This window comes from Schistocerca nitens, chromosome 6 (genome assembly GCF_023898315.1).
Source record: "Schistocerca nitens isolate TAMUIC-IGC-003100 chromosome 6, iqSchNite1.1, whole genome shotgun sequence".
Lineage (NCBI taxonomy): Eukaryota > Metazoa > Arthropoda > Insecta > Orthoptera > Acrididae > Schistocerca > Schistocerca nitens.
The window spans coordinates 353403852-353692209 of NC_064619.1; the positions used below are offsets into that span (position 1 = coordinate 353403852).

The 288358-nt window shown below is 39.8% G+C and overlaps 1 long non-coding RNA gene across 5 annotated transcripts; it reads left to right on the forward strand.

Moving 5' to 3' along the window:
• The first annotated feature begins 43303 nt into the window (after nt 1-43303).
• Nucleotides 43304-216058, forward strand: LOC126262673 (uncharacterized). 5 transcript variants are annotated; one of them, XR_007546752.1, is made up of 9 exons: nt 43323-43403; nt 50710-50804; nt 60564-60702; nt 61302-61413; nt 64779-64975; nt 72166-72326; nt 95381-95553; nt 187489-187682; nt 215878-216058. It is a non-coding gene; the product is annotated as an uncharacterized LOC126262673 (long non-coding RNA). The 5 variants fall into 5 exon arrangements; XR_007546751.1 differs by lacking the exon at nt 61302-61413 and adding an exon at nt 62718-62858; XR_007546753.1 differs by lacking the exon at nt 61302-61413 and adding an exon at nt 186154-186354.
• Nucleotides 216059-288358: the final 72300 nt, after the last annotated feature.

The following is a 288358-nucleotide window of genomic DNA, read 5'->3' on the forward strand; positions in this document are numbered from 1 at the left end:
GAATTTCCTTTAGAGGAGCCCTCATATCCTCTTCCAAACTGACACTTCCCACACAGCTCCACATTCTCGATAACCTATAAGGTCAATAATTTTTATAATCCGTCATGCTTCATATTGAACACTTGGGCAGCCTTTCTTGCGAACTCCGTCAAACAACAGATATTTAACAACTCTTAAATGGTTCTGGAGCTGTAAATATCCTCTTCCAATTAACCTCATGTGTCTTTCCCACAATGACCCTACGCCCATCTCACACATTACCCTTCCCACTCCAATAGGAAACTTTACAAAGCTTCTCTTCCAATCATCATAACGACAGTCGCCGTAAAGTCATACAATTGTACAGAGGTTGGACAAAAATATGGGAACACTAAGAGAAATCCACACTAGAAAATAAATTCAGATGCTAGCGAAGCCTGCAGGCTACGCTGCTGTTTTCGATCACAAACGACAGATGTGCAATTTCCTCAATTCCTTACAAGAGTCAGTCTTGGTCGGAACGGTGTTCTGAGAAGCTGTGAAGGGTGTTCTGTGTACCTAAGTGAATTCGAATGTGGTCGAACAGCTGGTGCTCGTACTGCGAGTGCTACGGTAACCAAAGTAGCCGCAGTTTGGTATTCCAAAAGGCACCATATCGAAAATTTACACCGCACACAGGTAAAACGGGAAACGCGTCCGCTAAATCACATTTCGGACGAAAGTGTGTATTGTGTGATCGTGACAGACTGCCATTAATGAGGATTGTGAAGAAAAGTGGGAGGGCGAGAGTTGAAAAAATCACTGCAGAACTTAGTGTCACAGTTGTGAATCCCGTCAGTGCTAAAACAACACGAATGGACCTCCACAAGCAGGGAATTGCAGGGCGAGCTCGAATTCCGAAACCACTTATCAGTGATGCAAACTCCCGTAACAGAGAAATGTGGTCCCGAAGCAATGAAAACTGGGTTGTGGAGCAATATAAGGATGTTATTTAGTCATATGAGTCTTATTAGGCACTTTTCAAATTTTTGGCCGCGGTTCGGTGTTGGTTCAAATGGCTCTGAGCACTATGGGACTTAACATCCATGGTCATCAGTCCCCTAGAACTTAGAACTACTTAAACCTAACTATCCTAAGGACAGCAGACAACACCTAGTCATCACGAGGCAGAGAAAATCCCTGACCCTGCCGGGAGTCGAACCCGGGAACCCGGGCGCGGGAAGCGAGAAGTTCGGTGTTGATCAGAGCAGCCACATCGTTGTATTCTTCCTTGGATCACGTGGGTGCTCAGAAAGGTCGCTTAACTGCCAAGGATTATGTGACCATTTTGCCTGATTAGGTCCATCCCAAGCTACACTGTTTGTCCCTAATGGTTACTCTGTGTTACAAGACGACAACGGCCCTGTCCATATAGCTCGCATCGTCTGGGAGGACGAGGATAAATTGTTGCGTCTCCCCTGGTAATCTGAGACTTTGGGAACGCGTTTGGAGAGTAGCGCGTGTGATCGGTATCCACCTCTGTCACTGTTTCACAGGAATAATGGTATAAGATACCCTCAAAAACCCAGCAGCACCTATATCTATCTAATCTGAGACGACTGACAGTGGGTTTGAACGCCAATGCTCTTCCTCCACCGTAACAGACGTGGTAACGTGTTGTTTTTTGATATTTACTTATATTTTGTCAAGCCTCTGTACGCATTTGCCTACGATACAGGTCATCAGTTGCCAAAAATGCCACTGGTAGAGATAGCACCGTGTGAACGTCAAGCACCGACAGCGTTACAGCCTTTGACACGAAACCAGAATATTACCTCCTCAACAGTCACTGTATAAAACAGTTTCAGCTAATTGAAACCAGTGGACATTCAAGACGCTCATGAATTTAATCTCATTACCACCTTTACGTTTCAAAAGGATTCTATACCAATGAAGATTAAAAATGTGACTGTTTCAAAATACTGTATTATCGAGTGACATGTTAAACTTACGTTACTATCCAACTCACACTGCTCCCATTTTAACTCGACCCCTAGACATTGTCGCATACGTACCAGTTCATTTTACCATTCTTAAGTACACAGTTTAGACATTTTTCTTCAGTGGAACTATGTTAGCTCATTGTAACTATTAAGAAGTCCCTTTCGATAACCACTTCTCTTTACAAATTTCATACGGTCATTCCTTTGCTTTCTGATTTACAGTTGCCAGAGAGAGTAGCTTCAGTAACAGAATTTCGGTTAGTTTTAATCTACGAAATGACAGTATTAGAAAGTTTCGGACGGTTCAGCTTCCGCAAGTAGTATTTTATTCATAAGCTCATAAGCCATAAATACAACCTTCCTGTCTTCTGTAAAACCAACGGTAAGGACGAAAACAGAGAAGCACATTGTATTATGCACAAATTTTGTTTAAAATTGTACCTAGGGGGTAGAATATATATGGAAGAAATTATGGTTTGAATACCCTGCTGTCGTAGTTAAAACTATTTAAATACTAAACTATATAGCCTATGACTGTCCTGGCGTTGGTTAGGCCAGCGTGTAATAAACTGAAGTAAATCGGTCACGAAGTTTTGGAGATTTTTGTTATCAATGTTTCCTCGATCGTCAGTATGGTTTTCAGAGCATGGTGGAAAATCTCAAGTAAATCGGTCAAGTATCTTCCGGGAGTTCTGATAACCACGTTAAACAACGATTTGCCTTTATATGGAAGTATAAATAAGAGGAGGATAGTCAGAGTCGAAAACTTCGTCGGAGGAGCTTCAACCAAGTCAGAAAATAGAAATTTTACTTCTGTCTGTGAGCTATCTTGCGTAAACATTCTTAATTTTTGTTAAACCTTTCAGAGACAGTTTTTTTTGTTCCTATAGAAATAGAAATTTGTACGATTTTTTGTTAGAAGGCATTTTTGCGTGTCACATAAAGAGTTATAGCGCTGCTTTGCTAGATTGCTTTTGTTGAAGTAATTTTACAGCTTCATTCTTGAATTACCAGCCTGATAACAACTTTTGTAAAAGGATTGCAATTTCCTCAGAATGGAAAAAGTCATACATGGTTTCTATTTCCAAGAAAGGGAATAAAAAAGACACTAACTGCTGTAGAGGCATTAGTGTCAACTGTACAAAGATCGGCTTATTTGGTAAGATAATGTTTGCAAAAGTTACACAAAATGTTGGCCACGGTATTGTGGAAAAGCAGAGTGGGCTTAGGCAGAACAGATCATGTACAGATAACCTATTTATTTTACAACAGCTAATGGGGAAATTTATAGCAGTAGGGATGGAGCTACAAATTGCCTTTGTAGATTTACCAAAATCTTACGATACGGTCCCTGGATCTAAGCTGTGGGAAGCTGTGAAAAATATAGGTATTCATAATCACTTTTTACAAATTATTATTGAAATATACAGAGGTAATGTGGTACAGATTAAACGAGGTTAAAATTTATCACAACCTATTAATGTTACTAAAGGCTTCCCGAAATTGGAAGAACAGCTGCAGAGAAATGGGAATCACTGTCATCGATGTACAGATATTTTCATTAAGTTTTTCTAACGATCAAGCTTTTATAGCACAAGATGATTATGACCCTTCAGTTCATGATACGACGATTATATCAGGATGAGGGCTAGAGATGAGTTTAACAAAAACAGAGTCTCTGGTGGTGAATAGTGATGCTAAATTTGAAGTACACATCAAGGACAAAGCAGTAGAAAAATTTAAATATCTCGAGGCACATATTGATAAAATGCGTTGGGCCATACAGAAGTAAAATTTAGAATACAGGGAAGTAGAAAAGTATTAGGGTGTATGAATTCTTTTTGGCGGGCTAAAAATATTTCCAACAACAATAAAAAAAGAGTAGGTAAGATAATGGTTGAATCAGTGCTATGCTATGGATCAGGACTAAGGATCTTAAATGCGGATCTCAGAAGAAGACTAATAGCTGTGGGAATGGATTATTTGCGTAGGAGTGCCAGAATATCAAGAATTGAGAGGAAAACTAATGATGAAGTAAGCGCAAGAATGAAGGCAAATGATACAGTGATAGATAGAATTGAAATAAAATAATTAAAATCGCACGGGCATATAATGAGAATGCCACATCATCGCTGGCCAAAGAAGGTTTATGAATGGAAACCAACCGCCAGACCTAAGCGCGGAAGACCACGACGTTCTTAGACAGACCACATAAATGGAGTAACGGAACATCACAGCATCGACAAGGATGATGTACTGGATAAAGAGGATTGGCGGAGGATAACAGGAATACAAGATGTTGTTATTAATTAATCCTGTAATAACAATAATAAATTCTTGAATTAGCAATCAGATGCACCTGCTTGTGGACCCGAGCTGAAGGGCGACCAAGTGCGAGAATTTGTGTACAGTGAGTATCACCACTAGTAGCAAGAACTGACATGGATGAAGAGAAAAAGTGGGGAGAGGGGAGGGGGCGCCGAATAATAAGTCGACTGTGATGGAATTTATTCTCCAGCCGGATCTGCTGATTGATGACGTAGGAGGAACACGAGGAGCTCAGGATCATTGTCCTAAACCGCTTGCCATTTATATGAATATGTCAGCAATATATCCATCTAGCAACAGAAAAAGATTAACGAACATTTGAAGTTGCAAAGGCAATAATTTGGAAAAAGTAGAAAAGGAAACCGATAACACAGTTCAGGTCCCAATGAACCAAGCATCTAACGAGCTTGATGGTTCGTCTAGTACACTAAGAAACGAGTTACAAGAGATTAAAGAACATATAGGCGTGGTTAGCACAGAATTAGCTGAGGTTAAGATGGTTGTACACGATACATGATCATGGGTGCACGAACCCAAAATGATGCAAACGTTTGTAACGGTGTCTAGCCAGATGCAGGCTGAGCACTAACAGCCAGCCACTCAATCGTTGCTACAACCACAGTATGCGGTGTGTACTGCATTGAACTACACATCAGTGCTTGTGGAAGAAAACCTAAGCATAAACAGTTCCAAACCCTCTCGCCAGGCATGAAAAGTATTTATCCCTTGATATTTGTTTGCGCATTCCGAGGTGACATACAGTATCATGTTTGAGGAACGAAAACAGAAAACATGTTTCGTTAGTGGGTGTGCCCACGGTGAGCTCCACTTTGCGTCATGGAGTCAGTGAAGTATTGCCGCACTTACGAATAATCTAAATGAGCTTTTCTTACCAAATACCGTTCCACAGGTATACAATAACGCCCTAGATTGTAATATTTAACCGAGCAATCCTGTTGGATGGACATCCGCAGCTGAGCATTATAACAGGGGCTGAAAGTACAGCTTCTGTTGTAAATTACTTTATTTTCACACGACCGGTTTCGGACTGTTATGAGCCCATCCTCAGGTTGGGCTTATAACAGTCCGAAACCGGTCGTGTGAAAATAAAGTAATTTACAACTGAAGCGGTATTTCTCATAGACAGCACACCGCGCCTGGTACACGCGGCGCTCGGGGACCACAGCACAGCTACACCTCAGGATGGGCTTATAACAGGCCGAAACCGGTCGTGTGGAAATAAAATAATTTACAACTAAAGTGGTATTTTCAACCTCTGTTTAACCGAGAATAATTCCACTCCCGACAGGGAAGCCTAACACGTTACTTCGAGAAGTACATTAGTGAGACATGCTACTGGAAAGAGCCAATGTCACGTTATGATATTCTGCAAATCTTTAAGACAAAATTACCTAGCGATGTTAGGGAAATGTTGATCCATGTATCTGAAACAAAGTTACAGCAATTAATATTGGTTCTCGATGGTATGGGCCTCATAATGTTGTAGTGATTTTTTGTGAATATATAGGTGTGTAGATTCGTTGTAGCGTCAAGTCAGCAACTGGAAGCAGTTAATTCCATAAATTTTCTGGGAGTAGGCATTAGGAGTGATTTAAGGTGGAATGACCATGTAGAATTAATCGTCGGTAAAGCAGATGCCAGACTAAGATTCATTGGAAGAATCCTAAGGAAATGCAGTCCAAAAACAAAGGAAGTAGGTTAGGGTACACTCGCTCGCCCATTACTTGAATACTGCTCACCAGTGTGGGATCCGTACCAGATAGGGTTGATAGAAGAGAGAGAGAAGATCCAACGGAGAGCAGCGCACTTTTTTTCAGGATCATTTAGTAATTGCGAAAGCATTACGGAGATAATAGATAAACTCCAGTGGAAGACTCTCCAAGAGAGACGCTCAGTAGCTCGGTACGGGCCTTTGTTGAAGTTTTGAGAACGTACCTTCACCGAGGAGTCAAGCAGTAAATTGCTCCCTCCTACGTATATTTCGCGAAGATACCATGAGGATAAAATCAGAGAGATTGGAGCCCACACAGAGGCATACCGACAATCTTTCTTTCCACGAACTATACTAGACTGGAATAGAAGGAAGAACCGATAGAGGTAGTCAAGGTACCCTCCGCCACACACCGTCAGTTTGCTTGCGATGTATGGCTGTAGATGTAGTGTGGTTTCCTTTACATGTGTGTACATGTGTGTACGTGTGGGTTGTTAATGACGCATCGTAAAATCACATGTGGCTATGGACAACATATTCAGTAGAGTTTCATTCCACGGGTATCAAATTCTGTCCTTGATATTGTTTAGGATCGCTGTATTCAAGTGCACGGTAAATAAATCACTTTGGAGTGTCCGTATACACTTAAAATAAACTAGGAACAGGTCGATGGAAAGAATCTTAATAATTTGTTTTTAAAAATATCTCAGGGTTGTAATGGAATGTCTTTTAGCATAAAAATATTTATAATTTCTTGGGTTCACGTGGAGAAACACCTTGTGCATGGCACACTTATTATTAATTCCATCTCGTCATTTGAACAAAAGATAGCCGTGAAACGGAACCACAAGAATCTGTTCTGATACTGATACTATTCTTTGCAAAATGTATGAAATTAACTTGACTTTAGTCTCCTTATTCAAGAAGTTAATTGTAATCCATCTCCTTTTGGCTTTATGCCATGCAATATTAGAGTAATTTGAAAATGAATCTGCCGCCTGCAAATCGCGGGCAACAATAGTAATTACAGCCCGCACTGGACTGCACGTTATCAATCTCTGAAAAATGTACAATAAATTTTTCATAAATGTCAGGAAGCTAATGCTACTGAAATAACTGGTCTGGTTAGCAATAATAGCATATATGTACCATCAATACATTACAAGACACTTACGTCTTCAACCCGTTTTTATCGTATGAAGATTCAGACCAGGGTAAAAAGATTATGAAAATCGGTTTCTGTGGTTTCCAGTATTCTCAGTATCTTTGCTACAAAACATGGACAATGACCAATTATCGATACTTCTTTTCGTACACATCACCTTGAGATAATATTTTACGTACTCCTTTCAATAAAGAATAACAATTCGTTTTATTGCATAAACATTTCATATCAACCATAAACAAATGTTTCTCTTTGCCAGAGGACCAGTCGGCCGGGGTGGCCGAGCGGTTCTAGGCGCTACAGTTTGGAACCGCGTGACCGCTACGGTCGCAGTTTCGAATCCTGCCTCGGGCATGAATGTGTGTGATGTCCTTATGTTAGTTAGGTTTAAGTACATCTACATCTACATCTACATCTAAATCCATACTCAGCAAGCCACCTGACGGTGTGTGGCGGAGGGTACCCTGAGTACCTCTATCGGTTCTACGTTCTAAGTTCTAGGGGACTGATGACCTCCGAAGTTAAGTCCCATAGTGCTCAGAGTCACTTTGAAGCTGAGGACCAGTGCAATGTCGATGCAAAGGCTACATCAGATCAATCAGTAAATTTGCTGGCTACTGCTAGGATTTTCAAATGACATTGTTTCAACTGACCAGGAGATTATCGTGTGGGCTGTGATGAACATCAGCAAAATGCTTGTGGTGAGCAAAGCAACAGCCGTTATTATAATAACAACAACAACAATCAGAATAACTGCAACAAGCAAAGAGATAGGATCACAGGTAAAAATTCTGTTTACATAGCGCCAAATAAATCCAAACACTGGCACAACGCCCAGCAGGAAAGGCAGAATAATCAGAACTGGTGGTTTTAGCCTTCTGTGATATTTTCAGAGATACTAATCGACTGACGGAAGATACACAAGAAAGCAAGGCACGACCACAGCCAGCCCCAGCACTGACATGTCAGTCATGGAGTTGAGTTGGGGCTGTGACAGAGGGATAAATCTTCTTATGTACTGTGATGGTGTGGACATTATATAGGAGCTATGCTCCTGTATAAAGAACTGCAGTAATCACTGTTGGACTGTTTCACAGTGCATCATCAATGCATGGATAGTGAAGCTACCTGTCTCAATCGTATTAGGCACAAGCTCAGCTGTAAATATAGTGTCCACAATCTTATTTCACGAAATTTGTGAACGAGAGGGAGTTCCGACTTTAGTCTTCAATAACTGTAGAATCCTGAGAGCAGTTGGTACCAGATAACAAAATATAAACATGCAGACCAATCTAGATGTGAAGATAGGTAATAAAGTGAAAGCATGAATGTTTCCAGCTGTAGATAGGGCAGTGAAGGACTGCATTACTGGCATTTAATCCCTTAGGGAAAAGGATGCAAACCTCGACTCATCTCTAAAAATGTCCTATTTTGTGGTAGATGCTACTCAGGTTTCACTGTATTTACTGGTGATGTCCATGGAAAATACTGCCAGGACGATGCAGTAAAGTCGATAACTAGTGAGACGCATTAGACAAACAGATAACACACAGAAGGTTCTGCGGTTCCTTGAATAACACAATGGAGATTCAGCCATTATTTGCATAAGGGAATGCATTGAATCAAAAGTTCCAGAATTATTGTCTTTCAAAGGAAAACAACGCTCTGAATTGTTAACTGTGTTACACAGGTACACTGGTGTGTTTGAGGAGAAACCTGGAGCTATAGATAGATATATAAAAGGTCTAGCTGTCGAACCACACAAAAGATTCCGCCACAGCTCGTATTACGTTGTACGGTGGAAATGACCTGTATTAACAAAGAGAGAGAGAGAGAGAGTGAGTGATTAAAAATGATTCAGTTTGACATTCTGTAGTCCGGATTTTGGGGAGGTTAAAACAGTTGTAAATATACTATTACTTTTAGATTCAGGAACTATCAATTAAATTATTCTGACTATCCTAACGAGACCTGAAATACTAATGAGTTACTCCCAGAGTTCCATGGGGAAAACATCTAACATGTATTGATCTCCAGGCTAGGAGGCTAGGTATTGGCAGACTTCCTGAGCATTGAATAACGTAGATGTACTGTGTTTATACGTGCCAGGAGGAGCTACTAACTTCAGAAGTTGCGTTTTGGTCTTATTGTGAGCTTTGGTACATTCATAGCAACATCACTGTGCAATAGACCTGAGATCTTACATCAGTTGACATTGTCTGTAGTGATTGCTGATAGCAACACAAATATGGTCACATCATATTGATCTGATAGAGAAGATATTAAAAAAATTACTGTAGTCTGAAATGACAAAAAAAATGGCTCTGAGCACTATGGAACTTAACTGCTGACGCCATCAGTCCCCTAGAACTTAGAACTACTTAAACCTAACTAACCTAAGGACATCACACACATCCATGCCCGAGGCAGGATTCGAACCTGCGACCGTAGCGGTCTCGCGGTTCCCGACTGTAGCACCTAGAACTGCTCGGCCACCTCGGACGGCTCTGAAATGACAGCCATTCTGAACAAATCATAGTTCAGTTACGAGCAAATTACGTCCCTGGGGCATCTAATTACATTTGATTGTATATTGCCCAACAAAACCAAAACTAAGTACAATAGCAAACTTCCTGGTTCCTCATAAAGGAAGGAGTTGAAAGGTGTCATCAGTCTGGAAGATAGTACCAGACTGATCCTGTCTGACTGCGAGAGGGATTCTTCATTCCCTGATTCAGAAGCACTCACCTTCACGTGGAATACATAAAAAGTGTACTGTGATCGCCAGGACCCAAGCTCCTTATGTTGGAAACTACTATGTGCAGACAAAAGAGTTATTACTGTAATTATAGATGAAAAAGAATACACAGAGAAACACAAGATTTTCTCAAAGACAACAACATCACAAAACTGACCAGTGACTCAACAGCAAGGTTCCAGAAAAACATTCAACAGATACTGAAAAACATCAAAAATACGTTCTCAGAAGGCCAGGTAAATAGGATGACACACAAAAATCCAAAAGCACCCAACCTAAATTCCCTATCAATGGTTCACAAGGATAATATCCCATTAAGGCCCGTCATTAACTTCCGAAATGTCCAGCGTACCACCTAGCCTAACAGGCACACACACTGTACACTTTTGATAACAACAGGAACCTTGAAAATTCAAAGAATTAATCGACAGAATCAGGAACATACACATATCAGACACAGCAACCCCCATATCATTTGACATCATATCAATGTACACTTGTATTCCAATAAATGAAACAATCAACATCATCACACAAAGATTAAAACAACAAGGAAACTCACCAGACACACACATCAATTAAATAATAACCATACTCAAGACCATAACATCACAAAATTATTTTGTGTTCAACAAAGAATTTTATTCTCAACATGAAGGACTGCCAATGAGATCACCAATTAGTGGCCTCCTAGCTAATATGAGCATATCTGGAGAACATGATCTTCAGACACATACTAAAACAAAAAAACTACAAAGTTATATACTGGTACCATTATGTCGATGACATAATATGAGTGATTGATAATCCACATACACACATAGAACAGCTGCATAATGAAATCAACAACTTACACCCAAAAATTAGCTTCACAATAGAAAACAGAAACTAACAACACACTACATTTTCTGGATCTCACCATACATATAACAAACAACACACATAACTTCACAATATTCAGGAAACTGACAACTACAAGCACCACCATTCACAACCTATCAAACCACCCATTGACACATAAACAAGCAGACCTCAGATTCATGCTCCATAGATTAAACACAACACCCATGAACGTTGTTGTTGTTGTGGTCTTCAGTCCTGAGACTGGTTTGATGCAGCTCTCCATGCTACTCTATCCTGTGCAAGCTTCTTCATCTCCCAGTACGTACTGCAACCTACATCCTTCTGAATCTGCTTAGTGTATGCATCTCGTGGTCTCCTCCTACGATTTTTACCCTCCACGCTGCCCTCCAATACTAAATTGGTGATCCCCTGATGCCTCAGAACATGTCCTACCAACCGATCCCTTCTTCTGGTCAAGTTGTGCCACAAACTCCTCTTCTCCCCAATCCGATTCAGTACCTCCTCATTAGTTATGTGATCTACCCATCTAATCTTCAGCATTCTTCTGTAGCACCACATTTCGAAAGCTTCTATTCTCTTCTTGTCCAAACTATTTATCGTCCATGTTTCACTTCCATACATGGCTACACTCCATACAAATACTTTCAGAAAAGACTTCCTGACACTTAAATCTATACTCGATGTTAACAAATTTCTCTTCTTCAGAAACGCTTTCCTTGCCATTCCCAGTCTACATTTTATATCCTCTCTACAGATTGAATAACATCGGGGAGAGGCTACAACCCTGTCTTACTCCCTTCCCAACCACTGCTTCCCTTTCGTGTCCCTCGACTCTTATAACTGCCATCTGGTTTCTGTACAAATTGTAAATAGCCTTTCGCTCCCTGTATTTTACCCCTGCCACCTTTAGAATTTGAAAGAGAGTATTCCAGTCAACATTGTCAAAAGCTTTCTCTAAGTCTACAAATGCTAGAAACGTAGGTTTGCCTTTCCTTAATCTTTCTTCTAAGATAAGTCGTAAGGTCAGTATTGCCTCACGTGTTCCAGTATTTCTACGGAATCCAAACTGATCTTCCCCGAGGTCGGCTTCTACCAGTTTTTCCATTCGTCTGTAAAGAATTCGTGTTAGTATTTTGCAGCTGTGGCTTATTAAACTGATTGTTCGGTAATTCTCACATCTGTCAACACCTGCTTTCTTTGGGATTGGAATTATTATATTCTTCTTGAAGTCTGAGGGTATTTCGCCTGTTTCATACATCTTGCTCACCAGATGGTAGAGTTTTGTCAGGACTGGCTCTCCCAAGGCCGTCAGTAGTTCCAATGGAATGTTGTCTACTCCGGGGGCCTTGTTTCGACTCAGGTCTTTCAGTGCTCTGTCAAACTCTTCACGCAGTATCGTATCTCCCATTTCATCTTCATCTACATCCTCTTCCATTTCCATAATACTGTCCTCAAGTACATCGCCCTTGTATACACCCTCTATATACTCCTTCCACCTTTCTGCCTTCCCTTCTTTGCTTAGAACTGGGTTTCCATCTGAGCTCTTGATGTTCATAGAAGTGGTTCTCTTATCTCCAAAGGTCTCTTTAATTTTCCTGTAGGCAGTATCTATCTTACCCCTAGTGAGATAAGCCTCTACATCCTTACATTTGTCCTCTAGCCATCCCTGCTTAGCCATTTTGCACTTCCTGTCAATCTCATTTTTGAGACGTTTGTATTCCTTTTTGCCTGCTTCATTTACTGCATTTTTATATTTTCTCCTTTCATCAATTAAACTCAATATTTCTTCTGTTACCCAAGGATTTCTACTAGCCCTCGTCTTTTTACCTGCTTTATCCTCTGCTGCCTTCACTACTTCATCCCTCAAAGCTACCCATTCTTCTTCTACTGTATTTCTTTCCCCCATTCCTGTCAATTGTTCCCTTATGCTCTCCCTGAAACTCTGTACAACCTCTGGTTCTTTCAGTTTATCCAGGTCCCATCTCCTTAAATTCCCACCTTTTTGCAGTTACTTCAGTTTTAATCTACAGGTCATAACCAATAGATTGTGGTCAGAGTCCACATCTGCCCCTGGAAATGTCTTACAATTTAAAACCTGGTTCCTAAATCTCTGTCTTACCATTATATAATCTATCTGATACCTTTTAGTATCTCCAGGGTTCTTCCATGTATACAACCTTCTATCATGATTCTTAAACCAAGTGTTAGCTATGATTAAGATGTGGTCTGTGCAAAATTCTACCAGGCGGCTTCCTCTTTCATTTCTTAGCCCCAATCCATATTCACCTACTACGTTTCCTTTTCTCCCTTTTCCTACACTTGAATTCCAGTCACCCATGACTATTAAATTTTCGTCTCCCTTCACTATCTGAATAATTTCTTTTATTTCATCATACATTTCTTCAATTTTTTCGTCATCTGCAGAGCTAGTTGGCATATAAACTTGTACTACTGTAGTAGGTGTGGGCTTCGTATCTATCTTGGCCACAATAATGCGTTCACTATGCTGTTTGTAGTAGCTTACCCGCCTTCCTATTTTCCTATTCATTATTAAACCTACTCCTGCATTACCCCTATTTGACTTTGTGTTTATAACCCTGTAGTCACCTGACCAGAAGTCTTGTTCCTCCCGCCACCGAACTTCACTAATTCCCACTATATCTAACTTTAACCTATCCATTTCCCTTTTCAAATTTTCTAACCTACCTGCCCGATTAAGGGACCTGACATTCCACGCTCCGATCCGTAGAACGCCAGTTTTCTTTCTCCTGATAACGACATCCTCTTGAGTAGTCCCCGCCCGGAGATCCGAATGGGGGACTATTTTACCTCCGGAATATTTTACCCAAGAGGACGCCATCATCATTTAATCATACAGTAAAGCTGCATGCCCTCGGGAAAAATTACGGCCGTAGTTTCCCCTTGCTTTCAGCCGTTCGCAGTACCAGCACAGCAAGGCCGTTTTGGTTATTGTTACAAGGCCAGATCAGTCAATCATCCAGACTGTTGCCCTTGCAACTACTGAAAAGGCTGCTGCCCCTCTTCAGGAACCACACGTTTGTCTGGCCTCTCAACAGATACCCCTCCGTTGTGGTTGTACCTACGGTACGGCTATCTGTATCGCTGAGGCACGCAAGCCTCCCCACCAACGGCAAGGTCCATGGTTCATGGGGGGGACCCATGAACGAACAGAACTAAAAACAAGAACTAAGCACAATGAAGCAAATAGCAGTAGAAAATGGTTATGATACTCATATGGCAGATAAGTTAAATAAAAAAATATGTAAACAGTACAAAAATGAACATACCACACATACACACACACACGCACACACACACACACACACACACACACACACACACACACACACACACAAATCCTCACCCAACACAGAACAACACTAAACACGAACAATGACCACATACAAGACACAACAGAGCAACAACACACACACACAAAATGAAATGGCACATACTCACCTACATAACAAGATTGTTCACAAAATAGGCAACATATTAAAGGAACATGGACTCCAAATAGGATGCAGGACAGAGAACACAACACAGAAAAAGATCAGAATACAAGAAACGCCCACGGAAAATTTCAACAGATCAGGAATATATGAAATCACATGCAACACTTATCAGTCAGTGTTCACAGGACAAATATGGTGAAATTTCAAAACCATATATTCAGAACATCTCAGAGCTTTGAAAACCAACAGCTCTGATAGTACATTTGCTGACCCCCTTATAGCCCACAATCACCACTCGATTACAATAGAAACAGACTTGTTGTTGTTGTTGTGGTCTTCAGTCCTGAGACTGGTTTGATGCAGCTCTCCATGCTACTCTATCCTGTGCAAGTTTCTTCATTTTCCAGTACTTACTGCAGCCTACATCCTTCTAAATCTGCTTAGTGTATTCATCCTTTGGTCTTCCTCTACGATTTATAGCCTCCACGCTGCCCTCCAATGCTAAATTTGTGATCCCCTGATGCCTCTGAACGTGTCCTACCAACCGGTCCCTTGTTCTTGTCAAGTTGTGCCACAAACTCCTCCCCAATTCTATTCAGTACCTCGTCATTAGTTATGTGATCTACCCATCTAATCTTCAACATTATTCTGTAGCACCACATTTCAAAAGCTTCTATTCCCTTCTTTTCCAAACTATGTATCGTCCATGTTTCACTTCTATACATGCCCACACGACTTATGAATGCTTAAGTTCAGCCACAACCTATACAGCAAACTGACTTCTGAGGAAAACATCCACATACAGAAGACAATAGCAGAAGGAAAGGAGGTCATAAATGAATACACTACACTCTGTAAGGGCACACTATTCAACACATTAAAGGAACTTTACAAAAGAGAGAACACAAACACATAAAGTCTACAACCCCCCCTCCCCCCACACACAATCTGGATACACTACACCCTACAAAGACTCACCATTTCACACACAAAAGAGCACTATGTAAAAAGCTGCACAAACAGCTAAGAAGCGTACAGAAAATACACACACACAAAGATAAATTGTAAATAAAATTCAAATTTGGCGCGAAACTATCTGGTGACCAAACGAACACTGAATGGGCTGGGTTACACAACAACTACCATTACCACCAATACACTGTGTTTTGATGAAGTGCAAAGTGGTTTTATGACTTTATTTGTGAAATGATGCTGAGAATAAAAGGGCTTGCTGCACGAAAACATAAGTAAAAACGAATGTAGACGCAAATATCGCGGCAAACTAAATTACGTTTAGAGGATAGGTTAACTCCCAACCAAATTTGTCATCTACATCGTTTAGTTGCAGGCAAGCTACCTGCAATAAATAATGCACAAGTGCTCCTGAAAAATCATTCAACACCTAGTGTAAAGATATTAACAAAAAGATACGGAACTATTTTTGTGCTAAATAATCACATAATTTTGTATTCATTTAGTAAAAAATGTTCCACATTACAGATTAAATAAAACTGAAACCGACAGATGATGGCACAGTGGTGATGATACATTTTTGGGTACTTGAAAAAACGGTGTTTTGCATAACTGGCAGACCTCACATGTTACAATTCTGTAGTTTTTTTTACGTAAGCTGCCTCTCATTCTGCAAGACTAATGTGTCCCGCTTCAGGCATTCTCCTGCGGAAATACAAACTGAGGAAATCCCCAGGAATGCAAACAGGAACTTCAGCTTCAGGCAGTCAGGTGAACAAATTGCAGCTAATAATTACCACTCTACGCATTAACATCTAATGAGCTAACGGGAAAACATAAAGGTACAAAATTGAGGTCAGTAATTCATTACCCTGTAATTAATTAGCGCATCGCTACCTATGAAAATTGTTAGGCAAACCGGTTTTTCACAAAGTACTTGCTACGATACTCTTATATAAACTGTGCCACCTTTACAGGCGGCAATGTAAGACTGCACTCAGTATCCCAAGTATTTGGCAAATTCAGCTCGCCGCAACTGTATTTCCTAGCAAACGACCTTTCAATATTATTTGTGCCGGCCGAAGTGGCCGTGCGGTTAAAGGCGCTGCAGTCTGGAACCGCAAGACCGCTACGGTCGCAGGTTCGAATCCTGCCTCGGGCATGGATGTTTGTGATGTCTTTAGGTTAGTTAGGTCTAACTAGTTCTAAGTTCTAGAGGACTAATGACCTCAGCAGTTGAGTCCCATAGTGCTCAGAGCCATTTGAACCAATATTATTTGTTTAGCTTTCCAATTTCACCAATCTCTCTTGAAAGACGAGTGCAGCGTTCTTACTGAGGTAAAATGTATTCAAGAATACTATAACCAACAAATCTACTAGTATACTACGATCATCGGCCGCTGTGACAGAGCGGTTCTAGGCCCTTCAGTCCGGAACCGCGCTGCTGCTACGGTCGAAGGTTAGAATCCTGCCGCGGGCATCGATGTGTGTGATGTCCTTAGGTTGGTTACGTTTACGTAGTTCTACGTCTAGGTGACTGATGACCTCAGACGTTGAGTCCCATAGTGCTCAGACCCATCTGAACCATTTGAACACTACGATCGATCACGCTCCGGAATGCTGTTCCTTTCAAGCAACGTCACAGTGATAATGATTCGCACAGTGGGAAGTGTGGCAGCGCACATACTACTAAAGTGCACTTGAACAACAGGATTCATGGCAGCAAAGACAATAGTTGGTGAATTGGTTAGTGTTTCACAGCTTCACTACAAGGTTCTTCTGACATACTTCAATAAGTCTAAATTAAATTTGACAGGGTGAATGGTGCAGGAGGTATGTCAGTCTCAATGGTCCGCGACACGTGAATTAAAGCTTAAACAGACAATGGCAATAATTTTCGAGTCAGAAACCCACCACTTTGTTTTACTTCCGATCTATCCATTCTGTTTGCACATTCTGTATCTGTTTGAAATTTCATTGCATTACTGTTCCAGACGGGTGAAATCTCTACTTGAGTAAAGTAGCCACCTAGTTGTTCAACTGGTGACAATTTACTTGCGAATAGCTGCCCCAGCTTCGTAGCGTTTGCACTAAGTATTTCGGTCGAACGACTTGTTTATAATGTATAGTGACACACACAGGCATTCAGCGTGATTCAGTATGTCTATTAGAAAAGAAACAGTATTATAATCCCTACAGTATTTACGAAGATTAATCCTCACCCACAGACAGAAAAAAGCGGAGGGAGACTTTATAATATGATGGACTATGGTCAAACTTCATTGCTCTCATGAGTTTCGGCTTTATTATTCTACTGATTCTCCATCAGATACCGTCTCCTCTCTATCTCTTATTATTGCCATGACATGTCATTCGAAACGCCAACTGAATCCCGAACAGAGAGCAATGCATATGTTAGCATGCCAGGAATGAGATATATGCTGGGAAGATAAGGCGAAAAAGCTACGGGAAATATGTGGAGAGATCAAGGAAGAAATGAATGTCGAACCTTATAACTTTTGGGATAAATATCCACACAATACCGAGAACAGCAAGAGCAGTTAAGAGAGAGAACTGTAGCATAGTGAGTTTAAAAGCTCATACACCCATGCTCCTGACAAGAATATTATCCAGAACAGTTGTGGAGTACACTGAAGATCTCTTATATAACAATTAATTTGCTTTGGGAAAGATGAAGGCCCAAGAGAAGCACTTCTGAGCTAGTGGCTGATAATGGATGAAAAATCAAGAACGTTCAGAGGAATTGCCGAGCTAGATCAAGCATTCGACGATGTAAATTCTAAATTGGTGCAGGATCTTCGAAAGTCTGAGAGAAGTTGCGGTACGTTATAGCGAACGACGTCTAATGTGCAATATATACGAGCAGCAAGATAGACTAATAAGACTAGGGAACCAAGAACTAAATCCTCGTAGTGGAAAGAGCGTAAGACGGATTGCTAAACCTACACATCGAACAAGGAAGGCCGGAAGGACCAGAAGTTTCAAGAGCGGGTTTAGAATTCATGGTGGCAAGATTTCTATGACAAGATTTGGTGATGACAGTGCTATGTACAGTGTAAGAAAAGAAAAACTAAAGAAACTGTGGCGTGGAATGAACAGTTTAATGGGTATCTAATATAGACTGAAAGTAATCTGAAAGGACTTGAGCATAATGAGATGAGGCAGAAATGATAACGAAATGAAATCATTCACGAAGTAAACGAACTTATGGAATTCTTGTGCCTTGGAAGCAAAGTATTAAATGGTAGACGAAAGAAGAAGGACTTAAAAGCTGACTCGCGTGGCAGACAAGGCATTCATGTCCAAAAGAGTGTAACAGGATTAAACATAGACCTCAATTTGAGGAAGTAATTGTTCAAAATGTTCATTTGGAGTAGACTATTATATGGTAGTGCTTCGTGAGTTGTGAAAAAGCCAGAACTGAATAAAAACGAAGCGTTTAAAACTTTGTGTCATGAAAGAATGTTGAAAATAAAGTGGACTGATAAGATAAGGAATGAGGAGATTACAGAATAAACGAAAAGAGGAACACATGGAAATCACTGTGAAGAACGGATATGGTAACAGAACACATGTTAAGACACGAGGGCATAACTTCTATGTTATTAGAGCGAACTGCAAAGCCCAATAGAATGTAAAGGATAGGCTAAATACGTTCACACAAATTTCGGGCTTGCAGCAGGTCGTCGTTCAATACCTTGCACGATATTCACTTCAGGATAAACACTGTTGGCGGTGGCGCGTTTGTTGCTGTTAGAAGTAGTTTAACTTGTCGCGAAATTGAAGTAGATACTTCCTGTGAGTTAGGGAGAGGCTATTGTTGGCAACCGGAATAAAATAACAATAGGATCCTTTTACCGACCACCCAATTCAGATGATACAATTGCTGAAAGGTTCAAAGACAACTTGAGTTTGATTTCAAACTCGTAGCCGACTCATACGATAATAGTTGGTGGTGACTTTAATTTATTCTCGATATGTTGGCGAAAATACATGTTTAATTCCGGAAGTACGCATAAAATGCCATCCGAAATTGTGCTATAAGCATTCTCTAAACATTATTTCGAGCAGTTAGTTCATGAGCATATGCGAATAGTAAATGGTTGTGAAAACACACTTGACCTCTTAGCAACAAATAATTCTGAGTTAATAACGAGTATCAAAACCGATACAGGGATTAGTGAACACAGGGTTGTCGTAGCGAGACTGAATATTGTAAACCCCAAATCCTTCACAAATAAGCAAAAAATGTACCAATTCAAAAAAAATTGATAAAAATTCACTTGACGCCTTCCTGAGACACAATCTCCACTCATTTCAAATTAATAATATAAGTGTAGACCAGATGTGACTTAAATTTAAAAAAATAGTATCGGCAGCAATTAAGAGACTTATACCAAATAAATTAACAAACGACGGAGCTGATTCTCCTTGGTACACAAAACGGGTTAGAACACTGTTGCAGAAACAACGGAACAAACATCCCAAATTTTAACAGACGCAAAATCCGCAACATTGGCGATCTTTTACAGAAGCTCGAAATCTAACGCTGACTTCAATGACAGATGCTTATAACAGTTTCCACAAGGAAACCTTGTCTCGAATCCTGGCAGAAAATCCAAAGAGATTCTGGTCGTATGTGTAGTATGTTAGCGGCAAAAAACAATTAATGCGTTCTCTGCGCGATAGCAATGGAGATACTATCGAAGACAGTGCTGCCAACGCAGAGTTACTAAACACAGCCTTCCGAAATGCCTTCAAAAAAGGAGATGAAGTAAATATTCCAGAAATGGAATCGAGATCAGCTGCCAACATCAGTAACGTAGAATAAATATCCTCGGAGTAGTGAAGCAACTTAAATCCCCTTAATAAAAGCAAGTCTTCTGGTCCAGACTGTATACCAATTAGATTAGTTTCGGAGTATGCTGATGCTTTAGCTCCATACTTAATAATCATATACAACAGTTCGCTCGACGAAAGATCTGTACCCAAAACTGGAAAGTTGTACAGAACACATCAATATTCAAGAAAGGCAATAAGAGTAATCCACTAAATTACAGGCCCATATCGTTAAAGTCGATATACAGCAGGATTTTGGAACATATATTGTGTTCCAACATTATGAACTACGTCGAAGGAAACTGTCCATTGACACACAGTGAACATGGGTCTAGAAAACATCGTTCCTCTGAAACACAGCTAGCTCTTTATTCACATGAAGTGTTGAGTGCTATCGGCAAGGAATTTCAGATCGATTCCGTATTTCGGGATTTCCGGAAGGCTTTTGCCACTGTACCACATAAGCGGCATGTAGTGAAATTTCGTGCTTATGTAATATCGTCTCAGTTATGTGACAGGATTTCTGATTTCCTGTCAGAGAGGTCACAGTTCGTAGTAACTGACGGAATGTCATCGAGTAAAACAGAAGTGAATTCCGACGTTCCTTATCTATGTAAACGATCATCATCATCATCATCATCATTTAAGACTGATTATGCCTTTCAGCGTTCAGTCTGGAGCATAGTCCCCCTTATAAAATTCCTCCATGATCCCCTATTCAGTCCTAACATTGGTGCCTCTTCTCATGTTAAGCCTATTACTTCAAAATCGTTCTTAACCGAATCCAGGTACCTTCTCCTTGGTCTACCCCGACTTCTCCTACCCTCTACTGCTGAACCCATGAGTCTCTTGGGTAACCTTCCTTCTCCCATGCGTGTAACATGACCCCACCATCTAAGCCTGTTCGCCCTGACTGCTACGTCTATAGATTTCATTCCCAGTTTTTCTTTGATTTCCTCATTGTGCACACCCTCCTGCCATTGTTCCCATCTACTAGTACCTGCTATTATCCTAGCTACTTTCATATCCGTAACCTCAACCTTGTTGATAAGGTAACCTGAATCCACCCAGCTTTCGCTCCCATACAACAAAGTTGGTCGAAAGATTGAACGGTGCACGGATAACTTAGTCTTGGTACTGACTTCTTTCTTGCAGAAGAGTGTAGATCGTAGCTGAGCGCTCACTGCATTAGCTTTGCTACACCTCGCTTCCAGTTCCTTCACTATGTTGCCTTACTGTGAGAATATGCATCCTAAGTACTTGAAACCGTTCACCTGTTCTAACTTTGTTCCTCCTATTTGGCACTCAATCCGTTTATATTTCTTTCCCACTGACATTACTTTCGTTTTGGAGATGACAATCTTCATGCCATAGTCCTTACATTTCTGATCTAGCTCTGAAATATTACTTTGCAAACTTTCAATCGAATCTGCCATCACAACTAAGTCATCCGCATATGCAAGACTGCTTATTTTGTGTTCACATATCTTAATCTCACCCAGCCAGTCTATTGTTTTCAACATATGATCCATAAATAATATGAACAACAGTGGAGACAGGTTGCAGCCTTGTCTTACCCCTGAAACTACTCTAAACCATGAACTCAATTTACCGTCAACTCTAACTTCTGCCTGACTATCCATGTAAAGACCTTCAATTGCTTGCAAAAGTTTGCCTCCTATTCTTTAATCTCGTAGAACAGACAATAACTTCCTCCTAGGAACCCGGTCATATGCCTTTTCTAGATCTATAAAGCGTAGATACAATTCCCTGTTCCATTCATAACACTTCTCCATTATTTGCCGTAAGCTAAAGATCTGGTCCTGACAACCTCTAAGAGGCCTAAACCCACACTGATTTTCATCCAATTGGTCCTCAACTAATACTCGCACTTTCCTTTCAACAATACCTCAGAAGATTTTACCCACAACGCTGATTAAAGAGATACCTCTGTAGTTGTTACAATCTTTTCTGTTTCCATGTTTAAAGATTGGTGTGATTACTGCTTTCGTCCAGTCTGATGGAATCTGTCCTGACTCCCAGGCCATTTCAATTATCCTCTGTAACCATTTAAGACCTGACAGTCCACTGTATTTGATGAGTTCCGACTTAATTTCATCCACCCCAGCTGCTTTATTGCACTGCAATCTATTGACCATTTTCTCCACTTCCTCAACTGTGATCCTATTTCCATCATCATTCCTATCCCATTGTACCTCGAAATCTGAAACATTACTGATCGTATTTTCACCTACATTGAGCAACTCTTCAAAATATTCCCTCCATCTGCCCAAGGAATCCACAGGATTCACCAGCAGTTTTCCTGACCTGTCCAAAATATTTGTCATTTACTTCTTACCTCCCTTTCGAAGACTGCTAATTACACTCCAGAATGGTTTTCCAACAGCTTGACCCAAAGTCTCCAACCTGTTTCCAAAGTCTTCCCAAGATTTCTTCTTGGATGCTGCCATTATCTGTTTCGCTTTGTTTCTTTCTTCAACATAACTTTCTCTGTCTACCTGAGTTCCAGTATGTAGCCATTTTTGATACGCCTTCATTTTCCTTTTACAGGCTGCCTTGACTGTGTCATTCCACCAAGCTGTTTGCTTCGTCCTACCTTTACACATTACTGTTCCAAGACATTCTTTAGCCAGTTCTAGTACTGTGTCCCTGTACCTTGTCCATTCCTTTTCCAATGAGTGTAATTGACTACATTATACTAACTGGTACCTTTCTGAGATCGCTGTTATGTACTTGTGCCTGATTTCCTTATCCTGAAGTTTCTCCACTCTTATCCTCCTACATATGGACCTGACCTCCTGCACTTTCGGCCTCACAATCTCAATTTCACTGCAGATCAAATAATGATCAGTGTCATCAAAGAGTCCCCTGAATACACGTGTGTCCCTCACAGCCTTCCTGAATTCATGATCTGTTATTATATAGTCAATGACAGATCTGGTTCCCCTGCCTTCCCATGTATACCGGTGAATGTTCTTATGTTTAAAAAAGGAGTTTGTGATTACTAAGCCCATACTGGCACAGAAATCCAAGAGTTATTTCCCGTTCCTGTTGGCCTCCATATCCTCTCCAAATTTAAACGATTTGGGAGAAAATCTGTGCAACCTTCTTAGGTTGTTTGCAGATGAAGCTGTCGTTTGTCGACTAATAGAGTCATCAGAAGATCACAACAAAATGCAAAAAGATTTAGAAAAGATATCTGAATGGTGCGCAAACTGGAAGTAGACCCTAAATAACGAAAAGTGTGAGGTCATCCACATGAGTGATAAAAGGAATTCGTTAATAATCGGTTACACGATAAATCAAACTAATCTAAAAGCAGCCACTTCAACTAAACACCTAGGTATTACAATTACGAACAACTTAAATTGGAAGGAACACATAGGAAATATTGTGGGGAAGGCTAACCAAAGACTGCGTTTTATTGGCAGGACACTTAGAAAATGTAACAGATCTATTAAGGAGACTGCCTTCACTACGCTTATCCGTCCTCTTTTAGAATACTGCTGCGCGGTGTTGGATCCTTACCAGATAGGGCTGACGCAGTACATCGAAAAAGTTCAAAGAAGGGCAGCACGTTTTGTATTATCACGAAATATGGGTGAGAGTGTCACAGAAATGATACAGAATTTGGGCTGGACATCATTAAAAGAAAGGCGTTTTTCGTAGCGACGGAATCCTCACACGAAATTCCAATCACAAACTTTCTCCTCGGAATGAGAAAATATTTTGTTGACACCGACCTACATAGGGAGAAACGATAACCACGACAAAATAAGGGAATTCAGAGCTGGCACGAAAAGATACAGGTGTTCGTTCTTTTCGCGAGCTATAAGAGGTTTGAATAATAGAGAATTGAGAAGGTGGTTCGATGAACCTTCTGCCAGGCACTTAAATGTGATTTGCAGAGTATCCATGTAGATGTAGATGTAGATGGAATACATCCAACAAATAGTTTAAGAGATATGGCGCACGGGCTATACTTAGATGAAGAGGTTGGAACAGGAGAGGAATTCGTAGTGGGTAGGACCAAACCAGTTAGAAGATTAAAGGCCATGTATAATAATGTGTTAAAAAAGTGTCGAATAGGTTGATAGGTAGTGTACTCACTGAAAAAAAGAGTTGTATCAATACGCGTTTATCCAGCAACGCAAAAGAATGGGCTCCGCCAGGCTTGGATGCGGATGTTAGCACAGTCATTGCATTGGCGCTCTGTGAAATGTGTTGGCAGTGTATTATGACGTGTTACTCACAGTACTCTACCTACCATTAAGTGATGTGCAGTCAATTGTGCGGTTCGAGCCGTGATGTAGGCTACTTTAGTTTTCTTCGTGTTTGTGTCCCTTATTATGCAGTATTGTCAAACCTGCGAATCTATCGTGGTGTTTTACCATCTTTAAACGCGGATTCACTTAGGGTTTACTCTTATTTGGCCTGCTCGTCCACTAGACCTCAGTCACCTAGACGTCTGTCGAAGGTGACACATAAAAGAATTGACTACGCCATGCCCATCAACGATATGCGGCACTAGAGCGTCGCGTCCTCATTACGTGCCAGCAGATACGGCTGCAGCTGAGTATATTTCAAAGGGTGCGTCATTTCTTACACCAGAGAGCAGAAGATTACATTGTATGTATGGATGAAGCCTTCAGACCTCCTGTAAACGAAAGAAAATATACATTTCGCACTCACTGTCTAGGGAATGATCAGGCCAAACAACAATATACACATAAGTGAATCCGCGTTTTAAAATGGTAATATACCATTATACATTCCCAGGGTTGACAGTACTGTATAATGATTCACACAATCTATATGAATACTGTTCAAATTATTCAGGAAAATCACTTAAAACCTAAGCTAGGGTGACCAGTTTGGTTTTTGAAGCTACCGCTCTAGTCCCTGCTATTTCAACTAAGATGACGACAAATGGTGTAACGTGTTATCTTACTGCACCACTTATAACACTGCATATCACAATTAATGTTATTACTTTTGTAGTTACTACTGGAATTGACATGAGGTTTATCTAGTGATAATGATTCTTATGGTTGCGGACCATGGAAAGTTTCCTGGTGTTTATTTTCAACTAAAATAAAGTGAAAAGCAACAAGAAGCTGCCTCGTTCTGTATCTTAGTTGGTGAGCAGTTATTCGCTTCAGAAAACCCGTTAGCTACATGGTAGATGTTACGTACTTTTTCAGAACATTTCTGATGCCTACATCCTTTATCTATGGGAGGTATCAAACGAAGAACATTAGGACACATATTATGGTGCATAGATAGTCATTTTTAAATCACCTTCCTCCAACTGCATAATTACTACTGGTAAAAACTTCTGAGGAGTTATTTGATAGATTTTAAATTCGGAGAGAGGATGTGAATCAATGAAGCAGATTTGTTACTCCATCTCCTCCTTTCTCTTCTCCCTACCTCATCTTCCCAGCACCGCCACCTCCCTCCTACGAGACCAGCATCTCTGCCCTACTCATACTGCCCCGCTCTCCGTCCATCTGCCGATCCTCCGCTCTCTTGTCCTTCCTACCCGCTTTCTGTGTCTGTCTGCTCCACCTCCCTCTGCCAATCTGTTCCTTCTGTCTCTGTCCATCAAATGGTCAAACTCTCTCTGTCCATTTTCTGCTCCCCCTCGCTCTGCCAGTCCTCCTTTTCCATCACCTCCTCCTCCTATCTCCTCCTCTCCTCTCTGTTTATTACCTCCTCTTTCCTTTCCATGTTCATCTCCAACTCCACCTCTCTCTCACTCTCTTGCCCATTTCTGTCCCTTCCCTTTCTCTGTTAATTTTTCCCTTCCCCTCCCTCTGACCATCCCCTCCTCCCCTATATCTGTGTTCATCTCCTGCTTGCCCCTCTCTTTCTGATTCCGTCTCTCCACATTATCGCCCTCATCCTACATGTTACCCCTACAGTATTTCTTTCCAGGTAGTACCTTCATAATATGTATACTGACTTCGTTCTAAATCGAGCCAAGGGTTTGAAGGAGCTATATATCTGCGACTTAGCTCACACACACGTGTCACATGTGTTTCACATGTCTGCTATACTAAACGGCCATCTCGGAACCGTGGGAAAAGTACCCAGACCCTTTTTCAGGTAGCTTATCTAGCAGCTTCCCGAGGAAAACAAATTTTTATTTTGGATTCTTCGCGCAGTGACTAACGGATTTAAAAATTTAAAATTCAGTCATAATCTACTCATTAAGATGTATAATGTTACATTCAAAGTTGAACGCAATAAGACAAGTAATAAACTTATGAAATGAAACCTGAGGGAACGTAACTGACAGTGAGCAATTCTGTTCGTCCAGTAACTGAAAAGGATGGCACTTAACGACTTCCGCGCTACGTTTACACATATTTTCAAACCGTTTGGAAACTTTTTATCGCAGACACCCCTCCGCAAAATTATGAAATGAAGGAAGTTTATTGCTTACTATATATATATATATATATATATATATATATATATATATATATATATATATATATATATATATATATATATAGGGTGAGTCACCTAACATTACCACTGGATATATTTCGTAAACCACATCAAATACTGACGAATCGATTCCACAGACCGAACGTGAGGAGAGGGGCTAGTGTAATTGGTTAATACAAACCATAAAAAAATGCACGGAAGTATGTTTTTTAACACAAACCTACGTTTTTTTAAATGGAACCACGTTAGTTTTGTTAGCACATATAAACAAATACGTAATCAGTGCCGTTTGTTGCATTGTAATCCTCCGCTGTTCGATCGTGTGTATCGGAGAGCACCGAATTACGTAGGGATCCAAAGAGAACGGTGATGGACCTTAGGTACAGAAGAGACTGGCACAGCACACTACGTCCACATACTAACACCTTTTTATTGGTCTTTTTCACTGACGCACATGTACATTACCATGAGTGGTGAGGTACACGTTCTACGGGCGTTTCATAGGACGTGGAGGACGCACAAATTGACCATCCCGTTCTCCTGATCTTTCTGTGGGGTACGTTAAAGGAGAATGTGTACCGTGATGTGCCTACAACCCCAGAGGATATCAAACAACGTATTGTGGCAGCCTGCGGTGACATTACACCAGATGTACTGCGGCGTGTACGATATTCATTACTCCAGAGATTGCAATTGTATGCAGCAAATGATGGCCACCACAATGAACATCTATTGGCGTGACATGTCGGGACACACTCTATTCCACTCCGTAATTGAAAACGGAAACCACGTGTGTACGTGTACCTCATCCCTGACGGTAATGTACATGTGCGTCAGTGAAAAAGACCAATAAAAATGTGTCAGCATGTGGACGTAGTGTGCTGTTCCAGTCTCTTCTGTACCTAAGGTCCATCACCGTTCCCTTTGGATCCCTACGTAATTCGGTGCTCTCCCGTACACACGATCGAACAGCGGAGGAATGGTACTCAAGCGTCAACTTCAGGTTACAATATCTCCGGATGTAATTAACATTTTACAATGCAACAAACGGCACTGATTACGTGTTTGTTTATATGTTAAGATGTGCTACAAAACTATCGGGGTTCCATTTAAAAAAAACGTAGATTTGTGTTAAAAAACATACTTCCGTGCATTTTTTTGTGGTTTGTATTAACCAATTACACTAGCCCCTCTCCTCACGTTCGGTCTGTGGAATCGGTTCGTCAGTATTTGATGTGGTTTACGAAATATATCCAGCGGTAACGTTAGGTGACTCACCCTGTATATATATATATATATATATATATATATATATATATATATATATATATATATATATATAACGAACTCGCAAGGTCACTGTAGCATAAGAAGTCACCATATATATATATATATATATATATATATATATATATATATATATATATATATATATGGTGACTTCTTATGCTACAGTGACCTTGCGAGTTCGTTACCAGACTGTGTACTCTCCCTTCCTCCGGACTTTGCTGCTCAGTTGCCAGCAAGTGTGTACCATTAGTGAGTTCATGTTAGGATTTAGTCATCTCCAGTGTGTGAGTGAATTAATTATTACAGCGTTGCATTGCACTGTTCTTCATGTGGAACACTTTGTAATAAATTACTGCCATCGTAACCTTTCATTCACTCCAGATGAATTCCTCGATTTCACTTAGCATTATGTACTTCAATTAGAACCGCACCCTCAACTCACTTGGTAGGACCATCCCCTCTCCTCCATTTTCCTTGTACACAGTTCAGCAAATACATCTGAGTCGTAGGTGGCTACCTTTCTATCGAAAGGATTTACTCGTCAGATATCAATGGCACCATATATGTTTAAACCTAGCCAGTGTCATCTGTCTCCCCCCCCCCCCCCCCCCCCCTACACACACACTCTCTCACAAGAGCACGCAGAAGTTCCGAAAAACGACGTGGCAACGACTCGACTAATATCTGAAGTATATGAAGATGGTATTTGTTCCTTCGGACATGTCCGGAAGAACAGATACCATCGGTGACCATGCACCTCTCTTAGAATGAAATGATAATTAAATCAAGACCCTAAGCTGTCAACAGGCGTTGATATACATCAGCGGGGACAGTTTAAAATGTGTGCTCCTACCGGGACTCTAGCCAGGGATCTCCTGCTTACATGGCAGCCGCTCTATCCATCTGAGCCACAAAGGGCACAGAGGATAATGCAGCTGTAGGGATTTATCCCTTGCACGCTCCCCGTGAGACCCACATTCCCAACTTAATGTCCATACACTATATTCGTATTGCCCCTGCCCATTACTCTCATTACTCGCGGAAGACAATCTTACCGAGTCCCGTAAGAGTTCAGGAAATGTGTGTGCATCCGGCACAGAAGAAGGTCAATGACCGGTTAGCCTTAACTATATGAAGATGGTACATGTCCGAAATAACAGACACCATCTTCATATGCTTCAGATATTAGTCGAGTCCTTGCCACGTCATTTTCCGGAACTTCTGCGTGCATGAGAGAGGAAGTGAGAGTGGTGACGGCGGGGGGGGGGGGGGGGGGGGGGATAGAGAGAAGACATTGGTTAGGGCTAAACTTATATGGTTCAGCCTATAAACATGTGCTTATATCCGAAATTATGGGTTCTCGGATCGATGTTCAAGGAAATAATTTTTCTTGTTTCGAACACCTGTTACCACATTCCTTATTCACAATGATTTCCATGTGTTCCTCTCTTTGTTGATTCTGCGGAGAACCTCCTCATTCCTCGTGTTATCAGTCCGCCTAATTTTCAACATTCTTCTATGACACCACATTTCAAAGGCTTCGTTTCTATTCAATTGCTGTTTTCCACATTACATGATCTGCTACCGCACAATAGTGTACACCTAATGCGCAGTCGGAAAAATTACCTCAAATTAAGGTGTATGTTTAATCCTGTTACACTCTTTTGGCCATGAATGCCTTGTCTGCCACGCGAGTCAGTTATTAAGCCCTTCTTCTTTCGTCTACCGCCTATTACTTTGCTTCCAAGGCACAAAAATTCCATAATTTCGTTTACTTCGAGAATCATTTCGTTTCGTTATCATTTCTGCCACATTACGCTCATGTTCCTTCGGTTTACTTTTAGTCTATATTATATACCCATTAGACTGTTCATTCCACGCCACAGTTTTTCTTATCTTACACTGTACGTAGCACTGTCATCCTCAAGTCTTGTCATAGATATCTTGCCGCCCTGAATTCTAATCCAAGTCTTGAAACTTTTTTTAATTTCATGGCTTGGTTCTGCGATATATAGGTTTAGCAATCCGTCTTACGCCCTTTTTACCCGAGTATTTAGTTCTTGGTCGTCTAGTCTTATTAGTCCCCCTTGGTTATCGTATATATTGCACATTAGACGTCGTTGCATGTAGCGTACTACAATTCCTCTAAGAATTTCGAACATCCTGCACCATTTTAGGCTTCACATCGTCGAACGCTTTATGTAGCTCCGCAATTCCTCTGAACGTTTCATGATTTTGCTTCCATTATCAACCACTAGGTCAGAAGTGTTTCTCTTCGGCCTTCACTTTTCCTAAAGCTAGACTTATCGTCATTTAAGAGATCATCAGTGTATTCCAAGACTGTTCTGGATAATATTCTTGTCAGCAGCCTGGGTTTATGAGCTTTTAAACTGACTGTGCTTCACTTCTCTCTCTTAGCTGCTCTTGCTGTTTACGGAATTGTGCGAATATTTCTCCCGAAAGTTTTATGGTTCGACATTCATATCTTCCTCCATTTCTCCATATATTTGCCGTAGCTTTTCCGCCGTATCTTCCCTGCATTTCCTACATATCTCATTCCTGGAATATGTAACATATGTATTGTTCTCTGTTCAGTATTCAGTTGGCGTATCGAGTGTCACCTCGTGGCAATAATGACAGCTAGAAAGGAGACGGTATCTGATGGGAGAATCAGTAGAATAATAGAGCTGAAACTCTTGAGAGCAATGAAGCTTGACCATAGACCATCATATTGTAAAGTCCACTCCGCTTTTTTCTGTCTGTAGCTGAAGGTTAACCTTCGTAAATACTGTTTTTTTTTTTCTAATAGACAGACTGAATAACGCTGAATGCCTGTGTGTGTCACTATACATTATAAACAAGTCCTCCGACCGAAACACTTAGTGCTAACGCTACGAAGCTGGGGCGGCTAGATACAAGTAAATTATCACCAGTTGAACAACTAGATGGCTACTTTACTCAAGTAGAGATTTCACCCGTCTGGAAGAGTACTGCAATGAAATTTCAAACAGATACAGAATGCGCTAACAGAATAGATAGGTCCGAAGTAAAACAAAGTGGCGGGTTTGTGAATTGTAAATTATTACCATTGTCTGTTTAAGTTTTAATCCTCCTTTCGCGGACCATTGGGGTTGATATACCTCCTGCAGCATTCACACTGTCAAAGCTAATCTGCGAGACTTGGTGAGAAATTTCAGAAGAACCTTGTATTAAAGCTGTGAAACACTACCCAATTTACCAACTATGGTCTTTGCTGCCATGAATCCTGTTGTTCAAGAGCATTTCAGCAGTATGGGAGCTGCCACACTACCCGCTGTGCGAATGATTATGACTGTCACTGTGACGTTGCTTGAATTGCCGTCAACTAGATCGACATAAATGAGGGTAAGAGTAATTTGACTCATGTTTATTTTCTTATTTCCAAAATAAAATTCTGTGGAAAATTTCGGAACAATTTCGAGTCAAACCTTTTTTAGCCAAACTGATTCCTTCCCCACAATGCCCATCAGCTCCGTTATGCGACAGCTAAAAAGAGAATGGAATATGACATCAAGAAGAAATCGGCCTGGAATGTAAAAACTGATGACAAACTCAACAGTCTTGCTTTTGTAAACAATGTAGCAAATTTTTTCAGAGAACATCTGTACAGCAATTGATCAAATAAACCTGTTAATAGAGACTACAGAAAAGGCTGGATTGCAAATTTCCTTCTAGAAGGCAGAATTCGTAAAGAACATTACAAATAATCCAAAATTCCTACGCGTAAGAATTATTAGAACCAAAAGGATCAATAAAAATAATGCAGGTAAACGTTGCAGATAAAGAAGCAAAATAAAAAAAAAATTGGCAGATAAATTGATATGGCCTACCTCCGTCGTAGCTGAGTGGTCATTGTAAACGGCTGCGATGCGGACGACCCGACTTCGATTCCCGATGATGCCGAGGACTTTTCCCCCGGTGAGAGGACTGGTACAGGGTGCACTCAGCCTCGTGTTGCCGACTGAGGAGGTACTTGACAGACCTGTAGGGGTTCCACGGTCCGGGAAGTTTGCAAAACATCCGAGGGAGCGGTGGCTTGGCCTAATGCTTCTCCATGCCTCATCCAGACTCATCAGCACGATGGTCAGCAGATATCCCTTGGGCCTTCAGGGCCTGGTGAGACGCTCAGTTTTTATCAGTTGTCGAAACACATTGCAATAGATAATCACTTCTATTAAATACAAAAATCCAACACCACAACAGTGGACAAAATTAAGTAGGCCTACCTTTGCGTTTGGTCCTCAGAAAAATGTGAAGAGATTGGGAAATCGTAGGAGAAGGAGAGTTGTGAATGAAATTTCGATTATGAGTTAGTAATATCATTCTCCATGGTTATTAGCTTTAATGTAGACTCAAATGTAATATGTTTTCAATGTTTTTATACCAATGATTCGATTTTTCTTGTTTTCTTTCTCCTATGTTTTGCAGTGCCTCAGGGTCGGCTTTGTTATTAACGGATTGTACGTAGTTAATATAAGGAATGGCCGGATGCCCTTTCTGCCACCAACTAGTAACCCACCGGGACCGAGTAGGTGTACCCACCAGTCTGCATGTAGTGCTAGACAGCGAACTTCTCTAAATGTATGCCAGTCATGTGAATAAGGAAGGACTTTTAACTAGCACGGTATTCACCTAGCAGTATGTGGGAAACGACCTATAAACCACATTGAGGTTGGCACATACCGACCCTCGTCGTTAATACGCTGGGAGGTCATGATCCGTGGGCGGCGCAACTCCCCTCCCGGAAGTGGTGCCTCACCTCGAACGGCTGCCCATAGAGAGGGGGGGGGGCGGGGAGGGGGGGGGGCAGCTGGTCCACAAAAGGATCTAATGCAATCTTCAAATATGAGATGAGTTTTTTTAATTTTATGTAAATGTATGTTTTGTCGTGGTTCATGCAAATTTTATTTAATGTCAATCCACTAAAGAGCGTTTTCGTCCCGTAGGTAATAATTTATCTTTATAACATTAGAGTCTGTAGTGGAAGGTTATCCAGGACGAACATGGCGGGTTATTAATGGAGACATAAATTGCATTCTATGGTGTAGAATATACAGAAGATACTGGCTGTCTTTCAAATTAATCGAGTAATCCCATTCGATTTGCAGATCGCCGCCTGCGATTGGGATATATTTAATGAACTGTGTACAGAAAAAGTATAAGCAAAGGGGATTGAATCAATGAGTCGAGGGTGTACTTATAACTGAAGTAAAAAGTGCTAAGTGAAATCAAAGGGTGCATCTGGAGTGAAAGAGATGTTACTATGAATATAATGTATTACAATGTATTCTACATGAGGAGCGGCGCATTACAATGACGTAATAATTGGCTACTCACACACTGGAGACGACTAAATTTTAACGTGAACTCCGCACAAATACACACTTGCAAAGAATTGAGTGCCAAAGTGCGTGGGAAGGCAGTAACACATTCTGGTCACTAACACATAAAGTCACTCAAGCAAAAGAAGTCATCGGTACTTCGAAAACGGTAACTGCATCTTACAGGTAGTATTAGGAACGTACATGCAGGAACACTAATAACAAAGCCTTGGCTTGGCCATCATCTGCCAGAGTGAGTTTTAAAACGAGATGCTCTAGAGTCTAATTGAAATTGCGCCTATTCCAGCCTCATCACTAGAACCTCTCCCGCTTTGCTGCCGGAATTTAGCAAACCGAGCTGCAAATTCAGCTACTTCAGACGGATTCCTCTCCACAAAAGGTGGCACGGCCCATGCAGTGGACGGATTCTGCGCCACCGATCCCGACCGGGAGTTCGTATAGATTCACGTCCCGACGAGGAGTCGTTACTGCCTCACGTCCCGAACTCTCCCCTGCAGCAAAAGATTTAAAACGACGCTTCTCTCAACTTTATGCGAGAAAATATGGCAAACGTTACTCAATGCCACGAATGGGAGGCCACGTAGCAAAAAATTCCCCTTTCTCTTCTGAAAAGTTTGTTCTTACACGAGCCAATCACCTAAAATTTGGATTTATATAATTTTACAACTTCTGCTGCGAGACTCCCAACCTGGGAAACAGTGTCAGCTGTAACCAACATGAAATCACTAAAGCTACCCTCCCTCAAAACAAAAACGCTTGAAAAGTCAAGCACAGTGCTGTAATGCTTGTTGATGGTGAGGATGAAACTCTTCGCCAATAGATCCGAAAGCAATATGGCCGGAGTCAGAGCTATTGCAATGTAAATATCACGAAGCAGAGTTTTCATGCTAGGATCCCTCGTTATATGCAGCGAGAAAAGCATATCTTACCAAGATATAGCCTCATTATTTTCCTATACGACATAGTTACAGGGTCAACTATGAATTCTGTATATGGAACTAAGGCAACTGCTTTCCCCTAGCGCACCAGATTAGATCTAGACAAACAGTTTCAAATTGTGTTAACTTACAGGTGTTTCTGGCAACTACAGTTTGACTCAAACGGCTCTGAGCACTATGGAACTTAACATCTGTGGTCATCAGTCCCCTAGAACTTAGAACTACTTAAACCTAACGACATCACACACATCCATGCCCGAGGCAGGATTCAAACCTGCGACCGTAGCGGTCACGCGGTTCCAGACTGAAGCGCCTAGAACCGCACGGCCACACCGTCCGGCAACTACAGTTTCTCAGGCAATTTTCCTTTCCAGTCCTACACGTTGCTGCTTACTCGTCAAAGCCGAAAGGAAAACGTCGGCCATCCACAATTCATAACGACAAACAGACGGTTACGAACGAGTAAGTGAACTACTGTACTACTGTATTAACTGTTTTAGACTTAGAGAAAAAAAAGGCTGCTTTAACTGTCTTTAGCGGGAGAGATATAAATTCCTCTTACTCTAAACCACCTGCTGTCGGAGAACTGCGTGTGTACTACTATTCGAAACTGTAAGTAGGCGGAATACACTTTTATAGATTAACAGCTTACTCATAGTGACTAACGACATGTCACCCACAAAGAAAATCATTTATTAATGGAACGTAGTTCTACACGTCACTTAAGCATGTGAGTATATCGCTGTCCAAGACGAAGCTTAAGAGATGAAAATGTAATTGATGATATACCGTGGCATGCTGTGGGGCTTCATAACAGACTGCATCTTTCAGTGTCCTCATAGAAAGAAAGTAAGTGGAGTCAGATCAAGGGACAGCCATTGTACTGCAGCATTCCGTTTTATCCATTGCCCAGGAAGGTTTTCATTCAGTTTTTGCGTTGCAACACGGAACGAGTGAGCCGGGGAGCTCTCGTGTTGGAACCACATACGCAGCCGCATATCCAGTGATATCCCATCTAGACGAACAGACAGAATTGTCGTGAGAAAGTGTGCACATGTATTTCCATTTGACATACCTGTGCGAAGTAAGGTCCCCAAAAGGAATTTCCTAAGATGCCACAACGTAAGTTTACAGTTAGAAGTTTTTGTTGTTGTACCTGTCGGAGCCAGTGTGGATTTACAGTTACCAGTTACGTTATGTAAATTTACATTACCGTTGTTCTTAAATGTTGCTTCTTCGATAAAGAGCACATCTTGGATAAATGTAGTGTCGCCTCCAAAACAATGTAGAGCAAAATATCAAAACTTCTATACGACTTTCACAATCGGCTTCTCGGAGTGTGTGGTATAGTGACAGATGATGATGGTGGAATTCATGTCAATTCAAGATGCGAATGACACTCCTCTGATTGAGTTCAGGCTTATTCTCAATACGTTTCGTGTTACCATTTGCCGTATAAAAGTAGCATGCGCAACTTATCGTCATTGGTGGTCTTGTTTGCATACTAGGTATGCTGAAGCAGAAATGACCTGCCCATAGAAGACACAGTTCCTGCTACTTCTGCAGTGCAGACAACGAATGAGCGTGTTTACAACGTAATGGTCGATTCCTGGGGACTTCTTTGTCAAGTTTAGAATATTTCCCGGATCCTTTTCAAAAGTGTTTCTATCTCAAAATTGAAAAGAATTTTATCATAGCACTCGTCATCTACAGCGCTTTCGGATGCCGTTAGAATATGTCATTGTATTTTTTTAAACATATATGCTTCACTATCTCTGGCGATACAAGATCTAAAACTACTTATTATTTCTTTGAGTACTATCGTTTACCAAAGAGCTCGTTTCGATATCTGGAACCAATCACGAAATAAAACGGATGTTTACATTTTAGGTGACTATACATGGTGTATCAGCTAAACCTTGCATCTCAAATATGATGGAAATATAGTTATTGAAGTGCGGTTTTCACAGTATAGATTGATAGTCAAGGTCTTGTATTGTTAGCCAACCATCAGATTATAATAATACATAGAATATATATTTTTTGTGGAAACATACACTTTTTTATGTATAACAGTGCCTACGAACTATAAAAAACTAAAAATATGGTAATAGAATGTCTGTGGTGTTTGTTGCAGCAGTCAATTGCATATCGTTTACGAGCTACCTGGTGAAGTAGCTGTGGCAGCACACACTAAAGAACAGCACGAGAGCATACACTGTGTAGATTCTGACCAGAACAATTGACTATCACTGGTTGTATTGAAAATGACCACCAGCAGCGAAAAAATACACCTCCAGTCTGGTGTGGAACGCCTGCTGCACACGTGCCAGCATTTCAGTGGAGATGTCGGAGCAGACTATAGTAATACGTCGCTGCATATCATTGGGCGTAGTTGTTACGTCCTTGTAGGCAGCGCCTTTCACCTTTCCCCAAAGAAAAAAGTCTACAGGCGTCAAATTCGGGGAAAGGGTCGACCAATGTACAGGTCTTCTCGAATCCAACGATAAGGCAACAGTTCGTCAAGACATACTTTAGTATATCGTGTACCATGGGCTGGACAGCTATCATGGTGGTACCAAATGTTCCCCCTAGTCTCCAGAGGAACGTCTTCTCGGATCTGTGGAAGATATCTGTTAGGAGGCTGCGATACGTGTGCGTCTACGAAACACTGGCCTATGAGCTGATGATTCACTATTCCCTAAAAGAAATTACAGGGACGCTGACGTTAAACATGATGAAGGTAACGGGAATTGTAAAGAGATCAATACTGCATGTTTCGGCGGTTTACGTGGCCACGATTGGTAAATGTTGCTTCATCACTAAACAAGATACTTGTTACATTTGGAATAACCCGTCTTAATGCCCATGTACAGATGTTAATTGTAGCTCTTGGTCGAGGGAGGTGTGATAAGGATGGAACCTGTCGATGGAGAATGCGCAGGCACTTGCCTGACTCATACCACTTCCTCGTGCTATTGCGCGGGAGCTAACGTGCGGATCAACTGCAATAGCAGCAGCAAGAACATTGATTTTCCCCTCTTCTATGGTCACTTGTTTCCTTCTGTTACGTCTTCTAGGTATTACACTACCACTTTCACGTAAATGGTTTAAGAGGGTGTTAAGTAAGTGCCGAGATGGTTGGCGTGTGTTTGGAGGAGGAGGAGGATATTAGTGTTTAACGTCCCGTCGACAACGAGGTCATTAGAGACGGAGCGCAAGCTCGGGTGAGGGAAGGATGGGGATGGAAATCGGCCGTGCCCTTTCAAAGGAACCATCCCGGCATTTGCCTGAAGCGATTTAGGGAAATCACGGAAAACCTAAATCAGGATGGCCGGAGTCGGGATTGAACCGTCGTCCTCCCGAATGCGAGTCCAGTGTGCTAACCACTGCGCCACCTCGCTCGTTACGGCGTGTGTTTGGAAATCTTGCCGCACACACAGTACAGGAACAAACTGCATTCTTCCTAAACTCTCCATACACAATGAGCATGTCGTCTTCTGCTGCATTGGTAAATATTACAGTTCACCTACGGTCTGCTGTTTGGACTGACACACACTTACTGACTAGCAACACAATACATTCAAGGAAAAGAAAAAAAGGACTTTGTGAGCAAACATAACGGCAACATTAGAATCCTGCAACGAACACTACTGACATTCTAATTTAGACTATTCATAAAATTACATTTGTGACTTTGATGAAAGTCGTATGTAACGTAAGGCTCTGTAATTCTTCACTGTACATAATCTTACTTCACCTAAAATGTATGTAAGGAAAGAAGATGAATCGAGCTTAAATGAGCTGCTCAACGTGATTTGACATCCAAGAAAAGTATTTATCGTATTTATCAGGAAACATGTTCAACCCAGACTCACGTTCGACACCCATTTTCAACGGTAACCAAATCACACAAATGCGTCGTAGATCCCATTAAATTATTCATAATCAGAGCTTACACTGTTGTCAACTACAAGAAGCTAAGCTATTCTTCTTTGACAGGCGCTGTGGTTCAATCTCTCATCTCTGTGTAATATAATCAGAGCATTATCTCTTCTTAACGCACTTCTTATGGTGTTCTACATTTATGAAATCCATTTAATTACAATAATAGTGTCAGAAATTTATTTTAAGTCATATGTCTTAACTCTTATCCCATAGTAAGGTGAACTTTCTTAAGTGCTGTCACGACATGGACAGCTGTAACTGGAACTAATATTACCTCATAAACGTAAGGAAGCATTTAAATAATTGGTGTTCACTTAATTTTGGTTATTTATGTATGGGTCAACAACCACAGTACATTCCTTAAAAGAAGTCAATTTCCTGCATCGGCATTTCTTTTATTTTTAAACAAACACGTTGCCGCGCGGGGTAGCCGCGCGGTCTCATAGGGTCTGGCCACGGTTCTCGCGGCTCCCCACCTCGGGGCTTCGAGTCCTCCCTCGGGCATGGTTGTGTGTTTTGTCCGTATCGTAAGTTAGTTTAAGTGAAATTAAGCAGTATGTAAGCCCAGGGACCGATGGCCGCAGCTGTTTGGTCCCATAGGAACTTACCATATAATAAACAAACACATTGCTCCATCATAGAATAATTAGCTAATTTCACCGCTTATGCATTATCAGACTACCACACAACTTGTATTGTTACTCTTATAGAATGTTATAATACACACGAGTGTGATGCGGTGTGCTACCTACGAAATAAAGGGTTTCTTTCAAAATAAAATTAAAGAAAAACCCTAGGAGGAAACGACTTGTTTTAGGGTAGTCCTTTCTCTTCAGCGTTGTGGAAGAAGTGGAAGAAGGAACTTTAGTGATAACAATATACCAGATGAAGCCAAGTAGTAAGAAGCAATTCAAGAAATAATTAATGCGAATATTCATATAGCTCTATTAGTTGGAAGAAAGAGCGAGTCACATCTGTTAACAACAAGTGTAACAAAAGTGATCCACAAAACTACCGTCCAATATTTTTGACATCGATTTGTTGTAGAATCGTACAGCATATTTTGGCCTCAAACTTTCTGAAACGTTACTAGGTGTCTAGAACTGAACCAACCAGGATGGATTTCGAAGACATCGATTACACGAAACCCAATTGGTACTTTTCTCACATGACGTACTGAAAGCTTTACGCTTAACACAAGTACGATCGTATGGAGTAGCAAGTGAAATTTGTGACTGGACTAAGGATTTTTTTGTTAGGGAGGACGCAGCCTGTTGCATTGAATGCAGAGTCATGGGCAGAAGTAGAAATAATTTCGGAATTGCTTGAGTTATATGTATTGATACCCATGATTTTCATGATGTACGAGGGGCGTTTGAAAAGTCCGTGCAAAGTCTGAGAGATGGCATCACCGGCGCATATCGAGGTCATTTTTCGTTAGTAGCAGCTTCGAAAAGAACGTACAGAAGGTTTCAAAAATATTGGTCTATTTATTTGTGTTAGGCACTCGTGTGAATCAAAGAAGTCGAGTGATTGAAAGAAAATGGGCGAAAAAGAATTTCGTGTGGTGATTAAACATTACTTTATGAAAGGAAAAACGCCTCATGAGACTAAAGAGAAGATTGATAAACATTACGGTGACTCTGCACCTTCGATTAGAACAGTTTATAAGTGATTTCAAAATTTTCGGAGTTGCCGTATGGGGACAAGTGATGGTGAATGTTCTGGACGCCCTGTGGAGGTTACGACTCCAGAAATCATTGATAAAATCCATGATATGGTCATGCATGACAGAAGAGTTAATTTGCGTGAGATTGCTGGTGATGTGGACATCTCGGATGAACGAGTAAATAATATTTTGCATGAACATTTGGACATGAGAAATCTATCCGCATGATGGGTTCCGCGATTGCTCACACATGACCTAAAACGGAATCGTATGAAATGTTGCAAGGATTGTTTGCAGCTGTTCAGGAAGAATTTGCAGGACTTTAAACTCGTTTCGTCACTTTGGATGAAACATTGATACATTACTATACTCCTGAGGCCAAACAACAATCTAAACAATGGGTTACCAAGGGAGAATCTGCACCAAAAAAGGCGAAGGCCATTCCTTCGGCCGGAAAGGTTAAGGCGACTGTCTTTTGGAATTCGTAAAGGATAATCCTCATAGACTATCTGGAAAAGGATAAAACTATTACAGGTGCATATTATTCATCGTTACTGGACCGTTTGAAAACCGAGCTGAAAGAAAAACGCAGGCGATTGGACCGCACAAAAGTCCTTTTCCGTCACGACAATTCACCAGCACACATCTCAGCAGTTGTGGTCGCATAATGAATGGAAACAGGATTCCAACTCGTTTGACATCCCCCATATTGTCTAGACTTGGCTCCCTCGGACTACTATTTGTTCCCCAATTTGAAGAAATGGCTGGCGGGACAAAGATTTTATTCAAACGAAGAGGTGATTGCAGCAACTAATAGCTATTTAGCAGACCTGGACAATTCCTATTATTCGGAAGGGATCAACAAATTAGAACAGCGTTGGAAGGTATAAGTCTAAAAGGAGACTATGTCGAAAAATAAAAAAAAAAGTTTTACCCGAAACATGTAGGTAGTTTTTATTTTTGCACGGACTTTTCAAACGCTCCTCGTACATTAACGACATTGCGGATCATATTAACTGATATTAAACGGGTCATATTAATAGTAATCTCATGATTTTTGCAGATAATGTAGTTCTTTGTAATCAATTAATCTAAGGGAAAATACACCACAAATATTTAATCAGTTTTTGCTACCATATCAAAGTGGTGCAAAGATTTTCAGTTAGCTCTAAATGTTAAGAAATAAGTACGCTGTTCACAAAACGTAGAAACGTAGTATCCCTTGACCACAATAGCAATGGGACACAGTTATAATCGGCTAACTCAAACAAATACCTAGGTTTAAAGCTTTCTAGGGGCTGAAACTGAACGATGACATGGGCTGAATCGTAGGTAAAGCAGGTGGCGGACATCGATTTATTGGTAGAATACTAGGGAAACGAAATCAGTCTGCAAAAGATATTGGTTACATATCACTCGTGCCAGCCACCCTAAACTGTTGCTCAAGTGTGTGAGACACTAGTTAAAATCTAATAGGGGATATTGAACATGTACAGAGAAGGGCAGCACAAATGGACACAGTTTTGTTTGACCCGCGGGTGAGTGAGCAGAGATGAGAAACGAATCTGGGCGCACTGGAAGATGGACGTAAACTGTCCCGAGAAAGTAGACTTACAAAGTTAGAAGCAAAGTTTCAAGAACCGCCTTTCAGCAATGACTCTAGGTTATGCTACTGCCCAATACGTATGGCTCCCGCAGGAACTGTGAGCACAAGATTAGATAAATTGCAAGCGAGAAAGAAGGCATCTATGAAGTCATTCTTCGCGCGATCCTTGCGTGAATGCAACGGGATAAAGCCCAAGTAACCTGTACAATTGGACATAACCTCTGACGTGCACTTCACAGTGGTTTGTGAAGTGGAAATATAGATGCAGAAAAAGGTAATATTGGAAGAAGTCAAGAGAGCCCATACCGGGGCAATCGGGGGCCGCGCTTCATCCCCCTCTCTGCCTCTCATGGAAAGAAAAAATATAGCGCAACCAGATGACTCAAAAGTCTTTATTACACAGGTTTCTAAGAGGGTTGGAACTGGAACATTTTTGTTGCTACTTACAAGTCCTAGTCGCCAACCGTCTTCCAAAACGTTAAAATTAATTCGTATCCCCCATAGTTCCCATCCGCCCTCCCCTCCTACAAATTATCATATGGTATCTCTTGGAAGGAATGTTGGTGTGTTTCACTTTAGTAGAGAACAAGTAAATCAACCGCCTCAAACCCAATCTGCCTAATAGTTCTGTCTACACTCCGGATCTAAATGCTACAAAATCATATCTATAATGGTTTCAAATAGCTGTTTCATGATCGGAAGGAATTGCTGATTTTATATTGATCATAGTATAGGTAAAATAGCTAATTGCTAGCTTAATCCGCATATTACCGTCGGGTTATGTACTCTAGTAATTTTATGAAGCTTTTCAGATGCACAGTGCGTTTAGGTGCACACTGTGCGTAGCTACTGCATTTGGTCTAATGTGTAGCAAAGTACACGAAGTTGCTAAATATGATAAAATTTTAAGACAGTTTGAATTAGATCTTGAAGAAGTGCTGATTTACTGTTGTCTTGCTATGGAAGCTTCTTTCTTTGCACATAATCGTTTATTCGTAAAGATTTTTACACTGGTCATACAAGTTGGGGAGGGAGGGGGGGAACTGGAAGGGGAGGGGGGGAGGTGATATCAAGCAAATGGGAAAAATTGGGTTAGATTTTTTCTTATAAGGCACAGAAGTTAGGTATCAGAAAGAAAGCCGACGATAACGTGCAATAGCAAGGCTCTTGGGTTCAGTAGCGAAAACATGGAAAAATCTCCTGCCCTTCAGGAAGATGTATTACACTTGTGGTTTAAAAGTAGAATACGTTTTCTCGGGTTTAATGCCTTCTTCTAATTTTGTTAAGTGATACTTCCACTATTTTTTTTCAGGAGGTCCGATTGTGGCAACTGTCTTTCAGTTTGGCAATTTGCAACGATTTTGAAAAATAAATCATAATAACTTTTTAACAGTAAAATGCAAATGGCGCAAACATTACAAAATAAATATTCCATGCATATTAAAATCTTAACTTTTTGCTATTTCCTATTTTTTAATTAAAACATAATGTGCGCCGGTTATGGTAACTTTTCGCTATTATAACGTTTTAAATAGCCTCGTATTGGATTGAACGCTTTGCAGTTCCGTTCTGTAGATATTTATTACAAATAATTTTAATGTAAAAGTGTATCAAGAACAGCTAATGCGTAGAACATTAATTGTATGTTCCTCATCTTTATTTATTATTCTTGTTGCTCTATAGTTAATTTCTATGTTATAACATGAGAACCAAAGTAAGTATAGGTGTACCCACTGCGTTGACCACGGAGTCACCTGTCGGCAGGTGCTGAAACGAAGTGAACCTTTTGCCCCGGAGTTAGGTCCACCATCGTCCGCCTGATGTCGCCACGCGCATGGACGGGCGTGACTTTCTTACGTAACCAGTATGGAAACGCGTGCTTTCAGACGGTGAGCATGTGGATAACGAGCTGGCGGCTACTGGCGCCTACCGGCTTGGCTGCCTCTGCGGCGCCGGAGAGGACAGTGCGCAACGAGTGAGTAATTAGCGACTGCTGCATTTCAGGCACGGCTCTGCATTCGCATTTGAGGTGCTCACTAACTCAAAATTCCCCAGTTGTAACGCTAAGGCCGTTTATATCATGTTGCTTCTTCAGATGACATACTGGGGAATATGGTTTACGGTTATGCTCAATTAACTTCTTCACCAGCTTCCTACGTCAGTATGGGGAGAGAGGGTGAAAACGGAGTAGTAATTCGGAAGACAGAGGAAACTGATGATACAGCGTCGAATAAAAGGTCGATATCAGAATTTTCGAAATTTTGATTTTTGCTTCACGTCGGTTTGATGTTCACTCAAAGTCCGCGCTGTTTATTTCAAAGAGACTGCGTCTTGTTCTGTCAGCCACTGTCTCCGCATGTAGGGAGTCCATAGACGGAGTGTACCGGAACACCATACACAAACCTTCAGACGTAGTTGTATGGACCAAAACAAGAAAAAAACCCAGTAAATGTGGGCTCTAAAGTGCGTACCTTAAGAGCTATGAGCGTTCGTTCATCTTCGCTGCTGTGAAGCACATCTGCTGAACGAGTGCTCTTGGCTATTGGTGTCTGCATTTTAGAAAGTGTTTACTGGATATTTTTTTCTTTTGTTGATTCCTACCACCCCCTCCCAAAATGAAGAAAAGTTCTTGCTTGGATACACATTTGGAGCACATGTTTACTAGACATGTTTTCTTGGTTTGTTTCGCACTACTACCTAAAAAAGTTTGTCAGTGTTATTCTGGTTCTACCTTTATAAGAATTTCAAAATAAATGGGACTCTTAGCTGTAGTCTTCCTTTCTTTTCTGATCATCAGTCTGGTTTGATACGGCCCGCCACAAACCTCTCGCCGGTGCTAACCTCTTCATCTCAGAGTAGCACTTGCAACCTATATCGTAACACATCTTCTGTCATCCTGTCCCTTCTCCTTATCAGTGTTTTCCACATATTCCTTTCCTCTCCGATTCTGGGTAGAAACTCCTCATTTCTTACCGTATCAGTCCACCTAATTTTCAACATTCGTCTGTAGGACCACATCCCAAATGCTTCGATTCTCTGCTGTTACAGTTTTCCCAAAGTGCATGTTTCACTACCATACAATGCTGTACTCCAGGCGTACATTCTCAGAAATTTGTTCCTCAAATTAAGGCCGATATTTGATATTAGTTGACTTCCCTTGGCCAGGAATGCATTTTTTCCCATTGCTACTCTGCTTTTGATGTCCTTCTTGCTCCGTCGTTCACTGGTTATTTTACTGCCTTGGTAGTGGATTCCTTAACCTCATCTACTTCGTAACCATCAATCCTGATGTTAAGTTTCTCGCTATTCTCATTTCTACTATTCATTACCTTCGTCTTTCTTCGATTTACTCTCAGTCCATACACTGTACTCAGTACACTGTTCATTCCAGTCAGCATACCTTGTAACTCTTCTTCACTTTCACTCAGGGTAGCAATGTCATCAGCGAATCGTATCATGGATATCCTTCAACCTTGAATTTTAATTCCACTCCTGAACTTTTCTTTTATTTCCATCATTGCTTCCTCGGTGTACAGATTGAACAGTAAAGATGAAAGACTACATCCTTGTCTTACACCCTTTTTAATATGAGCACTTCGCTCTTGGTCGTACACTCTTATTACTCCCTCTTGGCTGTTGTACATATTGTATTTGGCCCGTCTCTCCCCATACTTTTTTCAAAATTCTGAACATCTTGCACCATTTTACATGGTCGAAGGCTTCTTCCAGGCCGACAAATCCTATGAACGTTTTTGATTTTTCTTTAGTCTTTCTTCCATTACTAACCACAACGTCAGAATTGCCTCTCTCGTGCCTTTACTTTTCCTATAGCCAAACTGATCATCATCTAGCGCATCCTCAATTTTCTTTTCCATTCTTCTGGATACTGTTCTTGTAAGCAACTTGGATAGATGAGCTAATTTGTTGATTGTGCGATAATTCTCGCTCTTGTCAGCTCTTGCCGTCTTCGGAATTGAGTGGATGATGCTCTCCCGAATGTCAGATGGTATGTCGCCAGACTCATACATTCTACACGCCAACGTGAATAGTCGTTTTGTTGCCACTTCCTCCAATGATTTTAGAAATTTTGATGGAATGTTATCTATCCTTTCTGCCTTATTTGACCTTAAGTCCTCCAAAGATCTTTTAAATTCTGATTCTAATACTGGATCCCATATCTCTCCTAAATCGACTCCTGTTTCTTCTTCTATCACATCAGACAAATCTTCCACCTCATAGAGGCTTTCAATGTATGCTTTCCACCTATCCGCTCTCTCCTCTGCATTTAACAGGGGTATTTCCGTTGCACTCTTATGTTACCACCCTTGCTTTTAATGTCACCGAAGGTTGTTTCGACTTTCCTGTATGCTGAGACTGTCCTTCTGACGCTCATCTCTTTTTCGATGTCTTCAAATGTTTTCCTGCAGCCTTTTCGTCTTAGCTTCCCTACACTTCCTATTTATTTCATTCCTCAGTGACTTGTATTTCTGTATTCCTAAATTTCCCAGAAACTTTTTGTACTTCCTCTTTTCATCAATCAACTGTTACCGAAGGCTTCTCCGCACCTGTACTGCCTACTGAGCTATTGCTTATTGCTGTATCTATAGCCTTAGAGAACTTCAAGCGTATCTGGTCATTCATTAGTACTTCCGTATCGCGTATTGATTCTTCATGACTAATATCTTAAATTTCAGCCCACTCTTCATCACTACTATAGTGTGGTTTGAGTCTGTATCTTCTCCTGGTTACTTCTTATTATCAACTCGAAAATTCATAAAGCTGCATTCTTGTCTTATTTCTTCGTTTTTGAAGCAGAATTTAAATTAAATATAGTTAATGACTACAAGTCAGAGCAAAAAGTGCCTGCTGTTCATGTTAATAGTGGTAGAAGACGTCTGTTGAGAAAATGAAATAAAACAATTTATTGTCTTGTGTGAATCTTCGTCTAAATACTGTTAGAAATGTAAGACAAACTTTTTTTCACTCTGTTAGGATAAATAACTCTCTGGTTTAATATAACGTACACTTTCTACTGTCAAATAGGAATGTGAGTGAAAAGTTCTCCAAAATGCTGTTCGGAAAACATTTTATTCGTATTATTACACCTAAAAGCATCAAAGACAGGTCATCTTTATTGAATGGTATGCTCTGGCAGCACACAGTCGTCAGAATGTTTTAACTATGCCTCCTGAAGTTTCAAGAAAGTATATTTCAGCCCCAGGGACTGCAGTGTCAATCATATGAAGAGGCCTTTTAGACCTCTCAATGTTAGCTAGCTTAGTTGCTTTCTAACCAGCCAGAGAATTAGGAGACAGTGAAATTACTCTTCAGTTCTATGAAAAAGTCATCCCTTTAGTATCTGCAAGACTCTTCTCTCAAACGGCCTTTGGTGTTATTTTTTCTGCGTCTTACTATGTATCGGGGAAATTAATGAAGATATCGGTAAATACATATCGTTTGCATACTAATTCTAATGAACTGTACTCTCACGTCTTACTTCTAAATAGAAATTTCCCCGATACATAGTAAGACGCAGAAAAAAATGAAGCGTTTTTCTACTGTAGACAGTCATTTGAAAAAGTTCTAAAAGCCATAAACTAGTCCCATACTAATGAAATCATACAGGTGAAATGGCAAGGTATTACCTCCTCTCCATAAATTTCTTGCTGTGATACCCACTATGGAGAAATAATTTACTCGCTGTCGTCGACCTTCAGTGGTATCTGATCACAGCGCCGACAAATAATTGTAGGGACATGAGTGACTAGCAAATTCAGAAGACACATAGCACAATCAAATCTGCTTTGCTTTTACAGGAATATTGTTTGTTAATTAATCATTCCTCACCGAAATTATGTAAGAAGTCACATTTTTCTATCTTTTGTAACACACACATTAGCTCTTCGATGCTCATACATCTCTTGCACGACCTCATCAATTTTCGTCACTTACAATCACACCTTCTTTACTTCACTTCTGTATATCTAGTCCTTGAGTCGTTCAAAAGTTCGTTTTCAAATATTCGAAATCCAGAAAATCTTCCGGCATCCCTATTTTTCTTACCGCCCCTCTACATTTCATTCAGTTGTCTGTTCCTCCGATTTTTCGTAGATATAAATGTATCTGGGCATAACAAACACACAATAGGAAATGTACACGTACATAATCCATACATATACACATTCTAAGAATAAAAAAAATTTAAAAATTAAAATATAAAAATTGATAGGAAACAATGATGTACCACGAAGTAATTGTCCGAATGGGACAGAGATCGGTAGATGTGATGTACATGTTACATGTGCAGACAAACAAACGATTACAATTTCAGAAAAATTGTATGATTTGTTCAAGAGAAGAGCTTCACAAATTTAACAATTCAGTGCGGTTTGGTCAACTCCAGGCTCTTATGCAAGCAGTTATTCGAACTGACATTGATTGATAGAGTTGTTAGATGTCATTGTGATGGATGTAGTGCCAAATCCTGTCGAACTGGTGCTTTAGCCCGTCGAAATCCCGAGCAGGTGGGGATCCCAACCCACAATTCTCCAAATATTCTCATTTGGGGAGAGATCCGGCCATCTTCCTGGCCAAGGTAAGGTTTGGCAAGCACAAAGAAAAAAGAATCTCTCGCTACGTGCAGCTGGGCATTATCTTGCGGAAATGGAAGCCCAGTATGGCTTGCCAAAAAGATAACAAAGCGGGGCGTAGAATACCGTCGACGTACCGCTGTGTTGTAAGGGGATCGCAGAGACAACCAAAGGGGTCCTGCTATGAAAAAAATTATACTCCAGACCATCACTCCGGACTGTTTGGTGTCGTACGGAACGCAACACCTCAGGATGGTATGACACGGCTGCTCGGGGCGTCTTTGATGGTCATCAGGGCTCATTTCGAAAGGGTAGTGGGGCACACCACTGAAGACAACTTTACTGCAGTCAATGAGCTTACAGGGCAAAGACGTGTCTGGAGATGGCCCGAACAGCAGTGGGATACCAACTTGACCGTCGCCACCATAAGGCCCGACAATCACGAGTGACAGTCTGAGGTGACATTTGCTTTCATACAAGGACCACTTGGGTTTTATCCGCGGCGCCTACCAGCACAACGGTACGTCGACGATATTCTACGCGTCGTTCTGTAGCCCTTCATGGTAAGCCATTCTGGACTTACACTTCAGCACGGTAATGCCCACCCACACACGGTGTCTGAGTTTCTATTGCTTTTCTTAGTGTTCGTCAAACCCTGCCTTGGCCAGCAATGTCGCTAAGTTTCTCCCCCATTCGGAACGTTTCAAGGATGATAGGCAGGGCCCGCAACAAGCTCGGGATTTTGAGACCTAACGCGTCAATTGGAGAGTATGTGGCACGATATCCCTCAGGAGGGCACCCAACCAGTCAGTGTCATTCCACATTACTGCTCCCCTGTGGGCACGAGGTGGACCGACGCGTTACTGATTTGTTCATTTTGTGAAGCTCTTTCTCTTGAGTAAATCATCCGATTTTTATGAAATTATGGTCATTTATTTGCCCGGACATGTCCATGACATCTAACGACTACTGTCCCGTTCCTGCGTCTTTTTTTCCCTTGGAATGTATTATATAGCTGGCAAAAATGAACTAGAACAAAAGCTATAAGTAATTAAAGGAAATTCCTTCATAATGATACGATTGGAAGGGAAATGTTTATAATTCTCTAGTAACCCCAGAAACTACTAGTTACCTTGATGATCATTAACAAACATTTCTCTCTGGTGAGAAACCTTCTGAGCATTTACGTTGTAATCGCAATGGTGTTTGCAGAGTGTCACATAGACAAGAGTATGGCATGCTTCATACTGAAAATAAGAGTGGCTGAAGAGTTACTTGAAGAAAAATTTAAGGAAGTGTGAAAATAAGAATGAGGTCACTGTTTAATAAACACAACAATAATTTATTATGTACCGATACCAAAAACTACGGAACCTTTTATTAAAATCCGCAGTCTAATAGACAATGTAAATGCATTAAAACTGTCTACTCGGTGGCTCTTTGATTATGCTACAACTAGAACAGCATGAAACACAGTTCAGTGTAGTAAATATCCTTTCAGTGATTAACATCATACTACAGCTACACGAGTCGATCAAGGGAAGGATACAAATAGAACGGACGACTACGTCTCCGTAGAGTAGGAGAACATGTGACTTGGGGGAGGGGGAGGGGGGAAGGGAAGGAAATGATGGACATTATCCTTTTCAATGAGGCCAACCTGACATTTTACCTTCAGCAATTTAGGGAAAGCACTAAAAATGAAATCTGGTTGGGCAAAAAGCCATTTAAACAGATGTCTTCTTGTGCTGACCACTGTGCAACCTCGCTGCGTCGTGACTGCAGAAGTGCCGCAGACGTGAATGATTAACGGATTGGGAATTAATTAATGTTTCACGATGAAATGCTGACCATTTGATAAGATAGTTCTATAGATAAATACTGTACTTTGTGCCAGATAACTGATCTATTTTCTAAGTGTGTTTTACCAAATGAGATGCCAATATTCGACTGAATTTATAACATGACTCCTCCTACTTTATGATAATCTTTCGTAGAACTTCGGGAATAATTGTGGTAAAATTGTCAGTGGTATACAGTATCGACCAAGAAAAGTATGCCTATCATTTGGTTAGTCATATTTCGTACAGTCCTCATAATACCTGAAAGACTTCATCAGCAAAAGAATTCTGCTAGTATGAAATGTCGACTTCGTAACTGCACGTTTCAGTCGCATCAGATATGTATGTACGTGGGAAGTGGATAACTGGAAGACTGTAAAAGTAAAACTATGTGTTACATGCTGAGGTATTAACGAGGATACAGAATTAAATTTTCAGGGTTGAAAATGAAGAGATATTAAAAGAAACGTCGAAAATACAATTTCAATGTCAGTGCCAGAAGTTGCAACATGTTATTGGTGAATGTGACAGAACTAGCATTGGTAGTTAAATATCAAATGGATAATAAAGTAGAAGGAGCAAAGTCAAGAGTATGTACCACAGGTTCCCCGGCAAGAATTCCGAGATTAGGCAACGAAAGAACGGAAATAACTGGAAGACACCATCTACTCTGTCAAAAGTCTAACGATTAAATGCAAGAAAAAAATGAACTACTCTACCTAAAAAATTCGCTCCTTGGCATTCGTGCACATTTTATCCAAACTTTCTAAATTTTAGTTAATACTTGTTTAACTTATAATAATGTCAACAAGTGTTGCACCTCTCCAGTCTCACACTTTATTTTCAACAGTAGAAGTACCCCTCCAAAGTGTGGCAAGTAACGACGATGTTCATTAACGATTATTGTACTGTGGTACGAAGCTATTTTGACACCAGCGAAATAAGGTAAGTGAATTTCGCAGTTTTCCTTCGAAAACAATTCGAAGAAAGAAAACATAGTCGCATTTGTAGTTTATCAAAAGAAAACACTGTTCAGAAGAAGCAGGGGAACATACGAATCAACGTCCGGTATCAAGAATCTGTTTTGGTACACGTGGTACCTCTGATCTTATTGCATGACTTGAGATGTTTCTTGCATTGTATACAACAATTAAAATCATCTATTTGCCGTGTCATGCATTACGGTGTAAGGTGGCCCCTGAGAAGGAAGTGAGTACAGATGTCCCAGAATTTTCTAGTGAGGCACACAGATGGTGGTTGCAATTTGTAGTCGTTGTATTCAACCAAGTACATGCAATGCGACATGTTAACGCAATGCAAATTGCAAGGGTCGTTCCCATTTGATCAAAGGATGGCCTTTCCTTGTGTTGCTGCAGATGCCAATGTCCCTCCATCTGTCATCCATAGGTCGTTTACGTGCTACAGGAACACAGGTCAGTACACAAAGCGAGTTGGACAAGGTCGGCGACAAATACAACCCCTCTCTGCGCTGGGGAGTTTCATGGATACCGCCAGAGCAGTGCTAGACGATCTCAGAAGGGCCACTGGAACCGCTGTGTCCGATCAGACTGTAATGGACAGCTTCCGAGAAAGGAAAGTACGACCCAGACGTCCTGTTCGAGTACCTCGCTTGCCACGACATCTTGCAGCTCGCTGTCAGCTCTGCTGTGTCAACTGGCAAATTCTTCACTGGCGAAACGTATTATTCACAGACGAGTCCACATACCCTCTGGGCAAGATAATGGTTGTGTTCGTGTGTGGCGACCCGGTGAGCAGTACCTCCGACATCCGAAATGTTGTCCAGAAATCGACAGATCTCCCAATTTCTGTGATGATGTGGAGAGGCTTCAGTGTTGACAGCCATACAGAACTTGTCGTTCTCCATGGTAAGCTTACCGCTAGGCGGTTTATCGAAGAGATCCTGTTGGGCCATGTGGTGGGTTCTGCATTCGATAGAGGCTCCAAACTCCTTCTTATGCAGGGGTCCACCTGGAGGGTGTCAGCAGGGATGTCTTGCGAAGTATGGACATTAAAGCAATGGAAAGGCCGGCGATGAGCCCGAACCTAAATACCATCGTACGAATGTGGAACATGCTTGACACACGATGGTAATCCTGTTCCACCACAGATTCGCCAAGAACTCTCATGAGCTTTCATTGCAGAATGGAAACGGATGCCACAGAGTGACCTCCGTAGACTTAGGTGGGGTCACAGCGGCACCGATAAGGGTGGATTCCGCCGCCTGCCGGTATCTGCCGAAGACGGCTGATCTTTTCAAATCAGTAAGCGACTACGTGAGCGGACACACTGTAGCCGAAAGTGCAGATTTCGGACGACAGTCGGTGAAATTCTAATTAGTTTGTTTTCTGCGCAAGAGTCGACCGACGACCCGAATCAAAAAATATTGACTGCGAGAAACGGATAAGTTTAGTACAATGAAGGGTCAAATAGTGTCATACTGAGGGTGAGAAGTATAACAATCGGGATATAGTTCGGAATATTTGGATTGAAATAGCAGGTTTACTGGAACGGCATGTCCGTAATATCTTTATCGGAAATTTTAGGCGCAAATTACAACCTCGAAATGTTCAAAAGAGAAGGATGTCGTATCTTATGCTTACAGTTACTGTAGTGTTTTTTTTGTTTGTGGTAGATTGGTATAGGATGTCTACAAATGATTATTACTACTGAAGCCTCCTGGCGTTTATATGCCAGTAGGGTGATGATTCTATTATACGAACTAATTTACAAATGTAGTGTAGGCTACTATGTGTTTCCACTTTTGAGTGCTTTGCTTGCCTTAAACTTCACGCTTGTCTTTCACACAGATACTGAACGACGGTCATTGAACGTTAACTGACGTATGCTAGCAGAAAGTAAAAAAAAAAAAAAGTTAAAAACAGCAAAACAGAGTATCTAGCTTTTCAAGTGAACCGTGATTGATTTTCAAAGAACATTCTTAAGAATTTGTTTTATTTACTAGCGATTCATCAAGAACATTAACACATTTCATCACACTATGTAAGCAGGGAAGTGGTTGCCAGGGAGTAACTGATGAAATCATAACCAAATTCCTTTTAACAAATGGGAATTTTATTCACTTAAATAGTGCCTAAAAGCATTTTTTAAAAGAAACAGATCTAAAATTATAATCAGAAAGCGCCCTCTAAATATCGAAGGTACAATTTATTCAGAGGCAGAAAGAAACAAGTTTTGACTGTATGACCTTTCGGGCAGAGAACCTTGCCGCTCCCTTTTGACACGGCCGTAGTTACGACTGCTCACAACAGCCTCCGAAAGACTACACTAGTGCAAATCTGCAACACACCAGATAACTTTAAACTAAGAGTTTTAACAATTTACACAAGCACACAAATTATGCACCCCCTAAGGAGGGATGGAAATGGTACAAAACACTAACAATTAAAATATTAACCCTGCCATCGAAGGTGCAACTTGATTTTAACTTCTAAAAAAGTGTTACGGTGAAAGGGTGGCATCTTTATATACTAAAATGATCATTTAAATAGAATCCCATGAAATGCAGTCTTAATATAAAGTTCTACAAGGTTGGCCAAACAATAGTTAAGATGCTCTACAATACACAGATACCGCCTGTCAAGATCATAGGCAATAATATCAAAGTTTCCAAAGATCACGACATATTTCGTGTATTAGGCCGTTACACTCCAAGCAATAAATTCGTTAACACACCAAATCCGACAAACATGACAGAGGCAGCTACTAACGTACGGTAGATTGATAGGGAGATTACCGAACAACCTGAACTGCAGGTTGCTCTAACCCGCCCCTACCCCACAAGGGAAAAACGGACCACCCAATTTACAAACAACCACCTTCCCGCAAGTGGGCAAACGGAGAAGAATGGTGGGACGATCCCAAAGCATAATTGCAGGTGACCTCACCAAGGAAACAAGTAGAATTTAACAAGAGTAAATCAAGCAACATATCACCAATCACTTCACTTCTAATAAACTGCTATTTCTCGAGAAGACCTAACGCAGCACCCCCAAATCGCTCTCCCGAACCGTCCGTTGCTAGCCACTTCAACGGACGCAGGAAGGCGTGCCAATCTCCCGTCTCACGGCGTCGCAGCTTGCACCGACCAGACTGATGTCGTGCGTTGAATCCTGTTGTTCTCGTGTCGAGCACGAAGTCACTACCCCTCGCTATACGCCGCGGCTCACTGGACTCACGTGGCGACCTCACACGCGCCGACGCTCAAGACGGACAAGTCATCTTGTGTCCCAGTGCGCGACCGACCAACTGATCGATCCAACTGCCAATGACCATTGCCTGAGCAAACTCGAGCAGACTGGCGGACTAACGCGCAGACTCAGCTGCAGGAATTAAGCTCCGACCGCGCGACCACGAGCTGAGTTCTCTTACTGTCGGAGTGGAAAGATCCTCACTTTGCCGGCTTTAAAGGTTGATCTGAACGACAGACAGGCACTATATGCCTAACAAACGCGGACGAGAGATAGACTAGCAAGCTGGGGACGAGAGACTGACCCATACTGACCGACTGGCGAGCTCATAGCGCCCCTTAAATGCACGTGAACAGGCAACCTTTCCGCTTTCCCACTAGAGGGAGACACCAAAGCTGCGATTGGCACAGCGGCACCACCGCCAGAAACGGAGGGCGACTGCTTCACACTACGCTGCGCAATTTTTACCACGGCTCATCAAGGTCACCACGATTGATCTCGAGTAGGTAAAACAACGTTTCTCCCTTCATCTCGTAAAACGTGTGTGGTTATTCCACTAACTGGAAACAGAGTTTACAGTGCTTGCAACTTTCCTTTAGAGGCAGATATAGCTCATTCACATACATAAGGCGCTTTTTTAGTAGCAAAAGCTACAATGTAACACTCGTCTCCAAACACAGGCGCCATAGTATACAGCCAACCTTAGGAGGTTAAAATCTAACGTACTTGATACACAGAACGTAACCCAATCTCCTTCACCGGGCCAAAAACTGTCGAAGGGGTTCTGGCACTCTGTGACCAATCTGACGACCGATGTTATCCACGACCTCTGGCGACGGCGTCTGAGAGGTTTCGTTGGTCCCAGAGACAATGCAGCCTCGCGCGGAGTACTCCACGTACGTATCAGGAAACGACAAACACTCACGGAGAGCATAAACGTTATTGAAGTTCTCAAAGTCCAATGAAAAGCACTCAGGATGACGGGATGAATAGTTGTTTCCACTTTGTTTTCGACCCCTGTCGGACATCTCAGTTGTTTTTATGTAAAGCTTAGAGGATGAAATGATATTTTGTTGTGTACCTAATTTGTGATAGACAAAGGTATAATTTTGAAACATAAACAGTCTTTACTTATTGCTCAATACATTACTGCAGACGCCCAAAGTCATGTTCTTTTGATCATTGTAGGTTGGCGGATTTCGAAGAATTGGAACAAAGTCCGAGGGAGTACGTCAGACAGTACCGGAAAAGATAAAAAACATGTAACGTGCAAACGTACAGTAATGATGTATTTGCGTCCTAGAACTCTTCTATATGAGGCATGCATCATTTCTAGGTGGAGGAAATAAGCTGGACGTCTATAATATGGCGCTCACATCATCCTTTGACCCGATGGACGGTGAGAAACTGCGGCCCTCTTGTGGATCCGTACTTTCTTCTGAGAAGAATGACAATATTTCATTCATTGCATTGCGTTTTATGTATAACACCATAAGGCTTTATTTATGCTTTTCCTCACGAAGGGCCTATCTCGCAGTTTGGAATCATTTTTCAAAACAAATCGCATATTTTTCGTTCTTTCTGCATGGCAATAAATGTCCTTCAGTATATGGCACGAAATAGTATGAAATTACTTCCCAATTGGAATTTTCTCCTCCGGTTTGTGGACTGCTGAGCCAACTCTGGAGAATCGGTGACGACTATAGTTTCACGGAAAATGGGCTTTCAGCTCCTTCCTTGGTGGTGTCCATTTTGCTGAAGGAATTAAACTTCTTTTATTAGCAATAATTATTTCAGAACAGCGTAGGATGAGTCCATATTATCAGACTAAGTAATTGTATGGTAACTGACTACCAATTCCTTTGTTTAACATCTTCAGTGGCGATACATTTACAAAATTTGCATGACATGAATACTCTCATACGAACTGTACATCGACAAGGTGCAATGTGGCTGAATCTAAATCCATGCTCTAGAGACCTAAGGTCTATTGTTATAGACATAATTTAATTTTCCATTCATACCTTTGTAGATTAAGACCGGTCATTCATCTCATCCTGAGCTACTGTGGCTTAGGGCACACTGAACACTTCTACAAAACATAAATGATGTACTGATATAACGATCCACAGCTGTTTTTCTCTGTTGCAGCTATCTGTAATGATTTATACTGGTATTACAAGCTCGGGTTACACTCTGAGAGCGGGTGGTTACCGAAACTCATCATAACATTCAATCAAAAAATAGTCCCAAGGACGCTCACCAAGCACACACAGCTCTTCGAGAATCGTTGGAGTCAGCTCTTGTGCGTGAATATGCCTTTTGTAGACATCTCCGTCGTGTTAAACAGAGGACAGAGGTTACGTGGCTTAGTGTAACAGACACATATGGTCACGATGTCAATGAACACCTGGTTTCGGCTCTTAAACAGTATGAGATCGTTAGTATCGTACGTTGTCTTCTTTACCATTAGGGTATACGGATGTGCCAAGCATCAATAAAAATGCCAACTGGGTCCGAAATCCCTGGGTTAGCAGGACAGAGCGGATGGAGTTATATTTGTGGAAAGGGGCCAAAATAAATTACTGTCAGTTGCACTCAACATATAAATTTTATTTCTTAAAACAATCAGACAAGCAAGAATCAAAAAGTCTCAACGTTTTAACGAAAGACCTCCTTTGATTTAATTTAGATCGTCTGAAGGCCACATCTAAAATCCAAGGCACAAGGCCCAAACAAGGAATAGAGGTACAGGAATTCTTCTGGAGGTTTCACTTCTTCAGAAATTTTTTTTTATCTTCAATATAAATAGGCTGAAAGCCTTAGCTTAAATTATTCCCGTAGAACTAGGCTGAAGGCCTCACATTAATCAAGAACAGTGTTGTGACTTAAGGCCGAGACAAATATTTTCAACTTTCAATCTAAGTAGGCTGAAAACTTGGCTGAAGGCCGCATATCAGCAAAACTATTTAATGGCTTAAGGCCTAGGATGAAGAGCTTCCAATTTGAAAAAGGCTGAAGGCCTTATCTTACAAAATTTCGTGTAAAACTCTGCTGAAGGCCTCATACTAAAGAATAACAATCTCATGACTTAAGGGCAAGACAAGGATTTTGACTTTTTAATTTAAGAGAGATTAAAGGTCGGCTGAAGGTCACACACCATGCAGAAACGAATTTTACGGCTTGAGGCCTAAAGAGAAGAGCTTCTAAATTTCAACTAAAACAGGCTGAAGGCTTTATCCTAAAATGCTTCACATGAAACTCTGCTGAAGACCACATACGAAACGCAAACAATCTCACGGGCTAAAGCCCAGACAAAGAAATTTCCAATTTTTAATTTAAGCTGGAAAATTCGGCTGAAGGCCGCATACAAACTAGAAAATATTTCTTACAGCTTAAGGCCTAGACAAATTTTTTCCACTTTTGACTTGAAAGGCTGAAAACTCGGCTGAAGGTCATATACCAACTTGAAAAATATTTATGGCTTAAGGCCTAGGAATGAGGAATTTTCAATTTTAATTTTGAAAGGCTGAAACCCGTATAAAGGCCACATACCAAACACGAAACAACTTTTTTCCGACTTAAGCCTAAGAAGAAAAGCCTTGCAATTTTAATAAGCTAAAACTAGGTTGAAGGCCACACGGAGTACTTAAGACTAAAAAGGAAATCACTATGTAAAACACAAGGAGCGGCGCTCAGAAGGTTCCAAGGATAGACCTTGGAAGGTAGCACTAACGCACTTTTAGGTGACACGGGCTGCCAGACCAACCTTTTAATCGGAAGGCAACCCAACCGAAAGCTAGCCAACGAACCAGCCAACAAGATCAGTTCTGCTCCACCCGACAAGCAAAACGACAAGATGCCAGTAGCACAACGTTCTTGATACTGGTGTCCAATCCAGCCAAGTCAGAATAAACACCCAAAACTAAGAATAACACCTCACTTGTCGAACTACACGCCCTGCTGGACAGCATCAACACAACGAGGAAAATACACTACCGAAAACTACGTCAACGACCACAAGGCAGAAGATACCGCTGGTACACTTTATTAATGAAGGAATGAATTAAATTAAGTTAAACACGGCACAGGAAGATGGCTCCAATTCTAGCCGACTTCAATGCACTCACGTTGTTGCTCGCGGGAATCTCCCAGAAAGCGACAACCAAGATCAAAAGAAGAGATGTGATAGCAATTGAGGCTTGATAGTTGGTTAAGTGAGCATTCAACCTTAGTGTCCAGGATCGGTGGGCGACAAACTTCGTAACCGTCGCAAGAAGCACCTCACAACTCCAACCATGCGTGCACGCCGTCAGCGGCTCCAGCCTGATCACGCGCCACGGAGACTTCCTTGCTGCTCTGCCCCAACCGACCAACTGCCACACACACCACAGCCAGAAAAATATCCGCCACACCAAAGATGGTACAGCAGTACTAATATCGATGACGCTGCTGCTGCCACTCACGGAGGGAAGACAGCAATCGATACATGCTGCTGCTGCCACTCACGGAGAGAAGATAGCAATGTTTTTGCGGTAACCAATTAAGAAATACGACACCACTGGATTGCAACTAATGATAAAAAACAAGACATGACGCGAGCCAGTCACGGCTGAGGGTCTTATAAACACAAACTAGTAAAAAACCAAAACAGCTTTTTGTTAACAACTTTTTTATTTCAGTGGTGTAACGAAGACTGCACAAATGGTATGCGCCAAGTTTCGATTTACTATCTCGCATTTAATGGTCTGTTAACAATGGGGATCTCGCAATAGCCTAGTAACCTTTATTTTTAGAGCAAACTTTCCTTTTGATTACTCCTCTAATACCAAAAAGAACAGAATACTGGGGACGAAATAGGGAAGGTCGTTTTGGAATATGAACTGAACCCGAAGACTGGTCAGAACACTCAAGTGCTGTACTAGATATGATCCCAATGAAGGCGCTATGCCGATGCCGTCTTCCGACTTTTGAACTAGCTTAGCCAGCGTGGAAAAAGGGGGACATGCAGTTTACCATAAGCTCTGGAAAACAGCGTGACTTTGTATTAATCACAACAGTACATCAATTACGGTCCTTAAGGAAGCATTAGCTACTAGAAAAAATTTCTAGCACTGTTTCGGGATCGGAACCTGGATCTTAAAAATATGGTAATGGTACATGGTTATCGATTTCCAGTGTACGAATATTCTGTTGTTTCAGAATCAGACACTACATGAGTTTGCCCTGGTTTCAGTTCACTTTTAGTATATGCTGTAATTGGACGCCATGGGCACCAGTACGGCAGCATGACACCACGGGTATTCCTTAACTTTATAGTCCCAGAAAGATAACGTTGTCTTAGTAGGTAGTAGACAACCAGGAAGACCAACAGTTGTGATATTTATTTGTCTCAGACGTCATGTATCTTTTCAGCGCTACTCTAATCCGTTGTCAATGTGAAACGTATTGTGAGCATTATTTTATCTACAGATATGTATGCGTGGTGATGTGGATGTACTGTCTTCTAAAATTTATTTTCGTTAACATTTACAAAAGGAAAGCCAAAACGTGAACGGTTTTCTCTCATAGTATTTCTACTTTATTACTTCATTATTACTCAAATTTCTCATAAGTCTCTATTGCTACCACTGCTACTTTTACTGTCGTTACGTTGTTGTGCTGAAATAATTCAACATATTTGTGTAATCTGTGCCGTTGATGCCTCTTAAAATTTAATTACCAATATGACAATATTTAGTAGGTCTAACTGAATAAGAGAAATTTATAGTATTTCTAAGAACATAATTTTGGAGAGAGATCTGCCAAATGGAAAACTGAGTCAAACAGTGTTTATCATAAGGCAGGCCCAAACCTCAAAATTAAGGAAAATTAACACTCATGCATAACTAATACAATATGCCTTTTTGTTTATAACCAACCTTCTATTATCAATAAATTGCATGTTTTAATGTATTTTAGTTGCTTGCTTATAAAAGACAGTTTATAGTAGAAATGATTCAGCATTTAAATAAGGTATCCGAGTTCCATTACTGAAGCAATTTTTCTTTTCTTGACGATTCAATCTCAATGTGTTGTGCAGTTGTATGCCAATTTTATTTTGCTCCTAATGTTTTCTATTAGGCAATAATGAGCGGAGTGTAGTAATTTCTTATAAAAACTCTACTGTAAGTTGAAGCTGTTCACATATAATATGACAAAAGGCACAAATTGAATAGCTTCCCAGAAGAAGTGACAGTTTTAGGCCCAGAAAACTAAAATTATGCAGTGTGTGATAAATGTGAAACTGAGAATCGTTGGCTATTAGTTTATACAGATGTAACTATGGAAGACGTGGACAGACATTTCATACTGAACTTCATTTCACTCTACGGTATTGCTTTCTTTTTGCCTAATAGCAATAACTCTAAAAATAGAGAAAACAGTAATATTAGACATTTTCTTCAAATTAATTAAAATTATAATCATTTTGCAGGAACTAAATTATTTCTGAAGCACCAGCGAATCCAGACTAAACGAGTTTAGCATGCTACAGCAACATGGAATTTCTGAAGGTTAATGTGCAAAATGCTAGACAATTTTTGTCACCGTATTAATCGTTAAGAAGCACTTATGTAAGTATTATTAATGTTTAAGAATGTCTGTTCCTTGTCATATCAATTATAATTTTTCAATAACTGTACACTGCATATCAAAGTGCACTTAGACGATAGTAAGATGTGAACAGTGAGAGTTTTTGAAAATCTGTTGCATATACTAATGTACATGAATTCATATAACAGACTAAGATAATGAATCTGTCATTGTTTAGATTCCACAATAAGTAGCAGATACTGAGATGATGTTTTGAGCGAATTAAATCGTAAATAAAATTATGATCTATTTGCTTTATTGGTGTGGATTTACTAGATTTCGCAAATACCGCTGTTCCAATACGGTGAGGAATGACAACAGCGTAATTTAAATGTATTAAGTTTTAGTACAAATTTCAGATGAGTAATAATGTAATAACGAATGTTGATTCGTGATTATAGAAATGCGTCAGCACAGTCATGGCAAAAGTTGAAATATTTTTATAGAGAGTAATTATGCAGTATTATACATTTGATGGCATACATAAATTGACATTGCCTTAACTGAATTACTTTGTTCATGAGTATTATCCTTTCCTGTTCTTGCATATGTTTTTTTAACAGAAATGTCATCTTTATAGGAATTTTTCCGTAGACGAGAATATAACTAGAGATTCTGTGACACCACACGTACGAAATTTCTCATCTGAAAGTATAAATGGAGAATGAAGCACATGAACTGTCAGTTTTTGGGTAAATACAGTGTTACATCAGATAATTCATTTTATATATATATATATATATATATATATATATATATATATATATATATATAATGTGTCTGTGTATTTTTGTACATGATTGGACTTACTGTAAAATATAGGTTTGATGTACAGCTCTGTGGTTTGAAACCAAGAAATTCCGAAAATGTATGAGGATTTTCCATATATAATTGTGGACATCAATCCAAGCAGCTATTCTCCCTCACTTCATGGAAGTGGACACATCATGCAGTAAATAAAATTCAAATTCTGTCATAGTGTTCTTTAGTATAGTGATAGAAACAGGATGGGAAATCCATCCTCTAAAACTATGGTAGCATTAGGAATAACCCACATTATGGCAAGGATGTAATTATTTAGAGCAGTTATTCGTAATAAATGACATATGTACATCACATCATGGATAAACCTATCAGTACGAAATGATTAAATGTTCCTTTCCATATGTGGTACAACTCATCCAATTGATGGGCTTCTGTTATATCTAGGGACCTGTTAAAAGTTCACTCACTTTGCATGCTGAGTAGGTCCGTAATTCTAGATAAGGTACTGTATGTACAACTGCTGTTTGCCTAATGTTCGGAATGGGAAGCATCCCTTGTTAGACTGCGGCTGTAACTGATATAGTAAATTATGAAGACTTTTTTAATATGTTGCTAACATACTCGGTAGTCACAGATTTTCGACGTCTACAGGAAGACAGGAATTCTAAATATTGAAAGATCTTAAGCCGTTAACATCTGTCTTTAAACGGCACCCAGAGAACCAATACCTAGGCAGCTGTGTTATTTGGAATTTCTCACTCACATCACCACAGATATTCGATACCTTTCTCAAGGAGGCAACATTCTAGCCGATAGATTTCCAGAGTTGCAGATATTTCAAAAATATTTGTGTTTAAGTGAATTAAAGTGGATCAGAATTGATCACGAAACAGGCACACCTTCAAGTCTCAGTGGTGAATTTAATGTACACAACAGATTTACTAATTTTAAAATTCGTCAAAGCAGAAATGAGTTGCTGCAGAGCCAGCCATAATTAGATGAGAGTGCAATGCATTGCTGTGTAGGACATGGTTAACTGACGTTGCGAAGCGGAGCCAGCTGGGCGCGGTATAGCAACAGCTGACACTGCAACACACTAGCGGAAGGACCGAAGCCTCTCCTCACTTGTTACCATGGAAGTGTTTAGAGTACGTGCCTTAAGCTCTGTACGAACGTAGTCTGGAGGTTATAAGTACTCAGCCATTCATGTACTAATATATTCCCGTCTCAGTAGCAAAGCCTACACCAAGGGCCTGTGACATGTGGAGCGACATCCGAGAATGCAGTACAGGATCCACTATTCATCCATGGGACAGGGAATAAGTCGTAAGAGAGCACACCATAGGAGCAGAGGGCCGCCAGCTCACTGGAGGTAGGTCCATCATCAGCTGCGTCACAGTGCTGCCATCACAGTCGCATCTGGAAACATTGCTGAAGCGGCATTTAAGTGCTGCCATGCATCAGCAGTGTCAGATATCTATTGTCTTCAACGAGAGGCAACTGGATGCCTCCACCAACATGTTCCTGATATATTACCGCTGAGGCCCAGAATAAAGAAATGAATTGAATAAATCTTCTATAGTACTGACATCTCATTTCACTCTCTGCAGGTGACAATCCAAGGGTCATTTGACACTGAATGCCACTGTCACTGATGTCTCCGGCAGTGTGGCGCCACAGCTGACGAGGGCTATGAACTTCCTTCAGCAAGGAGGCAGGCGGCTCGCTTGTGACTCAGGGCAGGCGGCCCTGTCGCTTGATCGAACAGTGGACCCCATACTGCGTTATGGGATGTCATTCCATGTATCATGACTTCTTCGTGGTATTGAGATGCAAATCATTTAATACACAAAGGGCTGAGTACTTACACAATGAAGACTATGTTCATTAACACTCCCACCCACCTGTGGCAGGTTCTGTTGCAACTCACATCCACTCTGTCATATTTTCTAACCAAATACAGTCGATATGCTACAGGTCCATGCATGAAGTAAGGTGACTGCTCACACTAGTGGATTGATGCTATTACTATACTATGTGTAGCGTTAACTTTATAGTCCACAGTGTTGGAGGATTACAGTCCTTTGTTTATTATTTACATGTCATTCATGAATTTTATATTTTCTAAAAATTTCCCGATTTCGCGCTTGAGGACAGTTTGCATGGGTCACATCGTGCTTGTAACAGTTCATTATATCAGTATGTTGAACTTACAAGCCACAAAAACTACTGATATAGTTCACGGAAAAAGCGACTTGATAAAACAATATCTCATAATGTGGTGAGACGTCTATGCTACATTTTCATATTATCGTTTTATGTATGGAAAAATCAAATCTGATTTCAGTATGATTTTGGCTATCATTATGACTGTCAAACAAGCCCATTCAGTAATTACTGAATTTTCATGACAGGAAGGACACTGTGATTATTACAGTATATAATTCACATGTATTGCTGGGTAATGCAAATCGAAACATTAGGAAACGGCAGAGAAACGTGACGGAAGTAAATCTTCTCTGTTTACAGAGCTTCTCCGAATATAGTTTAGGAAATTACAATTGCAGTTTCCTTTGTCCTACATTTTTAAACCATGTTTCTTGCATGGTGCGTTCACCATGATTGATAACTTACTACAAACAGATTACTGGTTGCAATTTTCCACAACATTGCCTTGAAATTTTTCAAAGTAGAACGTGGCCTGTTTCTTTAATTACATTACGATGGTAATTTTAACGTAATTAGACATTTCTTCATTGCAGGAACGAAATTTCTTCCGATTTCGGTTATCCCTCCTTCTTTCAATTTGATTCTCCCATCATATTTGAACACACCTCAGTTTTCCTGTTGATCTTGTTTTGTATAATATCCTACTGATAAAATGCAATGACTTACACTACATACTGCAAACATACGAGTAACAAATTATTTCAGCAAATGGTTGAAGAACGATAGTAGAGACTTTGCCTATTACCTACAAAAATTAGAATCTTAATTTCATAAATTGTTATTTCAGTTGAGATATTGAAAGCTGTTTCTTGTAAGTATCTTGTTAACAACAGCATAACTTGAAAAGTTTATGTACTAAAAATCAATAAATCAAAAGTTTAGGTAAAAACATTAATAAACGCAGAAAACTGGTTATAAGGACAAAACTGAATTTTCAAATTCTTCATAGTTTTAAGAGCTTGGTACAATTTTCCCAATGTAATGCTTTTTAAAACAGTAAGAGTGCTAGATGGATTTCAAGCTAATCCTGGAGAATCTTAATCTGTTACCTTCCTTTTCTTAGATTCAACATGTCTTCAGCTACGAGCTCTTTAGCTGTTAATTATTATCAGAATCGCACCTCTGTGAGACAGGGCGTTTCTACTGCCTTGTTGCCAGGAGGATCTAAATGTTTGATGTATAACTACGGGAAATTTAATTTAATCTGACTTTACTTGCATATGGATTCAACTTCTTGCTCTTAGGTAACCAATGCACGTGGTAAGTTATATCTCTACATAAACATTTCACTTTATTACTTTTGGAGATCCTACATCATACGTTATGACATATTTTGTCTGCTACACTATTTGCATATTTCAACTTTACTACTTGATGTAACCTGTACAAATAACATGACTATAATCAGTTATTCTTCCATGCAACTGATCGTCACGGATATTAATCAAACTGAATTGTGATATGAGAAGGGATTTATGCAGATCCTTTCATGTTACCGATATTTTACGTTTGAAATGTTGTTTTATCTTGACATCCATTGGCACAGTCGGATGTTTCGTGAAGCTATATAATATCTCGAATGCATGGAGCGTAACATGAGCCATCTTGCAAAGCACTGCTTAGCTCTAAAGCACAAATCTGCAAGGCATGGAAGTCAAAGAAGATTCGAATGCATCTACTGACAGAGGCTGAACATCGGTAAACTACAGGCTTAGATTGTCAGTCAGGTTTCGGCGAATGAATGTATAATGGCTACCTGGAAAACAAAATAAAACACGGGATTTGGCTTTCTCCTGTGAGACTTATCACAAACACGAATCCCATGTGATGCTTGAAACTTGAGCGTCCCGTGACTACTCTACCCACTGATCCATTAACGGGGACTTGATACGGTCAAGTCTTCAGGTTCAGATTATATACCGATTAGGTTCCTTTCAGATTACGCTGATACAATATCTCCCTACTTAGCAATCATATACAACCGCTCGCTCACCGATTGATCTGTACCTATATGTTGGAAAATTGCGCTGGTCGCACCAGCGTTTAAGACGGGTAGTTGGAGTAATCCATCGAACAACAGACCTATATCATTGACGTCGGTTTGCAGTAGGTTTTGGAGCATATATTGTATTCAAACATTATGAATCACCTCGAAGGGAACGATCTATTGATACGTAATCAGCATGGTTTCAGAAAACATCGTTCTTGTGCAACGCAGCTATCGACAGGGGATCTCAGGTTGATTCCGTGTTTCTGGATTTCCGGAAAGCTTTTGACACCGTTCCTCACAAGCGACTTCTAAACAAGCTGCGGGCGAATGGGGTATCGTCTCAGTTGTGCGACTGGATTCGTGATTTCCTGTCAGGAAGGTCGCAGTTCGTAGCAATAGACGTCAAATAATCGGGTAAAATTGAAGTTTTATCAGGTGTTCCCCAGGGAAGCGTCCTGGGACCTCTGCTGTTCCTGATCTATATAAATGACCTGGGTGACAATCTGACCAGTTCCCTTAGGTTGTTCGCAGATGATGCTGTAATTTACCGTCTAGTAAAGTCATCCGAAGACCAGTATCAGTTGCAAAGCGACTTAAAAAAGATTGCTGTATGGTGTGACAGGTGGCAGTTGACGCTAAATAACGAAAAGTGTGAGGTGATCCACATGAGTTCCAAAAGAAATCCGTTGGAATTCGATTCCTCGATAAATAGTACAATTCTCAAGGCTGTCAATTCAACTGAGTACCTGGGTGTTAAAATTACGAACAACTTCAGTTGGAAAGACCACATAGATAATATTGTGGGGAAAGCGAGCCAAAGGTTTCGTTTCATTGGCAGGACACTTAGAAGATGCAACAAGTCCACTAAAGAGACAGTTTACACTACACTCGTTCGTCCTCTGTTAGAATATTGCTGCGCGGTGTGGGATCCTTACCAGGTGGGATTGACGGAGGACATCGAAAGGGTGCAAAAAAGGGCAGCTCGTTTTGTATTATCACGTAGTAGGGGAGAGAGTGTGACAGATACGATACGCGAATTGGGATGGAAGTCATTACAGCAAAGACGTTTTTCGTCGCGGCGAGACCTATTTACGAAATTTCAATCACTAACTTTCTCTTCCGAATGCGAAAATATTTTGTTGAGCCCTAGGAATGATCATCAAAATAAAATAAGAGAAATCAGAGCTCGAACAGAAAGGCTTAGGTGTTCGCTTTTCCCGCGCGCTGTTCGGGAGTGGAATGGTAGAGAGATAGTATGATTGCGGTTCGTGAACCCTCTGCCAAGCACTTAAATGTGAATTGCAAAATAATCATGTAGATGTAGATGTTGTTTGCGGGATGGCTTTGGTTGGTTTGACTCATCACAAATTTGTCAGCAACGGCTCTTTGGAATAAGAGTAGGCGGTCATTCCTTTCTTCGAACCGTCGCTATAGTGTGGTCTTGACTGAGACAAAGATAACAGCGAATTCTCCAGCTTAGGATCGTCAGGTGCTGTGGAATGTTCCTTAATTCTTACAATCTTGTGCCCAACTACGCTATGTGGGCTAAAACTGCAGAAAGTCTTCACGATACGTGTGGTCTTGTGTTACGAATGACCTTGATTGGAGTTAACGCTGAGAGTGGCTGCGGCAGGAGTTAATGTGCCTTAATGACCAGATGTGTTAGTGAATGGCGTGTCCTTAGGTATTTATTATGAGCAGTGAGTGCACAGTTGACTTCTTCCCCTAAATATTCCTTTAAGCATAGTACATCTCCTTCCGATAGTTTCTTCCTGTTCACGCGGATTATCCAACGCTGGTAAATATCTGCGAGAAAAGTGAGTAAGGCTTTTGGGTGGAAACTTTAACATTGGCATTTACGTACTCACAACAGGATTACAGAGTTTGTTTGTCTTTATTACATTCTATGAATGCCACATTATGAATTTCAGAAGATTCAACTGGAATGGGTCGCAGTTATCTGAAGTCTAAGTAGTCTATTTTGGCCTGGCTTTGCGGTTGCGGTCTCCGTACCTTGCCTGAAGAATTCGCTTTGTGTCTTCGTAAGCAGAAGCAGCCACTGGTATGCCATTGGCCACCTGTTTGGGCTCACTCACGAGATTTTCTCTTAGGAATACGTGTTTATTACCAGTAGGCACGGAAGTATTCTATCGACACAGCTTTCAAATTGTTCCCGAAATATGAGGCATGCCTCAATTTCTCGAGAGAATGGATCGAGTTTAGGAGACGGCAGATTAACTGAAGCAGCGATATGAACCACAGACGATTCTGGATTTTTGAAAATCGAATGTGTTTCGCCTTGACGAGATACTCGTCGGAAACAACGAAGTCGGTGTGCACTCCTCGTCCGAGAGATGATTGTGTACAGCTTCGTCAAGCTTTGAGAGAAGTGATAACTTCTCTTCCTAGCGTTCCCTGCGGTATTTAATGTAATGTACTGGTGTGTCATCTGACAACTCCTCAACCACGGATACCAGACGCGTAACGCGACTTCTGGGACGAGATAGTAATCTTCTAAAACCTTGAAACCCTTAAAGAGGTATACTTGTTCTTAGCTTCCAAACAATACGCTACGCGCGCAGTCAAAACGTTTCAACTGTTTGACCTTAGCAAAGAGTGACTACGTGAAGCAAATTGCTATGTCGAGAGATGCCAGAGGCTACCGTGTGCGAAAACTGACGACAAATTTTACATTAAACACGCACAACGACATGATCTATTTCGGCTGGATAATGCACTTTCTAAAGCTTAAATAACGGCAACAGCAGGTTCAGTGGATCGTGATTATTTTCCCCTCAACAGCTCGCAGTTGCATCATACATCTTCAATGTTGTAGCAGCTCCGTCTTCCGTCAGTGACAAGAAGGGAGTAGTGTATCGTCCAATAACAGCCCGCGAGTTTCCAGTTCCCGTTTTTCGGCACCAGAAAATGTCACCGCCGAGTTCAGAAAATAAAGAAGTACAAGCCATCACTTAACTGAATACTTATTTATATAATAACTATAACAACAAGACAGTCAATCATGTTATATAAACATAGCTACAAAGATGATGTGCTGAAGACAAAGGTGTACAGCGTTTCTGATCTTTCATATAGATGACACAGATCTGTTACATTCTCGAAACGTAGATCAGTTAACATTTATCTCAAAGTCACTGCTATAATTCGACGGACATGTAAGTCGATGGAATGGAGAAACTGTTACAGTAAATATGTTTTCATACGTTTCTTATGTTACAGACCTCATGGTATGCCATTGCTCCAAATATCTTCTGTTTACTTTCATGTAACTGTGACCAGTATATCGTAACAGTTAATTTACCAATGTGCCAGGTTAGAGAACAGAGCTTCTCCCATCGCTGCCACTGGAATTACCTTTATCAATACTTAATCGACTCAAAACTTTTGTTGTATCTTAACCCAAAGAATGAACAGTCATCATGGTGTCACAGTAGCACATGGTGGTTGAATTGTCTTCCTGGTTAACAGCATCAGAAGCAATTTTATTGCATCATTACAATTACAGACCTGGGCGGGGAAAGAATCCAACAGACTTTAATTTACAGCCCAACATAAACATTTAATTTCATCCCCGTACTGTCGCAGCTTGACTAGAGGCCACGAACAGGCAAGAACTGGCAGAATCCTGCATTACAGTTCTGCTGGAGATTTCTTTGGCCCTCTCCTTGGGTACATCTAGCTCTCTATGGGATTGACCCTGCACTAGGTTCGCTACTGCGTGTACTACGTCGCTCCGGAGGACCATGGACAGCGTTATCTCCACATCACTGCTGCCACCAGTTTTATCACCGGACGCTAAAGAATAGTCTGTAGTGAAACAAACTGAATCTCTTAGGTGACAGTTATCACGAATTATAGTAAAGTAAAACATAGAAACAAAGCTGTAAGCCATTTTTGTCCACAGTTGCTAGGATGATCTATCACGACACGACAGAATGTGTCTTACCTTTAAGGTAAGATATTTTGAGAGTGACATTTATTCTCTGAATCGTGTATTGCTAGTAATGACAATGAATATAACAAAAAGTTAAAAATTCAATTTTAATTCTGGCGTTAACCTTTTTTTGCAAATGATGGAAAGTTAACCACACTAAATTTAGCAGTTACACTATGCAACATGATATTTGATGTTCGCATAATTTTCGCTGTTCCTGAAATTTTACTACAGGTAAGGACTTTCATTGTAGTTAAATTAAATTGGAGGTCACACTTCTCACCCCAAACTCGTTGTTACGCAGGAAGTTTTAGTTCATTTTTGACATGATGTCTTTGTTTGAGGTTAAATTTTTCTGTTAAATTTCGTTTTGCAGTATGTTAGAACTGAGTTCCCACAAGTATTTGAATAGCCAAAATGTATTTTGTTATGCGTGTAATAGCTACGAAATTGCTAAAAAAGACAAGCCACTACCAGATTCTTGTAAAATGTGTACTAATAATACTTTGGTGTAAGACTTAGTGACCAAATCAAAAGCTGGACATAGCGCAGGTTAAGACGTACAGCGTCTGTCAAAGGACTCTGACTGTGAAGAAATGAGAAGAGGAAACCAACGACTTTTCAGGTTACCCTGGTTCGGAGAAAGCCGCAAAATCTCGTATATGATTTTTATTCTCGTATGGTTAACATTAAAGATAAAAAGGAAATAAATAAAAAGGATATAAAATATTCGAACGTTTCTTCGGCCTTACGACCTGCTACGCTTAATGAAGAAAGAAACAAATCTTTCCCTTTTCAAATTCCACATATCACTTTTCAAGATTTATAACAGAGGACAGCTTAGCAGATGAGTGTGACGATTATAAGATGAAACAAAATTTTGCATCAGAATTATCGCAGCAAAACTATCAAAATTGTTCAATCTTGAATTTGATCTGACAAAAGAAGCCACCAAATTGCCCGGGTTAGGGGTGAAAGCAAACCATCTTCTACTACCCGGAGTATCATTTTCATTTTCTTGGTACCGGAACAGAAAAAAGGAACTTACGTAATCCTTTACAAAAAGGAGACTGTATGGTTTTTGCTGCGATATTGAGGGTTTACTGAAACTCTTTGATGTCACTTACAACCCAAGTCCGAGGAGGTTTGCTATAGACTCATCAAAATGTAGCCTAAAAAATTTTCTGTTCCATAGAATGTTATTGCAATTGACGCGGCTTCGAAGCCGAGAAGATTTTATGCAGTCATGCCGCCACGATAGACTCCGAGGACATATGTACTTATCCATAACAGAAATTTGTTTGTATTAGTACCTTTTGACTATTTGATGCACCGTAAGAAGGCGTATGAAAACTTCCAACATGTGCCAAATAACATTTTTAGACAGTATGTAGGGATTTGAAAGTCTTTTGACAAGCTACATGGTCAACAGTACGGCTGCACAGTAATAGCCGTGTTTCATAAAGTGTGAGTAGAACAGCAGAGCTAAATACAAGCATTGGAAGGTAACCAACTGGCCCAAAACGAAAACTCTCCAACTGGGCTTACGAAATGTGATATTGTTAACTCCTCTTCACATCAAGCTGGGATTAATGAAACAGTTTACTAAAGCACTTCCAAATATGGCAATTGTTTCCTGCACTTTGTAACACTATTTCCAAAAGTATCTTTTGATAAAGTGAAAGGATGGATCGTTAAGGGGGGGGGGGGGAGGCGGGGTGAGTGGTGGCACTCAGAGCAGATTCGAAAGTTAATGAAGGATAAGTTGTTTGAAAGTACAATGAAATCAGTGGGAAGAAAGCTTGGGTTTCTATTAAGCAGTAGTGGTCAATTACGCGGGCAACTACAAACATCTAAATTATAAAAACATGGTTAGATCAGCGCCACTCAGTATAATGAAATTAGACTGTTACATGACAGTGAAGCTTCTTTTTCTACACCGACATACTGATTGTTTCCCTGCAAACTTTGATGGTAGGAAGGAACAAGGATAACATTCTACTAGGTCACTGATAAAGACACGTGGCACTAGTAGAGGGACACAAAAGGAAGAGAAGTTTCACCCCATTTCCGAATGAACTTGGTACAGCGAAACCAGCAAAGGGAAATTATATTGTTCTTTTGTAACCATTACCAGTGTTTTTAAGTGAACATATACCATTGTCTAAAGCAGAGTTTAACGTATTCTGTACAAGATTTAAAAAATAAATAATTTATTTTCAGTTAAAGGTAAGAAATGCCTGTTAGAAAAACAATTTGATTTCAGCTAAAACGTCAGATGTGTTTAGAATAAATATCTGTCTTGGTATAGAAAATCCAAAACCAGATTTTAAATCAGAATAAATAATACTTTAAATATTACCTTGCTGTCATAAAACATCGTTGAAAAAGTTTTAATATGCATCATAGCGCTATTTAGTTTCATTACACTTATAATGAGGGCGAAATATGTGACTTATGAAATCTTTTTCATTTGATAATTTTTGTGTCTTATTTCTGAGGCAGAAATGAAGAAACAGCCGACGCTTTGCATGAACGAGAATACAATACTGGCTAAAAAGAGTGCATCTGACTGGTGTACGAAACAGTCTCCCAGTAATGTGTCCTGATTCAGCTCCGTCTTTCCTCTCTTAGCCACCATGGTACGTTTTACTCAATATGAGGAGGTAGGTATGCATAATTGTTTCTACAGCTTTAAGTTCTAACAGTTTCATGTAGTGAATTAATCGATCACTAGGTCATAAACAGAAGAATTTCTGTAAGTCACAAACTTAGGGTAAATGTACTCATGTGCGCATTCCCAAAAAAGAGTTCAGTTTATGTTCCTGATAGTTGGCCAAACGGATTAGTTTTGCATTTCGGTAGTTGTGTTCAGAGTGGTAGCAGAAACACATCCTAGGTTTTGTGTGAACAAAATCCGTATTTACGAATTAAAAATAACTAAGAATCACTTTCGAGAGTTTTTTATATAATTATAGTATTCTATTGTAAAACTTATTTGCAGATTACACAAGCAACAGTCTTTAATTTTTGAATGCATTGAGAAAGGTTGCCTTTCAGTCTACCATACCGCATCCCAACATTTTGAAAATTGATGTGTTCTGCCGTCTGTTGACTTTGCTTTCATATAATTCTGCTACTCTATTGTAAAACTTATTCACAGAATACACGAGCAACAATCTTAAATTCTTGAATGCATTGTGAAAGGTTGGCTTTAGTCTACCATACTGCATCCACATATTTTACAAATGTGATGTGTGCTACTGTCTGTTGACTTAGCTTGGAATAATTTTTAACGCAGGAAAGAGCGCTTAAACAACGTGTTGCTCAATGAGGCCAAACAAAAAACGCAAACGGAGAAAGCAAACGAAATTTTGGAGCTCCTCTTGGGACGAAGGAGTATACTTGAAGGATGTTTTCTTGGCGCTGTCCTGCTAAACGTCCAGTACAAAAATAAATATTTTTGGCCATTCCTAATATTGACTGCGTTTTCTTTTAGGGCGGTGTACAAATGTCACTCGGACATTAATTAGACTATTTCCATACATTTTCACCAGAACACGACATTTAGCATTAACACTTGCAGTTACCTTTGGAAAACGAACTAGGAATACATGGATCCTAGATTCTACAATAGATATAATAATTTTTATTCCAAACGAGATCGCAAATTTCGTAAGCTCAAAAGGTAATGTTTTGGTTGTGAAAGTTGTGCCACCAAAAAGAGGAGAAAGAGTCTCAGTTGTTTGAGTAATAAAACCTTTCCAATTTTTCAGAGAACCAACCACACTCTTTCCATGAGTGTGGATGAAGTCTGAGCTCTTCTAAGATAGTCGCAGAACTTTTCTCCCGATGGCCTCAGACAATGGTTTCACAAGCTATGATCCGTTCGTCTAAAGCGCTCCTGCGAAAATAGGAAACCAACTAAGAATGATCCAGTCCACTTGATACTCTACAATTACATTCCACATTGCAGTTTTCAAACTGGTCAGCATGAATCATTGATATCCCCAGCACAACCCGCCAGTCCTAAACTTCAGCCCGTACATCATGGTTTCTTTGAACCACTGAAAATTGCATACGCAGGTGAGAGGCCCAGTGGCCGACTGTAAGAGCACCTCCAGTGGTGGTCCAGATACAAAATCTCCATGGGTGGGAAGTGAGAACACAGAACAACAGTGGTGAGTGCAGAAATCTTGAGTTTATCGACGGCTAAATAAACATAAAGAGGAGGCCACAAGCCTTCCAATTAGAGCTCCTGACGTTCTTTTCAAGTAATTGACGTATTTGGGAGAGAAATACCAACAGATAATAGCACATACCTGAGGGTACAAAGATAAAATCAACGTGGGGAGGCATCCTTTTCTAGACCGAATACTACTACTTTTGTAAAGAGACAGCAGATAGGTTGCCTATTTTGTGTCCACGATATGAAAAGGAGTGTACGGAGCCAATTTTCGAGGACTGGATCCAGTTCGTTAAGTATGGCATAAACAGTGGTCTTTATGTAAGGATAGTATTTAGTTCACTTCTAACGTTTCCTAAATGCATACATTTTGTATTTGTTTTGCGTACTCTTAAGCGCGGGTGAAAAAGGAATGCGCATTACCCATATTTTTGTATTTTGGAGACGTTAAATGAAAGTGTTACCTCTCTACAGCTGTTGCTTCTTGAAAATGTAGGTATTGAGTTATTTAATATGGACAGAAAATGATTTTATTTTCGTATTAATAATAACACGGTTATCTGAGGTTATTCATTAAGTGTGCACGCGTAGGTATATTTTCTCTGTATTTACTTTAGTGTAGATATTTATTGTTTTGTTTCCTCTTGGATGCGAGTCTCGTCTTTTGGTTCTATCATTTTATGCAAAACTTGATATACATTTAAGTTCAAGAATCAATATGGCCAATTTTCTGTAGAAAGACTATGGTGATTATTCCCAAAGTCTTCAAGGTGACTTGTAACGGTTTGGTGATGCTAAAACTTAACTCTTGTTATTACAAATCAAATAAACATGAAATTAACATAGTGGCACAACTGCATCCATTACCTAAACATCTGTTTTTATGCACCTTCTGCGTGTACAAGTAGGTTACTTGAATAAGAGTTGTGTAAATTCAATAGTCAAGTTTAGGTAATAAAATGCAAAAGTATCTAAGAGTGTCACCCACTCTGAAACATTATATCATCGTTCTTGCAAGGCTGTGAAACTACCCCCAGACACCGAATACGGTGCAGTAGTCAAGCAATCTAACCTCAGGGCTACGATTTCAGAGATGAAGAGGTTAAAACTTAGGCAAAATGTTACGAATTACTCAGATACTCGGAAGTAACAGAGTTGACTTTTGAATTAGAATATTGACTCCAAATCTTACACTTTTTTGTACAAAAGTGCGTTCAAATTAGGCCTAACATGCTCAATTTGTGCAGTAATAAGGTGTTTGTCATCTGTTGCCAGATAACCTGAATGTTTGGAGGTCGTGTGCAGAAAGCAATAACTTACTATGACGAAGTCGTCTTTGCCAGCGTTAAATGAAAACTGAATTAGTGATGCATTATGAGAATTTCAGCATAGTTCTTTGAGAAAATATACAGAGTTAAGAGAGAGACAGTGGAATATCTGAACAAAGGAAATGTACAGTATAAGTTTATTAAACACAATTTAGTGAGGTATAAAATGTATAAGATAAATTTCTAAAGCAAGAACATATGCTGTTACTAGTATCATGTATGAATAAATCTGATATACGAAGTCAGCTGTTATGGATCATGACAAACACGAGATTAGAACAATCTGAACAGTCATATAGGCAACAAATATTCGATATCACCCCAGTTTGTGGAATCTCAAAATCATACTCCATAGAAATCTCCAGTGGAAGAGACACTATGACACAGTGATTTATAAACCCATTATTGATTCCTTCACACAACTGAAAAAATTCCAATAACATTCATGCACTAATCGTTTACATTTCTCATTGAATTTCCACATTTTAACAGAAGACACCGTTTCAGAAGTCTCAACTTGAAGACGCACTAATAGTGAGAGATATACATTGAGATAGACACACACAAGAGAAGTGGAGTAGTAAGGAGTACATAAATGGAAATATGAAGTGATACTGTAAACAGCTGGGGTCCTTGGGCTTGCAACAACAATGATATACAAGTCTCGTAGATCCTCTTGAAGCTTAATATGGTGTCCTGATTTCAAATGAGATGCGGAAATTCATTGTTGCAAGTTAATCATACTAAACATATGATAGTAGAATAAGCGATAATACCCTTCACATTACATAGTCTGGACCCACGCATCAATGAACAAATGTGGGAAACTGTAACTAACTGACAAGATCCCAAAAAAGGACAATAATCTCATCCTGCAGCTAATTAAATCTCTAATCAGACTATGAAATCGAAGAAAAACTTCAAATACGAATTTCATTCAAAGCACTATCTATGCACTTTTCCTCACGATGTCGATAAATTGCCTTTTCAAATTTATTATCATCAGCCTTTAGAAACAGGAAACCCAAAAATGAATGTTCCTTTGTCATGTTACTTTATATTAAATATCTGTTCCTAGCTCTGCTTCATTTATTTTCATTATTTGGTTCTACTGAAATATTTGAATATTATATGTGTAGTCTGTATTTTGTTGTCTGTATACTTGATGCTAATTGAAATACAAAATTAGTGAGTGTAATTTCTAGTATTTCCGGTTACACAGCATTGAAGACTGATCTGTCTGTCCCGAGACACTGTCAAACAGTGTTTATCATAAGGCAGACCCAAGCTCCAATGATAAGAAAATTAATCTACCAGATATACTTAATGCTTGGTGCCTTTTTATTTACTACCAACTTTCTGTTATCTTGAAAGTAATTGTTTTAATTAATATAGTTACTTCTTATAGAAAACCGTTTCATAACAGAAGTGACTATGCATGTAAATGAGTCACATAGCTTCTAATGATGGAAAAATTCAGTTATGTCTATAGTTTAATCCGACATTAATTTCCAGCTATACGCCAGTTCTCTAGTTCTATGCACGTTGCTACTTTTCCCCAAAATATTCCATTTTACTTTTATTTGTTCACGTCTTTTAAGGTTGTTTGTATTTGTTGCGCAATGTATTTTCATTTTTCTCCTAATGCTTTCCATTAGGCAACAAGGAGGTGAAAGTGGTTATTTGATGTAGTAGGTACTAGCATACATTGAAGGAGTTTACTTACAGTATTTCAAAAAGTGTCAATTAAACAGCTTTACAGATTACATGATTGTTTTAACTTTAGAAACATGAAACAAAACAGTAGGTGATAAATACGAAATACAGAATCGTAGCCTTTAGTTTATGTGGCTCAACTTTCAAAGATGACATCGTACACTTGATAGTGAACTTCATTTTCCTGTACTGTACTGAATGTTCTGCACTTACCTAGTCACAGTAACTCCAGTGATTGACAAGCCACTGTTATAAAACCAGTTTCTGCAAAATCATCAAAAAGTCATATTTATCTGGCAGTAATGAAATAGTTACTAAAGCACCAGTGTATCCAGGCTAAATGTAGAGAGTATGCTACTACAATATGGAATTTCTGAAGGGAAAGGAGCATAATACCATATTATATTTGAACAACACATTAATCTTCAGAAGCTTTTATGTAAGTAGGCCTACTCATCATCATCATCATCATCATCTCAGGCTTTTCCCACGTCATGTGGGATCAGCGTTGCTTTACTGAATCTTTCTCTTCCATAAATGCCTATCCAGTGCTTCTTCTCTGAGCCATCCTTTCTCCCGTAGGTCCCCTGCTACCTTGTCTTTCCAACTCAGTTTCGGTCTTCCTCTTCTCTTTGAGCCTTCGATTTCTAGGTCTTCAAATCTTCTCCCCACGTAATACTCCCCTTTTCTCTACACATGTACATACCTTCTTAGACTGTTTTTCTTGTATCTTCTTCCTATGGGCCCCAGTTTCACTGTTCCCCTGACGTACTCATTCCTTAGTCTGTCCTTTCGTGTCACTACACTCATCCACCTTAACATTCTCGTTTCTGCCACATCCATCTTTTTCTCTTGGGATTTTGTAATTGGCCAAGCTCTTGCACTATACAGTATCGCACGCCTCACCACAGACTTTTAAAGCTTTCCTTTCATTTTGGAGCTAACGTTCTTATAACGCAGTACTCCGCTCAGTTTCCTCCAGTTAATCCATCCACTATTTATCTTGTGTTGTATTTCGGCCTCCAGTCCTCCATCACTTTGTATGTCAGAGCCTAGATATTTAAATTTCTTGACCTGCATCAGTTGTTCTCCTTGTAGTTTAATATATAGATCTTTGGCATCCTTTGTACACGTACACTCTATTTTTACCCTGCAAATTCTCATTCCCGTTTCCTCTAGAGCTTTTCTCCACTGTTCAAGCTTTTCTTGAAGTGCCTCTTGGGTGGGTTCACAGATTACAACATTATAGGCAAACACTTTGCTCCAAGGTGCCTCTTTTCTCACATCTTTGACTAGTACATCCATGACAAGGTCAAAGAGGTATGGGCTGAGAGCAGATCTGTGATGTAGTCCTACTCTCACTGAAAATGCCTTTGTTGCTACTGCACTGCCCCTGGCTTGTGTTATTGCACCTTCATACATGTCTTCTACCACCCTGATACATTTTTCTGATAGGGAATTTACTTCTCACACATCTCCGTATCTCTTGCCTCAACACTCTGCCATATGCGTTCACAAGATCGATAGAGGCTGTATGCAGTTTGGCTTGTACTTCTCTGTGGCTCTCTGTCAGTTGCCTTAGTGCAAATATTGCGCCGGTTGTTCCTCTTCCCGACATAATCCATACTGTTATTCACATACTTCAGTTTCTAGATGCAACCTTTTCTCAATTATCCTTTCCCAGACCTTCATTGTATAGGACATCAGTTTTATCCCTTTATAATTGCCCTTTCCCCTTATATATGGGGACCAGCATACTGCTTCTCCGAATATGCGGCGTTCTTTCTTCCTTCCAGATCTTCTGCATTAGATCTCAGAGAATATCAGGTCCCTGTTCTCCCCGACTTTTCCATGCTTCTATTGGGATTCGGTCTGTCCCTACGGCCTTCCCATTTTTCATTTTCTTCTTAGCGTGTTCGACTTCTTCCCTTCTTATACTTTGGGTCATTCATTTATATCTCCATCGTCGTACTTCTCTCATAAATTTTCCTCATTCAATAGCCTTTCAAAGCACTCCCACCACCTACTCACGATTTTCTCAAGGTCGTGTCATACTACACCTGCTTCATCCTTTATCTGCCTCATTGATGTTGCGTCCTTCGTCACCTTATCTCTTGCTTTAGCAACCCGTAGGAGTTTCCTGCCGTCCTTTCTTCTTTCCAGCTCTTCATGCGCCTCTTCTATTGCCTCAGCCTTTGATTTGCCACTGCTCTTTTTGCCATCTCTTTTTGCCATCTCTTTTTGCCATCTCTTTTTGCCGTGTTGTGGGCTTCCCTATTCTTCTGTCTTCCAATAAATTACTATTAACATTTAATAGCACCTGTTGCTTGCTACGTAGTTTATAACTTGTCAAAAATTGTCAGTAAAGTGTGAAAGGACCGTTAGATGTGGGCAGTAAAAGGCTTTTGAAACCCATTCTGATACAGTAATACACTTATACAGATGAATGCACTTAGTGGGCAAAGTAGTGCTTGCAACTCTATATTAACTAATCTGGTATTTTTGGGTTTCACAATGAGTAACAGATACTGAATTGATGCTTTGGCTTAATTATATGCTAAATAAAATTGCGTTATAATTGGTTTATGAGTGTAGAATGATTTACTGGATTTAGCAAATGCTGCTATTCAAACACAATGAAGAATGTCAACAGCAGTACCGTTTGAGCAGAAATTGTCAAATGAGTTGTAATTTACTAATGAACTAGCATTTGTGTTTCTAGAAAAACATCAGCACAATCATGGAGTGTAAGTCATGAAGTAGGCATGAGAAATTAACTGAGAATTGATCCCTGGAAATACCAAAGCATTTTTCATAACCTGACTTACAAAGAGGGAAAAAATTGAAATACGAAAAAAATACATTAATGTTCTTGAATTGTGTTAACATATTAGCAACATACTTTTCAAAGAAGTAGTGACGTATAAGTAAGATCCAGAACTTCTAAATTCATTTTAGCACACACTTAGCAATATTAATGCACTTGCAGTAACATGTATTACCGACTTCATGACCGCCAGAAAGAAAAACGTTCAAAAAACAGAAATTTAGTTCATTGTTGACTTGTACTCTCAACATATATTTTAACGAGGTTTTGGTGTGTAAATAGGGCTCTGAACCTCTAAACATTGAATACAACAATCACTGGGGAATGAGAAACCTGCTCATGCGTCTTACATTTGTGAAGTTTAATTGAAAAATGTTCAAAATATATGTAATCTGAGAGAAGAATTCGTCTGAAAAATTAAATCTTTTTTTTTCTGTATTTTAAAATATAAAGTAACTGACTGGTTCACCAATTTTTCGAGAGGTGGGCATGAAGTTCCTCGCCCCCCCCTCCCTCCCTCCTTCCCTCCTCACCACAAGCTTTCGTATTGCGAGGGTTAATTTATGGTATTTATATTGAGACTGTGTTGGAAGATAGATATAGATATACAGAAGTGCAGTGACTGTAAGCAGCACAATAAATTTAACAGCAGGGGGAAAATGTTGCCTTCAGTGAAGTTTTCTACCTCCATAAATGTTCAGTTTCGTTTCCTTTGCATGTGATATCTTAATAGAGCTGTATATTTCTACTGCAATTACTTAGAGAAGAACTTAAGCTTGGATTCTGTGACACAAATTTATCATCTGAAAGCATAGAAGGAGAAATGAAGGACTCGTAATATGAGTCCTTGAGAAAGTAGCTACAGTAATGTCTCATATTCAGTGCATATCTGAATTTCTTTTCCTACTTTTTACACAGAGATGATCAATTTTTAGAATGAAACGCTACAAAATAAAGGTTTGATACACACAGTAGCTCTATGGCCCTTAAATGATGGAACTGAGAAAATATATTTCGTGCGAACTGGGAATATCAACCCAAGTAGCTAATCTTATTCTCGTGGAAGTGGATACATCAAGAAGTAAATAAATTTCAAATATTGTCATAATGTTCTTCAACGTACTGACTGAATGTGCAGGAGGAGTAATCCTCAGTCTTCGGTCATTGGGAATCCATCCTTCAAAATTGATAGCATTATTAATAACTCACATTATGACAGAGGTGAAATTATTTAGTATTCTTAGTCATAATAAATGACATGTGTTCATTACAACCTGGACAAGCTTATCAGCATAAAAGGTTAAAGTATTAGAAAAACTCATACGTTTGCTGGGCTTGTGTTATGTCGTATGAACTATTAAAAATTCACCCGCTTTAGATGCTTAGTTATTTCACAATTATAGATGACGTACTGTAGGTGTACCTGTTACATTGTGGCAGCAATTGATGTAGTGAAATATAAAATCTGTTCGAAATATTGATTCACAATGGCGTAATTGGTATAATGTTCTTGATTATCGTTTCCACCGCAACATGACCGCAAAAACACAGGCACATTTATTGTAGTTTTCTTTGGTGGCACTAAATAGATATACATTTTTCCTAGAACCACACTGTTAAGCCCTTAGAAACAGCATTCCACTGTTATGGCTTAAATGTAAACATACGTTTTCGTAGCACACCCAGCATCAAAGACACCGGAGTAGAATTCTCGGGTTTAACTGTGAAAATACCATTCTTCTGGCGGAAAATTGAGATAATGATTATTGCAAGTGGAATTTCAGTTCTTTATCGTACGCACAAGCAATCAAATGACGACATGTCATATTTTGGGATCAGTGAATAGCGAAATACCACAGCTACTTCCGGATTTTATGTCCAAACCATTGTCAGCTCCCTGTATCACAGACTTAAAAACACATCTTATGAATACTTAGCATCACGTCAAGTTTGGAAATTGCTGACTGAAGTAAAACTAGGATACAACATGTGCTGGTATGTGTTCGACTCCATCTCAACATGATGTACTTTTCCATCCGAAAAACAGCATTAAAAATTAGCGAGCCGCAATCAGATGCTAAGAATTCAGACATGATCGCAATTCAGATCCAATTCCCCGCGGCATACACAGAAACATCCCATGAGGTGATGTCATACTGTAATACACACGTCTGGTGAACGCCTGCTGAAATCGATATTGCCCTTAGAAGAAGAGTTCCATGATCCTTTCTATTTCAGATATTCGCCAGCCAGTTTCTTAAGTTATTATGGTCAATTGACTGGTGGTAAGTCAAAAAAAAGTAGGTTGTTCAACAAACCTTAATCACTATCACATGCTTCGAGGTTGTACCTATTGAATGTTTAATGCTCTTGAGAGAGGCACAGACTTGGTAAAGATATATCCTAACAATCTCATGGTCAAACCTAATTAGGATTTACCTGAAGTTAATGTGCAACAGACCATCGCAACAACGGAACATCCAGTGCATTCACAAGCGAGACCCGCCCCCCCCCCCCAAATTACAAGAAAAATTAGCACAAGTGGAACTTGAATGTCAGAATGATCAATCTTGAAATACATAGTCGTTATAAAAGCGGCTGGTTCAGTCATATACACCTCGTTCCAAAGAAAGATGAAACTTGGCGTCTTTGTGAGGAGTATAGATCTTTAAATGGTGTCAGCGCACCAGACCGCTAATTCACTACTCATTTACAAGATTTCAGCTGCCATCTCCCCAACAGAAATATATTTTCTGAAAGGAATCTTATTCGAGGTTATCACCACATTCCTGTCGCGCCAGAAGAAGTGCCTAAAATTGCTGTAATCACGCCAGTTGGACTTGCCGAATTTTTTGAGTAACCATTTGGTCCCCGGAATGCAACACAAACATTTCACCGATTTATTAATGGCGTTTGGAATGGCCTTTTTATTCGTTTTAAGATGACATTCTCGTGCCTTTAGCATCCGACGAAGTACATACACCGCAGCAATATGCTCTTCATTTGCTGGACAAGTTCACTTTAACATTAACGAGAGAAGAGCATTTTGGAGAGAGATATTCTTGGGTTTTCGTGTGTCACGTGAAATAATTTCACCACTTGAAGAGAAAGTGGCAATAATCAAAGACTTTAATCGTCCTAAAACAGCATCAGAAATATGCCTATTTTACTGACTGGATAATTTCTATGTGGGATTATTACTACATACTGCTTTGAATAATTTGTGCAGGAATACCAATAGGAAGGATAATCAGCTTGTTACAAGGACCGCCAAAAAGCAAAAATTTCAAAACATACAACCATCGAGTGGGACCTTCTTCTTCTTCTCAGAGCTTCTCCTATATTTCATTAATGATCGTTTACTCGCTGGACAGAGGCAGTACCTCTGAAGGACATCACTGCAGGAAGTGTTGTCAGCACTCTTCTGATATTGTGGATTTCCGATTTTCGAGTCCCAGAAATCGTCACCACCGAGGTAGGACGACACTTTGATTTTCAGTTGTTCGAACACCTCAGGAAGGTCATAGGTACACACCATATCAAATCCACTGGATATAAACTGGCATCGAAAGGTAAATTCGAATGGTAGCATCTTTAAATCAAGGCAGCATTAAGTGCTCGACTATCGAATGACTTGTTCCAGAATTTCCAACAATTTTAATCGTCCTTCATGCTTATGTTATTCCTAAATACAATACCATCGCTGCATAAATGACTTACTGCATGACGACTAGACTTCCAACTGATTTCTTTCATGGTACGCCAGTGGCGTGAGACATTTTAACTTTCATTATTAAGACACAGCGGCACATGAATGACGTCACTTACATCAATAAATCTTCAACGCCATGAAGTAACATCTGCCTTGATCTGTCCTGAACTCATCACCTCTTCATACCTGTCCATAAGGCATCACGCAATGGTGGAACCTTTCCAAGGTACCAACGATGGACCACATCTGGTACATTTACGTTCTGAAGAACACTTTGTTAATGAAACGCCCCATAGCCAGAAGATCCCTGCAGTGGCAGACTTGAGCCAGCCATCCTGCTAAAGAATACGCATCGAAGATCAACAACCTCAAATTCAAGCAGAAAATTAGCTCCAATAATAGAATCTCCAAAGTGCGTCATTCAATCCCATGGGCTACACATTCTCCTTGTGCAACGCACTTCTAAGATATGTACCACAGCATCATCGCTGAGGCAGGAGTAGCATGTTACCCTAACTTGACGCACTGAAATATGAACTCTGTAGTACTGATGCACAATGGAATAAATAGTCATATTGATGTATATCTTTCACATTGCAACACGTCTGTGTAAAATATAAGTGCTTCAAATATAGTTTTCTTTTGTGCTGCTAAATAAACAGTTATTTTAACTAGAACCACAAAAATGTACGTTGACATTGATTCATATTCTAAACCATATTGTTTATAGTGGAAGGAATATAATGGTGTACTGTAAGATACCACGATAACACACAGATGTATCCTACAGATCCTCAGCTAGTCTTCAAAGTGCCTGCTGCCGTCGTCAAGACTGCTATAAAATTGTTCCTAACAGGGAGCAGTGCACCTAGAAGGCGACAGCTCACTGTAGTACTGAAAACGTATTGATGATATCACTACACTCTGTTCAAATGGTTCAAATGGCTCTGAGCACTATGGGACTTAACATCTGAGGACATCAGTCCCCTAGAACTTAGAACTAGTTAAACCTAACTAACCTAAGGATATCACACACATCCGTGCCCGAGACAGGATTCGAACCTACGACCGTAGGGTCGCGCGGTTCCATACTGAAGCGCCTAGAACCGTTCGGACACAACGGCCGGCCGGCATTCTGTGTAGCACAAATTGTACTATATAACTCACATTCATCGCCTAGTATTGCAAATCAAAACATTAAATAATTGCAAAAAAATAAAAATAAAAAATAAAAAACGAGCTGGAAATAAATCTTGTGAGCTGCCAGAACTTCTCAGAGTATCACTTGGAAATGGTGACTGTGAAACACCCATTTCAAGGGCACACATAGCCATTACTGTTTTATTTGTACTGAATTTTTTAAGTTATATTTCTCTCAATTTGTTTTCACTCCGATTGATAACTGATTCCGACTACATTTCTGCTGGCTATTTTTCCACAAAATTATCTTCAAATCTTTCAAGATGAGGTACTGCTTCTTTCCTTAATAACATGATCATGGTAGTTTTTACATCATTAGATGATTATTCATTGAAGGAGCTTAAAATTTTCTAATTTCTCTTTTCATTGTTTCCCTCAGTTTAATTGTGATGTTTCATAATATATAAATGCACTTTACTAATACTGTGGACTTTTCATGTTGCGTATTGCATTGACAAAATCTAGTGATTTTTATAATGTATAATTGCAAGATATGATTGTTAGATTATTTCAACAAACATTTGAAGAACGATAGTGGACGCTTTGTCTGTTACATAGCAATACCAGCGGAGAAACGCAACGTTGCCTGCTTATTTATTTACACCTGTGTATCCACGTCCATACCACGCAGCTTCTGTCATTGTCCTCAATGTTTATAAAGTCGTATCTCTCGAACTATGTGTTGTACAATGATATAATTTTTTGGGACATTCTGTGGGATGTGTGGACACTATCTAAAAAGTATGTTGCGAATGGAAATAGTAGCAACGAAGTAATAATTTTAAGCGACGTTTACAATGTAGCAGAGATTCACACTTCTCACTGTGTATGACGTTATGTCTCCAGAACTATGACTCGTACAAGGATACATACAGCAGCATATGTCGACACTGTCTGGAAAAATCACTCCGAAAAAGTTAGTAACAGGGATGTAATGAAATTAAACATAATGCATGATGCACCATTTTTTCACGGATTTCATTGTTTATCACATCATATTTCCCGAACTCTGTATATTGTAATGATACAATTTTGCACATCGATTCATCAGTATACTTGCGTACTGTCTATGAACTGTGTCGTCCATTCAATTAGTAGTAAAGAGTTAATAAATTATGCCGGCCGCGGTGGTCTCGCGGTTCTAGGCGCGCAGTCCGGAACCGTGGGACTGCTACGGTCGCAGGTTCGAATCCTGCCTCGGGCATGGATGTGTGTAATGTCCTTAGGTTAGTTAGGTTTAAGTAGTTCTAAGTTCTAGGGGACTGATAACCACAGCAGTTGAGTCCCATAGTGCTCAGAGCCATTTTTTTTTAATAAATTATGTTGCCATGCCTCATGCGGTACGTTTACTGCGTGAACAGCGAAAAAGTAGTACATGATGAACATTTTCCCTTTCATTATTTATAGGGGCTGTCAGTGAGAAAGAAAAGTGAAAGTTTCAAATTTCTCAAGCCGCTAAGTGCTCTCATTCTCAGATACTATATGAATAAAGTCAGGGAATTCACGCGTCACGAGTTACACTTCTTTTTCATCCTACCTCCTTCGCCTTTGACAGGTAGGTGGTAGCTACCCCCACAGTGACTGTTGCCTGACGTTAAGGTATATGTGTACCAAGTTCGGTTGAATTCGGTCCAGTGTTTGGGACGTGATGTGGAAAATACACACACAAATACAATATGTATGGATTACTATTACTCCTCCTTTACATTTGGGCATTGTCTAAAATGTAAATCAAATCAACTTTTTACTAACAAATACATTAAGTACATTTTACACACTTTTCACACTTTATTTTCGATTTATATTCAGTCACTGTGTCACTTTCACTGCTCATACTTCAATGTTTGTTTCTGTTCACACACTGCTCTTCTTTTTCAATTCCTCCCTTCACTACTGATAAGAAACTTACGTTCGAACTCATGATGGGTCTTCCTTTATATATCTCACCAATGTGTAGCCCCACCAGTGTCGAGTTCCGGAACATACCAGAAAGGTTTCCGATGGCTCGCAGTGAACCAGAACATTAAAAAAATCGAGAGTGTTCTGGAATTTTTCACAATAGCCTGGAATGTTCCCGGCTGTGTCCAAATATTCTGGAATCTACTCAAATGTTCCACACTATTGCAGAACATTTCAGTACATCCAGAATCATTGTGGAAAATTCGGGAACATTCTGGAATATTTTGGAATGCTCTCGAATACTCTATAATATTCTACAATGCTCTAGAATACTCTGTAATATTCTACAATGCTCTCGAATACTCTAGAAAGTTCTGGAATGTTTTAAAAATTTCTAGCCCAGCCCTTTTAGCTTGAAAAGCACGTTCTTCAGGTAAAAACGGTAACCTTCTTCATGATGGAGAATAGAGGGCTACCACACCATATAACTCCATTTATCGTACAGGGACCCGTTTCTGAGATTTAGTTGCACGCACATTGTACACTTATGTTTACAATACCTATTGATTCAGATTTACTTTTTTGAATTGTATTTTATATGGAGATCTGTATAGTTACTTTTTGTAAGTGAGTTGTTAACAACAGCATTACTTGAAAACTTAATGACTGGTAGATTACCTGTTTATTTAAAGAACTATGTCCCTTGAACAGCTTGGTATGATTAATGTCTGTTACTGCAGTTACTGATAGTTATTTTAGAACAGAGTGCTTCAGACTGCATAATACGGTCTTGTGTCACGCTTTTTTAGAGACTAAAAGTAATAGATGCATTTTAAGCTAAACCTCGAGACCCTTACTCAGTTAGCTAATTTTTTTTTGGTTCAACATGTCTTCAGGTTTGAGCTCATTGTCTATTAAAATTCTAGCTCATCAGTTTTCAGTGAAGGAAAGCTTTGCTGCTGCTAAGTTGTCAGGAGGTTCTTAACGCTTTCCTGCATGACTACGAAAAATTAAAATTAATATCACTCTAATTTTATTCGAATACAACTTTTTACTGATAGGTAGCTAGCGCACTTGGTTGGTTTTGTCTATACACAAACTTTTCACTTTATTATTTTAGTGCCTACATCTGGTTTTCTAGGACCTATCTTCTCTGCTCCACTATTGACATATTTTTTCTTCATATCTGGACGTAATTTATTCAATTAAGATGATCATTTTCAGTCGTCCTTCCATGCAAGGTAACCTGAAGTGTACAAACGAAAATAAATGAATATATGGGTAAGGCTATATGAAGATGCTTGCATGTTAACAATATTTTATTTCAACAAGGTGTTTCATATGACTGACACCAATCTGTTACACTCTCAAAATCTGGAACAGATATCATCTCTCTATTAGTCACTGTCTTAGTTCAACGGAAACATGAGAAACAGGCCATTTGTGGAACGCAGAAATTGTTGTAGTACATATACTGCCAACTTTTCCTAAGTCAAAGATCTCAGGCCACTCTATTTCTCTGAAACATTACATCTGTGTTACACTCATGTAACTATTACTTACATCCTGTGACATGCAGTTGTATCAAAGCACCAGTATTGAGAACATTACTTGTTTCAGCTCTGGCAAGACACACAACCTTTCTCAGGACATATTCGACTCAAAACTTAATTTTATGAATGCACAGTCATCGTTATAGCAAAGTGACACTTACTGATTGAACATTTATATGGCGCACCTCAATTCATGCTCATAAAGGCACTCATACTCTAGTATATCCTCATAGATTAGTAAACACTATAACATGGGACAAACAGGAGGATTTTACAGGAAGCCAGTCATAACATACTGAAAAGCTCTCTCTTCTATAGATTAAAATAAAAAAAATATAGACAACATGCTGTAATAAAAAATAAATGAAGTAGTACAATCATTAGTTCAGCCAAGTTTCTTCTACTATGATAGAGAAATGTGCCACAAATATTAATATCTCAAAACGGTTTGTAGCTGAATACTTGCATGCGAGACGTTCACCAAGTTTCTTAAGTGTTTCTTTTAGTTTTTATGCTTCTAAAATAGCTGCCAAGGAGCGCAGGGATGATTAAATCCTTTTCTGATAACATTTTTGTAGAATTTTCGTATTTATTAATATTGCTGAGCTGTAATACACCTCTCCAAAGGTGAAATTCTTCCCCATTTCAGTTTTAACACTCTTCCAGTTACTCACATCCCCATCACTTTCTCTGTCGCAATAACTTTTCAGCTCTTCTTCATTGGCTTCCTCACTAATTCCCTTCTCATATGAAAAACCTATCTTCACTTCGTGACTGTGATATGAGTGCTTTACAACCCATCTTGATCTCCATGTAAACTGTATAGCTGTGGACACTGAGCGAGGTGGAGCAGTGGTTAGCACACTAGATTCGCATTCGGGAGGACGACGGTTCATACTCGGGTCTGGCCATCTTGATTGAGGTTTTCTGTGATTTCCCTAAATCGCTTCAGGCAAATGCAGAGATGGCTCCTTAGAACAGGCACGGCCGACTTCCTTCACAATCCTTCCCTAATCCGATGGGACCGCTGACTTCGCTGTTTGGTCCCCTTTCCCCAAGTCAACCAGCTACACAACCTGTGGATAAACTATTCAGTAACTCAGTGTGATTGAGTCACAATTAATTCCCCAAAAGGAAAACCTTTCAGTGGTAACATATTTGTAGGTGGTTCCTAGCTGTATATGAAATGTCATCTACTTGTTCAACAGGAAACAACCGTCCCCATTTGATTGTCAACACTCTTTTTGATAATCACATCACATTTCAGTCACTCTCAGTTAGGTACTTCCTTCATTAACTGTTCTGCTGAATTATTTACTTTTTAATATTCCTCTGTCATACACTGTTTTAGTCCTGAGTTGCCATTACTTTAGTGGTGCTATTCTGCCTCTCTGTAGACATAATACTATTCCCAAATGACAGTCACATATTTATGAAAGAAATTTTTACAAAACAGTATTACAGCAGCAGAAGTGACATTACTTAATAACTAAGGACATTATTGTAAATTCCATTGCCAACAATTAATTATAATTATTATTTGAAGGTTTATATCGCTATCATTACTTTAATATGCATTGTGTGATGCTTTAGACGGAAGGAACCACTAAAAAGATAAAAATTTTGGTGTAGATGAGTATATAATGATCCTGGATAAGACACTTAAAGTAAATGTTGAAATGAAAAAAAAAATCCCACGATTGTAGTTACCGCTAGGAAGACAAGAGGTAAAACCGACCAATCTCTGAACGCTGTCAACAGTTTACAAACTTCCAAATTGCAGCTCTATGTTTTCTTCATATATGATGTAGTTTTGTACCTCCAGCTGTGACGATTGCCTGATCCCTGTTTCTATCTACGTAATATTCCATTTAATATTGGTCCATCTATTATTTTTCTGCTCCAGAAGTGATTGGAAAGGTCTTGCAGTTTCTTCGCACATACGTATTTTACTATTGAAAATAAGACTGTTTGTTCACGAGCGTCATCGACCTTCCTATTATCACAGACACTCACAAACACACGCACACACACACACACACACACACACACACACACACACACACACACACACACACACATATATATATATATATATATATATATATATATATATATTAGTTTGAACTAGGGATATATTCATGAGCGTCATCGACCTTCCTATTATCTCACACACACACACACACACACACACACATATATATATATATATATATATATATATATATATATATATATGTGTGTGTGTGATAATAGGAAGGTCGACGACGCTCATATATATATATATATATATATATATATATATATATATATATATATATATATATATATATATGTTCATGAGCGTCATCGACCTTCCTCACACACACACACACACACACACACACACACACACACATATATATATATATATATATATATCCCTAGTTCAAACTAGTTTATATTGAGCCACTTCGTCAAAACGCGTTTTGCCTAGTTAAAACTAGTTTTAACTGACTTTCTCTTTTGACCAGCAGCAAATTCTAGTTGTAACTAAGGCTATCAGTATCAACTAGTTCCAACTAGTAAGACCACGTTCTAACTAAACTAGACAGAACTAGTTTTCACTAAATTTGTTTAGGGGCTAATATTAAAACTAAGAGCAACTACGTGTTGATTGAAAAAAAGCATTTTTGTATTGTGCAATGGAATATTTATTGAGAATATTGGTCATACATCCAAACACATTCCAGACAGTGAAAACAAGAAAAATTTTAACTCATTGCTTAATAAATTATTAGCCTAAATCAGCGACGATAGAAATGGTTCAAATGGCTCTGAGCACTATGCGACTTAACTTCTGAGGTCATTAGTCGCCTAGAACTTAGAACTAATTAAACCTAACTAACCTAAGGACATCACACACATCCATGCCCGAGGCAGGATTCGAACCTGCGACCGTAGCGGTCACGCGGTTCCAGACTGAAGCGCCTTTAACCGCACGGCCACACCGGCCGGCGACGATAGACAGGCATAATATTCGAGTAGCCATATATGTATGCTGTTGAGGAATAAAGCTACCATACCACTTTCTTTCAGGTGCTGAAGAGGTTATCTAATATAGGGAATTTTTCATTCCAAACACCTTGTCTGTCTTGAGGATGTCACAACACGTCAAAACTACCGTTGAGGTAGGGACCGTTAAAAGGAAGTGGAACTCTATTCTTGTGTTTACGAACTTCGGTAAGAGGACTTACCCCGCTGCTCTATAGAAAGAGACGAGGGTTCAAATTCAAATGGCTCTGAGCACTATGGGACTCAACTGCTGAGGTCATTAGTCCCCTAGAACTTAGAACGAGTTAAACCTAACTAACCTAAGGACATCACAAACATCCATGCCCGAGGCAGGATTCGAACCTGCGACCCTACAGCGGTCTTGCGGTTCCAGACTGCAGCGCCTTTAACCGCACGGCCACTTCGGCCGGCAAGAGACGAGGGTTCCGGTTCTTTGTGTTCTGCAGATGTGCTGACATCGGGACTCGACGGAAGGGATATCTGCTTACTTTACTCCTCCGGGACCGAAATAACAAGAGGATTAATCCGCTTTGATACACAGTCATTTAGTTGATCTTACTCATGGTAGCTCAGCCTCAGGGCAAATCTCTCTGCTTGCTTGATTTCTTGTTAGCACTGTGTGGAATACCGGCGCTTGATATTTCGAAATGCTACAAGTATCTAGAAGCGATCGTCGCCTTAAGATTGGAATGTTTTCTGATAAATCGCGCTTGTGCTCCATAGGTCACTGCTCCAGAGAGTGCACACCAGTCTTTGGGCACCATTTACAAGTAGTCATGAGGTAATATGACGGCTGGTTATGAGGTTTCTCTACCTAATAATTCTGTCTGCACGAGCTTATCTGGCAAATGATTCAATCTCTCAGCATTTGTGACTGTTTCGGTTGGGCCCTAGACTATTAGAAAACTGCTTGCCTTATTATCTGTCTGTCGTTTCTTTAATATCAATTCCTTTTATGAGTAAGCAGGCGTACACTATGTGATCAAAAGTATCCGGACACCTGGCTGAAAATAACTTACAAGTTCATAGCGCCCTCCATCGGTAATGCTGGAATTCAATAAGGTGTTGGCCTTGATGACAGCTTCTACCCTCTCAGGCATACGTTCGATGAGGTACTGGAATGTTTCACGGGGAATGACAGCCCATTCTTCACGGAATGCTGCACTGAGGAGAGGTATCGATGTCGATCGGTGAGGCCTGGCATGAAGTCGGCGTTCTAAAACATCCCAAAGGTACTCTACAGGATTCAGGTCAGGTCTCTGTGCAGGCCAGTCCATTACATGGATGTTACTGTCGAATAACCACTCCACAGGCCGTGCATTATGAACAGGTGCTCGATCGTGTTGAAAGATGCAGTCACCATCCTCGAATAAGTCTTCAACAGTGGGAAGTAAGAAGGTGCTTAAAACATCAATGTAGGCCTGTGCTGCGGTAGTGCGACACAAAAGAACAAGGGGTGCAAGCCCCCTCCATGAAAAACACAGCGACACTATAACACCACCGCCTCCAAATTTTACTGTTGGCACTACACACGGTGGTAAATAACGCACACCGGGCATTCGCCATATCGTCACCCTGCCATCGTATCACCACATTGTGTACCATGATTCACCACTCCACACAACGTTTTGCCACTGTTCACCCGTCCAATATTTACGCTCCTTACACCAAGCGAGACTCCGATTGGCATTTACCGGCGTGATATGTGGCTTATGAGCAGCCGCTCAACCATGAAATCCAAGATTTCTCACCTCTCGCATTACTGTCTTAGTACTTGCAGTGGATCCTGATGCAGTTTGGAATTCCTGTGTGATGGTCTGGATAGATGTCGGCCTATTACACATTACGACCCTCTTCCACTGTCTGCTCTCTCACGATGTCTAATGACTACTGAGGTCGCTGATACCGCGTACCTGGCAGTAGGTGGCAGCACGATGCACCTAATATGAGAAACGTATGTTTAGGGGATGTCCGGATAGTTTTGATCACATAGTGTATATCTTGCTTGTATCGATATCGATAACAGACAAGAATTCTCGAGATTATCGTTTCCTGGGATGGATGAATTCTCTACATACTTAATTCACTTTCAACAGAAACCTCCGTGCGAGGAAACTACTTAAATTTATCCGAATTTTTTTCTGATTGAATTCGTCACCGTTCCAATCGACAGTATGTCAGGAATGTGCAGGGACTTTAAGTAAACTGTGTTTGTTATTATCACTGATATTCTGCTATATTTTTCTTTTGTCATCCACGCATATTATAACATTCGTTGTCAAAGTAGATATTAATTTACTTAGTGTTATATTTTGAAACAAGAAACATTTCAGCCCTTGTTGAAATATGATGTCTCGCGATTTAGCAGCACGCTCCTTGTTGGACAAAGAGGACCACACGTAAATACTGTACATTCTGCTGCTAATATTCTAACACATCTCGCGTTCTTCTTTGAAACGCCCCTATTATTACTTGATAAATAAGTCATTTGTGCGAGGCCCCAGTGCCTACTTGTGTTTTTATAAATCGACTCTTCTGTCATGCTTGACATCTCCGGTATGACTCTTTCCTGCACACTGCGTAACTGTTTCAAGTAACATGGGGCGGTGATGATCGTCTTGACAGTGATCTCTAAGTTTAGTTCAGCGCTAATCATCTCTCTGCAGTGCGCAGAAATACAAAACAGAGACCATTAAAATAAGAGAAGGTTCAGTAATTAATAGCGTAGGAATGTCCAGGGGTGTACGGACAACTTCGAATTATGATGAATCGAAGTTACTATCACGCAGTTACTCACTTTTTTTATATATTCGGCTTCTGAGGCAAAGGACCCTGTCGATTTGTTGATTTATTCCCCATATGATGCCAAAATTGTTTCGACTGGATTGCAGAAGGTTTAGGTTGGAAGCCCATTCACATTCTCCACACAGTTCGGATCTCTCCCCACATGATTTCTATATTTTTGGAGGCCTCAAGAACAACATTCTGGACGGCCGAATTGCTTCGTATGAAGTGATACACGTCTGGGTACAGTCTTGTTTCCACAGGCAGCTGAAAATAGTTTTCCCTGAAGACATCCACCGTCTTGTCTCACAGTAAGATAAATTTATTAATATTTATTTTGACTACTTTCGAAAAAATACACAATTACTTACTTTTCTTACATTTGAGGGAGTCTCACATAGTTTATAGGTCTGAAGGCGGTTGTTATTGACAGAAACTATTTACCTAATATATAAAAAAAGTTTCTTAATCCGAACCGCAATAAGATGTGTAAATAATACCTCGATCACTGGGATCTCTTTTGCCTCGATTATGTCGCGAAACGTGAAAAAAAGAGGGTTAGTAGTATGTAGGACAGAATTATTTCCTTCAAAACTTCTCCGAATCTTATTATTGTCTCGAAAGTTACAGTGCGGTAAACAAGAGCTTGCAATACCCACTGACGTCAAGTTTCAGTTCACATTCAGAGCTCAATCGGCTCCATTTCCATTGTAGTCCAGGAACCAAATCAATGGAGATATCCAACCAGTAGTCAATCATTCACAGATGGCCGTGGAAAGCAGACATCATCTTAGAGGAAATTCGTGACTAGAATTCAATGAAAACATCTTGGCCAGAGGCAACGAATAGCCAAAACTTGCAGGAGCCAGCGATCAAATCATGCTATGCCTTCCATTGGGCTTCTTGAGAGCGGCTCCTTTATTTTTTTTTTTAACACACCACTGGTGGAGTGAGACAGTGAGACAGTGAGACAATGAAGGAAGAGAAGTTTCCCTCGATGTGTCAAAAGGAGTTTGATGCAGCGAAATCAGCGACGGGAAATTAAATTTTCATACATTTGTTGTGTTTCTGTAATAACTGTTAGCAATTAGAAGTGAAATATACCTTTGCCTATTCTAAAGTGTTTCTATACAAATTTCCAAAATGAATAATTTGGTTTCAAAGCAGTTAAAAACATTCTCTTTTAGAAAAAGAAAAATGTGATTTCAACTAAAAGTTAGATGCGATTTGATAAAAACTCTGACGTGATAAAGAAGTCTCAATATAGGATTTGACATCAGAGTAAAAAATACTTTAAATATCACCTCACATTAAAAAAAATCCATCCAAATTTTTCAAATTCAGTGTAGTGTTGTTTTACTTTCTTTATCATTTTTAAGATGATAACGTAATCTATGAATTCTCAAATCTTTGTCACCCCTTCTATCATTTCATAATTTATGTGTTATTTTTCTGATGCAGAAATGACGATACAGTCCACGCCTTGCATTAAGAAATGTGCAAAACTGCCTAAAGGAAGAGCATCATTCTCTGACTGGTACACAAAATAGTCTCCCAGTAATGTTCCCTGATCTGGCTTTGGCTTCCTTGTCAGTAGCGTTAGCAAGGATGCAATGTGTCCGCAACTTGAGCAGGTTGGTATATATAATTCGTTTTACTAATCTGCAGATTACACTCTCATGTAGTGAGTCACTTGATAAATAGTTCATAACTCGAAGAAGGCCGATATATCTCATATTTAGCTATGTATTTACTTTAGTGTAGATATTTACTCTAATATGTTAGCATCATCTTTTGGTTTTCTTCTTTTATGTAGCCCGTGACACATATATAAGATCAATAAGGATTATGGGCAATTTTTCTGCAGCGAGACTGTGGCCGTTATTCCTACTTCTTCGATGCGATACCTAATGCGTTGGTGCTGCTAATATTTAGATCTTACTATTAAAACACTCGAAGAATGAAATTATGATAGTAATATAAGTGTATTTGTTACCTGAACACTTTTCCTTAATACACCTTCAGCATGGTTCCTCTAACTAGAGTTGTGTAAATGAAAGTGTCATATCTAGATAAAAGGAAGCAAAAGTATCCAACATAGTGACTTCTTCTGAAGCTGTACATAAGTGTTGGTGCAAGGCTGTGACTCCGATTTATGCCTTGAAAAATAGCCCCAGACACTGAATACGGCCCTGTAATAACGCAATCTGACTTCAGGTGTACAGTTTCGGTGATGATAATGTTGAAACATAGGCAAAGCGCTACGAATAGGGTGGTTACTCTAAAGTAAACTGTTGAGTTTTCACTTGGAACACTGACGGGAATCTTTACACTATAGTGGCTAAAAGTGTTTTAAAATTGGGTGTTTTTGGCGCAATTTGTGCAGGAGTAATGTCTTTGTCATCTGTTAGCTGATAACCTGAAATTACAAACGTTGTGTAGTAAAAGCAGTAATTTTCAATGAAACAGTCTCTGCCGCCATTAACGTGGAAAGTGTATGAGTGATGCCTTTCGTTAATTGCAGCAAAGTTCTTATGAAAGATAAACGCAAGTGCTGTAAACTGATGAATTTTCCGTATAAGTTGATGGAGCACATTCTGTCTGAATCACATTTCCAAGACCCAAACAATTTTTAGACCTTGTGAACAAAGTAAAGGTGTAAAATAATAAATTTATAAATAAAAAACGTATATATGATCCAGTATAATATGTGTACAAATCTCACTAAGTCAGTCGTTAAGGATCACGACAGATATCGGATTAGATTATCTGACATACCCTCGGAACAGCATGGTACAAAAGTACATAAGAACAAATTTTAGAACTGTTGCGAAATAGCCTAGCAAGTGAGAGACTCTGTTTGTAACTTGAAACAGCAGATGTTTACTGCAGTAATGGCTAACGATCACAAAGTGCTCTGATGAGATCGACAGTCAGAACAAAAGCACAAAATTTTCCACATTAAGTCCTAACGTAAAATTCAACGTCAAAAGGACACCATTTTACGTAGCTTCATCACTCTGTTCCCAATCAGCTGCCAGCATCTTGATGCAGTCTTATCTGTACACTGAAAGCGGCTGGTCAGATGTATTCACATCAGATACAGAAGACAAGCATCTCAATAACTTCTGCTGCCCAGAACGAGACAGAAAAGGGATGTTCGCACTTAAAATTGCATGGGACATTGAACTAGAATATATGCCCTCGCCACTCATATTGGCCGGTGCAGGATCTGGCGCTCCCACGAGAGTTACCTACCCTCTGAAAGGTTCGCAGAAGAGCTTCTGTGAACTTTAGAAGGTAGGAGACGAGGTACTGGCAGAATTGAAGCTGTGAGGACGAGTCGTGAGTCGTGGGTGGGTAGCTCAGCTGGTAGAATACTTGCCCGCGATAAGTAAGGTCCAGAGTTAGAGTCTCGGTCCGGCACACATTTGTGCAATGTTTGAAATTCCTACGTGATAAACAAGATGAACTATATCCTGTACAAAAACTGGTTCAAATGGCTCTGAGCACTATGGGACTCAACGTCTTAGAACTACTTAAACCTAACTAACGTAAGGACATCACACACTTCCATGCCCGAGGCAGGATTCGAACCTGCGACCGTCGCGGTCTCGCGGTTCCAGACTGTAGCGCCTAAAACCGTATATCCTGTACACCAGACATAAAAACAAAAGAAATACAATTATTTATAAGATCTAATAACAAACACACCACGCTTTCACTATACACAGAGCGCATAGAGATATTATGAGAGGTAGAAGTCCTTTAGATAAATCAGTCACTTTAAGTAAGACAGACTCAAAATCAGTAATAAAATGTTCAGACCTTTTGGCCATGTAACCTTGTTTCTGTGGAATAACACATACTCCTCTTCAAAATTTACAGCTATCACATTGTAAAATAAATGGATATTTTAAATAAAATCGTATTTGAAATTAAACTGTCTTGTTAACTGGTACTCTTAGTTGCTAAAAACGGAGTACTTTAGTTACATGCAGTTGCACAATGTACAAAGCAAACAAAAGGACAATTAACTTTTAAATTAAAAATGTTGTGATGCGAGGTTAATGCTAAGTGAAAGAAAAAAAAAAAGAAAAAGTTTATCACAGGCCATACCCAAAACATCGCAGGAATTGAGAAGGAGACGAAACAGTAAAAGTTCGGTGACACTGACAGTGTCAGTGGTGCGCTTTCAGGGAGGACACAGGGGGACTTCGCTACACAATGGTGTTTCTCAACGCTAGATGTTGGTTTTGCTGTGGAATTTTGGGATAGAGGGGGCTGTCGGCTAATGATTTTTGGTGGTGGAAAATATGGTTGGCAACAGCTGCTTGAGGACCCATGATCGCTCAGCCTCAATTCGGCCGGAATGCAATGTGTGTTATACTGCTTATGCAGTCGTGCGACAGCATATTGAGATTTGCATTGACCTCACATTAAGCCTCCTGAATATGCAATTTGCAACGCGTTTTTCATGGCAAGCCAGTGCGCAACAATGCACCTACCAGCAGACGCTTTCACGGGTGATAGGAATGTGTGTCCTCTGTGACTTTCACGTCAGTTGACGTGACGTAGTGTAAACCCACCTGCTCACCAGATTAGCTCCTTGTCCTTAGAATATCCTGTATACATGACACATCTCTTGCCCTCACACTCATCATGTAATTAAGTCTTCTGTACCAAGTCAACTCGCGAACATTCTTGGGTCTGTGTTATGTTAACTAGTCGTTAACTAGTCCACTCCTCCGCTCTCTTTTTCCTACACTTTACAAACGAATGAAATGCAAGTAGCAGAATGCCTTTTTCAACTTTTAATACTCAGATAATGTTTTTGGAAAGTAATTTGGGTGGATGAAATTATACTTACTATTATGACTTTAGTTCTAAGTTTCTATTCCTTTTTAAACTTTTCGTCGCTGGCAATTTGAGTAAAGCTTGTTAAATAATTAACTCCATATATACTAACAGTTAATGTCACAGGAAAACGTTGACACCGCATATGAAGCCTAGGCAAAGGCCGAAATTCTTTCAAGGACAAGAAAATTACACAGAAAATGTTGATAAATTAGATATGCATGTATCATTTGCAATCAGCACAATTTAAATGTTCGCATACTTGGGAGTCTATGATTATTGATGGGGGGCACACAATGTCCCCTTTTTTGTACCTCATGATTTATATTAAGACTGATTCAGGAAAGTTTCATTACGAAAAAGTTTTCATTAACATTCTACTATTTTTGTAATGCAATTCAAAAAGTACTCTCAGAATACCTGCTAAAGGAACGAATATCATCCATATTTTAGGCGGGTGTTAAAAACATATTTTCGCATTCGAAAGAGAAAGTAGGAGACTGAAATTTCGTTAAAAGATCTCGCCGCACTTATTGTTAGTGAATGCCACCCACCTTTCGTATCATTTTCGTGACACTGTCTCCCTATTTCGAGATAATACGAAAAAAGCTGACTTCATTTTAACTTTTTCGGTTTCCACCCACAGGCCCATCTGGTAAGGATCCCACTCTGCATAGCAGTAATCAAGCAGTCGACGGACGGCTGTCTCATTAGTAGACCTGTTGCATCTTCCACGTGTTCTGCCAATAAAACGCAGTCTCATCTTCCCCACGTCATGTATATGAGATCGTTCCTATTTAAGTTGTTCGTAATTATGATTCCTAGATATTTGGTGTATATTAGATTAGACATTAGCCTTTAGATTTGTGTGATGTATTGAATAACCGAAATTTCACGGATTCCTTTTTAGTACTCGTAGAAGACATCACACTTTTCGTTATTTAGTGTCAGTTGCTATTTCTTGCAATATACATACATCTTGTGTAAATCGTTTTGCAACTTGATGCGATTCTCTGATGACTTTACTAATGAGAACGTCGGCTGCAAAGAATTTAAGACATTGTCTCCTTAAGAGTTTATATAGATTAGGAACTGCAGTGGGTCTTTAACACTTCGTTGGCGAACTTCACATGTCACTTCTGTTTTACTCGATGACTTCCCAGTAAATTCTAAGGCCCGTGACCTTTCTGGCAGGAAATCACGCTTCCAGTTGCATACCATAGGCGCAAAATGTGATAATAAGCCGCTTGTGAGGTACTGTATCAAAATACTTTTGCAAATCTAGAAGGAGGGAATCACTTTGAGGTCCCTTATCATAGCACTCATTACTTCACATGTCAGAGAAAGCGTGATAGAGTGTCAACTGAGTGTCAACAGACAGTTTTCCTGGAGGTAATTCATAATGTTAGCACACAGTACATCTCCTTTAATCCTACTGCAATACGACGTCAGTGATATTGGTCTTAAATTCGCCGTTTTACTCCTGCTTCCTTTCATGAGTATTGTTGGGACCTGTGCAACTTTCCGTTCTTTAGGGACATATATTTTGTCGAGCGAGTGGTTGTAAGTCATTGCTAGGTATGGAGTTATTATATCGGAAAAGAATGTAATTGGTATAGTGTCTGAACCGGTGGACTTTTCTTTACTAAGTGATTTAAGCCTCTACGCATTTTCGAGGATTTCTTCTTATTAGTTACTTATGTTGGCCGTAGTTCTTGATTCTAACTCTGAAACACTTACTTCGTCTTCTTTGCTGAAGGAATTTCTGAAAAATATATTTGACAACTCCGCTTTAGTGGCCCTGTTACCGGTCATATAACCTTCGCTATTGAATGTGTCTTGCCGCTGGTGAACTGGTGTACTTCACATACAACCCGAATCTTTTTGGATTTCCTGCCATTTTTAAAATTAGCTCGTTTTCAAGATACCCCGCAAAATTTCGAGCTTCTTAAAATCTTCGCGAAGTTTAGGGTTTTTGCGTTCTTTCATGTTTGGCATGCTTTCTTCTTTGTTCCTGCGACGGTGTTTTGTATACCTCGAGGGTTCAGTTCCATGTATTATTAATTTATTCGGTACAAATCTCTCCTGTGCCGTCCATACTATTTCCTTGAATTCAAGCCATATCTGGTTAATACTCTCGTAGTTACTTTGGAAAGAACTGAGACTGTCTCTTAACGAGGGCATCCTGCGAGTTTTATCTGTTTTTTAAAATATATATGCCTTGTGTTTATTTTTGGTGAGGTTAGATGTTACGATATTTAGTCACTAATCCTCGTATCCGTCATACTGATCGCTGTTTACTCGTTGTTATTTGCAAGTGTGAGGTAGAGTATTTTCAGGAATTATTTACACTTCGAGTGCGCTCCTGAACTAACTGATCAAACTTGTTCACGGAGAAAACATTCAGTATGATATCGGACGATGATTTATGCCTTTCACCGTCTTTAAATATGTATTTTCGCCAACATATCGAAGGTAGAAGTCACCACCAAGTATAATTATATGAGTAAGGTGACTATTTGACATGCCTCCGTACTCTGCGCTCACTGGTAACACATGGCGTCCTGTACTCGTCCACTGCAGCCCTCGGGGTCACTAAGTTACAACACCTGATGATGGGCGTATGAGAGCCGGAAACCGATTGTGTCCTAAATAAAAGAACTTTACTACTGTAGCGGTATTTTAAACCTTTGGTATAATGCTCAGTTGCGGCTGTTTCACCGACAATATTGTTTGTTATTTGAAATGAGACTCAAGCCTCACTTTAATTTTTGAGCAACGTATCGCGTTGGCCGGGAGGTAGGTAAAAGGAACCAATTATTAATTTATTCCGATTGTCAAGCATAAAGTCCACTCATACTACTTAAAAAACTATCTACTTAAACTTATGTACAAGATAGGCTATTTCTAACAGCAACAAACACACCAACTCCAACTATATGTAGTTTATTTTTCCTGAATACCATTAGGTCCTTTGTAAAAGTTTCGGCTAAACTTATCTCTGGATTTAGCCACCTTTCAGTACCTGTAACGATATGTGCTTCGGCTCTTTCCATTTGCTAGTGCTCCGATTCTTTCCCAACACAGCTACTACAACAACTAATATCGTTTCTAGTGGATCATGTTTACATACAGGTTTCCATAATTAAATTTCCAGATTCAGAATGCTGTAGAAAAAGAACTATTGCACAGAACGACGTCAAATTTTTTTTAAAAAAGATACTGACGCGGGGACAAACTTCACAGAAAAAAAACGAGAATTTGACCAATACATGGCGCCGTAAGCGTCAGGATAAGCACAGCACGACGTGCGCACACCGCTGTTCCTCAATTTGTGACCAAGACGCCCAACAGGATGTCTCTATGAAGGATCACGTATGCTGGTAACCTCTTTTACAAGAGCGGTGTCTGTGAGCTAGCAGCCCTGCAGAAGTTCAGGACATTCAGGAGAATGAAGAAACGCATTGTTCCGATGTCTGTAAAGGGTCTGGAGAAATTGACTGCAAAATCTGGGAAAAAAGGCGTTTTGAAGCGCAATATGGGAAAGGGAGGAAAGTAGTTGATATGACGTCTGCCGAAGATGTGGCCACAGCATTCCAGAAGGGGTCGAGTAGAAGTATGCACACATACAGTGCACGGGGAATTGACCCAAGTTGGACATGCCTGCAAGCAAGGTTCATAAAATCACACCAAACATCCTGCGCTGTTATCCATACGAAATGAAACATGTTTAGAAGTTGCTTCCTGATGACCTGCCACCGAGACAAACACTCACTTTGGAATTTCACTCTCTCATAGAAGTGGACAATGAATGGCCATTGAACATGCTGTGGACAGTTGAAGTCCATTTCCAAGGACATGTCAATTAACATAATTACAAAGAATATGGGCAACGGAAAATACTCACGCACATCATCCGGAACCATTCCATTCTTCAAAGGTGACTGTGTGGTGCGAGTTGACTGCATTGTTTATCGTTGGAAGTAAGTGCTGCGGGTCTGTTACTTGTACCGCCACTGGTAAACGCTATCAGAGTCTTTTGGACAACAACGACATTCCAACCCTTCAACAGAGTGAATGTTTGGGTAGGATCATTTTTATGCAAGACGGCGCTGCTACGCACGCTGTACTGCCTGTGAATCGGCTGCTGCAGAGGCATTTCGGAAATGCTAGAATTATAAGCCGTAATTTCCCTGCAGCCTTGCCGTCCCGGTCACTTGATATTAAACCGTGTGAGTTCTAACAGAGGGTGAAACTTCCCCTTTGAAAAATTTTTACACGACTGTGCTTATACTGACGCTCAATATTTTTTTTAGCGCAACGCGATCTGACTTTCAACACACAATATTTTGTTAGCGCAACGCAATCTGACTTTCAATAATCTCTACAAGAGAATGGCCCTGACTAACATTAAACTATACCTTTCGCAAATCACTTACCTCACAAAAATCTTCGCTGCTCAAGCTACTGCAATACAGCGAGCGCCACTACTGCCAGCTAAATAAAAAATTCAAACTATGGAAGGCACTAACTACTGATAGGGATAGTTAGCAAATGAAAGATATTAATAGAGAACAAAGAATGTATTTACCTTTATATCATCATATATATATATATATATATATATATATATATATATATATATATATATATATATATATAGAGCATTTCATGACAACTTCCAAAACTCCGCCATCTCTCTCGCCACATCCACCACTGCTGGCGGCTCACCTCCAACTGCGCAACGTTACACGCTGTTCACAGCCAGCTGCCTAACACTACAATGGTTGAGTATTACAACAATGCAAAGCAGCCACAGACTGCACACGGCACAGCCGGTGATTTTCATACTGAGGTGGCGTTACCAATAAAAAAACCTAAACAGCCTACTTACATAGCCCCCATGCTCCCCACAAAAAATTTTACAAATTTTGTTGGGCACTGGCCAATACATATTTGTTAAAATTTTTCATAATCGTAATTACAATAACAAAGAAATCAAATGCACACACTTATTGATACAATGTTGGTCAAAAGCTAAAATTTTCTCACAGTCCATAAAGACAGTCCTAATCGTTCATCACAGTGAAATATCAGTGTTTTTCTCAAAGTCTGAGCAGTAAAAGAAAATGCACACGGAAGTAGTGGATTTCCATGCAGTCTTGAAGAAGTAGTGTTGTCCTTCCAACAGAAAGACAGTGTTGACTCTTGACATGCAGACAGGTAATGGGCCACAACAGAGCAAACCCACAACAGAGTCAGTCGAAGTTTTGAAGAGTATTGGTGGGCAGGTCATCACAGAGCAGACCCATTGTAGTCCTGGTAGAGATTACGGTATTGGTGGGCCACCAGAGGTGCAGACCCACTGTAGTCCTTGTAGAAGTGACTGTACTGGTGGGCCACCAGAGGTGCAGACCCACTGTAGTCCTTGTAGAGATGGCCAGCAACCATCTGTTGTGACTGTGCAGGTGCACAATCACCATCGAAGAGTCTTGCGGATAATGTAGCAAGTCCATAACCACCACTTGTGCACTCACAAAGTTTTTGGAATTGTCCTCAGAACCAGCAATGCTGTTATCCAGTCCCTTGCTGAATCATTAAATCACATGCAAACACTATCACTCCCTACTTCTCACATATTGTCCATATACTATGACCAACAGAAACGTGTGCAGTGAAATGTAACTTACAAGTTACTTAATTTGATGACCTGGTGTCAATTACAATTTTATAACATAAGAATACAATTACAAGGGTACAGAAAACATCATTAAAAACATAATAGTAGAGATAACATTCGTAGTAATAGGGGCTTTACAAAAGAATAGAAATAAACATATACATCAGTGTTACAAAAATAATGACATAAGTACTTACATAAAGATCAGAATAACTTTTGAAACATCACCTCCACATATGAGCAACAAAACAGAATTTACCAAGTAAATAACATAGTATTAGAAAAATTCTACAACATAGCTCTAATCAGCTAAACACATAAAGACAGGAAAAACACAAATACACAAGGGTACACAAACACATAGAGGGCTGACACAAAAGGAATGGATAGGGTTCGTTTTCAGTGTAACTTTTGGTACTGCAGTATTGTGCGAACAAAACCTTTTTTGTTCTTGGAGATCTCCCTGTGTTCATCATTATTCCCAAAAAGTCCTATCTGTACCTCTTTTCTGTATTCCAACCATAAGTCTTTCAAAATAAATATGGCTCATTGTACAATACTCATTTAGGCCCAAATCTTTTTTTTTATATACCTTGTCAATGCATTGCTTCCAATTCATCATAGTTAGTTTCTTATATAGTCTACCCCCTCTTAAGCTAACTTAAATCTACTGAGCTCAGATATATATACCAAGGGACGAGGCAATGCAGCATCACATAAAACAATCAACATCAATGACAAAAATTTCAAACTGGCAAAGCAAGCTACAGTAAATCTAAATTACCAAGCAATTCAACATTACAACTAATATGAGGCAATGCGCAGCAAACAATAAAATAATCATTAGTAAAACTGGCTTAACAGCGTAATACAAAGTCAAATTCAGTAACATTATGCCTGGCAAACAGCAGAAGCAAAAGCAATAAATTATATCTAAACTTGACAACGCTCAAGCAGAAAAATATTACAGTAAAGACAACAATGCAGATAAGGGAAATGTATAATCACATCTTAATGTCTATGTAATTAAAGTGGTGCACCACAAAAACTAATTCTACAAAAAAATTACCCAGTAGTTGAAAAGAAAATTCCGTATGCAATTCCTGTGAAGTGAAATATTTTTTTTTATGCTCCTTCGTTTTTTTTTTATTTACTCGATCTGTAGACAGAAAATATTTACATTAATACATCTATAAAATTTTATTTTTACCAATGCTGCAGTGCAGCTAGAAACTAGATATTAAACAAAATGGGCAAAGCAAGGCGTGAAACGTCATTCACTAGCCATATGGCATTTCTCTCAATTAACACGACAATAGCCGTGAAATGTTTCTCATCGTTTTCAAGTTCGACCGTGTCGTTTTTGCGATGCTTTCTACAAAGGAACGTCAATAGCAATTATAATGGCCTCCCCTAATGGCTTTTTCTTCTACCTGTGCCGCTGGAAGGCTAATGGCCCCCTTTTTTTTTTGTTCGGGCGGCTGTCGCCCAGGTGGGTGCCCGCGACGCATTACGTGCAGGTGGTCACTTAACTTTCGTACGGAAATATTTACGACAGCAGTTTGCGCTGCAGTGGCAGTCTGATATAACAATGTTTCACAGGTCAAGAATTAGTGTTTCAAATCTGTAGAAACAAAATCCTATAAATGTAAGTGTCCAAAAAAATTTTCGTCGGCATTGTGATACATTCACGCATTTACACACATTTCATAATTCTAAAAGTACGATTCTCGGTTTCCAACATACGTCTTCACAAGGCAGAGTTCCTAACCGTTACTCATTACTCCTTACCTTATTATACATATATATATTCGTCGACGCTTCTTTAATATTTCATTACATGAAATACATAGCATAATCAAATTCCTCATATAGCATCAGCTTCTTGACCATAAACATACCTCAGCAGCACAAAACACATCGTCGTCGTCAAAATAACATCATAACACCTCAGTCAAATCTCAAAAACGTCGTAGCTTTCTGCAATAATTTCAAAACCTAAAAAAATTCTCTGCTCATGTCAGTAGTGTCATTTACCTCAAACGTACTTTAAAAATCATGCTCCCTTACCAAATACATCATTCAAAGCTCTCATAGTATCACAATGGTTCTGAAAAAATATGAACAGTTTACAAAGTACAGACAAAATACAATTTCATACGTATGAAGTTATTCAACTGTGTAATTACGTAAACATCTGTCACTGACGTAGTAAAAAAAATGTTTGTCTCTCAGTTACATGATCAGATAGCTGTGTAATTTATGTGTTGGAGAAATATGGTACCGATGTGTAAAGTTGTATAAGCAAATACCATATTAGCTAGGGTTCCTTGTGGTTGCCACACACATGGTACACAAAGTAAGCGTGTACCCCCCTGAGGATTAATGTAATTATACCCTCAGGTGTTACAGATTACAGCAATGGAATGAAATGTATCACGGAAAACCTTCTTTGTAATTAAAAAATCTTTAAAAGTAAGTGTTTTAAGTATAAGATTAATCACTCAAATGCGTGTACTGTAGCGCTAAACTGTGCGTCTTGTCGCAACATAATCTCTGTGGAAGTGTCGTAGTTATCGTCCTCCGAAAGCTAAGTTCTGCAGAAGTCAATGTACTTACCTCATGCTAAACAAAAGTGAAATGCTTTGCGTATAGATATCTTAGTTACTACGCTTATTGTTGTGATGAAGAAAGTACTGTACTGTAACGTATTGTTGTGCCACGAAAAAGGCTGTCTCATTGTTGCCATACCACAAAAGTTACTACTAAAACATGTTTTTCTTTCCTGAAGAATTCAGAAAACTGTGCAGATATAAAACAGATACACCGCAAAAGCAACAAGATGAATTGTGTCACACATTAGTAGCGTCGTGATAAAATCGTGTAGCTGTCACATAAACTAACCACTGTGTCATCTGGTATCTCACAGAAAGTACTTTAAACCCAGAATGTATTTTCAAGTAAACCAAAATGTTGCATTAAAAAAAAAGCAGATTATCTTTCAATAAACGGTTTTACGTGTGAAATGTGGTGTAATCCTTTACTCTTCATAGTACGCAGACTTTCAACTGAAAAGCAATTGTCATGTTTTATACGTCGGTAAAGAATGCTGGAATTTTTCTCAAGGCTAGCGTCTTATGTTATTTTTCTCGGAGCCAGCGGGCGCACGCGGCTGCCTGCTGTGCGAGTCATTGTCTGTCTCTTTGTTGCCGCGCGCCGTTATTGGGATTAGGAGACCTAACTTCTACAAATTCACTCTGACGAGAAGGCCCTGCCCCGTTTGAATCCCGCCAGTTCTGATGCAATTCAAGTCTGTCGTTACGAATATATCGTCTGTCGTCATGTCGGTAGATTCCGTAGTTTCTTCCTTGTCCGTCACGTGGTGGAGAATTTCTCCCTGAATCGTAACTGTGCGCCGAGCTGTTGCGTCTGAAGTTATTCTGCCTCCCTTGATAATAATTGTTTTGGTTTCCATATCGTCTGTGTCTCTGGCTGTCTCTGTGATAGTCATTACTATGGAAATGCAATCTTTCTCTGTAATTATTTTTACCCTGCCAACGGTTGTCATATGGGTGGTGTCTGTTTTGGTCACGATTTGCGTTATAAGAATGGCCTTGTCGTGTCCAGTTATTGTTTCTGTCGTCATGGAATTGTGACGTATGTGATCTGTAATTGTTGTGCTCGTGCGTTCCGCGATTGTCAGTGTCAATTTCCAGTTCTTGTAAGAGTCCTTGAAATGCTTCAATGTCGTCTTTGCAACGTCCTGCCAAAATAATGTGTCGCAAATATTCAGGCAGTTTGATTAAGCAAATGCGGATGAGTTCTGAGGGGCTGTATGGGTTTGACAGGTACTGATTCTTGTGCAACATGTCTTCAAAATATTTCACAAGACTGGAGAATTCAGATTGTTCGAAATGTTTCATCATTATGATGCCATGTTTTACTCGGTCTTGTGTGGTTTGAGACCAATATGCTGAGAGGAAGGCATGGTAAAATTCTCCTTCACTATGACAATCGTGAATGACCGAACGCATTCTTACAGCTGGTTCATTCTCTAAATAGCCACACATAAATTCTAATCTGTGTTCTAATGACCAGTTGGGGGGAAAACAATGAGAGAATTGATCGAGCCACGCTTGTGGATGAATGTCGTTGGCAGAATTCTTAAACGTTTTGAATTTACGTGTAGTAATGAACAGCTTATAGTCAAAGTCATCATGTCGGCGAGTCGCATATCGCTCATTGTTAGGTCGTGTCGGCCGTTCCATCTCAAAATTCGGTGCGCATTGCCAGTTTCTTTCATAACTTCCGAAATGCCCTGTGTTATTATTTTGTGGCTGTTCCGTATTTCTAAGTCCCTCTTCCCGTGTTGGGGCGCGAGTGTCCTCTGAAATACGTAATTCTTGTATTACCTGTGTCAGCTGATCTTGTACTTCGCGGATTTCTCTTTTGTACTGTGTATTGATTTGATTTTGATTTTGTTTGAATTTTCTAATTTGTTCATACTCTTCTGTGTCAGTGAAGGCTACAGGTCTTGTGCCATTCAGATCATCATCTACCTTTGTAGATAAGTTAGTGACCTGATCCGAAAGTTCGCCTACTTTCTCCGATAGTGAACACATTTCCTCAGTGTGTTTTTCTGAACCAAGTTTCAGAGTGTCCATTTGTGTTGAAATCGAATCTACTGTGTCCTTCAAGTTTTCCTGAGTTTTTGCAAGTTGCATAACCGAATCGGTAGATGCAACTGAGTCAAATTTAGCTTGCAAGGTCTCATGATTTTCATGAACAATAGTTTGCAGTTCTTTTATGGCTGCTTCGTGATTCTGTAGTGCATTTTCATGACGCGAAAAAATAGGTTGGAAATGCTCACAAATTTGTGTTTTTACGTCATTACAGACTTTTTGACATTTCGATTCAATGTGATGTAACTCATTAGTTAAATCCTCACGTGTTTGTTCAAGTGTGGTGTCTAACTTTTTGAGATTTTGTTCCACTGTGTCTAACTTTCGAAGATTTTGTTCCATTGTGTCTAACTTTTGAAGCTTTTGTTGTGTTTGTCCCATTTGTTGTATTAATTGTAATAACAATGCACTGGTGTCTGGAACATGTTCCTCAGTGCTTTTCGGCAGTGAATTTGCACCGGAAACATTCACATTTTGACAAGCAGAAAATGTGTCTTGACTTATTTGAGAAAACGGTGAGGATCCAAAACCTGAATCTACAGTATTTGCGAGATCGTGTCGCGTCATTTCGGATTCCTGAGCCGAGCTATTGCCGACCGATCGATCGATAATGCTTCCCTCTTCACTAATTGTTTCACTGTCCACGCCATTGTTTGAAACCCGCTCCATTTCCCTATGCGCAATTACCAAATTACTACTATTAACATTAGTTAATTCATTATTCTGCGGCGCTAACATATTGCTTTCGTCTTCACTGTCATTTCTCAATTTACTTTGGAGCCTAGTGTTACGTTTTTCACACGCCATTATTGTCACAGTATTTCACACGACAACACAGAAAAACTCAATTTGAAGAGCAAAAATAAGAAAACACATTAACATAACACTGAAAATAATATCTAGTTAATTGCAGCTGCGAAATACTTGGTGCAAATCTACATGCATACCACAACTGTTTTACTGTACAACAATGAAAAACTACAACTACAATGGAAATTCTCTCTACAATTACGCGCTAGCAATAAACAAAAGCTACACTAATTACACAAAGTATAAGAAAAAATCAGAAGATTCCAGTGAGGTATCCTGGCAGGGTCGCCATATGAAACTTCCCCTTTGAACAATTTTTACACGACTGTGCTTATACTGACGCTCAATATTTTTTTTAGCGCAACGCGATCTGACTTTCAACACACAATATTTTGTTAGCGCAACGCAATCTGACTTTCAATAATCTCTACAAGAGAATGGCCCTGACTAACATTAAACTATACCTTTCGCAAATCACTTACCTCACAAAAATCTTCGCTGCTCAAGCTACTGCAATACAGCGAGCGCCACTACTGCCAGCTAAATAAAAAATTCAAACTATGGAAGGCACTAACTACTGATAGGGATAGTTAGCAAATGAAAGATATTAATAGAGAACAAAGAATGTATTTACCTTTATATCATATATATATATATATATATATATATATATATAGAGCATTTCATGACAACTTCCAAAACTCCGCCATCTCTCTCGCCACATCCACCACTGCTGGCGGCTCACCTCCAACTGCGCAACGTTACACGCTGTTCACAGCCAGCTGCCTAACACTACAATGGTTGAGTATTACAACAATGCAAAGCAGCCACAGACTGCACACGGCACAGCCGGTGATTTTCATACTGAGGTGGCGTTACCAATAAAAAACCTAAACAGCCTACTTACAAGGGCGTATCTAAAATTGTAGTGTTTTTAGGTCTCTAATTACGAATGTAGTTGAAGTGAAGACACGAATTGCACAACGCATTCTGAACGTGACACCTAAGAACCTCTGTTGTGGCACATGCTGTTTCTCGAATTCAGCTTGAGATGCATCACGGTGTACATCAAACTATACAGGCTTTGCGCCAGTATCAGGTCAATTAGAAACCAATGTCATTTGGTTTTTTGTGCGGTTTTTGGCTCCAGGGCAATTAAAGACCTATTTTTCCCAACCTACGTTGTACAATCTTTCCATGGTGGATGGGGTCATCTAAAACGTACAACAACTGTTGACTGCCGAACTCGTGCAGTAACACACACTGATTACTACGTATGGCGAAAGGTGCAACTCAAAACACAGTCGTCGTATTGCAATTCATCCGTCATTTGTAGGGGGCCACATTTACGTTAAGACGCCTAGAGCGCTATCTATTGGTAAATCATTCGTTATCTAAGCAGGGTGTTTCACAATTCAACGTTCACACTTGTAAAGGTAGCAGAGGGGACTTAGTAGACGAAATTTTATATGGGTAACTATGTCCGGAAACGTCATCCAACGACGCTATAGAGCGTCAGAGCTATAGTCGCAGACACCTGTAAATTTATGTGTACACAGGGGGACTCCGTTACGATGATACATACCTTCTAGGATGATGGAGAAGAATAAATGTATGACTTTGACATATCGGTTCTTGTACCGGAAGCGAACGAGTCGAAAGTTATAAGCGAAAACCGTTCTGATACTTCTCCACAGTATAATACATGTACTGGTATTGTTGCTAAGATCGTTGAACAGGCAACTTTTAGAGGTGGTAGCATGGACGAGCCTAAAAAGTTCAGATAAGCATGGGCTCTAAAACGCATAGATAAAGAGCTTTGAGCACTTGTTCAATAGAAAATATGTGTTTCACGGTAGCGAAGATGAACCAGTGGTGGTAGTATGGACAAAAACAAGAACAAGTATGTAGTAAACATGGCCTCTAAAATGCATACCTTAAGAGTTATGAGCACTTGTTCAATAGAGGAGACATGTGCCACAGTAGTGAAGATGAACAAGTGCTCATAGCTCCTTAGGTATGGATTTTAGAGCCCATGTTTACTGGACCGTTTTTCTTGTTTTGGTCCATACTACCACCTCTGAAAGTTCTCTACCCTACAATCTTAGCAACAACGGTACCAGAGTATATACTCCACTGTCAGGGGTGTCAGACAGTTTTCGCTTATAACTTGACTCGTTCTTTTCCAGTACGTGGACCCTTAACTCAGTTTGATACATTTATCCTTGTCCAGCATCTAGGAAGCGTGTAACACCATCACGGAATCACCCTATGTAGATATACATTTACAGGCGCCAGCGCCTTTTTTGATATATTAACCCCCCACTCAACCTCTAGAATTGTATTCCGTAATTTTTGAAACCCCCTGTATAAATCCGTTCTATAACATTTTCCACTGCGTCAATAATATGATGTTCAAGTTTGACGACATTTTGAGCAATAGTTACATTTTCACAGTGTTCTGGAAAGTGGATCTTAAATTATGGACACCCTGTATGTACAGGGTAATTCAGCTGCAATATACAATGCCTGAGGAACCATCAAAGGAATTTTTATATTCTGTCGCTCACTAATTCCAAACTATTAGTCCTACAGAAAAAAATTAACGGGGCCTTTTTGTATCTGATTTAATGTAGTTATTACTGGGATATGTTTCACTGGAGGCCATGGTGTTCAAGTTACTCAAGAAATACAGGCCTGAAGCTTACGTTTGTACGTTATTCATGAATAATTCGAAAACTGCAGCCTCTTGCGGAACTTTACTCCATTGCTAAATTTAATTACATTTAATTACATTAAATTTCCTACAGAAGGGTCATTATTATTTTTTATGTGTGATTAATAGTTTGAACAAAAGAAAAATTCGGAGTAGGTATTAAAATCCATGGAGAAGAAATAAAAATGCTGAGGTTTGCCGATGACATTGTAATTCTGTCAGAGACAGCAATGGACTTGGAAGAGCAGTTGAACGGAATGGATAGCGTCTTGAAAGGAGGGTATAAGATGAACATCAACAAAAGCAAATCGAGGATAATGGAATGTAGTCGAATTAAGTCGGGAGATGCGGAGAGAATTAGATTAGGAAATGAGACACTTAAAGTAGTAAAGGAGTTTTGCTATTTGGGGAGCAAAATAACTTATGATGTTCGAAGTAGAGAGGCTATAAAATGTAGACTGGCAATCGCAAGGAAAGCGGTTCTGAAGAAGAGAAATTTGTTAACATCGAGTATAGATTTAAGTGTCAGGAAGTCATTTCTGAAAGTATTTGTGTGGAGTGTAGCCATGTATGGAAGTGAAACATGGACGATAAATAGTTTGGACAAGAAGAGAATAGAAGCTTTCGAAATGTGGTGCTACAGAAGAATGCTGAAGATTAGATGGATAGATCACATAACTAATGAGGAGGTATTGAATAGGATTGGGGAGAAGAGGAGTTTGTGGCACTACTTGACTAGATGAAGGGATCGATTGGTAGGACATGTTCTGAGGCATCAAGGGATCACAAATTTAGCATTGGAGGGCAGCGTGGAGGGTAAAAATCGTAGAGGGAGACCAAGAGACGAATACACCAAGCAGATTCAAAAGGATGTAGGTTGTAGTAGGTACTGGGAGATGAAGAAGCTTGCACAGGATAGAGTAGCATGGAGAGCTGCATCAAACCAGTCTCAGGACTGAAGACCACAACAACAACAACAGTAGTTTGAACGTAGTGATAGGGAGAATATGGAAGTCTAGTTCTTGCTATCTGAAGACATTGCAGGTTTAATAATACCGATAAGTAGGGGCAGCAGAATCATAAAAGTCGACGGCAAACCACAAGAATTATTTTCTCATTTAACAAGAAGGAAAAAGTGTAGTAAACATGTGCCCTAATATGCATAACTTAAGAGCTGTGAACACATTTTCAGCTTCAATGGGTCTAAAATGCATAATTTCAGAGATATGAGCACTTGTTCAGTAGAAAAAAAATGTTTTTCCACCAGAGAAGATCAACAAGTGCTCATGCATTTTAGAGCCCATTTTAACTAGGTACTTTATTAATGTTTTGGTCCTTACTATCTCCTGCCAAAATTTGAAAAACAAAGAGCTTGCGTTAAAAGAGATTTGTTTCACTGGATTAAAGTAAGATAATTGCTTAAAGCTTCTAAAATAGGCATTTTATAGAGCCTATGTTTACTTAGATTTTTTTCTTTTTGTTACAGAAAAATCAATCCTGAAGTTTTGATATCTATTTTTGTAGCACCCTGTATAGACTGGATGGTTCAGTTGCCTCTTCTGATCCGTTTTATGCAACCCACACTATATCTGTATCAAAACGCTATTCAACCATATAATCTGTGTAAACGCCTACTCAGAGGTTAGGGAGACTGTTATCAAATGGAATAATACTGTAAAAACACATGTGAGGACTGGCCATCATTTACACGGCATTTTTGGACCAAGTTATACCTTACTTACGTCACACTTATCCAGATATCTCCAATTTTTCATTATGGTGCAGTCATAGATGTTTGGGAAGTCCTGTAAGTTGAACCATTTGCAGTATTTAATCTTCCTTAAATGGTTCATAAAACTTGCCTTATAAGGTTGTTTCACTGTCAGAAACAACGTAATTAACAGGACATATCAAAATGTGAAGTATGGAAGTAACAGCTTACCGGTACATAAACCACTGAAAACCTAAATATACAGGGTTATACAGCGGCCCCTACCGATGTCGTTTTGTGCAACCGCACCAAACGGAACAATGGTCTTGGTCATTTCGCTCTGGATATGTGAAGCACATTGCCAAAATGCAGCAGAATAACTAGTAAAGTAGACGAAGGGATCCGAAATCTATTGTACACAATTATTTAATTAAACTGCTTTAGCTCATTACCGCTGCGAATCATGAATTAATATTTTCATTGGGTTATATACCGGGATCTGTTACGTCCACACTTCCCACTTTGTCACCTTCTGTTAATTTCGTTGTTTCCTATGGTGAAACACACTGTATAAGGCTGACTACACCGCGTTAATTAAACAAGGAAAGAGTGAAGACGCTTGTATATGTATGGTAGAGCTAAGATTTATTTTAGTCCAAAAAATACTGTTTAACTCACGATCGATCTTCATTTGTATTTTCTTCACATGATTTAGTTTGCTAAAGTTGCCCAAAGCTGTGAGAGATAACTTAATATCATGTATGTGTCTCTCCCCTGTCTGGATAGCGCGCCTGATATAAACGTAGTGTAGGCTGCACAAAACGGACTCTATATACACAGGATGATACAGCTGCCCCCACTGATAGGTCTTATGCAACCTACGGTGCCTTTAAAAAGCGCATACGAGGTTTTGAAGTTCTCTTGCTTGTTAGGTGCAAGCTGTTATTCCCACAGAAGAAATGAATAGAACCTTTCTGTAGGAAATTTAATGTAGATAAATGTTGTATGGGATACGTTTCCGGACCACAGTTTCCGACATATTCAAGAAGATCCTGTTGTAAATAACTTTTGTAAGTTTTCATTTTTTGTGTAGGACTGATAGTTTTCACGTAGCAAATGAGAGAATATGAAAAAATCTTGCGCGTGATATTTGAAGGCACTGCAGGTTGCATGAAACCTATAACTAGAGACAGCTGAATGACCTCGTGTATCCTGGGTGTATTTCCTAGGAGTCGTCAGGAGTAATTTATCTTTTGTTTCAAGAGATATTTGCAATTTTGTCTTTGCACTGTGTAGCTGGAGTCGGCGTCAATAATTGCTGCTCAACACGTCTTTCACGCGACGCCCAGTGCCAACACAAAGCATCACATTGTTTCCCATAACAAAAGAATTACTTTTAAATTCGAATTTTACATCCACATTCAATAGAGAGCTCCCGAATTAGTCTGGTTTGATATTCATTTTATCGACGTGTACTAACGGGAACTGTAAAACACAAATCTTGCACGTCAACTGTCAAGCTGTGACTCTGTAGCGCTGCATGCTTGGCGGTAGCAGTCAACGTGGGCCAGGTCGGTGTTGCCACTGCTAATGTACTTGTTATTCTTCTAGTTCAACTATCTTTGTACATGCATATAGATAAAATTAATATTGAGCTAGGCTAATATGGGACCGCTCTATCAAAGGGGCATGTAAAATTTCGCTGTAAAATTCATTTTGTTTGCAACGGAAAACAAACCGACGCTTTCCGTCGATCCTAGATGTCACACGAAAGACATGACGAGCATTATTTGTTTCGGCTGACACCAGATACTAAATGCAAAATTTAAATTGCAAATATCTGCTGAAACACCAACGAAAATTTAGCTGACCATCCCTAGGAGAGATACCCTTCATGTGTTACTTTAGTATTGCAAATTTGATTGTACATTACAACAAGTTTGGCTGTCTCAATGTCTGGCTAGAAACAGCGATTGCCGTGATCCAGGAACTACGGCGTGGATGGAATGGATTTCTGTTCTCATTGCGACACATTATATCAGTGAGTCACTTGCCTCTCACCACTGGGATGCTTGATTTTGGTGAGTCCTCGCGCCTCTCATCGTTGCGGTGCTAGATTTCGGTGAGTTCCTTAATCTCTCACCATTGGAGTGCTTGATTTCAATTAGTATCCACTTCATATGCTGCCGTAACTGACACATTATTGATATTTCTCCGTGTTACAACGGTTATGGTTAGTATTCAGCCTTTAGCCGTGTTGCGGCCAGTGGGAGAGTTAAGGTAGGTGGATGGAAACACACACCGAAAACAGGGTTAGAGGTGATTACGAAAATCAGACATTACAATGGTTTGGAGACTTGCCACAATGAACCCCGTAGGGAACAGAAGACTACGTTACCACACAAGTGACTTATTTGCCAAAACTGTCAGTGCATAGCTTTCTTACAAGTCCTGTACAAACATATTTGCAACATCAAGTAACTTTTGAACGTAAGTACCAACAGTTAGAACACTTAAGTTATATTTACATCATACACGAAATGTAGTATCTAAAGTATCGGTTATTATTTGCAAAAACAAGCATACTTGAACTTTGTCGATTATAGAGCCATCTACCACGAGTGGAAAGCAATGGTTTGAGTAATCCGTACGTACTGTTTGGTGTACGAATACACAAGAAAAACTGGGGGTTCCCGTTTGAAAATCCCTCCAAACAGGAGGGGTGATTAGGTGGTTGCCAGTTGTTGCCCAGCCAGATGTCTCCTTTACTAATATTAACTTTTCACCTAGCACATTTTTGTCCTACGATGTGTCGTTTTCGAGATATTTAGCTCTCTCAAGTTAAAACAAACACTCTATATATTGGGTGTTAGGGGTATAAGTGCAGATACAGTCTGATCATTCTGATCATTGGTACCTTTATATCTACCCACTTTAGAGTGTTAGTTGTTTTTCTCTGCATTCAACAGTATTCCGCCGGGATCGTCACGTAATGTCCTACCTGATGTTTTCTGCAGTGTCGTAACTACACTATTAAGTGGACTACACCTGTCAGTATAGACCAATCAATTTGCGTCCACGTGCCAATGCTTCAACACCTGAAATTCCGCCCAGAGGTATATCAGCATTAATGGCATGCTCTTCTCTCATGTACTCAGAGGCATTAATCATCTCAAAAACATAATGCTCCCAAAAGCTACAATTATAAATCTCCAAAAATAGTAAATACTGCTGCAATGTTCTTCAGTACACTGTCCTGAGTCACCAATGAAAACCAGCATAAAAAAGGATGAATATTTTCGCAGTCCAAAATTTTTAGGAAATTCTGAAAAATGCTGAGGAACATAGAACGAGACAGCTATTCAGTCAGGGTCTTTTAAATGTGAAGTATATTACCCGTTTTGTATGCCGATTGGAGCATTTTCCTGTTGATTCCCTTCTTTTCCCTACCACAGCAGGGCACCTCACTCATATGAAAAATAAATCATATTTCAGTAAAATTTTGATACTTTGCTTACGTGAAATTGTAAGAGCTTGAAACTAATCTTACACATTTGTTAGGAATTTTGGTGCACAATTAGTTTACGTGTGCTTCAGTAGGACAACATGGGGTTCACAGTTTCCTTTTGATGATAACGGAGACACATTGAAAAATCGGCACCTTAGAAATATATAGCAAAAATATGTAGTAAAAATAACACCCATATCTTTTTGTAGCGGTCTTGGAGTCGGAAGATTTGTTTTGGTACCCAAAAACTATGTTTTAGCTGCGTATATAAATAATGGATGAAGATCTTTGAACGTGGTAAGATGGAACTTCTTTATAAAGCCCTATACAATGTAACGATAAAGTAAGATCAACATGCTGAGGATACTTATTATTTGGATTTCGCACCTAACCGGATTTTACGTGTGTATTTTACTTGTACAGGTGAGGCAAAACTGAACCTCGGCGTTAGGAAATGGATCAAAATATCAATAACCTTTAAAAGAATATCCGCGATTGGGATCTAAGGAATATAACGTAAAAATGTCAACAATCCGTGTTGGTACGAAAACTGGTAAAAATGCTATTTTGTGGGATTTCTAAAGAACCTGCCGTGATTTAGTTTACTTTCATTACTTCCTGTAATTCCTGACGTGTCAGAAAATACCTCCTTATACTGTATGAATGATGCTCAGGACTCGTTATTATTATGTATTTTGTGAACTATATTTCTCTCAATGCCCTAGTTATCTACTTCTGTGCCATTTTCCCTTCCACAGGCTCACTGTAGGCCATATGAAATGCAATAAGAACCAATCGCTCTACTCTATATTCCTAAGCAAGAGGAAGTGTGTAACACTCACTCATTTACCCTGCACTCTAGGACAGTGGCACAAACATGATCCTTCTGTTGGGTCCTCAGCCCAAAGGCTATCCAAAACACTTGACTGTACCATATATATCAGTTTGGCAACAGCTTGCACATGCAATCAGATGCTTTGTTTGATACTGTTGTCTATTGTTTCATAATTACTACATGAGTTGCTTGCGTCTTCTAAGTAAACTGTTGTCATATAATGTCTGCTAGTCACATTTTGCCTGTCGTCTAGTGTATACCCTACTCTTGATCGGCTATCACTACCTGTCTACATTAATTCTCGCATATTATTCCAAATTTTTGTTAACATTAAAAACATTGTAGATTTTTGTGTCACATCATTCGCTTCTACTCACAACTACACTATTTTGCAGCCCAGAAATGATTCCGGTGCTGTGTGTGGAAAAGCATTGTTCCGTTGAAAGACAACAACACATTACTGTCACGTGACAGGTAACAGTTGGGGAAACAGAATGCCCATGTTGTGTTATGCCATCCAAGTGCCCTCAACCACTGCCTCTCATGACCAAAAGTCATTCCTGATTGCTCTCAACACCGTTGTGCCTTTCGAAAGTATTGGAAAAACTCAACGTTTCCCCAGGTCGCTACCATATGCATCGACAGTGGACATCCAGGGTAATGCAGAAGCAAGGTTCATCGCTGAACACAGTGCAACACCGTTAGTCTGCAGTCCATCCTTGCAGGTCACAGCAGCAGTCCAAATACAGCTGTTTGAGTACTGATGTTAATGTCAAGTTATGCATAGGTTGGTAATTCGTTAGTCCAGCTGCTGCTAGTGTCCGACCATTGATGCATGGTAACACAATTTGCAGGGAGTCCACTTCATGTTGTTGGATAGCATGTGCAGATGAGAAGGGGTGCCTGATGAACAATACAGTACTACTCTCTTGTGGTGGTAAGACGCTATTGACTGGAATGTTTTTGACTAGTATGCCTGTCCTCACATTCCCATGCAGTCCAGCATCGGGGCAGCGTCACTTCTGAATACTGCGTGATATGACCAGGCAGGCAACTGGAGACTCAGTATGCAGCTTCTGTAATCTCGTCAGGTGCAACTAATGCTGTTTCTTGTAAGTACTAGTCTGTGGCATTCCACGTCCTTCAAAGAGGTCACTCTACATCTAATGCTGTTCATGTTCCTCAAATTTGCTACCAGGCACGGTGGCAACACAGGTGGACTCCAGTGTCACTTCTGCTTGTCACAGGTAAATGCATCCCTAAACATTTACTTACTTACTGATGATGAGTACACATACAAAGTTACATTGTCATAGTACCATGCTTTCTGGTTGCTTCACGTTTCTTCTTAGAATATTCCAACACAATGGCTTCTGTTGTTCGGTAATATCCTTTCCGAAATTGGAATTTAGAGAAAGAGTCCTACTCAAAACATCTGATTACTATTCATGATGTAGTGAGCCTTTACAGATATAACTGTACATATCTGAACAAATATTTACATACTACAAGTACACATACAAAACGACCATTTATTTTAGATAAGGTTCCATAAAAGACAGTGGTGATAACACCCCAAACACTCTTTGGTACAACTGAGCACATTTCATGTCTACGCCTGGGAATCTTTTCTTTAACACTTTGACATGATGCACAAATCTTTACATTTACAATTACTAGTCTACCTGTAGTCCTACAATAAAAAAAAATTGTTTAGGTTGGTTAATTTTTTTAAAATTCCAATGTGAGCATACCTATTATGTATATTTACTTTACCCATCATGAGATTATGTAATTGATAAGCATTAACTCATTCTTTCCTTATTTTACCAAATTTGACACTCTGTCTTTCATCTCATTGCCATTTTGTCATTGATTTAATAAATCCACTATATTACGATCTAATATATTTCAGTATGGAATGTATGTCGTATAAAACTGACCACGCCCAATTCAGTTTTTTCCTGTTTCTTGGATAAAGACATTTTGAAATCACTTCCATTTTTCTGTGGTCAGAATTTATGCCCCTAGCATTTGCACAGAGGTCTATGAGTTTCACTTCTCTCACTCAACAAGCTGACTTGCTTAATTCCGCTGTAATTCACTCCTCAGAAACGTTATGTAATGCTTCTTTTAATACTGCTGTGCGTTCATTATACATTTTGAGAGAATCATTACAGCATCTACTTGTAAGATTATCCTTTGTAATAATTCTGATCCTAATGCCTGATCCAAAGCCTGAATTAAATTACTAACAGATTTATTTAATCCAAAACGAAAAACTATAAATAGGTAAGACCTGTCGAATAAGAATACTATAAGTCGCCCCTGACTTTCTGTTAGGTCCATACAAATTAAATGCTTAACCCCCTCTAGTTTAGCCAGAATCTTCTCTAAGCTCCATGCGGCATATGTATAGTCCATATCGCCTAGATAGAAATGTGTCGATCTCTCTCCATTTCGATGTATACAATGTACATTTCCTTAGAGTTTTTTCACAGCAAATTACCAGTTTCTTAATGGCCGTTTAATAACCCTCTTTTCAGCCATCTTACTTATTTCTGTTACAGCTGCTTTCTTCACTGTAAATGGTGTTGAATACGGTTTCTCAAAAAAACAGTTTTAATTTTCGATTTTTAGTTACATTCATACAGTTCTTTAATTCCTGTCTTGTCAGAAGAGACTACCATGTATTGTATGAATCATTTTGGAACTCCATTTGCTCAAGACTAGTCAGTACATCATTATGAAAGTTTCTTATTTACATTAATTGTGGTGTCACCGCCAGACACCACACTTGCTAGGTGGTAGCCTTTAAATCGGCCGCGGTCCGCTAGTATACGTCGGACCCGCGTGTCGCCACTGTCAGTGATCGCAGACCGAGCGCCGCCACACGGCAGGTCTAGAGAAACTTACTAGCACTCGCCCCAGTTGTACAGCCGACGTTCATAGCAGTGGTTCACTGACAAATTACGCTCTCATTTGCCGAGACGATAGTTAGCATAGCCTTCAGCTACGTCATTTGCTACGACCTAGCAAGGCGCCATTACCAATTTATATTGAGCTTATTATAAAACCTGTACCGTCAAGAGCAATGTACACCAATTATGGATGAAAGTTAAGTATTACATCATCTACGTACTTTATTTGCAATTCTCAAGACATTGTCCTGTTCCAGACCTCACGCCAGTCTGCGTGTAATTACACGCGTGCATTTCGGCCTCCTCTAGCAACACGGTGTTGGCTCTTCTGCCAACACTTCATTAATGTCGGTGTCCCTGTTACTTACCTCTGTACTATTTTTCTTGCTCCTGTCTCTGAATATCTGGACATGTTAGCTTTGCACATATTTTTACATTAATTTCATCTGTCTCTTTCATAAGAGCCTGGTTATCAAAATGAATCCGAACTTCTAGATCGAAATTAGGTTTTCGTAATTTTTTGTCTTCAAAATTTAATATTACCTTTTGTTCCCTAACCAATCTAGCCACGAGGTTAAATAAGCATTTAAGATGAAAACGTGAGAAGAGAATAGTAACAACATTTTTCCTTCACATGTATGCCTTTTTTATTTCTAAGTTCCTTATTTACTGCACTGGAACGATTCAGAGCAATGTGCACTCTTTAGTTGTGAAGATTCAGCAAACTGTTGATTATATTATAAATTATTTCTCTAATAATGCTTCTGTGAGCAGTAAATGTATAGGACACTTCTCAGGAAGCCTACAAATGTCAGTGTTAGGAAGAAGCAGAATGTACTGCACCTACACAGCAGCCATGCATGAGGTGCAGGACCTCATTCACAGGAAAGTTTAGGGTAGCATAGCGCAACACCAGCATTTTCAAACCAATTGCAAGGCTTAGTCAAGTGATTGTGGACTTATGGTCTTTATGTAAGGAATTTTTAAAAGAGGACTATGTAGTGATAGTGGTTGGGGTGGGGAACAATTTGGACCAGTCTGAGGTATATGATGTAGATGGTGACCTACACAAGATAGCTTCCCTGACTCACAACACCAGTTTACAATTTGTAGAACTGTTGATGCGTTATGATTATCTGCACCATAATAGAGCTGTTAGGGAGATTAATATGGGGTCACAGAAGGAACTGATGGCAGCTGATTTAAAGCCTGTTGCTCTGGTGCATATTTCGACTATCAATTGATGGGGTTTCGCTAGGCATTGACTGCACCTGAACAGGGTCTGGAAAGGGAAGACTGGTACAGCTGAGGATGGGTCTTGGACCCTGCAAGATAAAACTCCATATGTCATGTGTAAGAGAAGTAGGCCATTTTTACGATGAATCCACAACAGGTTCCATTCCTAAACAGTACTTCCACCAATCTGAAACAGAAATGGAAAAAAATCATCCACAGTATTTAGTCTAACACATCAAATGGCTCACATGCTTTGTATCATAAAGAAAAAGAAACCATTGGAAAATAAATTAGGATGTCTCATAGACTTAATAATCCATCAGAACATGCAAACAATAAAAACTAAAATTTACCACTTTTAAGATGAGCTAAATTATTTGAACTGCATGTCACAGACGACTAGTGTAAAAACATAAAAATCGAACATGTAGTGTTATCATAGTATGTGTGGACAGACTTCTAATCGTGGAGAATCATGTAAGGGTGGACACACACCTTAAAATATCAGCTCTTGAATTAACAGGGCTTGATACCACCAATAAATTAATCATTTTGTTTGTATATTTAGCTCCCAGTGGTGGTAAAGACACCTTTTCAGTATACTAACAGAAGCTGCAGATATAGTCTCAAATACGAAAGTCAACATAGTTTTCTGAAGAGATACAATCATCAACACAAAGAATATAAATGAAACTCATAGCATCCTCTTAATATCCATTGTAGATTTGGAATGTCCCAATTAGTCATTAGTGGAACAAGGGTTAGCACAAAGACTGCAGCAATAATTGGCCATGTGGCGACAGATATTGGGAGGGTAAAATGTAATGCAGCCAAAAATTATGTAGGACTATCAGAACAAGTCTGCTTATTAATAGTAGTAAAACCGTGTATGGGGAAATTCTCTAATTGCAGGCCTACAGAAGGCATTTATCAGAAATAATATTGCAAGGTTTTTTTCATAAGACCTAGAAAACCAAACCTGGGATGATGTACATGAGGCAACTGATGTGAATGTCAAATTCTCTACATCCTCAGTTTCGTCGAAACTGAACCTAAAAAAGACATTTCCAAAAATAACCACATCACTATCGATAAAATATATATCAGTATGGTTTAAAAAGAGCTACCAAACCCTTGTACACCCCAGTTCCATGAAAAAGAATCATAATGAGTATGAGTTCTTAACTTCCTGTGACAGACACAAAAAGATTTATAGGACAGTGCTGATTGTAGTAAAAGTCATTTAATGCCAAAATTATATCCAATGCAGAGACTAAAAGAAAAGCAATCAGGGATGTCATGAAAAAGGAACCAGGGAGAGATAAGCAAAGACATAATAACAGCATGATAAGGGAGGAGTATAATATAATACATGATCCACACCACCTAGAAAGCTATGTGAATGAGCATTTCTCAAGTATTGCAGAGAAGTTACATAAAAATTAGACAAAACCAAATAAAAAGTTATAAATAACTATACACAAAGTACAATGATGTTACTACCAACCACAGAGCATGAAGTCAGTAAAACTGCTCAAAAACTACAAAACAAAAATTCAGTAGGCCCCGAAAGTCCAAAGTGGTAGAAGTACAGAATCAGCCATAGTATAATTCACAAGATTGATACTTCATTCTTTTGACAAAGATGAATGTGCCACAGGCATATATTTTTGTCTTTCTCAGGCTTTTGATACTGTTGACCATTAGATTCTACTAAAAAATCTAGAAGCAGTAAGAATATGAAGGGTACCTAATGACTGGATCCTATCATACCTAGTAGATAGGGGACAAACCGCAAAGATGACATACAATTCTAATATATCTGAACTTCTACTAAAACTTCTCAGGACAAAAATACATTAATGTAGGAGTTTTTCAGGCTAATATTTTAGTACAAAAATTATTCCTGGTATTCCTCAATGACATTTTCAGTAATTTTAGTCCTGGGGGAAGTTATCTTTTTTGACCACAGTAACGTAATAGTTACCGAGAAAGTATGAGAACTCACTGAAGAGAAAGTAAACGAAACACACAAGGAGGTTTACAACTGGTAAAGAAAGCAATAAGGTGACACTGAGCAGAAAGAAACTAGTGCAAATTAATTTATGTTTGAGACGGTAAGTGATACTGTTAAATGAAAAGTAGTTGGTACCTCTATAGATTTTGTAACATATACGAAATTTCTAGCAATAATTACTGATTCCTACTTGAAGTGGTGTGAACACATCATGATACTTGGAGGCAGAATATCGTCAAACAATAAACTAGTAGCCAAGATCGCAGGAATTCTTTTTATTCCATGAATACCGGTTTCGGCGAAACTAAAGCCGCCATCATCGGATCTATTGTTGTTATGGTCTTCAGTCCTGAGACTGGGATCTAGGGAGGACAGAAAAGAGTATAAAAGTGGGCTTGGATTCCACTTATATAACAAGTATACATACAAATTTAGTAACATACCTTAGGACATATACAGATTACAACATCAGGGCAAACAATAGTGACACTAATACTTGCCTATAACACGCGGGCTTTACAAAATTGTCGTAAGTAGCAATTAGGCGTCCAAGAGAGATGACATTATAAATGATAAGTGTCTCCATCACATACATGTGCAAGCTAGGTACTACCGCACCTCCGGTTCTGTTCTTACACTACAGGTCGCGTCGCAAGATGGCACTAGCAGAACAGGTTGCAATGAATGTCACGGCTCGCGTCATAACAGGCTCTGCGTGTGTGGTAACACTACGTCAATAGGGCTTGTACATAATTCTAGGGATTACTGTATCACGGAAACATACACAAAACTTAAGAAATCTGCAGACCTACACAAATACGACGTATCGAAAAGCAAATGCAAATTTCATGAGAACTGCGGAATTACAAACCTGTACATCTGTCTGGTCCTACACGAAGATACGAACATGCATACATATTTTATGGGATCTGCAGAATTATACACAGCACCTCGGTCTGGTGATATAAAAAATCTACCGAGAGTATATACAAATTTTAGGAACATTACAAGGTTACACAGTGGATACCCCGTCTGGCCATATATAAAAATACCAATAAAACACACCTTGCGTATGAGGGCAGATTTTTCCGGTCATATCAAACGCACATCTGCCAGGTTACATATAAAACATACCGAAAAGAAATGCAGATTTTCTGAGACTACCGAGTTACACAAGTGCACATCTGTCTGGTCATATATAAAGCCTACCAAATGTCATATAAATATTTGAAGAACACTGCATGGCTACGCAAATGCATATTCGTCTAGTCTTATATTAAAAAAGATACCGATCTTAAGAACCACTTAATATAAGCAGTACAACTATGTCGCAGCCTCATGTAAATGAACCACAGTCATCTAACAAAACCAATATCAAAAATTTATGCCACCTTATGTCGACTATATACTTATGTAGTCGTAAAATACCCCGTTCTGTGGTGTACGCAGCGACCACCGGACCTAGAAAACGTAAAACTGAGGGGGGGGGGGGGATGCGGTGCTTTACGCCATTAAATGAGACGTTCTCCCCACATTCGTAAAAGAGGTGACCGCGTTCTCATGGAGCACTGTTACTTCAAAGGGCTTTATAGGACCTCATCAAAAATACTAAAGAGCCAAGCACATACAAAAGCACACGTGTTTATAAACTACGATGCGGTGAGTGCAAAGGGTTCTGTGTCGGGCACACAGGATGGTCGCTTTTTACACGTTTTCGAGAACACACAAATGCACATAACAATACTGCACTTGGAGACCATATGAGGGCGTCTAAACAAAAAGTGTTAGATATACGCCGAGACATACAGATGTTGTATAAGGTCCCCAAAGGAAAAAAACGCTTGAGATTCTAGAAAACATTCAAATTTATAGAAAAAAAAGATATCCTAACTTATGAAATTCTTTAGTATTTTGGACGAGATCCTATAGAGCCCTTTGAAGCAACAGTGATCCTTGAGAACGCAGTCACCTCTTTTATGAATTTGGGGACAATGTCCCATTTTATGGCGATAGGAACGCCCGCTCCCCAGTTTTACGTTTTCTTGGTTTTGGTCCGATGATCGCCGCGTACACCACAGAACAGGGTCTTTTACGACTACATAAGTATATAGTCGACATAATGTGGCATAACTTTTTGATATTGGTTTTGTTAGGTGACTGTGGTTCATTTACATGAGGCTGCCACATATTTGTACTTCTTATATTAAGTGGTTCTTAAGACCGAAACCCATAGGCTCAGACGTAACGTGTATTTTATCGCTAAGTTGTTTAATATTAGACCACGTGGATATGCATTTGCATAACCATGCAGTGTTCTTAAAGTTTTTATATGGCTTTTAAAGGGTCTTATATTTGACTAGACAGATGTCCGCCCCGGTAGCTGAGTGGTCAGCGTGACAGACTGTCAATCTAAGGGCCCGGGTTCGATTCACAGCTGGGTCGGAAATTTTCTCCGCCCAGGGACTGGGTGTTGTGTTGTCCTAATCATCATCATTTCATCCCCATCGACGCGCAGGTCGCCGAAGTGGCGTCAAATCGAAAGACCTGCACCAGGCGAACGGTCTACCCGACGGGAGGCCCTAGCCACACGACATTTCCATTTACCAGACGGATGTGCACTTGTGTAACTCGGTAGTCTCAGAAAATTTGCATTTCATTTCGGTATGTTTTATATGTAACCAGGCAGATGTGCATTTGATATGACTGGAAAAATCTGCCCTCATACGCAAGGTGTGTTTTATTGGTATTTTTATATATGACTAGACGGGGTACGCAATGTGTAACCCTGTAATGTTCTTAAAATTTGCATATACTCTCCGTAGATTTTATATATCACCAGACTGAGGTGCTGTGTTTAATTCTGCACATCCCATAAAATATCTGTGTATGTTCGTATCTTTTTACGTATAGGTTCAGACAGATGTACAGTTTTGTAATTCCGCAGTTCTCATGAAATTTGCATTTGCTTTCCGATATGTCGTATTTGTGACCAGGCAGATGTTCAGTTGTGTAGGTCTGCAGCTTTCTTACGTTTTGTGTATGTTTACGTGATACAGTAATCTCTAGAATTATGTACAAGCCCTAATGACGTAGTGTTACCACACACGCAAAGCCTGTTATGACGCGAGCTGTGACATTCATTGGCGCCTGTCCTGCTAGCGCCATCTCGCGACGTGGCCTGTAGTGTAAGAACACAGCCGGAGTTGCGGTAGTACCTAGCTTGCACATGTATGTGATGGAGACACTTATCATTTATAATGTCATCTCTCTTGGACGCCTAAATGCTGCTCACGACAATTTTGTAAGGCTTGCGTGTTATAGGCAAGTATTAATGTCACTATTGTTTGCCTTGATGTTGTAATCTGTATGTGCCCTAAGGTATGTTACTAAATTTGTATGTATACTTGTTATATAAGTGGAATCCAAGCCCAATTTTATACTCTTTTCTGTCCTACCTAGATCCGATGATGGCGGCTTTAGTGTCGCCGAAACCGGTATTCATGGAACAAAAAGATTTCCTGCGATCTTGGCTACCAGTTTATTGTTTTACAAGACCGCTCCCACATGAGCAAAATGTGCTCCCTACAGAATACCGTCAGCAGGCTACGCTCTTAGAAACTTGTCATAAACGTATAATACCCAGTATCTTATGTCCCCATACTATTCACTAAGAACACTTAATTCTTAACTATGAAATTCTTTAATGCGGAACATAGACGTAAATGCGAACACAATTTTCAAACTGCAGAACGGGGTCGTCAGGGATAAATATTAGTCGAGCTGACTGTAAAGATCTCGTCAAAATAGTGTATCATTAATTTCACCTACTGAGGGCGTTGAGTGCATTTGCCAATCAATTGTATGCACAGAAAATAACAACGGTATGCATTCGTGCCATTCACTACCTAATGTGATTAAAAATGCTGCAGATAGGAATGGTGTTCTTCCGGGGATTCTATACTGAGTTCTGCTGAGGGCAGAAAGGTATGGCCAAATGTTTCGAACAGAAATTGGTCTAGGAACCATTTGTAAATCTGCAGAAGTTCTGTCTTAGTGTCATTATGTTACAATACACGATCAATATAAGAATATTACACACTTCCTCCTCCTTAGGCAAAGCCGGCCGAAGTGGCCGTGCGGTTAAAGGCGCTGCAGTCTGGAACCGCAAGACCGCTACGGTCGCAGGTTCGAATCCTGCCTCGGGCATGGATGTTTGTGATGTCCTTAGGTTAGTTAGGTTTAACTAGTTCTAAGTTCTAGGGGACTAATGACCTCAGCAGTTGAGTCCCATAGTGCTCAGAGCCATTTGAACCATTCTTAGGCAATTGGAGCAAAGAGGTAGGTTCTTTATGCATTTGATATGGTCTATGCTGGAAATTAAAGTTTTTTTTTTGCCTTATGAGTGGCTGATGCAGCCTACCACGAATTGACGAATTCTTCTCCTGTGCCAACTTCTTCGTCTCAGAGTAGCACTTGCAACCTATGTCCTCAATTATTTGTTGAATGTATTCCAATCTGTGTTCTCGTCTACAGTTTTTGATCTCTACAGCTCCCTCTAGTACCATGGAAGTCTTTCCCTCATGTCTTAACAGATGTCCTATCATCCTAACCATTCTCCTTGTCAGTGTTTCCCACATATTCCTTTCCTCTCCGATTCTGTGGAGAACCCCCTCATTCCTTACATTATAAGTCCTCATTTTCACCATTCGTTTGTAGCACCACATCTCAAATGCTTCGATTATGTTCTGTTCCGGTTTTCCCGCAGTCCAAGTTTAACTATCGTACAATACTGCGCTGCAAAAATAAATTCTCAAAAATTTCTTCCTCAAATTGAGGCCATATATGACACAGTATACTTCTCTTGGCCAGAAATGCACTTTATGATATTAATAGTCAACTTTGGATGTCCTACTTGCTCCGTTCGTCATAGTTTACTTTGCCGCCCAGGCACCAGAATCCCTCAAATTCATCTACTCCGAGACCATCAGTCTTAATATTAAGTTTCTCACTGTTCTCATTTCTGCTACTTCTCATTACTTTCGCCTGTTTTCGATTTTCTCTCAATCTATATTATCCACCCCTTATGCCTTATTTGCCATTAAATCGTTCAAAGCCCTTTGAAATTCTAATTCTCGATCCACTATCTCTTCTATATCGACTCCTGTTTCTTCTATCGCATCAGACGAATCTCCCTTCTCGTAAAGTCCTTCAATGTACTCTCTTCACCTATCCACTCTTTCCTTTGCATGTAGCAGTGGAGATCCCGTTGCACTTTTAAGGTTACCATCCTTGCTTTTAATTGCACTGAAGGTTGTTTTGACTTTTCTGTATGCTGAGTCTGTCCTTCCGACAATCATTTCTTTCTCGATTGCTTCACATTTTTCTTGCAATCATTTCGCCTTATATTCCCTGCACTTTCTATTTATTTCATTACTGCGTGAGTTGTATTTCTGTTTTCCTGAATTTCCCAGAACATTTTTGTACTTCTTTCTTTTATCGATCAACTGAAGTAGTGCCGTTACCTATGGTTTCTTTGCAATTACCTTCTTTGTACCAATGTTTTTATTTTTAAATTCTGTGGTTGGTCTCTTTAGAGATGTTCATTCCTCTTCAACTTTACTGCCTACTGAGTTAATCGTTATTACTGTATCTGTAGTCTTAGAGAACTTCAAGCGTATCTCGTCATGCTTTAGTACTTCTGTATTCCACTTGCTTCCGTGTTGATACTTCCTGACCATTCTCTTCAACTTGAGCCTACTCTTCATCACTAATTAATTGTGAGCGGAGTCTATATCTGCTCCTGGGTACGCCTTACAATCCAGTATCTGAGTACGGAATCTCTTTCTCACCATGATGTAATATAACTGAAAACTTTCCGTATCACTCGGCCTGTTCAAAATGTACCTCTTCCTCCTCTTGTGATTCCTGAACAGAGCCTCCGCTATTATTAGGCAAAATTTATTACAGAAAATTAGTTCTTCCCCTGTCGCATTCCTTGTCCCAAACCCTTACTCTCCTCTAACCTTTTCTTCTAGTCCTTCCCCTACAACTGCATTCCAGTCCTTATGACTATTAGATTTTCATCTGCCTTTACCTAGTGTATTACCCTTTCAATATCATCATATACTTTCTCTCTCTCTCCATCTTCAGCCTGTACACCAGGACTTTCGTTGTCGGTGTTGGTCTGCTATCGATTCTTATAAGAACAACCCTATGACTGAAATGTTCACAGTAATACATTCTCTGCCCTACCTTCCTGTTCATAACAAATCCTACTCCCGTTATACCATTTTCTGATGTTCTTGGTATTACCCTATATTTGTCTGACCTGAAATACTTGTCTGCTTTCCATTTCACTTCACTTTCTCCTACAGTATCTAGATTAGACCTTTTGCATTTTTTCAGACTTTCAAATTTCTTACATTCGACGCCCCGACTCGTGGAACGTTATCCTTTTTTTGACTGTTCAATCTTTTTCTCATAATCACCACCCTTTACTAGTCACCTTCCGGAAATCCGAATAGCGGCTATTCTGTAATCTTTTGCCGATGGGAAGATCATCATGACACTTTTCAAACACAGGCCACATGTCCTGTGGATAAACGTTATGTGTCTTTAATGCAGTGGTTTCCATTTCCATCTACATCCCCATGCCATTGATCATTGCTGATTCTTCCCCCTTTGGATGCTTACAGAGACATTGTTAGTTCGTAGTCGGTTGGTTAGAAGACCCCAGAAACGGTTATTTTCCATTTCCACATACTAATTTAAATGGCGAATTCCAAGATGGCTACGCGCAGCAAACTGCTGAATTTTTTACTATACGTTCCTACGATCTTGATCTCGAATAACCTCCCAAATTTTCTTCATAACTTCACCCGTTATCTTTAGCATCTTTCCCTTCCAAAACGGAGCCATTGATTTGAAAATAGCTGTCAGGTGAAAACATATTTTACAAAGTGACGTAGCATGAAGAAATATCCTGTAGCTGCCTCTGTTATCATCATAAGAGTTATGAAACCCTCTGATGCACAAGCACAATTTGTGTCCACGTAAAATTTGATGTGACGTGTAACATTGGGTTTGCGCTATTTCAGTCTCAAATAAGCAAATTGTTACAATTTTTCTGGCCCATAAAATACTTTCCATATGAGTAGCATTCCATGCTGTGGCAAGAAAAAGAAGGAAGCCAGTGGAGAAATGCTCCATTTGGGGCCCAAAAATGCCAATATCGACCTGGTGAAAAGATTCTGACTGAAAAGTGGGGTGCTAGCTGCCTCTTTCTACATTTCTCAACACTTTTATAAACTTCAAAAAAATGTTGTCATATGAACGTATTATCTCTTTTTTAAGCTGAGAAAGAACGAAACAGTGGTATTGGGACAGATACAGAAAAGTAATTATTACCAGAAGGCAGTAGACCGTGGCTGTAGTATTGAAAGAGCGAAGGAAACAATGTCAGTGTGAAAGAAATAGAGAGACACAGTGGCAGTAGAACATAATTGACAGTGATAGAAGAGTGCTAGGAAAAGAGTAAGGAACCAGTGTGAGTGGGAGAGGCACGAAGGAGGAAGTAGAAGCGGGAGAGAACCAGTGACAATGAGAGATCTGCGACGTTAACTATGAGGAAGCGAGAGATAGTGACAGAAGAGACAGCAGCAGTGGGCCAGAATGGGTATAATAGATACTAGGAGTAAGAAAGAAAAGAGGGAGACAATGTCGGTGCAAGGAGACAGTAGCACTAGGACAAAACGAAGTAGGCTGTGATTGTGACGAGACACGGACAAAAACACACAAATAGAGGATGACAGTCACTTGGGCTGGTTCAGAACTGGTAAATGGCAGTGGTTGGTTATGAGCTACTTACATCAGTTGACAAGTGGGTGTGAGCAAGTTACAGTTAAGGGAGCTTGCGGGAATGAAAGTTGAGTTATATGTTAAAAACAGCTCCAGTATCTTTGGATGCCAAAATTTTCAGAAAATTTGTAAGGTGCCGAGGAAGGTATAACGAAGCAACTGGTGACACACTTCTCAGTCACAGTCTTTTAAACAGGAGTGCATTCGACTTTTTGTGCTGCGATAGGAGAATTTTTCTGCTGATTGATCACACACCTCTGTCGATGACCATTGAACAATATACTGACTGATCTTACATTTACCATTTTTTTGTAGAGGGGAGCCCATCCACGCCCACATTGGCTCGATGGCCAACTCAAAAGGTCTACTGCCATCCCCGAATAAGGGTTAGTTTTCACTAGTGAGGTGTCGCAGAATGTGAGTACTGCGATGTTTGCGTACGTCTGGTTAAGGTTAATCATTAATACACGCTCATCTGGAGATAGATTGGGTCGAAGAACGAAGGGTAGCTGTTTGAAGGGCAACAGCCAAGGGAAAAAACCTCTGTGATAGTTAGGTCGGGTGGTAAGAGCAGTAGTGGATGTCTTGCTGCCTTCCATAGGTCGTGCAAGGGTAAGATTTGTTAGTACTGGGTGTCATGCATGTCGATACCTTTGACGTTGTGTGGTGCTGTTGCTCGGCGGCTCCCGCTGGGTGCCGTTGTTGAACTCTCGATCAGCGTCAGCAACCTGCAACAGTTAGGTTTATCGTCGTTTTTGTGTCCGATAGGTCATATATCGGATGCACAGTGTAGGTTGATGTTGGCGAATTGTTTGTGCGTCAGTGGACGAGCTCGTCGGTTTCCCTGTTGTGGCTTGTTGGTCGGCTCTAATAGCAGCTGGTAATTTCCAGTCAGCGTTGCTGATATGCAGGGCTTGCCGACGTTTGTCGCATGTTGGTGTATGTAAGCTTGCCATAGGTGGCTAGGCCCTAGATAGTAGTGTCTTTTTTGGCAACTTGTGCTTCCACCTATGGTTGTGATCATAAGGATGAAAGGATTAATCGAGTGTCTCGAGTTCCTGTATAGTTATGTGGTATGTTTTTTGAATACGTCCTTGAGGGTTTCAAGCCGTTATTCTTGGTGGAGGTCCACGGCGCGTGTGTAGCGTGGAGCTTTGCTAATGACTCGTAGCATTTTGTTCTGTATGATCTGCAGACGGCGTAGTCGTGTAGGAGCTGCACATCCCCGGACGGGAGCCGCGTACGTCATCAAAGGTCTAATCAGTGTCATGTATATGGACCTCGACACCCTCCTATTCAGTGTGCTTTCCCTGTTGAGCATTGGGTAGAGTTGTTTAAGCCTCGCGTGCGCTCTGTTGGCAACGTATTCGATGTGGTCCCCCCCCCCCCCCCCCCCCCCATGTAAGTGTCCGATCCAGCCAGACACCAAGATATCTGGCTTTCTCACGGAAACGTATTGGGCGTGTATGTAGCGTTATATGTCTACTGTGTTGATGTTTGCGCAGTAGTTTCAGTCTGCGTATAAACAGAACTGCTTCGCATTTGTCGACGTTTACTTTAATACGCCATCGCTCCAACCAAGGCTCGGAAGTTCTGAGTGCTGTCTGTATTTATGAATTAATGTTCGACGGTTTCAAATCTTGCTCAAGGATGGCTGTGTCATCCGCGTAGGTGGCTAACGTCTTGTTTTGTGTTGCTGGGAAGTCGTTAATGTACTGGTTGGACAAGATTAACAAGAACGAATTACTTGAAACTAAAACAGAATTTTGTACCGAGGAATAAAACTATGTCATAAATTTCAAAGGAGATTAAAGAGGGCAGAGTAGGGGTGTCATAACAAATGTAATATATACAAATAATAATAATAGTAGTAGTAGTAACAGTGGTAGTAAAACATCTGTCATTCCACATAACACTTACACACTACATTCTTTCCCGCATTCTTTATGAAAAATTGTACCCCTGCAACTGTGTAATGTGCAGTACTAACACCTAATCTTATTTCTGACCTGATGTCATTCGTTATAGAGAGATAATGCGTAAGGTGTTATGAAATTATGTGTGGAAAGGGTTCAGTGAATGGGTGTGAGAAACAATTGAGCATTGTAGCATTAGCCTTTCACATTATTGAAAAACTTATTTGTAAATCTCTGTTGTACACTAGGAGTAAACTGAATGAGGTTGCCCTATTTTAAATAGGGTGGCTTTGTCCTCGGCAGGATTGAGGCTCCAGTCTTTATCCAGCTATCATGAATTAGGTCTTACATGGTTTCCCTTTATTCAATCAAGAAAATTCCAAGGTGGCTCCTGCTACAAGGTCGCAGGTGCCTACCTGCCGTATCTCATGCAAGACATTTGAGAATTAAATAGGTGTACATGTGATTTAATGTTTGTTGTTCTCCGATTCTAATACCAAGACAAGTCCAATATCCTTGCAAAGGATATCTAGTACTACTGGTAACGACCTTTCTTAGTAAACAATTTCGACGGTTAATATCATGGGCATATTTCTTTCCTCACTGGTCCACTGACCTAGTGCTTCCTATGGCACCCCAGTTGTTTTCCACATTTGCTATTACTACTGACCCAACTGTTTATTCATTTTTGTGGGCTTCTATTATGTTGTTGTTTTCTTGATTAATAACTTTAATTCCTGTTTCATCTGTCATTATATGTTATCCTTTCCACCTCACACTATACAAAGTTTCTTAAATCTGAATCCCTTTTCATACTACCATGACAGGCCCAGCCATCTTTTCTGTCATTACCAACTATGTCTAAACGTTTCAGACAGCTTTAAATATCGCTAAGCTCGTCCAAAAGAATGAATATATCGTTGTGCAATTCAGAATAGCCTCTACTGTCTTCAACTTTGTTCATATCGATTGGGTACTAATAATACTGGGAGCTTACGTTGCTCGCCTTCAAGCTACAAAATTACATACTGTCCATGAATTCCTTCATATCCGATACCCTCCATCCTGTGGATCAAACGTCTAAATGATGAAAAGCATTTTGTAACTTCCTCTGACGATTCCATGTACTGATAAATCCTTTCAAAAGTGTCCCATAACTCGGCATAAATATGGGAATTATATTTCATAGTCCATAACTACTTTTAAAAGAACTTTTCACAGCTGTTCTTGGCGCAATGAGTAGTCTCTTTGCCTCCATCCATCAATTCTCTTTCACACGATCATTCCTTGCGACTGTTTATGCTCATATTAACCCGTTATAACCCAAATTTATTCTTAGCGTTAATTCACTCAAAACTTGTAAGGAAATGTTTAAAAGGTAGTTGAAGTTTAAACTAATTTTCTCTGACAGAAATAAAAATAATCACTTTCATATGAACATCTTATAATGTTTGCAATCTTCCATCAGGTTTCTTTCCTGTTCAACAATTTTTGATCCACTTCCTTTTTAAGGAGATAGTTTATAAAAAAAGATAATTTCAGAGTGGAAATTAAGTACTCTTGAAGTATTTTGAGAAATAATTTATGAAAGTCTATACTTAACCTCTAAATGGAGTTACATTAGTCATACACTAGGTGAATGAGGGTAATTGTGATTATCTGCAAACGTCGGTGATTAGAACCTACAGGCTCAATGAGTTACAATTACTAAAAATATTGATCTTATTATTATTGATCGAAATGTTGGAAAACAAGTATCCAAAGAAATTAGAAACTGCTTAGGTGTTACAATGAAAATCAAACCAATTAGTTGGAGAAACAAGGAGTACATAAAGAAAGGTATATCTTATTTAGTACAAAATGTTAGAGGCTTCTCCTAACAGTTTTGGAACTGGCAACTTCTCTGCTTTTGCCTTTTTTTAATAATGTGATCTCTTCGATCCAGTTGCACAGTATCCAGAACTTTCTCCCTAGAGATTTGCAATGGTACATGTCTGCCAGAGCGTCCCCTTTTATTCTGCCCAGTTTTCTGATATGAGGTGGCAATGTATCCCCGAATATTCTTGATGTTCTTGCCCTCTTGAAATACATTGTTGCAGAGTATATGAGCCTTTACAATAGCCATGTCAACAATTCTGATGAAAATTTACTAATACAATTTTTTCCCACGAACTGCGTTCATATATTTGTCGAGAAGCCAGTCATAGTGGTCATTCCCGCCCATATATTTGTTGTACCGATTCATAAAACAAGCCTGTTTGATGAACTTTTTCCATTTTTTCCATTTTCATTTAGAAACTGAAACCAGAGGCTCAATTATATCAAAATTTGTCGCCAAAGAAACACAGGTGTTGTCATTCCAGTTTACCATGGTGATTTGGTTGGGTGAGCCGAAATGAGAATCATAACTTCCTCGATCTTTCTTTGCTAAGATTTTATCTGCTTCATTAAGGAATGAGATGACTTCGCCCATCTTGTTGTACCTGTGGCAGGTACAACTGTGGCAGGTACTCCACCTATTTTAGTTCTACTAACATATAATATGGACTAAAAAGTTATCGATATAAATGATAAGGCTGTTCTGATCAGTGATACACTGTAGCATTTTGTTCACGACTCGGTTTCCCAAAGGTTGAGAATCTTCAGAGACATCCTTCTCACATTACAGATCACATTATATCACCAGCCATCACTTCCAAAGACAGTCCAAGATTTATATCTAAACCAAATGGGTTTTTCATTTAGAGATTGCTTCAGAAGATGGCTACTATAGTATCAGACTATTACTTCATCGATGGAGAGACTTTGATCAAAAGTTCCCCACTTCTGGGAGTTCTTATTCACAATCAAATTTCTGACCTTGAACCCTTGGGCGTTTTTTTAGCTCTCGCTTCATTATTTTGTACAAAATGTAGCAGTGCCTTTAATTCAAGGTATTTAACACGCGGTATGGCACTTTTTACAAGGGGAAGCATCAAATCATCATGGTAGAACCAATAATCTGTCTGGTGAACACTGTATGGTAGGCGGATCAAATTAAGAAACCAATGCAAGCACCGGGTTCATCTAGTTAGGTAGAATACTGTGGCTTCTTTCTTCACTGTTTTTCATGCTTTTCAGTTTCTTCCACAATGATATTTAATAACTCATGTTGACTACCTACATTGCCGAAACTGTAATTAGCAGTTGTTATAGACCATGTTGTCACTGGTTCACTCTTTTTAATTTTACAAGTGGTATACTGCCATTATGACTGAACTTCAGTTTCCTTGGCACTAGATGGGGATGCTGTATAATTGCTTGGAAAGTCGTCGTTCTCTGGCGCGTTGATTTCTACTGTACGTGAAATATCCTGCACCATAGGACACCCTGTTTCATCATAATCGAAACTGTCCTCATCTGTCAGTTAATTGACATCAGATGGTTTTGCAACCATATCTGCCTCTGTCTCATCAGCAAACAAATATTCTACAGCCTCCTCGACCGATCTGTACGTCGTCAGTCGAAACATATTAGAATTTGTGAAGGAAAAGGAAACTACGTGAGTATTGTAGCAGACCAGGGACCTATTTAGAGAATGCCAGTTTGAACTCAGATTTTCTAGTACCAGATTACTAATATTCATCAGGTATTTTATACAGCTGGCGTAAGCAGACTTCCAGCATTCAGATACTAAGTAATCTAATTGTATAACCCTTATAATAAGACTTTTCGCAAAACACAAAGCAAATCAAATGCACAGAGAAAATCGCATTAATGCTGACATAAAGACATGTACACAAAGACTAATAAACTTAGTCCCGAAATAGATTGCAAATGTAGTTGAAAGTGTGGAGGCAATGATGAATGCTGACAGAAATTAAGAGGGAATTTTGTTACTTGATTCAACAATGGAAAGTAACTCTCCTATAACTAGGACGCTGGGTCCTAATAAGTTAAAGGAGCTACTGATACTTTAATCAACCGATAATTGTGAGATAATCGATCTACATATTAATCCAGGCACTATTGTCCATCTCCTATTCTAATATCTTGAGGTATAATCTACACCATCTTGATCTGAATAGCTGTATACCTCCCTGAACTGTGGCTTTATATTTTCTATTGCTGTTTCATCAATATCTCTTTGTTCTTATTAATAACGTGGATAAACATTATTAATGTTCCACAATAATATTTAATTAATAGTTGTTGTGAACCGACTTTCGGTTCCTTAGGCCATTATCAGATAACTTAACACTAAACAGGTAGTCTATATAACTTTAGAGAGAATTCACAGTTTTGTAAAGATTGTTGTACAAAGATATGTGACGTTTTATGACTGCATTGATGTGAAACACAGGCATTACATAATACCTAACGAATCTTCAACAAATAAATCTCATATTACAATATCTTTAGATATTAAAATTGCAGGAATGTATAAGACAAATATGCTGTTCAAGTGGGTAATGGCACCGGCTACTGTGTCATATGAACAAACTGGTTGTTGTTGTTGTTGTGGTCTTCAGTCCTGGGACTGGTTTGTGGCTGTGAGAAAGCTGTGATAAGATTATTATCTAATGACGAGAGAAATAATAACTAGCTGTTTCACACTCACATTCAATAGACGTCTTTCTCGTCCCATCCATTTGTTGGCTGTTCATCACATTTACCAGTTTGTATGTAAGATATCGTAGCTTGTGCCATTAATTACTCGTATAATATATTTGGTTTCCACATTCAAAAATTTTGATATTTGAATATATCATGACGTAAGATTTCTTTGTCCAACTTTTAGGTATTACATTACACTTGCATTTTATATCGATGGAGTCATAAAATATCACATATCTTTGTTCAACGATCTTTGTATAGCTATGAATTATTGTTGAAGTTATGTGGACCAACAGTTTAGTATTAACTTATCTGACGATAACCTAAGAAGCTGAAAGCCGGTTCGTCATGAATATGTAAATATAATTGCGCAAGTTTAATATTGTCTAATCAAGTTATTGAAATGGAAATGCTGTGTGGCTAGGGCCTCTCGTCGTGTAGACCATTCGCCTGGTGATAGTCTTTCGAGTTGACGCCACTTCGGCGACTTGCATGTCGATGGGGATGAAATGATAATGATGATAAGGACAAGAGAACACCCAGTCCCTCAGCGGAAAAGCTCTCCGACCCAGCTGGGACTCGAACCCGGGCCCTTTGATATGACATTCCCTCGCGCTGACCACTCAGCTACCAGGGCCGGATATTCTAGTTAATAATATTTATATGTTTCTCCAAGAACCAATAGAGTATTTCATAAGTATTCCCTTTGTTCTTTTATAAACTCAACCTCTCCCCACATATTTACTCTTTTGTGATTACTCTTGAGCAGTTTGGTACAATTGGATTTTGCATCACTCTAGGAGCTCCAATTGACTACATATCTTTTCCAAGTAAAATTTAATGTCACTAATAATTTGTTCAAGGTCCTTAATAGCCCTAATATTAAATAGTTCTATTAACTGATCTGTTTTTCATTTCACTTGTTTCTTCTCAAACCACGATCCTTTAATACTGCGATATAGTATTTCTGTATTGTCACCTATCCTCCCTGGAATTCTTAGTATGGTCTATAGGAACTGAGTGCCATCATCATCTAACCTGTTCCCCATTTCTCTCATTTCATCTGATATTTCATTCATTTTTGCACCGTTAGCATATAGTTTATCAGTTATCTCTTCCATATAACTGTTTTTCTTTTAATTTTTTTCTCATTTCTCCTGAATTTTTTTTTATTTCGTCTCACAACGACACGCCCCTGAGGACATTGCAGTAAAGGCCAACTAGCGGAAAAATACGCCGGCCGAAGCACAAAAGAGGCGAATGTGTTCCACTTCAAAATAGAGGCAGAACAGCGCTGAACCATCTGCTTCAAACCTCATTCCGATTTCCTCACCAAAAATTTTCGCGCGGGAGAATATTCCTGCAGTTTTAACACAGTACATTTATAATCATTTTACCCAGTCTCTTTCTTTGTAGTTAAGATTTCGTACTCAGTATCTCCTTCTCGCTGCCATTATCTGAATATGTGTCTCCTCCACTGTCTCCTACAGTATGTCCCACTGCCGTTGTCTCCTCTCTCACTGACACTGTCACGTTTTATCTGTCACGCACATTAACATTGTCTCCACCTAGAGGGGTTAATAAGCAGGGCGTCAGTGGGTGCAGCTGCCGCCAGTTCATTTAGTTTACGGAAATTAAAAACTAACTGAAAACGCAGGGTCCGGTTTTTAAGATCTGAAATACCTAGGAAGTTACCACTAAAGCGACCTGAAAATACCGATAAATTGTGGTGAAAATTATATAAAACATATGTTGTTGTTGTTGTTGTGGTCTTCAGTCCTGAGACTGGTTTGATGCAGCTCTCCATGCTTCTCTATCCTGTGCAAGCTTCTTCATCTCCCAGTACTTACTGCAACCTACATCCTTCTGAATCTGCTTAGTGTATTCATCTCTTGGTCTCCCTCTACGATTTTTACCCTCCACGCTGCCCTCCAATACTAAATTGGTGATCCCTTGATGCCTCAGAAAATGTCCTACCAACCGGTCCCTTCTTCTTGTCAAGTTGTGCCACAAACTCCTCTTCTCCCCAATTCTATTCAATACCTACTCATTAGTTATGTGATCTACCCATCTAATCTTCAGCATTCTTCTGTAACACCACATTTCCCAAGATTCTATTCTCTTCTTGCCCAAACTATTTATCGTCCATGTTTCACTTCCATAATGGCTACACTCCATACAAATACTTTCAGAAACGACTTCCTGAGACTTAAATCTATACTCGATGTTAACATATTTCTCTTCTCCAGAAACGCTTTCCTTGCCATTGCCAGCCTACATTTTATATCCTCTCTACTTCGACCATCATCAGTTATTTTGCTCCCCAAATAGCAAAACTCCTTTACTACTGTAAGTGTCTCATTTCCTAATCTAACTCCCTCAGCATCACCCGACTTAATTCAACTACATTCCTTTATCCTCGTTTTGCTTTTGTTGATGTTCATCTTATATCCTCCTTTCAAGACACTGTCCATTCCGTTCAACTGCTCTTCCAAGTCCTTAGCTGTCTCTGACAGAATTACAATGTCATCGGCGAACCTCAACATTTTTATTTCTTCTCCATGGACTTTAATACCTACTCCGAACTTTTCTTTTGTTTCCTTTACTGCTTGCTCAATATACAGATTGAATAACATCGGGGAGAGGCTACAACCCTGTCTCATTCCCTTCCCAGGCACTGCCTCCCTTTCATGCCCCTCGACTCTTATAACTGCGATCTGGTTTCTGTACAAATTGTAAATAGCCTTTCGCTCCCTGTATTTCACCCCTGCCACCTTTAGAATTTGAAAGAGAGTATTCCAGTCAACAATGTCAAAAGCTTTCTCTACGTCTACAAATGCTAGAAATGTAGGTTTGCCTTCCCTTAATCTATTTTCTAAGATAAATCGTAGGGTCAGTATTGCCTCACGTGTTCCAACATTTCTGCGGAATCCAAACTGATCTTCGCCGAGGTCGGCTTCTACCAGTTTTTCCATTCGTCTGTAAAGAATTCGCGTTAGTATTTTGCAGCCGTGACTTATTAAACTGATAGTTCGGTAATTTTCACATCTGTCAACACCTGCTTTCTTTGGGATTGGAATTATTATATTCTTCGTGAAGTCTGAGGGTATTTCGCATGTCTGATACATCTTGCTCACCAGATGGTAGTGTTTTGTCAGAACTGGCTCTCCCAAGGCTGTCAGTAGTTTTAAAGGAATGTTGTCTACTCCCGGGGCCTTGTTTCGACTCAGGTCTTTCAGTACTGTGTCAAACTCTTCACGCAGTATCGTATCTCCCATTTCATCTTCATCTGCAACCTCTTCCATTTCCATAATATTGTCCTCAAGTACATCACCCTTGTATAGAACCTCTATATACTCCTTCCACCTTTCTGCTTTCCCTTCTTTGGTTAGAACAGGGTTCCCATCTGAGCTCTTGATATTCATACAAGTGGTTCACTTTTCTCCAAAGGTCTCTTTCATTTTCCTGTAGGCAGTATCTATCTTACCCCTAGTGAGATAAGCCTCTACATCCTTACATTTGTCCTGTAGCCATCCGTGCTTAGCCATTTTGCACTTCCTGTCGATCTCATTTTTGAGACGTTTGTATTCCTTTTTGCCTGCTTCATTTACTGCATTTTTATATTTTCTCCTTTCATCAATTAAATTCAATATTTCTTCTCTTACCCAAGGATTTCTATTAGCCCTCGTCTTTTTACCTACTTGATCCTCTGCTGCCTTCACTACTTCATGCCTCAGAGCTACCCATTCTTCTTCTACTGTATTTCTTTCCTTCATTCCTGTCAACTGTTCCCTTATGCTCTCCCTGAAACTCTGTACAACCTCTGGTTCTTTCAGTGTATCCAGGTACGATCTCCTTAAATTCCCACCCTTTTGCAGTTTCTTCAGTTTTAATCTACAGTTCATAACCAATAGATTGTGGTCAGAGTCCACATCTTCCCCTGGAAATGTCTTACAATTTAAAACCTGGTTTCGAAATCTCTGTCTTACCATTATATAATCTATCTGATACCTTCTAGTATCTCCAGGATTCTTCCAGGTATACAACCTTCTATCATGATTCTTAAACCAAGTGTTAGCTATGATTAAGTTGTGCTCTGTGCAAAATTTTACTAGGCGGCTTCCTCTTTCATTTCTTAGCCCCAATCCATATTCACCTACTACGTTTCCTTCGCTCCCCTTTCCTACACTCGAATTCCAGTCACCCATGACTATTAAATTTTCGTCTCCCCTCACCACCTGATTAATCTCTTTTATCTCATCATATATTTCATCAATTTCTTCATCATCTGCAGAGATAGTTGGCATATAAACTTGTACTACTGTAGTAGGCATGGGCTTCGTATCTATCTTGGCCACAATAATGCGTTCACTATGCTGTTTGTAGTAGCTTACCCGCACTCCTACTTTTTATTCATTATTGAACCTACTCCTGCATTACCCTGTTTGATTTTGTATTTATAACCCTGTATTCACCTGACTAAAAGTCTTGTTCCTCCTGCCACCGAACTTCACTAATTCCCACTATATCTAACTTCAACCTATCCATTTCCCTTTTTAAATTTTCTAACCTACCTGCCCGATTAAGGGATCTGACATTCCACGCTCCGATCCGTAGAACGCCAGTTTTCTTTCTCCTGATAACGACCCCTCTTGAGTAGTCCCCGCCCGGAGATCCGAATGGGGGACTATTTTACCTCCGGAATATTTTACCCAAGAGGACGCCATCATCATTTAACCATACAGTAAAGCTGCATGCCCTCGGGAAAAATTACGGCTGTAGTTTCCCCTTGCTTTCAGCCGTTCGCAGTACCAGCACAGCAAGGCCGTTTTGGTTAGTGTTGCAAGGCCAGATCAGTCAATCATCCAGACTGTTGCCCCTGCAACTACTGAAAAGGCGGCTGCCCCGCTTATGGAACCACACGTTTGTCTGGCCTCTCAACAGACACCCCTCCGTTGTGGTTGCACCTACGGTACGGCCATCTGTATCGCTGAGGCACGCAAGCCTCCCAACCAACGGCAAGGTCCGTGGTTCCTGGGGGTGGGGATTACAAGTGGGCTGTTGAAATAAATTGGAACTGTTGTGAGCATCATTCTTACGGGCGGTTACATCAGATTGTCGGGCTTATCATCGATAATAAAACTCTGTTTGCTCAAAATAACATCCGCATCCGTACTTAAATTCTTGACTTGCAGAAAGTTGCTGTGTTCTATTTTCTGTAGTAATGGACATCGTCTTCTTGTAGCTATTAATATTTGGTTCTTTCTGTAGGTTCTCATGATTATATGTATCTCATTTGAAAGAGATAAACGGAATGGTGATACACTGCGTGGTTTCACAGGAACCCGTAGCAATAGTAGATCGAACTCAAGTGTTGTTAGAAAAAGTTTGCTTCTCAGAATGGGCTGCTAAGTATGTTAGTGGGCTGTGAGTGGTATACGTAGTTTGCTTTTGCACAGTATTAGTTGCTCAACCCAAGGGTTCAATGTGAGGGAAATCGTCTTGTCCTTCTTAAACTTTAGCGTTGTGACGTTGTGACAGTGTAACATTTCTGGTATCCTTCACGGAAGGAAACGAACTCTGTTCTTTGTTCAGACTGAATGTGGTGGCTGATGTTTGAATGTTCGCATCATTAATCAGAGGGAAATAAAAGTTGTTTGTTGAGGTTTGATTTTGCTGTATAAAACTCGTCTGTAAATCGATCGGTGGGAAAATCAACACATAGGTCGATTTAAGATGAATTGTTTGCACACTGTGGAGCGGGAAGCTGTGGTGTGAACGGAAGGTTTTCATGACATAGGGGGTGTTGTGTCTACCATTTTTGGCTTGACAGAAAACTTCTTTACTGTTAGTGTCATAACGCTTAATATGGGGCTTCACTATTAACGGTCTCAGACTGCGTGGATGGTTCAACAGAGCGGTCATGCGCATCACTCCAGACGGTTTTGTCGTCAGTATCAGTGAAATGTAATCAAATTTCTGACGTGGGGAAACTTAGCTTTGCTATCCGATTTTGTAGGTACAATGGGTTTACTGATGTTTCCTAAGATGTTGAAGGTGCTGTTGCTGACGGTAACGTAGGGGGAAAAACTGACAATTTAATTCCGCTTAGGAAAGGTCATGGTTAATTTCTCAGTAAAATTTTGATATGTTTCGCTACATGGATGTCTTATAGCACTGATGTCATCTCTCAAAGGTTTGGTTCTGTCAGCGTATTGCCTGGCTATAGCTTTGGTTTTATCGCAAAGACGTTTTCACTAACCTTAATACCTGTTACTATCTGTTTAAAACGGATATCAGTCATTGCTGTGTATGATTTAAGCTCGTCACGTATGCTGGAAAATTGTCCATCATTTTTAGTAAATCGTTCATTGAACTGAGTGGTGGTATCAACTTGTATTTCTCGTATTTCTTTTTGCATGATAGAAAAGTGTTCATTATTTTTATTAAACCTTTCATTAAACTGAGTAAACTGTTTAAACATTATTTGCATGGAATTTTGAAGCGTCGCTTCTGTATTTTTTTCAAGTGATGCATCGGGTGACACTTGTGTTGTGTGGTGTGGAGACATCATCTACAACCATGAATGTATCGTTTATTGCATAATCTGCATAACTACCGTTTGCGGAATATAACGGATTTTTAAAAAGAAATTGAGTGCTTTGCACTATTCATTCCTCTGACTATTGTCATTTTAATCCATTGTGTGAAAAGTAGGTAAATCACAGACCTCTTTCAGTAAACAATCAAGCTTTGAATTGTGCACGTCAGCCATGCACAGATCAACGGCGTCCGCAAAATCGGAATCTTCCGCTTGTTTACTAGCCAAATTAGTGGGTGAAATTATAGTGTCAGGGAACTGTACATTACTTTTGGAAACGAAACTCACGTTTTCTGAGGTGGTCTGCAACTGTTGCGCCGCAGAGTGGTCACTATCATTGTCAACATTGTTGTCAAAAGTCGGAGAATCGTCTATTTCGGTATCTTTCATTGCGAGATTACGCGCCGGCACCTTAACACTTCTGCGCGGTATCGTAAATGAAATGACATTCTTGTACAATCTTTAAGCCACGCACATATCTGGGAAAGTATTTTGCACGTTTATACCTGTTAACAGTCTGCAATGGCACACCATGAAAAATGATGGACGGAAATGTAAGTGTACGGAAAACGCCCGTTACCCTTCATCCTTAGTTCACACGATATCCTGTGAGAAAATGGCAAGCTGAGTTTCACACGAGCGATACTTTCTAAATCTGAGATGATTCGTGGACAGAAGTTTTTCCGTCTCAAGGATATTCATTACATTCGAACTGAGAATATGCTCAAGAACTCTGCAGCAAACCAATGTTAGGGGTATTGATCTGTAATTGCGCGATTCCGTTCTTTTACCATTCTTTTATGCACGAGTCACCTGCGTTTCAGTCCAGTCGCTTGAGACTTTGCGCTGTGCGAGAGATTCTCGATACATGCAAGCTAGGGAAGGTGCACATGCCGAAGACAGCTCTTTGTGACACGGAATCGAATTTTATCATGACCTGGCGACTTCTTTATTCTGCATTCTTTCAGTAGTTTCTCAACGCAAGGAACGCCAATTTGTACGCCCTCCATACTGTAGTCTGTGCATTGGTCAAACAATGTATGTCTGTACGAACTTCAAGCGTGAATTATTTCTTAAAAGTGGTTTTCCAAATCTTCGTTTTTCCTTTTTTGGCCTCTAGTGCCATACCAAACTGGTCGATGGGTGCGCGTATACAGGGTGAAAAGTATTTAAACCGACAAACTCTGGGAGGTTGTAGGGGACATCATCCATCAAAACATATATTTTTCCCTAATGTCATTTTTTCCTATGAGGATTATTTAAACCGGTGGAGGCTGTATTACGCTCTTCAGTTGTTAGAGGCTGTATTACGATCTTCAGTTGTTAGAGGGCGTATTACGCTCTACAGTTGTAGGCAACTGCTGTCAACCAGTGTAGTAGTGCATTGTCTCTGTTTACTAAGGGAGCGATACACCTGGAGTGAGTACACTGATATGGTTGGTGCGTACTACTACCGTGAGACCGGATCACTTAGTAGATTACCTGGACAGGGACGCCGTCGAGCGATAAGAACGCTGCAATATGAGGAAGCTGTCTTTAAGCATGTGGAGCGGAATCCTTCAATCAGCAAACGTGCAACTGCACTTAACAAGGGGAGGATTCAGACGAATATAAGAACAATCTTTCGAGAGCAATTGTTACGTCCATTTCACTGACAGCGTGTCCACAACGTGGAACTAGTTGATTATCCATCCAGAGCACAGTTTTCGCAGTGGTACCGGGAACAGTGTGAAATGCAGCCTACATTTCCATCCTCTATGTTGTTTACTGCTGAAGCAACGTTCGAGCGTGATGGAGTCTTCAACATGCACAATTAGCATGCTTGGAGTGAGGATAACCCACATGCTAAAGTTACTAGAGCTCATAAAGTGCGATTCTTCGTTAATGTGTGGGTCGATGTTGTGGAGGACTGTTTAATTGGGCCGTATCTGCTACCTATGCCATTAAATGGCAGGCACTATTCCAATTTTCTTGCCAGGGCATTGCCAGAATTGCTGGAAGACGTCCTACCACCTACAAGACAACGCATGTCGTTCCAACATGACGGGGCGCCGGCACATTATAGTCGTCGTGTGCGCCAATTCCTGGACCGATGGTTCCCAGAAAAGTGGATTGGCATAGGTTGTTCTGTACCATGGCCTGCTACTGTAATTGAAATTGAGTTGTGTTAATGTGTTGTCTTTTGGTCATAAAAATGGAAAAGTGTTTGTAAGTTTAATTAATTTACCGCCAGAGAAATCTTCCTCTACCGGTTTAAATACTCCTCATAGGAAAAAATCAGATGAGGGAAAAATATTTGTTTTGGTGTCCCCTACAACCTCCCAGAGTTAGTAGGTTTAAATACTTTTCACCCTGTAGAAGTGATTTTACTTAGGAGCAGAACTTTTTCGTCATGTAGGCAACAATTTCACCAAGAAAGTAAGAAAGACAGTGGGAGTGGTTGTTTGCTTCTCGCATCGCTATCTTTACTGAGACAATGCTAACTTTTGCTTGTCGACATTTCTACTCCAATTTTTGCGCAGAGAATGCAACTGTGTTTCCTCAGTATTTGCGATATTTGTTATTCAACTCGGTGGTCTTTCCCGTCCTTGCTCTACTACCTCGGCACTTCCTTCCATCATTAAGACCGTGTTCAAGATTCCACCTAGAAAACGTTGCCTTCCATGGGAACGGAAATGACATCCTCCGTGCTCCCGCGTCACTTGGTGCGCACATGTTATTAAGTCTCAAATACGGGTAAAACAATCGACAAAAAAAGTTGCTCCTTCAAAACTGAGATAAAAGTTAACCACAGTCTCCTTTTTCTTTTGCTCGCACTACTTGTGTCTCTGTTTCTCGTTTACAGCCCCTGTCTCTTACTGAACATAGATATCTCCTCTGTATTTGGATTCATCCATCTCTCTTTCTCTTTCACAGTCAGTCTCTCTCTCTCTCTCTCTCTCTCTCTCTTTCTCTCCCTCGTCTCTCTTGCTAACTCACTCGTATGTCTGCTCTCTCTTTCTCCCTCACTTTAATTGCCTCCTCTCTCTTCCACCGTAACCGTCTCTCTGATACTCTCTTTCAGTGCAAGAAGCGCGAATGTGTTCGTTGCAAAAAATTTAGGTTAAGGAGGCTGAATGTAGATTTAGGCAGCTGGTTCCTCACTTTTCTGTCAGTCTTTTAAGGAGGAACATATTCACCTTTCATGTACTCCGACAAGAGCATTCCCGGCTGGTTCCCTTCTATTCCCTGCTACAGCACCGAATGATGCTTATATAAAAGGAATTTCATTGCTCAGTAACGTTTTGATTATTTATATATTTCTAAGCATTTATATATTTCGAAAAGTAAAAACTACAGATAAGTACGCATAATACAAGTGTAGCCCAAAATCGTCTGCCTTACATTTTTTCTGAATACTTGCTTATCGATCGCAATTCATCGGCAACTTCTGGCTTACGATTTGTATCATAAAAGAGTAAAAATGTTGGAAATATTTTATTAACTTTCCAATCTTCAGTTTTAAACAAATTTCGGAATTATTTCATGTTCTTTTCAGACATGTTAAGATCCTTTTTAGTACACTTTTGTCACAGAAGTACTACTTCGTGCATATTTCCTTAAGAGTAAAGCCCGCATTATACAGAGACAGCCCATCATATCGTTCTATTGATGAAAAGTTTTTGCCTAAAAACATAGTTTTATGACCTCTCAGGATCTTTGCGATGATCCTTGAACTTATTCCATGTGACAACAACGTCAGTTGAGACTGACTGAAAATTTATATTCATAGTTTACGTGCATAAGTACGGTAACTTTCAACTTCTTTATTTCGGTAGCTGATAATGATATCGAAAAACGTTTCAGGGTTCCTCGAAAACATCATCATCATAAAACTTGCCATGAACAGAAATTTTAGTAGTGATAATCCCCACAATTGTTACTTTTTGTCTCCAGAAATAATGATTATTTGAGTGTATCCTGATAACGGATACAGATTTCAAGAATGGGAAAATGATGTTCCTAAGTGAATCTCTAAGGCATGTACAGTTAATACCTGAACTATTTGCTATTGATAGTTACTTATACAATTGCGGTCCTGTGAAAAACCGGATAAAAGAGGTATTTGCGTTGTTCTGCATTAGTACGGTAAATTTTAATCTCCGGATCTCAGTAACTGATACTGATATCGAAAAAAAGGGATAAATTGAACTTCCACGAGACTATCATCTTATGAAAGTATGGTAAAAATTTCGAGGAACTGAAATAATAACTACAAAGTGGCCATCCCCATACTTGGTACTTTTCATACACAAAAATCGTGGTTTTCCGTCATTTCCAACGAACCGCCCATAAAAAAATTCGTGCTTTTTTAAGCCGCCTAAGGTCCACCATAAACCATTCCTAATGGAAAAGAACAGATTTGCTCAATTTGCCTAGGCTGGAGGAAACGTGTAATGTTTAAATTTTGATTTTGAGTTACAGGACAATGAAGCGTATTTTGACCCTCTTCTTACGTGTCTGAAGCTGAGTCAGAACATTCACATTTGATCTGCCACCAGAAATGACGTGTATTAATTTACCTCAAAGATAGCTTGGTCGCCCTTAATTACCTTCTTTATGTGGAGGTCCTTCAAAGCAGTATCTCTGTATAACCGTTTGTAATAGCCCTGGAAGGAAAAATATATCCACTTTAATTACGAAATGATGTCAACAGTTCTTCATTGACTGTACTGTATTTGTTTCATTGGGAGTACACATCACGATTACTTCATAACATGGAGTAGACACAATATACATTAAATGCAGCTAACACACTGAAGGCTCTACAAGAAGTAAGTGACATTTCATTTTTAGAGCTTCCTTTGTTCTTCGCTCTTTCCATTCTTGGAGAGAGCGTCTCCTTAACAAACATTAATAATCCCACCAACAGCAGGTAAAGACGTTTACTCAAACCGCACACCTCTCCGTTCAACTCTGCACAAACTTGAAACTAATATTATCAACCGAATACTAATTTACTATTTTGCCACGATCACCCACCCTTGTCATAAATAGAGAGTCGTTTGTCTAAACGGCATGGAACACTACAAGAGTTACAGGTTACCTGTTATTCCGATAGAAATACAAATAGCTGCTAGGCCAAGAGAGATACAAAACTCTTGACTCCTTATTTCTGTGATCAATAGAACCAAATATATAACCCTTTGACAAATTACTTTTTTGCGAGCAGTTTCTGGAGGCTACTGGTACAGTACACTGTCGTGCATGGACTGATGGAGCACATCCTGTGTACAACATCTATAAAAAGCAGATGAGTATCTTATGCTGCCCAGTTGTGTATTTGTTCCACTTATATTATTCTTGCCTTCTACTTTGTGTCCATATTCTCCTCTCCCATCTCTGTCCAATTCCTTCCCTCCCTCCTCTCTGGCCACCACCACTCTCTGTCCATCCTCTTGTGCCCTGCTATCTTTTCATCTGATACTCCCAACTCAGTCTGTCCATCTACTCCACCCTCACTGTGTCTATCAACTCCTTCCCACTCTGATCCTCCCCCATTCTGTCCAGCTCCTTATACCCTCTCTCCATGTCCATCCCCTGCACTTTCCATTCTCTGTCCAGCACTTTCTCCCACTGTCTCTCTGTGCACCATCTCCACTTCCTATGTTCATTTCTCCATCCCTGTCTGCCTGTCCATCTCCTCCTCCCCCATACCTGCACGTGTCGCCTCCTCCTCCATCTCCAACATTATTTCCCTTTCCCCAGCTGAAGCTGGTTCTTATCCTCACAGTATTTCGTTCCATACCGACTTAGCTTAAAATTGGTACACAGGTTTAGAGGAGCTTATCACCCCATAGCTCAGCCCACATATGAATATTCCACATATATTTCACTTATTTCACACACATTGGTACACATATTTCACCTGCATAGAAGTTCGCCCTACAATTTTCTTTTCACATATCTCAAAGTTTCTGATGTCATATTTCCTCAATTATGTGTTGCATAACGAAACATTTTTGCTCGTGCATTCTGTGGTACATGTGATCATAACTTGCACATTGCGTTGCGAATAGACTTATTAGTAAAGGAGTAACAAATTACTACATGAAGAGCAATAAACTTTTGCATTAATTTTTTTGGATGGAGGGAAGGGTGGGGGTGCAGGGAGGTGAGCGGGTAAAGTTGATAGCAAGTCACCAAGTGATCTCGTTCTCAATTGCTGGATAAATACAATGCGCCTGTTTACGTCTTATGAGCTACACTGCTTTCTCATCTCAAACGCTACCACTTGAGTGCATGTGGTTCTTTCCCCAACAGTGGTTCTTTCCAGACTGCAGATGATATGCTTACCGAATTTGGTTGAAATCGATCCATTGGTTTAGGAGAAGATGTGCTGCTTACATACGTTCATAAATAAATCCCCTCTTGTAATATATAAATGTTGATTCAACCATAGAGGTAAAGTACATTTGGTGGCATTTGTGAATAAATTTTCAAAGAGCAAGCTTGTGAAAACTCCTGTACGATACATGGAGGGATCTGTTCTACAATGGAGACCATTACAGATCAAGAAAACATCAGTTTAGATTACATGCGCCCCTTCTGAACATCAGGGCACTGAAGTATGCAATAATAAAATTATAAATTTTTATGGTTTAAGCTTGTAAGTGGGAAAAGATGTTTGTAGGTCAGTTCAAATCAAGGATGGTGAACTCAGAAATGGGTTCTGGTTAAAATGTTTTCTGATGAGATGAAAAGCGAGAACACAGGCGCAAGTCTGAATATCAGAATGCAACGCAAAAGGGGCTGTGTCAGTCAACATGTTATACTTTTGGAGCAAAGATGTTATGTCTAACATCATCTTAGCATTTGTCAGATTCACTGGTGTCATTACAAATACAAAACTGTTATCATTCCTGGTGACAAAAGAGTACAATTTTAATGAAATTATCATTAACATGCTGCAAGTTCCTGAAAACACAAAGTTCAAGAGACAGCTATTGTCTGTTGGGTGAATTCCTCATAAAGACGTACAACACACAGAGCACAGTTCTGAACAAAAAAATTTCCAAAACCTCAAACTTTAGAACGCCAAGATAATGTTTGTAATCGAATTAATCATTCTGGTGAGAGCACAAATTAGTTTTTGCAATGTGTGAGGCATCCGCGCTATCTTGTCTGCGTAACGCACTTGGATCGTTCACCAGTTTACCTCATGGCACAAATCAGAAAGTTCGTCAGGGGCATTAAAATACAAAGTGCTGCCATCGGTATCATCATTCCTGTGACTGATTTCCTGTTCAAGGCCGCTAATCTGTCGTCCAGTTACTTTACATCAAATGGCTCTAAGCACTATGGGACTTAACATCTGAGGTCATCAGTCCCCTAGACTTAGAAGTACGTAAACCTAACTAAGCTAAGTATAATGACAGACAGCCATGCCCAATGCAGGATTCGACTGTAGCAACAGCGCGGTTCCGGACTGAAGCGCCTATAACCGCTCGGCCATAGCGACCGGTTCGTTCCATAAAATGTGTGCTGTTGATTAATGGTCATCTGTCCCAGTTGAAAGAGCTGAAGAGAGATATTCTCCCGAATCGGTCAACTGAACAGAGTGTGTAACATCAGAATTTTTATCTTCATCACAGTCACAGATAGCTCTTCTACCTGTTTAGTAACGGTATTTAACTGTTCTGGGTATCTGTCTTTTTCGCCCTGAGCGATATACAATGCTCTTAAAGGCTTTGAATATGCGTTTCAAACTGACTATTCAGCTTTTTTAACTGTGAAATTTCGGCCATTTTAATGTGTTTGACCCTTGACTTTGGATTATTCATTACAGGGTTGAACTCCTAAAGTACATCTTCCTTAATATGTTTAGTTTCCTCACTTAAACTGGCCAAAAGCTCCTGTCTAATGTTTTTATTATTCTGTTTTAGATTGCTGTCCTGTCTCCTGTCACGTTCTTCAAATATACTTGTCCAGTCTTCTGTCACCTTCTTCGAACTGTCTATCCAGTTCTTTATTATTCTCTGATAATAGCTTCAGAATAATTTGCAAAAGGTCACTCCTCCCATCTTTGATATTACCATAGGAAAGAGTAGACTGGCTCAGTTTGGTCAACAGTTGTGGATGCAAAGCTCGAATCTTTAATTACATTACACAAACTGAGTTGGTAAAGCGGAATTCCCAACTGCACTTTCTTCTTCGATGTTCGATACTGATCAATCCTGTCAGATACTGTCGTATCGGTCTCAGTTAAATCAGTATAGTTAGAGCTTTCCTGTTCTCTGTCGACAGAATTACCAAAAGTTACATCAGTTGCAGCTCTAGCATTTGATCTGGTTCTGGTACTTTTAGTCACTTTAATGTAATTAAAGAACACTGTAAACAAAGGAGAAATCTATTACACACAAAAAATGAACACTCCACAGACAACAACTACAATCAGTTCTTATAAATGTGAATGAAAATAGAAATATTTAAATTACCACTGACAGAATTCACTGAATAAATGCAAAGCCAAACTTCCGATGATATCAGTTTGCACTGAAATACATACACTTCAGTAAATGACATAAAGTAGCATGTGCCATGAAAATCACTGTCTGTCTAACGACATAACACTTCAAAATTAAGCAAACGAGAAAACTTCTGATTGGGAGCAAATCATTATGAATAGCAAAGATCAATGCGAAAATCACTTATTCTAAGCACAATATAATACTACAGATTACAAAATTAAAGAGGTTAAAAAACAACCCACCCAGTTTCCAATAAAGATTTGTTACCCTTGATCTAAGTTTAGATATTTGTAAAAAATCTTCTTCAGAAATAGTGGGCCTTGTTACATCAATACAAATATCGAATAACCTTTATTTGCAACTAGTTGGCCGATTTTTCAACCTTTTCAGATTTACACAATTGGTTCCTCGCAGCCATGCTTAAGGTTTTGATAAAATGAAAGAGTCCCACTTCCACTACAATCTGTAAAATACATTCCCAAATCGGTATTCAAAATCCCAAAAAAAACAAAATTTTTTTCCTGCACGATCTGAGTTTTTCTATTCTCCAAAAAATTTATCAACATTGTTGTGTGGTAATAAATATGTAAACGAAACTCTGTTGCTGTAATGGCGTAAAGTGTATAATTACTTCAATGGTTGTGTCACAAATTCTGAAAGTACTTGCAACGTGAAAGCCTATAACTGAAATTTTAATATGCATATGGCACCAAAATTAAACTTTTTCTGACTGCAACAATCAGCAAACTACCACGTAATTAATCATCCTAGTAGAAAAGTTCGATGGATGGAAGTTTATTGTTATATTTCCAAACCCGTGTTTGTGTCAGCTTGGATTCTAAAAAATGTATAAAACTTATTTTGATATGGGAATACGTAAATCTCAGTACAGGACAATAGAACTGTGTTAAAATTTAATGTTGAACGGATAATATGTGGGCTCACGCTACACGACGAGGAATCCAGATCATCTGGTACATCGAAAAGTTGGTCTACGAGAAAGCATTCCGTTTCAAATCCAATTACATGTTCCATCTGACTGGAAAACAAAATTATTCAGATTAAAATATTGGCCCTGATTACTGATAGTCTTTGTCTATATCTTGAAAGCAATCCATGTACCATGGCTGTTATTATAATAACAGAGCAGATGAACATAAAAATTAACCCATCTGACTTTCTGACAAAACTGCTTGAAAATTCACAAGATAGCATTTTACTGAAATCTTCTACTGATATGATATTATTTTTGCAAATACACTCTGACAGTCACTGTGCCTTACAATGAACATGTACCTTGATGGTAATTAAATTCATTAGTCTACCGGTGTGCGTGGAACACTCGTCTGTTCTGCAGCCTGTACTATTAAGATAATGGGGAGACAGTCAAAACTCAAACTTCATTTTACCGTAATTGCGACGTGCAGTGCGAGACGGTATCTCACCAATTTTGGCAAGATGCTTCTCAGTATACAACTCAGTCGTGCAATGCGAGTATACAAACACAATCACGAATGTAAACAATAAAACATGAGGAACTAAACTTAACGAGTATTAAATTAGTACAAATATCCGAAGTGTAAAAAATCTTCTTCAGAAATAGTGGGCCTTGTTACATCAATACAAATATCGAATAACCTTTATTTGCAACTAGTTGGCCGATTTTTCAACCTTTTCAGATTTACACAATTGGTTCCTCGCAGCCATGCTTAAGGTTTTGATAAAATGAAAGAGTCCCACTTCCACTACAATCTGTAAAATACATTCCCAAATCGGTATTCAAAATCCCAAAAAAAACAAAATTTTTTTCCTGCACGATCTGAGTTTTTCTATTCTCCAAAAAATTTATCAACATTGTTGTGTGGTAATAAATATGTAAACGAAACTCTGTTGCTGTAATGGCGTAAAGTGTATAATTACTTCAATGGTTGTGTCACAAATTCTGAAAGTACTTGCAACGTGAAAGCCTATAACTGAAATTTTAATATGCATATGGCACCAAAATTAAACTTTTTCTGACTGCAACAATCAGCAAACTACCACGTAATTAATCATCCTAGTAGAAAAGTTCGATGGATGGAAGTTTATTGTTATATTTCCAAACCCGTGTTTGTGTCAGCTTGGATTCTAAAAAATGTATAAAACTTATTTTGATATGGGAATACGTAAATCTCAGTACAGGACAATAGAACTGTGTTAAAATTTAATGTTGAACGGATAATATGTGGGCTCACGCTACACGACGAGGAATCCAGATCATCTGGTACATCGAAAAGTTGGTCTACGAGAAAGCATTCCGTTTCAAATCCAATTACATGTTCCATCTGACTGGAAAACAAAATTATTCAGATTAAAATATTGGCCCTGATTACTGATAGTCTTTGTCTATATCTTGAAAGCAATCCATGTACCATGGCTGTTATTATAATAACAGAGCAGATGAACATAAAAATTAACCCATCTGACTTTCTGACAAAACTGCTTGAAAATTCACAAGATAGCATTTTACTGAAATCTTCTACTGATATGATATTATTTTTGCAAATACACTCTGACAGTCACTGTGCCTTACAATGAACATGTACCTTGATGGTAATTAAATTCATTAGTCTACCGGTGTGCGTGGAACACTCGTCTGTTCTGCAGCCTGTACTATTAAGATAATGGGGAGACAGTCAAAACTCAAACTTCATTTTACCGTAATTGCGACGTGCAGTGCGAGACGGTATCTCACCAATTTTGGCAAGATGCTTCTCAGTATACAACTCAGTCGTGCAATGCGAGTATACAAACACAATCACGAATGTAAACAATAAAACATGAGGAACTAAACTTAACGAGTATTAAATTAGTACAAATATCCGAAGTGTAACTGTGTTTCATTAAGGCATGTCAACAATAAACATTTTCATAAAGTTCACACACCTACACTAGTTAGCAAAATATTCCTAATAGCTTACCAGGTTATAATTACTTTCCCTGACACTTGTTCAGCTGTAAAACAAAACAATATGCAGCGTTGTAACATATCTACTGCAGAGATCAGGCACAAAGTACAGAAGAAAAACCTGAATTAATTTTAAAAGTTGCCCTTTTGATATTCTTTTATTGATGTAATCTCGGTTTCTTTCTTCAAAATATATTAGCACAAAATCGTTATTAAATAATGCTGCCTCCACTACAAAGCATGCCAGCTTCCATTCTTTTCAAACCAAGTACATTGCCAGATTGCCCGACTGTCCAACACAAATTTTCTGCTACTAAGAAGTAACCATGCTGACTAACGACAGTGGTCTCAAGAACAGATTTGCAAAGAATGTGATTGATTACATCGACGTTACAGATGTCGAGTACATTTATTAATTCACAGCTTCATTCCCATCTATCGCAGCAACTACCTTTAAAATTTGTCATGGAAAATAATACAGGTTCTTTTAAGTTAACTATCCACAGCTTAGCTCGCACACGCAATTTTCACTTATATTTTGTTCAATTTCGCCATGCAATTTCTTCTTCATACAGCTCAATGTTATGACGTCACATCTCCTGAACTATGCGTAGTACAATGGTATAATTTTGCAGCTTCATTCAATGGTACATATAGGCACTCCCTGTGAAATGTTTTGCAAATAGAGCTAGTAACAAAAGAGTAATAAATTAAAACGTCGTGCTTCGCTCGGGGATTATGTTACAGAAACTGCGAAAAGCAGTAAGTGAGACACATTTTTCCTTTCATAATTTGTAGGGGTTGTTAACAAGAAAAATAATCGTAAAGGTATGAAATTATGTACAAAGTCTGTTTCAAGTTCTCAGTGCCGTTTGAATAAAAACTGGGAATTTCGTGCTGGAACTTAACTTCTTCACCCACACCCCATCCCTGTGATAGGTAGGTGTTTGTTTTTGCATTACATCCAGGCGTATGTGTATCACGTTCGCTTGAAATTGGTTGAATGGTTCACGACAAGACTTGGAACATACTTGTACACACGTACATACATTTATTTTTGTAATATGTTTGGTTGTAACGAGTCAGTCACGTAGGTAACGTACAGTTGATGGGATTTGTGACAAAATTTGCAAAGGGAAAGGGTGTGATAGCTCCAGCATAATATGTAGACAAACCTGATATGTGAAGTAACCCATCATGGATCAAGAAAAAGTGGGATTAGATCGTTTGACAGTCCCTCTAAACATCGCAGCACCGAAATAGGCAAGAATAAATTTAACAGAAATTTGAGAAATGAGCTTGCAAGTGTGAGAATCTGTTCGTAGGTCACTTGATATTAAAGATGGTCAACTCAGAAATGGATTTCGGTTACTAGGTTTGCTGATAAAGATGAAAAGCTAAAACAGAGGCACAAGTCTGAATATTAGAATCCGTCGCAAAACTGACATAATTTTCTCTCGCAGTTTCTAGTATAGGGAGTACATCACACTGAAAAGTGCTAGTTGAATACACCCTAACAAATACACAATACATTAGTCTAAATCACTTCTTTTCCGGTGCGCTGCCCAGGGCGAGTAAGTTTCCTAAAGTCTGCATCAGGCACACAATTTAAAATACATGGACACTGCTCTGACAGGCTGGCGTCGCCCAAGGCTGAGATTTTTCCCGCAAAGGTAACCTGCTTGCAGAGATGTTTCGCTCCACTGGACAGTATCCGCTGGTGATTGATCCTCTCTGAGTTGACGAGTTACTTACACGTAGCAAGTGGATTCATAATTTATAAGAGGCGCTCACAATAAAACTGCCGTCTTTCTCCACTTCAGTATGCCAGCCATTCCGCTTGATTATATGGCGTCCCTGTAAGGAAGTGGGCTGTACCACATAACGCCGGATTTCAGAACGTTGTTCGATTGCTACGTAATAGTTATGTCCAGACGTTCCCATACCAGGACTGCAAGGTTGCAGAATCGAAACTATGTTCAAGACACACCAAGTTTTTTAACGCTTTGTTACCAAGTAGCGCCCTCTGCATTGAACAATGTTAACCTTTATGATGCTCTTAAGACCACACTTGAGCACCCATAAAACACAAACATACCCAGTAAACCAGAATTGTAATGACCTTTGGTCCAGGTGTATATTCATGTACTGTGTGGCGCAAATAAAGACGTATTGAAAAATTCATGGCTGCCTAAAACAATTATGTCAACATGTAGTGTGATGTTATACAGAATGTACGTTACAAATACGTGTATCCTATCATACAGGTTGCATGCATTTAACATAAAATCGCTCAGAAGATCAAACTGGACTAGCAGGCTATATTCTGTATATGGAAGACGCAAGAACAGAATAATGGGATGAAGACGTTCCAGTATACCTATTCGCTGGATCTGTGATCAGGAGTAGACAGTGGTCAGCCACAGAATTATCCTCCAGGCACCCTTAAAATAATAATAAAAGGCCCTTATATGAATAGTGAGAAAATCTTATGACCTTAATTTAGTTAACGATTTCACTCCTTCTAGAACATGTTCGAGTTGTCAGTCTTCTGACATGTTTTAGCGACCCGCCAGAAATTCCTCTTCTGTGCCAACCTTTTCATCTCAGAGGAAGTTTAGCTGCATGTATTCCAATGTTCCACAGTTTCTACCTTCTACAGGTTCCTCTAGTACCACAGAGGTTGTTCCCAGATGTCTTCAGAGACGTCCTTTCAACCAGTGCCTTCTCCTTGGTGGTGGCAAGTTCCTATGGGACCAAACTGCAAGCTTAAACACCACCTGTCTAACTTAAACTAACTTACGCTAAGGACAACACAGGCGTCCATGCCCGAGTGAGGACGTCGAACCTCCGATGGGAGGAGCCGCTCGAACCGTGGCAGTGCGCCTGAGGCCACGCGTCTACCCTGCGCGGAGCCTTCTTCTTTCCCGTGTGTTCCACATATTTCTTTTCTCGCCGACTCTGTGGAGAAACTCCCTATTCCTTACCTTATCAGTCCTCACAATTTTCAACATTCAGTGTAACGCCACGTCCTAAATGCTTTGATTTCCTTCTGTCCCAGATTTTTCTCTATGTCTCACTACCAGACAATGCTATGCTCCAAACGTACATTCTCAGGAATTTCTTCCTCAAATTAAGGCCCATGTTTGATACTAGTAGACTTCTCTCGTCCAGGATGCCCTTTTTGCCAGAGCTAATCTGCTTTTGTTATCCTTTTTGTTCCGACCGGATTGGATTACTTTGCTGCCTGGGTAGCAGAATTCCTTATCTTTATTTACTTTATGATCGCCAGTCTCGACGTAAAGTTCCCGACTTTCTCATTTCTGCTACTCCCCATTACCTTTGTCTTTCTTGGATTTACTCTCAAGCCGTATTCTGTACCCATTAGACAGTGCATGGCACTCAGCAGACACTGTATCCTTTTTCACTTTGACTGAGGATAGAAATGTCGTTAGAGAATCTTGTCATTGATATCCTATTCAGCTTGAATTTTAATTCCACTCTTGAACCTTTCTTTTACTTCCGTCACTTCTTCGTCAATGCATCGATTGAACAGTAGAAGTGTGTCTTACATCATTTTTAATCCGAACACTTCGTTCTTCGTCTCCCACTCTTATTGTTCCCACTTGATTCGTGTAGGTATTATAAGCTACCCGCCTTTCCCTACAGCTTATCCCTACTTTTCCCAGAATTTAGAACACCTTGCACCATTTTACACTGTCGAACACTTTTTCAGGTCTACAAATTCAATGAATGTATCTTGATTTTTCTTCAGTCTTGCTTCCATTATTAACTCTAACGTCAGAAATGCCTCTGGTGCCTTCACCTTTCCTAAAGTCAAACTGGTCGTCAACTAAGAGATCCTAAGCTTTCTCGTCCGTTCGTCTGTTTATTATTCCTGTCAGCAACTTGGATGCATGAACTGTTAAGCTGATTGCGCGATAACTCTCGCACTTACTCGCTCTTGCAATCTTGGGAATTGTGTGGACGTTTTTCGCCAAAGTCTGATGGTATATCGCCAATCTACTACATTCTACACACCACCGTGAATAATGGTTTTGTTGTCACTTCCATAGAAGATCTTAGAAATTACGATGGGACGTCATCCATCCCTTATGCCTTATTAGATCTTAAATTCTCCAAATATCTTTTAAATTCTAACTCTATGACTTGATCTTCTATCTCTTCCCTGTCGACTCCTGTTTCTACTTCTGTCGCTTCATCAGGCAAGTCCTCCCCGTTATAGGGGGATTCAGTGTACTCTTTGCGGCTATCCAATTTTACCTCAGCATTTAACAGTGAAATTACCATTCAATCTTAAAGTTACAGCCCTTGCTTTCAATCCCACCGAAGATCATTTTGACTTGCCTATAAGATTAGTTACTCCCTCTGACACTCAATTCTTTATCGAATCTTCACATCTTTCTTGCAGCCATTTCGCATTAGTATTTATTTCAGTCCTAAGTTACTTTTATATCTGTATTCCTGAGTTACCCTGAACTTTTTTTTACTTCCTCCTTTTGTCGATGAGCTGAAGTATTTCCTCTGTTACATATGTTTCCCCGCTGTTACCTTCCTTGTACCTGTATTTTTCATTCCGGCTTCTAAGATTGCCCTTTTTAGACACGTCCATTCTTCTTCAACTGAACTGCTTACTGAGATTTTCAGTCAGTATTTATAGTCTCAGAGAACTTCAAACGTATCTCTTCATTCCTTAGTACTTCCGTTTCCCACTTATCTGTACTTCGATTCTTCTTGACTAGTCTCTTAAATTTTAGCTTACTCATCATTACTGAAGTGTTATCTGAGTTTATATCTGCCCCTGGACACGGCATACAATCCAGTATCTGATTTCGGAATCTCTGCCTCAACTGACATCTTCCCGCATTTCTCTGCCTTTTCTAAGGATACCTCCACCTCTTATGATTCTTGAACAGAGTATTCTCTGTTACTAGCTGAAATTTGTTGCGGAACTTAATTTGTCATTCTCCTCTTTTATTCCTAGTACGAAGCTCATAACTTCCAGTATCTCTTCATTCTGTTCCTTCTGCTACAACCGCATTCCAGTCCCCTATGACTGTTAGATTTTCACCTCCTTCTTCGTACTGCATTACCCGCTCAATATCCTCGTATAGTTTCTCTATCTCTTGATCTTCTGGATATGACGTCGGCATGTATACCTGAACTATTGTTGTCCATGTTGGTTTGCTGTCGATTCTGATAAAACACCACTGTCAATGAACTGTTCACAGTAACTAACTTCCTGCTCAAACTTTGTATTCATAACGAATCCTACTCGCAATATACCAATTGCTGCTACTACTGATGTTACCCTGTACTCTGACTAGATATAAATCCGTGTCGTCTTTCCACTTCACTTCAGTGACATGAGCACCTCCCCCTTGGCATTCCCTCCCCATAGACTTGAATGGGGGATTATTACGGAATGTTTCACCAATGGAGAGATCATGATGACCATTTTAGTTAAAGGCTACTCTTCCTTTCGTTACACATTGTGTGTCTTCAATGCAGTGTGGTTCCCACTGCCTTCTACATACTCATGCTGTTGATCACTCCTGATACATCCACATTTTAGCAGCAGTTTCCCACTCCAAGGACAGAAAAAAGCTTTGAACATCCGTCCACTCTCTCACTCCCTTTGAAAAGACTATTGGCACAATGGGGGATGTTCCTGGCCGCCACTTCTTATTGCTTTCATTGAAAATTTAAGCAGCGACGAGGTTCAAACGCAGCACCGAGGACGTTCTAATTGTTAGTCAAAGACATTATTTCTAAACCACTGGTGTAGTGGCGTAATACATGGGGGAAAGAGGTGGGGGCGGGGGCAGTGGAGCAGATGCGCTTGGCACAAAACTTTTTACCGACTCAAAGAAACTGTAGAATAAAATTTTTCTCGTATAAAAAAATACGTTATTTTAGGGCTTTCATGGAGTCCCTGTCATAACTGATTACCTACCTTAATATTTTTTTCACAGTTATTATTATACCTGTTCCGTCGTCGGAGTGAGGTTTGTCCTCATCCTCAAAAATTATTTTATCAATTATTTAATGTTTTTCAAAGCTTGTCTCATTATTAATGTTTTTAAGGAAGGAATCTTTTGCTCAGTGCAGGACAAGACGAAAAACAGAAAAGAAACTGACTGAAGTCTTGACAGATTTATTGTGAAAATGAATGATAGCTCCTGGTCTGTAAGTACACCAGAATTTACATTTTTGTGTAATTCAGGGCACATACGTTGTTTTCTCCCTACAGTAGAAGAAGAGATAACATTGCCCAAAAATGCATCACTGTCAGCGCTGAACATCAGTTTCTTAGAGCAGACTGATTTGAGTTTTCACTGACATTTGTTGTTGGACAATAAAAGTGAAACTTGGAAAAGTGAACTCGATAATAGAGGGAAATGTTAACCACAGAATAATTTTTTTAACATATAGTACTGGTTAAAAACATATAGTACTGGTAATTTAGCATTGGAGGGCAGCGTGGAGGGTAAAAATCGTAGAGGGAGACCAAGAGATCAATACACTAAGCAGATTCAGAAGGATGTAGGTTGCAGTAGGTACTGGGAGTTGAAGAAGCTTGCACAGGATAGAGTAGCATGGAGAGCTGCATCAAACCAGTCTCAGGACTGAAGACCACAACAACAACATAGTACTGGTGAACCATTTCCAAAGGATTTCTATTACTTTAATTTAGAAAATGGCGAGAGGATTTTAAAGACATAGTTGTTGTATTCTCTTGTGAAATGTGATATATACTGCTTTCTTTGAATGTAAAACACAGCAGAAGTTCTTTTGTACAGCCACGTGGTTCCAAAACAGGCAAACAGATGGACCCCAGAGTATTAGATCCTGGAAATATTGTTATCATTTTGAAGCACGTGAAAACTGGGAAGAGCCTGATATATGTCTACAGACATTTGAAGCAATCGATGATGCAGTTCAATTAGAACAACATAAATCATTTTTAGATATGGAGGTCTGCAGTAATAAGATCTCTTGGTTGTGTATTATATTTAGCCACACAATTGTTATCCATGTGTGGTCACTAATAACATCTTCGTGAAAGTGATAACTGTGGAAATATTCTCGAAACTTTCAAAATGCTTGCCAAATATATTCTAGTAGCGAATCATCATCTTCACGAAGTCCAGCCAATAGGTGACTATCTAATGTCTTATCTTTCTCCACGAAGCCAAAATAAAAAAAGAAGTCAGATAGGGGAATCTTTATTGACTTGTTTACATTACATCGGAAATCAGCTACTAGAATTACAGTACATATTTGTAAGTAATTTCATGGAGTTGGTCTCATACTGGTGTACTTCTATGTATGAGGACACGGTAATGCTAAAACATAACCTGGGCACTTGATGGTGTTCAGAGTCATATTATACTTATATACCCAAAAGCAATGTAACAATCACTTATTTCACCTTCCTGGAGTACATTCAGGTATTGTTGGAACAAAATTGGTAACTTTTTTGTCATGTAGAAACTATGTACAAATTTTTCTCAAGCTATACACATTAGTGGGATTTTCTTAAATAACATGTAATGAGAGACGATCATGTGTCACAGGGCAGTGTTAAAGTACGAATCTGTACAAGTACTTGCTGAGCAATCTGAAAGCATAATTGAAGTTTTGGAAGTCTTGAGGGATGGATCAGAAGAAACCACAGAAATCGAAAGATATGGGGGAGTTTGTTGGTTTGATTGATGACCTATCCTTTCTTTGGATTCCTTTATTTTTGGAGCATAGTGCTTACTGAAGTGAATGACGCTGAGATATATCTACAGCAGGAAGGACTAGGGCTTGATCATTGTGTTCAGAAGCTTAAAGAAATAACTCCGTTTTGTGAAGAAAAGCGTGACTCTTTAGTCACACAACATGGAGATATGGAAGATATTTGATATTTCAACAGAAAGAACAATTAGAAGAAGAATAAATAATGTCTGGTGAGAAAAGTATTGACTCTCGGTTAAATTTAATACAGGAACCTCTTTGGATGCAGCTTGTGGCAGCAAATAAGTTAATATTAGAATTAAAAGAAAATACATTACAGATACTTCTTCATCTACTTTTCTTCCTTCTAATTCAAATATTACTTTATGCAGAAAAGTGTTAATTAATTTTTCGAAACTTTCAGCAATTATGTGACAGCTTATTTCGAATTGACTGTTGCAGCTATGTTCCTGAGGTACATGTCTTAGATGTTCAACCAGAACAGAACTTTTTTGCATAGAAAGCTTTAAAATTACTAAGATGACTAATAAAGTGAAAGATACAAGACATTTTAATTAACTGTGTTGTGATGCTAAGGATATTCTTAACAATCACTACATCTGATACTTTTTGTGACAGAGTTTTACCAAATTAAAGCTAAGAAAGACGAATAAGACACTGACTATGAACCAGGAAATGGTAAATGACCTTGCAATTTTACCAACTGAAAGATAAATACTAATAGGTTTTAACGATGTGATTGAACAATTTGCAAGAATAGAAACCAGGAGATTTTAAAGAAATGCAATTGATTCACTGAAATGTCTAATGGGTACTGTTTCCTGTTACCCTACTTTACTGTACTTCTGTTGATTCCTGTACACTGTTATAGTTTCGAAATAAGTATTAATGACTTTAGAAAAGTAATTTGGTTTTAAAATTATAATTGTAGGATTACAAAATGAATGATTTAAGACTTGGATTTGTAACAGCTTATGAGGGAAAGCAATGTCTCAAATCTCTCCAGGCGGTCGAAAGCTACAGAGCAATACTGAGTACAGTGCCGATTACTTTTGAGACTCTTGTTAACTGTATTAAATTTGGCTCTGATAATGCATTCTTCACAAACCACTAATACATGATCTCACTAATGAATTTATTATAAAGACCAACAACAACACATACTCTTTTGTTACATTATGAGACTTTGCCAAGGCCTTTGTTTTTGTTTTGTCGAAGTCTACATGGCCAATTAAAATATCACAGAGTAGGTGACGTTCATATTGCATTTTAATTTTATAGCAAAATATCACACAGACGCAATGCACTGAAGAAACAGAACTAAACTGACAATGGCGAATGACAATATCTAGAGTTCCACAAGCTTTGATATTGCACACGTTTCTGTTCCTATTACATTAAAATTAATCTTGAAAATACTTCAAAGAGCTGCCCTACAATTATAACTTCAGCTGACAACAGAAGTGTGAGTAATAATGGCCATATTCAACCATGCCAGAGACGGTCCAGATTTAACACAACATGTATAGAACTTTCTCACAGCTAGAAGTTGAGTTTTACCTACACAAAGATATATGCTGCATGATATCAAGCAAAGAAAATGATCTGCCAGTATCACAAACTGACAGACTATCTTACAATTAAACAAACACCGTGCAAAACATTTGTCATAATGGCGTGTGCTTCTAACACCAAAAATCAGTTGAAAATATGCTTTTATCAGCAAGGGTTGAGCAGAAGATATAGAAATAACAGACACTATCACTTTGTCTTCAGCACCAGAACTTGTTCTTGATATAGTTTAAAATATTAAACAATCTGTTTTAAGAAGTACAAAACGAAACAGGGATTTCCATGAAAATCGAGGAGAAATTTAAAAATTATCCATTATAGTCCCTTCTTGTACAAACTTTCTGGTGATGTAATTTAACGGTTGATGATTGTAGTTATTCTTCGACATCTGACAAAAATTCCATTCTCTTCAGAGATTTATTCACAAATAAATTTTTATTTATATAATTGGCCTCTGATGAACACTATGCTTTCATTCAGACCTGAATATTGGCTACGTAGTGTAACTTTTCGAGCACTCATTTGATATTAATGGATTCCTTATTAAGTTTCCATATTAAATTTAGCACAAATATTATATAATACTCTAACCCTATCGATAGCAACGCATTTTGCATAATGCATATTACTTTATGCACAACACAAAAGAAAATAAAGAAAAAAAACACATTTTGTTAATTTTGTTAACTTTTATTAAACCTAGAGTAACAAGGTGGGGCTAAAATTAACCCAGTACATCTGTTATGCTATGTTGCTACCACTGGCTTCTCGTATGGGAGATATTGTTTACCATTCCATTCAGTATTATTCTTCAAGTTGAGGAGGCTATAATCGCTCAGGCTTTATTCTCCAAAATCATTTACAGGTAAACTGTGAAATATATCCATCGGGGTAAAAGAAAACCACCCTGCCTTGTTATTTGCGTTAATTATTTCTTTTTTTACCACAAAGGCGGTACTTTGTTTGCAGACATATAAAATGTCTTCTGACAAGATATTAAGAACTCCAGAAGAAATATTATTTATTCTCCATTGTTTAACAGAGTTAAACTGTGTACTTCAGTCATGCAATACTTTGGGAACTTTCTTGAACACGAAACTCTCTCAAGCTTGTTTGTGGTCTTGTGATTGTAGGACCATTTCTTAATATGTGTGTGTGTGTCCTATAGCTGTTGTTTCTGATGCTGTTGTTGTTGTCTCTCAATTGTTGTGAATCGTGCAACGGACATCACATTTTTTATCTTTGGCATAAGTAATTGAGCATATTTTGATGTACTAATCTAAGTATAAAATTAAGTTACTTGGACTCTATAACTTGAAATGTGTGTTATGCCGTGGTTCAGCATCTTTCTGCCGTGCTTGTTGTGAAATGTGTATACCCATACCACTACGTCACGAAAACAGTCTTTTATTTATAATTAATGAAGGTGTACCTTGTATTTCTGAAAGAGCAGAATTTACTTGCATTGTTTCATTTGTAGTAATACAGTAGGTCTATCAACGGTTGATTTCTGATCATGTCTTCTATACATTACCTAAGACTCTGACTGTGTTAGATAGCATTTTATGTCAGACTAACTCCCTTATTTCAACAGTTATTACTCTGCTTTATCTCCACAATGGAAACCAACATGGAAACACTTTTCGTTACAATGTTGTTTACGCGTTTTCATTAACCATTTGGTGGTGACCAATACTTGGTAGTTTAATAAGCGGTGTGAATAATGTTCTCATTCGTTTTTCTAAAGACATACATATAATGCCTGGCTATCACCATGCACCCAAGATTCAGCGGGCACAATCTATTAGATGCTTTAACAACTAAATTATTCTAGACAACTTATTACTAATATATACGCTGTCAGCACAGTAGCTTATCATCTAAATATACGCCACAAAATTGAAAGAGTTAAGATCATCGCAGGACAGTTTCCTCTAAGCCAGTAATAATTTTGGACAGTTAAGATAAGAACAAAACAGTTCTGTTTATCTACTGCGGCTATTACTGCGGATGTCCGTTTATGTATGGTTATGATAAATTGAATAATTTCAGTCAGAAGCTCCCACCACACGATGCTATTCTCTAGTTGGTCTATCCCGTTCTTTTTTTTTTCCTCTTCTAATCGGTTGTTATTAGTGTTAATGAAATTATGTGCAGCCCAAAACTAGCCGCCCTCTTCATATGTCGCCCAGGTTAGCCGAAAGACTGGATAGCTCTGTGACAAAGCATCATTGTTCTTGTTGCGGTAGTTTGAATCACTCCACGTTTATGTTATTAGCACACGAAAATGTTTAGCTAGGTCGATAGAGCGCTAAAGAAAACCAAGAACATCTTTCTTATCCATTCGTTACAGTAACATTAGAAGCAGATGACAAAATTATTTCCAGTGAAACATTCACTATGAAAATAAAAGACTTATCATCCTGGCTGGTGGATCACTAATAAAGGGGAGGAAGGACCAGCTAACCCGTCATGTGTCAAAACATGTAGATCGCATGTATACGCATACACATACACACCCACACACACATGCGTACGGAGATAATGTTTACTGGTTAAGCATTCCATATTAACCAAAAGAATAGTATTACAAAAATGAGAAAATGAGATAATGAAACGGTGGAAGCTTCTTTTTTTCACAAATTGTTGGGGTTGGCTGACCATTGCCGTAAAAATGGGAAAAAAATCAGCCACTCCTATCCCCGTTAAAATCTACACATAAAATATTCTATGGAATACCTCACGAAATTGTCAAATATTTGCTACACACGTACATTCGTAATTTGAAATATAATCCATGCTCACAGGTGATTATAAGGCTGCCTTCGTTTGAGCAAATAAAATGTATGCTTTTGTCAGCGGAACATTACAAGCATTGAATTCCGTTAGGTCTTGTCGCTGGAGGAGAAACCAATGTCTCAGGAGAATGTGTCTTATATGAACGCTTGTTCACAACAACATATTTATGTCACTTCTGTGATTCCTTGGAATTATTCTACAGTCATATTGTTTCCTTAATCAACCACACAGTATTGTCTGCCAATTTTAGTCAATTCTCCTCCCGGCGATGCAGGATCCGTTTCCTCCACAGCGAGGTCAAGCATGTAGAGGGATTATGGACTGAGCCACTGTAGGTATTGTGAAGGCCTTGTTGTCTGTTGCATTCATAGATTCGTTGCCCCAGTTCCTACTTGCTCTGGTATACAGAGGTATAACCCGTCCTTCATTACGTTTGGGAGGTGAATGGGTGTGTCTTGCATGTTGTGGGGTGTTCACTGTGCTGGAAGCATTTTGGCGATAGTTTGCATGATTTTAGTGCCTCAGAGCAGACGAGCAATTTCGTGCCTCGGGTACGCCTTACCTGCTCCAGTACACTCAAACCTGCATGAGCCGCTACACTGCGCAAAGTAAACCCATTTAGTAAGAGTACATTGAGGACACGATTAAAGCAAAAAAAAAAAAAAAATGGTTGAAATGGCTCTGAGCACTATGGGACTCAACTGCTGAGGTCATTAGTCCCCTAGAACTTAGAACTAGTTAAACCGAACTAACCTAAGGACATCACTAACAGCCATGCCCGAGGCAGGATTCTAACCTGCGACCGTAGCGGTCTTGCGGTTCCAGACTGCAGCGCCTTTAACCGCACGGCCACTTCGGCCGGCCGCGATTAAAGCAGTGCTGCTTACATTTGCCACTTGTTTAGACCCGTCAATTAATGGTACGGAGTCGCAATGATATTTGTAAATGTTGTGATATTTGGGTCACATTATGGGACATTGTTTCATTTAGTCTGTTAACTATAAAATAACAGTTTGCTTCGACGGCAACCGCAGTGCGTGACAATTCTAACACTTGGGAAGGTAGGATGCTTCATACAAACAAAGTGCGGTCATTTCTGTTTTCGCACTGAATCTAAATAAATTCCTCGCTCATAGGTAATACTGAAAGCCAGCGTCATGGATAAGCCAGCCTAGACCACACAAAATCCTTATGTGTTCTGTTGGATTTCCAGGACATGGTGCTATTAGAACTTTCAGTTTTGGTAGGCACGAGATCTTTTTTGTCAAAAACGAGGCGTAGAAACCACACCGAACCTCAGATGCACACAACTCTGTCCCTTATAATCAATACATTAGGGCTAAACGTAAGTTGTGAGAGAACTACATCTTCACAGCTTTCTTTAGCGTAAACTCTAATCTCATGAATATAAATTGCAACGAACGTGTTGCTGCTGCTGGCTTAGAGGGTGAGCAGAACATAGCACGTGTGTTCACAAATAATGAACACTGTACTGGTTTATTTAGCGTTGATGTAACGCTGTTAATAGCAACACATGAGGCTGGCACTCAGTAGCTCTCTTGTGGAACATCGTTCTCCCGCTCAAACAAGTCTGACACGAACTTCCCATCTCGACATCTATAACAACGCTGTAAAAGGAACGAAAATAGAAGGATGGGTAGCCCTTCCCAGAAGCCGAGCTGATGGAGCAGTCTGGGGATGTTAGGTATACAATTGGTGTCAGGAACCTTCGCTATATGGGAAATATTCCTATGAGGTTTTGAAGCAAATGAACTTTATAAAAACAGGAAGGTCACTAATCTTTGCCAAAAACAAACGAAGTACCCAAAACGCAACACTTCGGAATACCTTAATTAATATATTATACAATAGATGTACTAATCTACACAGGTAACTTGCGTATGGATTACTATATGGGATGTCTGTGTCTTCAGTAGCACAAAAGCACAGTCTACCGCGTAACATCACAATAAGTGATCTGAGAGTGAACCCTGAGGAGGTAACACTTGAAAACATGTTTTCCTGAAACCTACAATATCAATAGTTGATAGTTTTTTACAAAACCGTATTGTGTTCCCATAAGCATTTCTAGATTTTAACAACAAATGCGTAACTAATTTTAAATGATACCACAGAACACTTTGCATAAAGTTTGAACTGGTCTGAAGTTCAGTAACTGCCCTTTTATACTCAAAAAATTATCCAGGGGAATATTCCTCAGAGACAAGCTTAATTATGCAATATCTAAAATGTTATGCAATGTAATCAATCATATTACTATGTAAAACGTAAGAGATGTAGTATACGAGGGCTATTCAACCAGTAACCTGCGGCAAAGGTTGGTTTGAGTTGCAGGACTCAGAATTGAACGACTGCAGAAATTCAAAGCTAGTCAAATGCTATCAATGGTGTCTTAATGTGGCTGGAAACTACGAGGAAAAATAAATTTCAATATGTACTTCCGCGGTACTGTAAAAAAATTCGATAAATTTATTTATATTCAAAAAGATACAAAAGTAAGCGGAAGTACCAGTTTATTCCATATTCTCCATTTCAGTGTTGTAACGTATTAAGTATTTCAGATGTATATCTACACTATCTGAGGTGCAAAAAAGGTAAAATTCGGAGAAATACACTGAAGCGCCAAAGAAATTGGTAAAAGCATGCGTATTCAAGTAGAGAGATATGTAAACAGGCAGAATAGGGCGCTGCCGTCGGCGACACCTATGCAAGACAAGCCCCGGCGCAGTTTTTAGATCGGTTACTGCTGCTACAATGGCAGGTTATCAAGATGTAAGTAAGTTTGAACGTGGTGTTATAGTCAGCGCACGAGCAATGGGACACAGCATCTCCAAGGTAGCAATGAAGTGGGGATTTTCCGGTGCGACCATTTCACGAATGTGCCGACAATATCAGAAATCCGGTGAAACAAAAAATCTCGGACATCACTGCGGTCGGAAAAAGATCCTGCAAGAATGGTACCAACGATGACTGAAGAGAACCGTTCAGTGTGACAGATTTCAGCGCTGGGCCATCAACAAGTGTCACTATTCGATACATTCAACGAAACATAATAGATATGGGGTTTTGAAGGCGAAGACCCACTGGTGTACCCTTGAGGACTGCACGACACAAAGCTTTACGCCTCGCCTGGGCCCGTCATTACCGACATTGAACTTGAAACATGTTGCTGGATCGGACGAGTTTCGTTTCAAATTGTATCGAGCGGATAGGCCTGTACGGGTATGGAGACAACCTCATGAATCCATAGACGCCGCATGTTAGCAGGAGACTTCAAGCTGATGGACGCTCTGTAATGGTGTGGGGAGAGTGCAGTTGAAATGATATGGGACCCCTGATACGTCTAAATTTGACGCTGACGGGTGACACGTAGGGAATCATCCTGTCTGATCACCTGCATCCATTCATGACCACTATGCATTCCGACGGACTTGGGAGATTCCAGCAGATCAGCGCGACAACACACACGTCCATAATTACTACAGAGAGCCTCCAGGAACACTCTTCTGAGTTTAAATATTCCGCTGGCTACCAAACTCCCCAGACATGAACATAATTGAGCATATCTGATACCTTGGAACATGCTGTTCAGAAGAGATCTCCACCTCCATGAAAGGATTTATGGACAGCGCTACTTCCGCGATTAGTCTAATCCATGCCACGTCGGGTAGTGACAATTCTGTGTACTCGCGGGGGCCCTACACTATATTAGGCAGCTCTATCAATTTCTTTGGTTCTTCAGTTATATACATCAATATTAATTGAGCACTTTCAGTAATTTGTACTAGATGTTGTGAGGAATGGGAATCAGGCTTGTTGATTTAAAAAATCATTGAATCACTTTGTGTAAACATATTTATTTATTTCTTCAAGATATTTCAGTTTCAGCTTCGATACAGTTTCATGCATTTTTGCGAACATCTTAATATAACAGAGTCTCTGTGTTTTATTTGCCTTCAGTATGGCATTCCTGTTACTCGTACTGCATTTAACATAAGCTACTTTGACATATTAACGCGAAGAACGTTCAGCGACTTAGAAAATAAAACTTTGACATCCGATAGACAAAAAATTGTAAGACTTTTTGGTCAGTGTCTGTATGCGGATCGAAATCAGCAGATCAGTCGCTCAGTTAGCTTGCAGATGTTGTTGTCGCCAGTCCGAAGACTGATTCGATAAAGCTCTCTACGCTAGTTTGCCCAATGGGACCCTCTTCATCCTTTCATATCATATTTCAACCTGCGTACTTAGTCTCCCTCTACAACGTTTCCCCCTCACATTTCCTTCCATGACGAAACTAACGATTCCTTGATGCCTTAGGATGTCTCCTATTAACCGAAACTCACCTTTCAGGCAAGCTGTGCCACGCACTTTTTCTTTATTCGATTCTTTCTTCTTCGATTCAGTGCCACATCATTAGTTACTCTGCATACCCACCTCATTTTCTACATTCTTCTGTACGAGTATTACTACTTTTCAAGAGCTTCCTCTCTCTTCTTGTTGCAACTGCTTAACGTCCACGATTTTCAAGGCTACACTCCACACAATTATCTTCAAAAAATACTTCCTAACATTTCAAGTTATAGGCGATTTTGTTGTTGTGCAGCACGTGCTGTGATTGGTGTGGCTATATTAAGTCTACCGCCAACGGTCTAATGCAACAGGTGGTGTGGAAGCAGGTCAGACAGGTTCCAACGAAGCGGTCTTACGCAAGCAAACGATACTGATGCCGTGCATACTGCTATCCAGGTTTCGTGGTACTTGGCACACATTTTGGCCCCAGCGGTGAAGCCAGAGCCGTAACATCGTTGACAGAGCGGAAAGGCAGAAGCTACTGAGTCGTTGGTGACTCGAGAGCTTCGCAGTTAAGGTGTGGGTCTGTCACGTAATGGAAAACGAAGCCTTGACGAAACAGTGACAAGCCAAGCGTATATAAATACCAACCATTTTAAATGCACAGTATCAGTCACCACCTACAACGGACTATGAGAGGATGTGCAAATTATCATCGTGATAGGGGCCATCTAACTGAAGGCCCTGGATGCTGCATTCGCCAAACTACGTGTCTGCCTGCTGCGCATTAGTTCAGATGCCGCTGGGATTCGAGCTGGTGCCTTCCAATGGGATGTTCACCTACTAGCTGACCTGCATCAGCTAATTTCCAATATATCTAACTTCAACTTATATATTTCCCTTTTAAATCCTCTAGCCTATGTACCCGATTAAGGGAGCTAACATTCCACTCATCGCCCAAAAGAGAGCTATTATTTTAGTCCTGATAACATTCTCTTGAGCAGTACCTCATCAGAGATCTGAATTAGGGACTATTTTAGATCCGTAATGGTTTATCCGTGGGAGTTTTATCTTAATTACTATACGCAGTAGAGTTGCACGTAAGCGCGAAAAAAGAAAAAAAAATCTGTAATATACTCTTAGTTTCTGCTTTTCTCTCTACCAACATCTGTAGTTCATGTTGACTAAAATTACAGGGCCAGATCAGACAGCCATCCACACCGTTATCCCCTGTAACTACTAATTCCGGCTGCAGCCATTTTCAGGAACCAGAAGTTTTTCTGACTTCGAAATGAGGGAGAGAAGGGCGAAATATTGAATTCGGTCTACAGAAATAATTTCGGCATGGAACACTGAAATAGGTAACTACCTTTCAGTCACCTCACGAACACAGAAATGGCAGATAGTGAGATAAGTAATAAAAGAAGAGAAAATTAACTGAATTCGTTCTACAGTTTAAAACCATCCATAAGATATTAGATTCCTGTGAGGTTTTACTCACATAAGGCGAAATAGCTTGCTCCTCTTCTAGCAGCAATTTATTCTAGTTTTTTGAGGAACGAAGTTTCCCAAGCTATTGAAGAAAGCACAGTTCTTTTCATTTGTAGAGAATGCTTGTCGAATAAATGCACATAAGTACAGGACTGTGTCGCTTAAGTCAATCTCCCGTAGAATTATGGAACATTATTTTCACTCACACATTAGGACGTACTTGGACAGCAAAAATCTCGGCTTTAAAAGTTGTTATGCAATCCAAATATAGATAACTTGCGAAATTCGGCTCGCTACGTTCGCCCATGCGATTCAGAGCACCATAGAAGACGGCAGCCAAGTGGAAGCTTGGATGCCAGGAGGAACCTAATCTATGGCTCCGTACTGTCAGTTAGTTCAGTACAACTATGTTACTGAGTATCGAAACAGACTTGTGTCTGCATTTAGGACTTCCTAGAAAATAGTATAGTGTGCTCTAGGGCTGCTACAGAATTATGACCCGCGTGGGGTAGCCGAGCTGTCTTGGGCGCCTTGCCACGGTTGGCGCGGCTCTCCCCGTCGGAAACTCGATTCCTCCCTCGGGCATGGGTGTGTGTGCGTGTGTTGCTCTTAGCGTAAGTTTGTTTAAGTTAGATTAAGTAGTGTGTAAGCCTAGGCACCGATGACAGCAGCAGTATAGTCCCATAAGAAATTACGACAAAATTCCAGTTTCCATTTTTATGTATTATTCAGTGGACAACTTAGGAACCTCCAAGAAGTTTTTGGAAGACTTTGCTATTCTCTTTCTCAACAATTCAAAGTCAGAAGAATAGTGAAATGCGAGAAGACCTGCGGGTGGTAGATTATTGTTGTAGGGACAGGCTACTCATCCCAAACGCTAATAAATGTAAGGTATTGCATGTAAATAGATCAAGACATCTCTTACTGTTCGAATACGCTATCTCTAATAAATCGCTAAAAACACTAACAACCATAAAATTTCGCTACAGTAAGAGTAACTACACGGAGTGAAGTAAAGTGAAATGAGCACTTGAAATTAACTGACGACAATCTGAGATTCTGAAAGAAATGTAATTCATCCACGATAGAACTGGCTCACGCGACATTTGGAAGACCCTGACTGTTACCAGCCCAAGACAATAAGATCAAACGAAGAGCAACTCGTTTCGTCATGCAATCGTTTAGTAAACGCGAGAGCGTGCGAGATCTTAGAAAAGTGGCGTTGTACGTGTACCACAGAGAAGTTCCGAGAGCGTGCGATCCAAGAAGAGTGGGGAAAAATACCCTCTTCTGTGACATAAACCTAGTAAAACGGACACGACGAAAGAATCAGAGAATTTACAGCTCATAGGGAGGTGACCATCAGGAAAAGATGGGACACTTAACGAAAGGATAACGTTCTAAGTGGAACAGCCTATAACGTCACAAGTTTGAACATTGTAAATTAGCTACAAAGTCTTAAAAGGGAAATGCATAGGCTGATTATCTATACAGGACGTTTCAGAAGTGACAGTCAGTAATTCGTACATGGAAAGTACAAGCCGAAAGTAGCTAAAAATCTCCAATAAACAAGGATCAGCAAATCAACTGTTAATTTGATATGGGAACGTACTGTAAACGCCCCTGGATAAAGTGGTATTTACGTCAGTATATCAAGGTTTCGGCTGGACTAACTGTTTATGTACGCATACGAAACTACTTCTCCTTCCCCCTCCGTGGACTGTGCCACACCGGCCTCACGAAAATGAAGGCACCATGTACAGAAGTTACACCAGTCAAGAGTAAGCTGTCATGGATTTCATGTATGGCAAAACGAATGACAGTGCCATTGAAGCTGCACTATTCTATGAAGAAACTTTTCCTTTTCGCAGGCAGCCCGACAGGCGTAAATTTAGCTGGTTACATGAGCGCATTAGAGTATCCGGGAATTTCGCGCACCATGTACAGGAAGATCGACCCAGATACTTAACACCCGATGTTTAGGAAAGGGTGTTACGTATTGTACACGAACGTCCAAGTTCTTCAACAATGAGGTTTTGCTACACAAGAGCGTGTTCTCAGTCATAAAAGTGTGTGGCGGATTTTAACATCAGTAAGTACTCGATCCATTTCATCTCAAACGACTGCAAGCCCTCAAAAATTCTGACTTCCCTCCGAGAGAGAATTTAGGACAATGGGTGCGACAACAGTGTTTGTAAGAAGCATTCTCCTCACGGATGAGTCTGGATTTATCAGTGACGGTATTTTTAACTACCATAACTGTCAAATTTCCGCCGATGTCACTCCTAATGCGACACACGTAACAGGACATCAACAGCGTTATTAAATGTCTAGGCAGCACTGCTCGGAGACGGCATAGTTGGACCACACTTCCTACCACAGACACTAACCGGACAACAGTACATGCAGTTTCTGCGAACTTTACTTCCAGACGTACATGACGATGTTCCATTGAAATAGCAGCTGCACATGTGGTTCATTGATGGCGTTGTTCAAGTACCGGCTTCTAACTCGGACATATGGTCAGCATTGGATAGGTAGAGGAGGGCCTGCACCATGGCGTCGTGGTCTACGCTACCGAGGTCAACTCTCTCGAGAAATTACGCTTGTGGATTGAAGCAGCCTACCAGCATTTAAAGATTTCTCCAGGACTGGCTGAGAGGATTCTCAATTCATTTCAGAGACGAGTTGAATATTGCATTCAGACGCATGGACAATATTTCGAACACCTACTTTAAGTGATGTTTAAAGCTTTCCCGGCGTACTGATTGTTCCATAAAAACACGGGAGAACTGCCGTGGCAAACAACACGAACTGTGCAGGATCGCATTGTGGAACACCAACGGCATACTCGCCTTCTCCAACCCACCAAGTCCGCAATCGCCGAACATTGTATTTCCACAGACCATTCCATGAATTACAACGACACAAAAATTTTGGCCCATACATCAAACTTTTGGAGCTCGATTATCAATGAATCTGTGGAAATAAGATTGTCTGACAACGAGACTCTCATCAATCGAGATAGCGGTTATCAGCTGAACTCTGCTTGGAATCCTGTTATAGAGAAACTTCGTAGTCGACGTAGTTAACTGCATAAAGATGGGAATCGACCTGACACCGATACGCCAGGCTTTCACAGTGGAGGGCGCGAGGCGCAGCGCACGGAGCCGTTATGAACGCGCGCGCTGAGCAGCGCATGCGCAATGTCACCTCAGAAGGCTTTAAATAGCGGAGCTCAGCGCGTACTCGCTAGTACTACTACAGTGGCATTCACCTGAAGATGGCCAGAAGACTCTGCGCCGAAATATCGTGGCAGGAAGCTACTGATATCCGGCAATTCTCCCGTGTTTTTATGGAACAACCTACTTTAAGGTTAGAGATGCCATGTGTTCCTAGACACTGATAAACAGCTACAGAAAATGTTTTGTATCTCGACAACGGTTTATTTGTGGATCCTTGTCTATTGGAGCTTTAGGCCCGGACTTCACATATATGAATTATTAACCAACATTTCACTTCACCCTATATATAAGTGGCCAAGATAGATTCGAAGACCACGCGTACCATGGAAGTACAAGTTTATATGCCAACTAGCTCCGCAGATGATGAAGAGATTGATGAAATGTATGATGAGATAAAAGAAATTATTCAGATTGTGAAAGGAGACGAAAATTTAGCAGTCATGGGTGACTGGAATTCAACAGTAGGAAAAGGAAGAGAAGGAAACGTAGTAGGTGAATATGGAATGAAAGAGGAAGCCGCCTGGTAGAATTTTGCACAGAGCATAACTTAATTAGCTAACACTTGGTTCACGAATCATGAAAGAAGGTTGTATACGTGAAAGAAGACTGGAGATACTGTAAGGTCTCAGACAGATTATATAATGGTAAGAGAGAGATTCAGAAACCAGGTTTTAAATTGTAAAACATTTCCAGAGGCAGATGTGGACTCTGACCACGATCTATTGGTTATGAACTGTAGAGTAAAACTGAAGAAACTGCAAAAAGGTGGCAATTTAAGGGGATGGGACCTGGATAAACTGAAAGAACCAGAGGTTGTAGAGAATTCCATGGAGAGCATTAGGGAACGATTGACAAGAATGGCGGAATGAAATACAGTAGAAGAAGAATGGCTAGCTTTGAGAGATGAAATAGTGAAGGCAGCAGAGGATCAAGTAGGTAAAAAGACGAGGGCTAATAGAAGTCCTTGGGTAACAGAAGAGATATTCAGTTTAACTGATGAAAGGAGAAAATACAAAAATGCAGTAAATGAAGCAGGCAAAAAGGAATACAAATTTCTCAAAAATGAGATCAACAGGAAGTGCAAAATGGCTAAGTATGGATGGCTAGAGGACAAATGTAAGGATGTAGAGGCGCATATCACTAGAGGTAAGATAGATACTGCCCACAGGAAAATCAAAGAGACCTTTGGAGAAAAGAGAACCACTTTCATGAATATCAACAGCTCAGATGAAAACCCAGTTCTAAGCAAAGAAGGGAAAGCAGAAAGGTGGAAGAAGTATGTAGAGGTTTTATACAAGGGCGATGTTCTTGAGGACAATATTATAGAAAAGGAAGAGAATGTAGATGAAGATGAAACAGGAGAAATGATACTGCGTAAAGAGTTTGACAAAGCACTGAAAGACCTAAATCAAAACAAGGACCCAGGAGTAGACAACATTCCATTAGAACTAATAACAGACTTGGGAGAGCCAGGCCTAACAAAACTCTACCATCTAGTAAGCAAGATGTATGAGACTTCCAGAAGAATATAATAATTCCAATCCAAAGAAAGCAGATGTTGACAGATGTGAAAATTACCGAACTATCAGTTTAATAAGTCACGGCTGCAAAATACTAAAACACATTCTTTACAGACGAATGGATAAGCTGGTAGAAGCCGAACTCGGGGAAGATCAGTTCAGATTCCGTAAAAGTGTTAGAACACGTGAGGCAATACTGACCCTACGACTTATCTTAGAAAATAGATTAAGGAAAGGCAAAACTACGTTTCTAGCATTTGTAGACATAGAGAAAGTTTTTTACTGTTGACAGGAGTACTCTCTTTCAAATTCTGAAGGTGGCAGGGGTAAAATACAGGGAGCGAAAAACTATTTACAATTTGTACAGAATCCAGATGGCAGTTATAAGAGTGGAGGGGCATGAAAGGGAAGCAGTGGTTGGGAAGGGAGTGAGACAAGATTTTAGCCTATCCCCGATGTTATTCAATCTGTTTATTGAGCAAGCAGTAAAGGAAACAAAAGAAAAATTCGGAGTAGGAATTAAAATCCATGGAGAAGAAATAAAAACTTTTTAGGTTCGCCGATGACAATGTAATTCTGTCAGAGACAACAAAGGACCTGGGAGAGCAACTGAACAGAATGGACAGTGTCTTGAAAGGAGGATATAAGATGAACATGAACAAAAGCAAAACGAGGGTAATGGAATGTAGTTGAATTAAATCGGGTGATGCTGCGGGAATTAGATTAGGAAATGAGACGCTTAAAGAAGTAAATGGGTTTTGCTATTTGAGAGCAAAATAACTGATGATGGTCGAAGTAGAGATGATATAAATTGTAGACTGGCAATGGCAAGGAAAGCGTTTCTGAAGAAGAGAAATTTGTTAACATCGAGCATAGCTTAAAGGGTCAGGAAGTCGTTTCTGAAAGTATTTGTATGGAGTGTAGCTATGTATAGAAGTGAAACATGGACGATAAATAGTTTGGACAAGAATAGAATAGCAGCTTTCGAAATGTGGTGCTACAGAAGAATGCTGAAGATTATATTGGTATATCACATAAGTAATGAGGAGGTACTGAATAGAATTGGAGAGAAGATAAATTTGTGGCACAACTTGACTAGAAGAAGGGATCGGTTGTTAGGGCATATTCTGAGGCATCAAGGGATCACCAATTTAGTATTGGAGGGCAGCGTGGAGGGTAAGAATCGTAGAGGGAGACCAAGAGATGAATACACAAAACAGATTCAGAAGGATGTAGGTTACAGTAGGTACTGGGAGATGAAGAAGCTTGCACAGGATATAGTAGCATGGTGAGCTGCATCAAACCAGTCTCTGGACTGAAGACAACAACAACAACACAGTGAAACGAAATAAGAAAAGGGCCTCTCGTCAGATGAGTGGAGGGTAATACCAACAGATGCAGAAAACGATATGACGGGAGTAGGTTACGTTACGAAGAAGCCAATAGGTTGAGATTGAGCCAATATGAAAAGATCATTGTCAGGGTTGTTTTCATGAGATTCGAGTGCAAACTAACGCCGCCATCGGTAGTTCATTAACACATGCCGACATCGCAGGGATAGGATGAACGGATAGAAAAAGAGTATGTGGATAATGAACGGGTAATTCGTATGTAAAGGGAGATGAAAGTCTAATAATTATGAGGGATAGGAACACAGTTGTAGGGGATACAACACAACAAGGGTCACGAGAGAATATGATGTAGGCAGTAGTATTGAGAGACTAGAAAGACTAAATGAGTTGGCAATGAATTTCATACGGTAATAGCAAATAGTCTGTTTTAAGAATCACAAGAGGAGGTGGTACACTTCGGAAAGATCCTGAGACATTGGAAGATTCCAGTTTCCTTACACCATGGATATATATTCCGAAATCAGATATTGTGTTGTAGGCGGTACCCAGGAGCAAATATAGTCTCAGATTATAATTTAGTAATGATGAAGATTGGACCTAAGTATAAGAGAATCGTACGGAAGTGGGATAATGAAATACTGATGTGTAATAAGATGCGTTTGAATTCGCTAAGGTTATGGATGTTGCGATAAGGAATTTCACAGCGGGCAGTGCAAATGAAAAGGACCATCAATCTTCAAAAAGGGCAGTCGCAGGTGTTGGAAAGTCAAACATAGATACAAGGAAGATAACTCCGAAGAAACTTTCATTTACAGAGTAAGTACCTCAATTGATCGACCAAAGGAGGAAGTACCAAAATATTCAGGGAAAGAAAGACAGGAATACAGCTAAATAAATCACTTAGTAATGGTTCAAGTGGGAAGTGCTGGTCAGCGAAGGTGAAACTGTTGGGAAAATGTGAAGAAATCGAAAAAAATTGATCGTCGGGAGGAATGACTCAGCACAGAGAAAACACAAAACAGCCTGCGGCGAAATTAAAAGCAAGGATTTTATTATTAAGACTGCATTGTGAATTCCACTGTTAAATGCAGACGAGAGGATAGGTGGCAAGAGTACTTGAAAGCCTCTACGAGCGGGAGGACCTATTTGATGGTTTGATAGAAGTTGAAAGGAGTCCATAAGAAAGATATAGGGTGTCCAGTATTATAAGAGCTCTGGAAAGCTTGAAATCAAATAAAACGGAGGGTATAGATAACATTCCATAGGAGTTTTTAAAATCATTGGGGGAATATCGACCAAACGGTAATTCCACTTGGTGTGTAGATTGTGTGACACTGGCGACGTATGATCAGACTTATGGAAAAATGTCACCCACACAATTAAGAAGACAGGAATGGCAGATAGGAGCGAAAACAATTGCACTATCGGCATAAAATCTCATGGGTACAAGTTCCTGACAAGAATAATACGCAGAAGTACTGAGTAGAAAACTGGGGATCTGTCCCACCAATATCAGTTTGGCTTTAGGAAATGTTAAGACACTAGAGGGATTGCTCTGATTTCGTGATTCACTATGGAAAAAGACTGAAGAAGAATCAAATTACGCTCATGGGTTTGTCGAAGTAGATAAAGCGTCCGACAATGTGTAAAGGTGCAAAAAATAGGAATAAACTTTTTCAGAAAGACAGGTGATACACAATGTGTACAAGAATTAAGAGGAAACAATAAGGTTTGAAGCCCAAAACCGAAATTCTCGGATTAAAAATATATAAGATTTAGACGCTGTCTTTCGTCCCTACTGTTCAGTATATGCATCGAAAAATCAATGACGGAAATAAACGACAGATTCAAGAGGGAGACAAAAATTCAGCGTGAAAGAATATCAGTGAGTAGAGTCGTTTATGACATTGCTATCCTCAGTGAAAGTGAAAAAGAATTACGGGATATGTTTCATGGAATGAAGAGTGTAATGAGCACAGAACATGGATTCAGAGTAAAGCAGAGAATGACAAAAGTAATGGGAAATAAGATAAATTATTATAAGGAGAAGTTTATAATCAGAAATGGTGATCTGGAAGGTGACAAACTTGAGGTATTCTGCTAGGAAGCAAAATAACGTTGACAAACTTAAGGTATTCTACTACGAAGCAAAATAACGAATGATGCACGAAGTAAGGAGGACATAAGTAGAAGACTAGCATTGGCGAAGTGCTCGTCCCTGGCTAAGAGAGGAATACTGGTATCAAACATAGGCCTTAAATTACGGTAGAAATTTCTGAGGATTCATGTTTGGAGCACAGACTTTGTGATGGTTAATCATGGACAGTAGGAAGACCGGAACAAAAGAGAATCGAAGCATTTGTGATATTGTGCTACACAAGAGTGTTGAAGATTAGGTCACCTGATAAGATGAGAAATTAAGAGGTTTCCCATACAATCGGCGAAGAAAGCAACATACCGAAAACACTGACAAGATGAAAGGACACGAACATAGGACATTTGTTAAGACGTGGTACTAGAGGGAACAGTACGGTAGAAGGTAAAATCTGTGGAGAAAGACAGAGTTTTTAATACATGCAGCACATTCTTGAGGCGTAAGTGCTTCTCAGACATGAAAAGGCTGACAGAAGAGATGAATTCGTCGCGGGACGCACCAAACGAGTCAGAAGACTGATGATTAAACAAAGTACATAACTAAAATAAAATAATAAAATGGGATGTACATCGACGGTCGTTCTTCCTTCGCTGCGTTCGGGAAAGAAACAGTGAAGGGGGAAATTGTAGTGATACAGGGAGTAGCCTCCACTACAGGCCATCTGGTGACTTGGGAGAAAACAGATGTGGATAACAATTAGGAATGTTTTGCAAATAAAGATAAAAACTGCTCATTTCTTTTATTGGACATTGATGATAATAACGTGGACAATAAAATGTTTCTAGAGTGTAAAAGCATTTATGACTGTGAGCCAGCTTAATCTGAGCGTCTCTTGTATTTACATTTTGCACAAAATAAAGTACCCGAACCTGGGGTATGTTGCATTAATGGCTTACAATACACACAACGAATAACACAATCAATAAGCACTTTTCTCTATTACAGTAACTTATTTCTGCAGAGTAATTAGTTTTTTACTTCAAACGGTGGCCATCTTGTACAGGTTCGTTGAAACACCCAATGTAACAGCCATATGAAATAAAATACAATGTGCCTCAAGGCCTAATAAGTCCACAAAACTCAAAATGCCGAACAATTCCATAACAAAAAGGAAATGATCTCGTTATTTCCATACATGCGACTACTTTCAGAAAGACAGTCTAGATTGAAGAACTGATGAATTGGAAGAAATAATTACTGACATCTTGGACGAAGAAACTACAGCTGGGACACATGGCTATAATTCTGAAAGATTGTTACTCTGTAGGTAATCTTAGGACTATACTGCTAAATCATACTCAACATTTTCACGGAGAACGATTTGAAACTCGTTGCTGGATAAATCCATAGCTCTCTCAAATTTGAGGGGAACAGTTTTCAGCGGTGTCCTTTTATATAACTCCCATATTTTCATATTATCGTCTAACCACTAAACAGAAGATCACGTCTCGGTATTGTTTCACCTTGTTGAATCCAGAATGTCCTACCAACCGCCATTTGATTTTCGTAACGTTTTCATAATGTACATGGCTGTTTTCATGTCACTCTGAGTAATGCCCAATACGGGTGTCTCAGCTTATCGGTGGCGAACCATCAGTTTTTTTTGGTCACTTTAAAGTGGATGTGTACCTGTTAAAGCACACTAACTGTAAACTTCCAATTTTAGAAATACCGAAATGATATGTTTGGAAACTCATTTAACACAATCAGTAACGGTTATGCAGCAGCGACAGCATCTTCTTCGACCACATCCAGCTCCCCGCGCACTGTTCGCAGGTACGCAGCGGAGGATACGTTGAAATCTTCGGCAAGCGCTGCCTGGCAGGCTCAATCTTCTTCCATTGCTCTCTCTTTCCGAAGGGGGGACGGGGGTGGCGTCATGCGTACGCTCCACCATAGGACGCTAAAGTCACGTGACCTCCTTGTCTGCAGCTACGATCGGCCGGCACGTCATTTCAAGTAGCTACACTTAGAGCTGTGCCCCATATTCTCTAAACATTGAGAATAAGACCAACGGTAGTAGGGCAGACTGCAGCGAGCAGATTACATTGATGCAGCCTGATGCTGCTGAGGATTATAACTAAGCAATGACTGTCAGGACTGATCGCCATTCTAGACGACTTAATTCTATCAGAAACATTACTCTCATTTTATATAACTCAGCACCACACAGGTACCTACTGCAACTCCACGTTATGTACATCACTACTTTTAAGTGTAAATATTGTAAATAAACTTGACAATGAGTTACCTATTACTTTCTGTAGACATCTGATTGTATTTATTAACCACCTCAACTACAGACGCAACAGATATCCACTGGCGTTTAAGCGTGGCAGTTATCAGAAATTCCTAAGTCTTTTCATATAATATTTGTGTGGTTGAGACACTGACGACAAAAAAATCGCATCACCAACATATAATTAATGTAGAGAAATAAAATTTCTGGAATACATTTGTCTAGGTACCATACTTAGGTGATTAAAATTGCAAGATCACAGGTTAAGGTAAGCGCGAATTAAGCCATTAGATATGTGAAATGTTGGTACCTCAACAAGTGGCGAAACCGCCAGGATCTTGAATGAAAGTATGCAAACGTGTTTCATTTGTGTTGTACAGGTTCCAGATGTCTGTTTGTGGGATGGAGTTCCATGCGTGTGGCACTTGATTGCTCAGTACAGGAGCAGTTAACCCGGGTTGTGAATGACGCTGGAGTTACCGTCCGATGATGTTCCACATGTTCTCGATTGGAGACAGATCTGGCCACGGTGACATGTCGACACTCTGTACAGAATGGTGCATTACAACAGTGGAATGTGGGTGAGCGTTAATCTGTTGGTAAACATCGAGTGCAATACTGTTTGATAAAAACGACATGCAAAGCTGTTCATGAATAGCAGCACCATAGTTCTAATCACCAGGTTTACTTTCAACTTTGCACTCAAGTGCGTGGGATAACCAAGAGAGTGCTCCTGTGGCCATATGAAATCGCATCCAAACCATAACACCAGGTGTAGGTCCAATGTGTCTAGCGTGCAGACAGGTTCACTGCAGATCCTGAACTAGTCTTCTTCTAACTAACGAATGTGGCACCGAGACGGAACCAGCTTTCATCAGAGAACACAGCAGACCTGTAGCCTTAACTCCCAGGGACCGAGGACCGTCGCAGTCTGGTCCCTTTAATCCCCCAAACCAACCAACCAACCTTAACTCCACTGATTTCACGCTTGACACCACTGAAATGGGAAATGGCGGTGGTTTGGGGTCAATGGAAAGCATGCTGCAGGGCGTCTAGCTCGGAGCTATTCTTGAAATAACCAATTTCTGACCGTTTGTTGTGTCCTGTGGTGTCAATTGCTGCTCATATTGCTGCCGCAAATGCAGTGCGACCCTCCAGTTCCATACACCGAATACAATTATGTTCCCTCCCGGTAGTGCCACGTGACCGTCCAGAGCCCGGTGATCTTCCGAACGAAAATTCTTGACCATCGCTGCCAGTAATCACGTACAGTGGCTACATTCCTGTCAAGACCTTCACAATATCGCAGAAAGAACATCTAGCTTCTCGTAGTCCTATTACGCGATCTCGATTAAACTCAGAGAGATGTTGATAATGCCGTCTTTGTCACCTTAAAGGCAATCTCCACAAACTTCAACTCACCACATCTGTCCTCAAAGGAAACAGAAGCTCACAAACATTACAGTGTGTGTTCACTGCGAACCTGATTTGGATCTTCCATCTGCTACTAGCGCCACTCTTATGCAACTGGCGTGAAATTTGAACAGAAATCATCTTTGAGATGTAGATAGAACCCTATAATTTCTCTTTTATGTCGCACAACTCCTTCTTGGTGTTGTGATTTTTTCCGTTAGTGTATTTTACAGCATTCTTAATTTATGTACTCAATGGCAACTTCTGCAGAGCAGTCACTCACTGCATTTATTCTCTTTCAGAGCCAACAATTGACTTTTTTGCTCACTCCTTTTGGCAGCGTGATGGAAGCACAACAACACTAGCAAACAGCTACGACTGGAGCTGAGAATGCCAGTGGCCAGAAACTATTTTCTCCCTTTTTCTTCTTCAATGCACAAGAGGAATGGACAGAGTACTGCCTGCAAGTCAAGTAGCATTTCCAAGCATACATCAGGTAAATGACGATGCATCTTCCTATTCTCATGGATGGAAATGTGTATTTTTAGGTTGTATAGGGAGATGTGGTCTAGGGATAGCGTCTTTGATGACTAACTAAAACGTCCTCGGTTCCTTTTGTGAACCCCGCACCGCTTAAATCTTGCATAAAAATCATCAGCAACAGCGGCCGAAGACTTGCGTCACGAGAAGACACCTCTATTCAGCCAACGGCCTTGTTGAAGATGGCGGAGGAGAGGAAAGAGGTTCAGTGCACTCTCTTGCCCTGTGGGAAAAGGCACCTAAAGGGGAAGTATCAGCATCGATAAACGGGATGACCGTGCAGAAGGCAATGAAACCTACTACATTATAGACACAAAATGTGTATCCAAAGGACATGTTTGGAAAAGTGTCATGATGATCTCTGCATTGGCAAAAGATTCCGGAATAGCCCCCATTGTGTAACCAACGAAAGAATAACATCCTACGAGCCGAGGTGTGGAATGTCAGAAGCTTGAAAGTGGTAGGGAAGCTAGAAGAACTACAAAGGAAAATGGTAAGACTCAGTCTAAATATTGTATGGTAGTCAAGAAAGTGAAATGGAGAGACGACAAGTATTTCTGGTCAGATGAATATAGGGTAATATCAGCAACAGGAGACGATGGTATTACAGAAGTGCGATTCGTTATGAGTAGTACGGTAGGACAGAGATTGAGTTTCTGCCAACAGTTCAATGACAGCGTTGTTCTCATCAGAATTGACAGCAAACCAACACCGGTAACGGTAGTTCAGGTGTACATGCCGACGTCGCAGTCGGAAAATAAAGAGATTTCAGTATGTAAATTAGGATGAAAATCCGATAGTGATATGAGATGAGAATGCGGTTGTAGGGGATGGACAAGAAGAAAGGGTCACAGGAGAATATGGGCTTTGTACTAGGAATGAGAGAGGGAAAAAAATTTAGTTCAGCAATAAAGTTCAGCTGCTAGCAGCGAAAACTCTGCTCAAGAATCACAACAAGAGGAGATATACGTGAAAAAGGACGGGAGACACGCGAGGATTTAAGTTAAATTACATCGTGGCCAGGCACAGATACCGAAATCAGATACTTGGTTGTGAAGCGTGCCCAGCAGCTGATACAGACTCAGATCGCAATTTAGTAGTGATGAAGAGTGGCTTAACTTTAAGAGAGTAGGCAGGAAAAATCAATGCCCAAAAAAGTGCGACACAGAACTACTAAGGAATGAGGAGAAACACTTGAATTTCTCTGAGGCTATTGACACTGCCATATGGAATAGCTCAGTAGGTCATTTGAAGAGGAATGGATAACACTAAAAACAGCAGTCATAGAAACTGCAAAGGGAAACATAGATATAAAGAACGTTACTGTCAAGAAACCCTGCGTAACACAAGAAATACTCGATTTGATCGATGAAGAAAGGAAGTACAGAAATGTTGAGGGTAATTCAGGAATACAGACATACAAGTTACTTAGCAATGAAAGAAACAGGAAGTGCTGGGAGGCTGAAGCGAAATGGCTGCAGAAAACATGTGAAGAAATCGAAAAAGAATTGATTGCCGACTCGGCATATAGGAAAGCAAGGGTGGTAACATTAAGAATGCAGTTGTAATTCCACAGTTAAATGCAGAAGAGGGAGCACATAGTTGGAAAGAGTTCACTGAAGGCCTTTATGATGGGGAAGACATGTCTGACGGCGTGACCGGAGAAGAAACAATGGTCGACATAGAAGTAATAGGGGATCCACTGCTAGCATCACAATTTAAAAGAGCTTTGGAATAGTTCAGATCGAGAAAGGCAGAAGGGATTGACAAAATTCCGTCAAAATTTCTAGAATCGTTGAGGGAAGTGGAAACAAAGCAGCTGTTCACGTCGGTGTGTAGAATTTGCAAGTCTGGTGATATACCATGTGACTTCCGGAAAAACATAATTCACGCAATTCATACTTCCAAGTTACTGACAATAATAATACACGGAAGAGTAGAACAGAAAACTGAAGATCTGTTGCATGACGATCAGTTTTGCTTTGGGGAAGGTAAAGGCACCAGAGAGGCAGTTCTGACGTTGCGGTCGATAATGAAAGCAAGAGTGAAGAAAAATCAAGACACGATCATAGGATTTGTCAACCTGGAAGAAACGTTCGACATTGTAAAATGGTGCAAGACGTCCGAAATTCTGAGAAAAATAGGGATAAGTTACAAAGAGAGTAGAGTCGGAGAAAAGGAACGAAGTGCTCGAACTAAAAAGTGTTTGAGACAAAAATGCAGTCTTTTGCCCCTGAAGTTCAATCTATACATCGAAGAAGCAATGGCGGAAATAAAAGAAAGCTTCAAGGGTGGATTTAAAATTCCAGGTGAAAGATTATCAATGATAAGATTTGTGGATGACTTTTTTATCCTCAGTGAAACTAAAGAAGAATTACAGGATCTGCCGAACGAAATGAAGTGTCTAGTGAGTATAGAATAAGAACTGAGAATAAATTGAAAAAAATGCGAAAGTAATGAGAAGCAGAAGACACAAGAACAGTGACAAAGTTAAAATCAAGATTGGTGACTGCGAAGCAGATTAAATCAAGGAATTATACTACCTAGGCAGCAAAGTAACCAATGACGGTCAGAGCAAGGAGGAAATAAAGAGAAGACTACCAAAGGCAATAAGGGCATTTCCGATGGAAAGAAGTCTACTAGTTTCAAACGTAGGCCTTACTTTGAGGAAGAAATTTCTGAGAATCTACATTAGGAGCACAGCGTTGTATGGTAATGAAACATGGATTGTGGGAAAACCAGAAAAGAACAGGATCGAAGCATTTGAGATGTAGTGTTATAAAAGAACGTTGAAAATTGTGTGGACTGATAAGGTAAAGAACGAGGACATTCTCCACAGAATCGGAGAGGAAAGGAATAGATGGAACAGACTCACACGAAGAAGATATATGATGGTAGAATGCCGGCCGGTGTGGCCGTGCGGTTCTAGGCGCTTCAATCTGGGCTGCGTGACCGCTACGGTCGCTGGTTCGAATCCTGCATCGGGCATGGCTGTGTGTGATGTCCTTAGGTTAGTTAGGTTTAATTAGTTCTAAGTTCTAGGCGACTGATGACCTCAGAAGTTAAGTCGCATAGTGCTCAAAGCCATTTGAGCCATCCAGAAGACAAACATTGGAATACACCCAAGAAAGAGTAGCGTCGGTTGAAAGTTCTATGCTAAGAGGAAGAGTTTGGCAGACGAGAGGAATTCGTGGCGGGCAACACCAAACCAGTCAGAAGACTGATAGACTGATGACTCAAAACAGGGAGATGTTCTCTAAGTTGAAGCGCCAAACCTAACCCCTCGAAAAAACTGCTCGGATACTGAACGACTTCTTTGAAGTTCAAATTCATGTACCTGCTACTCGTTTCTGATTTCTTCGAATGCTTTGTCTTAATGACCAGTCTTTTGAGGAATAGGTCACTGAACTCAACGGAATGAGTAGGAACAGTATTTTGCTGCTGTTGTGGGACCTCACTTCAAGACGAAATGTTTCGCGATGACATTATTCAAACCAGTACTGATAACAGAAAAAGACTGAGATTCTATTACATCACAACCTTGGTCTCAATGAGGTGCTTAAAGTAATCAAAGACCAGGAAGTGCAAGACTTTGGTGAAACTGGCTTTAATCCTTTCCTCTCAATTTTCGTTCACCGTGTGGTTCGAATGCCCTCGTAATATTGGCACTGAAAACGTACTCTGTTACATTTAATGGAATTATGCAAGTGCTAAATATAAACCTAACAACAAAACAAGTTATACATACTCTGTAGGCCCCATGTTTCTCAAGTTATGGTACTTTTTTGATGTACTCAGAATTCTTACTGTTAATTGTTTCATTGGATAGTCTCTCCTCGTCATCGAAAGAGGATAGTCTTCCCCTCTTTGTTCTATTTGCGTTACATACATATCCAACCACAGCTTTCAGAAATGCCACTCTGTATCCCTTGTGGCTCAAATCGGATTTCTGGTTGGAAGTAGCATCCAGATTCATCATAATTAGGCAACTGACTACTGTCGCGGTTTTGTTACTGCTGTCATCACTCAGGTAACAATTGCTTTACGATTAACACGTAAATTTGTAATTTTTGTTGTTATTTTGGCGAACACCGTTTTCGGAGTGAACTAGAAACGTGAAATCAAAACAACAGCGGTATGCGTTGGAAAAACGCGTTTCCTAGTAGTTATGCCGCTTGTCGTTTCTTATCAGAACACTTCAGTACAAGACATACGGCGGGGCGAGCCCCGGCATACGAGTTATAGCGAACTGAAGTTCGTGTCGGGCGACGTCCGACATTTGAGTCTATTGCGATATTTACACTGTCGGGGCTGCCCCACCGGTCGAACGCTGTGGAATTAATGGTGCCTGGTGTCGCAATGCTGACCGTGGGTAGCTAGCTTCTGCTCCAGTTTCACATGGCGCGCTTCTACTGGCCGCAGTATGAACACAGCACGAGGCACTCAGCAGCTGACTAGGCTAGTTGAAACTTCCAAAATCGTATGTGGAATGTGATTTAACGCATGGCCAAAAACGCTGCATTCATCGCCGTGTGGAATCCCGACACTGTCATAAATCAGTGAGCATGCACAACAAACGTAAAGTAAGTTCTATTCCTTACAGATCTCCACTTGGGGAAGTGGAAATAAATATGATCTTTCATTCTGAATCAGTACCCCGTTTTCCTGACAATCCACACAGGAACCGGAGACGAAAGCCACTGAATTATACAGCAAAATGTTCACTACAGAACTCGCCTCATTCTAACCAGCTCTTCTCTGACAGATGTACAGCTAAACGCTTCGTGAGTAATAATTCGGACAAACACAGTCTTCTTCAACTCAGAAGACGTTTTAGAGGACAAACCCTTCATCTTTTCATCCCTTTGGAGATTTGGAGTCAGTCTGAAGCATTTTAGGTAGGTAACAGCGCTTCAGTCACAGTGATCAGTAAAAATACTTATGAGCAATTCAGACACTCCAGATTACAAAAAAATTACTCCCGCACTTCATGACCTACAACGGCGAAAACATGTATCTGCCTGGAACGTGCACTGTACTAGCAGAATATATAGGAAAATTGTTTCACTGCCTTTCACGTTCTAATCTCAGAGATTTTGACATGGTGCTTTTCATTTATTTTGTTTAGATATTAAAGACAGATGTACGAATTTGATAGTTAACTTTCCCATGTCAGTATTCATCATTCGCCCATTTCTTCAAATCAATGGTCACCGCACCTCTAGATCCCAAGAATGGCGAATAGGAAGAAGAGGTCTGGTGTCAACTTTAAAGAGCTCAAATGCTGACTCACGCCTTCCCGCTTCCAGTTGTCGATGAGCTTACGGATTGCCTAGCACGTAGACGATTCTTTTCAAAAATTGGTTTAGGCGAGTCTTATCTTCATCTTCTCCTGAACGAGGAAACTAAAATGTATGGTGGTTAATATGCACGTCAACTTGTATCAATACCAGTGCTGTCCCTCAGTAGCAACTCTGCTCCCACGATATTTCAACATTTTCCTGAACATCTGCCGTCGAATGTTCCGTCTTGTTCAGATTATTTACATGACATAAACACCGGATATCATATACTGAATCTCTTTTCCATGTTTTAACTGATGCCGGACTCAATTGTAATTTATAGAAACGTTCATTTTTCAATACTGAAACTGAATATTTGGTACATGTCACTGTCACTAGCCCCTTGACTAAGCATTTAGAGGCCGTATGGAGATTATTTTCTCATATAAATGTGCGAGAGCTCCCAGCTGCTCTTGGAATACTGACATACTATAACAGACCAATTCCTTACGCAGAGCAAATAGCCATTACTTTGTAACGCTTCTGGTGCAAAACTTTTCCTTTCAATTCGCCTGGAGAATACGTACAATCTTTCCAGAAATTGAAATTTGCGTTGCTTAGTCATCCATATCTTACGCATTTTGATCCGAAAAATTTAGTAGCGCATGCATGTGACGCATTATCGCATGAAATTGAGGCATCATTCTCCCATAAAGTTGGCTACGCGCAACACAGTGTATCATTCCCGTCTAAGTCGCTATACAAGGCTCAACTCAACTATAGTCAACTGGAAACGCGTAACTGCATAGTAGGAAACTTTTTTCTTGTGACCGTAATCATAAGCCACTGCCTGCTGTTCTTCAACTGGCGAAAAATTTGGCTGTTCGTACAGCACAAAAGCTGCAACGTTGGTCACTAATTCTTTCCATTTATCAAAATGCAGCCGCGCGGGATTAGCCGAGCGGTCTAACGCGCTGTAGTCATGGACTGTGCGGCTGGTCCCGGCGGAGGTTCGAGTCCTCCCTTGGGCATGGGCGTGTGTGTTTGTCCTTAGGATAAATTAGGTTAAGTAATGTGTAAGCTTAGGGACGGATGACTTTAGCAGTTAAGTCCCATAAGATTTCACACACATTTCAACATTTTCATATCAACATGGAATTCTTTATCGCCCTTCGTTGCAGTACGGCAACGCCGACAATCTGCCTCACTTATCCATCGGAAATGATCCGGATTTCGATTCGTCAGAAGTTTCTTATCTTCAAAGTGATCATTCTGATTTGCAAGCTCTACAACCTTTTCCTACTGATTCTCGGCAGGTCCCGTAGGCTGCTGTGAAGATCAGGCACTAAGATAACTGAAGTACTATATTCTCATAGATTGATCTCAAAGTCCGAAATCAATTTCAGATCCAGTATTTTGCAAACAACACGGACAACGCAGCAGCAGTTCTCTTCAAAATCGTGTAACTTTACTGCGTTCTCTTTACGAAAGAACGCGATCTCAGATTCCTATATCTTTTTAACAAGATATGTTGAAATTATTACATAGAGGGCGTTGGGGATTCGTTACAATTAAGTGGCTTGCGTCACAGCATTGTTCGTGGTTCGGGTTTGATAAATAAAGAGACGACTTCTCGCTTCACACATGCAATGAAATGTCGTGTGACGAGGGCCTCCCGTTGGGTAGACCGCTCGCCTGGTGCAAGTCTTTCGATTTGACGCCACTTCGGCGACTTGCGCGTCGATGGGGATGAAATGATGATGATTAGGACAACACAACACCCAGCCCCTGAGCAGAGAAAATCTCCGACCCAGCCGGAATCGAACCCGGGTGCTTAGGATTGACAGTCTGTCACGCTGACCACTCAGATACCGGGGGCGGACACACATGCAATGATAACCACACAGAGTCGCACCACGAATTTTCCAATTAACTTTGATCAGACGGTCGTTCGCTAAGTTATATTGATCTGCTGCTTCTTTCCACAAGAAGACTTATTGTAAACTATGCACAAAGCAAACATACTTTTATCATTTTCAAGCATTGGGCTACTAGCGATACTACTAAAAAGCACTCGCTTCTGTCTTTACCTTTGAATGTTGCTACAAAAACATTATGTTCCACACTATTATTCGTCGGTTTTTCAAGAATTTAGCCAACGAAGTTGAATATAAGAGATCCATACGCTACCTTTCTCAACGCATCGGTGAAGCCGTACGGTTTGTTAGGATTTCCAAGGCTCGGATGTGTAAACATCATGCTTTGTACTTGAGGGAAAATGTTTCGTTGTTGTTTCTCAGCACTTGTCGCATTAGGCCTGTTGATGACGCTTCGCCGACAGAACTCTTACATGCTAATCGCCACCGCATTCTGTTGCATATCTGTCACCCCTGCCACTGCGGTTGCGACCTAACTTTCCAATTAAAGTTCTGCATAAGTTTTCTATTGTGCTTGTATGAAGCATCCCAACAGTGATTGGGTTCATCACTCAGACGTCTTGCCATTCTCCATAAACCATTCATGGCGCATCGGACACCAATCGACGAAACCAAAAGCGCCTAGGATTCCGTGATAAAAGAGACCCTGGCACAGTTTTTCACTTTTCAGACCATCTATCTGCAACCAAGCCTGTCGATCCCGAGCAGGCCTCGTCAGTGCCTGGCGTCCATGCCCATGGGTCTTCGGACGAATCTCTCATGGAGGTCGTGGACTGCCCGCCTATGGAGCCGCCGTTGCAGCGCCTTTCGCCGCAGTGACTGTCACAGACGTCAAACCTGCACCTGCTGTACAGTCTTCTGCGTCCTCGAGAGCACCAATGTTGCACCCAAGGATGCTATTGGATGGGCGTCCTATTTCTGGTTCTATCGGCAGATATTCCTGGTGGTTCACAAGAACCACTGGCGGGATGCAGTTAGGTTTGCGCCATCTTCCATTGTGCCTTAGCCAATCTCATCTGCAGCACCATGGTACAGACCCTCCCCTGACCGACGCGTGCAACGTCACCATACACTGACTGGGCGCAGTTTGGACGAGGGTTTTGCAACAGTGTGTCATGTCAACTGCATCCAGAATGCCGCGCGCCACTCAAAGCTAAGTGGTAGATGGCACATTTAAATCTTTCGCTAGCGTGCCACTGGGCAAGGTCGCTGTCTTTGATAGGGGCCGCTAATCACACGCACTAGCAAAGGATTCTAAATTCACTTCATTGCTTGTGGTACCCCTCAAAGCTTCGCCCAAGATTCAGTGAACTTCCAGAGTCATTTCAACCTTAGTGTGGAAGAATGCAGTGAGAAAAATGCATCGACATAGCACGATGCTACTGAGTATTATCTCTACTCATTCACCATTCTGATTGTAACGGAATTCAAGACTATTTGTTTCTAACGTTACTCTTATTGTACGCTACTGGCCATTACGACTACTACACCACGAAAATGACGTGCTGCAGACGCAAAATTTAACCGACAGGAAGAAGATGCTGTGATATGCAAATGATTAGCTTTTCAGAGCATTCACACAAGGTTGGCGCCGGTGGCGACAAATACAACGTGCTGACATGAGGAAAGTTTCCAACCAATTTCTCATACAAAAACAGCTGTTGACCGGCGTTGCCTGGTGAAACGTTGTTGTGATGCCTCGTGTAAGGAGGAGAAATACGTAACATCACGTTTCCGAATTGATAAAGGTTGGATTGTAGCCTACCGCGATTGCGGTTTATCCTATCGTGACATTGCTGCTCGCGTTGGTCGAGATCCAATGACTGTTAGCAGAATATGGAATCGGTGGGTTCAGGAGGGTAATACGGAACTCCGTGCTGGATCCCAACGACCTCGTATCACTAGCAGTCGAGATGACAGGCATCTTATCCGCATGCCTGTAGCAGATCGTGCACCCATGTCTCGATCCTTGAGTGAACAGCTGGGGACGATTGCAAGACAACAACCATCTGCACTAACAGTTCGACGACGTTTGCAGCAGCATGGACTATCAGCTCGGAGACCTTGGCTGCTGTTCCCTTGACGCTGTTTCACAGACAGGAGCGCCTGCGATGGTGTACTCAACGACGAACCTAGGTGCACGAATGGCAAAACGTAATTTTTCCGGATGAATCCAGGTTCTGTTTACAGCATCATCATGGTCGATCCGTGTTTGGCGACATCGCGGTGAACGCACATTGGAAGCGAGTATTTGTCATCGCCATACTGGCGTATCACCCGGCGTGATGGTATGGGGTGCCATTGGTTACAAGTCTCGGTCATCTCTTGTTCGCATTGACGGCACTTTGAACGTTACGACCCGTAGCTTTGCCCTTCATTCGATACCTGCGAAACCCTACATTTCAGCAGGATAATGCACGGCTGAATGTTGCAGGTCTTGTACGGGCCTTTCTGGATACAGAAAGTGTTCGACTGCTGCCCTGGCCAGCACATTCTCCAGATCTCTCACCGCTTGAAAACTTCTGGTCAATGGTGGCCGAGAAACTGGCTCGTCACAATACGCCAGTCACTACTCTTGATGAACTGTGGTATCATGTTGAAGCTGCATGGTCAGCTGTACCTGTACACACCATCCAAGCTCTGTTTGACTCAATGCCCAGGCGTATCAAAGCTGTTATTACGGCCAGATGTAGTTGGTCTGGGTGCTGATTTCTCATGATCTATGCACCCAAATTGCATGAAAATGTAATCACATGTCAGTTCTAATATAATATATTTGTCCAATGAATACCTGTTTATCATCTGCATTTCTTCTTGTAGCAATTTTAATGGCCAGTGGTGTATATAATTCAGTCCTGCAGAAAAAAGCACAGCACCTCAAACCCATTAATATCTCAATTATTAAGTCTATATTTTGTAAAAAAAAATTATCTATGGGTCACCTCTTTATAGATGTTTGATTGACATTTTTGGTCACCTCAACTAACGACATATGACAATAAATCTTGTTTCTACTGTTCTGTTTACTACTGCTACAGGCTGTTCAGCCACCAATTCTTGAAGTTTAGATGCTGTATAAATAATTAGTACAACACCATCACATAAATCAAAGAGATTCAGATATATTTTATTAAGAAATATTCTTATTTATTTTACCATTTAATAATCTGAAAAACTCCTCAAGGGCAGCATAACACATTTAGGCTGATCTAGGATCATACTGCCACATTTCTATTTCACTTCTGATCATTGCACCATCCTGCAAGATACAATGAAAGCTGAAGTGTAATTCTATACTTTCATCATTATGTAGACAAAGGTTTGATATTGGTTGTCTAGGGCTGATTGTTCAGATGTTATTGCAAGAGATGCACAGGATTTCGCAAAATCTGTAAATCCAAGGCATAATCATATTCCATACTCATTGTCACTTTGTCTCATTTTGTCTAGAATTGGGAAATTATTACATTGTGTATTACTCAAAACATAGTGTATTTCTTTGTGTGGCTTAACAACATTCTTCTGTTGGGTATGGATAAAAGTAGTGAACATATTGCATACTATGAAAATTAAGTTGATGAGTGTAAAGTTTTCTATCTTATTTCTATTCCCTTTCTTGTGAAGAACTATTGCAGTATTCTTTAATTTTTGAGAAATCTTTATTCAGCCACTGATACTCCAAAATTAATTTTTCCCTTTTGTATTTTTTTTTTCTTTGAAGAATTTTTACTTATGTTGCACCATTACAAAGGAGCTCTCCTTTCATGCTACTTCCAGTGGCTTTTTACAGCTCACAATTTCTTCCTTAATATCATTCTATTAATTAGCTGTGTATTTTCGTCTGTCTAACCATGCAAACATTTTATAAGATACTTACATGCTGCCACAATTTTCTCTGTATCACTAACTATTTTGTTACATAATTTTATAACTGGTATTATGCTATATCAGGACAACGTTTTCCCATTTTGGTTTTATTTATGTTTATTGTTGTCAGTTATTTTTCTTAATATAAATTCATTGTATCTCTTTTAGTAATCATGAAGAGTTTTCTCAGTAACTCTGTTAAATGGGGGGTATTGTATCATGGTGTTATAATCGATTGGTAGAAATTCTCTCCTTCTCCTTAAGTGATGATATGTTCTATTGAAATATTCTTTATTTTTGCTTTTTTGTACTTGCAGCACCTTTTCCAGATGTATCCAGTATTTCTCTGTAGCTGTTACTTTAAAGAACAGTAGTTTTGTCCTCTATTTATTTCAAATAATCTCTCGCATTTTATGCTGTTATCCCTTGTCACATGAATTTGTTTGTCTCTTGCTTTGTATAACTTTTCTCTTCATCTTCCACACCAAGTATCATTTTAAATAGGAAAATATTTCACTAACCCCATCTTCAGTAGATGGTCTCTACTTTCAGATATTCATAACATCATCTTTAATCTGAATCTTGGAGCTTGTTTCATTTTGGACCAATGCTATAGGAACAGCCATATTGATCTTCTCATGTAATTCTGCGAATGTACTACTATAAAAAACATTTAATACCACATAATTTTTCTTTAGTTGTCCTAGATGTGTATTAGGTTCGTCAGTATCATTTTAAGGTGGGACTGTATTTGATTATTTATTGACCTGTATTGTGTCTCAAAATTTTTCATGAGGATTTGACGATATTGGTGCCTTCAAATAAAATATTTGAAAACTAATTTCTTTGTTTATTATTGTTGGTGGGTATACAAGAAATCTGCTCTCTAAAAATCTGCCGAAATTGTCTTATATGCTACAACATAACTGGTTTCAGAACATAAACATTTGTTTTCGAATTAATAGCATTCAGTTTTCAATAGCCTGAAACATCTAACTAGCAAAAAATTCTCACATATTTTAAAACTTTATACGACTATAAACCAGCAGCGCTATATTATTATGAACAATGTGAAGCTGCTACAACTCTACCTGAGTTTGTGGTCATATCCTTAAATTATTCTTTTGTTTGCCATGTATTATCATTCACCTATGTTCCTCTTCCATCAAAATACTTTCTCAGTTTTCAGTTTTAATGCATTCCTGACAACCATCTACACCCCACTTTAATTAATTCCTCTTCTATATATTTCAAAATTCAAACATTGCAAAATGACTAAATTAATGTCATATCTAGAAAATGCAATTTAAGGTGATATGTAATGTTCAGTATGATTAATGATATAATTTCACATGGATATGAAATTTTGCTTATAATAGCATGAAGAAAACAGAACATTGTATTCTGTATACTGGCTGAAATGATGTTTTGAGAAGAGTGTTGACCACAGTGCTATTAGATTACTGGTTCAAAAAGGTTTCAGATAAATGCAATTGCATTTTACACTCATCTGAAATCATAGGCTGATACTTTGAAATTGTAAGTAATGTTTTTCAACTTTATCAATGTTACATAACTACGTTAACTACTGATGAAGAATTGTCTTATCATCCCACAGCAGTAATTTGTGTATGTGTCTTCACTAATTTATCAACTGTGGTACACACTAATTAAGAACATGTTCCAGATATTCTAATGTACACAAACAGCACCCTCTCACTAAAGTTTCTTACAATCATAAACTACTTCTTTGTGGGAATTTTGTCATGTACTCTCAGTATAAAGTCCTTTCTTCTGATTATGGCCAAATGTGGTAGCCGTGTGGTCTAGGGCGCCTTGCCACAGTTCACACAGCTACCCCCATCAGAGAGTAGAGTCCTCCCTCAGGCATTAGTGTGTGTGTTGATCTTAGTTAGATTAAGTCATGTGTAAGCCTAGGGACTGATGACACCAGTTTGGTACCACAGGAACTTACCACGTATTTCAAAAATATTTCTGATTATGGCTTATGACAGATTAATTTTTCCTTATTTCTTCACTTATTTACCTCTTCACTTTGAACACGATCTTCCCAGAATATTTTTAAGACTTTATTGTGAGTAACCAAGTGCAGTGACAAATAATATCACTTTAGTGTCGTTCTTGAGAGGTCAAGTACAACTAAATGTTAGCATGCACAGTTTAAAAGAATAAATGTGGTGTAGCCAGACAAGTCAGTTGCAGTATCACGGTTCCTGAAAGTTCTTGTGAGTAAGTACTGGCTATGAGAAGTTGCTTGATTGTGGTCCTACAGTGAATACAGTTGTATATTGCTGTATTAAAGTAATTAAATAGCATTGACACATGAGATTTCTTTTGTGTATAAATAGCCACTGTCAATTCACTAATGAAGACCTACCAGATGCTGCACCATCTATAAGTGTGAGAATGACATTGGAAGTAGTGCATTAGTTGAAGTTATATGACTATCTTGAGCTGAGTTTAATGCAAAGATTTATTTACTACTCATTTACAGAGCAACTACAAAACCAGTAGTACCCCACTGCTACCCTAGTTACATGACTCAGTCTACAAACATCCTACACTCCCATTCAGTCAGCTACTCGAGGATACGCTCACAATTTTTCCAACATCTGTATCTAAACAGGCAACTACTTTTTGCAAAAAGAAAGGCAAATAACTGCTTTTACTTTTGAGAAACTGGTAATTATATGCATGTCAACATTACAATCTAGTTTACCTTGTATTTTATCCTACTGTACAATCATTATTAGATGTGTAATAACTATTATTGTGATATATTACACAATGTATGAAAGACACTAGTAATATTTAAACATAATATTAAATCATATTTAGATATTCAAAATAAAATACATACATTTTCTGGGAACAATCTGAGGGATCAGAAGTGCTATAATGTGAAGTAGTAGCAGTAGTAGTAGTAGTAGTAGTAGTAACTTAGTTCATCTATAGATCTCTTTTTACAGGGATAGAGAACATGTCAAAGTATTTACAAATTTAGATCGATTTAAAATAAGCTAATGCATTCACATATATATTTACAGACTTCTAGTTAGAGACAACCATTACATTTGCTCCTGGTACAAAACATTTCTTTTACAAATAACTTATTAAATAACGTAATGCCACATTGGTCACACATATCTCACTATCAGTCACTACACGCACTATACACACATTGTTTGATAGCACTTCAATCAGTACACATACGAGTACACACACACACACACACACACACACACACACACACACACACACACACACACACACACACACACTTGATCTCTGGGCCATTTTCTGTACCACAACTTCCCATTTGATATCCTGAAAAACTGAGTCAGTATCCCTCCGCAATGAGTGAGGTATTGAGCTCAGGAAGAGGAAGAGGTGTTAGTATTGTGCTATGCGTAACTTCGGTGTAAGTATTTCTTAAAAGGAAAAAAAGAAATAGAAAACTTAAAGTGAAGGTGTTATGTGAAATGTGGGATATTGTATAATCATTGTTATTATTATTATTTATTTGTATAACATTTTTTAACAAACCCCTACTCTGTTTTAGCTAAATGACACTTCAATGTATAAAATGTATTGCATAACAGGTACTTTTTAGCTGCCTTTTTAAATAAGTGTATTTTTGCAATTTGTTTAATCTCTTTTGGTAATTTATTGTACAGTTTAATTCCTTGGTAGAAAACACTGTTTTGAGTTTTATGTTTAGTTTTTCTTGGTAAATGTAAGTTGAGTCTATCTCTTGTTACATGGTCATAGACAGAGCTGTTTGTGTAATTACCAATGTTATTTTTGATGTGTATAACTGACTGGTAAATCTATTCACATGGAGCAGTTAAAATCCCCAGTGTTCTGAACAGATCTTTACAATGAACTTCACTAGTATTTTTGGTTTTTATTCTTATGGCTCTTTTCTGGAGTTTGAAATTGTGCTCATGTTTTGTGCATTTTTCCCCTAAAAAGAATTCCATAGCTAAGAATTGAGTGCATATGAATAATATGTAACTAAAAGACACTGCATGTTACACACTGATGATAGGATTCAAAGGGCATAATATGTTGGTGACATTCTGTTTGCAAGTACCTTTGTGTGTTCACACCACTTCATCTGAGAATCAATATTCAGATCTATTTGAAGTAAGAGATATCCCTAGTCTTTGTACCCTATATGTTAGGTATGATCGAAACCAGTCGTTAGCTACCCCTCTTATTCCCAATGTTTCTAATTTATTTAATAGAATCTTGTGGTCGACTGTATCCAACACCTTAGAAAGATCCAAAAATATGCCTGTGACATACTCATCTTTATCAAGAGCATCAAGTACAACTTTTGTGAATTCTACTATGGCTGACTCCATATTTTTGCCACTTCAGAAATCAAAATGTGATTCGCTTAAGTGATTGTATTTATTCAGGTAATTCATTAATCTGTCTTTCATAATTGCTTGTATTACTTTTGAGAATACTGACAGCAGGAAAGTGAGACAGTAATCCCCTATGTCTCCTGAATTTCCTTTCTTAAGCAAAGGTACAACTCTTGCCTGTTTTAAATGCTCTGGAAATGTCCCTGATGTGAAGGATTTATTTATTATGTTTGTTAAGGGGCCTTGTATAATATCTATGCTTTGTTTCAGTACACACATTGGTACTTCAGCTAAGCCTATTGACTATTTATATTTTAGTTTTTAAATTGTTTTACTGACTTCATTATCTATGGTTGAAAGTAATGTCATTGTATTTAGTGCAACATTATTTACAGGTTTTATATTTGTTTGGGAGACTTTTTGCTGTAACGTCTCTACAATACTTGAAAAATGCTCGCTTACATAGTTTGCTAAGTGCTGTGGATCATTTATTACTGTATTCCCCTCCCTTAGCAGTATTTTATACTATGTTTGTTTGCCTCTCCCCATTTCCTTTTTTAAAACATCCCAGAATGCTTTGACTTTTTTCTCTGCATTATATATTATTTTGTCATTAAATGACTTTTTTGCAGCAATAAGCACCTTCTTATAGATCTTTTTGTATCTATGATAGAAATTTACGAATTCTGAATCATTGCGAAACTTTTTCATGGAACTGAGGTGTTTAAGTGTTTGGGAGGTCTTCCTAATGCCTGATGTTATCCATCTGTTTTTGTGGGATGTTAATACAGATGTTGGAAATGCCTTTTTCAAAGTTCAATTTAAGCAATATGGAGAATTTAGAGAATTTCACATTCACATTGGTTTGCTTATACACTTCATGCTGGCTTTGTTTTTAAAGTTCTTTTGAAAAATCTTTTATTTTGATTTCTGATAGATGTCTTTTTAGGCTCATAGTTCAGGGAATGATTCTATGCCTGACTTCACTGTTGTTACTTGACAGAAATGATCCGATATTCCGATATCTCTTACAGCTACATCACATTTTTCCCAGTCCATATTTGTGGCCACATGGTGAATTACTAATGAAGTCATTGTGGTAACCCTTGTTGCACTATTGGCCAATAGTGACATGCCAAAACTTTGAAGTATGTTTATGAAGGTGCTGCTGAATTCATTTATGATGTTAGTGTTGATGTTAATGTCCCCACACAGAATTATGTTGACCTTTGTACCTGAGACTTTATCTAGAACTTCTGTTAACTTATTGAAAAAAGTGTCCACACTACCACTGGGAGATCTATACACACACAAAGTAATTAATTTGTTTGTGATATCAAGCACTGTTAATTCAATAGCTGAAATTTCAAAGTGTTTCTCTTCACTTACAGTACTGAGGTCATGTCTTGATTTGGACTGTGTTTCTTTTCTGATAAGAACGCATGATCCTCCACCCCTTGAAGTAGTTCTGCAGTAAGAGTTTGCCTTTTCATACAATGATAATATTACATCTTGGATTTCCGTCTCTACACCAGTGCTCAGTAATACAAACTACCATGCAGTTCAAAGATTGGAGCTCAACTTCTAATAGTTGTATTTTATTTTTTATTGATTGCATGTTCTGATGGAGGATTGTTAAGTCTGTGAAATGCCCCATGTTACCCTTTCCAATCGTTTGTTTTTCTTTGTGACATATGGTATATGTGATATCTTGTGAGTAACTGTTTCAATATTTTTAAATTACTGGAGATACTCTTTAGGCAGGGAAACCTGTTGTCTGGATTTACCATAAAAAGACCCACTTTACCTACCTATGACAAAATGGTATTTGACCATGTGTGGTCCGAGATCCACCCTCTACACTTCCATGAATGAACTGTACCAATTTTCCCTTCCCAGTCCTGTTTAGGTGTAGGCCATGCCTAGTGAAATCCCATCTGTTGATAGTCCCGACAGGAACCAGAGAAACATGAGCAAAGTTAGCTGCCATCAGAGCTGTCCCTAACCCCACACTGATTCACCTCACAGCTCCATCAAGGAGTGACCGATCATGACGCCGAAACAGCTCAACAAAGTGTAGATTGGTGCCATGAGTCAAGGCTGCTATCTTCTCCAGGTCACCACCTATGTCATATGCCCCATCCCTGTCCAAACTGTTTCCCACCCACCCACTATCACTATATGGTCCTCGTTTGTAAAGTCCTCACATAAAGGCCCTAGGTCCTCTATCACATGACTTAGCCCTGCATTTGGCTTGAAGATACTGGTGTCCAGGTACGCAAACCCTAAACTTTCCTGTAAGTGAGGGCCTACACCTCGTCCATGTATACTACCTAGCTGCAGCACTTCCTTCTTCCTAACACTTTGTACATTCCTAGGCTTCTGGGCCTCAGTTGAAGTGTGCTGCACATATCCTGCTCCTTGTTCTACCTGAGGCTCTTCTCCACATTACTCTGGCAGTGGTAGATACCTGTTTTTCGAGTAGATGATAAAACTGTCAGATTGCGTTCTCTTTCTTCCTATCCTCCTACCAGATGCCAGTTCCAAACCACCCTCCCTATCTCCCTTGATCCTTATGAGTTCCTTCCTTGTTTCCTCCAACTGTGCCTGAAGTGGACAGATTTTCCTTTCCTGTTCCCCAATGAAAATATTCCTACTGCATACTCCGCAATTCCAGGAGAGAGCCTCTTCTGTTCTCCCAACAGTCTCGACATCAGATACATTGAAGATAACTGCCTATTTTCAACATGATACCACTGTGCACTCCACACACTGTGCATCAATCGCCTGTTTGTATTATTTTTGTGGTACCAAAATATTGGATCTCAGTTTCACTGAGCTATCTTGTTTTCGAACTGCATAAGCAGCTTCCATCTATACTGATTCTGATCTGAGCTCCAGAAATTGGGAATTGTTTATATTATCAATTACAGTGATTGAAATTTATATAAAAATTATGTGTTTACCCCTGGATGCTATTATCTATTATTTAATAAATATTTATTGAGTGGTGATGAGTCTTAAGGGGAAAGTTTCAGAAGCTTACATAAAGAAAATATAGTTTCAGTGCTTAATTTGTACAATTTAATTTATTAACGTAAATGCTGTTTTTAATTATCTTCTTATATTTATTGATGACTGAACATTCTATGTGCTTCTTGTCTGGGGAAACTGAATGATATTATATCCAGAGAGTTAGGAGAATTTCATTTTTATGTATGCTGTGTGTTGGTAGATATACAAGACAGTAAATATCGTGTGATTTATTACATTTTGATCATGGACAGGCATGTTTATGGATACTGACCACTCTTTCTTATCACATTCTCAACCTGCCATGAGGTACCAAATATAGTTTGGTACATTATGTGTATCCTATGAATTGCAAGCTTGCCTGTATGTAAAATAAGCAACACTGAAACAAATTGCATGGTTGTAGATAAGTGTTACAAGCTTGATGAAAACCAACACAACAAACATTCAGTCAACATCATTATTTTTAGCACTACCATTTCACCATTCATGCGATTTTAACAACAAATGATCAGATTTGAAAGTAAAAACAATACTGAGTAGCATAGCAGATGAAGCACTTGTAGTTCTAAAATGTAGCTGATGTCTGTTTTACACTTTAATACTTGTGTATCCTGTGAATATGGTACCAATGTATAATATTTTGACTTAAGTACGAACTACCTACCATAATACAAACAGACCTGATAAAGATAGATATCAATCAGAATGTGTAATCATATGTTTACTGAATTTGTAACCACACTCACAAGCTAAATTCACCATATAAAATCACTAATGAAAAAAACAATAAAACAACTTTATCCTCTAAAATTTCTAAGACATCCTTGTACAAAAAGATGTTCCTAAATAACTTAATGTACAACCAATATACAACTATTAACAATTCAGCTCATATACGCAATTACCTCTTTACGTGTTCATTTGTGTCTGCAGTTAAGGCTTGTGACTCTTATACTCTTTTACTCATGTAACTGCTGTTTCACTCTGTTAGTTTACATATTTGTTTTTCATTTTTTCGTATTGCCATGATTCAACACACAAAAGCACAGTTCATATAGAGACCTTCGAATTTCAGAGTTGATTCATGTCTGCCTGACACTCTAATAATTCGTTCATACTTTGTGTAATAAACATCATTTGAGACATGGCCAAGGAAGCTTGGTAGGCCTATTAGAGTTCGCTCACCACGCAAGAAGGAGCGAATGTTGTACTGAACAAAAAATTATTCTCAGACAAGGGTGCGAAGAACTGGTGCTGCTGAATGCACAAACCATGCTCTTTAGTGACCAAATCTGCACGCACGAGCAGTCGCTTTATTCATATCACTTACAGCGTAAACTACGAAATGAACACCGCAGGTTATATTTATGCCATTGAATTATAAGACAGATCACGCAACACTGAACGTACGCAGTTTACAGCTTGCATTTTATTTATGGATGAGACAGGATTCAGAGTAGGATAATATATTAGAAGAACTACCACATTAATCATGTAAGGACAGGTGCTAATTATCAAGTGGTTATGTAAGTAAGAATTCAAGTTCCGGTTAGTATTTACATGAGACCGAGGTTTGCATTTTGTCATGCACGTTACCAGACTAATCAACAGATGTAGGTTACCAATATTTTCTGTGGGAAACATTACTGCTGCAATCAGAGAACATTGCTGCCGCAGAAAGACAATGAATATATTTGATGCACAACGAGACACCATCAATCTTTCTGCATTTTCTACAACCGTAGCTAACAAAATGAGCGATAGGTTGGTTGAGGTGATCCTTCTTCACCTGATGTTGGTCGCTTCGATATCTGGCTAAAGAGAGGTGTAGAGGCAATATTCCTCTCCTCCTCAAACTAGACGGGCCTGACTAACGGAAGTGTGAAATATCTAATCAGGTAGGTTATTTCGAGTCCATCAATGAATGGCAAGTCAGGTTTACAGATTCTTTTCAGAAAGATGTTTCCACAGCATTTACAAGTAAGGCGTAACCACTACGCAACTGTAGGCGATTAAAGGCAGCAGCACAAAGTGTAAATGTACATAAAATAGAAACCCGTCGACACGTGAAGCGTATTATGAAATACCGTAAAAGTGACGCTTGAAAGTTGTTCTATTACTCGCTGATACACGGTGCTGGCAGGATAGATATATAACGGAAAGTTGAGGAGGTATAAAAACAAACTCTACGCTTATTATATCGGACATACAGTTACAGACAGGATATGAGACAAAGCGGACACAATGGTCTCACCATCTGTTACCCATCAAGAAATTTTGTTTGATTTCACAACGAAGGAAGGTCGACTTTCCATGTACCTCTACTTATCTGGCAATCAAGCACACTTCAAACCCTCCTCTAGGGCCTCACAACAGTAACTGGTATCAAAAGCTCACCCTGTAGACATCAAGGACATTACAAGTACTTGGGAGTTCTCACTGAAATGTGACCTACAGATTCACTCCCAATGAAATGGGTCACACCAGTCATTGTGTTCATACTGAAGCAGAGGAAAGAGCCCTGACACCCTTGGTCTTCCGGGCCTTTTCAGCTACACTCATGCTTCGGCAAAACTTTAGATTAGGTTATTTAAATATGACTGGTGAGGTTGTTGGAGCATACTTACAAGTATTTTTAAAATAGTCCTTATAAGAGATATTAGTGGTCAAAAGTAAAAAAAAAAATTGTCTTGTAAACATGTTTCGAGATACGAGTCACTCTTTCCTATGAAAATCATACGTTTATTAACACTACAAGAAGTTCTCAATACTGCTACTTGTATTTTTCATTTTCACGCGTCACCAGCCCACCTCCCAAAATAATCACGAATTCGTGCATGCACACCTTGGAAAAATGTCTGCAACAACCACAACTTTCAGAAATTGGTTTTCTTCTGGGTATTCTAAATCGGAGACACGTTGAGACGATGTTTTTGTACCGACCAATCGATCACTGAAAGGATCAGTGTCATTGATAAACTTTACAAATAACCCAACGTTAACATCGCCCGTAGCGGCCGGCAACGCGAGTCAGTGTGAGGCGATCACGCAGAGTGATTTCGCAATGACCTGTCAATTTAAAGGCGAAAAAGGTCCGGAGTGTCATTGCGTCATGTTTCGGGATGCAGAGGAGCTGCTATTGAGGAGTGACAATTTAAGTACACATTGTGTTGAGGGTTCACAGATTTCGTGCTACAAATACCTGAAAGTATCTGTTTGAATTGTGTGACTTGGCTCAATAGTATTTGCCAGCATTTACTGGAATTTCATCGTCCAATCATTTATGTACAAGGAATGTTCGTTATTTAGTGAGCTGGTCAGTTTTCGAGACACAGAATCGGATTCACATGAGTCATTCGAATAGAAGGGTCGTGGAAAGGCGAGTAAACTGAGTCAGACAATTATAAAGCATATGAAATCCATGTTATTAAAATTTTGTCTTGTAGTGATCTCTTGTAAAAGACGTTTCATGCGGGGACCATCTTATGCTTTACTGTGACAGTGACCACGTTGTGGTTGAAATAATAATGATAATTGTCTTAATCAATTCCTACAAAAGTCATTTCTAATAAGTTCCACAATTTAAAAATTGTGCCAGTTTCATATTAGCATGCACACTTTGCAATCTGCGACGAGTTGTCACATGTAACACGATAAACTTTCTACTTTCAGCATAGATTCACGTTGTACTGAGCCATTACTACAATTTGTATATACGTTTCGACAAAGAACAGCAGTAAGCAGAAATCTTCTGTTTTTATTTTTATGTTCTTCATACCAGAAGGGAAGTCAGTCTATATGAATTCATACAAGGCAGGTTACATGCACATTCTTGACTCCTGATCATCAGGTTATCAAGAGTAGAATGATCATAGTATTCATTCAAGTGTTCGTTTATGACTGCAACTGTAACGTCGTGTGAAGTAGGCTATACCTATCCTTCTATTGTTCTGTTCCCATAAAAATTGTGATCACCTTTAAAATATAATTCCTTGGAGGTGGATCTGTTGTAAAAGGGAACATTTATTCCGGGCACGTTTCAGAATATTTATTTACATGTAATATGAAATTAACGAGATGGATGGTTGCTTACAGGCTGACTGCCCTTTGATCTGTTCACATGCAAGCGACACGGGGTTCTGTAACGTGGGGACGTTGTCCATGTGTGTGGCATACACCATTGCCTTTGGTCGTCTCTTTCGCCGGCTGTATTTCGGATCAAGCTCAGTTAATTGGGAGGGTATAGTGCTGCATTTCCTCAAGCCACAATCCCTCATTGTGTTACATACTCTCGAACAAGGCATGGAAAGACGGATAATGTCCCGTTGTGGATAAAACATATCTTTTGTCATTCTTGCCTATTACTAGATTAATATTTCTCGCAGAAAATTTTGATAAGGTGCATCTACTAATTTTTCGGTAATGTGCTTGACGTACTGTAGTTCTCCCTCTTAGGTAAATATTAACTCGCACTTGACGTCTTGTTACCATCAGCATTTGATTATCAGCATCTATCGTTAGGCGAGTAATGTAGCAGTTTTCATAATGTATTGTTTCACGCTGTGTGAATCTTGTCTCATCTGTAAATAAAATGCATGCCGTAAGCTGCGTAGATTCAGGGTTTAGTGACATGACGTAGAATTCAATGGCATAAATGTAATCTGCTGTGTTCGTCTCGTAATTCGAGGGCCTACGCAGACTGTAAGCAGTGCCAGTTCTTCTCACTGTTGTTAGAGAATAATTTTTTTATTCGGCACGGCACTTGCTCCTTCATCCGGACGAGACCTGTCTCGATTCCCTGTCCATGCTCCAAACGATTGAATAAATGGGGAATCTAAAGTAGAGTTGAGCGTCAGTGAGACTTTGAATCTACGATGGAGGCGTGCCAGGGTAAACCATACACTTGTATGAAACCCGGGTTCGATTCCCGGTCCTGGTATTATTTTCACTCACCGCTTCAGTCTATATACAAAACATTATTTCGCATGATTCTTTGCAAGTCCCTATAACAACAAACGGGTACATATATTTCCAGAAATGGAGCACTGAGCATGTAATTCGTCGTACGTGACACGTACCTGTTGATTAATGCTGTTAGTTAGATCATAGCAGTGTATCGTGTCTGACATTTCCTACAAGCCTAGTAAGGTCCGAGGTCAAATCAAACCTAGCCTCCACAAGGAAATTTCTTCTGCCAGTTCATGTACACTCTGTACGTCTTGTATCTACCACAGACGCCATACGCGTCAAGTTAGTACTGTGAGATGGCGCCACAGCGGTTTCCTCCACATTGTCCAAGATCTAAAACATTCGGATTTTGCCATCAGCGATTGGCTACTACAATGGACACTAGCGTTCAACGCACCGAAAAGGGAACTACTGCTCGATCACATTATTGGCAAAACACTGAAAACAATAACCGACGTAAAATACTCAAGGTGGAATGGCCACATAAAACAACCGTTGGCTAAGCAGATGCCTGACTGGGTTTCGTTAGGGTAACTTTAGTGCAATACATCCACGAAAGAACTAGTTCACAGATCACCCGTTGGACCGATTGTTAAGTACTGTGCATCTGCTGGGACACTTACCAAGTATAATTAATACGGGTTAGGCAATAAGCCAATTGTCCTAGGAATCCTTAGACTTCGTTTTACCTAGCGTAGGAGTAGCCAGTTGTGAAATGGACTAGTGCATATTGACTAAAAGTCAGTTGACACTTGTAGTTTGAAATCAGGTTGTTCCCTTTTATGTGAGAAAAAATGAATAGAAAGTTAACTACAGAACAGCACGTAATTGTTTTGCGAGCATGGTGGAAACACGACCGTAATTACATTGATGGTTGTGACGCTTCCCAAAACCCAAATCTGCAACTCGATAATGTATTCGCAAATCAGAATTAACATTTGAAGACATTACTTCAGCCGTGGAGCTTCCCAATACTGTAAGGGTGAGGTCTGTTACTACAGTACACAACCACAATAAAGTCGCGCAGTTTATTGTGCATTCATCGATTTAATCCTAATGAAAAGGTCCGAGATGTATGGATTAGCAAGAACAGGCCTAGAAGAATTCATAAATAGCTGAAATTGAGACCACAAACACTAGTATCCTTCAACGCATAAACGGAAACGATACGGACAGGCGTATGTAAGTCTCCAATTTGTACTCAATTCGATAAGAGGACGTTCCCCTAGTTTTACAAAAGCATTGAAGCGATTAAGTGATCTAAGGTGAGTGGCAGAGTGAACAGTCTCAACTGCTTCTGCTGGGATTCGCAAATCCCTATTTTGCGGTAGACACAAACTAAAACCCTGCTGACGGGAGTGGATGGACATTGATTGTCGGCGGTGGGTTAATCGGGCATTATTTTTTAACAGTATTGTCAGTTTTGTAAATTACCCAGGTATACCTCGAGATGTATTGTTAGAATTTTTTTAAATTTTTGGTAAGGGCCATGGGACCAAACTGCTGAGGTCATCGGTCCCTAGAAGTACACACTAATTAAACTAACTTACGCTAAGGACAACACACACATCCATTCCCGAGGGAGGACTCGAACCTCCGACTGGGGGAGTCGCACGAGCCGTGACAAGACGCCTCAGACAGCACGGCTACCCCGCGCGGCTATTGTTAGGAATGGAAAAAGAGTCTACATTCTGAACATCTGCAGCCAGGTAAGGACGAGTTGTGGAAAAAAGAGGAAGCTACTCAGCATTATGGAGTATTGTCAGAGACTTTGTAAATGAAAGTTTTGATGACTGAACTGGCAGGCATGGCACCATTGAATGGCCTCCACGATTCCCTGATATTACTTACATCCATGGATTTTTCAGTCTGGAGTATAATGAAAAATGATATTTATTGCGTCAAATTACTGTTGTTGAGCATTTAAAGAAGCGAATACAATCAGAGTCCAGAAACATTTGCGACAAAATTTGTAAATCGGCATTGAAGAAAGGCAATTTTTGATTAAAACAGCATGGAAAAGACTTTGAACATCTTTCGTAGGTTCATTAAGATACTATTGTATTTCTATGTTGATAGTAAATTTTTATTTCCATTCATTTAGTATTAGTGCACTGCAACTGCCTTATGGCCCACCGTGTCTAAAAGATAGAAAATAAACAAGGAAGAGCGACGCTCGTCACTTGTTCGTTTACTGTACACGAGAGCGTCATAGAGGTGCTCAATAGGCCCCAGTGGAGGCACTACGTGAGCGACGTTCTGTATCACAGAGAGACTTACTGTGGAAATTTAGAGAGCGCACTTCCAGAGACGAGGCGGGCAACATGTTACCTCCTCCCACATACGTCTCGCGAAATGATAACGATAAGAAAACCTCCATATCAAGTTTTACCGACAGTCATTGTTTCTGTGCGCCAGGAAGGAGGGGAAAACGAACGTGGTACCAAAATTAACCTCTGCTTGCTGATAGTAGATGTGAATGTAGAATTAGAAGCTATGACACTTTCGGGCGGTTGAAACTAAAGGACATGAGCATTTATCTCACATGGTGCAACAGCTCGCTATCTTGATGTCACGTCAGACGGGCAGCTAACGTGGCACCATTGCACCTGTAGTGGACTGACAAGGCAGCCAGTCCACAGAGACGGGTAGCCGAAAGGGCACACGTACACACACGCCGACTGGCGCGAAGTCTGGAACAGGATACGTGATGAATGTGATAAAGAAAAGAACGTAGCTACTAGAACACTTAACTTTTATCTCGTCGTTTGGTATACAGCAATCTTGATGAGACAAGTGAGACTATCTTGAGATACATGCAATGGTACAAATGGCGCCTTGCTAGGTCGTAGCCATGGACTTAGCTGAAGGCTATTCTAACGGTCTTTCGGCAAATGAGAGAAAGGCTTCGTACGTGTAGTCGCTAGCAATGTCGTCCGTACAACTGGGGCGAGTGCTAGTCAGTCTCTCGAGATCTGCCTTGTGGTGGCGCTCGGTCTGCGATCCTGACAGTGGCGACACGCGGCTCCGACATGTACTAATGGACCGCGGCCGATTTAAGCTACCACCTAGCAAGTGTGGTGTCTGGCGGTGACACCACAGCACCAGCACTGAAAATCACTATGAAGACTGAAAGATCTCTTTCTACTACTGCCAAAGATCGGCCACTCTTCTGCAAGTGCGCCCTACATGCGCTGCTTCAGTTCCCGGCGACTGTATGGACAAAGACTATTCTCATATCGGAAGGATACAATGTCTGCCGAATATGGCTCTCAGAGAGGCTCTAAAACTTGTGGGCAAACTCCTCCAGTTAGCCACGTTTCACGAGCGCAGTTTCGGATGACACTCGCTTGGTTTATGCCAAAAACAACGACGTCATCAAAGCTGTCGTCAGTCCCTGCAACATCGCCCCCACTGACTGTGTCTGACATGTGGCCACTTAAAAGATTTTATAGCCAGTCTTTTAAGAACTTCTGTTGCCGTGGAACTTATTTCAGTGATCGGACGTGAGGAATCCTTGTGTTTTCGGGATGCAGTATGACACAGAAACTTAGTTTAAATTTTTAGGAGACGTAGCCTTTAGTGATAATTGACAATGGTCACAATTAGTTCATATCTAACGGGATATCACTGATTTCACCACACAGGTTATGATGCTCATAATTTCGTAAAATACATACTTGGAAAATATCATATTACAGCCCTGAGCGCCTGTAAAATTCTTTACTTGCAAAAGTGATTTCAGTGGTCCGCCGATCATCACGTTTCTATATACCGAATAAAATAATATATAAGTAGCAATACATGTTTAAACGGTCTAGAATCTGTCAACTGCTGTTAAGGTTAACAACAACACATACGTAATGGCGCGTCACGTACTCACACAAAAGAATTCACAGCGTCATTGTAAGTGACATATAAAATCAGTATCGTCAGATTATAAAAGTATCTTACTATTATTAAGCTGTGTGTCGTTTATTACGATAAGTACATAGGACAATCATGACACACCTATGTCGCATCTAACAGTGACTTACGTGTGTTACAATCACAGCTGCTGTGAAAGAAAACCAATTCTGTCTATGTAAGAGTCTATAAAAGGTATAATACGAGAAATTAGTAAACTTACATTAGCTGTACACTTCATACAACATTATTTTAAGTCAACATATGTCCATGTGTCTGCGATAAATCTTTACTTATTTAAGCATTATACGGAACTGCCGCTTTGGTATGTTATGTTAGATGGTAATATTCTTAAGGTGCTATTACGTGCAACATATACAACATCTTACTCTATTTGCCATACTTTTCCCAGACAGTATCCATACCTGCAGCTGAATGTATCTAAAATAGTATATCATTGTACGACGCTTAGTTGGGACTATGACGTTAAATACTGAGATGTGTTGAAAACTGTCCATCATACATGACGTTTCAATGTAATACTTCTTTACCACTAACTTTATTAGCAACACATTTGTTAGTGCATTTGGTAACTATTTCACAACAGCGTCTAAATGTGCTTTGAGGCTAAACAAATAATTTAAGAACGGGGCTTTATGAATAAGTAGTGGAAAACTGTTAGAATATTAGATACAGCGTTTTTAAAATATATGTTCTGTTTTGTAATACTACTGCAATTATTGCTTTATCTTTTTCAGATTTTAAGGATCTATAGAAGGAAATGAGGCAAAATGGAACGGCGGAAGGGGTCAATGAAGATGGCAGTTGAAGCAGCGATGAAAGTGTCACCGCTATTAGAAGCCAATAGAACTTATGGAATACCATTTACGAATATGTACCAACGTTATCAGAAGGAAAAATATAACATTATGAATATTAGTAACCTTTCACCAAACAAATGCATGTAGTAACCGTGTTGGACATTTAACTATATATTCTAAGGATTTGGACACCTCTCTTTCCAAGAGAATAATACATATGAGTAAAGGGGATTTGGACTGACACAGAAAGATGTGCGAATTGCAGCCTTCAAACTAGATGACAGGAACAACATCAATCACCCCTGGAAAGACATAGCTGGAAAGGACTGGTGTGTTACATTCTGTAAAAGAGAAAATACTTTGTTCAGAAAACCAAAGGGTCTCTCGAAAGCAAGAACAGCCGCATTATGTGGAGAGACTGTAAACAGCATTTCGACATATTAAATGCATTTCTTACAAATCTCTCCCTGCATGACAAACCAACGCTTTCCACTTAACAAAAGACGAACGAAAGTCATTGCAGTGAAAGAAACAAAAGAGGTGCTTTCTTTAACCATCGCTGAAAGAGGTGAGAACGTTACGGTTGTTGCTTGTTACAACGAAGCAGGTGCGTATTTACCACTAATTCCTACCTTCAGGGACCAGAGACACAGGTCGGAGCTGACAGTTTACTTGCCCAGTGAGTCCATTTCATGTACGAGTGAAAGTGGATGGATAAATGAGGAAATATTTCTGAAAGGCTCAAACATTTTCCAGAAAATAGAGTTCCAGGAAAAGTACTTCTTATTTTGGAAGGGCATCTGACACATTCTTCACCATAAACACTGGAATTCTGCTAGGAGAATGACATCGACATGATCTGCTTACCGCAATACACTACCCATGTGCTACAGCCCTTGGGAAGTTGTGTTTTCAAGTCCTTCAACACACATTACTTTCAGATGGTAGCAAAATGCCAGCAAAATGTTCCAAAGACCAAAATAGGTAAAGTTGATTGCAGTGGGATATTAAGAGAAACACGAATGTCAACTGCGTCATCCCTATTAGCTGTAAGAGGATATTCCTGTGCGAGGTTCTACCCATTCAACCAAGATGCGATTGGGGATTGTCGGTTTGGTCCTACTGAAGCCCTAAGAGTAAACACGGAAAGAACCAAAGAAAAAGTTGTAGCAATCGGTAATTCGTTAACATCTACCCCAGAAGACTCAACTCGGGATATCCTTTCTTATCTACAGAAAGAGCCTGAAAGAGAAACCTCGAGAACGTTACCTAATGCTCGTCACACAACATCTTCATAGAACATTGCCATAGTGAGAGAAAAGAAGTAGTGTAGCCTACTGATGCAGAAAGCAGCAAAAGGAAAGCTTCTGAACCAAATGGTGAAGTGAAAAGAAGTGCCGGTACCTTTAAGAGAACTATTGTTGACCTATTTAAGAAGACAGCTAACAGAATTAAAAGAAAAATTTTAGACACAGAATCAAATTCAGTGTCGACGATCTTTTGCCCCTAAATGATTCTGAAGATGAGATGATGTAATGAAAATATAGATTCTGCAAGGAGAAATGATCACATTTTGCTGACGAAGATGAATGTGACGGATACAATACCAGAATTGAACCACCTGGGATCGTCAGTACTGTGTCGGTATGAGAGGTAGTAACCAGTATTTCTGTGGATGCTGGAGGTGATTTACGAGAACAGAAACATTTCACAAAGGCTACTTTAAATTAATGAGAAATTAATATTGTAATTATTATTATGTTATTAGTCGTAATGAGTGTTGAATTGAAATTAGTGTATTTTCAACTAACCTTCCATGTAATTTAATTGTGTAGCTGCCCACAATTTGCCTTATTCAATTAGTCCCAACCACTATACAACTAGCCCCAATAAAATTCACTTCTTTCCAATCGGGAGTGTAAATCGAATAACAGTGTAATATAAATATTTGACAATCGTATATGATCACCATTCATCAATAAGATAGATATACCGATGGAAGTAATACTACATACCGAAAACGAAAATTTAGTTAGTAATTTTCGGGAAACTTTGATGTAAGTGAAATTATTCTTATAGTCCCGATGTACCCTACTACTACTACTAATTCTATTTGCAACAAATCTGCCAGCCAGTGTCAACGAATGCCTCTGACTGGACCTAAGAAAACGTATAACTCCAGAATATAAAGTTCAGGAGATATGACATCATAAGAAGTGAGAGGTGTGAGACACTTCCACATCTTGCATGATGTTCCAATTTATTGCTTCCTGACTACTAATTATATTCACGGCACATTCCACATACAGTAAACACAAAACAATGGGATGTACCTGCAAAATTCTATTACTGTGCAGCACGTCGTTGAGGAGATACGAAGTCATAAACAATGAGTTGAGTGAAGATGAAACTGCAGGGTGAAATACGCTAAAGGTACAGATAAAATATGTTTGTGTCAAAAATGTATGAAGTATATTTGACATGTGCGTACGTGGTCAAAGCCGAGGGTAAAATGCTGATCTTAAAACCATGGAACCGTTTCAACAAAGTTTGATACACATATTAGCCACAATCTGGAAAGAAATTCTGTACGTTAAAACCACCAGTCACGTGTTGGGTTGAGCGTGATAACGTGGAGGGAGAGGGATGGAGGAGGAGATGGACAGACAGCGAGGGAGAATTAGGAGAGAAATGGGGGGGGGGAAATGTACAGACTGGAGAGGGGGAGATCGACAGTTGAAGGAAAGAGGAGGAGATAAGTAGAGAGACGAGGGAGGCGGAGAGGAACAGATGAAGAAGGAGGAGGAAATGGATGGAGGAGGAGATGGACAGACAGCGAGGGAGAATTAGGAGAGAGATGGAGGGGGAAATGTACAGACTGGGGAGAGAGAGATCGACAGTTGAAGGAAAGAGATAGAGATAAGTAGAGAGATGAGGGAGGAGGAGAGGAACAGATGAAGAAGGAGGAGGAAACGGACAGTTGAGATGATGAGGAGGAGATGGAGAGAGAGGTGGGAAAGGAAGAGATGGACAGAGATAGGAAAATGGATGAGAACAGGGAGAGGGGACTAATAGAAGATCAGAGTAAATACATACTGGGGCAATGTCTAGTACTGAGCTAGTGTGAAAACAAAAATTCATTTATTCTATAACTTCCTATAACTCTAGATCACCTTCAGATCTAGGTAGTCGCGTCAGTAATCCATCTTGTCTATTCAGGACCTCACATCTGAATAATCTGCTACAAATACTGAAAAATAAACTCGCTGAACAAATTTTTGCAGAAATGAAAGTACTGTGCATTGTCACTTCCTAGTACAGCAAACTGTGTGTGTTGGATGCTACGAGGTAAGACGACGGCTGGCAACCGAATAGCAGGCTGGTGAAGGCCAAGAGTGACTCTTTTCTCATATTAACAGTAAGTTTTAAACATGGCTGTTATTCAGCAAGCGTATGCTAGTTTAAATATATGATTAAACAGCCAATCGGTGGCACATAAATGGTGTGTACATCGATTTAGGTTTCAACACCTACTAGGGGTGTCTTCATTAGAGTAAATGTCGCTAAATCGTAAAATTACATTTGTCCAAATTATGACTATTGCATTGTAGCAATGCACTTTCACAATTTAGCAATATTTCACTTTGTTGAAGGAACTCCTACTAGGTGTCGAAACCTCGGTCAGTTATGTGCAACTGGTAGGCCGTTTAACCCTATATTGAAAGTAATTAACAGTTTATTTTGCACATACATATGTGCTCCGTCATTGCGGGGTAGTATCCACATTCCCACTTCATGGAGGTGGCAACCAGCATCCAACCAACTGGCTGCAAAACGTGTGCCCGGTTTTGCTGACAACTATGCTCAGCATGTGGCACACAAACCCGTTGTGTGAATCATCTCACTAATCCCTTGCGTCAGCGGCGTATGAACATGGTCGAGAATCTTCCTATGGCAGTCAACTCTGTGACGAATGAACGCATCACTGCGAGTGTTGGCATGCGGCAATGTGGCATGCACACCGCATCGGCGGAAGATGACAGCCATGCTGGGGATATGACCTGCTGACCTCTGGCCAGGAGTCTGACCTCCTAATGATGTGAGCCTGGGATGGTCTGCTGCACCTTGCACTAATCCAGAAGGAAGCAGGAAGCTGATACTCTCCTGGTGATTCGTGGCTGGAGGCTCAGTGCAGTCCTCTTGTCTGGCGTAGGCCTCACGTCCTGCTGGGGGGGAGTGAAACTGCTACCTAAATAACGGCTATTTATACTGGATGGAATCACATTTTTTATGCCAATGCGCCACTTCTAGTAACATTGTCAACAACTCCTATCAGACTCTTTGGTGAAGAAACCTCTTGCTTGTACTGATGAACTTTATATCATTGCTGCACTGGTATGTTTTACCAAGCAAGTTTGGCCCATCTTGCAGTAATTCAATACTTCTTTTGCTTTAACCGAAATGACAACACCCTTCCGAAACTACCAGTTGCTACTGCAATTTTACAAAATATTCTCATTGATTTGCCCATAAAATGGTAGCGGCACTACTGAGCACAATACCCATTAATCATCAGGCTGCCCAGATAACTGACTAGCACTTTAGAATGGTCTTCTGTATTCTCCTTTTAGAGGATGCCGCATTTAGAAGAATCTTCCATTTTTCAGTTTAAAAATTCATTATCCGCATACAACTTACTACAGAGAAGTTCTTAACATTGTGTGAAATGTGGTAGACTTACTAAAGAAAGCGCCTATAGCCTATAATATTCTGCACCTTTATCTCAAATTAGTGCGATGAATAGTGTGGAACTGAGATGAACCACGGCTCAGTGTATTAAAGTCTTCTGCAGCGTGTGTACAAAAAGTGAATTTTTGTGAGTTGGCTAAAGAAATCGTGAATATTCGTATCAAGCTATAAATTAATGTTCATAGAGATTCTGAAACCTCACTTCCCGATACACTGTAGATTAAGGTTTACGCTAAAATTTTCGCTGCCTACTAAAATACCTTTCTGTTAAGAATAGCTGATCCTGGTGCGCTGCACTTCAATGCAAAAAGCATACGTAATTAAGTATGTTACCTGAGGCGCAGAATAATTCTATACATTGATCTTAGTGTCAAGAACCCAGCTTACAAGCAGATTTTATTTCATTGGTGTCTGTTTCATGATTTGATTTAATAAACTGGCTTTATTGCAGGTAAGTAAGCATATGCTTGTATGTGTGTGTGTGTGTGTGTGCTTGTGCGAAGATGGTCAAAATGCGAAGTGTGATCCTATTGCTGATACCGAGTAGCACTTTACCATTTGTAGTGTTCTATTACACTGGTGTGACGCACGTATTTTTTTCCTTTGTAATATTGCATTATAACGACGTGACACATATACCTTTGTCACTTTATGTTGTCGCTTTATAATGTTTATGTGAATGTCTAATTGACCAAAATGCTGAGGTCATCGGTCCCTAGACGTACACACTACTTAAACTAACTTATGTCCTGAACAACACACACACACCCGTGCCCGATTGATGACTCGAACCTCCGACGTGAGGGGCCGCGCAATCCGTGACATGGCGCCTCTAACCGCGTGGCACTTACTAATGAGACGTGTGCATATGCTACAGTTTTCGTTAAGCTACAAAACATATTTCATATTATCAACCAGTTTTTTGTGTTGTTGATATTATTTATTTTTTCGTAAATCATTAAAATAATTGCAGTAAATGTAATGTACATGTTGTAATACCTATGAGATGAAGAGAGCAAAGTGAAATATAGTGTAGTCGATAGTTGTGCAATACCCACGGTGTTAGCAGATTATTGTATTACGTGTAGGAGCTACGAGAGAATAGGAAGTCTTATTATTAGAAATTGAGGACCTACGATAGAATACATGCTCTTCCAAAATCACAGGATATGGATATATTAAGCACGAGTAGATCTGAGCTAGACCACGTATGGTTACTCGGTGTAAAAAACATGGTGATTCTGGTCATTACCTCGTAACATGATGAAAAATGATTCAAGGTAAATCAGCTGTTGGTAAAATTACCTACTGAGAAATTGAAGGAGGCTGTGAAGTATGGTCCTACCTCGCGCGGATTTTAAAAATGCCTCCACTTAATGAACGTGGCATTGTCTGTCAAAGTAACACACCCTGGAGGCTGTTTTCGCGACCTGACACTTGCAATGGCCGATAAGGTGGCCTTCTCTCTTGCGATCTGCAAGAGTGTGGAACTAGCTAGCAGTACGGGCCGCCTACAGCGGTTGTGCCGACAGGTTCTCATTGTTGTATCACTGTGCCGTGAAGTGTGACACTTCCAATAAAGTAATTTCAAGAGAGAATATAATTGTTCTCAGTCGGGACATATCAAAAAGGCTACAGTGGGTGTAAAAATTCTGTCGTTTAATTTGAAGCTAATGGCAGATTCAAAGAAAACTTCCCATTTAGTCGGAATAAGCACGCTGTTATATTTTTCCGTACTGATGAAACCAAGCGTAGTAATCTATGCAGGAGAGCGATAAGTTGAGTGAAGGTTGTCTCTTACAACGTAGCACAGTGCTGTGAAATATGCCGAAGTGCGCAACAAATTTAATCAGACTTCGTGTTACAGACAATATCCAACTGTAGGTTCTAACAGTGTGCAATGTGCATGTGATAGTGCACAGTTGGCGCAAAATCGTCAGATCACCAAAAGTTAAGTTCCCACCTACATTTATCACCTGAAACATGAAGCTTGTACATGCGATTAGCAACATATAAAGAACTCACTGAGGTGACAGAATTCATATCGTTTCGGACCTCCTTTTGCCATGCGTAGTAAAGCTATATATATATAGCATGGACTCAACTAGTCGTTGGAAGTCCACTGTAGAAATACTGAACCATGCTGCCTCTATAGCCGTCCATAATTGCCGAAGAGTTGCCGGTGCAGGATTTGTCTACGAACTGACTTCTCGATTATGTCCCCTAAATGTTCGATGGGATTCATGTCGCGCTATCTGGGTGGCTGAATCATTCGCTTGAATTATCCAGAATGTTCTCCACGGTGAGTCGCGTGGAGTGGCAGCGCGGTTCCAGGCGCCATGTCACGAACTGCGCGGCCCCTCCCGCCGGAGGTTCGAGTCCTCCCTCGGGTATGGGTGTGTGTGTGTGTGTGTTGTCCTTAGCGTTAGTTAGTTTAAAGCAGTTTGTAAGCTAAGGTACCGATAAACTCAGTAGTTTGATCCCTTAGGAACTCACACACATTTTAACAATTTTTGTTTCCCGGTGACATGGCACATTGTCATGGGAACACTGGTGTCCCACGGGCAGTTAATAAGTGCTCCACAAAAAGCTATTAATAACATGGCGGCTTTTTTCCATAATTTTGATGATACTAAATTCTGCGATACTAGTTATGGCTAGAAATAAAAGAAGTTTGTCTTATTTTTTTTTAAAAAAAATATTAACCTTCAAAGCGGACAAAACGGTCCATCACAGTACCAGAATTCTCAATGTGTTCCGTCAGAGGAATGATTTTGGAATCTCTGAACTCCACAGCAGAAGGAGAAGAAATCAAGTGAAATACAAGGACGCTTAGAGAGCCTCCCGTGTTTTTTACAAAAGAATATCGAGAATACGACATCAACCTTAGCAAATTGAGTCCAATGATATTCGTATTTTTTCATTACTTTATTTAAACGAGCAATGTAGTTTAATGTATTACATCGTCCTGCGAACGCCCTAGACGAAGGTTGGGGCAAACGGAAGAAGGCATTCAGTCATATTATCCGGAGATTATTTAGGCACAGAGTATTTACATATTATTTTCAGTATTACGGTTATTATTATTCAGAGCCTTATGGTTACAATTGAATGTAGTTTTACTGCCATCAAGTGTTCACCAATGATTGGTTGTTATGGTTACACACTTGTGTTTTCACTTGAAGTAGCTGAGTTTCGCATTGCTATTTTGTAACATAGTTAATTTAAAATTTAATTTGGTTTAAGGCTCCTTGTCACAAGACTTTAGCAAACAGATAGTGCAGAGAAATTTGTGTCAATAACCAGCACCTTAAAACCTTTATAATTAACGACATACTACCGTCTCATGCGCTTTACACTTTAAAGACTTATCAGTTCACAATGAGTGGACGACCATGTCTCCTTGTTGTACTGACCATAGTCATTTATCAGGTGGAGGATTACAGAAGCGGGTATTTGTTCTGGCAGACGATGATTAGGAGTGTTGGAACCAATGGAACGGCATAGGCGACTTGATTCGGCTGTGGTAGGATTTATTCTGGTACTCAGCCTCTTGATATTTGGTCATAGGCCAGAACAATAGGCAGGAAACATCCGTTCAGTTTGCCGTGTGTCTCAAGGTTGCCTCACTCAATCCAGCGTTTTTGCGAGCATTAAACAATTGTACAACATAATTACCAACACGTACCGTATGGTCCCCAACACATATTGTAAGGAAATACTATAGAGAGTCGTTGCTGATACAGAAATGAAATTTTGCGTAGGCAGGAAAATGATACATATGTGCATGTATATTTATTATATTAAATGATCCGCGTTTAATGTGGGAAACATTTGACATTTTTACTGTTAGAGCATTTGCTGTTGTCTTTTATTGTCACGACTGGTTTTTAACGAGTTCATTCTCGTAAAATCATATCATTTATTAAAGCCTTTGTATGCGCAATACAATCGTCTCTGCTAAATCATCTACAAGTTCTTATTCACAATTCAACCCAATAATGACGCCGCGCCAAGTAGAGCATCCGACAGTCAGAACTGACGCCACACGTCGCAGAGCGGTTAGCACCAGCCCAGTACACAGTTGCTTGCGATGGGTTTGAAATGAGCTGCAACTCACAGCTTCTAGTATTCTCCACGACACTACGAGTAATTTTCCAGTCGCTACGTCCACGCAGAGTACGTGGATAGCGCAGAGGATTCACCAACGTGCCAGTTCATCGACTGTAATAACACGTTCCGATATTGTGCTATTCTACTGTACCATCGTACGATCAAGTGGTATGCGTACTGGAAGGTATACAAGTGGTTAAGGCAGACATCTGTCTAACAAATTTTCTTCCTCCAGGTTAACAGTCAGGAAGTGAGAACGACATTCACCTAAATACCTGTTCTTAGGCCTCCCTTTTTGTAAGCACTTCAAGATCTGATTTACGTGTAGATCCTGCTAAAGTATATGTTCCTCAGATAATTGTTCAATTATGGAAGGCAGATCGTTATTTGCATCTTTCAATGCAGTTATGCAGATATCTAAGTATTTGTGATGTTTTTTGCAAAGACAAATTTGGTACATCAGTTGAGAAGGTATTATATGGTAAAGCTATCTAATACGTCCATAGACGGACGCGTTATTTGTGCAGAAATTATTTTGCGAAACGCATCGTGTTTTGTGGAAATTTCACGCGATAACTTAGCTGACAGGTCTTCAAATGTAATTGACATACATGTTTTAGTACATATCTCATTACATAAAGATGACATTTAATTTTTAATACACATTTCATTACGTAAAGTTGATATTTCACCTTGTATTTCAGATCTCGACTGTTTCAAGATATCCACTAAACAGGAAAGCTGTGCAATACGTGTATCGTGTACTTGACTAGTAGCTGAAGTAGCCACAGGATTAATTATAAGATATACTGTAGGATTAACCACTTAGATTTCAACTCTGGAATCAATTTCTGATGCTGAAACTTTTATACCGCCTACGACATCGAACTCATTCTCGTCAACATTAGATTCATTTTTATATTGTGTCGACGCCTCCATTGTGCCCCATTTTCCTGCCTTTACCACAACAACACAATATCACTGAATTCATTCGTTATATATGTAGTATAATTAAAAGAAACTCGGTATCCAAGTGACTAATTCTATTCAGCAAGAGCGCCCTCGCAGTGCAACATGGCTAAGCGGAAATGGTGAAACAGTGCTGCGTCATTACGCGCTCCCGTGACATGAATTCAATTATACTGAACGCCTAATTACTTAACTGTTGATAGATCACTTTATTATATCACTAAGGATTCTATTGTGAGAAGCAAAACTATTGAATAGTACTGGCTGCAACTGAAACCACTCTACCCACGAGCTGTTGTAATGGACGATATTGTCCTTGCCTGTCTTTGTACGTTGAAAGCAATTAACAATTTTTTTTGGTGATATTATTTTCCTCGTGCTTCCATTAAAAATTATTGTTGTAGTTAACTATCCGCTATTTTACTCTTTTTATAACTTATTATCCTATTTATCCTCAGTTCCCTGCAACATTACTACGTACTATTCATTCGTGCATGAAATTGAGGAAACAGATTACAACAGTGCAATAACATCTAATACACACATAATATTTTTTTTAAAAAAGCATATTTGTGACATAAACTGTACAATTTTATATTTGTTCTCTAACGGTTTAGATTCTCACAATCTTCTTCAATGAGAAAAACATTGTATTTTGTCCAGCTGTTCTATTACTTATATTTCGAAACGATGTTTTTCTCCTTGAAGGTGACTGTCACAATCAAAACCGGTGGGGAATAAACATAAAATTGTACAGCTGATGGCGCTAAAATGCTTTTTCCAATTATTTAGCAACTGTAGATAATCACCTCCGAAGGTCTCTACATACATATTCACAATAAATTTTACTGTGTCCTCTCTGAAGGGAGCCACTGTGATTGTTAAGGTAAAAAAATTTCTGGAGCTAATATAGAAAATTAATTGTTATGGGACGGCACGTATTACAAAGGCTACACTGAGTGTAAAATGATGTCGTTTAATTTAAAGCTAATGGTAGATTCAAATAAGCCTTCCCACTTAGCCGCAATATGCGCTCTGTTACCTTAAATTTTTCCGGTCTGATGAAACCAGGCACATAAATCGCTGTATAGCACAATGCGATGGAAAACGTCGCAAGCCCAACAAAATTAATCGGACTTCGTATCACAAAAATATTAGACTGCAGGTTCTGAAAGAGAGGATGCAGATATCCATCTGATAACACGGAATGGCGTCAGCGGAATTTATTAGCTGAAACACGTAATAAATTTGCACAAACAATTAGTCACATATAAGGAAGGTTTCAATGAACAATACATCATTTAACTCATCAGAAAATTCATTATCCGCAATTAACTAAAAATTACAAATATATCTTCCTTGTATGCAACTAGACAGCTGAAGGAAAAGAAATCAAGTGCAGTGCAGGAAGGACTCTCAGTCTGCCTCCCTTGTTTTTTACAAAAGAAGATCGAATATACTCCATCAATTTAAGGATATCCAGTCCAATATCATACGTACTTATTCATGACATCATTAAATGATGCGATGTAATTTAATGTTTTAAAGAAAACATGTATTTTGATGTTGATGTGACAGCCTTTACATCACGCCGTCACGGGCATGTACGTACTGCCTCATATTCTTGTCGAATGTTGGAATCATCGGATAGAATTCTTTCCTTCTGCCAGCTGTAATAAGAGTTGTTTCTTACAGTGACCGGTAAGCTGATGTCTCCATGGTTTCGCGGTGAATGTGCTGTGTATAGTGTGTGTTTTGTTCCTAATCAGTCACGAATGACGTGTACTGGAATGCATGGCTCCATTGTGAGTGGTTTAGCTAATGACGCGTCACTAGTAATTGGGATTACGTGTTATGATTGATTAATCCGTGAACCACATGTAGGAATAGTTATTAATGTTTTGTCGTCCTCATGTTTCTCCCCAGTGATCGCGTGTGTTACCGGCAAGCTGAGGCACCAAGTCTTGTGAATCATTCTGTACTGCTTTGCAAGGTTTCCAGTATGATATACTGTTCGTAATGGGATATTTATAGACGCGGTGCCAGCTGCCATTTTTGATTACAAAACTTAAGGAAGCTACCATTCTTTGCTATAGTTTATTTAGTACTTCAAATAAGCGAAGGGAACCTCAAAGCTGAGACTTTGTAGATATGATTACTACATTGTAAAAAAAAGAAGGAAAAAGTAGTCAGCTCACTATCTTTTGGGGTATTGTACGTCAGATTCACTCGTAAACTTGTGAAAAATATGTACCGAGTAAAATGATACTAAAAAAGCTGAAATTTGGCTAATTGTTAGTTAACTTTAACAGTTTAGAGAAAAAGTAGTTCTCCGAGTATTTCGCACTAGATAAGTGGTCAGCTGAACAATTTTCCACTAAGAAAAACTCAGTGGACGGTCTTTTTCGTGTAACTGTTACAGATCACTATAATTCTACGATGTTCCAGCTTTATTGTTTTCCGACATCTGATGAGTTTGATCAATAAGACCAGTGCGTGGACGCAATTCATTCATGCCACTGCATCAGCTGTTTCTCTCTCAGACTAAATTATCGATTATAATTAAATATATAATTACATTTAACATATTTATCTAAAAGAATTATTTACGAATACATGTGAGACCTAGTTTAAGATTCCACATCATCGCCCCAAACTCCTGGCCGCTTTCGTTATCGATGCGGTCCATGTCGATCGACTGTTCCTTATTCGATCGACTGTTACTTATCATCCGTAAACACATAAAATAACAATATATTATTACTTAAAAAGATATACCATCTAAATCCACTGGCATTTGCCCTTTCTGTATAAATGATTTATCACTTTCTATTGGATGTGACTTTTGTTCCGGCCTTAATAGTTTTTATGATTTTTACTACAAAAAATGCAATAACTTCAGTTACTACCACACTGCCAGAATCACTAACCTGGCGAACCAGAGCATTGTCGTCACGTTGGTTATTTATTTCGATGACTCCAGCAACATCGTCGACACGATCTAGATGCTCTTCTTCAACAGCAGCCTCGTTTTCAGGACCACTATCGTTTTGATTGAAAAATAATTTACATACTGATATGAAACATGATACAACTAAGCACAAATTTAAAGATTGAACTTTGCTAACTACTTCGTATGTATAATGAGAGAAAAAATAACACAGTTTGAAAATAAATTGGATTCACAAACATATTTATATAAATACACTACTGGACATTAAAATTGCTACACGAAGCAGAAATGCAGATGATACACAGTTATTCATTGGACAAATTGGACAAACTGACATGTGATTACATTTTCACTCAATTTGGACGCATAGATCCTGAGAAATCAGTACCCAGAACAATCTCCTCTGACCATAACGGCCTTGATACGCTTGGACATTGAGTCAAACAGACCTTGGATGGCGTGTACAGGTACAGCTACCCATGCAGCTTCAACACGATACCACAGTTTATCAAGAGTAGTGCCTGGCGTATTGTGACGAGCCAGTTGCTCGGCCACCATCGACCAGACGTTTTCAATTGGTGAGAGATCTGGAGAATGTGCTGGCCAGGGCAGCAGTCGAACATTTTCTGTATCCAGAAAGTCCCGTACAGCACCTGCGACATGCGGCTGTGCATTATCCTGATGAAATGTAGGGTTTCGCAGGGATCCAATGAAGGGTAGAGCCACGCGTCATAACACATCTGAAATATAACGTTCACGGTTCGAAGTGCCGTCAATGCGAACAAGAGGTGACCGAGACGTGTAACCAATAGCACCTCATACCATCATGCCGGGTGGTACGCCAGTATGGCGATGACGAATACAGGCTTCCAATGTACGTTCACCACGATTTCGCCAAACACGGATGCGACCATCATGATGCTGTAAACAGGACCTGGATTCATCCGAAAAAATTACGTTTTGCCATTCGTGCACCCAGGTTCGTCGTTGAGTTCACCATCGCAGGCGCTCCTGTCTGTGATGCAGCGTCAAGGGTAACCGCAGCCATGGTCTCCTAGCTGATAGTCCATTCTGCTGCAAACGCCGTCGAACTGTTCGTGCAGATGGTTTTTCTCTTGCAAACGTCCCCATCTGTTGACTCAGGGGTCGAGACGTGGCTGCACGATCCATTACAGCCATGCGGATAAGATGCCTGTCATCTCGACTGCTAGTGATACGAGGCTGTAGGGAGCCAGCACGGCGTTCCGTATTACCCTCCTGAACCCACCGATTCCATATTCTGCTAACAGTCATTGGATCTCGACCAACGCGACCAGCAATGTCGCGATACGATAAACCGCAATCGCGATAGGCTACAATCCGACCTTTATCGAAGTCGGAAACGTGATGGTACGGATTTCTCCTCCTTACGCGAGGCATCACAACAACGTTTCACCAGGAAATGCCGGTCAACTGCTGTTTGTGTAAGAGAATTCGGTTGGAAACTTTCCTCACGTCAGCACGATGAAGGTGTCGCCACCGGCGCCAACCTTGTGTGAATGCTCTGAAAAGCTAATCATTTGCATTTCACAGCATCTTCTTCCTGTCTGTTAAATTTCGCATCTGTAGCACGTCATCATCAAGGTGTAGCAATTTTAATGGCCAGTAGTGTACTTACTCTCTTTCTGAGGACGGCAGAGCTTTTTCAGATATATCTCCCTTGTGGCCGCGCGGTTTGAGACACCTTGTTACGGACTGCGTGGCCTCTCCCGCCGCAGGTTCAGTCCTCCTTAGCTTAAGTTAGTTTAAGTAGTGTGTAAGTCTAGGGACCGATGACCTTAGCAGTTTGATCTCTTGGGAATTCACATACATGTATCCCCTTCGCTTCCGCGACTAAACTGCGAAACAGACGTAGCACTGACTGGTATTTCAGATAATTATTAATTAATGTCGGTAATATAACATTGTACGAACGCAAATTATTATCCTTCCAAATATTTAATATATCTAAGGGTTTGTTTAACGTATCCGTTTCGAACATTAGAATTTTCCACTTTTTTTGGTACAGTACTCCGATCTGTGAAGGATTAACCCTCTCCTCTGTCGACATGCGCTGTAATAAAAAATTATAATAATAAGAGAGTGTGTGTGTGTGTGTGAGAGAGAGAGAGAGAGAGAGAGAGAGATTACATGTGGTGAAGTTTATATTTGAACTACCAAGACGAGCGCCAAGCGCCAATACACGGCTGAAAGAGCACAGAAGTCTTTGCCCACTAGAAAAAAATATAGAAATCAGCTGTAGCAGAACAAGCTCTTCAGTCAGGAAACAACGAAGTGAAGTTTTCTGAAACAGAAATTTTATCTACTACGTCAAATTGTTATTCACGACTATGTGTAGAAGCCATTGAGATTTATAAGCATCAGGATAATTTTAATAGAAAAGAGGAGGCAATGAAACTTAGCTACATATGGACAGTAGCTCTGCAGAATCGCTAGACAAATTTATGTTTCACAAGACGACAATCTATAGTTATCTTTGACAAGGCTTATCTCTGCTGATCACGTGTTACTTCGACCACGCCCCCTTTCCTACAGTACATATGTCGCTCTCGGACGTTCGACCTGTCAGTTGGCAAGACTCAGCGGAGGAGCGCCTCTGAGTATGTCCAGCGCAGTCCTGGACGAAACGTCAGGAACGGAAAAGTTTCTTGTTTCACGAACTCACATCCCGAAAGTTTTACCAGCAGCAGAATGCACAAAACTTTGAACGATACACATTTTCGAAGTAGCTCTAGTTCTCTCGAGTTTAACTACTTTCTACAGTGATTTCAGAGCAGACGAGATGCTTGCGCGAGTAAAAGGGTCAGAGAGAGAGACGGTCGAACGTAGGTAACGGCCAAATGTGCCGTTCGGACAGGACGTAGAATGCGGGTTTTCCACATGGCGGGCAGCTGCACCGTAAATTACAGTCGTCAGTTGAGCACTTTTTTCTACCGCGGAAAAAAGAATGAGAGAACCATTTTTTTTTCATTAGACTGTTTAAGTTATTTATCACTTAGCCAAATTTCTGGTTTCTTAGTATCACTCTGCTCAGTCCATAAATTTCGCATGTTTACGCACGAACTACGTGTAGCACCCCATTTTTCCCGTTTGTTTACAACTTCATAAAGATATCAACGGAGTCTGAGCATTCTTCAGATCGACATTTTAAGCTTTTTATTATGCACGTGTAGGAGGCTGTCGCGGTTACACTTACCACGCAAGCTGACGGTCACTTCGTTTATTAGTAACACGAAAGGAAATACAACAAAAAGTCTCAGCCTTCTTTAAGCAATGAACTAACAATGGCAGCTGTCTCCTTGACTATTACGTTTGCCATGCATGCGAGCCGTTGGCAGATTTTACCCTCGAAAGTTTGTACCCGATGCTTTGTCCTGTCGACTGTACATTGAGGTCTGAGTTTCGCAATCCAATTGAAATCCTGTATTCGATTTCCGTAATAGTGACTGCATCGTTCGTGTATTGAGTTCGGAGTTAGATGCTACGCAGTACGCCCCTGGAAGTCGGAGTGATATTGAACTAATGATTTAGGCTGAAGAAATAAATTAAAAGGTGTAGTATCACAGGGATTCGAACCCGGGTGTGATGCTTGCTAGCAGATGCGCTAACCGCTGCACCACACTGGCACTGCAGTTGCCACACCTGCACTTACAGGTGTTACCCTACTACAAATTCTAGTTCTTTGTTTCCGCCTACATCATTATCGTAGATAAAAGTGAGAGTCAGTAAGTCTCACGAACATCAACTGTATATGTTTTTGATATATTTTCTCTAAGGTTACATGTCTTAGTCACTTGCTTATGAAATCATCAGTAGCAGACTAGGTTTCATTTCCCACGGCAAACACCGATAAACTGTTGACGGAGTGGGCTTGTAATGAGTTTGGTTGGTGCATGTGCTCCTGATCTATTATGTATCATGTGTCTCGGTCTAGATTTTAGCACCTTTGTGAATGGATCGGTTGTGGCGGTTGGTCGGTGATTAGGCGCATATGCGTCGCGTGTGTTTTTGATCAACTGCGTGAAAAATAACTGGCTCGTTGTTATTCTGTCTGGTGTCTTCGATTAGCTGTTGTTTTGAGACCTTTGCAGCATCTGTTTGAGAGCTGATTCCGTATACGATTAGTGAGTTTAATGACAATGCGAAAAGTTTTACAATTCATTTTAGAGGAACAACTACAAGGTCTCTTGTATTTTCTGTGCCGAATCTTGAGCAACTAAATTAAAACTGGGACACCACTCTTTGTTACAGGGTCACAATATGGTGTTGTCGACAAAATATGGTTTGTCATAGCCGTGTCAAATAGAGTTTTAAATTTAATTGTCTCCCTTTTATTAATATTACACGATTTTGTTGACTGTTTGGTTACTGGATGAACGCTGCCTTGCTTAGTTAGGTCGCCGCCTCATGTTCCTCTGTTTATGATGATGATGATGATGATGATGATGATGAGGTTTGGTCGGTGGGGCGTTCAACTGCGCGGCATCAGCACCCGTACAAAGTCCCAATTTTTTCACAGCCGATCTTCGTGCACAGTCCAATGTATTCACTGTCACGAATCATGATGATGATGATGAAGTGATCAGGACACCACAAATATCCAGTCCCCGGGCAGAGAAAATCCTCAACCCGACCGGGAATTAAACCCATGACCTCGTGATCCAAAGGCAGCACTCTGTTTGTGTTTTGTGTGTTCCCGTCGTGGTTTTGATATTGCTTATCTGTTGATGAGTTTCTTCTTTCAGGATTGCCGTTGTGTGTTTTGGGTGATTCTAAGTTTTTTTTTTTTTTATGGACGGGTCCATAATGTTGAGTACTTGTGTTGCGTAAGGAATGATATATTCGTAGTTGACGTGTTCTACTTTTGTCAGTGGGGTCTTAATCTTTCATCTGCAAAGTCCTAAACCAAGAAATGTTGTAACTACTTTAGTCACGAATTAGCCTAGGTATCTGGTTACTATTATGGTTATCAGTGTACGCCAGGTTTTACTGATAGTGCTAGTGCCTGTCTAGTTACAACTAGTTTAGTCACGAATTAGCCTAGGGATGTGGTTACTATTATGGTTACCACTTTACGCCAGGTTTTACTGATAGTGCCAGTGCCTGTCTAGTTACAAAGGGGTGAGCTCCCCGCTGGGAAACTAATTTAAGTTGTGACTGCTCCCAATCATCTGAGTCATAGCTTATAATGATGGCCTACTGGCATACTTATAAGTAATGTCAGGCTTATTATACGAATCTAAAAATTGTGAGCGCTCTACCTTAATTAGCTTTCGGTGTAGCTAAAAACGGCATCTACTCTTAATCCTAATGTTTAGAAAGCTTTATTACTAAATGGGCACGAGGAAAAATAATAAGTACTTAACTCTCTGTCCATGATGTTTCTTAACCACTGCGTATGTTGATTTCATGTTCAATATTAATTGAGGCCAGGATTTCATTTGTCGAATTTCTCAATGAGTTTCAGGGCATTGCTCAACTGAATGTTTTAAACGTCGCCACCCATTGGTGTTGTTGCCTAAGTGAGATCAAATTGCTTACTCAGATCTCCATTTCAGTCAGGGTTCGTGTCTGTCTGTGCCCTTACACTCACAGCAGTCAAAGGTACCCGCCATCGTTGGCCCTATATAAAATGGTTAGTGGATCTAAGGTTTCCATTCAGACAGTTGTTGACAAGGATGGTATAGCAGTTGAAGATAGTAAAACGAAAGCCGAAGTTTTACATTTCAAGTTCAAGAAATCGTTCACGTAGGAAAATCGTAAAAACATACTGTCGTTTGACCATCGAACAGACTCCCGCACAGACACCCCCGCACAGACATTATAGCTATAATAATTCCTTGCGTAGAGAAAGCAAACAAGTCACCAGGTCCGGATGGATTCACAGTTCGGTTTCTCAAAAAGTACTCTTCGTCATTGGCCACTTACTTAGTTCGCATTTTAGCGAATCTCTCAGCCAGCTCCAGGGCCCAAACTACTGGAAAAAACCCGCAGGTAACTCCTGTGTACAAGGAGGGCAAGAGGACGGACTCGCAAAAATACAAATATCCCTAACTAACGCAGAATCCTTGAACACATTCTCAGTTCGAATATAGTTAATTTTCTAGCGGCAGAGAAGTATGGTTTTAGAAATCATCATTTCTGCGAAACTCAGCTTTCCCTTTTGTCACTATGGATGAAGGACTAGAGGCAGATTCCATACTTCTAGATTTACGGAAAGCGTTTGTATACGGTGCCCCATCGCAGGATGTTAAAGAAGGTACGAGAGTGTGGAATAGGTTCACAGATACGTGTGTGTCTCGAAGACTTATTAGGTTATAAAATTCAGTATGTTGTCCTCGACAGCGAGTGTTCATTAGAGACAAGGGTTTCGTCAGGAAAGTATGAGAGGACCGCTATTATTCTCTACATACATGAAAGATTTGGTGGAGAGAGTGGGCAGCAATCTGCGGATAGAAGTTGACTTAGAGAAATTTCTAGTTGGCGTGGTGAATGAAAGATAGCATTAAGGTAGAAAAATATAAGTTTATGCGGATGAGTAGGAGAAACAAATAAAAAATCTTCGAATACGGCATTGGTAGTGTTCTGCTGAACACAGTCACGCCTTTTATATATCTGGGCGTAATGTAGCAATGCGATATGAAATGGAAAGAACGCCCGAGAATTTCGGTAGGAAAGGTGAATGGCCGATCTCGGTTTATTGGGAGAATACAAGGAAAGTGCGATTTATATGTAAATGAGACTGCATATAGGATGAGTGTTTCGAGTCTGTACTGAATTGGATTAGAAGAACACTTCGAAGCAATTCAGAGGCAGGTTGCTACATCTGTTACTGGCAGGTTCTGACAAAACGCAAGTGTTATTACGGATGTTCTTAAGGGACGGAAATGGGTATCCCTGGAGGGAAGGTGACGTTATTTTCGAGGAACACAACAGAAAAAATTTAGAGAACAGTAATTTGAAGATTACTGCAGAACGATTCTGTTACCTTCGACATACATTGCGCGTAATGTCCACGAAGATAAGATTCGTGAAACTGCGGTTCATGCGTGAGCATAAGACAGTCAATTTTTCTTGGTTCTATTTGTGACTGGAAAAGGAAAGGAAATGACTAGTAGTGGTACGATGTACCGTCCGCCACGCACAGTAAGGTGGACTGCGGATTATCAATGTAGATGTAAATGCGCTGGTCCAGCGGGTTCAGGTTCTCAGCCCGGCACCTGGCTCACTTGAAGGACGTTGGGCGTTCCTCATCCGCATCGCAGCCGGCGGACGCGTTGATGAAATTTGAGAAAAAAGCAACAGAAAGTAAACGAAATAAACTGAAAAATAAAAACGTCAGCCCAATCAACCGTCAGTCGCAAACAACTCGGCTCTCACGCAGCTGATGTTGCAAAGACGAAGTGCGAATTGCTCGAAGCACTAGTTAGGTTCTCATGTGTTTTCTGCTATTGTAAATAATTCACCTTTATCATACTGGGACAAAGATGAATGAGCGCGCTGCGTGAGTAGTGAATTAGATAACTGACTGTGTTTAGTTTTGCCTGTGGTTGAATTATTAATCAGTCAGTTGTGTAGCGCTGGAGCATTCTTATTTGAGACATATCAGCAAGCAGTTAAGTTTTTCAGAAAACGAGATCTGTTATTTGTGAACGCAGGAGAAACTATACCGAATACTTTACTACGAAGGTGAAAGCTCATTTACAAGACTTTCTCGTTCTTTATATTGATGGATAATATTTCGGAAGAATTTTAAAGGTAACGAAAGCATGTGTAAGGATGAAATGTTTGTTTGTCAGATTTGTTAATTGAAGGAAATCTTTTTTCTCAGAGAACAATAATTTTTGGTGATTAGTGTTAATTTGATCCTCCCGCCGGAGGTTCGAGTCCTCCCTCGGGCATGGGTGTGTGTGTGTGTGTGGTGTTCTTAGCGTAAGTTAGTTTAAGTAGTGTGCAAGTCTAGTGACCGATGACCTCAGCAGTTTTGTCCCTTAAGAATTCACACGCATTTCAAATTTTTGTTTATTTGATCGCTTTTTTTCCATTATGTCACGAATTATGCAATTGGTTGAGATCTATGTAATTTTTGTAATGATTTTTGAATATTTTGTCATGAGTGCATTGCACCTTACGCCACGCGAAGTCACAAATTGTTTCCGACAAGCGAAAAGAAAGCATTTAGTAGTGAGTGGCTTACTTCCTTGAGATGCTGTGTCTGCTGATTTGTATTTGCTTTCGAGAACTGCGGTACTCCAGACACAAAAACAGCATGTTGTGAGAGATGTAACTGTTATTTCAAGACAGACCTCGCCTTGCATTCTTGTGCACACAGTGTGTGGTCGGTACTTTCACCTGTCGTGCTAGTAAGTAGATTAATTTTCAGTGAACAGTGTTGGTAAGTTGAAAGAGTGATATCCTTCCGAGCAGAACGGTAATTTATTTCTGTATGTATTCCAAGTCAATCATTTCACTTCATATAACGCAACTTTCATGATGTACTGAGCTTGGTTATACAGTTTTCATTTCGCACACAATTTCTTTCGCGCATTTAATTACATTCATTTTCTTTATTTTAAATTTTGCTTCTCAAGAAGTTCAAAGTTTTTTTTCCACGACTCTTTGACTTGGTGATCAAAGGGCCTAGCAACATTCACTTTTGCTCTGCAATTGAATACGATACTACACGTTTCTTGAGGAGTTTTTCTCACATGCAGACAAGTTTTTATGGAAAGCTTACAGAGTAATACGCAGGAAAGAGAGAAGAATTGAAGATTCCGACAAAAAAATGATTAGGTTTTGGTTTGAGTGAACATAACCACTCTCGAGTTATGATTCTGCTTTTCTCCTTAGTAACGGAAGCAATAATAAGAGAAAAAGGTACGTCTATATTATTTTTGGACCCTCAACCCCCGCCCTCCTCCCCAACGACCAATGTAACTAGAAATCTAATTAACGGTAAAATAATACCTAACAAAGGAAGTAATGAAAGTGGAAGCCGAAGAAAGGCGGGGATATTTAAAATGGCTTAATGAAAGGTTATAACATTTTGACGTTTCACGACGAAGAAGAAGTGAATGACATAATAGAAAACTTCTGAGTGAGAATAGTGCTGATCTAGCAAATTGCGCCGGAGAGCTATGAGGTGTTTGTAATAATGGAGAGAGGTACTGGTAGGTGGCAGGGCACGACGCTAGCAGAGTATTACACTCGATGAAAAGGAACCAGGTATGTTACGGTCCGTCACACAGACTTAAGGGGTCATAAATTTGGATATCAGCGTACATTCCACTGCAGAGTGAAAGATTTATCGTGAAGAGGATGCAAGTGTATGCAATTTTGTACTGGAAAGATTGGTAGCCACAAGAAAAGAACAAGACATCTTAAGATTAAAATGTTAATTAAGGTTTTCGAGGAGTATCTAGGTGATAAGCAAGCTAAAATGAAAAGAGTGGCTTAAAATATGGAACAGATGGAGGCTGCTACGGCCTCAGTCTAAAGACTTACGACTCCACTGGATTACTTCTCCATGCACATTGTAACGTGGTTCGTAGACACTACAAACAATTTTCGAACGAACATTTATTTTCCCGTTTTTTGTTTGGCCACTTGAACAGTGAATAATTCATGCCAATTTTGTTTTTGTTGGGTCGACGTTTGAAAACTATGGCCGGAAGAGGCAACAGTCAGCTAATATCAGAAGAGCCACCCCTGATGCTCATGTACGTGGAAGAGTATGCCTCATTCACTTGACTTCATTTATCAATCCGTTCTCCTTACCATGCACAGAGGTAGTAGCGTTTGCTGCCTTCTTTCATTTGATTCACAACTGAAAGTTTTCATGTATCTTGCAACCAACATGATTCGTTTGGACGAAGAAATTCTGCGATGACTTTTACGATCCTTTTCCATATGAATGAGTTTGTTTTGCGATTTCTTGACTTCTCATTTGAAGGATTCAAAAAAGTAGCTTGCAGTTCCGCAGTATCTGTTTTTGTGAATAACCTCCATTATCTGTAGATAGTTTCAGTTTCGGCACACATCGAAAACTCTTACTTTAGACGGGACGACTGAGACTTGCTTTCCAGCCTCAGTTTTCCCAAACCTACGGGTAGCGGAAAGTTTCACTTTCGGAACCCTGCTAGCTCACGTTTTGCTACACAGTATTAGAAACAGGTTATGTGTGACTGGTTGGGAGTCAACGTTCACAGCGTTGCCTCTGCTTCCACAAGTACCATTTCCAACGCCGCACTCACCGCGAACGCCTGAACCCAAGGACACCGTTTTACGACCACTCGTTAGATCTTAAATTAATCAGTTTGTAAATTCATTTTCGGCGTCTCAGTTTCCTTTTTTAAATTTTAATGATGTCCTGCATAAACTGGGCATAGCTTATTTTATACACTGTGAAATTAAAAGTAGTATCAGTTTCCAATAAAACGCGAACTGTTAACTATTTTAATTTTTATTTTGATTACTCATAGATTTAAACCACCTATACATTAAAACGGCATCGAACGAAAATCGTGATATCTAAAACAGAAGAGTGTATATATATATAACCCATTTCTCAAAAATAAAGGGGTTTCCTTTTCGATGTGAATGCCATGATAATATTCCAAATTCCATCAACATCCGTTGATGAATAGTTGGAGATGACACGGCGGTCGGTGGACAAACATGTGGTCTTTAGGTCTTGATCACGAAGTTACCTTTATCAGTACATTTAAAGATTCGCCACTCTTCGGGACGTTTACATATCAATAAAATTTAAGCAGTCTCGCAGAAAGACCCTGGCGTCTGTGATTCAGAGCAGTATGCGTTTATTTTTGCCGTATGTTTCATTGAATATTTATTCTTGTACTCATGTTTTCGAGAACTTTCATATACACTTTCCTCACTGTAGATAAAAATAGTTTTGATAGACACTAAAGCTCAGATTATTAACCGTTCAGTTATACCTCTTTAGTGTTTGCTTCTTACCAGCATGGTGGTACTGTGTACTATTTATAATATATTGGGAATTTCAACTATATGACACATATCCTGAATATTGTTAGCAACTAGTACAATTCTCTTTAACTGCCCTATTCATGTACTACTCCTTGTCGATTACCATCCTCTTCTCGTTGTCTGTATTTCAGCCGAGAGGTACAGCGTACTTCCTAGTTACTTTGACTCCTGAGTGAACAGTACATCATTGTCTTTCATTTACGTTTATTTTTCTACACATTTACGTTTATAGTAAATTAACTCCCAGTGATCTGTAGGCAATAATCTTGGATCATCACTTATGTTTCCTACACCACTTTTCGGCGTCTAGGCAGGCTTCACAGATTTTTTACTCTCTCTTGTTGTGTGTTACATTTCATATATTTTACAGCAGCACTCTTCTCTTTTAAGGTGGGAAGAGGTAAATCCTTCATTATAAATTCTTTTACCTCTGTCCTATTCTCCTCCTTCAATAAATCAATTTAATATTTTAAATACCTCTAGTTATGTCCCTAATAGACTGGCAGAATACGTTATTTCCCTGTCGTCGCTACTTCCAAACTATGAAGCCATCCTCGAATATAAATAAGTTGTGTACTACGCGCAAATAAGAGGCCAGCATGTAGTTACAAAAATACACAAATTTCTTAAAGAATTATGGATAACGTTCGTGCTTATAGCCATATAACAGGCTCTGCAGCACGAAGTTTGTTTTTTGTAACCTGTAATATTTTTCCATTTCCAACATACCGCTTAAAACTTCACATATTACTTAAAAATAATCTCTTAATATAAATTAGTAATTGTTTGCTTACTTCCAAATCTAGGGTACTGAATGAAATAATGTTAGGTTACATTGAAAATCACATTTTTCACTCTAACACTAAAGTTATTTCTGTAACGTATGGATTTAATATACCTCCACAAACACGCTGTTCTCTTACTTAAAGAAAGCTTAAAAAGTGATAATATGAGGAACTAATTCGCCCAGTATCCCTTGAACCATAGTGTTCTTAGCGTGTTATTGTACTGTTGACCGACATATGACAAACATCAATGTTGACAGAATAGTAGCATCCATCAGAGATTTGTCCTTCATTCTAATGCATCAGGTTCCTCTCTGTTCATCGGCGTGTTAACTACATAATGGCTACTATCCAGTTGTGTACACACTGGCTAGACGAGTACTAATGTGTTTCCTTCCACCTTTCCCTGAGACTCTTAAACGCCTCCTCACAGCAGTAGAGGGACTCCTGCTGCCCTCACCTCCGCAACATTTGTCTATCATTACATCCTATTTACCTACACATAGCTATTCATGGATGAGTCATTTTCTACTCTTAAATGAATAGAGCATATTCACAAAATATTTAGCATACGTCACAAAATTTTGCTTATAAATTTTTATCATATAAAAGAAACAGAGAAAAAAAAGTGTAATTCGTTTATTGTGCTCCTACGACGCTGCTAGATGTCTTTACATGTTGTTTCTTTGCACTCATTATAATTAGCGTTCACATATTGACTTTCTGGTACAAGCTGTTGATAGCACTCATTCTTCTCTTCACACAGGCACTCTTGCCACAACTAGAGATAAAATGTTCAAATGTGTGTCAATTCCTAAGAGACCAAACTGTGGAGTTCATCGACCCCTAGACTTACACAATAGGCATACTTAAACTAAGTTATGCTAAGATCAACACAACACCCATGCCCGACGGAGGACTCGAACCTCCGGCGGGAGGAGCAGCGCAGTCCGTGACATAGAGCCTGCAACCGCGTGGGCACTCCACGCGGCTACTAGAGATACGTTTGTATCTGAAGTAAAAACACTGTATCTATGAAATATGATTTTATGTATGGATTATTTATTAATTAATGTCGTACAAGTGAGCTGTGTAGTCAAAACCTTAATCTCTTCATTAGCTTTACGATTCTCTGTCTCAGTACCTTCTATAGTCAACGGCATGTTTGTTTTCATTTCACCTCTGTCTCTATACTACACTTCTGGTCATTGACATCGCAAGATTATGAAGACGGCGTGTTAATGATTGGCATTTTGTGAAACGTTACAGATGGGGTGGGACATGCATCAGCTACATTACGAAAATATTACGCAACTGGTTTCTAATTCAGAAATGGCAGTTGAATTTCGTTGCTTGTGAAAAGATCGAGTCGTCCCTCGAGTAACATGGGTCGACATGCCACGACTGTCACGTAAATATACAGTCGACCGGTTTAGGGAAGGACATACTCAACACAATGAAGTATCTCGACGGTCCACACGACTAGCGCTCGAGATGGCAGTCACTTTCGACTCGGATGCGCAGGACCATACAGCGACGTTACATACCTTGAATCAGGATTTAGGTTTGTCTGTAGTAAATCTAATACCCATACGACAGGACTAAGTAATCTGCTTCACCATAGACTACGGGCACAGCAACTTTTTGTTGCTGCTTCACTTGAGGCATCAGCAGTAAGAGGCGCGCCATCAATGGTGCGCTCAGCGGTAACACTGCACACGTGAGTGCCGCAGCTTCGTCTGCCCAGATTTTCCGTTTCTGTGTGCTGCATTCTGATGAACGTATGCTTGTGTGGAGACTGAGAAGAACGAACATGGTCAGATTGCAGTCGGTATAATCATACGAGCCAGGCACTTGGCCGGATGGTATGCTGTGTCATTGTTCCCCACAAAAGTCATTTAGTGACACATTGTTACCATTACGACGTACTAAAACCGATGGCAGCGTCCTGTCTTCGACGTCTTCGTGACTTCCCGACAAGATGGCGTCGGACCACGTGCTGCCCGTGTCCTGCTAACTTACCTTGATATAGAGGATGTTCGACCGTTGGCCTGGCTGGCACGTTTCCCCGCTGAAAACAATTGGTCCTGAGTTGCCAAGATACTAGAACACCAACACAAAACAACGTCCATGTTTCACTAACTAGGCAACTGAGCTCTATAAGCATGAAATGGCAGAATCATATCTGCCATCGAAGGTCATTTCGACTTGAGGCCATTGCTGCCACAGCAGGCAGCAGCTGTTGCGTCAGAATTTCACACTGTACACTCCCAAATCACGTCAAGAGACCGGTGATCTCCGGTGCCTCTTTACAGAGTATCTGAATACTGTTTCATCTCCTACGACCATTTATCTGAGTAACTGTGCTGCCCCAAAAATGTCTACACAACGGTACAAATGCCGATGGTCACTGGTGTTTGTCTTGTTTCAAATCAGAGTGGTTACATTAATTCATGGACCTTGCTATGGACAACAGTAATGTCCACTTTACTTGAGCTTGCATTCCATAAAATTCAGTTATGACTCATTTCGTTTTTGTAGCAGTGTTACAATGACACACCGCAGCACGGATATCTTTAATGATGAGGAGTCGGCTGACGAGCAGCTAGTTGGGGCTACTGAATATACACGCTCCTATCACATTAATTTGACCACCAACTAAATTCAATGTCAACGTGCATTAACCTCTTACAGATGGCAGGTAGCAGCACTACTTGTGGATGGTACATAAAGCTTGTCGAGGGGGAGGGGGCACGCTGAAAACATTGTAGTCGTTGTAATGCAGAAGATCATTGGCTTACAGGCCAAAGGTGGAAGCATTTCAGAATCGGTTAAGTTTGAAAATTGTTTGCGAATCGCCGTGTGTAAAGTAAATCGTACATGTCAAAATGGCGTTATCCAAACATGGCGCCGAGATAACTGTGGTGTGCGCTAGCAGTGGCAGCAGTGATTAACAACGGCTGTAGCGATGTGTACAGGTGAATAGACGAGCAGCGGTTGAACAGCTCGCCCGTCAGATCGGTGAAGGAGCTACCAACATTGTCTCATCAACGACCATTCAGTGAACGTTACTGCACATGGACCGAGTGGCGGCAGGTGGCCTTTTCAAATGAATCGTGTCTTATTCTCCATCGGACAAATGACGCTGGCGTGTATGGTGTGAAAATTGTGAATGCAAACAATGAGGGTTCGTTATGGGGTGGTGAGTGTTTTCATGCGATTCCCTGGGTAATCTCGTCATTATGAATTGCACAATGGATCAGAACAAGTAAGCATCGATACTTGGGGACCAAATTCACCCCTATATGCCGTTTCTTTTTCCTCGGAAGGGTGACATCTCCAGCAGGACAACGCAATGAGTCACACAGGTCGCATTGTACATGGGTGCTTCGAAAAGCACCAGGATGATTTTTCCATATTTTCCCGGCCACCAAACTCTCCATATTTAAACTCAGTCTAGAATCTGTGCGACCACCTCTATCAGGCTATTGGCGCCATAGTTTCTCAACCGAAAAACATTGCGCAGCTGGTCACAGCTCCGGAGCCAGCATGGCTGCACATCCCCGTGGCTCCCTTCCAGAACCTCACCGCCTCTCTTCGTGTACATCTCACAGCAGCCCATGCTGCAAAAACTGGTTATTCAGGCTTCTGGCTGGTGATCACATTAACGAGACTGGACAGTGTAATAGAAGAGCTAAACTAACGCTAGGCTGGACTATTCATGCAGCGCCGGCAACCTCATCACAGTACCTCGGTACCTGAGGGCTGTTGGATAACGTTGTGTTTAGTGCCGTGCGTTTGCAGAGTACAGATCTCAGGGTTCTCTGTATTGTGAAGCTCTTATTACACACACTGTGATGATTGTGGAGGCAATGTGAATAAGTCACAATTGCAAGCCATCAAAGATCACGGGTCTCTTGACCGTCAATACAAGGATAATACCTGTGATGAAGATTGAGTTCCAGTTCACCCTTTAGAAAGTAGCACACTTCCTCCTAATACAACATAACTTTTTTTTCTTCAGTTTGCTATTCACAGCTATTATGTAGCGTGGGACGATACGAATGCAACCATAACAGATGGTACTGAAATTTTTCTTTGATTACTGTTATAATAACACAATCATAACAGGAATATTACAGAAAAATTCTTTCATATGTACACAATAAGGAAATGAGTTGCTATGATGGAAGAATAGATGAGTCGTGGCTTAACTGCACTGACCAAACAAGTTTGCTAAGCAGCAATCATGCTATGTGTGGAAGTAAAGTACGAAGGTTGGAGCGGGGAGGGGGGAGCATAAAAGCGTAAAAGCGTGCCACTTCCCCTAATCAGTCATCTCATAAGTGCACCCGATAGTGGTTCAAAAATGGCTCAAATGGCTCTGAGCACTATGAGACTTAACATCTATGGTCATCAGTCCCCTAGAACTTAGAACAACTTAAACCTAACTAACCTAAGGACATCACACACAACACCCAGCCATCACGAGGCAGTGAAAATCCCTGACCCCGCCGGGAATCGAACCCGGGAACCCGGGCGTGGGAAGCGAGAACGCTAACGCACGACCACGAGCTGCGGGCACCCGATAGTGGCATCAGTCACTTGACGAAATGTTGCACCTGTTGGACAGTAACACTCGAGCGTTTATCTGTAAACTAATTCTACATCTACATCTACATTTATACTCCGCAAGCCACCCACCGGTGTGTGGCGGAAGGCACTTTACGTGCCACTGCCATTACCTCCCTTTTCTGTTCCAGTCGCGTATGGTTCGCGGGAAGAACGACTGTCTGAAAGCCTCCGTACGCGCTCGAATCTCTCTAATTTTACATTCGTGATCTCCTCGGGAGGTATAAGTAGGGGGAAGTAATACATTCGATACCTCATCCAGAAACGCACCCTCTCGAAACCTGGCGAGCAAGCTACACCGCGATGCAGAGCGCCTCTCTTGCAGAGTCTGCCACTTGAGTTTGCTAAACATCTCCGTAACGCTATCACAGTTACCAAATAACCCTGTGACGAGACGCGCCGATCTTCTTTGGATCTTCTCTATCTCCTCCGTCAACCCGATCTGATACGGATCCCACACTGATGAGCAATACTCAAGTATAGGTCGAACGAGTGTTTTGTAAGCCACCTCCTTTGTTGATGGACTACATTTTCTAAGGACTCTCCCAATGAATGTCAACCTGGTACCCGCCTTACCAACAATTAATTTTATATGATCATTCCACTTCAAATCGTTCCGCACGCATACTCCCAGATGTTTTACAGAAGTAACTGCTACCAGTGTTTGTTCCGCTATCATATAATCATACAATAAACGATCCTTCTATCTATGTATTCGCAATACATTACATTTGTCTATGTTAAGGGTCAGTTGCCACTCCCTGCACCAAGTGCCTATCCGTTGCAGATCTTCCTGCATTTCGCTACAATTTTCTAATGCTGCGACTTCTCTGTATACTACAGCATCATGTGTGTTGTCGGCCGAAGAACGACGTCCGTTGTCATAGTTTGTACCTCACGACGGAACACAAATAAGAACAGTTGATGGTTATTCGTATGTGCAACAGCAAATATATGTCATGTAGTTCATAACGTTTGTAGTCGCCGCGGTATTTGTTCCCTCGGAAATGCATGCGTCGTTCTTCTAAACAATAGTGTAATGTTAGTTCGTGTCTACACGAATGAGAGAACGAATGAGCGAAGGATGATAGACGTCTCTCAGACACAGACTCAAGAGGTTCCCTGCGCTACCACAGTTGGAACGTCACTTACGTCAGAGAGCAGTGCCGCTCAGGCCACAATCGATATCGCCTACGACGAGAGCATTCCTGGTGTACTCCAGTGTGTTATTCCGTCCGCCACGTACCTCACAATGGTGACAATGATGTGTGCACATTTATTCCGGTGCACTGAATTCCGCCCTGGCCTGCGTTGTTTACTAGTTTTTACTAGTCTGCCCAGTCATAGAGGCCAGCTTAATATTATTATATTTTCGTGTAAACTATGAAGTGTTTAACTATGTATGAGGCCCCAGGAACAAAGTCTCTAAATGAAGTTAAGTTTAAGGCACAGAAAATTGAACGACTGATACTCACTGTACATCTATGAACTGTATATCTATACGGTGGCAGCACTGGCGCGGATCGCACACGCTTGAATATTAAGCTCGTGAAGATAAGTAATTAATTCTATAATAACTGTCAATTAAGTTAATATTACACCGTAACGAAGTTAATTAGAGTCTGCTTTAAATTATCTATTGAATGTTTCACTCGTTTCAAAGCATTTCTTGAAAAAACGAAAACATAACCTAAGGGCTGGTTTCCACGTACTTTAGACGTAGATTTACATTCGAATTTAAGACATTTCTTTAAGTATTAAGTCAAGAAATTAGGTTGTTTTCATTACACATATATTTAGTAGTGCCGCATCTACTCGGGGAATTTAAACTTTTAACTTCTATCTTTTATTTCCTTTCAAAAGGCGTAAAGTACGCATCGCACATACACGATCTTAGGCCGACGCAACGACAACGTGAAACAATTAATTTAGCATTGGAAAACCTCAAGAAAGCCGCAGAGAAAAGGAGGAAGCTACAAACACCACTTGTCAACATCATGAGTTTATAGGTAGGTCAGCAAGCGTCGCTCGGATGGCATCGTTTACCTCATAAAAGTAAGTTTTTAAGTAGCAAGTTTTTCTTGGTGTATGAAGCTCCTTTTCGCATAAGGCGAATCGCATATGCAAATACTGTGCAACTTGAAACAATAAGCACACATAAATCAAGAGGTCTTCATCATGTATCGAACATAAACGTGTACGAACAATAGCACCCTTGGGGGTTTGCTGTACTTTCGTAAACATATGCAATGGTGAGCATAGGTGCCCAGCTGTTACGGTGTATTTTCTTACTTCAGCTTTCAGCACTGTTTCATATTCTTCAGTTAATCTGTGTATCAATTACCGTATCTCTTACTGTCAATCTATTCGATACGGAATTTTAAAGAATAGTGACTATCTATGATTTGTGCTGTGACAAGAAGTGTACTTTGGATACGCTAAGCACAATCTGACAAGCTGATAAGGACATCGGAAACAGACTCTTTTTTTTTGCATCTATATTTACACTACGACAATATGGAATGGTAAGCCATCTGTGAACAATTTGAATTCAGCTGGTATTATTCTGAGTTTACTGGTGAAGTACCTGATTAAAATGTAATAATGGTATATTATGTCAAGAGTTTGGAATTTTTATTTTGAGATCCTGGTATAGCAGAGTACACTGGGTTCTGAGGTTCTAAGATACTCTTTTTTTCGTCAGTAACATAGGTTGCACACATAATGAAGTATTTAGTGTCTTGTGGTAACTTGTGATGTGCATTTTGCTTTACCTCTACCAGACACAAAGGAAAGTGCAAGAGATGACTTTTCTTGTAGGTACATATTTTGTGAAGTAGGTCATTAACTGTAGAGGTATAACAGCAGACTGTTTGAAATGAGAGACTGTGCATGTGTGGTTCTCAATTGAGGAAGGTATATCTGATGGGCAGTAGTTTAACTAGGAACATTTCTGACTGATACATGTTCTGCTTGTTATGAAATATTTCTGAGGAGTGATAATTTCAGAGCTGTTTGCATACACATGGTAAATTTAGGGAATACGGCGCGATATAGATATGGAATATGATGAGGAATTTTTGCTTTAGGATTACCATGTAGGGCTTATGATATTAATATGGATTATTATGGTGCAACTATTGTATATTTTTGGCGCAGTTATGATGCATAATGTGAAATGGACTGTGAATCGTAGAATATTATGGTGAAGGTTAATGAAATATGTTCTTCTGAGGAGGACAGACGAAGCATTATATACGATTTAGTGAGGGAGTTTTTTTGCTGATATTTATGGAACAAGAAAAGGTAAGGAAAGTATACGCTTTAAATGAAGCAACCCACAGCCGTACTTGATACATAGAGGTTCCGTTCGTGCATACTTTATTCGAAGGTAGAGTCGCAGTGATATGTTCGTAAGAGATTTGTTTTGTCATGAAAGGATTTATGAGATGACAGTACTACTGAAGTTTTGTTGCTACTGACGAGATATATTATGACGGTAAGATTTATCCATTATCGAATGAAAACAAAATGTTGTTGGAGATACCAGTCATACCTGCCATAAATATTGTAAACTCTAGCAAACATGAAACTTTTACCTGTCTAACACACCAGCGCTACTGCATGTGTGGATGTATCCGTCGAGAAATGAGCATTGATAGTTTTACAAATATTTTTTCTCTACTGTCGAATTATGTGAGGCTTGCATGAAATAAAATTTCTAGCTTTGCGACGTTGTGGAATGAAATATGCCTGAGTAAAAATTGTGTTTTCTTTTTGTATGTGGCATTTGAATTATTTTTATTGCTGAAGTAATAAAAAGAACACAGGACACTATGCATCTCTTTGAACTACATAATGTTTTTCAGATCGGAGTATAAGGCACGTAGCGAGCGAATTACCTTCTAACGATACGAATGTTGCAGTAGTCTGTCATGTAGAACTAGACATTCCAGAAGTACCCAGTTGTGCTAAAAACATTGATCCATGCCGTGTATATAGACATATTATGCATATTGACAACCTTTTCATGCAAGATGATCAACTACATTTTTATGCAAGTTGTAAATAATTGCGTAAAATAAGTTACATCAATAGATTTGTCTGTTTCTATTCAAACAATTTTATTTCAGACTTTCTCTTATGGTTCTAGTACAGCAGTGATGCAGTGCCGATTCTATCACATAGAGAACATAGCGTGTGTTGTCCCTGAGTCGCCTGCACCTAAAACATGTGTTTCTTTACCTGGTTTTCTGTTGTCAGATGATTTTTATTCTGTTGAGAAACTGTATATAGCATTTTCAAATGAACTACCGCCAATGTCAGGTAGATTTGTGTGTTCACCAGCACAGTATTACATGAATCTTTATTTTCTCTCTCTTTACACTATTTACAATTCTATGTAACATTTGTATCTACACAACTGAAAGACTTTTTTTACGTTCTTGGAGAACTATAAATAATATTTGGTTATCCCGCCAAATGAAGTGCTGTCAAAGTCAGGTGGTTATGAGTGGTTACATCCACAAGATGATATTTGTGTATTATTTGTTCTTGACTACATTGTACAGCTCATCAATTTTCTACTATGTACATAGCTTGTGTAATCTTACGCGTATGTTTATGAATTCTACTCCTTTTGTAAAGCATCCGATGCCATTCTTCTCAATTTTGTTATGTAAGAATTTTGCTCCTGCTCTTTGCCAACATGCTAGGGAAGAATCATCCCAGAAAATTCTTAAAAGTGAAGGTAAGGGATATGGAAGTTGGACGTCTACGATTCTGCTGTGTGCATATACAACATCAGAGTCTGAGATATTATTACTGCGAGTAGTAGCGAGTGAGTTGTTGTCGAGTGGTCGGACACAGGGTGCGATGCAGACAAGTTGGATCTCAGACGGTCTCAATACTCCCCACAGAGCTTACTTGCCTAAGCCGCTATGAGACCCTCTTTCAGACCCTGCTCTCTGTCTCTGGCTTTGACTTCGTGCCAGGAAACTAGTTCGAAATATTACTCAAGTCTCCTCTGTACTATGCACCTGCAATCTCCGCAACTGTCTGCAGAGTCCGCTGTTGAGGACCATGAAATGGTGTAGAAATTCCACCCCAAAACTGGTATAGGCTAACGTACTTCACTGATACTGACTGTTAATCGATGTCTAACTTCATGGTCTTATAGCTGTAGCCCTTGATGACTGAGCAATTGGCGCTGTAGGACGCAGTGGAGCCCTCATAGTGTTCGTTTGGAAACGACTAGTCGGTAGCATGCTTATATCTGAGCCTGTGTCCACCGTAAGCTCCCTTCCCGAATACTTGTACACCACAAAGCGTTGTTGAGATACGTTGAGTGTACTCGTAAACTATTTCTTTGCTGATTCTAGCCACACGCTTTGGGGCTACTGGCCGTATCATGCAAATGAAATCTTAACTCTTCGAAGATGGCGTCATCGCAGTCAGATACGAAAGTAATGCTGTGACGTCTTGTGGTAAGTAATTCAGTGAAGGGCACAGGTTCAAGTATATGATGCGGCAGGCTCGTAATTTGCTGCGCAAGTATGTTGTCATGTTATTTTCCGTTTAATACTGTGTGCAGGAAAACTCCTTGACGGCTCCTCCGCTTGGCCACCGCGGCCAGCATCTTTCTGTTACTAGCCTCACCAGCATACCTGCCGTGGCAGGCGGAATGGCGACTGAAAAATGCAGCACAACTATCTTTCTTTATAGGCCATCCAAAGAGTTTCGCTATTTGCAAGGGGCTGTGCGCTAAAGCGCCTGCCTCCAAAAAGTTACTGAAACCAACACAAGCAATCTTCATGCATATTTGTCCTTTCTTTATACTGATAGGTCGGGTCCCGACGGCCTCTATGAGTTTCCGTGTTCTCTGAACGTTGGCTGTGTTGTAGCGCCTCGAATTGCGCACTAACAAGTAAGTGCATCAAAACTCTGCTAGTCACTCTGTGGAATACTTTAGAACAGGGCTTCTCAACCTTTTCAGCTGGCGGACCGCTTCTTCAGTCGAAAATCCATGGCGGACCCCTAGTCAGTCAAGAGAACTGTAACTTTAAATTTCAGAACGAAACCCATGGGAACTGAAAGCTTCTTAATGCAAGTTCCACGTTCCCAATAACCCCCCCCCCCCCCCTGCCAAAAGTACCAGTAGTCATTGGTTTAGAGATGAATGAAAACAGCTTGAAATTAACGATCCAATTTGAATTCCCACTGTATCCAGACACTTACTAGTGGATTTACTCCCTTTGTTCAACACACTATATCCTGATTAAAATTACTTGGTAATTGACATTTCACACGTTGGAGCTGCCTTCCTCCAAGAGCTATCAACGTCACGTCCAAACTGTTCGCTGTTGACAAGCTGCCGCTTGTGGTCTGTTCACTTCCACTGTTTGGCTACTGTTGTGTAAGGAGCATGCATATTTCGTAACAGTATGTGTGTGTGGTTTTTCGTGAAATCCCAAGAAAAATGTTCAAATGTATGTAAAGTCAATGGGACTTAACTGCTGAGATCATCTCTTACACACTATTAACCTAAGTTTAACTTCCGCTAAAGACAACACACACACACACACACACACACACACACACACACATGCCCGAGGGTGGACTCGAACCTCTGGAATCCACGACGGCATGGTGCCTGAGACTGCGCGGCCATTCCGCACAGCTGTAAAGAAAAGAGGCAGACCCATGATTCGGGATACAAACACATCACGAAAGAAAAGAGGCCAAGAAATTGCCTTTAAAGGACTATTGTGACATCTGTTCTGCAATGTGTGGGGATATATTCACCCAGTTCACATGCGTTTCCAAAACAGGATTTCGTAAGCCGATGTGCCAGTTCCGCTTTTGATTGGTCAGGTAAACACCTCAAAATCGATTCTGGAAATCTGCTTTTATAAAGCCGTTTTCCAGTTCCACAATCGATTTTTGTGCCCATGTAAACAGTCCGGAAAGTATAGTTATTTTTATGTCTTCGCGTATCTACTGAACGGCAGCTGTCAGTCCATAGCCGGCAGCTAGCAGGCGGCGTCGCAACAATGTACTGTCAGCTGGCAACTGGCAGATGGTGTGGCAACAGTTTATCCACAGCTGACAACTTCAACTACTACTTGGACACTATATCGTGGGATTCAGCTTCGACTGTAAACAAATAAGGAAAACTAACAAACAGACTCTCTTATTTCGATATAAGAAGACAAAGCATTTCACAGAACATATCACTTTTATTCTCAAAGGAAACAATTCCAGCTGAGGAGGTTTACCTTTTACAAGGTGGCACGTGAAAGGTCTTAATTTGTTTCTGCTCGCAGCCAGTTGCCAAGTATAGTGTCAGAGTAATAGCAAGTAATTGTAAGCGAAGTATAGGCAGGCCATATTTTTTACTGAGAGCTCGGAATGTATTATAAAGAAAATAAATTAGCTTTAGAGATCATTGTAATTTTCGTAACAAAAATATCAATGCCAACAGAATTGTATTGTAAATGATAGAAGACAGAAACTAAATTCCCATAGAGTCATGGTTCAGATACGTTCACTGAGCATCTACGAAGAAAAATGCTTTCTTCCGTACTATAGATGAGTCAGTAGGAATAATAATGGAATCCTAATGTCATGGTTGAGGGTGCTTCTGCTGACACAATTTTGAAATGTTGGGTTCAATTCTTGACAGCTGGAGACTGATGTCTGGTTCCGCATCTAGACAGCTTCGGTACTTAGTTTTGTGGGCATCATAGATCGGGAATCCAGACTCACACAAGTATATTGTGGTAAACGGAAGAAGTACACGTTTCGCCTTTTCAACAATAAGGTAGTATTTCTTGTTATCCAAACGGATCCAAAAGTGTGAGTAACCGTCAATGTCAAAACTTGATTCCAAGATAGGGTCTGTGGCAATTTCTATCAACAACTCATATTCATTTGATGATAGAATGTTCGGCTTTTTGGATACAGTGAATGGGTTGACCACCCATTCATATTTCTGCAGCTTTTCATCTTCAGCTGTTGGGAACTAATGCTCCAGCAATGACATCAAGCTTCGGAGATGTTCCAGGATTTGATGAAACAAATTCTTCCCAAACGCCAATGTTTTGTTTTTCAAAAACTCCTTGAGAAGAGGAAAACACTCGACCTCCCCCTCCTCGACACTCTCTGCCCAAAATTGGATTTTCCTCTTGAATGCTCGAACTATGTCAATAGCAGTGACCTTTGTTTCAATTTGCCCTAAGAGTGAAATATTCATTTCGTTCATTTTGGAGAAAATATCTCACAAACAGGCAAGTATACACTGCCAATTTTCGTCATTAACAAAGTCTGCTAATTTGGTGTTATGCTCAAAAGACAAGTTAAGACTTCCAATCTTAATTCGTACAACCGAGAGAGTGCATTCCCACGTGAGAGCCACCGCACTTCTGTGTGGAGAAGCAGGAAACGATGAAGGCTTCCCATATCTTCACACAGTATTGTGAAAAGTCTTGACTTCAACGGGCCGGCCGCGGGGCTGAGCGGTTCTAAGCGCTTCAGTCCGGAACCGCGCAACTGCTACGGTCGCAGGTTCGAATCCTGCCTCGGGCATGGATGTGTGTGATGTCCTTTGGTTAGTTAGATTTAAGTAGTTCTAAGTTCTAGGGGAACTGATGACATCAGTTTTTTTTTTTCTTCAAGTGCCTTGATTTTATGTAGTTAATGATTTGAATGGAGTCGGCTAAAACTTTCTTGAACGAAACAGCCATTTGTTTCGTAGCTAAAGCGTATCTGTGGAAAGCACAATAAGTACTGCTGCAATTCTTGGCGTTTTCTTTTATTTTCGCTATTGCCTCGACTGTAGGACCCGTCATAAATTTTGCACCATCTGTGCATACATCTAAGCAATTAGACCATGAAAATTCATTTGTCCTTAAAAAATCATCCAATAGACGGAATATTTCAGCACCTGTTGTGTTGGCAGGTAGTGGTCTGCACAATAAGAGGTCCTCCTCAAAACATCCAGAATATTCATAACGGACAAAAGCCGATAAAATCGCTAATCCTGCAACATCATGGATTCATCTATCTGCAGAGAAAATGAATTGTGTTTGATGCGAGAAACAAGAGTGTCTTTCACATCATTTGACATGTCATCAATGCGTCTCTTGACAGTATTGTTTGATAATGGCACCGAAGATGAAAGCTTTACTGTCTTATCGTCTAGCAAGAAACAATATCATTAACACATGGCTTTATGAGATTTTCTGAAATGTAATGAGCTTTGCCTGTTTTTGCCACTCAATAACTAACCAAGAAAGTTAGTTTTCATGCAATGCTGAGAAGCAACTAGTTCAGCATTCTTCCTTTTCAAAAAATCGATGTCTTTAGCCTGGAAACCCGGGTGAGTACCTTCAAAATGACGGCGCAATTTAATTGGAATCATTGAACTGTTCGGAAGGACTGGCACACAAATTACACATTGAGCTTTACCCTCCTTTGTCTCCATAAAGCCCATTTCTAAATAGCTTTCGTTGTACTTACGCTTCTTGGTTATTCCACTTCCACAAGATATTGCAACCATTCACATAATAAATCCGGCTGTGGAGCCTCCTGTGATTGTTCTTCCTTTGGTCGTCATGCCTCCTCATTCATTTCAACTGGAAACTTCCCTTGTTGTGAAGGCGATGGAGAAACTGCACCCTTCTTCAATGATCCTGACTTCAGCCACCGCTCCATGTTAGAAGTAATAAACTGGTCAAAAATCGACTTACGAAATAGGTACTACACCGAAAAAGCAAGTTTAACATTTAATGATACCTTGGGTCGCATACGTGCCAGCGAGCGCTGTGATTGGTCGACAAAGCTCTCTCCGCGCATGCGTAAAAGGCTTCAGCGCATCTAGCGCCGTGAGCCGGCGCACAAACGACCCCTGTATTGTTGCGAAACAGTCGATCAGAGAAGCCGCATTCACCGGCACTAAACTGTGTATGCGTGCTCTCTTAGGAACCGCAAAGGCTGCTTGGGAATACGACCTGAAGTAAAAGTACATGTTTTTCACACAAAAAAAATAGTGTAGAATTTGATTTTCACATTTTTATCCAATAATTTTACTCATTATTTTACACGATTTGGTGAAAGGTGGCCGCGGACCCCCTAGAAAGAGCCGGCGGACCCCTAAGAGGTCCGCGGACCACACGTTGGGAAACCCTGCTTTAGAACATCCAATTGTTCCGGGGTCAGCTCACGTAACTGATCGTAAAATGCTTGGTTCGGGCCTGTCAACCGCGTCGATTGAAGATAGATCGTTGCCAACATTGAACTTTAGACAACAATGGCTGCCGTCTTTTCTGCCAATACTGTTAGAAGCAGTCCCATGTCCTCAGCTACTATCCGTCTCAAGCAATAAGGAAGCTCAATGACTTCTCAGGGAACAGTTCCAAACCCGGTGACTTGCTTCGCAAGCGCAAGCCTGCTGGTAACCTGTGTAGCCTAGACTCCGGAGTAGTTGCCAACTCTTTCATTAAGCAGTTCTTGAATGCCACTTAATTAAGTGTGGGTAAAACCTCGTCGCCCTGTACAGTCTTGCGAATCATTTAAATTTTCCGTGACGCAGTAAAATTGTACTGTGTCGTCGTGAACACCGCATTGGCAGAAAATGTTTCCAGCTTGCGTGAACCCGAGCTCCGGTCCAGATGGCCAGAACGCTGGCAGTTTGAGTTGTGATGTCTTGTTTAGGAAACTGGAGGAGGTGGTGGCGGATGAAACGTGGAGGTACCTGCTGCAGCACGGTGTGGTGTTTGCTATACTTCTTTCGTGTCCTCCTACTTGACGTCGACGTTTTCAAGTTCTTCCTTCATCTTCCTGTGTTCTTACTCGGGTCACCACTGTAAGCATTTGTGAGTGATGCACTGATTCAGAATGAAAGCACGCACAGCTTGCTAATAAACATCGTTAATACACTGAGTTTACACAATAATGTTGCTAGATCATAAAAGATCGAGCCAAATAGCATACAAAAAGCTTACATATATCTCGCTGCAATAGACAGTTTCGCTTGTAATTTCCCGGTGGCTCTTCAGGACGAAACACCTGTAACTAATTCGTTCCACATCATTTCAATAAAAGAACCGTTCAAATGATCAACTTAGCCATTAACTAACTAACTATTCCAGCCGGCCGTTGTGGCCGAGCAGTTCTAGGCGCTTCAGTCCGGAACCGTACTGCTGCTACGGTCGCAAATTCGAATCCCGCCTCGGGCATGGCTGTGTGTGTTGTCCTTCGGTTAGTTAGGTTTACGTAGTTCTAAGTCTAGGGGACTGATGACCTCAGATGTTAAGTTCCACAGTGCTTAGAACTATTTGCACCATTTTTAACTACTCCAATGACCTACGGTACCTATCTGCTAGAAGAGGTGCAAGTTGTTTTGCATACCCTACGTAGAACTGTGCTGGTTAGCTGCCAGGTGCAGTGGCCTGTGCTCTGCTGAACAAAATCAGTTGCTTCCGTATCCCTTGGTCACCTATTACGATATCTACCAATCTGACGTTCACACGATAATTTAGAGAAACTACTTCATCAATGAAATAATTCTACAAAAAGACGTTTAGTACATTGCCTGACAAAAACGTGAACCATTCAGAAGACACTGTCGGGTGTTAATATAAATTCGTATCTGTACACACCAATGACTGTTATGTAAATGATCTGAGTGAATTAGTGTTTTTGGTGTTTAGTGTTGTTACCAGGCCCGAAACGGTGCACAAGGAGCGTGAATAGCCTCATATGTTGAGCGTTGACTGAAGGGCGCAGAGATGTCGTGTACTGGTGTGGGACAGCGTCATAAGCACTTGACAGTTGTAAGAGACCTCATTGTGGGTATCCATTTGTCTGGCCGTTCGAATTGTGCAGTATCGACATTTGTGGGGCATTTGTGCACCCGTGTTACATTGGTTCCACACGGGAGGATCACCACATTGTGCACGGCTTCACAAGTGTGTCTGCCATGCGAAAACGCGTAACAGACTCCCTATAATATTCTGTGTCATCCCACTATACTGGGCAGAGTCTAGCAGCAGTTGGATTTCGAAATTATCGTTCCACGTGTAGGATGCGATTAACACGACAACATGAACGTCTGTGTTTGGATTGATTCCGCTACGGGATACTGTGGACTGCTGATGAATGGCGTCGCATTGTGTCCAGGAGGAACTGCGGTTCTGCCCTACCGCGGATGACCATCATCAGCAAGTATGCAGAAATATGGCGGCAGGGGGGAGAGCCCGTTGTTCTGTTGCTTTGAAGAGGGCACGACGGTGTTACTCTGGCGTTGAGATGATGAAAGAAACAGAATATTACATCACGCCACGGCCGGTAGTGACATAGGGATCTCTGGCGCATAATGGTACCGTCGCTGACATGCTGGATCCTCTTGTTATCTCTCAAGCGTCAGTATCGTGGCGCCGTTTTTTAACAGGAAAACGCTCGTCTATACATGGCTTGTGTCTCCAGGAAGTGTCAGCATGTTGGAGTACTACCGTGGTCAGAAAGATCCAAAGACCTATCAGGATTTCATGTGTCAACTCCGTCAGAGTGCCAGCATCCAGGATATAAAGAACCATTGAGAACAGTCGTGGGTTAAGTTGCTTCAGGAGAGGATAGAGCGGGCTTATGACAGCCAGATGAATCAGTACATGCATCTACGCTAGGTGAAGTATGAACTGCAACGTCATACTCATAAGTGGTTTGATACTGCCAACGTCTTCGTAAATTCCACATACCATCTCAGACCCTGAAGTCTCACTTCGTTTCATCCCTTCCTTTTTTTTTTTTTTTTTGAAAAAATTACCTTGCAGTATTTACCCTTCTGCCTTTTCTTGGTGCGGACAGCATTAACGTAAGACTTAAGTTACGGTGATAGGGACAGGTCACAAGGGTCAGCACACAAGGCGGTGGATTGGGAGGGCTATCCGAGCAACAGCATGGTCATTCACAGTTTGCTTAATGACAGTTGGTTTGTACAAGTTTAATCAGTGAATGGATGGACACAATTACGCAAATTTCTTCCTGTGTGAAACACTCGAATGAAATGCTGATTCCACTATTTGTAGCTAAGAAAAACACGCCACACCACTCAGTAAAGCTGATATTCGTAAGAATTTAAATAAATTTTGAATTTAAAAACAAAAATTTATCTTTTAAAACTATTTGAATGATATTTGTGATTTTAGAAAAATCCGCGCCTGGCGCTTACCAAACTCTGTTAATAAACTTCCAATTAACAAGTGTAATCAAGAAACACGCGCGATCGCGCTCACTAAGTCTTTAACGGATAGCAGTTCAGGTTATAAGATATTAAAGATAAAAACTTGCCACGGCAGTCAACTTATTAATTATCAGCAAAATTGTTCAAATGGCTCTGAGCACTATGGGACTTAACTTCTGAGGTCATCAGTCCCCTAGAACTTAGAACTACTTAAACCTAACCAACCCAAGGACATCACACACATCCATGCCCGCGGCAGGGTTCGAACCTGCGACCGTAGCAGTCGCGCGGTTCCAGACTGTAGCGCTTAGAACCGCTCGGCCAGCCCGGCCGTCAATTATCAACAGGTTAGTGTGAAGTAAGCTCCTAACGTAGAAGTTAACAGCCTTCAGATTAAAGCCCTGTTCTCTTAAGAAAGTAAGATACATACAATAATGTTATTATTGTTTTAAAGCTCTGGCCTCGAACCGTCAGCAAACCGACATGAGAAGGAAAATGGAAATGCCGTGTGGCTAGGGCCTCCCGTCGGCTAGACCGTTCGCCTGGTGCAGGTCTTTCGTGTTGATGCCACTTCGGCGACTTGCATGTCGATGGGGCTGAAATGATGATGAAAGGACAACACAACACACAGTCCCTGAGCGGAGAAAATCTATTACTATATTAATTGTTTTGGCAGCTATAACTAAAAGAGCTCAGATTCCTTTTTCTTCTTGACTCCCTGCTGCTATGACCCAGCCGGAAATCGAACAAGGGCTGTTACGTATGACATTCTGTCGCTCTGACCACTCAGCTACCAAGGGCGGACACCGAGAAGACATGGCTTGGCCTTTTCTAACGCCTGTACGTCTGTCGATCGGTCGGTCGTTCGGTCGGTCACCAAGACAGCGGCGACAGACCGGTGGCCGACCAGGGCAGCGGACACTGGCCCTGAGCTCTCGCCCGCTAACTGTGGCCCACGGATGGACTGTACTACAACAGACTAAAATTCTAAATCAACAAATTGTCAAACATAAAGATGAACAATTACGAATGGGGAAGAAATCAGTTCCAGTTAAGGGTATTGAGAGTAACGTTCCTACAAGGGTCAGCACAGACAGTGTCTATATAAATTAGGGATCGATTAGAATTATTTAGCCTACAAAAAACTGGGAAGTCAGCCCCGAGTCATGTAGTTAACATGGTTCCCAGGACATCAACAACGACCATCAAATTCAAGGTAGAATATTAGGCTCATAAGGGCAGACCTATCTGTCTAACTGTCACGACTGTATAACATTTTGACTATCATCATGACTGCTTTGGAACATTGGCTGACTTAAGTGGCGGCTCAACAGACGGTAGAAATCTTCTCCATTAAGTCCAATGGAACTCAAAGCAGCATGGGACGTTGTCTCACCAGACTCAGTACACATGGGTTGCCGAGAAACCGTTGATCGAAGTCAGCACGTGCCTGCCAGCGGTGGGTAACGCCACACACGCTAGCACGAGTGCTGCAGCCCCACCAACCACGGAACGGTCCCCGTCCTCGGCTCAGTACTCGCCACTCGCCTCATCCACTCCAACTCCCCAACTGCTTCTCCTGCTCACATCGCGACGTCCACTTTATACATCGCAGACTCACTTGTTGCCAACGTATCACTCGCGCCCTCTGTCGGACCTTCCTCATATTACCAGCCAGCCAATTCTGCACGCGAGGATCGCGAACCAGGTCGCTAGCAATAATTTGAATAGAGCGCCACGGCTCAGAGACAAACCTTTGGGATTTTATGCTGATTATCCAGCGATGACAGACTTTTTTCTGGGAAGGCATGCTGTATCTTTGGAACTAAGACTCTGAAATAGGCACCGACGTCTTGCTCCAATGATTGTAAAACCTGCATTCTTCGGTTCCATTATATGAATGTTAAACTGAGGTTTTCCAGAAGTAAAAACTGAAAGGACCAGTCACTTCCGACTAATCGAGGTGCACCTGAATAACTCCGTTATTGTCTCCACACTGGTTCCGCAGAATTTTCTTTGGGTACTCATAAATTGTTGCGGTTATACTGATTAACATAGGGAAAACATGGGTTGCTATCAAATCATCTTTTAAAATGCTCGCAAAATCTAGAGTAGGTCTCCACGTCTCCTGCGAACGGCTCTAGTTTAATTGGTTGTAATTAGATTGTCGCCGCACGGTCTGGTAGTTCGGTTTGAGGGGCCATGTCACGGATTGCGTGGCCCCTCTCGCCTGAGGTTCGAGTCCTCCGTCGGGCATGGGTGTGTGTATTGATCATAGTTAGTTTAAGTAGTGTGTAAGTCTAGCGATCGATGACCTCAGCATTTTGGTCCCATAGGAATCCACACACAATTGAACATTTAGATTGTCATAGCACGAGGGTGGATTGAAAAGTAATGTCTCTGAATTATTTATCTGAAAACTCCTAAAGTTTCACAAATAAAACAATCTTTACTAGTATCTACATCTTCATTGCTCATTGCTACATATTTGCAACCATTTGCCCCTAGAGGGCTCCAAATAGTAGAATGTAACATGGCGGTCTGTAACGTAACTTTGTTGATGTGTGAGAAACTGTGTGTTGTAATCCAATTTCGAATTCGAAGAGTTCTTCCACACGTGGAGCACCTTTTCGATCAGCAAGACAATGCCAAATCGCGTCCGAGCGTTGCGATATCTACGACAATCCGACGCAGTGGGTTCACTGTCATCGATCACCCTCCGTACAGTCCCGACTTGGCTCCATCCTATTTTCAGAATTCATTAATTGTACATCAAACAAGGTCATTAGGTTGTGTAGAAAACGTTGTATTTCTCTGACATAGGAACAATTTCAGTATCAGTCTCTTCGCTAGAAATACAAGAAGATGGTTAGGAAGGTTCTCGCACTCTCCTCTGCAATCTTGTAGCAGTAATTTTCAGAGCCGATAATCACAATAAATTGCTACCTTGAGGTATTTTATTAAAATCTCATTGCAAATACGCGTCTAATTTATTCACAGAAACTTGCTGTTCATATGTGAGCTACATAGTGTATGCACAACATTCGTGGTGCTGTGGCTATTACTTCTGGAACATTATGATCTTCATTCTGCACATACTGTTTGGTGACGGGTTGTGTTACTCAAAACGCGTCGCAATGAATAAATTAATTTTTAATTAAGTAACGGGAGAGATTGTTCTATCCTACTTGTCAGCTCTGATTAATAACAGCTTTAAAGCTGGGCTTTAAAGACTAAATAAATTATGTGCATCATGATCGATTTCTGTACTATGAGCTATACTGAATTTTTGAACGTATTGGTAACTGAGATGGGTAACTTTTTTTTCTTTCTTTTCTGGCGCTTCCTTGTACTTAGGAGATATATCTTTGATAGTCTAGAATATTACTTTTGTTTTTGTTCTGTAATATGAAATGTTACTACGTTTTGTGTTACTTGCATTGTTACATGAATCTCCTTTTTACTGAGTATACAGAGTTTCAATACGCGTTTCATTTTCTCTGTAATGCTTGTGTGTAATGTGCTGTGCAAAACCAAATGCAGTATGCAGCACTGTTGTATGAACTGCGACACGAGATCGGTATCGACAGTTGCAGCCGGACAGTGAAGAGCTAGAGGTGTGCAGTGACGTGGTATAGGCGCGGTTTATGTTTTGTAATCGTGCTAGATAGTATCACACAAAATTTCATGACTGCTTTCTTATGTTTCTGGACACTGCTTAAACTAAACATTAAAGTGGACGATGTGGAACAAAATTTTACACTGTGTGAGTGCTCTGAGTTTCGTAAAATACTATGATCAGCAGTGACAATGCTTGGACGAGTGGACTGGTTTTGTCGTTTTGAGAGCTGAACTGTTTACAGCTAACCGAACTGCAGAAACAAATACACAGGATGGCTCACGAAAGATGCACGGGAGTGGTCCGCCGATCGCGCGGTGCTTCTGCAGCCTGTTGCCGCTCCGCCTGCCGGTTGTCGCTATGCGCAGTTCTCGGACACCATTGACTTTGCGCATGCCCCCTACTAGGCCGACATATTAATACATCGATATTTCCACCAAGACATATTTACATGTATCAGTGATATTTTTTTCGTCGATATAAAAATGCCGTCTCGAGTGGCGATATTGATATTGTATATTACATTTTTTCGCAACTTTCGATGTATATTTAACATTGTTGTTTTGAAATTGTAGTAGAACATAATTTTACTTTGACTTTGTGAAGTATTCTACTTTGTGAGCTTTCATCACTTCCAGTGTTTCTCTTTCACTGTGCAAAGCAAGTATAGGTGACACGAAAGAAGTGAGCGTGGTGAGCGTGCACTGGGGTGGGGGGTTCGGTGCTGTGAATGGAATAATAGGATTTTCGATGTGAACAAACAGAACACCAGCTGCATTAAAAAACAATTCTTAACTCAATTACTGTGCCATTCCTTCACATCGACATTCTTGAAAAAGAGTTGCTGAAAATGATGAACAAAAATCTAAAAGAAAAGATTGGTCTTTGCGGCTCGTGGAGACGTGTGAAGGGAAACGCTGACCTAATCAGTGCTCGTCACTACCAACATAAACTGCGACGTTTAGGTCCACCATGCAATTTTCCTACATCAGCGTGAAAAAGATTCATTTTGACATATAGTCAATCACAGATTAAGAAAATAAGGTATGAGAGGTTAACTAGAATGAAATACTGCGTGAAAGGGCAGCATGTACACAGTTGTTAATTTGCAACACAACAGTCGACCAAAAAAGTACTGTAATACAAGCTTTTCATCTGAACAAGCCCCATTATTAACTTGCAAATTTTCAGAGTAAGTGCTGTTCTTTCACTTGTTGCTCTAAAGGAGATAAGCAGGCTGCTAACTTGTTGATGTACAGAATATAAAACGATAAGTCAATAATTAAACATACAGCTCTAAAACCGGAAAATAAATTTAAAATGTACACCCGATATTTTAATAGGCCAATCGATATACGTCAACATATCACTGCCCCAAGTCCGGGACGTTCCCTGCCACAGAAACACCGTGCGAGTGTCTCCTATGTACTGTGCGACTGAGTGTTCGGGCGTAATGAGTTTCCTGTCGAGTTTCCATTCGGTATGGCATACACAAAGGATGAACGAGGATTTTTTGTGTTGATCTCTGCAAAAACATAATCATATGTGGAATGTCGGCTTGAATTCACACGAAAATTTCACAGTGTGCATGTTCCCAGCGATTCGTCAACATAGATAAGTGAAGAAATTTCAAGATCTGTGTTACACAAACGATGGACTAGATAACGTAGTGGTTTGACAGAAAACAAATTAAACGAGATAGGGGAGGCCTTCGCAAGAAGTCCAAGAAAACGTAAAACTTTTAACATAGCTGCTAAGGTTCAGTGACCGTGTCAGAATTATGTTAGAACAAATAAACCCTCGGTCATAAATATTAAGTCAAAATTGACCAGGTTTCGACGCTAATTCTGAAGACGACGCTCATAGTAGTGTCGAAACCTGGTCAATCTTGACTTAATATTGGTGACCGAGGACCTATTTGTTCTGATATAGTCCGAGAAAATCCGTGCACTGTTTGGCCCACTCTGAGTGGTGTCAGTTTCTTACACAGCTGTGCAAAAACTGAAATTGAAACCATACGAAATAACGGTAGTGCATCAATCTAGCAACTCAGATATTCTTGCTCGACGTCGTTCTTGCAACTGGCTGTTACTGTCTGTGCACGATGTGGAAGCCGATGCTGAGATGCTTTTTCCTTTTGAAGCTGGGATGCATTTTCAGGGTAAGTAAATTCTCAGAATAATCGACGTTGGAGCCCATAAAATCCTCATTAATTACATCAAAACCCTCTGCATGACGTGGTAACAGGATTGTGATGTGCAGTTAGTGCAAGAGGTATTACTGGACCAATGTTTTTCGAGGAAACAATACGTTTTGACAGGCATTTGAACACTATACCGCATCCTATTTTTCGGGAACCAACACCTAACTAGAAGATGTACGGTTATTTCATGCAGGTCAGTGCACGATCTCACATCACCAATGCTTCTACGACGGCAATACAAAAGGTTTTTGATGATTCGGTTGTTGACTCGCCTCCTTGTCATCCAAATCTAAATCCCTGTGACTTCTATCTTTGGAGCATGTTGAAACACAAGGTGTTCAGAACCAATCCCCGCACAGTCGATGGGTTGGAAGACAGGATTCGGCTACTCACTTCCCAGCTCCGGCAGCCGAAATTCGTCGTTTGCTAATGCCTTCGGATGTAAGCCTACTCTTACCACAGGGGGACATCATTTTGGGCACCTACTGCAAATAAAGGTAAGCTTACGTTAACCAGGTGGAAACGCTGTTTATGCGTAACTCAGCGGAAGTGCGGGCGCAGCCGACTAACGGCAGGTTAGTTAGTGTCCGAGAGTCGGCCGCGGCGGCGGCCGGCGGATGCGGTGGCAGCGCAGCGGCTGCTGGCTGTGCCGCGCGACCCGCGGGCGCCTCCCGGGCGGCCTTATTGAGGCACCCTGTACTTTCGAATTACTACTACCTCGTATGCAACTTAATTAACTGTTACGCGCTAAAACGTTAACTGTCGCTACGGAGACTTCCAAAGTCGCCAAAAATGCAAAATCGCGATCGTGATTGTTGAAAACGTGCGGACAATAATATCGCGATGAGCGGCTGAATTGTATGTTATACTGTTTCAAAAGTGTGTGCGGGTCATTAGAAAAGTGTAAGTAATGAACATTGCAAGCCTAAGCATACGAACGTGGATTTATACATAAACAGCTACGTGGTACCAGCCTGTGACATAATGGATTAGGCTACGAACAAAGGATTAACTGCCTGGAGGAACGCATTCCAAGTAAGAGTACACATCTGCTGCCATTTTACAGCCGATCGAGGTGCTCAAATAACGCCACCAGTACCGAAAACCCACCGTTGGCATCACGAAGCATCGTCTATTGAAAGGTAAGCTACAATGCCAAGCGCTCTCTCCTTGTAAACACTCTAAGAATTTATTGCAATTTTGAATGCATTTTTTTTCCTGACAAACTTTTCTTCATTCATGCTGTCTTTAGAAATATATGTAATTTCAGTAAAGTTTGTGTTGACAATGTTGGCCTACGATAAACAATAGTGATTGCTATTTCTGCCTCTATCCTTCTATGTTTTGTAGCTGTTATGTATTCTTATGTATTCTATTGGAGGGTGTGATTTCATACGTGTGCGTAGTGCTTTCATCGGGTGCATTTAAGAGTTCGTTGTGGTATCTGTTATCCTGTGTAAGTGGCGACGTCCATCATTAAATTCTGAGCAATCACAGTGAAGCAGCTCGTCCTCTATTCGTGGAAGACACTCTTTAGGAGGAAACTTGGAACCTCACAGCTGTAACTACGTAAACTTTGTTTAAATTCAATTCTCTTTACTAAGTGTGACTTTATTTGGCTATTACACTTTTAGTAAACGAAATTATGGTAGTTCCTTAATTTTTCACGAATTTATTTGCGGGAGATTTTGTGTTACATATTCTTTTGTTGTTTGTTGCCCAACTGTGATGTGGCCACTTTCTGGGAAGTGAGAGAATTCGTGGTAATTGGTTTTCTGTCTTGCTTGTATGGAAACTGGAGGCATCAGCTCCTTTGATGCTAACCTGAACGAGTTTTTATGTTTCTCCCTCATCTTAAGGACTTGAGAAACTCAACTGCAACAACTTTTATAGACCACCTGAGTCAGGAGCTGCAGTGGTAGAGCGTTTCAGAGAGAATCCGGAGAATATTGTTAGTACTTTTCCTGATCATGCGGTTGTAACAGGAGGTTACTTCAACTTGCCAGGGAAAGATCGGGTGAGTCGTGCTATCAAAACAGTTTCCAGAGACAGGAATCAGTGCCACATTATTCTGAATGTCTTGTCCGAAAATTACTTCGAGCAGATATTTAGGAAACCAACTCGTGAACGTAAAGTCTTACACCTCGTAGCAACAAACAGACCTGATATTATGAAATCACTTAACGGAACAAGGTATCAGTGATCTTAAGGCTATGATAGCAAATACGTCTAAGGGTAAAGTATTCTCAATTGATCAGCCGAGTGTGGTTTGTCGCAGTGTTTCGAACCGTCGTTTTTAGCCGAAAAGATGATGGGTAAGGAGCTCATCGAAACCTTACGACACGACCACGCCACCACTGTGCTGACCTCCCAACGTTATATCATTGGAATACGTGGAGAAAGCCTGCAGACGCATATATGAAGAGTTGTACATGAGATATGCAGAAAGGTAGGAAAATACTTTTGCCTAGCAAGAGCGACAGGACTCAATTTGCAGATTATCTGAGTAACCATCATCAAATATTCAGTGCTGAGGACAAAGATGTGAAGGATAGATGAGAAAATTTCGAAATCATCTGTCAATATGCCTTGGACAAGTATGTTCCATCATGGTATTTAGAGATGGGAAAGATCCACCGTGGTCTAACAGCAGTGTTAGAAAACTGCAATGTAAACAAAGATTTAAGAAAAGTCAAACCCTAGCTGACAAACAAAAGCTGAACGAAGCGAAACTGGCGTAAGGACAGCAACGAGGGAAGCGTTAAATGACTTTAAAAGTAAAATTTTATCAACCTGTACGATAAAAACTCAAAGAAGTTTTGGTCTTATGTAAATTCACTAAGCGGTTCTATATCCATTATTCATTCACTCTGTGACCCTAAAGACACCGAAACGGAAGATGACAGAGAGAAGACCGAAATACTGAATTAGGTCTTTCGAAAGGGTTTCTCCTCAGAAGACGATAACACGGTCCCTCCTTTGAATCATCTTGCGAATATCGCTATGTCCAATGTTAACAGACTGCAAAATAGAAAAGCAACTACAATTTCTTAGTAGTGGACAGGCATCAGGACCCATGCGAAAGAGATTGTCCCCATCCTAGTAGCAGTTCATCGTAGATCGCTGCAGTAAATAACTGTACCTATCGATGGGAAGAAAAGCGCAGGTCATTTCCATTTCCAAGAATGGCCATAGGATAGACGTGCATAATTATAAACCTATATTGTTTACATCAGTCTGTTGTAGAATTATTATGTTTTAAAATTTTGTGTTTTTGGGGGTCCACAGCCTCTCCGTGTTTTGAGAATGAAAGTATGATTCAGGTAGCCTGTAGTATTTTGTCTTATCTGTGCAGTTAATCCGTTTCGAACTTTGAACGTTTTGAAGCACGTATTTTAAGCTTCCACTTCATTTTACATTATAACATATTGCGGTCGCGTGTGGACGGGAATACATCTCTCTTTTGTGCGTATGTGGCACAAAACCAATATAATAATATAGTACTTCATATAATTACGTCTGTTACCTAAGAGACGCACCCATGCACAATAGTATGTCGTTTTTGTGCCACATACCCACAGAAATATGATGTATTCCTGTCCACATGCACCAGTGATGTAATGAAACTGAAAAAAAAGGTATGTGCTTTAAAATGACCAAAGGTCGACACTGGCCAAGCACATAGGTAATAGATTTCTGAAGAATCTAACGGTGTTCCGAAAGCATAGGCTAAGAACAGTTACGGGGGGCTTATTTGCTGCTCTTAGAAGTAGTTTATATTATCACGAAACTGAAGTAGATAGTTCCTGTGAGCTAGTATGGGCAAAGGCCATTCTCGAGGCCCGCAATAAAATAACAATTGGATACTTTTACCGACCTCCCACTTCAGATGACACAGTTGCTGAAAGATTCAAAGAAAACTGGAAATTAATTTCAAATACGTACTCGACACATACAATTATAGTTAGTGGTGACTTCAAATTACGCTCTATATGTTGTCGAAAATACATGTTTAAATCCGGAGGTGGCTTAAAATATCAACTGAAATTGTGCTAAACACATTCTTTGAAAATTATTTCGAACAGTTAGTTGAGGAGCCCACACGAATAGTAAAGGGTTGTCCAAACACACTTGACCTCTTAGCAACAAATTATCCTGAGCTAGTAACAAGCATCAAAACGGATGCAGGGGATAGTGAAGCCTGAGTTTTCGTAGCGACATTGAAAATTTGAATCACCTGGAGGCGTGCCATGTGGGAGTTTCTTCCCTGAAGAACTGATACATAGGTTACTTTCAACAGTGTGGCTTGCTTTGTTTGTGAACTGGTTACCACAAATTTCCTTTTATTGAAGTTTTTGGTGTGTGGCATAGTTCGTATTTACTGCACAATAAAGGATATGTGCTTCCACAAATATATGTAGCACTTGGGCAACAAACATTCAGTAACACATGAACAAACTGCTTTAGCGAAACAAAAGTAAATACTAGCAAAGATAATCATTTACAGACACTATAAAACTGCACTGTTACCAACATATACAATGTAACACGCTTATAATGTCTGGAAACAGAAGGTTCACAGTTCTTTTCGAAATAATACTGGTTTCTGTAACAGAAATAAAGGGGGTCTGGCACCATATACTTAAAAATTTGGTATATGTAGGTCATTCTTCATTAGAAACCCTATAATATGTATATCAATGTAATCAGGAAAGATTATAGAATTTAATAAAACCATAAAAAATTTATTTCCACCATTTATAAGAACCCAGTACCCTTAGGCTCATCCAGTACTTTAGTTATCAGGAGATATTTGCTTATCAACAGACTCGTCGATAACCGGGCTTTGCACTCATCTATTACGAGAATTTCAAGAGGATAGTGTAACTGTATAGAGAAAAATAGCCTTTGCCGAGAGAAAAATAGCCTTTGCCGCTCGTGTCTTGTCTAAATGTGAAAGAAGTTACTCTGTTAACTAATTGGAAGCATTGTCAATTATTTGGGCATATTCTAAATTTCAGCTTTTCTTATTTAGGAAATATACTAAGTTACACACTCATCATCAAACATTCTAATTTTTAATATCATCGGAACTAAATATGATCTTTGAAATGTTGGGCCTTGTATTTCAAGAACACTTCAGAAATGATTTGGAGGAAAACTTCAGTTTGTTGTGTATACGAAAGGTAGACTTTTAAAACTTTTTCTTTTCTTCTGTACGAGACATTGCGCAAGAACAGAATAAAGACCTTATGTGCAAAGACGTAAACTGCAAATCGTATGACAAAAATAATCACTGCAATAAGACAATTTTACTCATTACGTAACAATATCCTTTCCAAAAGATGTGTATTCAGTGACTCTCTTTAGGTGGTGTGCATATCCGATAATTTTTAAATAATATTATTTGTTATACCCATCTCAGCTATGCTCACTTTTGTCCGAGGAAATACTTTCACAAACTTCATATATTTTGTTACTTTAGTCAAATGTAGAAAGGAATACAGAAATTATTAGCAAAATGCAAATTGTGTCAGAAAGCCATACCACTAACCATTACACACAACTCTATATGTAGGGCAACCACAGTCGAATATTGCATGATTTTAATAAGCAAGGCCACTGCCAATGTTAGATTTCTTTATTGGAGAACGCGACCAGTTTCGCAAAGTTTTATTTCACTCCAAATAAACCAGTCCTTCAGAACGCACCAAGTGGCAGATTAAAGAGCTATGCAGAACCTATTTCCATCGTCAACACCAGACTTGGTACAAGCACATTCACACATTCCAAGAGATGCTCAATGACTTACCACATGATACGGCATAATTATCTCCTTTACTTGTACTCAAAAATCAATAACCACTGGGTAGTATCAGGGAGTTAATAACAATTCCAGCTTCGCAAAAACTACGTCATAAGAAAGTAGAAGATATAACTCTAAAAAACTCCAAGAAGGCTGCAGAACGAAGAAAGGAATGTCAACAAAGACAGGTAAACAAAAAAATTACAGGAGGGACAGAAAATTTTTGTTAAATCTCATCTTTTATATTGTAAAAGCAAGCATCTTAGTCACAAATTCTTTCTTGTATGTAAAGGACGTTATTGACTTAGTGGAATTGTACACGACAGTGTTGTGGAAGCTGAAACTATTCCGACACACAAGAGCAAGAGACTTCTTCCTATTTCGTTTATCAAACCATTTACAGAATAATTCTGTTTGCTAAGGATGTACCCAGATGGCATAACTACATGTCACCTTTACCTAAAAAGTGTATTGCATTACGGCGCAAAGCAACTGTTACCGATGCACAGTGTTATTGCATCGCATGCCAGAGCGACTTTCGTAGCGCGGCAGGTGAATTTTATCAAGAATCACACTACTTTTGTCGCGCATCAGACTTCATTTATCGCGCAACAAAACGAGCGATTTTCTGCCACGAATACGCTAAACAAACTGTTACGAATTCGGAAATTTCATCTACAGTCTGAATAACAACAAATAACGCCAAATAAAATGAACATTTACATTAATCTTTAAACTAGTTCTGAGAGAATAGTACTTTATTAACAATGTTTTTCGGCTATATATAGGGATCATGATATATAGACATACAACATTTTCTGTCACTTTTGATGAGATATAAAGGCTGTTAGGATGCTAACTGTGTTGCATGGAAAGAAGAGTGATAGGTGCTTTGATCTAAGAAGTTTTTCAATATCCGTAGTGAGTCGGTGAAGATGTCTTTACTGATGTGAAATATTTACAATTATAGCTATGGGAAGTTGTTCAAGTGGAAATAAATGGATGAAAACAGAGCACAAAAATTTGATTTGAAGTGTATATTGAGACCAAGAACGTGAACATGATCAATGTTGTAATAGAATAATGATATTTATGATGGCTAGGCACACGAGAAGATGATTATGAGATTTATGATGATTACTCCAATAGAATGAGGCAATAATTGTGATGATTAATGTAAAGATAGAGTAATTGAGTAAGGACTAGATCATAGTGGCTCAGTTTCTCCTTGTAGTAAGTTTTTATGCCATGTGGATGCATTCCTCGTTTATAAGCGTAAAAGGTAAATTTTTCAGTAGTTGTGGCTAGATGACCAATAGTGAATGAAGGTAACGCGGCTTGAGGCAACACAGTTAAACAAAGCCCGCCAGTTAAATTTTCATATCTTCGACGCTTAAAGTAGAAGAAAATAAAATGTTATTCAATATTTTTCTCAAAAAAGATACGCTGATCAAATCGTACCTGCGTCTTCTATTCATCCACAATCTCATAAAAAGGCTTTCTTTCACTCTGCTTTTCACCGAGCTACTTCTATTCCACTCTCGAAAGAAAAATTCAATGAAGAAAACAATTTACTCAGAACGATAGCAGTTAATAACGAATATGAACCTGGCATAGTAGATGACATCCTTAAAAAGAAAACTGTTAAATGAGTTACTACGCTCAGCACCTCTATCATTGAATCTAAGATTAAAAAAAATTCTATTCCTTTCTTGGGGCCCATCTCCTATCTGATCCAACGACTTCTTCGTAACAAATACCACTGCTACGTTGCCTTTTCTACCAATAATAATTTGAAAAGAACTTCATTCATAATTTAGAATCGACACATTCCCCTTTAGAAAGTTCTGGCGTCTATAAGATTTTCTGCGACACCTGCTCTTCTTACTACATAGGACAAACAGGACGTGCCTTTACAACCAGATATAAAGAACATCTTTTAAGAAAAGATGGCACTAGCACCAAAAATTCGTCTTTTGCCGACCACCTTCTGATTACAGCTTACGCCCCTAAAGCTATTCACGATATCAACATTTTGCATACCGAGAAGAAAGGGCGTAGATTAAATATTATTGAAGAATTGTAAATTTTTAAACATCTTTCTCGAAACGATAGCCTCATTCTCAATGAGCAGCTGCAGTTGCGAAATGAAAATTTCTTCAACGGTATAAAGCCGTTACTTGCCATTTAATTAAGGGTTTCCTCGTGCAGTTACCGAAATGATTTTTTCCATGTAAGTCAACTCATAATTTTTCGTTTATTAAATGGTTTATTGGCTGTAATTCGTGTTATATCTTTTTCTACAGGCTGTGTCATTCAGCGATTTTTGTATTTTCTATAATGATGTTTTCATACTTTAAACTGCACTTCTAAGCTTTGCTGTAGACAAAATGTTACTTTATCTGGCGCTGTTAAACAAAATATTGCCTTTTACATCATGTACTGAATAATGTTCACCATAATATTCGTCTGTCTTTATTTGAATATTTAGTAGCCAGGTTGTACTTGCGGCTACTAGATGGCACTTTTGGTGCAATGTTCACCTGCCCGCTGTTGCTAAGGCGGGCGCCTCAGTCCGATGCTAACTGTAGCTCGACGTATGCGAGCAGCCCGTAGTGGCTTGATTTCCACGCACTCTACTTTAAAATTGTGATTAAAGCATTTTCGCTTAATATGTATTTTATGCGTGACGTGTTAGTACTGCTCCTTTTTGTACTGTTAATCACTTTTCAGTCTTCAAACTGTATTTCTATGCTTTTACATATGTAAAAAGTTACCCTATCTGCTGCTGTCAAATAAAACTTTGCCTGTGAGTTCATGTACTAAATACTGTTCATTTTAACATTCAACTGTCTATATTTTAAATGTTAAATAGCCTGCTTATATCTACGGCTACTAAATGGCACTCTTGGTGTAATGTTCACCTGCCCGCACTGCTAACGCGGGCGCGTTAGTCTGTTCCTACCTGTGGCTTGATAGGTATGAGCAGTCCACAGTGGCTCGCCTTCCATGTATTCTTTTTCAAATTTTTGTGACTAAAGCCTTCCTGGATTGCTATTTATTTTATACGTGGCCTGTAAGTACTGTCTCTTTCTTGTACTGTTAGTCAGTACTTACACTTTTACATAAAAATATTTTCCCACAAAATTGTACATATGTCATTGGCCACTTTATATATTTAATTTCTGATGAAAGAACTCACAGAAGTGTTGAAAACTGGTCAAAAAGACTAAAAATTGTGCCCGAAGGCTCATTTAGTTCAACCTTAATTTGTATTTGTGTTTGTAGCAGTTTCATATGTTCTTATTCACAATGCATAGAACATTGCCCCCGTCACATTCTTGTCTGAAATGACCTTTACACAACATCCTTCTCGGAGAAGGTGGAGGATATGAAGGAGGAGCATGTCATATTGATTTTTGTAGTTTACCGATGTGCATGACAGAAAGAGAGAGAGAGAGAGAGAGAGAGAGAGAGAGAGAGAGAGCAAGTAATGTTTCCAGCGAACAATCTTTGGTCTGGTTTGGTAGAGTCTTTGCCTCTGTTCGGTCTGATACATTCTTAGCTGGAATGTGGTAGGTGATGGGCGTATTGAGCTTGTGTTGACTTGTGATGGTGCCTATTACTAGAAGGAAGATTTATTCTAAAGAGCAGCAAGGATGGCATGACGTATACGCTGAATGGCAAAAAGAATATAAATTTTGAATAAATTTTTCATTTTTTTAAAAAAAAGAGATGTTTGAGGTAAGACTGTTGCTGTTCGTCGGAACGATTGTTGTCAGCTAGTTAAGTTTGTTCACTTGCTCAGAGCTGAGAGAAAGAACACCCCACTCTCTAAGTCATTCATTAGCATGTCAAGTAAGTAAGCTGTCTGGCTTTTCTGGGATTCCTCTGTTAACATTATACCCATTTCATATTGTTATTCACTTTTCATTATTCATTTCGTTGAACATAGTATTGTTCAGGCCAATTCTATGCTTTAAGATCGCGCGAAATTTTACTCTGTCTTTTTGAATACATACCTGCTTCAAAAATCGTTAACTTGGAATATAATTTCATAGGATTAGTTACTCTCCTCGTCCAACTCTTTAAAGAAGGGATATCATTAAGCATTACCACGTTACACTATGTGGTATGCAACAGTTTGAATATTGACAGGGAACTTTCTTTAAAAATAGAAATCTAACTTACCCGCTGCCTGCTTGCTGTTTGCTTTTGTGCTTTCGAGAAATCTGTAACGGTGTTGTTAAGACGTGAGATAGAAATTTTGATTTGGGCCAGATAACTGTTTTACTTTACTTACGCATTTAATATCAGCCCAAGTTGCATTCAAATCAGTTACAGTTCAATTTTAATTAGGTTCTGTTTAGTCAAAGGTCAGCATAAAAACTTCGGTTGGATAACAGTTTGTGGGTACACAGTTTTGGAAATACCTAAACCTTTATTGGGTGAGAGGCAGATTTGTGCTATATTTCACACAGAAACGCATAGTGGGGAACTTGCAAAGAATATGAGGATACTGAATCGGTTATTCAGTACGTAAAGAGACATGAAGTCAAATACCCATGGTGGATTGGATTGCAGCTGCGGATGAAGAAATAGAGAAAAATGTTGGGAAAGTATGTGAGCTTGGCGGTAAGAATGAGAGGAGATATACTAACTGAGCTGTAAAGTAACTTTGAGCAAGTAATAGTGAATTTCCTATTCATGGGTCTCAAGAGGAGGGGATAACTCGGAAAAGGTCGGGAGATAAGGAAGGATTCCAGTTAGATTATGTCGGAGTAGGCCGAGATTCCGAATTCAGATATTTGATTATAAGGCATATCTAGGAGCGGATATAGACTGTAATCACAATTTAGTAATAATGAGGAGTATGTTGAAGTGTAATAGTCTAGTCAGGCAGAAGAAATGCGCAGAGAAGTGGGATACAGACGTACTAAAGAATGAGATAATACGGTTGAAGTTACCTGAGTCTACAGATACTGTAATAAAGGACAGCTCAATAGGCAGTTCATTTGAAGAGGAAAGAACGTCCCTAAGAACGGCAGCCACAGAGGTTCGAAAGAAAAACGTAGTTACTAGGAAGGTAAATGCGAAGAAATACTTCAGCTCGCAGAAAAAGAAAGAAGTACAAAAATGTTCGGGGAAATTCAAGGCTACAGAAATACAAATCGCACAGGAATAAAATAAATAGGAAGTTTAGGGAAGCTAAGCCGAAATGGCTGCATGAAAAATGTGAAGAAATCGAAGAATAAATAATTGTCAGAATGGCTGATTCGGTGCGCAGGTACGTCAAACCAAATTTTGGTGAAATTAAAATTAAGGGCTGTAGTATTAATAGTACAATGGTATTTACACGGTTAAATGCAGAGGAGAGAATAGGTAGGTAGAAAGAGTACATTGAATGCCTCTCTAAGGGTGAGGACTTGCCTGATGATGAGATGGACGAAGAAACTGGAGTCTACCGGAAGAGACAGGGGATCAAGTGTTGAAATCAGGATTTTGAAGACGCTAGCACAACTTAACATCAAATATGGCAGAAGCGACTATTAACATTCCATAGGGTGTTCTAAAATCGTTGGGTAAGTGGCAACAAAACGACTGTTCATGGTGCTGTGTTGAATGTATGAGACTAGGAACATACCATGGAACTTTCGGTAAATTATCACCCAAAAAATTCCACAGATAGCAAGAGCCACAAGTGTGAGAATTATCTCTCAATTAGCTTAAGATCATTCAGTTTTCTGACAAGAATAATGCACAGAAGAATGGAAAAGAAAATGGAGGATGTACACGTGACGATCAGTTTCACTTTAATAAAGGTAAATATCCACAAATAAATCAATACTCCGCAAGCCACCTGACGGTGTGTGGCGGAGGGTACCCTGAGTACCTCTATCGGTTCTCCCTTCTATCCCAGTCCCGTATTGTTCGTGGAAAGAAGGATTTTCGGTATGCTTCTGTGTGAGCTCTAATCTCTCTGATTTTATCCTCATGGTCTCACTATAGAGGCACTTCTGACGTTGCGGTTGATAATGGAAGCAAGATTGAAGGAAACTCATGACACATTCGCAGGACCCGTAGACCTGGTGAAAGCATTCGACAATCTGAACTGGTGCAAGGTGTTTGAAATACTTAGAAAAATGAGGGGAAGCTATAGGAAAAGACGAGTAATATTCAATATGCACAAGAACCAAGATGGAACAATAAGTCTGGAAGACCCAGAATGAAGTGCGCGTATTATAAAGGTGTAAGACACGGATGTAGGCTTTCGCCCCTATATATCTGTACATCGAAGAAATAATAAAGAAAGTGAAAGAAAGATTAAAGAGCGGGATTTAAATTCAAAGTGAAAGGATAATAATTACAATATTCGCTGATGACAGTGCTATACTCTGTGAAAGTGAAGAAGACCTACAAGGTCTATGGAATGGAATTATCAGCCTAATTGGTACAGTATATGGATTGAGGGTAAATCGAAGAAAGAAGAAAGTAACGAGAAGTAGCACAAATGAGAACAGCGAGAAACTTGACATTTGGATTCAGGATCACGCAGTAGATGAAGTTGAGGAATTCTACTACCTAGGCAGCAAAATATCCACTGTCAGACGGAGAAAGAAGAACGTAAAAATCAGACTAGCAATGGCAAAAACGGCGGTCCTCGCAAAGAGAAGTTTACTTGTTCCTAATCTGAGGAAGAAATTTGTGAGAATGTTCTTTTGAAGCACAGCATTGTACCATAGTGAAACATGGACAATGTGAAAACAGGAAGACAAGGTAAGAGAATCAGTTGAGATGTGGTGCTACTGATGTATATTAGTAATTAGGTGGAGTAACAAGGTAAGTAACGAGTAGTTTCTCCGGAAAATGGTAGAGGAAAGATATATGTGAAAACACGGACAAGAAGAAGGGACAGGACGGAAGGACATCTATTAAGACTTACATTTTAGTTAAGACTTCCATTGTAATAGATGAAGCTGTAGAGGGCAAAAACTGTGGAGGAAGACAGAGAGTGAAGCAAATCTATCAAATAATTGAGGACTCTGATTTGAAAAGTTTGGCACCAGACAGGAAATCGTAGCTGGCCTCATCAAACCAGTCAGAAGATGTACGACTAATATTAATTACGTTCATACAGAGCTACATTTAAATAGAGCTTTCTCCATAGCGATGTTCAATTTTTGCTCTTGAAACACCATGTAATCTGGAAATAAGTTTGGGAAAGAAAGTTAATAGAAAACACTACTATGATATCTTCCTACTATGTTCCACTCATTTATTAACTAAGTTGACTACGGAGTTAGACACTATCGATTTGTTTAGAGAGGTTGCTATTTCATTAGACGATAATGCGTGTATGCAGTGATAGCATATTTTCAGAGCATACTCGCAGTCTAACCTCATTTGATATCATTCAGATATGCACTAACATACTAAAAGAATATTCGCAGAATTGTTGAATGCACGAACTATAGGGCATTACTAAATAAGGACTGCCACCAAAACCTCTTTACACAATTCTCCAGCCATGCATCAGAACACAGGTGCACAGCAAGAAAGCCATCATTATCGCAGCTCAGATTTGCACTAAATAAAAGTGAAATAACAACAGAGCATCAGCAAATTAGTACCCTGTTTAGATCATTTATTAAAAGAAAATAACGGCATTTATGGTATTAACAACAGAATGATGCACTCGCAAAACACATCTGCAGTTATTTTGTACATAGCGGGCTCCACGATGTGGCACCCTCTTCCGCGTCCAACACAAACGTACTTCTCTGATGCGGACAACTTCACGACCGACCGGCAAATGCTACTCATGAGGCGCTCAGTTAAGCCCGGCATAGTCCTCGCCGCCAAAACGGTTGTAGTCGACATCGCAGATTTGCAAACCATGGTGATCCAACCTGGAGGATCTTCACCAACATAATGAAACACGTATATTCATTACCAGCGATGGCGAGGCATGACAGAATCTCTGACCAGAGAGTTATTTATCGTTGCTAGTCTGCGCTTGACCGCGCGAGTGTTCAGTTGCGAGTTGCACTCTGTCTGCAGTAGTAGTCAGTCGGCAGTTGCATGTAGCGAGTGGACGGTTGTACTGAGCGGGGGTCGGCATGCGTCGACGGCGTGCTGTTCTTCCGAATCTGGTCAGGATTGTGGTGGACGATGAGTGTATTATTTTAGAAGGTAATGAAGCAGCATTGCGCTCAGCTAATAACGTATGTTAATTGTAATTAATTTGTTCAAAAAAAATGCCCCAATAATAATTTTTCTATAAAGTAACTTTTTAAACAAAAGGATTCATTTCAAGTTAAATAATGTTTCCTATGCATTCCCTCCAACAATCAAAATTAAATATACGCCAGCATTGCACGAAGCTGTGCCGAAAAATAAGAGCAGATATAGATGCAGTTTTACTGAGGTAAGGAATTATCAGATTTAATTATTTCACAGGGCCGAAGGTCAGCGCTGCTGCCCTTATAGAATTTATCAGGTTTAATTATTTCTGTTAAGATGTTATATTCAGTTCATGGTTCATTAGATAATTAATATTATTGTGGGTTTAAGGTCAATTTCCATTTATCAATTTTTGTGGGGAGTTTAAGCTTGGCTCACATTTTTGATTATCATATTTTCACGGGGAGGTTACACTTGGCGACATCCGGACGAGGATCGTATTTCTTTGAGAATCTTCTGATAAGTAGTCAGATGTCTGCTCTTATTTACTTAAATATAATTAGCATTTGGCGCAACGCTTTTACTAATTTTGTGATTTTCTCTCACAGATCATCGGCAATTCGTTGCTCTTTTTTGTATTTGTGTTTGTTGCTTTTTTCATTGTGCTTATTTCATTTGTGATTAATTTGTCCTGAGAAAAATGCCGCGAAAAACTGTTAATAGTACATCGCGAGGTATAATGAGTGAAATAACCGACCGAAATAACTTGACCGATAGTACTTGCGACATGCAGTATAATGATGAGAATCCTCCGTTTACTGACAATCAGTGTGTACCGACCACTAATGTGGATTTTGATCCTAGTGATGAACAAACGAATTCGATTGTGTCCTATGTTAATTTAACGACAATTGATGACGCGGGGCGTTCTGTTGTAATGAGCGCTGCCCAGCTCAACACAACCGGTTTGCAAAATTTAAGTAATGAACAGACAAATTTGTCTAATGAAAATGAACAGTGTAATCAGAATGCGTCGGAGTTATTTAATTCCGAGGTAGTGACTAACAGTGCGCATCCGATGGACAAACCTTTTGGTGAATCACAGAATGAGCAAATGGTCACACAAAACGTGACAATTGCAAGTACACCATCACATAGCACAGAAAATGCAACAGCTACTTTTGGCTTGGATCAAATTATGGCAGTATTGCTACAGTTTAAGAATGAAATTAGTGGAGATCTCAAACAACAGAATGAAAATTTCAAACAACAACTTAATTAAAATTCCAAACAACAGAATGAAAATTTTAAACAACAATTTAGTGAACGGAACAAACAATTTAATGAAAATAACAAACAGCTTAATGAAAAATTAGACAACAATTCCTGACAGCTTAGTGAACAGATCAAACAGCTTAATGAAAAACATGACAGCCTTAATGAAAAATTAGACAACAATTCTAGACAGCTTGGTGAGCAGATTACAGCCGTTGCCGCGCAGTGTTATGATACTAAAGAACAATTACGTGAAGAAATTGAGGCTTGCGCTAGGAAAAGTAGTGAAGAAATTAGATCTGTTGCTCAAGATTTAAGGGATATGCAAACAGCTACAACAGAAACACTTAGAGACGAAATTAGTGCAGTCGGTAAACAATGCTCTGAAAAAGCAACACAGTTACGCGACGAGTTTAAAGTAACGACAGCAGAACTTTCGCGCACAATGGATGCAAAGATAGACGCGAAATTCGACCAACAGAACACTCAAATTGACGAACGTTTTAATCTTCACCTACAAAACAGTGATATGCGTTTCCGTAAATTTATACGGGAACAGAATAAAGTAAAACGACAAGTGATGGAAACAATTACCGCACAGAGACAGGAAGATAAACGTAAATTGTTTGCGATGGCAAAAACATACGTTGACAACAATATTGCTACAGAGTCAGACGAAATTAACACAATCAAGCAGTTGAACACAGAATTGCGTGATGAAATTTCCGATCTTAACTCGAAAACAGACACACACACAACAGATTTTCAAACAGTGACCGACAGACTCGAACAATTAGAACCAACACAGGATTCCGATGTCATTAAAGCCGACGTTAAAAAATTGAACGAAACCACACGTAAAATACAAAAACAGATTAATGCCTCTGACACTAAAACCGATGATGAGGTAAAAATACTGATTGAAAAATATGATGAATTGGCCAGTCGTATTGACGTTATCGAAAGTAATAATGACAGCAAATCAGACGATACTGCACCGATTTTGTTCAACCAAACACCTGAATTCCAAAATATACAGCAGACAATCAATGAGATCGATTCGTCTAATAACACATTACGTAGAAAATTGTCAACTTTACATCAAAAAGTAACAGAGATGAAAAATGTTTCAGCGTTTAACACATCACAGCAGACGCCACTTTGCGAACATTTGTCAGATTCACACAGCCAGTATAATTGGGATAATTTACAGAGAGTACGCGACTTAAAATCCGAAAAGATACAGACAAACAGATTATTATGTAATCGTGAACGTGTTCACACATTCAGTGACGAGAACGTTGATTACGAGCTATTTGTAGCTGTAAGAAGATCTAAGGAATTTAAAAATGACAGAGCACAGGTATACGCTTTGAACTGGATACGTCGATTTATTTTTGTACTTTCACCAGCTTGGCCTGTAAGGCAGAAACTAGAATTAGCATCGATACAGCAATTTGCTTTTGAGTTTTCACCGGAATTGCCTGTAACGCAGAAGCTAAAATTTATTTGCAGCGCGTAATAGACCTCAGGGGATTCATTACGTTTTAATGAATATGTGCCGTAGCGTGCACAGGGCCCCGAGCTGTAGTAGTGCTGTTTCATCTTTAGTTTTCTGCACTGCTGCCTTCTCTTCTACTATCCTTTATATCTATTAAAACAGCTCTTTAACTATTGCTCTACCTAGTATTAAGAAAAGTGAGTAAAGAATACCCGATAAGACAAGTTATACCGAAAGTGACACTTTTTCATTAGACACTCCAGAAATGACAACTACGGGAACTTTAATATCAGAGAAAATTTTAATCATCAGTATGTACAAAATTATCAGCAACAGCAAACACATTTTGGTAACAATAGAGGTTTTTTCTCCGCAATAGCATCAAAGCCAGCCGGTTAGCATACCTAACCAACAATGTAATGCACAAGGTCAACCAAGCTTTAATGTTTCGCCGCGTGCACGAATAGTCTCATCCCCAACAAATAATAACGCACGGCAGCAAGGAAATAACTACGTACAGAGAACACAGTATTTCAATTCCTATCGCAATGCACCGTATAGGAATGACTATCACGACAGACGTAAAATTAATGAGCACAATTTTCAGCGTACGTTTATTAACAGTCGGTCTTACGAGCAACAAAATGATCAGCAACAACATATTCTCATGAATGAACTAGACAGTAGGTATCATCCAGAGCGTAATACGTCTGGAAGAATTAACAGAATAGTTCAAATAGTGGAAATGCCGCAGCATCCTCCCGAAAATAATAGCACGACAGATTGACTAGATACTGTACAAGTCGCATCTTCCAGCAACACAAGCACTACTTTAGACACGCAGAATGTTGTTCACGAAAATGTAATTACTTTTGACGACATCAGAGACACTCTTTTGCAGGAAAGACCAATTGTTCAGAAAACCATTTCACACCCTGTCATCGAAATTAAAATTGGATAATCGAAATTTTCAGCAGTAGTCGATTCTGGATCACCTATGTCAGTAATAAATGAAGAAACTTTCAACGAGTGGAACAAAGAGAATACCTATCCTACATTACCATTAGGCAAAACGAAAGTGAAAGGAGCAGTATCTAGTAAAGGAATAGATGTAAAATTACAGACACATTTATCATTTTGTATTGCAAGTCATACGTTTCACTCAAATTTTTGGATTGTTCCCTTATTGACGACAGACATTATTTTAGGTAGGAATTTTCTGGTACAACACGATGCCGTTATTGACTTTCAAAACTCCTATTTAATGTTGAAGGATGAAAATGTACAACTGGCTTTAGAATTTCAGCACTCTTTATCTGCAGAAGAACAAACAATTAACCGTACAGAGGTTGTTTCTGCATCACGTAACATAGACTGTAATTCCACATTGTTCACGGATACGTACGTACATAAGTATAATACTCCAGACGAAGCTGACTATGACATTATGCAGATGATTTCTGATAAAGTTAAACAGAGCAGTGCAAATACAGACGACGAACGCACGCAACTACACAAAATTCTTTACAGCAAGCTCCAGTTTTCGACAACGTTCCTGGTACTATGTTCGGTTTTACGTATGAATTTCAAGTTAAACAGCACGACACATTTAAAGCCAAACATTATCCTATTCCGTATATTCATAGAGAGCAAGTTAAGAAATAATTGCAAGATATGCTCGAGCAAGGAATTATTGAACCGGCAGTTAGTCCGTACATAAACCCGCTCCATATTGTTAAGAAAAAAGATGGTTCACTTCGCCTCGTAGTTGATTCGCGTCACATCAATGACATAATTATTAATTAAACAGATCGACCACAGACACTAGAAGAACTACTACAAAAATTTCACGGTACTGCTATTTATTCTACATTAGATCTGAAATCGGTATTTTGGCAAATTCAGCTCCATCCGAACTGCAGAAAGCACACAGCATTTCTCTGTTTTGGTGACTGTTATCAATTTTGTAAATTACCATTCGGTTTAACTATTTCTTCTGCAGCTTTTATTCGCGGTTTGAACACAATACTTCCGACAGAACTTAAAGACAGTATCACAACGTACGTAGACGACATTCTTATTGCAGAAGCTAACTGGTCTGAACACAATCTGATTCTTGAACGACTGTTGCAAACTTTTCGTGCACAAGGACTTACAGTTAATCTCAGTAAATCGCACTTTGGTAAAACTTCTATAAAATTTCTAGGACATGTAATTTCAGCAGAAGGCATTGCGCCTGACCCGGAAAAACTTCAAGCTTTACGTGACATTACTGTTCCTACAACGAAGAAACAACTACGCAGCTTTTTCTGGGTTTGATTAACTTTTTTCGTAAATTTATTCATTACTCTGCTTTAGACACGCCTATATTATGTCAATTGACAGGTAAAAACACTATTTGGTCCTGGGATAAGCAAGAACATTCTGAATTTGTGACCCTGAATGAAGCCTTGTTGAATGCACCACTTTTATCGCACCCAGATCTTACCAGAAACTTTTCCATTGCCACCGACAGTTCTAACACCGCTTTAGGCGTACATATTTTTCAGGAAATTGAAGAAAATTGTTCTACAATAATTAACAACATCGCTTTTGCAAGTCGCATTCTGTCACCTGCTGAACGAAATTATTCTGTTACTGAACTTGAAACATTATGTGTTGTTTGGACTTTTACGAGATTTAGGCATTTTCTTTATGGAAGACACACCACCGTTTACACAGACCATAGAGCAATACAACATTTACTTTCGGCTAAATTTACACACGACAGATTAAGCAGATTGAAACTTTATTTACAGGAATTTAATTTTACAATTGTTCACATTCCCGGCACACAAAATGTTGTAGCAGACGCATTATCTTGTTCTCTCAGCAACAATCAGCAAGTCATCGCAACCAACTTCTGCAAAGCAAATTTCAGCGTCATGTACATTCAACAAGTTGCATTTGAAAATTTCATTTCGTCGTCATTACAAGAGCAAAGTAAAGACAACGTGTGGAAAGGAATTAAACACCTTTGGCAAGATAGGAAAAATGTTACCATTAGAAACCATTACACTGTATGCAATGACATTCTGTTTCGCCGCTCTCATCCTGACAGCAACAATTAGTTATTATGCATTACTGACGAGCTTGTTAACAAATTAATCTGGTATACTCTTTTAAGTTACGCACATTACGGAGCTAGAAAATGTTTTCTTATACTGAGACAGAACTGTTATTTTGCCAACATGGAGAAACGTATACGACGAGTTTTAGCGTCATGTAAAATCTGCCAGAAAGCTAAGTCAGACACAACTTCTCATATTCCTCCATTACATCCCATTGTACCTGTTAAATTAAGACATATGGCCGCTGTAGACATTTTTGGTCCGATTCCCAGAACTAATAGAGGTTTTTGCTACAACTTTGTCGTTGAACTCACTTCAAAATTTGTTACCTTCACTCCGTTACGCAAAGCTACTGCTAAAACTGTTTCGAAAGCATTTGTAAAACATTTTCTATTTCATGTAGGGCATGTGTTGAAAGTAATTTCCGACAATGGATCACAGTTTCGATCTTCTATATGGACACGTATGTTACGAGCTAGAAACATTTCTCCGATATATATATATCCAGGTACCATGCTTCTTCGAACCCTTGTGAACGAATAATAAAAGAAATTGGTAAACTGTGTAGAATTTACTGCCATAAAAAACATATTGATTGGGACACACACATACTCTCATTCCAAGATGTAATTAGTTCCATACCGAATGAATCTACTATGCTATCTCCGTCTGTTATACTGAAAAAATGTCGAACCACCTAACAAAATTAAAGAATTAGTAACCTTTCCTACATCTCGTCGACTACGACACCATGAAATAATTGACATTGCGCTGAACAACATCAAACGTGCCGCAGAGCGCCGGAGAAGACAACAAAAACAGGTTTCAAATGGTTCAAATGGCTCTGAGCACTATTGGGCTCAACTGCTGGGGTCATTAGTCCCCTAGAACTTAGAACTAATTAAACCTAACTAACCTAAGGACATCACAAACATCCATGCCCGAGGCAGGATTCGAACCTGCGACCGTAGCGGTCTTGCGGTTCCAGACTGCAGCGCCTTTAACCGCACGGCCACTTCGGCCGGCTAAAAACAGGTTTGTATACGCCGTGACTTTCACGTTGGACAGAAGATATTAGTACGTACACACTATTTATCCAACAAAATAAAAGGTAGGTGCAGTAAATTTGAACTTCTATACGCAGGTCCATATCGGATTCGCAGCATTCCTCACCCCAATGTTGTACACGTCGAAACTTTGAGAACCAGAAAATCCAAAGGAAACCACCACATATCGAATATTAAACCTTTTATTGAATTAAGATACTTTATGATTTAACATGCTGTAGTGCCATTTCCTAATTTTTATGACCGCTTATGCAATTATAAACACATGAACACTTACTGATGATTATCGCATTTTTTCTTGGCAAGTGCCTGGCAAGGTAAGGTTAGCAGGTCGCTTTTCTTGTCGTTACACATTAGACCGTGCACATTTTTCCAAATAAACTTACACTTTTTATGACCACTTATGTAATTATATTTATGTGACTACTTACTGACGATTGTAGTATTTTTTTTTGGCAAGTGCCCGGCAAGGTGAGGTTAGCAGGTCGCTTTTCTTGTCGTTACACATCAGACCGTGCACATTTTTCCAGATAAACTTACGTATCTTATGAATAATTATGCAATTCTATCTAGTGACATATTAATTTTATTAAATTCTCTCTCCATTAAAGTCTACAATTCTCGCCTCTATTAACTACACAACATACAAGCTGAACACAAAGAAAGTCACATTCCTTGTCGTTATATATCAGACCGTGCATATTTTCCATTTTTTCATGTATGTATGATTGTTTTCCCGTTTTGTTTGTATGCACTATGAAATATTAACGATATAACAAACACCAGTTGACTTTGACATTTTTGCCTTATGGTATCTCAACATCGTGACTATTTTACAATTTTTTTTTTTTTTGCTGCTACATTGTGATACTCTGTGTACATTTTTTGCACCTGCACACTGTCTATGTTTTTGACATATTACGTTTTCTGTCATGCTATGCTGTATGCTTAATTATATCACTATAAACCAGTTTTTATCTAATGGGTGTATGAATTAAATGCAAGACATTAATCTTTATTCATCATTTTCAGAAAGAAATAACGTGTAAAGGAAATAAATTAAACAGAAATGGGAATTTCACCTACGGAATAAACGAAAGAAGATGCAAAAACCTTATGAGGAAGAGTAAATGGATCAGAATTAACAAGCATTTACAAGAATATACTATACACATCGTAGAATAGCAGTCTTAACAATTTTTTTTTTTTTTCAGAATACGAAGCGATTGAGGCAGGCTGTCACACAGAACTTCACATCTTAGTTTTAGTGAGGAAATATGCTAGAAATAAGGATTAGTTGTGTAATGAATAATGAAGTGATTTTTTGCAGATGATAATGAATGGTGATGAATAATGATGAAGAATATGCAGCTATGAATAATGAAGTTTTTCTTTATAGGTGATGATAATAATGGAGTTATGATAATGAAGTGATGGATAATGAAGTTTTTCTTTACAGATGAGGATGATGTTGAAGTTTATGTATTTATGCTCTGTAGTTATTGAAGTATTTGTTGCAGTTCGTTTTGACAGTATGTGTTGTATTGCATAGTATGTTGACTGAAGGTTTTGGAAAGGACAGCTAGGGAACACATTTTATAAACATTTCACTACTTGTTAATTCGAAGTTCACTACTTTTCAGCATAAAATGCGTTTCTTCTTTCAGTCTAATAATCCATTTTTGTATATTTTGCAGGAGAAATTATTCATGAAATTAATGTACTATAAGCAGTTGTTCATTAAACCCATGTCAATTATTAATGTGATTACATATACTCTACTTGTTTCATAATCTTGACACAGCTGACTCATGACGAATGACGTTACACATCTTCATTTGCAGCAATAACTCAAAAGCAAATATTGTTATTAATTATCGAACCCAACGCAATGCATTGCTAGCACAAAAAAATGCTTTATAACTGGCAAATGAATGCCACTGATTAATGTAATAAGATGAACTATGAGGACAATGTTTACTATAATTAGATTAATTATTCCATTTATTAACTCATTTTCAATGATGACTTCTGATGGTTTGTAATTAGGCAATGAGTGCCAATGTTATCTGTAAATGACCTCTGATGGTTTGTATTAGGCAATGAGTGCCAATGTTCTCTGTAAATGACTTCTGATGGTTTGTAATTAGGCAATGAGTGCCAATGTTCTCTGTAAAGTTACTCATGAACATTATTCTGTAATACTACGTACATGGTACAGAAATGTTCAATGACTGGGCAATGAGTGCCACCCATTACTAGTGTAATTCTCAATGAAGACTAGTATGTGACTTAATGTCCTTCACCTTCTGACCTAATTACCTGGAATTACTGCAATATCCGTTTGTCCTGTATATCCTCATGATCATGGAGCACTATATTTGGTTTTGGCACTAATTCTACGTTGTTGTAACAGATAAGAACGTGGTGTTGACACGACATGCTGTCCACCACCATGAGCGATGAAGATGCTATTATGGTCCCACTGTTTGGTGTACCCAATGTACTACCAAAAGGATAACATGGAATATTACTACGGCATTTCAGTGTCTTGGCTATGCTGATTAATACTTCTGGGAAAAGAACTTTAGATTGCCTCACTTGGTGTTGTGCTTCTGTAGAAAGATATGGACTTTCAGTGCAGCTGTGTGCAACCTAAAGTGCTACAACCATGACGCAATCCTTCCCTTTCCTATCCTAATTCTTGTGACATAGTAAAAAAAAATCATTTTTCTTATCATGATTTGTATTTATGGCCTATACATTTTTGTGATTTGCAAATATGTTGTGAACTACAGTGCATGTGCACTTTTGCCATTTTGTTAACATGCTTTCTACTCAGTGCATATACATTTTTTTGCTGATATGTTCTGTACTCATTGTATATATATTTTGTCATTACCTGATATGTTCTGTACTCAGTGCATGTGCACTATATTTACTTCATGTTCTACACCTATGTATCTGTATATTCTGTGATTGTAAAGTTAGTGAGTTAAGAAAAAAATTGTTGCTCATGGCAAGTCCAAATGACTCACCATCGCTGCCAAATTTTTGCCCCCCCAGTGGAGGGTTATGAAACACGTATGTATTCATTACCAGCGATGGCGAGGCATGACAGAATCTCTGACCAGAGAGTTATTTATCGTTGCTAGTCTGCGCT